The sequence below is a fragment of the Toxoplasma gondii genome, chromosome XII (assembly GCF_000006565.2).
Source record: "Toxoplasma gondii ME49 chromosome XII, whole genome shotgun sequence".
Lineage (NCBI taxonomy): Eukaryota > Apicomplexa > Conoidasida > Eucoccidiorida > Sarcocystidae > Toxoplasma > Toxoplasma gondii.
In genome coordinates, this window is record NC_031480.1 from 5,775,361 (window position 1) to 6,019,153 (window position 243,793).

Genomic DNA, 243,793 nt, shown 5'->3' on the forward strand with positions numbered 1-243,793 from the left:
GAGGAAACGACGAGCCTTAAACGACTCAAAAACGTCTCTGTTGTGTGAATTTTAGGACTATACCCGACAAGAAATGCAGAAAAATGGGCTTAAAATGAGTAAGACCCGGCGAGAATGAAGCTGCAAGAACAGTCGAGACGATGTGAGACTGTCGCAAAAGAGAGCTGAAGTCCGCCTTGCAACGGAACGGTGACAGGCGCGAAAGAAATCTTCGCCGCCCTCTCGTAAGACGAAAATCGTTTCTCTCTTTTCTTCAGAGAACACCAAACTAGAAAACGCAACGATTTCTCAGTGGGGTGTTTGCAGAGTCGACGCAACGCGCTCAGAGGGGCCTCTTTTCTCGGCGCATGTTGAATCGACCTTCGCAACTCCTGTGCCTGGTCTCTTCTCTCTCGCTTCCGTCCGAGTTCACTATCGTTCATCTCCTCTCTGTTCTGCGCATATCCACCGCGTCTGTACCTCATTTTTACTGAAGGCGAGGCGCTAGCAAAGAGCATGCCTTCTCGTCACATCGTTAAACGCGTACGTTCGGTGTACTTGTATATCTGTCTGTGGCGGCATCTGGCTGTTTTTCTCTGCATGCTCTCGAGCGAGTCGGTACACACATGGCGACATGAGACAGCTGGCCGGTGGGCGCGAGCCGCTGCATTCTTCTCGAGCGCGAAAACATACCTTCTGTGCAGGTCTGAATCTGTTCGCTTTTGTGTGTAAAGGCTGACTGTGTGGCGTTTGCTGGGAAGGACGCCTGAGGCCTGCAGAAAAACCAGGAGTTTTTTCTCTTCCAAGGCAGAAGAAGGCGCAGGGGGTCACCCCTGCAGAGAGATGCCTTTTTAGTTTCTTCCGAAAGAGAAACAGACCTGCGCTTAAAAGGCACTCCACTTCCTTCGTTTCAACGGCGTTCGCCTCGCTCCTCACACGTTTGCTGGAAAGAGTGAAGACGCTGTGGAGGGCACGCGCGTTCAAAAAGGCGGGAGGACCTCAGGCGTCTGTACAGCGGAGAGACCTTTTCATTGCGAAAGGACAGACTTGGCCGTCCGAGCCATTGGCAGAAAGAGAAGAGATAGAAGAAAAAGAAGGTTTCTTCATCCCCCTTCTCCCTTGCGCTTGCTTCCACCAAAACACAAGTCGAAGTCTTTGTCTCGTTTCCTGCCTCTTCAGAAGCCTCCTCTTCACCCCTCTTCCTCTGTCTTGCCTCGTCCTTCTCTGGCCTGTCTGGCCTTTTCACCTCTGTCTCCTTCCTCTTTTCCTCTTTTCCTCGGCTTCTTCGCTCTTTGTTTTCAAATGGCGTCTCCGGTGTTGCCGTCTGGGGAAGGTACCCCCCAGGGGGCAGAGCGCGACGACCTTGCCGAGTCGTCGCAAGGTCTCTCGGACGCAAACATTTCTTCTTCTGTCCATTCTGTCTCCTCTGCTCCTCCTTCTTCTGCTCCCATGCAGCCGGTCTGTTCTGACGATGCAGCGTCTGCCAATCTAGCAAGTTCTCCCCTGTCTTCTTCGTCTCTATCTTCTCCTCCTCTTGCTTCTTCTCCTTCTCAAGGTGCCCTTCTTTCCGGTTCGGCTGCCTCTGTGGCCTCACCGGCTCTCTCGGCTTCTCCCCTCCGAAATACCTCGGCGGAAGACTCGCAAAATTCTTTCCAACCGAGTTCGCCGTCTCCCCTTTCAGGTGAAATTACGTTCAAGTGCCTCAGCGAATCTGCAGAGACAGCGCAAAACACTCTCAGTGGAGACGCGGCGGCAGCCTCTCACCCTCCCCCCACAGCGTCGCCTTCTCTTTCTTCTTCTCCTCCGCTCCCTTCCTCTTCTCTTTCTTCTTCTGCAGCTCCGCTCCCTTCGTCTTCTCTTTCTTCTCCTCCGCTCCCTTCTCCTCTCCCTCCTTCTGCTCCTCCCCTCCGCTCTTCTTCTCTTGCTTTGTCGCCTTCTTCTTCTCTCTCTGCAGCTGGCGGTTCTGCGTTTCCAGGCCGTCGACTCACGAAGCGAGGAGAGGCGGTCCAGGCCTGGGTGTCGGTCTGGAGCCAGTTGGGAGAATTCGCGATGTTTTCAAAGGAAATTGAGCGCGCAAAGAAACAAGCGGTTGAGGCGAGAAAGAAACTCGCGAGCGACACAAAAAGTCAGTTCTCTTCTCCCCCGCCGCAGAGAAAGGACACCAGTGATCCCAGCGACGGGCCGAGGGAGAGACGCTCGATGGTTGCCAGCGCTACAGAACTTGAGTTCTCACAACACCGTCTGTCTCTCCTCGAAGACCAGCGGCACAGAGAGACACAGGCGTATACATTCACATATTCATACATACATATATATATACATACATTCAGATATTCATACATACATATATACATATATACATACAGATAGATAGATAGATATACGTGTGCATGTGAAAATATAGACAGATGAGAGAAGACAGACGTATCCGGTATATATATGTATATATATGTATATTCGTATTTGAATATCGAAGTAGATAGTTTTGCAGAGAAGGAGAGGATTATCAGTTATATGTGTATAAAGCTTGGGACAGAAAGGTACACGTATCCGTTATATTTGAGTGTATAAATTCGTCTGACTTGTTCCGCGTTCGTTGTGTTCCATGCTACACTGGACAAAAGCTAAAGAGAACGAGCGGGGAAACCTTGAGCACATATATACGTTGTTCTTCTCCAACGCGCTGCGCATCTGTGTCTTCGTGACTACATATCCCCCCGAACAGTTACGTGTCTCAGTGTGCATGTATATGTATGTATGTAAACATGTATGTGCGTATTGAGATACGTCTGGTTCTGCGAATGTTTGAGTGTGAATGCGAATGGGGGGGGATGCTCGAGTTCTGCGAAAACTTGTCTGTCGAGTTTCAGTGGATTTCTCTGTTTCGCCTCGTGTTTCCGCAGAAATGCGCCACCTCGCAGCGTCTGCAGAAGTATCGGAAGCCGAGAAGCTGCAGTGTACAGACACCCTGCTCCGAGCCTACCAGCAGGAAATCGACTCTCTGACGCGAAGAGCTAAAGGCGCAGAAGCGACATTTCTTTCTCTCGTTCAGCTTCTTCTTCAGCAACCAGGTCAGCGCCTGCGTTTGTTTTGAGGCCCTCGCGACAGTTCTTCCAGAAAAGGTTTGGCCTTTCTTTTCTCACAGCACTTGTCTCCCTTCTTCTTTCAGATCTGTCTTCACGCTTGCGCTTGTCTGCGCACCCTTTCGGTTTGTCTCTTTCTGTGTCTGTTTTTTCTCTCTCTCCACTCTTCCACCGTCTCCCGGCGTCACACCGGGTGGTTCGCTCTCGAGCCTGTTTCTTCTCTCTTGTCCCTCTCTTTCTGTGTTCCCGTTTTGCTCCTTTCTTTTCGTTCTCCTTTTCTTTCTCCTCTCTTTCTCTTCCATGTTATGCGTCCTCTCTCACTACTCCGTGCATCGTCTTCGACTGAGTCTCTTTCTTCTCGTGTTCGTCTGCTCTCTAGGTCTCTTCCTCAACTGTTTCTGCTTCTCCGTCGCGTCTGTCCTTTCTGTCGCCTACATCCTGTCTTTTCTGTTTCTCCCTCTCCCTTTTTTCCTGGAAGGTCACCGCCTTTTCTCTCCGGACTCTTCTGTTTTTAGATTTAATAGGAGTGTTGCAAGGCCTCGAGACGGACGCGGCCGCCGCGCTCTCTTCGGCAGCTGCAGCGCAGGAGGCGGCCCTGGTCGACGAAGAGCACCAGCGCTTGCTGAGTGCTCGTCTGCAGACCGCAGAGGATTCACTGAGAGAAGAACGGACAGCGCGCTTGGCTCTCGAAGAAGAGAACAGCAGACTGCAAGATGCCTTCGGACGCCAGAGCGCCGAGTTGCGGGAGGAGCTCGAGAGCGAAAACGTCCTGCTGAGACAGCAAATCAGCGACCTCGAGAAAGAGTTCAGAACTCTGACGAATCAGGCCGTGACGGTTAGGAGACTCGAGGAAGAACGAGAGCAACAGAAGAGAGCCTTCGACCACCGAGTTCAACTCGCTGTCCAAGAAAAAGAGAAACAACTTCGCGCACAAATCGGAGCCGTAAGAAAAGGAAGGCCGGGAGGGAAGACAGCAAAAACAAAAGAGACGGGGAGAATGAAAGCAGTGGTCAGTGGGAGTGCAGAAGTCAGAGAGGGAAGAGGGGAGAGTGGGGTGAACAGATGAAGAAGAAAGAGACAGGGAGGTTGCTCACCTGACAAGAGTAGAGAGATGAAAGAGAAGAGAGAGAGACGAGTTGTTCACCTCAGCTCCTTCTTTTCTCCACGCAGGCGTTCTCTTCAACTTCTTTTTTTCTCTCACGTTCACTCTCGCTTTTTTTCTATCAATCGTTCAGGGATGTCTTTGGCCTTGCCGTCTCCTAGACTTTGTTTTTCGCTGTCTCCTGTTTCACTTCTGGGAGTGCTTTTCCGGTTACAAACTCCATTCTCTGCCTCTTCACCCAGAGGTCTTTGCTTCTTCCTGTTCCGCATGTTTTTCCTGTTTTTTCACTTCGACGTCAGCGTTGTCTTTTCGCTGTGCGTCTAGAAAGAGGAGGAACAGGCGCAGCTGACGGCTTTCCTGCAGCAGACGACGCAGGATTTGGAGAACAGAAACCTCTTGCTCGAGAGCAGAGTCGCCGACGGGCAGCAGCAGCTCTTGCAAGTAAGCGATCTGCCTGTTCAGCATCTTCTCGCATCCCACTGCAGTGAGTCAAGACCGTGTTCCGCTGCCCTGAAACACCCACCCTTGTGTCCACCCCAAAGTGCCTCTCCTACACACATATTCTTGTCTACGTATGTATGCAATACATATATATATATATATATATGTATATCTGCAGAGATAAACCGTGCATAAGCGGTGTAGCGGCGATGTTTCGGTGGAGAGATAGGGGGGTCGGTGGAGAAGCAGGGATGGCTAGATGCAGGATGCAAGCCTACGTTGAGACAGAGAGGTAGACTGATTGGTCGGTCGCGAGAAGAAAGCAAGGCTTCTGGATGTAGATGGCTAGCTGCGTGTCGGCGTTCCTCTGATCTGCCTGTGTCGTGAGCTGTGCTGGTGCGTCGGTGTGTGTGGAGGCCGACATTCGTCCCCTCGGGTGTGACTCGATTGGCGCAGCGAGTGAGAGGTTTGGCGGTCAGAAGTTTCAGCGTTTGTTTTCAGCTGAAGGCGCAGTCTGAGAAGCGGTGCGCCGCGCTCGCAGGCGAGGTGGCGATGTTGCATGCGCAGCTGGCCGAGGCGCAGAGGCATGAGCGCGCGCCTGCTGCCCTCCCGGGGGCCAGCAGTGCGACGCAGCAGAGCGCAACGCATCTGGTGAGGAAAGGGACGAGCCACTGTCTTGAGCCGCGCGAGCAAGTCGAAGAAGACCAGTCGAGAAGCGGAGGGCGCGACAGAGAAGGAGACACAACGCAGGAGAAAGGTCGCAACGAACGCGGAGAAAGGAGCGAAACGAAAGAGACGAGCAGGGCGTTTCTGGCGAATCAGAAAAGAACGTGGAGGTCGAGGGGACAGATGTGAAGGCGGTATGAAGGGAGCGAACGCCTTCAAGGGTGGGAGCAGAATGAAGAAAGAAGAACGACAGCGGGGAAGAAGGACTCCTCTGAGCAGGGGGCGAAGCCGAGAAAACTCGCGAGAGGAGGAAGCGTCTCCTAAAAGGGGAAGTCGTTAATCTTCGGACTTGCTGGATTGCTCAAACACAGCCATCCGTGTCGAGACCCTGCGTTCTCATCGGGTGTTTTGCGATTTTTCGTCTCTTCAGAAGTTATCTCTTTTCAGAAATCCAGGATGTTTCGTCCACAGAGCCACTTTGCTGAAATCCTGCAGCTGAGTTCCACACCTTCCGATGTTGAAAAGATGTTTCGAAGGCCCTTCAGTTGGCAAGTTTGGCGAGTGTGTCTCCTGTCTCCTACAGCGCGCCTTGGAAGCGGCGCAACAGAGAATTGCAGCACTTCAGCAGGAAGAACGGCGACTTCGGTGTCAGCTGGAGGAAGCGGAGAGGGAGTAAGAACTGTTCTTCCTTTTGTATGTTTCCGTTGTCTGTCTATCGACCTCGTGTTTCTTCTGGGGGTGGACGCGGCACTGCTGTCCCTCCTTCCTGCCGTGCAGACATGGGGGCTCCTATCTCCCCGTCACTGTTTTTGTGAGTCTTCTCCGCCTAGCGTCTCCTTGGTACTTTTCACGGAATGTGTTCGTCTGTTTTCTGAGCCCGCTGTCGCCTTCGCGCTCTTTTGTGAACTTTCTCTGTGCAGAAGAGAGAACCACGAGAAAGCGAGGCAAGCCGAACGAGAGAGAGAAGTGCAGATGCATGCCCGCCAAGTCGCGGAGCTGCAGCAGGCACTTAGAGAGCGACCTACAGAGGTGAGCAGATTTTTTGAGAAACAAGAAGTCGGCATTTTTCGTACCACCGCTTCGTCAACAGAATGCATACACGAAGCCGCAGAGAGGTGCGCTCCGGCTTTCATCCTTCATTGCCTTTTGCCTGTGTTCTCTTCTCAGTTTTCTGTTCTTCTCAGTCTTGAATCCTCCTCAGCTTTCCACCCCGTTCTCGGTGCTTCGTTCTCGGTTTCGTATCGCAGCTTTTCTGTCTCACTTGGCGTGCGTCTCCATCTCAGCTTGTCCCTTGCTGCACGACGTTTTTCTGTTTCTCGATTCTCAACACTTGTTCCTCCTCTTCTACGTCTGTTTGGAGACTCTTCGCGTCTGCCATGACCCTGCTTCTGGACTTCTCCCCCGCTCTTTTTTCCAGAAGGAATTCCTGCTCCTGCGACAGCGGGTGCGCGAGCTGGAGGGTGGCGTCGTCGCAACTCCGGCCTCGTCTCTGCCTCAAGACGCGGAGTCTGTTGAGGCGAGTCTGCGAACACGGATTGGACAGCTCGAGGCTTTGGTGGAGACACGAGAGAAGGAACACCGCCAGCGAGAAGAAGACCTAAAACGGCGCATCGAAGACGAGCAAAAGCAACACAGAGAAGTCGTCTGCGCTCTCGAAAACCGCATTGAGTCGGAGGGGGTGAGAGACGGATTCGGCGACAAGGGTCCTCGAGCCGGAGAGGAGGAGATCTTCACACAGAAAGAAGACCGCGATGGCGGGGAGAGAGAAGCGCGGACCTTGCCGTCGATGCTGCAAGTTCTGTTGCGACAGCGAGAACAGAGTCGTGCGCGCGTCGCTGCGCTTGAAGAGGTAAAAGTCGAGCGAAAACGCAGAGAAAGCAAAGTCGTGAGAAAGGCGACTCAATCGAGAAAAATCGAGTTTGTCGGCGCTCGTCAGGATGGGAAGGTGTTCTGTATCGTGTTTCTTTGGCGCCATAAAACGGGCAGAAGGGAGAAGTCCAGATTGAAGAAGAAGCGGAGAAGCTCGCCAGACACGGCGTGTACACAAATTCAACGTTGACATCTGTCCGCAGAGACCGCAAGAAAACGGGAGAGTGGTGCAGCGTGTTTTGGGGGGAAACTTCCGAAAGAGTCCGGGAGACGCGTTGAGAAAGGAGACGGAGGAGAGAGAAAGAGATGCAGACAAGCAGAGAGGAGGAGACGGAAGGAGGTCCCAGGACAGGAGAGTGAACAGAGACAGTGGTGGGGTGAAGTGATCTATTTCCATGTCAAGGTGGGATGGGTGCCTGCGGAAGAACAGACAGCGAGTCGACGCGTGTGCGATCACGAAGATGTTTTTCTAGGAGCGTTCTTGAATCCTGGAAATGCGTCGAATCAAGGCATTTTCTGCTGAGCTAGAGGTCTGCAGTCAAGCGCTCTTGGTCGCGTTCTGACTGTAGGCCCCATCGTCCTCATGAGTTTCTTCCCTCTTCGTTTCGTCTATCCCGTGGCTGTCTGTCCGTTTCTAACCGGGCGATTGAACCCTCGGATCCGTTCTGGAGATTCTACGTTTTGATTCTCACTTGAGTTTCAGCTAAACAGGGTGGCTCTTCTGGGTGTTCGATGAAACGGTCAGATCCTGTTTCCTTTCCGTGAGTCCTTTCCGAGTCTTTTTTTTGTGTGGTGCAGGAGCTGGAGGCGACCAAGTCACGGCTGTCGCTGCAGCAGCAGGAGGTCTGTCACCTCAAATCGCAGGCTGCACATGGGCGCGTTCCACTTCCCCCGAGCAGAGAGACGCAGGCGCCACTGCTGCACAAGCAGTCCGTCGTCCAGGCTCCCGTCTTTCCTGCTGGCCACCCTGGCTCCGGAGCCTCTGCGGTCTCTTTGGCGGGTGGGGAGGTGCCAGCAAGGGGAAATGTGCGCGAGGGAGGAGACAGGAGCGGGGCTGAGGCCTTTTCGCGGAGGCGAAGGCCCCGGAACGCAGAAGAGAGACGGCAGGACTTCGTCGGCGGCCTGCTGGCGGTCGCCCAGGGCGTGGCGCGAGCGGCGACACAGACGGCCGCGAGCGTCTGGGGAGAGAAGAAGAACTGGGGACCGAGAAGAAAGAAGGCAGGAAAAGCCTGCGTTGCTTCTTCGTCCGGATCAGGAGGCACCGGTTCGGCGCCGAAGCGTTTTTCGGAGAACGACGAGGAAGCAGGCCTCGGAGGCGCCGCGTCGTCAGACGAAATGGAGAGTGACTGGGGGGCGACTTCGCCGTCGTCTTCGGACGAGGAGCAAGTCGATGCGAGTCGAGCGGGCGTCTGGAATGGCCTCGCAGGCGCGGGGCCCCGCCGCAGAGAGGAGGGCCGGAGAAAGAAGGGAGTTGAGATCGCGCCGTCGTCGCTTTCTCTGCTTCCAGATGTGTGTTCCGCGGATGCGCGCTTCACCGCTCTGAGAGAAGGGAGAGAGGAACACGCGTTCTTGTCTCGCTTGCAGACCCTGAGCGGGGCCGAGAGAATCGTCGTCATCTGGGGGAGGCTGCTGCTGTCGTGCCGAGCCACTCGGCTCTTTGCGCTGTTCTACTTCGTGCTTCTCCACTTCCTCGTCTTCCTCGTGCTCTTCTATCACGCCGACCTGCAAAGTCGCGGGCAAGCAGACCAGGCAGGGTCACATCAGCCCCGCTACCATTACTACCTGAACGAGTAGGCAGTTGAAAGTGCGGCATTTTTTCGCGACTGCTTATGTAGAGACACAGGCATTCATAAGTTGACATGTATGTCTGTACACCTATATATGTAAATCAACTGCGTGTAAATATATACATATATATATATATATATATATACTTATAAAGGAAGTCAAGCGCTGGGTGGGATTGAGCGGAAGGCCCTGAAAACGACGCGTTCGCGCTCGGTTTTGGCGTCAAGGGAAAGCATACTAGAAAATCGAGTTTTGCTTGCTGGGGTGGATATCGTTGCCGGCGCTGGAGAGCTTTTCTACAAACGAGCTTCTGCACATCCACGTGGACTGAGTGATCAAGTCAACAACGTGTAGCACGATTCGATTTTTCTGTTTTTCAACGGTTCCGATTTAGCAGTGAGTTCCGTAGAGTGGTGGGGGGTTGAAGCGGGCAGTAAAGTAGAAACGAGATTTGCAGTTGGCTTTAACTTGTGGAATGCGCCCTTGTTTTTCAAAGGTCGCAAGCTGAGTTTGCTTAACTAAATGCCGCGCGAACTCTCTGTGAGAGTCGCCTCCTGCTTCCTAATTTGCCAGAAGGGACTTCTTGTCTCGAAAAGCGATGCAGCCAAAATCCCGACGAAAGTAACCACTGGAGGGGCGGCTGCTGCGGAGAGGCTGTTTATGTTTTCCCTGTGAAAGGGTGATTTGACGTGCGTCGCGGACGAGCGAAGCATAAATGATCGACCTTCGGATCGACCGGAGAATTTGCACTCCTGAGAGATGCGGGTTAACGCCGACAGGTATACAGTTCAACTCAGACGCAGACTGGTGGCGAGACGTGAATCCACAATTTTCCTCGCCTAACGCCCCTCTGCCTTGGTTGCCAATTGCATGCAGTGACACTCAGCCCCAGGAGCAATTCTTATTCCTGGTCTGCTAAAAGCACGTCGTTCGTGTGAATAGTTGTTAACTGGAAAGCAGAGTGGTCACGGGGACCTAACAGGTACCTCGGCGAGGCAGGAAAAGCTCCCCTTTCCAACGCCAAGCTTGACGGTAAAACGCAGCACATGGCAGACAGTTGCTAAGCAGGCGAACTTTCACAGCAGTGTTCCACGCTTGTCATGACTCTACAAAAAATCTGCATCACCGTACACGCACGATTCGAGTCCCTGAGGAGTCGCGCAACACAGCCAGTTTTTCTAGGCTAGAGCAACACGGTTGCGGGGCATCCCAGGTCGACGTCTCGAACTGGCAACGCAGGACTATCATGGTCGCAAGTCATCCTCGAGAGCCCAGAGAGGAATTCACACTACCAGACTGAGAGAGACTGAACTCTCCTAAGGTCTCCTGGTGAAGGCAGGCATAGCTCTAAGGCGGAATGGACACTGCTTAGGCCGCAACCATAGCTCCCATTCCTGCACCTGATACCAGAGATCTAGCTGACAGAATTCCACACGGCCCCGCTAGTCAGTTGACAAAAACGGTACATCACGGGAAAAAACACGTTAGAAACAGTCAGAAATCACTGAGTTCGAAACACCTCTTTTTCTCTCTACTTTCAAAATATATCTGGAGACCTGTTGCACAGGCAACAAGACCTCAACATGCACCTCCCTCGGAACGGGGGTCTCAGATTCAGCCGTTCAAGGACAGTGAACTAAAGCCAGATTTAATCCACAGCCATGATATGACTATTCTAATGACAAATTGTGGGTCCAGCCGGTCTCATACGCCACGTTACTCCACAGCTGGACGTGCAAAACCTGCTGTAAGATTGCTCCCACCTGCCAACCCAATTCTGCAACTTGCTGGCCTTTCTCGTCCTTGACACCCTTTTCCCAGCTGATGGAGACAGGGCCTTTCTCGGCTGCCTCCATATGCGCCACCAACGCTGCGTTGAGTGCCAGTGTTTTGCAGATGTCATGGTTTTGCGAGTTCAGCTTCTCCTGGAACTTGTCTGGAAGGTAAAGGACAGGCCCAATCCCTTTCAAAACCTTTACGGAAGCCGCACAAAACGCTTTTGATGCCTTCTCCAGCTCCACAGAGCCACCAGAAAACGACGAACTCAACACTCCTGCTTTCACAAGCAGACGGATGGCCGCTACCATTGCCCAACCAGTGACAACCATCGGAGCATTTGTTGACACGAACTTGAAAACCTGGCCGAGAGACTCGAAGCCGGAGGACGTCGCTTCGCTGTTCGCCGGCAACGGATACTTTGGCGAAATGAGAATTCTTTCGACCTGCTCTTGGCACCTGTCGAAGTCACCAGTTCCAACAATCTTCGTGCACCCCTCGATCGCGACGCGCTCTTCCAACGGGTGCTGCGGATCGATCTTGTTTTCGCGGCACTGAAGCTCGTTGATTGCCTTCATTCCAATTTCCGGATTGGTTTCTGAGCAGTACGTGGCGATCGGCTTCAGCTTGTTCCTGCGCATGTCTCCACTCACAGTCACGGTGCCGTCCACGTGGTTGATCGAGACTGCACCTGCAGAGCAGGCCTGCTGGTAGCCTTTGAAGAAGCACGGATTGTAGCAGACGCCGTCGATGAGAAACTCCTCGTCACTACACAGTTGCTTCAGAAAGAGGCCCGTGGAGCTGTCCACGCCAAGGTGCATGAACGAGACGGAAATGACGTCTGCACTGGGGTATCTCTTGGGGAGGAAGCGCTCGCGCTGGAGATTCACGGCCTTGACAGAAGACGGCAAAACGTCTGTCGGCGCAAGGGGGAAGACAACCTGGGCGGACGTACCTCCAAACTCTACAACACCCGCCAAATCGTTTCGACACGTCTTGAAGTCACCTTCTCCACGATCGCAAAACGAGCTCTCTTCCTTTAGCCTGTGTGTCAAATGGTTCAGCGTCAGGAATGCATACAGACCTTCTTCCGCTCCAGTAATGGGTCGTGTGAGCTCGGGATTCGTGAAGAACTTGTAACTTATCTTATTGGAGAAGTTGTTGATGGAGTGTCGCAGAGCGACAAAAAATCCATCGCGATACCAGTCGTGGAAATCACGCACGCCACCGGTACTGTAGAAGACGACGGGCACACCCAGAGCCTTGACGTGGACCTTTTCCTCATCTGACAAATGTGTCTCGAACAGACCCACTATATTTTCCTCTAAAGCACCAAAGAACTCATTTGCTGTCTGCAGCATCCGGCGAAAGAATCGAAGAAGAATTCGTGAGTCAACACTGCGTGACTCCCAACCTTCGCCTGCGTACTGATCCAGCCACTTCTCTAAAACCTCGCGTAGACGAGTGTGCCGCATGCCTGTCGCAATTTGGCGGATGGAATGTGGAATGACTGTGCGTTGTTGGAAAGGACACGATAACGTTTGCATGAGAAAGATATTGGGGCGGGTCGAGGAGCTGCCAGCATCGATAACAACTATTGCCTGGGTAGCGTGGCGGCAATTCGTCTCTAACGCCTTCAGTTGATGCAGTGCATGACGACCTTCTTGGATCTGAGCAACAGATGACATGGCCAGGCTTTGAAACGATTTCCTTCCCAGACTGAACTCCGCCGGAAGCTGTTCAGCACTTGCAGGCAGGTTCTGGGTCAGTACGACATTCCTCCGCTCGGCATTCTGATTCACATGGTTTCCCGAGTTACCTGACGTCAAACTGGTAGCCGATAGTGTGGATGTAACCCCTGCCGAACACGTTGGAACAAAAACAGAAAACCCCACCAGCACACCCCAAATGATGGTGACCTGGTGTTGGTTCATCTCGGCACAGAAATCAGGCTCACTGCAATGACACAAAGGCTGATCCCACATTACCGTTGATAGACTGAAGACGAGATGCAGTTCTCACGTTGCCCCGTGAGGGCAGCATACCACGTGTAAGTGGCTGATCAGACCTGTTAAGGGACACTTTCCACGTGAGTAACTCAGTGTAACAGAGGTGAGAAACCTCAAGCCGCGATCCACTCAGTATAACTTTTTCTTTCGGCCGGGAACGGAGCAGCCTGCACGCCGCTAGCCTGTAAACAGGCGAGACAGAGACAGGAGTAGAAACAGTCAGTCTCTGCCAAAGTCAACGCTAGCCGCAGGCTCGGCTAGCCACTGACGACTCGAAGTCTGGCCAGCGTAGTTGAGCACAACTAACTCGAGATAGCGCCGGTGTTGTATTCGAGTGCTTCCGTCATAAAAAATGAATCAAGTGACCAAATGTTGACGACAGGCCACAGGTGCTTCGACAGAGCTCGCTTCGGGGGAAAGGTATGGGATTCGCGGAGTTTTCCCGAATGTGGACATGTTGAAAAGTGATTTGCCGTGACGGCGGGAGCGATGTGTGGTTGAGTGTTTGCGTCGCATTCTGTTGGAAGGCTCTACTACAGCCGGATCCTGGGAGAAATACGTGGATCAGCATTTTCAAACCATATCGAGACATCCTGAGTCACTGACCATGGGATCTATGAGAATTGGGGTGCTCGACAGATCGATCATATAACTTGCAGCGTCAACGCACACATGGGACCTTTTGTTCAGTGGGGAGGCCCGGTAGTAACAGGGTTCAGGCCACAGCTTTGAATATCCTTTGACCACGGTGAGGCCATCTGCACGGTGCTGCAGCAATTCTCTCTACGTCCATCTCAGCAAGCTGAGGAATGGAGAAGGCAGACGTGCGGCGCAAGCAGAGCTAGGAGTTGGGCAGGGGTGCAGTTCAAAGGTTGCCGACCACGTAGAAGGGCATAAACTTTCACATACGGTTTCAAGAGCTACTACAAGTCACGGAAGTTTGTTTAAAGATAGAGAAGGCGGACTCTGGTGGAACAGCCTTCCAAAGCGTAATCGGGCCCTGGCTGTTGCTGCGACAGTCGCCAAAAGCTCTTCAACCGATGATATAGTCCCTCACGCGTGGCATTACGAGGCGTTTGCCTTCTGAAGAAAGATACAAGACGCAGCGACAGCGACACCTTGAGAAACAGGCATTTGCGGGTTCATGCACTCGTCAACGAGCAAGGCTGGTTTCCAGCAATTCACGTTTCGGAACGTATCGTGACGTCGCTGACGGAATGTGCGGCCAGGCGGGGGGGGGATCCACCGGCTCGTTAGCAGCAATCGAAAAGGGAGTTACTCCTTGCAGGCACATAGTTGAAGAGCAATACTGCGGAGTGCCGCCGTTGACGTAACGCTTTCGGCTTACAGATTTACCTGTTCAGTCGATAGTGCTTGCCACTGAAGGGCATGGCTTGGTTTGCTTGTGTCCTTACTTACACCTCATAGGAAAGTGCGCAACAGCTGTCAACGCTTCTAGTAGAGGCAATTTTGGGTGCAGCTTCCGTCTTCCTTTGGTTAGTGTAGCGAACTACAAAACGCTCCTGCGGTCTAAAATACCTTTTTCTTTGTTAGCTCCAGCAAGCCTATTGACCCACTGCGAGCTTCCGTGCGCCGGGGCGACAAGAAAATCTTCTTTTGCACGTGAATTGGAGCTCCACCCGTCTAGTGGTTCACATAGCGTTGTGGGGAGGAAGGAGAGCAACTCCTGATGAAAATGGACGGAACCCTGACCAGCAGCCGAGCGTGAAAGTGAAGATACCTTAGTCGCTGGCGGATAAACTGATGCTGATGGACACAAATCATGACTGTCACTTGCGGGTGCCGATGTAGCGGAAGAAGGGACCGGAAAGGGGACGTGGAAGCAAAAACAAATGTAACCTTTTTCTGCAAATACATGTGGTAGGAGGCAAGGGAAACGAGTCCAGAATGGAAAGGTGCCAGATGAATATCCAAACGGTCACCGATGTCAGCTCATCACCAAAAGTGTACTGGACACTACAGCAGGCCCTGCGTCCGGCTGTTGCCTACTAGTATTGCTTCTCGCCATGATTTACCGATGCGCTCGCCGCGACAGGCCGTCGACATTACGCTGTCTGTTCAGGTATAAACCTCACGACTCTGTAGAAACTAACTTTCACAGAGGAGGCCAGTCAAGTGCGTTGCACAGTGCTCGGGCCGCCCTTGAGATCGCACATCTACGTCCGTTGCGGCTGAGAGGCGTTCCAGCGTGTTGTGAGGAGCCGTAGCAGAATTGACTCGAAAAAAGTATCCAGCGTCCTTGGGACGAAACCATCGCTGTCGTCGGGTGCGACACCTAGCACTCCGAAGCATGACCTACGTCAGCTGACAGATCGGCTGATTTGCGGCTACACCATACAGACCCGGACTGGCGAAATCGACTGCGGACGACTCAGTGGGTCAAATGGCGTCGAAAACTTTTGCCAGAGCTCGCCTTCTGACGTGTGACTTTTTGGGGTGAAGTCTGCTGGTGTCCAAATGTTCACAGCATCACTCCTCCTCCGCAGGTACCCGGTACACTAGAAGAGCTTTGTTACGGACTACCATCGACATGCAAATGACAGAAACGAATGAGAATGCCTGTTTCGTGGCCGAGACGAACCGTATTACCTGCACCAGCTATTTGGCTGTTTTCTTAAACTGTTGAAAGCGGACGAAGACTGACAATTAACAACCACACGCTCGGCTCAAATGACGAGTCTCCTGGTGAATAAACCGAAGACAAACCGTGCATAACCACATTTAACTCTTTATACAATGTAAACTACCTGGGCATTGCGAACCAGCCAAAGAGAAACCGAAAACACAAAACAACGAAAACTGAGTATACCAGCAGGGACATCGACAGATCACGCGAACCTTCTGCGGTGTTGGCAAAGCGACGAGAACATACGGGTAAACGGAAACAAAGCACCCTTTCCACTTCAAAAAGAGACACACAGAAACTTTTGAAACCGGCATATAGCAACTGGCAGAAACCTACGTAACTATGATGGGGGATCGCTAAAGTAGAAGTCTACGGAACCAATAAAAACCGTCTCTTCAGATAAATCAGACGCTGCACAGATGCGCCGGGCGGCGCACGTCTACCTCTTATGCATGTCCGACCTTTGCAGCAGGGCAAAAATGTTTCAGATCACATCTACAATACACTGGGAAGGCGCTGCAACTGCAACGCACATGGACTTCCCTCGAAGTTTTTCTTTGCTTAATGTGCCCAGGAGTTCGATCTCGAATGGAACCCGGATAATAGCCAATCGCATCCCACGTTGTGGATCCAGTCGGACTCGAACACCATATGGCCCCAGGTCTCCGCGTCCAAGACCTGCTGCAAAACTGCACCAAGCGGCCAGCCAAGATCTGCAACGTGCTGGCCGTTCTCGTCTCTCACACTCTTCTCCCCCTTGATCGACGCCGGGTGGCCTTCGGCCTCTTCCATGAGCTGCAGCAGCCGGGCGCTGACTGCCATGAACTGGCAGATGTCGCGGTCGGTGGAGAGGAGCTTCTTCATCTCGAGATTGAGCAAGTTGATCATCATCGGCCAGGAGCAGACGCCGTCGATGAGAAACTCCTCGTCACTACACAGTTGCTTCAGAAAGAGGCCCGTGGAGCTGTCCACGCCAAGGTGCATGAACGAGACGGAAATGACGTCTGCACTGGGGTATCTCTTGGGGAGGAAGCGCTCGCGCTGGAGATTCACGGCCTTGACAGAAGACGGCAAAACGTCTGTCGGCGCAAGGGGGAAGACAACCTGGGCAGACGCCCGTCAGATCTCGACGATCGCGGCGAGCTTGCTACCGGGCTGCTCCGCCTCCTCGTGGTGGGTGTGTCCGCTGTGAGTGAGGCGGCCAGTCAGGTGGTTGACCGCGAAGAAGGCGAAGAAGGCTTCCTCGGCTCCAGTGATGGCGCGCGTCAGTTCGGAACTCGTCAAGAGTTTGTAGTGGAACTCGTTTGTGTTGTTGTTGATCGACTGGCGCAGCGCGAGGCAGAACCGGTCGCGGTACCAGTCTTGGAAGTCATGTACACCGGCAGTACTGTAGAAGGTGAAGGGCATACCCAGCGCCTTAACCTGGACCTTTTCCTCTTCCGACAGATGCGCCTCCATCCAAGAAGCCCATGCGGTACCCCAAAACCTTGGAGACGGTACCTGCCGTCTGCACGATCTGCCGAAAAAACATAAACATGACCCGCGAGTCGATTGCTCGCGACTCCCAGCAGGTGCCTGAATACCGGTCCTGCCAGTTCTCCAACACCTCGCGAAGACCCGTGCGGCGGATCCCGTTCGCGACGTGGCGAATGGACTCAGGGATCACTCTGAGTTGTGAAAGCGGACAGGAAACCATCCGCATTCGAAAAAGAATCGGACGCGTTGACGAGCTGCCTGCATCGACCACAACGACCGCCTGGGTGGCATGGCGACACTCGGTCTCGAGGGATTTGAGGCGGTGTAGTTCTTGACGGCCTTCCTGGATCGTCCGTTTCGCTGCATTCGAAAGAGACTGCACTCGTTCACCTTCTCAAAGTGCGCCAGTCTGTCGGCTCCCCCACGTAAAAAACTCTTCCCCAACTCAGAGGACTCTCTCTGAGTCTCCCGGTCCATGTTCACGTCCCCAATGCACGGGGCGGCCGTGGCCGGCGTTCCTCGCCAGGGGAAAACACACCACCAGGAAGGCGCACATGCACACAAAGCCGTTGAAACCCTCCATGTTCGCAACCGAGAAACGCCATCGAAGGAAAAATGCTACTCTTCAAGACGAGAGGGCGAGACCGAGATGACACATCGTGGCAAACCCGGTACCGGCTAGAGAGATGGCTGGCTTCCAAGGCACGCTCCTCTACCACGTCAAAAATTGCCAGCGGGTACCGAAAGACATATGTATTGTATCTACATACATCATATATATTGTGTGCTGTGCATCTACGTTGTCTTTATAGTACGCGATGCAAGTACCCCGTGACAGCCGTTGCCTGAACACCGGCGCCTATATATACCCCAAAGGACGCGGCGGGTCACCCTCGCTACCGGAAGCAACCTCTTCACAGCAGAAGAGCTTGCAGGGCAGAGCGGAGGAGCAAACCACAACAGGATTCCATGGACAAATACTTTCTTCAGACGAGAGGTAGCGAAGCGCTACGTTGTACGTCACCGGGGGAGAGCAGGCGCCACGGCTTCCTGTTCCGTCTGGGGACCGCCGCCTTTCTCCCAGAGAGAACGACGGCAGCAGGGGACCCCAGTCTGTTGACAGGTTGCGCAAGGGCGAGAGCACCGATTTTAAGAGCGCGCATTCTATATTGCCCTTGTCGCCGTGTGTGTGCGGCGTCAACTCACTGGGGACCTTGTTTTCTCGATGGTGAGAACGTCACGTTCTAGCTGTCGCTTGCCCTTTTTCTCTTGATCAGAAATACAGACCTGGGCAGGAGATTCCGGAAGATACGTAGAGCACATTTGCTGCCGTCCACGACCGGGATTCCGTGCTCGCGTCACTCTTGCAGGAGCAGCGGCGTCTTTTCTCCGTCCGCTTTCTAGCAGGCTGCGATTTTCTTTCGGCACTGAGAGGAAGCGTTCGCGGCACCAACGCAGCGGACGGTCTCTCGTGTCTTTTTCATGACAAAGTGGATCGACTGCTTTGCGGCGCAACCTCAGGGAAGAACAGGGCTGGTTCGTTTTGGTTGCCCTATTTGCTGACTTGCTCTTCGGACCTAGGAACCGCATCACTCTCTAGGCTTGCCGAGAGTCTTTTCGGCGAACCTTGCACATGTACTGCACAGCGGAACGCGTTCCTTTTCCGCCGTGTCCTGTTCGTTTCCCCTTTCTAACACAGTGTCGTCGGTGTCACGGCAGTTGCGACACTTCGGCTTTCCCATGCTGTCTCCAACTCGGTGAAGCACGTCTGTTTTCTCGTTCGTTTCTGGTAGCCTTTAAAGTTGACCAGCATCGGGCGGCCGACCGTGTAGCTGCGGACAGCCGTCCACGCCTTTTGTGCTCGTGTTCTCCGTCGTTTCTTCTGTCCTACAACTCCGCAGAAATGCACGTCCTTCTCGTATCACCTGATCCTTCGTTTTGGTGAACAGAAGCTCTTTTCCGTGCCGCGTGCAATCTGCGTTGCCTTGTTTGTCTTGTGGCGTTGCCGTTCCCGCCCGGAACACCCCGACGTTTTGTCGAGTTTTCCTCCTCAAACTGGGGCTCTCCCACGGAATTTTCTCTGCATACACGTCTATTCGATTCACTGCATCTCAAAAGAAGCACTGTTTTTTTCAGCCAATGCATCGTCGGCGACCACCACGGCAGTTCTGAGAGGGGTTCGTACTCCTGACACAACTGCCCGTTACCTCGAGCAGTTTGTTCGCCTCAGTAGCGACGTTTTTCGTTTTCATTCGGTTGGGTCCTTCTTTGCATTTTTACTGGTCTTCTCGAATTTCGCTCCGCCTCTCTTCGCCATAGTTTCATCTGTTTCATACCGTTCATTCCGCGTCCCCTGGCGGTGTTGCCACACGCGTCCCGGCGGGCCGGACTTTGTCGTATTGAGGACATCCCCTGCTTCGTCGCGGTGCGTTGCCGTGTGCGTGTTCTCTGTTGATCGTTTTCTGTTCCGGCCATCTGCCAGCTTTTTGGTGCCTCGAGTATTCGTTTTTTTCGTTGCATTTTTGGTGCGCGCCCGTTGGGTCGGAGAAATTACTGTAAATCCCGTTCCTGGGGTCTCGTCCTTAACCATCAAGAGTGAAGACACATCATCACTCGTAGTAGGAGACTGCGTACCAGAATCTTCCGCCGAGGCATTTGCGTGTGCTTCAGTCCTGCCCGCCGGTAGCTGAACTCGGTGCAGAATTTTTTGCGCTCTCGAAACAGCAGACAACATGACGGCATCTTCTGCAGATGGGGCGTCTGCCCCGGGAGGCGGCGACCCGGGAGAGGAGGAGGTCCGCTGCGCCGTTGGAACCAAGATCTACGTCCCTGACGCCGCTGATGTTTGGAGAACAGCGGAAGTGGTGAAGATCCAAGAGGATGGCAGTCTCACCGCCAGAGTCGATGCAGACAATGAACTGGTGCAGCTCAAAAAAAACGATATATGGTATCTGTGCAATACCGGTGAGGACGTGGTGCTCATGAGAGACTTTCCCGATACCTAGCTGCGAGTGTGTGAGACCCGAGTATCTATCCTTGTTCCCTCTGCGGTGTGCAGATACCGCACTCTATACACTTTGGAAGTGGAGAAATGCGCCGCTGCTGTACATCAACATCTCTCTAAATGTTTTCGCGATTCTCTCTCTAGACACATGCGACACGGTGCTTGTCCACGACGCGCTTTCTTTCTTTTCGCGCCTCCGCCAGAATACTCGTCTTTCAACTCGATCATATGCAGTGGATCTTGATATAGACGGTTGTGTACGCGCTTCAAGACAAGGGGGAGAGAGAGGGAAAACGAGGTGAAATATGCGGTCACGAAATACGTCACGAAGTTCAGATCTCTTCAGCGAATGCTAGGCGAACATGGGGAGAGCATTTTGTTAACGAAGCACAGGTCGCGAATAGTTGCGCAGATCTTGATAGGCCAACGTCATTAATCGTGTTGATATCGAAGGTTCACTGACTCGCGAGGAAGAGCCATAAGCTAGGGCGCATTGGCACATGGAGAAAAGAAATTGACCATCGTTTTCTCTTTCATGAGCAGATGTAAACGCACATATTATAGGTCTTTTTTGGTGATTCTTCGCGCTCTAGCTTTATAACTGAATGTATCGAGCGGCCTCCAGACTTTCGGGTGTCTCGCCATATTTGACGACGGCAGTTTCCTGCGGAACTGCCGCGGTGTCGGATTCCCTGTAGAGGTTCTACCAGATGGACGCGTTCGCCGTTGCATGCGTCTGTCGTTTCTTGTCTCGTCTCCAGATGTGTGGAACACCACCGGACTGAGTGCGCCGACAGATTTGACGATGCTGACGCATTTGCATGAGGCGGCCGTCCTCGACTCTCTCAACCTCCGCTTCGATATCGACGAGATCTACACTTTCACGGGTCCCATTCTGATTGCGGTCAATCCTTTTAAACAGATCACAGGTCTCTACGACATGAAGGTACGTCGGCTGCACATCAAAGCGAGGCTCCCTGCGTACGTCTGTGGGTGCCTACACACAGCTGTGCGCCTGGGGAGGTGAGTCGACGATGCGTCACCTGCGTCCGCCGCTTTACCGGTGTCTGCCGGTTTGCCGAGTTGCCGTCTCACGCCTTCTCTGCTCTCTCTCTTGCGTGACTTCCCCTCCGAGCTCTAGGGCCGTCCGTCTGAGCACGGCCAGTTCTTTGCGTCTCGCAAACTCCGTTTCGAGATTCCTCGTCAGCACCCGTGCACACCCACGGCACTTGAACTAGCCAAGAGGAAGACCTACGGAGATGCAAGTGTGGTCCGCGTCCTCGTTCCGGGACTGGAATCCATGAAACGATTGTTTTTTGTACGCATTTACTGGGGACTCGGTGTTTCTATATACTCGGCGCGGGGCAGATGGTGTGGATCTTTGTCTTCGAAGCACGAGGACGCTTGCGAGTTTTTTTTGAATCCGCCGGTCGCCTTATGCACTTGCGAACGTTTTTGTTGTGTGTCCTGATGTGGGCGTCCGGCGAACACACAGCAATTGGTTCGGTACATCGCGAGTTCGGAGCTGCCGATGCCCGGAGTGCCTTCTTCCTCGTCCGGCTCTTCTTCCAACGCACCCGTCGCGCTGCCGATATCTCGACAGCCTCACGTCTTCGCCTCGAGCAGCGCCGCGTACCAGGGCATGTGCAACGAGAAGCAGAGTCAGACGATTCTGATTTCTGGGGAGAGCGGAGCAGGCAAGACAGAAAGCACGAAATTCGTGATGAAGTTCCTCGCCTGTGCCGGCAGCGAAGACTTGGAGCGCCGGTCGCAAGTCGAGGCGCAAGTCCTCGAGAGCAATCCTCTCCTGGAAGCATTCGGAAACGCCCGGACGCTGCGAAACGACAACAGCAGTCGCTTCGGGAAGTTCATTGAACTCCAGTTCCAAACAAGCAAAGCCAAGCGGATGTCTGGAAACCGCGGCAGGTGAGACTCCCACCGAGGCTGATGCGAAGAACCGACTGTTTCACAGGCGTTGACGGTAGTCTTTCTGCTTATCAAACTTAGATGTGAAATGGTTCAGGTTCTCTAGGACACTGAGTTCTCACAGAAACTTCGGCTTTTCTCCTATCGTAAATGGGAGTGGAAAGAGCTGTCAAACCCTCTAACTTCGAAATAACAGTATCAAGCGACTTCAAGTTCAAAAGACTGCATGTGCGCCCATCTGCTGACGTAAACATACAGGGTATGTCTCCTGTAGACATCTGGCCGACGTTTGACTTCAGGCGACAAGTTGCTTCATGAGCTTATGCTTGTTGACATCGTGTGTTCTGTTTTTATGTACACAAGCGTCTTCAGACATACGCATATATATTTCGTGACAGAACTGCTGTTCGTGCGTTTCTGTGCATTGCAAGTTGAGTTGGCCGGTCCTCTGCATGCGCATGCGTCTATATGTACGAAAGACACCCTGCCCAAATAAACGTGTGAATGCTTGCTGGGACAAGGCTGCCTTCTGTCTGGCCTTTCGTGCTCAGGCTCTGTGGAGCTCGAATTCAAACGTATTTGCTGGAGAAGGTCCGCGTCTGCGACCAGCAAGAGGGAGAGAGGAACTATCACATCTTCTACCAACTTTGTGCAGCTGCAGAAGCTGCAGCTCAGACGGGAGGCATCTATTACTTCCCTTCCCCGAAATTCCGAAAAGCCGCAGGTGAGTGCCTCCTGTCTTTCGCCGTCGGATCTTTTACGGTGTATAGAGCCCTGGAACGCACACAGAGAAATCTACAAATATCCACGTACGTGCAAATAGATGGTAAAGCAGGTTTGTGTGTTTATCCATTTCGAAGCAGCATTCGCGTGACTTTCAGATCGACCTGTGTGCACTTTTCTCTAGATTGGTAGAAGGCTGTATGTGAAAAGTTTTCTTCTTGCGCAGCTGTGTGGTTTTCCTGGAGATCTTCTTGTCACGGACGTTTTGCATTTGCGTACGTCTCTCTTTAATTTCTGTAAGCCCGATGAGAGGCGAGAGGCCTTTTGGGGGAGGCGGTCCGAAATCCTCTGTCAAGCTCCGACATCCTTCGCCTTGTCCGAGCCGTCAACTTTCCCCTGCTTTTCTGTGTGCGTGGTTTTTCTCGCCGCGTCTTCCACTGCGTACCTTCTCCGCCGTCAGATGCAAAGGCACAAGAGATGGATATGTCTCTCTTCGAGCCGCGCGACAAATTCAAGTATTTGACCAAGAGCAGCTGCCACCAGCTGCAGGGCGTGGACGACTGCGAGGAGTTCGAGAGCACGCTCTTCGCGATGCAGACGGTTGGCATCTCCCCGGAGGAGCAAATGAGCATTCTCTCGGTCGTGGGCGCCGTTCTTTGTCTGGGAAATGTTTCTTTCGAGACTCCGAAGGCCAATAGCGAAGGATCGCAGGTCGCAGCGAGCTGCACTGAGTACGTCTGCAAGGCCTGCCGCCTTCTGGGCGTCCAGAGGGAGGCTCTGCAAGAGGCGATGTGCTACCGAACAATCAAGACCGCACACGAGAGCTACCGGTAAGACCTGAGAAAAGTTGTGGACGAGAAAAAAACCACGAAGAAGTCAGCGTTGAGGGGGGGCCGCAGGAGACCTTTTCAGGGACCCCAGAACGGAGGCCCAGCCACACAGAGGGAATCATCGACAGACGGAGACAGGCGCGAGTGGAAAAGAGCAGAAGAACTGCATGCAGGACATTCGGATCTCGGAGTGAACAGCGAAGGCGAACTCTTCGTGTGACAACTTCGCCAACATCAACACACTCCTACATATGCATATAGTGATGTCCACCCAGATCAACATTAATGGACTGATGTCTATGCTTGTTTGCATGTATATCTGGATGTATACATGTATATGTATATATATATATATGTATATATATGTATGTATGTGTATGTATGTATGTGTGTATGTATGTATGTATGTATATGCGTATGCGTGTGTACGTAGAAGCGTTTATATGTGTGTATTATGTGTGTCTACTTGTTTAAGGTGTGTGAGCATGTCGGCTTTTTGGAGGTTTAGGATGTGACGCCGGAGGAGAAGGGGGGGGACTTGGTTTGAAGCGTGTAGACGCACTTGTGGAAGCGTTTCTTTTTTCAGGAAGCCGTTGAAGACAGACGAAGCATGGGAGATGAAGGACGCGCTGTGTCGGGCGCTGTACGGTTGTCTGTTTCTGCAAGTTGTCGCGAAGACGAACGCGTCTATAGGTTACCTGAAGGAGGTGCAGAGTGCAGACGATTTGCTTCTGTTTTGCGGAGTGCTGGACATTTTCGGCTTCGAATGTTTCCAGTTCAACTCGTTCGAGCAGCTGTGCATCAACTTCACCAACGAGCGTCTGCAGAATTTCTTCAATACGTTCGTCTTCAAGTGCGAGGAAGAGCTCTACCGCGCCGAAGGCATCCAGTGGAACCCTCTGGACTTCCCGGACAACGCAGACTGCGTCGCGCTGCTGCAGGAAAAGCCGCTCGGTCTGTTCTCCATGCTCGACGAAGAGTGCATGGTCCCCGCAGGCAAAGACCGAGGATTCAACAACAAAGTCTGCCAGAAACACGGCGGTGAGGAAAAGAAGAGAAGAAGAGAGAAGAAAAGAAGAAGAGGAAGATAGAGAATGGGAAGCGGAGATGAAAGAGAGAGAAGAAGAGAGAGAAGAAGAGAGAGAAGAAGAAGAGGAGATGGAGAGGCCGGGGGGAGAAGGTCAAGGTTTTTGTCCTTGGCAGGAGAGGGGTGCGAAGTCCTTTTGGCGGAAGATTTGCATGTTTTCTTCAGGTCACAAACGTTTCGGCGTGATCAAAACGAAACCTAATTGCTTCGTGGTGCACCACTTTGCCGGCAGCGTAGAGTACTGCTCCGACGGATTTCTGGAGAAGAACAAGGACCAGCTGTCCGTGGATCTGCAGGAGGCAGTGAAGGCTTCGACGATCCCGTTCGTCTCCAACTTGTTTTCTGCGTTCCTGAACCGCGGCACAGCGGAAGACGGATCGGGGAAGAAGCGAAAGTTCGTGACGGTGTCGAGCGAGTTTCGCGAGCAACTCGGCGCGCTGATGGAGACCGTCGACAAGACGGCACCGCACTTCATTCGCTGCATCAAACCCAATCCGCAGAACCTCCCAGACCTCTTCGACCGCGCGACAGTGAACGAGCAGCTCCGATATGGAGGCGTCCTGCAAGCGGTGCAGGTCAGCCGTGCAGGGTACCCTGTGCGCCTCTCGCACCGCGACTGCTTCTTCGACTATAGGGCGCTCGCAGACGGAGCGCTTGCTGCGCAGCTGTCGCAGGGCACAGAGACGCCCGAGGCCTGGCGCGGCCGCGCTGAGGCTCTGCTCCGCCACCTGGACGAGAAGCTGAAGCTCGACCGCCGGAAAAAAGAGACAGACTCCCCGGACCGAACCTGGGCCGTCGGGAAGACCCTCTGCTTCTTCAAAAACGAAGCGTGAGACGCGAGCAAGCAACGCGGCTCAACCAAAGGCTCCCGCCAGAGAGAACGAGGGAGAACGAGAGGAACGAGTTTTGAAGAAGGAGAAAGAAAACGTTCAGGAAAAAGAAAACGTTCAGGAGAAAGAAAACGTTCAGGAGAGAGAAAACATTCAGGAGAAAGAGTGTGCGCGTTGTCTGGGTCAGGGAAGAAAAGAAGAGAGAGATACAGAGACGTGACGTTCGCGTTTCTCTTTTCTGCTGGCGTCACCAAAAGGGGAGGAACTCTTTTCAGCGTACGTCCTGCGCAGGAAAGCTGATCCAGGCACTTCTGCCTGTGTCTCTGCCTGTCGTTTTTTTTCTGGACTTGGAATGGCCGAGTGACCTCGAATGGCGAGGACTGTCCACCTGTGTCTGTCTCTGCGAAAAAATGTTTTTCCTTTCCTGCGGTGCCCGTGCAGGTACGAGATTCTTTCGGCGAACTTGATGAGCGTGAGGGTGGCTGCGGCGACGGCGATTGAGGCGAGGTACAAGTGCTTTGTGCAGAGGCGATTCTTCCTGATGTATCGGCAGACTGTCGTTTTTCTGCAGTCTCACATTCGCATGTTTCTTTGCAAGTTGGAGGCCCAGAGACTGCGAGAGTCACGCGCTGCGCGGCGCGTGGAGAACTTCATGCGAGGCGCCGTTGCGCGTCTGCGGTACCTGCGGACTCTGGAGAACATCCGGCGAATTCAGGCGGCCTGGCGAGGCAAGCAGACAAGGTCGCAGCTTCGCGATCGAAAGCTCGAGGAAGCCGCCAGTAAAATCCAGGCGTTCTGGAAGATGCACAAGCAACGCATGTTCTACACGAATTTGAAGAAAGCCTCGACTATTGCTCAACTCAAGTGAGGAAGACACGCGGAGCGCAGAACTCGAAGAAAGGAGCCTTTGGGGAGAGGTGGAGAGTAGAAAAGTGAGAAGCGGCGCGATGTGAGAGAGGGAATAGAGGCGAGAAGAGAGAGCGAGAGGGAGAGAAGAGGAGAGAAGAGCAGAGCAAAGAAGAGAGAAGAATGAGGAGGTACAGAGAAGAAGGGAGAGGAAAGAACGAGAGAGTCGCCGAGACAGGTACTAGAACAGAGGTGACTGCCTCACTTGTTTGGACCGTTTTTTTGTGTTCAGGTGGAAGAGAATTCTGGCTCGGCGCATGCTGCGGCGACTGCGAGAGGAGGCTCGCGAGGTCTCAGGCCTTCTGAAGAAGGCGCAAGATCTGCAGCGCGACTTGTGCGAAGAGAAGAACAAGAGAAGCGACGCGGAAAGCCATGTTCTTCAGTTGCAGGCGAAAAACGAAGATCTCCTCAAAGAAATCCAGAAACTCCAGAGGGAACTCGAACGCGCGAAAGAAGATGTCGCTTCTCTACAAGGTGCAGCCTATCACCAATCAACCAGATGCAAAACTCACAGATCTCCTCGCTTCATATAGTTCAATATATATATATATATATATATAAATATATATATATAAATATATGAATCCCTGGAACTGGATGTTCTGTCTTGCTATATTTGTGTAATTATATATATGTGTATATATATTACGTATGTATGTATTTGTATGTATTTATATAGATGCATGTTTGTGTACGTATGTGTGTATAGAACGAGAGGTTCTGTTTTCGTGGATATCTCTAAATATGTGAGTATTTCTTTACAGGCGTTGGTATTCTTACTTCCGAGAAACATATGTATATGCATGCATGTAGGTGTGTTTGGTGTATTTTCCGTGTCTTCTGTTTCGCGCTTTTGCGCATATCTGATGCTGTTTTAGACATTTTTTTGCCTTCTGCATGCGCACACCGAAGGGCGCGTTTTCTGCCTGGTTAGATGCCCTCGATGTCGTCCATGTGGACTAAATTTCTTTCAGCATCTAACGACGACTTTGCTTCACAAGTAAAGCAGCTGAAGGAGAGTTTGACGGTGGGCTCTTCGACGCCAACGACGCCTCAGATGACATTCGGGACCCACAAGAGAAGGGTGTCGAACAACGCAGATGTCCCCCATTCTCAAGGTAAAGCGATGTTCACCATGTCTCCCCTTGTCAACTTTTTTTTTCAAAAATATCTGCGTCTTTCATGTTCTCTCTTCTCTTACCTTTTCGCTGTCTGGTCTCTTTCTTTTTCTGTCCCTCCTTTGCCATTTCTTCTCTTTGTCTCTGTACTTTCTTTGTCCCTCTCTCTTCTTTCTCCTTCTCTCTTTCCCCCATTTCTGTGCCACACACATATAATTCCCCCCCTCCCCCGTTTCGCGCCATTTTTTCTCTCTCCTTTTCCGTCGCTCTATCTCTCTCTCTGTCTCTATCCATGCCTAGCTATTTTTCTCTACCTCTACACCTCTATATCAATCTCTGTCTATCCACCTACATTTTTCTTCCTCGATGAGTCTGCTTATCTACATCTATATATCTATCTATCTCTCGATCTATCCCTGTACGGTGTCGATCTACTTTGGTCGCTAGACGTCGTGTCTGTCTGCATGTCGCTGTCTGTGGTGGACCTCTCTGTCTGCTGGGGCCTTCAGAGAAGGACAAGTTTCCGACAGACGAGGAGTTGAAGGCTTTGCGGACAGAGTTGGAGAGACGCGACGCGGAGGCTCAACAGCAGCAGGCAGAGCACGAGGCTCTCATCGCGGAGCTCCGAGCGGCGTTGAAGGACGCTGAGAGTGCATGTGAATACGAGCGAACGCAACGCAAAGAAGCTGAGGCGCGGTACCGACTGGTCCTCGAAGACTCGAGCGCAAGCAGTACTCACGTCCGCGCGTCGTCTGCCTCAAAGGCTGCGGTCGCGGACTCTGCGCCCACAGCTCTGTTGAGAGAGAAGTGTATGGAGAGCGACATGGCGACAGGGCGACCTGGAGACTCGCTCGCGTCTTCGGTCGCGTCCGCTGCTCCTCTCTCGCCTCCGGTCGCGCTGGAGCCTGAACTTTGGGAGTCGGTGCTGCACGACCAGCGGTGGATCGACTTGCTTCTGCTGGGTCCTGCCGGCGTGGGCAAGACAGGTTTGCTGGAGCAATTTCTTGTGAAGTTGGGAGACGAAGTTCATCTGGAGCAGCTCCGAGTGAGCCGAAAGATGGAGGACCAAGCGCCCTTCAGCAAGCTGCCGCAACACTACGAACTCGTCTACTCTCCCGACAGCCAGGAAGGCCGTGAACGAGAAGAAGCTCGAGTGAACGTACTCGACTTTCCAGGCCTCTCGCGTACCAAGCAGAATCCCGCGCTGAGGGTCAAGCAGGCCTTCGTCGTCGCGGTCGTCTTCGATCCCACCAGACCTGAAACTTGTGCAGAGGCGCTGCAAATCTTGACCAACGTCGTGCTGCCTGCTCGGCCCAAAGTCTCTGCACAAGACCCGTTGGGCGCCTGCATCAGCGGCAGAGTTTACCTCGTTGAAAACGGGTGGCGCGCAGCCGCCAAAGAAGCTGCTGTGCAAGTCGACACTGCAGCTGTCAGAGACAAAGGTACAGAGACGCGTGGAGAACCTGTGCTGAGCCGAGTTTTTTCCTGAGAATCGACCGCCAGAACGGCGACAGCTTAGTGTGCAGCCAGGCGAGCGAGGGGTCAGTCTAGCTTCATGAGGTGCCTGGTCGATATTGAGTACCCTGAGTACGTTTGAGGAACAGGAAAGGTTAACCGCACCACACAGTGGAAGTGCAGCTGCATACCGTCTCTCCAAACAACAAGCTGCCGCGAAGAGCGAGAAGGTCGAGTCGACACTTGGGGGGGAACTGCAAGAATTTAACGAAAAGTCGACAGTCCTCCATCCTGAACTGGAGTGAAATATGCAAATGCTGCATCCACCGCCGCGTTGAGTCGATTCCTCGAAACATGTAATTCACATTTTCACAGAACCACAGATCTCAGAAATCGACAAGTTTTCACAGAACCACAGTTCTCAGAAATCGACAAGTTTTCACAGAACCACAGTTCTCAGAAACCGCGATGATGGAGAGACACTTCAGTTTGTATCGATGTGGACAGCGGCATGTGAATGTCTGGAAAAACGGGTGCGTTCAAGTAGATCAGAGCATTTGAACCGAGGCGGCAAACGTCTTTTCTCTGTTTCATGTCGAGTCTGGGTGGCTCACGGACGCGTCGATGTGTGAACCTGCAAGAAGAAGCGACCTAGCCCAGTGGCGAGGTGCAGGAGGAAGGAAATGTAGAAAGCCAGTTGTTTTCTCTCCGACTGCGCGTTTTGCAGCTGCGGGTCTCCGCTGTCACTACCGCGAATTGGTGCATCTGGAGTCTCTGGTCGACGAAATTGTGCCTCTGATGTCGAGCTGGAGAGATCTGCTTCAGCAGCAGAGACTTGCCATGCTGCAGCACCACGCGCGGCTGCAGCCGGGTGGGCCTTCTCCGCATGCGTCTCCGTTCTCCCTGCCTCGCTCGCAGACAGGTCGCGGAGCTTCGCTCTTCGCCACTGCGTCGCAGTCTGGAGCTCTAGGCGCCTCCGCTGTCGGAGGACAGGAGAACGGAGTTGAGAAGTCGTCGTCGGGCGTCTCTGCTCACAGACAGGGAGGCTTGTCTGCGAACTTCTTCGACAGCATTCGCTCTTTCCTCTCACAGTCGTCGATGCGACCTGCGGGGAACGTTCTGGCTTCTGGAAAGCAGGCCGCGGACCTGAAGCTGCTCAGACCGAGCATGAAGCCTGGGGGCACCGCGATGATGAAGAAACTGAAGACGCGAAGTCTCGACCAACACTCGGTCGTCCCTGTGCAGGAACTGCAGGTAAAGGCGAGCTGCAGAGCCGGGGGAGACGCGAAGGAAGAAGACTTCCTCAGGGTAGAGAAGTGAAACGGAAGGAAAGAGATCAAGAGAGAGACAACGCGAGAGGGGCGTCGAAACACAGATAAATTTACATCTGTTTATCTGCATTTATATATATTCATATATATATGTATATATATGTATATATATTTATATATGCATACATGTGTAAATCTACAGATGGACCGCGAGAGAGAGTTGGAGGGACGCAGGCGGAGAGAAGGGAGGGGAAGCGAAGTGGAGGGAGATGGATACCTGGGAAATGCGGTAGAGAGAGAGAGGAAAACAGAGGCCTTTGACACTGGAGCTGGAGTGCTCAAGGCGCGCATACCATTTCTGCAGATCTCCACAGTGGGTTTGTCCTTCCAATGGAGAGAAGTTTCATCTCCAATTTCGACATCTTTCTTCGTGCAGGACTCGGACTCTGCGATCACCTGCGTGGTGTTTGGCAAGGAGAAAGAAAACCGGGACTACATTCTTCTCGCGGCTGCGAGCAAAGACGGCAGCGTAGTGATCTACCGGTGTTACCGTCTAGAAGCTGAAAGACAAATGTTCGACCAGGAGCAAGTTTCTCTAGTCACTCCTGCGGCTTCGCGGACCACTGACAGCAAGGAGCACATCGGGCCTTCTGTCTCCGTGCACTCGCGACTCGTAAGCGAAGAAATGCAAAGCGGAAAGGGGAACTGACCTGGAAGCGAACGACAATGCAAAGTGAAAGAAAATGCAAATCAACGGAAATATCCTTTTAAGCGCAAGGTAAAAAAGATGTGCAGTGAAGAGAAAAAGAGTCTCTGAAAAAAATTTGAGGATTGCGTCAAGGGGAGAAAAGTTGCCGTACACGACAGGAGGCGGTGGAGGCAAGGTGAACTCCACGACAGGATGAACGCGTACAGCGAGAACGGAAAGAACAGGTGAAACAGAAGAAAGCAGTCGAAGGAGAGGTGAGACGAAAGACAGAGGCAACGGAAGGGAAGAAGATTTGAAAGGAAGCAAGAGAAGAGGACGTTCACTGGAGAGGTGCATTTTTCTCTGAAAGAAAAAAAAAGACGACACCGATCTGCGTAGAGCGAGAGAGACGGGTGTATTTGTATTGATTCAGAAAGATTGTCTCACCCTTTGAAAAAAGGAGTTCGAGCTTTGCATTCGTTTGATGTTTCATATTGCACTTCGTTCAACAGTCAGGAGCTAAGAGGGAAGTGTGTGAGGTTTCGCACTGGAGAGCGACGAGAACGGGGGCCTTCCTGAGTTCGACGTGAGAAGCGAAGCTTCCCTCGAAGGCGATTTACATCGGCTTTCTTTCATCTGCCTTTTCAACCGCGTCGCCGCTGGCTTTTGTCGTCCACATTTCTTTTTCCTGTTTCATTTTCCTTGTCTTTGCGCGATTTCTCGGTCGTTTTTGCCAGGTGGGGCACAGCCGCGCCGTCACCTGTCTCTTCTTCTCGCTCTTGGAAGACCAGCTGATTACAACTTCAATCGACAAGTCTGTGCGATTTTGGTAGGTTCTTTTTCTCTGAATTTACTGGGGGATGTGTACACGCTTTTCTTCTCGTCTGGACGAAGAGAGCATCGAAGCGTCTCTCTCCATCCGGGTGGAAGGGCCGCTTGCAACTTTGTCACCTCCGTTCCTTCCTCCTCGTTTTCTCTCGCTGCGTTCTCTTCTTCTCCGGCCTTTTCTGCATTCGCTACCTCTCCTGGAGAGTCTCTTCTGCACTTTGTTCGCTCTTGTCTGCCTGCGTTCTCCGCTCGTCCGCGCCGTAGCCTTTTCTTTCTTCTCTGACGCGCTTCATCTTCGAGCAATTCCCTCTCTCCACTGTCTTTTGCTTCTTCTTCCCTCGGCTTTCCACTCCTCTCTGTGCAGGCATGTCGATACGGGGGACATGCTGAAAGTCTTCACAGACTCTTCTCCTGCGCTGGCTGCCGCCTTCCTCCCGTTCAACCCCACAGCCTTTGTCGCGTCGAACTCAAACTCCATTCTTCGGCTGGTCTGCGCCACCAGTGGACGCGTGAGGAGACACTTTCCCTGGAGAATGACGAGAAATGCGGAAAACTTACAGAGACAACAAAGAAACCCAACTTGTTTTCTGTCCGTCGGCTTCCGTGTCTCCACGCATGCAGATTTGCACGCCTATGCATGCGCCTACACATCCACGTATCACGAGAAATCTGCAAATAAAAACACACATGCAGGTCGCCAAAGACAACTTGGCCTCGTCCATATATATATATATATACTTATGTACTTGTACATGTGTACATATGCAAATGTTCGAAAATATTCAAATATCGCAAGAAAGTCGTGGATATACATGCCTATATGTATATATATATATATATATATGTAGGTTTGTAGAGAACTATAAGGGTGGGGTGTTTGTGTGTGTATTTCAATGAGTGTCTTTGTCGCTTGTGCCTTCTGCGTTTTTTAGGTGATTCAGAAGCTGAAAGTGGAGAGCGAAGTGAGGGCGCTCAAGTTCGACGACACAGGGCTCTTCTGTTTTGCTGGAACGAAGGCAGGAGCAGTCCACGTTCTGGAGGCCAGCGACACAGTCAACATTCGATTTAAATTCAAGACTTCTTTGGGGAAGGTAGGCAGGCTTCACCACTGAACTTCTCCTGAATTCCTTTGTCGATTTTTTTCATGTCCAACTCAGAAACAGCATCCACTGTTCTTTGCGGGCTCCATATCCACTTGTGTCTGCACACTCTGTCTTCGACTGGCTTTTCTGTCTGACTCTTTCTCTGTCTCTCCTCTACACACAAGTTTCTCTCCCCCCTCTTCGTTCCGTGTGTCTTCTTATATCGCTGTCTCTCGGTCTTTCTTCCTCTGTGTTTTGGTGGATGTCGGCGTCAGTCTCTATACTTGTGTCTCAGAGAGAAGAAACCTGAGATGAGAGGGAAGAGTTCTTTTCTTTGCGTTCTTTTCCTTTTGTTTCTTCTTAATGCGCAATGTGGGCGAAGTAGCAGAATCTGGAGACGGGGACGCTGCTTTGCTTCGGCTTTGGTTCATCTGTGCTTCACCTTCCTTCTCTGTGCACTAAAAAGGCGGTTCTCACGGCGGACTGAAACGCATCTTTGTAGTGTCCATTTTTCCTGCGCTTGGTAGGTCGTTCATTGCTCGCGTTCGATACATCACTTGCCTCCGTTGCATGCGTTCTCTGGCATGCGCATTTTTTGCAGGGCGCTGTGACGTGCATCACCTTTGTGCCGAGCACAGGACCTGGACAGTATCCGCGCCTCCTCATCAACTGCTGCGACTCCAGCGTCGCCGTCGTCGAGTGTATCTACGGCCCGCCTCCGGGCGTCCTCACCAACTTGCTCGTTCGGTGAGAAGACGATCTGTTTCCTCTGACCTGCTCTGGGCCATGGACGTCTCGCCTTGCATTATGTCTGGGATTTTGCCGAGAGAGAAGAGCGAAACGCACGGGGAAAAAGTGAAACACGATGCTGCTGTGACCCGTGGCTAGGTTTCTTTGGAGAACACAGTTCCTTCGTCAGGAATCGAAACGCTGTCTTTGCATTTTCGTTCTCAGTGCTTCACAGCATGCAGAGACGCGGTCCGCCAGTGTGAGTAGATGTAAAGACGTTCACATGCACAGAAAAATGTCTGAGAGGTCTCCTTGTTGAGGGAAGTGACAGTGTGCGCGTCTCTGGGCGACTGATACGCGGGTCTGGCTTTCTTGAGAACTATGACAGACACAAACAGAGAAATGTAGATTATCCTTGGGATGGAAGGATGATCTGTGAAGTCTGACACGAGCTTCTTTGCGTTTCTCCTGGTCTCCCTGTATCTGCATGCACTGAGAGTTTCTGTTTTTCCTGGACGGTGGTGCTGTCTGGAGAAGAAGAAAGGCCGCTCGACGAGGAGGGTAAAGAACTTGCTTTGTTTTGGGTCGCTGCTTTCCTCAGCCACCGTGTGAGAATCGCCCACAGTCTGCTTCCTCTAAGATGCTGGTTCTCAAACTTTGGAGGAGGGTGGCTTATCACCGGTAGTGAGGACAAGGACGTGTACTGTTTCTCTCTTCAACAAGGCGCGAACTTCAAGGCAATCTCGCTCAAACATCACCAGGTAACGCCTGAACTGACAGAGATCATGGGTCCCTCATCGAATTTCAGAGACAGCTGTTTTTTCTTCTTCACACCCTTCATCTTCAGTCTTTGTCATTTCTCTCAGTCGGTTTTTGTATCTCTGTCTCTCATCTGTATCGGATTTTCTCCCCGTAGCTTTCCCTGTCTGTACTCTGTTTTCAGCCTCTGTCCGCTGCGCTATGTGTGTGTGTGTCTCTCTCGTGAAGGTTTCCATACAGTACGTGTCTGTTATCTGTCTCTCTTTTCCTTGTTTCTACCATTCCATCTAGTGCATGTTTGCGCACAGCTGGGTCGATCTCTGTGAGTGCGTCTGCGATTCTCTGCGTTGTTCGTCTCAGTATCAGTGGGGCGTTTCATGTAGAGTTCTCTGTCTTCCTTCTCGATTATAGCTATAGTTTGTGTACGCGTGCGTCTTCACAGATCGAATTGTCTCTCTGTCCATCTGTACCATGTGTAGACTTTGTTTTTCTGGAGACGCGAATCCACTGTAGAATCCGTAGTAGATCAGAAAAGTCTCTCTCGCTGGGACGCTGTGTTTCAGTACCCAAAACCTTCGCTGTCGATACTTATAAGTGAGCGGTATTCAGTGTCCTGGATTGCACAGCAGTTGAGGCGATAATTTTGTAGAAATGGACTCGAGTGCTTCTTTTGTATTCCTCTAAAAAAGAACTCATTGCATGTTTGTATCTGTAGAAAACAGTAAATGGAATTTTTTGTTTTCTGTTTTCACAAAGCCGAGCCAGTTGCAGCTTTTGTCCTTTTTTGCAAAAAGAACCGACTTCATTTTCTGTAATATGTGTAAATAGGACCGCTTGAACTTTTCGCAGCATTCGTTTCCACGAAGAAAGGTGCGTTTTGTGTCTTTTTCAGGCTCCTATTCTCGCCGTGGCGACGAACTTGCAAGACACTTTGTTGGTCTCCGCGGACTCGATGGGGAAGCTGGTTCTTTGGAGGAGCCTGGATTTCTCTGCCGCTGGCGGCGGCGCCGGGGGGGCGCGAGGTCGAGCTGTCTGAGGCTGCCGGCGCTGTAAAAAACTGTTGAAGCTTCCGGGACAATCTCAAAAACTTCTGGGACGCGGTTCTGAATAGACTGTTTTTCGCAGAGAAGCGAGGAAAGCTGGGGGGTCACAGACGGCGTCAACGAGCTGTCGACTCGTCTCAGCTCTTTGTGTGCCTGTCGGAAGTGCATCGCATGCAGTTTTGGTGCGCGCTTCTGTTTGGACTCGAGACAGGGAAAGGGGATATCTGAAAGAAGCAAAAGTGGAAAAAAGGCGCGAGTAGCTCAGTGTCCAGGAAGCGAGACAAAAGGAGGCAGAAGATGCACAAAAGAAGGCGAGGGAAGGACTTTTTGCGATGAGGAAAGAAGACACTCTATCCCGCTGTCTGCGCGAAGTCGTGTCCAGAAAAATGTGGATGTGTGGACAAGAAGTCGCTGCGGATGCGCGGCAAATTTGTTAGTTCTTGCATGGTGTGGCGTCGCAGTTTCTTGTGGGGACGCCTGCATCGTTTCCTCTTTTTTTCATCAAGGCAAGGCAGGCAGAGAGAAGGTCGGGGGAATGGAGAGGGGCATGTCTCGTGCCGCGGTCATCGCAGTTTCACTGAGACTCGAAACTCTGGTCCCGCCTGTTTGCTATATGTCCAGTGAAAACGCCAGTGAAGCTGCGAGCTTGGCTTGGCGCGCAGGCGTCACACACTCACACACTTCCTTGACGTTAAGTAAACGGAGAGCGAAGGGGGAAAACAGAAGGAAATGCGGAGTGCAGATAAAAAAGGTAGTTTCGCGATGGAGAGTGAGAAAAAGATACACGAGGGAGGAAGAATCAAGAAAACAGAGACTCGCGGATGCGACGAAGATAAGAAAGTGAAGAGCGGGAGTGAACCCCGAACGCGCAGTGGCGTGTCTCGAAAACAAAAGAGCCATAGACCGTAGAAGAGACAGCATGCGTGATGCAATGCGCATGCAGTTTGGGACTAGAGAAATTCCGACGTCGATCTCAAGCACAAAAAAGTTTCTCTGCCGACGAAGGTCGCTTTTTCTCAGCAGCGACGCACGAGCTGCCCTATACTCTGTTACCTGCAGCGTTATTTTCTCCTTTCAAAGGCTAATACTCGAAGTCCATCTTCTTTTGTCTAAAGGACTAGAAAGTTAAATTCAGGATCTGTAGATCTGCACTCTCCTTGCCAAAGCATTTTCACCGGGAATACCAGAAAAGCTCAATTTTCACTCTCTTCTTTCTAACGCGTTTTGACCTTAGACCTCTGCACTACTCTTTTTCTGTCACATGCGACAGAATGGCTGTAGCGTGGAAGAGCGCGACACCGGAGACATCCGCGACAAGCGAGAACACCGCAACATTTCAACTGTCCGACAGACGGGGGACAAGAACGTCCAGTTTCCTCAGTTGCTGTACCTGGAGCGCGTGAAGTGCGTCGAGGGAAACCAAAGGCAACCCAGAAAAGAGGAAAAGAACACATTGAGGTGGGGAGAACCGTTTCTCCGTGTACTTGTCTAAAGGAGTCCGAGACAGGGGAGACAGCTGTGAGTGTAGAACTACTCTGCTCGTTTACTGTCCAGAAATAAGCAGTGAAGAAGAAGGAAGAGAGCCACCGAGAGTGGAGAGACAGAACGGAGATGAAAGAGAAAAGAGAACGCGCTTCTGGATCTGAAGGTAGCTCCGAGAAGCAGAGCGGCGACGTTGTTCGTCTCAGGAGAAAGGTATCCCTTCGCATGAAGAAGCCAATCACTGCGAAACGAAGCAGGAAGGACACTAAGCAGATGCGCAGGCTGCACACACAACGAAGGCGCGACGAGCGTCGTCTTCAGACGCCTCGCCATGCCCTTTCTTTGTCTCGTCGTCGTTAGAAGCTCACGACTTCTCTCCACTTTTCTTCTTTCTTCCATCATCACTGCCCGACAACGAAGTGCCTCGAGAAGCCTCTTTCTTCTTTTTCTTCTTCCTGGCGTCCTCGCCCTCACTCCCTGCTGACAGCTCAGAGTTCGCTCCGTCCTTCTTCTTCTCGCTCTTCTCTTTCTTCTCGCTCTTCTCTTTCTTCTCGCTCTTCTCCTTCTTCTCGCTCTTCTCCTTCTTCTCGCTCTTCTCTTTCTTCTCGCTCTTCTCTTTCTTCTCGCTTTTCTCCTTCTTCTCGCTTTTCTCCTTCTTCTCGCTTTTCTCCTTCTTTTCACCCTTGTTCTTCTTGCGTTCCTCTTCTGAGACACTTTTCCCCAGCCGCTCCTGCGCGTCTTCCGTCTGTTGTCCATCGTCGGCTTCGCTACCGGGCGCTGAGGCCGGTGGACAGTCTTTTTTCTTCTTTTTTCCTCCCTCGCTCTCGATTGCTTCAGCCTCGAACCGATGCTCGGCTTTCTTCTTCTCCTTCTCTCTTCCAGTCTCAAGCGGTGCGCCTTCCACGGCATCCGCGCTGTCGCTTTCCCCATTCTTCTTCTTTTTCTTCTTTTTCTTCTCCATCGGGGCCTCAGAGTCGTCAACGTTGGCCGTCAGATCCGTGTAGCGCTCTGCCTTCGAGTCACCCTTCTTCTTTTTCTTCGTCTTCTTCTTCTCTTCGCCCCCATCGAAGGACGACGTCGCGGACTCCGACTTCTTGTCCTCTTTCTGGAGTCCTTCTGCGCCGCTTCCTGCCTCTGTCGCAGCCGCTCCGCTCTCTCCTTGCGGACTCGAGAGTGGCGACACGACCGCAGGACCCTCGGCCGGCGATAGGGGGGATTGCGTCTGGGGAGGACAAAAACAAAGAAATGCGTGCAACCAGATGTTCAAAAACGACGGCAAAGAAAGAAAGGCTCTCTGGCTTCGCTTTTACGCAGTGGACGGGAGAGAAACGAAAAAGACATATCCCTTTGACGGCTCGGATGATGCTTGGAAGCACCACGAACACCCTACGCATACCCTACGCATGCAACGTATCTTTTGCAGGCGAGAGAGACGGACTGTTTTCGATTTCTTCAGAAATCGTCTACGAGAAAACGCGTCTGCCGATCAAATGAAGATGAAAGCGAAGCATGTAGGTTAGGGAAGAGGTAAATGATTCCTCCACAACACATCTCAAAATTGGATACAGGATACGACGCTGTCTCAACATGCATATACGTATATATATATATATATATATACACGCACATATATGTATATATATGCAGATGTAGATGTGCAGCAATGCCTAGTCTTTACATTTGTGGTTCTGCGCATATATGTATATATATAGATATATGCATTCATCAGTCCCTAGGAGTCATGTGTTACATATATATATATATATATATATAGTTAGATAGACATTCATTTCTAGAAGATTATTTACGTACACGTGCGTATATACGTCTATACGAGCAAGTACTCGAACGTATACACATTACATGCCTGCACATTTATATACGTACGTAAATGTGAACATCTGTCCATCGAACGCTCTAAACATGGAAGCCCGGTTAGAAGGACAATCAGGTTTTCTGCGTGAAGACCTGTGTTTCTCAAAAGTATCGGGTGTTTGATATCTAATGCCATTTTCGGAGATAATTAATTTGAAGTTGACTAAGAAGCAGATGCCAGTCTGTTTTAGTTTTTGAATTCTCGTCTCGACGACGACTGCGAGCAAAAGACCAGCTCGAAGCTACGAGATGCGTCTGTGATCCATGTTCTGCGAAAGAAATCCTCACACGAGATCTGAGGCCAGGCCGTGGTCTCCCAGAGATGCGTTTCGGTGGATGGGCGCCAAGGACCAGAAAGGAAATCGACGGTCCCGAGTGCAGAGCTGTGCGAATTCGATTTGCAACGAGTTCTGGGTTCGGCCACCGACCGCTCGCGAGCTTGGAAAAGACGCACTGAGAACCGTGCAGCCACAGGAAAGAAGGCGTTCTGGAGAGGAAAGGGGAAAACGAAAACGGCTTCTACGCTCCGCTCGATACACAGATATGAGTCCTACACACATGTAGACGCCCTAGGGTTCCAGGATAAAATCCCGCGTTTCCAGGAACATGGGCTTCTCTGTCGCAACTCGCAGGCATCGAAGGGACTAGAGCGTCTGCGGCATTTCAGAGAAACCCTCTGGTTTTTCCGAAAGGTATTTTTAGGGCCGGAAACACACAAATGCTTCTGAAGGACTCATCAAATCGCGTAGTGGGTTTGGGGGATGCCTGTGATTCTCTGGAATACACAGGTCAGCCCCGTTAGGTAGCATTTGATACTCTGTACCGGCCGATCTAAAATCATGTTCATTTGGCCCCATAAATTCCATATAAAGCTTCTTTTCGAGACTTTTCAGTCGCTTCAACGACTGCGGCCGCGGAAAAGTTATTTCATCGAGAGACGCTTTCAACGAAATCAAGTAGAAGTTTCTCGTCTTTCGGGCTTGGTGCAAAAAAGCTGTGTCCTACCAAACATAACTTGTTACCAGATAGTTTGCAGTGTACAAGACGCGTACAAGGAACCCACACACTTCTGGCAGCTCCGAGGGTGGAAAATCCACGTCCTCGCGAAACCGAACTCTCTAACGTGTCCAGAAATGCCGCTTTCAAATGATCAGCAAGTCGTCTAGGAGTCGACGTGTCTCTGTACCAGTTTCTGATTTGTAAACGGGTTGTGCAGATACACCTCGAAGGCCCCGAGTTCCGGATAGCGGAACTTCCTGACGATCATTCCCTTAATGTCTCGAATCACATCTGCGGAGAAGAAACAGACCAGAGATAAGCGAGCTGCTCGGTACCCAGGGCAAAGTGCGCATTTCGTGTGGCATCTGGCTTTTCAGAGCTCCCCACAAAAGCTGTGCCCGAGTTTGCGGCGTACTTCACGGGTCTTCAACACCCTTGTAAACCGTCAGTTCCTCTACCTTCAACGAGATTCAGAAACGATACTTCATCGCCAGATGGAACTCGTGATAGAGGTCAAGGAAGTTTTTAGAGACAGGTTGTCCCCTACCTACCGTTCTACACTTTATGGAATCACATGCAATAGACAATTTGTTGGAGCCTCCATAGGGGCAGCCACAGACGGGGACTGTCGGGGGGTACACTGTTGCACGTACGCGTGAAGCTTTTGAGTTTTCCCTTTGTGACCTGACGGCCTCAAGTCCCGACGGTGCACACGCAGAGAGGCCTCTTTTGAGCCTCTTGATGTACGGAAAAAGCAGAACGGAAGTGTTTGGTGACAAAACTCACAGAAATGGTTGCAGAAACGGTCCTCCTGGCAACGGAGGTCGCCGCGCCTCCCCAGATCCGGTGGCGGGTTGACCTACAACAGAGAAGGACGCGAGAAGTGTAACTTTCACGTGTGTGTTTGCCGTGTCCGCGCGACTGAACACCGTAGCAGGAAGTGGAGAGGCGAACTGGCTTTTCGACTAACAAACGTTCAGAACCCCAAACAGCTGTTTGGTGTACGTGTACAAGCGCACGCTTTAATTCAAAGAGAAACAACGCCATGCAATTATAACGAACCTGCACCTACGTGCTTTCCCTTCTGTAAGTGGTGCGCTTGGCTGTGTGGGTTTATACTTGTGCATGTTTTGATGTATTTTTAGCGGGAACGTCGCCAGACTGGATCTCCACACACGCTTGGCAAGATGCATTTCAACAGTGCATGAGTAGGAGTGTAGGGGGTATGCATTTTGGAGGACGTTGCGGCTGCCTGCACGCGTTGCGACTGAAATGTACCAGTATCTGCAGAAACGTCGAAAGAGGTAGCCGTCGAGCCGCGTCATTCTTACCAGGAGAACGAGCTGCTCGTCGACTGCATGCGAAATTGACTCTTGAACTGACGTCAATCCACCGCGAAAAAACCGAAAAAGACGCGTCAACGGAAGCAATCCGAGGGAAATAAAAAGAACAGCTGTCTGTCCGTTTGAAAGGACGGCCAAGTTCAGAGATCCATGTGCGCAGCTAAAAGTGAAGTGAGGCAGCTCCGAATGCGGTGGGCAGACGCAGAACGTGAAGAGCAGAAGCTGTATCGTGTGTCCTTTTCACTCTCCGACCGATACTGGCATTTAGGTGGAAATCCCCGTCGCCCACTGCCTTCGCTGGGACAGACGCGGTAAGAAACGTAGCAGAGCAAAACTGTGTAGAGCACAGATAGTACGAAGGGGTAGGTGAATACTACCGGCGTACTCGTGCGGCGGTTTTAGCAGAAAGACTCTACTGCAGCTTGTACAGTGACATCACCCTCTACCTCGACACCACAGCATACAAAAAACTGTCAAGGAAACGCCAGCATAAAGAGTGGAACGCTATTGAAATTCACCGCTTTTTGCTGTCTTCAGCAGTTCAGTGGAATGTGGAGAGCTCGCGCAGATTCCTGTCTGCACGTGCATTCGGTACACACTTGTCAATGTGAAGCCCAGCTCTTTGACGCTCTCAGTCGTCTTCTTGCATTTACCTCGTTTCGCGTATTCTTCGTACTTGCGACCGTCGTGATGAGTGCAGTGGAGATGGTCTTCACAATCGACGCTAGCAAAACAAGCGCACCAAAGCAGAAGGATGCTTCTCGCGTTGACAGAGCATCGAGTTTCTGTGTTTCTCGGTCTCCTTGCATTGTTGTCTGGAGGCGGAACGATGTGAATCTTTATATGACAGGAGTTACAGCATGTACCTGCTTTGCGCCAGCAGAAGCAGACTAGGAGTGGGCATCAGTGCTGGAATTCTTTCTGTTTCTGGCAACTTTGTGATGCAAATTCTGAGAAAAGGGGCACGTAGCAAAGACTCGATCGAGGAGAACCAGTGGCACCAATCTGTCCCTCGTGGTTTGGTCTTCTATCTCCATGGACTGAGTTTCATATTATATTATCATCGCTTCCATGGTGTGTAGGAAGTTAACACTACGACGAATCAACTGTAAACTTTGAACGTCTTCATCTTTGATGTCTTTATGTTGGTCAGATGTGTTGCTAGCTTCGACGTATCGTTTACTAAACTCCATTCTAGGGTTTGCCATCAATGACGGTGGTGTTATGGTGGCTTAAACTTGAGAAACCAACATCTGCATCCAAGCTGTACAAATATGATACTCACTTTTCCAGTCTCCTTTGAGGCGATGTCCGTGAACAGCTTACCAGTGTTCGATTTCGACGGTCAGCCTAGTGTATCGCGAAGGCGGCGCGGCCGCCATTTTCTCGTACGTTTTCGTGGAATTGAACGCAACAACGAAAAGTGAAGTCGATAAACGACAAAAACCAGAAAGGACGGGGCAATACCAAGCCTGCAGCACCGTCGGCTGCGGTTGGGCAAGAGCACAGCGGGATAGGCGGACCAATCCCGATCAGAAAAAGGAGAAACGGACGCACGAGAACTTGGATTCGCTAACAAAGATCTTCATGATCAAAACTCGTGATTTAGAGTACACTGGTAAAAGAAAAGGTGTGCCCGGAATAGGTGGTCAACCGGTTCGTAACACCTCTTGATATCGTAACGCTCCAGCCAGCTTCCCAAGAACCTTGTTGATCCCCGTATCTAATCTGTGCTGTATGTTAGAACATCGCTTCCGAGGAATCTGCTTCGTCTGTCAGAAGTGTGCTGGCGCAAGCCTCGGCGTTCATGCAGTTGGTGGATTCTAGACGCCTGCTCTCCATGAGGTAATGGAAAGAAAGATGATCGGTTGATTCAAAGAGAGATCAGGTGAAACGGAGGTAAGGATGCTTGTTTTTGGCACTGCCAAAAGGCGGCAAGCATCTCTTATTTGACGGCAGGAAGGGCAGAAACCAATAATTACGGTGAGATCATACGGCAGTGATGGACACGCTGCTCCAGGGAGAATGTTCGTAACACTCTCACTTCCAAAATACTCCAGAGAATGCCGATGCGATAAGCGTCACCAACCAGAATGGAGGAGTCAATTACGTGGACAGGGACAGAAAAACAACAAAGTTGCTTGCAAGATCGAGAGTATGTAGATCCGGAGGGCGGCGTGATGCAGATGACCGGGTTAATGTAGGACAAAACAGGCCAAAGACAGATTGATTTGTACAGTCCCATGCTAAGAAAAGTTCCGTGATGCTTCCTGGTATATTTAGGTCCGCTTTTACGACGAATGAGTGTGTTCCAAAGGCTGGTCTCGTGCATCAAATTCTGAACAAGACACGCAGGGATTGCATACGCGTGCCTGTTTCCGCAGATTTCTGATACACGCTTCAACAGAAGATCAGATCTCTTGGTGAAGTTCTCAACGGAGGATTGGTTTGCTTTCGTGACTCGATCCACTCTTTCACGATTCATGAACTGTGGCGAGTATCTAACGCTGTCTCGAAGCTGAACAGATCTACAGACGGGAGTGACAACCAGCTTTTCCACATTTTCCTTATGATGTCCTGAACCGCTTTCTTCGAAATAAGTCAGTATCTTCGCTGGCAGCTGAGTTTCCGTGTGTTCCGGCTAATGGACGCCCCGTCGGCTACCACGGATACACAGCTGGTTATGTTCCCGGCGGCTTCTCCATTCAGAGAGCGGCCCTCAAGGTTACCAGGGAGTCCGGGCTCGAAAGGGATATATTTTCGAAAGTTCTGAAGAATTCCCAAGGGCTCCGATGCCGTTTGCTTCTTTGCGCGCCCCACACCGCGGTTGACTTCACAAAACGGACGCGTGACTCTTACGGGTATGCCGCATCAAAGACTTCCTTTCTGGTGAGCATCTCCATTTCACACAGGCAGATGCCTTGTGCACGAGCCTGCCACAGTTTTCATGCGTAACGTCGCCCTTTCCCGACGCAGATCTGGTGTCCCTCACTTTGTCACTGGTGGACAAATCATTTTTAAGCAAAGTGGATGCAACACGCCTGTGTGGCCTCAAGTGAAGAAAACTTACTGAAGGAGCCTTTCTTAACAATGGTTTTGTGTGCCGTGTTTTACAACTAGTTTCGAAACTAGACTCGCTGCCGATCTTCTACCGACAATTCATGGCGTTTTGGGGGTTCTTTCGCACGTGAGCTAATTAGTTGGTGAACTCGGTTACGAAGCAATGATACATAACCTGACTAGCGGCGGCGCCTGCGGAACCGGACACTTCGGATTTAGCTTCAGCTGTGGAACGAAACGGAGGTCTGACGTCGCTTCACAAAGTCCTGTACATCTGGTTCTTGGATTCGTTAGCGGCAGACTGCTTCACATTAGTAACCGGTGAGAGGAGCAACTTAACCAGAACAAGATAGAAAAGCGCTCTCAAGCTTTTGAATTCTTGTATTAACTGATCTGCCGAGCAAACGAAAGACATGCTGAAGGAATCATGCTGCGCCCTCCCACAGATGCACCGCAGCGTTTATGAGACTGAAGTAAGTGGCAACGTCTCTGTACCACAGACCTCGGACGGGTGCTGTTCGTCGTTTCTTTGCAGAAATATCGTGTCCCGCCCTCTTCCCCAATACAGAAGTGTTCCTGCTGGCCCCTCTGTCTGCCTATGGGATACAATTGTCACAACCTTCGTTTCGGTCGACCGTGCAGAAGCAGCGGTCTGGCGGTGACCCAGTCAAATACCGCCGACGGCCTACACGAGGCTGCAGGTGGATTTGGAGCTCGCGCACATTGCATACTAACGCGAGGAGGCGCTCAATCTTTCGCCGGCCTGGACTGTGGTTGACACAAGCAGTCGCTTTTTCTCGTTTTTTTCTGGGATTCACCCAGATATCGCGCTTCTGGCCACGCCGTTCTCCGGGACCTACCGTGCCGAGTCAACGGAAACTGCTCAGTGAAAAGATAAACGCCCGTGCCTGCTCTACATCCCCTCTGCAGACACCTTCCTCGTTTTGTACCCCTTATGAAAACTGTTTGTTTATTAAATCAGCTGCAGAGATGCAGTGCAAGGGCCTGGCGCGCAGAGCCGCGCGCGCCGAGCCGTTTTGTCTGGCTGCTCCAAGCAGGGAGAGACCTCGCAAGTCTGGCGCGCGTTCTTGCCTGCGCTAGTACACAGAGGTCTTGTGACGATTTTCTCTTGCACATGGGTCCGCATTTTCAACGCTTCTCGGCGCCTTTTTATCGAGCTCCTCAGATTGAAAGCGACCTTTTGCATCTTCTTTCCAATGCTCCAGAAACTGCATCCTCCTAAGAAAGCGAACCGCAGTGTCTGCCATCCTAGTTTCCAGCGCGTGAGAAGACCTCATTCTGCGCTTCGCTAAAATGGGCTCCGGCCGCCCCCTCCGTGCTGCGATCGGCGACTACTGCGGTGAAGTGCGGGAAATGAAAGTTGTCCTTGAAGCACGTTTAGACTGAACTCGTCCAGAAGGTCCGAAATCTGAACAGCTTTCCGGAGGCCTCGCGGCTTCGCGACGGTTTTTTCCGTGCTCACATTTCCGACTTTCCTGTCCAACAGACCTTTTCGCGCGCGCACGAACTTCCACAGCGTTTGAGCGTCCCTTGTCCGCTTTGCGATTCACTCTTCGCAGACCGTACCGAAAAACCGTCCTTACGTTTCCTCCACTCCGAACTGGGCCTTACCAGCGTGGTTTCCTCGGGCAAGCTGTCACAGGGAGATATCAACTGACATCTGTACCTTTTTCCCGCTCAAGGCCGAGCAGATCCGGACGGGACGGCGCGCACAGCCCTGTTTCGTCCGCCCCTCTCCACGTCTTCCTAAAGCGCGTTTCCCTCGTGACTCTGCAATCTTCGCGGCTTTGGCTGGTAGTTTCACGCAACGCACTCCAACCCTCATCGTATGGGTGCGGCCATTGTGCGTGCCACTCTGGGAATACTCTCGAAGAATTCACCGGCTTCTTCGTCTACCGGAGATCCAGCCAGACTTTGTGTTTCGCCCTCACGCGCTGCGTGTCCTGCCTGTCCGCGCCGCGCGCTCTCAGAGAAATTCGAAAACTTGAGAAATTCCTGCTGCTCCACCCGTCCAACAGAGCATTCTGTTCACCAGGTGTACATACACCCGAAGTCGATGTGTCGCGGCGACCAAGCTGCGCACTTTCGGTCAGTTTTAAATATCGCCCCCCCCCCCTCGCGCTAGTCAGCGCCACGCATTGATATCGCTTTCTCGTTTCAAAAACGCGAGTTGTGGACTGCATTCCGAGTTCTTGTTAGCTTCCTACGGAACACTTAACGTGTGCTTTCAGAGAATCTTCGTGACAAAACGCTCGCCTACTCGAGTTCAACGGCCTGTCTGCTCCCCTATTCGCGCGAGTCTGGCCCCGCACTGAGACTGGGACCAACTTGCTCAGCAGGCCGGCGCTCCTCTTTCCGAAAATTTCAGTTCGCGTGTGAGTTGTTTTTTTCATCGCCGTTTCCCCTCGCCTCTTCGCGTGTCAGGTCCGTGTGGCACTCGATTGCGCGTTCTCTACTGTGGCAGGGTTCTTCGCGGTTCCATCTGTTTTTCCTCTCTTCGTTACTTGCTGTTTTTGCTTTCCCGTTCTTTTGTAGCGTCGAAACTCCTGAACCCGTCACTGCCACGCCTGGGACTCTGCGCTGTCGAACTGGCACAGCGTTTTGTCTTGGCTAGCTGTGCAAGACGTTCCGCGACTTCTCTTTCCCGTTAAAATCTCAAACGTTTAACTTTGCTTGCGTTTGCACGCTCTTCGGACGGATCGGCAACGAAATCCAATTGCTGTGCGGAACTTGTGACGTAGACCAGGCGCGTGACTCTCTGCCGCACCATTCGTCGCACATCGAATTCCCTAACCCTGCGTCGTTTGCTGTCCCTTCCCTCGGTCCATGTGTCTCTCGCCTCTTCCCGCCTCATGTTCTCTCGTCGGTTTGAGCTCCCCGTCTCGGCTGTTTTCTCGCACTAGTTGCATTTTTATTTCCAGTTTCCAGCAAGGCTTTCTACTTGTGACACAAGCCCCCGGCCGCGACACGCTGTCCCGCTGTCCGCTCCCGTTTCTCTCGTCTTCCCCATCCACTCTCCCACTGCTTCCTCCTGTCTTCCACCTTCCCCTTCCTGCTCTCTCCCTTTGTCATCCTCCCTTTCTTTTCCACCTTCGCTTTCGAGCGTTGTGACCGCCTCTTTCCTGCTTCCCTTCTCTCTTCAAGATGTATCACGGACCGTCGCCTATGGCGCCTGGCTTGCTGTACCACCAGCCAGAGGGGTATGCACCTGCGCCTACGGGTCCGCCTCTGCCGCAATACAACGCGCCTCGCGGTTCCGGCTCTGCTCCACCGCAGGCAGGTATGACTTCTCACAGTGCACTGTCTCCGCGGGGCTTTCCACCCTCGCCTACAAATCGTGCGCCCACGCGAGTCCCCGTCTCGGGGGCCGCGGGAACTTCGCGCAGATCAGGAAACGGCTGCTTCCTGTTCGCGGTGGTTCTCCTCCTCTCCTTCCTGTACCTCGGCTACGTCTTCATTCTCCTCGCGCCGCTTCTGTGGCCGATCCCCTCGATGCTCGGAAGCGTCCTCTTCGTCGCCTTCCACTGCTCCTTCGTCCTTCTCCTCGGTGCCTTCCTGAAGGCCGTCTGCACCGACCCCGGACGCGTCCCTGCAAACTGGGGCTTCTACATGGGCGACGAAAACAAGCGCCGCCGATACTGCAAAGTCTGCAACGTTTGGAAGCCTGACCGAACGCACCACTGCTCCGCATGCGGCAGATGGTACGACATGGCCGCGAACAACGGCGCGATGTTGCGGTGGAAGGAGAAGCAGAGAGGACGTAGAGAACGAGAGGAAACGTGCAGAAAAAGGAACACACAGACAGCAGGAAGGACACTTGTGTATCCAATGCTGGACAAAAGAGGATCACTCAACACGAGTGCTTAAAAAACTCCACATCTGGAAAACAGTGCTTCTTTAGCTCTTCAGAAAGAGGAGCCGTTTCGTTTTCTAAACAGTTTCGGTGCCACGGTCTCTGATTATGAACGTCGAAAAGAAGCATGGATACACCAAGTCTATACAGATTTCACATATATATATATATATATATATATATATATCGATCTACTTGTATATACGCAGAGGTGCAAAGAAATATGGAGAGGTAGGCGGAGCTTCACCGGGAAGAAGAAAACGTCACTCTTTTGGGTGAGAAAACTTGATTTTTGCGTGCTGGTTTGTTCCTCAGCGTGCTGAACATGGACCACCATTGCCCCTGGATCAACAACTGCGTCGGATTTTACAATCGAAAATACTTCATTCAGCTCCTGATTTACGCAATTGCGTGTCTCTTCTTCATCTTCATCCACGGGTAAGGCCACCGTAGAAGAAAGTCGAGAAAACAAAACCAGTCGTGATTGTGTCCACACAGGAGAACCTGAATATCTCGTTTTTCGCAAAGACAAGTCTTTAGCTCCGGAAACAGTGGTTGCTGAACGACTCGAGCTGCGGCCGTATTCGGCTGCTTCATCGGACATCTTTTCTGAAAAAAATGGAACTTCCATCTTCAAACGAACTGCAAATCACGTACGCTCCAAAGAAGAGTCTTGCACGCGCGAGTGATTCCCCTGCACTATCGGCGATGCGCGATCGCCTTGAAGAGACGGTCGTGCGCCAGCAGATGCGTTTATTTTTCTGAGAGAACCACACATTTCAGTCATGTCGCTTTCGAGGCGTAACTTCACAGCGGCCTGTATGGGCTCTTCTTGAAAACACCGCAGGGAATACACCGAGCTCAGGGGAAAATCCGAGTTCTCGACTTACTACAAATACATACGCATTTATATATATTTATTTTTGGATATACATATATCTCTGTCTATTTACGTATGTGTGTAGAAATCTATGCATATAACGGGATACATATGCGTGTGCATCTACATATCGTGCGCGTATATTGAGATGTAAATGATGACCTGGAGAGGAAGAAGAGCGACGACAGAGAGTCAGAAACGCAACGGTTTGGTCAAAGACACGTCGAGAGTCGTGAGCTCTCGAGACTGCGAGAAGGGTGGGGTGCACCGGCGCAGAAAATCGAAGAACTCCTTCTAGACTTGCAGAGAAAAGATAGAACACTCTGCATGCGGAATCGTGTGTATGTCACAAATGTATCTCTGTTTTCAGATTCTACTTCATTTTCGTGGAAAGCATTCGAAGCACTCAGACTCATCCTACAGCACTGGAACACTCGGTCCTCAGCTACGAGCCCGACGCGTCGGCCGTGGCTGTTCTGAAATACGTCTACGTCTGTCTCATGCTCTTTTTCTCCATGGTGCTCATCTTTGCCCTCATCCCGTTTTCTAGATTCCACCTCAACCTCGTCCTCAAGGTTCGTACACGAAGTCTTTGCAGTTGCAAATCTCTCTGTCTATTCCTGTCTGTGTGTATCGACTTCACTCGATGCATCTGTGCATGACCCTTTCCATACACGTGCGTAAATCCACCAGTCGACATAGCTTCACGTATGCATGTGTATACCTTTCCATATATATATATATATATACATAAATATATATATGTATGTGTACATATATATAGATACATACATATTTGAAAATGCCGACGCAGCTCGCTGTATGCCTCGCTTCTCCACCTAAGTGTATAAACTTCAAACTGTGCAATTCTTTTCTTTTTGCTGTGTTTTGAGGACGAGTGAACGACTTCGTTTCACGGAAGCTGGATAAAATGCATGCGCTGGTTTCTTCAGAATTCAACGACCATCGAAAACATGGACGTCGCAAATCGCGACCGAAATCGCTATGACCTGGGCGTCAGCAGGAATATCGAGCAGGTGCGTTTGGATAAGAGGCGCGTTGGGTTTTTGACTTTTTTTCACAGTGGAACAGCTTGGAACCCCTCCAGGTTTCCTCTTGTGAAGAGTGGACTGTATGCGCATGTCGAGGTGTCTTTCAATGTTTCTGTTTCTAATCTTCATTTCTGCCTCTCCAGCATTACATTTTTCTCAGCGCGTCTCCGTATGTGTATGTCTTGTTTTCTGCTTGCATCTCTGACTTCTCATACACCTATGGAGACGTAGACGAAGACTCTGAACAGTTCAGCTCAGCAGTGATCAATATCAATGTTGTTTAGGCCTTTTGTGACGTACTTCTTTCCATCTTGCTCGCCATAATCATATGTAGCTGTTGCATGTACCTATATATATATATATACATATATATGTATATTTCAGTACATCACATGTTTCAATTAATCCTCAACCTCCAACTCTATATATGCATACACATACATTCATGACATGTTTTTAGTGCGAATAGCACAGTTGTTTTGCGATTGGGCCGTTTTGTGGAAATCGTCAATTTCTTTTTTCAGGTGTTCGGTTCCAACCCGTGCTGTTGGTTTGTGCCGGTCCAATTCGCGGCGAATCGGCCTGTCGGGGACGGCGTCCGCTGGAACATGCACTACATGGTTGCTGACGAACATGTGAGAAAAATGACGACCTTCGACTTTTTTCACTCTAAACTCTCACTTTGAATGTGGAGAGCAAACCTCCGCAGCTTTTGCACTTTCTCCTCCGTTCTTCGGCGTCTCCTGCGCCTCTTGCCGGCTCTCCTGTGTGCTCGCTACACACATGCAGAGGCCTACGTACACGCCGACGAGTCCAAAATGTTGGACATCTTTATACTTGCATGTGGACGTCTATGTGTCGCGTCGTGTGACGTGACCTCACATTTGCCCTGTAAATGTACCAAAAGATAGAGACGCACAACAAACGTGTTGATGGGAGGCTGTCGGAGGTATGCATGGTCTTGTCTGTATACCGCTGGCGTCTGATTGTTCTTCGTCTTACTTTCGCTTTTCTGTGGTCCCCAACTGCAGTGGCGTTCCGCGTCTGGCGACTGGGAAATACTTCCGTCCAAACCGATGAGTTTCGCCTTCAGCGGGGGGCCAAGTCCATCGACGTTGGGATAGATTGATCGGCAGAAGTCTTCAGTCCAGACATGTGGCGAGTCTGCTTTTGTGAACACTGTTTTCTGCAGGTGTAGAGAGAAACTCCCCATCGGCGAGAGTGTGGACGGGTTTCGGCGCTTCTTTGCTTCGGCCGTCTGTCACGCTTGCCTGTATCATCTCTGTTTAGGAGACCGGAGAAAAGCGAGGACGGAAACCGTCCGATAGGAGACTCGTCTCTGAGGAAGAACACGGAAACTGTTTGCTTGGAGCGTCGCTGTGGAAGTGCAAAACGCGGGAGGAGACCAGGCGAGAAGACACACTCCGCTGTGGCGCCTTTCTGGGTGTCTTCTCTCAGTTGAGAGGAGGCGTCGATGAGGATCGTAGAAGAAATTGAGAAAAGTAGAAGGAAGTTGCCTCCGTTTTCTTTCTTTCTGCCAGAGAGAGAGGCAAGCGATGACCTAGGCCTAGACATAAGAGCGGGAGACGGTGCGCTGTTGAAATTGTTTTCGCCTCCTCTACACGCGTTGGTCGGACGCACCACGAGGATGTGTGTGCATGCAGTCTGTCGGTCATCCTTGGACACAGACAGAAGACAGAACGCGGTGGTTCGAACCTCGTTCTTAGGCTTTTCTCTCTTTTTCGCGATGCAGACAAGGATGCTTCTGTTGGGGAGTCGCATGCGGTCAAAGTGAAGAATTGGCTGTGTGTCATGTCGCAGAGGAACGGGGACAGAAACACAGCCTCGAGGAAAGACAGAGAAACGGTGGGACGCGCCAGATTCTTTTTTATCCTCGGGCGTCTGTGGAGGGATCGCCTCCCTGTCGGGCTAAACTGGAGACTCGGAGGAAAGAGAGACCCTCTGCTTGGTCCCAGGTGTCAAGACACTTCGTTCCGCCATCTTCTGCAACGGCGGATGTGGATAGACCTGCGTGCCTCCTCTTGCATACGTTTCTGAAATACACGGGTGGCGGAACCGCAGGAAAAACTGCATCTGCGTCGTGCAGACTCGAGCATTCGTCTTTCTTGTGCCTTGTCCGAGCCTTCGTTTAGATTTAAACTCCGAAAAACTCTCAGATTCTCACCTGTCCTCCTTCGAGCTGAGTGTGGCTGTAGCGAACGAGCTGCTAGGTACGCAGGCTCGCGGCCGTGTCGCTGTGTGCTCGCGAAGAGAGAAATGCATTTGCACGTATTGTGACCAGCCACGTGTGTGGAGCTAAACAGTTCCACAAACAGGCGTATACCCACATGCATTCGGGTGCACATCTTTTCCCGTTGGAATGTCGCTCATACGGAAAAAAACTCTGCAGGTTTACGTTGTCCTGGCGTCTGCTGATCTCAAAGGTCGCGTGTAAAAGTCTACGCATGCAGTGGAGAAGGAAAGGAGGGTGTGGGAGGCATGCAGACCGAGACGGGGGCCGAGGCAGGAAACGACGACGGCTGATGTGGCACCTCGAGAGCGGGGAAGAAGAAGCAGGAGAGCGGGACAAAGGTAGGGACTGTGCGGTACAGCAAGACTTTTGATTTTTCATCGACTGAGGGAAACTTTTTCATAAAGGATAAGCGAACACAGGCCGCTGCTGCCTGATGTGCTTTATGTTCCAACTGGTTGAGAAGCTTCAACGCGATTTTTGCCATGTAAAATTCATTTTATGACAACAAATATGAAAACGAGACTGAACTCAGGCCGTCACGTGCGACCCCAGATCCTTTTGTCTTTCTCCGACCCGTTCCATCTCAAGCACCGTGTGCGCATCAACCGATGCCCACCACTTCGGAACAGGAATAGAAACTGGATAGGAAACTCCCCTTAATATAACGGCTACGGCTCTTCAGCACACCTGCCGACGCTCGAGTTGCCCTAGACTCCACTTTCATGCATTCGAGAATGCTAGAGGGGATAAACCGGAGGCACGATTTTTACGACCGGTTTCCTCACGCTGAATATTTACTGGTTCATCATATCTTCACTGGAGCGTCGAAGATCTATGTAATGCAAGGAAAGGAGTCTGGTTTGTCGCGAGTTCATCTGACAGAGTCAGTGCCTGTCCGTTGGATCATGTGGGAAAACCATGCCGGGCATACTTGCATGTGTTTTCCACGTGATCCGTTCGCCTAGCCAGCACTATCCGGTTGTTTGGGAGCAGCTGTCGTATTTACGGGTAATATGTGTGCTACGCATAAATGGGTACGAAGTCGAACCAGCACAGGCATTCAGCTGAAGGTCGCCATAGGCACGTGACAGACAGACGCAGAGAAAGTCGCTAAAAGATATGTGCAGGTGTGATAGAAATCAGCACATCACTCGAAAGACATGCAAGGTTTGCCGCACGCGACGTCTCCATTTACGGAGGATGTAATACGTTCTTTTCCGAAAAACTATTGCAGGCGAAGCCACGTCCCCAACGTGCACGGGCGTCGCTAGCTACAGGTCATTTTCCATCGGCTTCTTTCACCTTTCACAAAGATCTTATGCCTTTTCGGGAACATTTCACCATCGCGGAAACAATCTCACGTTACACCCCTGACTTCCCATTCAGATTTGCCGCTCTCACGGAAGTTCGCTTGTTTGCAGCAAGTCCTGGCGCCGCCGACAAAACGTGTTCAAAAATGCTGTGTGCATTGGGATGTGCCATCGAGTTCATGGATACTAGCTTTGAATTTGAGGGGAACTGGTTCGTGCAATCCCTTGCTGCCGAGTCATTTTCCAGAAGCCGCAGTAGAGTCTGTTCAGCGTTGCCAAGTAGCCCAGAGCAACGTGCTGCTTCCTGTAGGATGCCAGCTGATGCGGCCTCAGTGCCTGGAAAAATGTCTCTGTTCACTTTTCCCGTTCGTCTGAAGCATGCCTCCAGCTTCTGGTGGGTGGTGTTCCTTTACCTCGCAGGAATTACTCTGGAGATGCCAGTTTCCGGTCAGTCTGCCTCAATGTTTTCCCCTGAGTTCTTATGCCTCGGAGCGGCATGCGACCTGATCAAGTGTAGTAGCAATGCAGAGTGTCCTCCATTTCACACATGTACCGGCTACTCCACGTCGGTGTTTGGGAAAGGAACGGGACTGTTTGGGGGAAATGGACTTGGCCTCGGTCAGCTTCTGGGGCAACCTATCAGGGGATCGGGAGGTTTTCTCTCGGCAAGCCCTGCAGTTGCCGCCGGCGTGGTTGACGGTGTCTGGAGTGCGCTGGCACCAGAGTTAAAGCCGCCTATCAAAACCTTGTTCAATCCCAACTTCTGCGGTAAGTCAAAGGGTTGAAATCTAGGCGAGCACTTGCAGGCAGACGTGATGGTAAGTGTCAGCTTTCTAGGCGACGGGCTTGCAAAGTTTCACCATGAAACCTCAGACCTCCTCTTGAAATGATTCATAGGAAACGCCAGGGGCAGCGTCCTTGCCACGAAAACACCTCTGTTCAGAATATTAACGCTAGCAAGTGCACAAGGTGCTTCAGAAAGAAATCAAAACGTTAGAATTCTGTGTGTAATTGTGTGGAGTTCAAAGGCCCTTGAAACCAACAAACCAAATTTATAAGCTGAATGAAGATTTAGAGCGCACCGGTAGAAGACAAGGTGTGCCTGGAAGAGACTTTTCGACTCGTCCTAGCACGATCTCTGTACGAGTGCCACTAATCTTTGGGTGTCGTTTCTGTCATGTGTCCGATGCAGAGCCGTCTGAGCTGCGACAACCCTCCAATATTGTGACGCCCGGAGGGTACTTCGTTACAACAGACATGCAAGCGTGGGCACCTCCCGGACCCGAAAGGATCGTCGACCTCCCGGAAGCCAGCACGGTCGGCACTCTATACAACACGCCGTCGATAAATCAAGCTTTCGCTTTTCGGTCCGCGACTCGCCAACCCGACCGAGAGAGTCCAGCCACTAGAAAGGACGCAGCGTCGAGTGCAAAGCGGCCGTCTCTGCCGCAGGCTTCTATCAACGGGGGCCTGATACAGTTTTCACAAGACATGAACCAGAACGGTCAGACTGTGATGGTTGCTCGGTCAGTGTACGAGGGACCAGAGAACAGCGTCGATGGAGGTTTGCCAACTGGGGCTGAAGGCAGCTCTTGGAAGGCACAAAACTCGAACAACACGCGCTCGGCAGAGGCGGAGTCCTTGCCTCGAGCAAGTCAACCAAAAAGCACGCGTGCTGCTGACGCTCCAACTGCCTCAGCTTTCCGCCCCCGGAAATACAAAGAAGTGCATTCCACCGTCCTCACCTCAGATCCGGCGTCGGCCGCCGTGAGCATGGTGAGAGAAGAACCCCTTCCGGGTGTGCCCCCGGCACAGACGCAGTCGGCGACAGAGCCGCTGAAACCTTCCCTAAAGGTGGAATCGCAGTTGAGCCTTCTCTTTGGAAGTGATGGAGAGACCCAGTCGGTGCCACTGGATGAGAAAAAAAAACCTACGCTAACCACTGCTCCGCCACCTGGCAAAGCTTTGGAGGAAACCGTCCAATCGTACATCATGCAGCAGATCCAGGCACTCGATGACACGCAAGTTGACCTCCTCTTTCAAAAGCTGCTGGGAGATACTTCTCTGTTTGATGAAACATCCAAACCAGGCAACAGCCAAGTGGTAAGGAGCCTACAGATGTCTGAAAAGACGAACTTCCCAGAGGGCTTGGACGCTCTGTTCGACCTGGGGCTCCTGGCCGCCGGCGCCGCCGCCATTGAATTTTTCCCTTTCAACAAGCAACCATTGGTTAGCTCAGTTGGAGTGCAGAATCCGATTCAGTTCGGCATGAATGTCATGAACGCCAAGTGGGAGGCGCAGATCCACTGCCTGACGCCAGTGGCAACGGCTTACTCTCCTTTGGGAACCGTCATTGTGGATCTGGCCAATCGCAGCGACTCGCCGTCGATAATCCGGAATGACTTGTTTGAAGCTTTCATCAAGGGGAACAGAGACAACAGCCGCAAACCTTTAGTGTCAGTTGTCGAGGTCTCCAATTTGCGGGATGTTCGTCGAGACTTTGTGCTCATTGTTTGTAGCCGACCTGGTCGATTTACCACAAAGTTCCAGGTCGACATCTCTTTCGCTGGTCAAGAAGGAACAGCGTCCAACGTGTGCCCCATCGAAGTCTGTAAGCCTCTCCACGCAGAAAGAAGAGACTGCCTGCCTATTCTGCACAACCGGGAGACGCATCCAAGGAGGACACAAAATTTTTGAGTGCTTCGCATCTCTACACTTGACAGAATACAACCCGAACGCCTCACCAGGGTCGACACGTTGTCAGCCCCGTTGTTCTCCGGAGGGGGGGGGAACGTCGACCGGGCATCCCTCCAAATCGCATAGCCGACACAGCCAGTCTATATCCCCTCGATATTAATACAGGTTCTTCTTCGCTCCATTTATCTATTCGTTCTGTTGTTTTCTTGGCGAGTACTCGGCTGTGATGAAGCCTACCTCGAAGTTGTCTGGGGTCACTGCAGGAACTCACTACTGATGCCGTTTCTGTCAAGGTTGCTTCGCGCTGTGTTTGTGTGTATCTGTTTTTGCAGTGTGCCAGGAGGGCCTCGAGATCCCGCCTTCTGAGCTGGCTCTGTTCTTCGAAACAGACGAAGAAGAGGGAGAGCAAGAAGAGTTGCCGCCCGCACCACCCACAGACAAACCCGAAAAGAAAAAGAAAAAAAAGAAATGAGCACGTCGTGACACTAACCCAAAACGTTGGTGTCATGTGTGGCGGTGGGGTACATCTTTTGGTAACAGCCGCCCAAGAAAATACAGCTCACAAATTCCCCGTAAAAAAACAAGGAATTTTGTTGCTCCCATGGCCACGAGACTCTTCCTCCAGAGAGCACAGCCTGACGATAGTTGAACGGATCTGCTGCGGCATCGACATGCAAATCCACGGCCAGCACAGCTGATAGAACGATTTCACGTTTTTGTGAGGCGCTGCGGGCATTCTTTTTTTCGTCTTTTCTTATCGCAAACTATCCACGCCATGATGGAGTGCTGGACTTGCTTCTTCTGACAATGGTTGATGCGAATCCCGTAGTCATGGATTCTGCTACGGTTTCCCTTTGTATTCTGAGGGAACGCGCCTCTTTTGTGCACATCAGCAAGTGCCGTGCCAATCAATGTCTCTTTCTGGGTTCCTTCGTTACCGAACTGACTAATCGATCGTCAGAGAAATCTCCGCTAGCAATTAGAGGCAAGACACTCGAGACAGTCACTGATCTGCCGACATCAATGTGCTTGTTCTGCGTGTGTCGTAGGTAGGGTAAAGCTAAAGAACCGTTACCGGAGCTTTCAAAACTAGGGTGAAGCTCTGATACGGCTCCTGCATCCATGCATTTCGCAGAACTCCATTTTGTGAAGACGGTACAAAAGAAAGCTGATAATACACATGACTCTGATATTGTTACAGGTTTACACAGTTCCCTTTCGAAAGCCATTCAGGTTGCACGCACCATAAGAGTCTCGTCGTACAATTCAAATCACGAGAAAAGCACTCTTCGCCACCTGCCATATTTCATCCGCTACGAACTGTAAGTGCAGTCCGCCGCGTAAATCTTCGTCTTTTTTCACGAATGCGTATTATCGCGGGAATGCATATCTCTCTGCACGTCTTTCTGGGAACTGTACAGAAGGCAAGAACGATTGCATACCTATCTGGTCCCTCATCTTGCGAGCTCTGCCTGTTATTTGCAATAGCGTATAACTGTGAACATCGGGACTCTCGCAGGTTGCAGCTGGCTGCGCTTGTGCGTGCTTTTAGGTAAAATCCCATCTGCATCTTTGTGATTACGCTGGTTTTCATCCAACCCTCTGCAACACATACTCAGCCGTGCCGGAGGAAAAACTGCTTCGTGGTGTGCGAGACGCAGAAAAGCGACGGCATTACGGGCGAAACGCCTTCTTTTTGACCTCAGCTAAAAAATGGTGTTTCCCCCCACTTGTGCGCCGCTTCTGTTTTTGTCTACTTTCTGAAACACGCCCAAGGAAATCTTCTTTCTCCCTTGTTCTCCCGAGTTTGCCAGTCACATGCAACTGGACTACGGCTCCGTTGCGAGTTCTGAGCAGCTGCAACCGGAGACGTGTGCCTCTGTTGCTTTCCATCGCGTCTCCTCAACTCGCTACTTTTCCGCAATTTTTGCTGCAGTTCGCTTCAGTTCCCTTTTCTCTTTTCTCCAGCGTACACCATAGCATCAATACAAAGGTAAGGACAAATACACCGCTTTCGACAAATGATTTCAGGCAGTTTCTCGACTGCCAAGACCGCCTTTCTCAGCTAGTGCTGTCTGAACACGCCGGATGCAACGCGCCAGCGAATGGCAAGTCAGTGACTCCTTTCTTCTTTTCTCCAAACTGTGAAGTGCAAACCATTTTCTTTGTGTCAGACATTTCTCGGAACGCCTCTCGATTGTGTGTCGCCCCCCGAAAAAGCGTTTCTGCCGGCGACATTCTTTCAAGAGCTCGAACTGTCTGCCGGGTGACCGCGAGTCTAGCTGGGCACTACGGGGCCAGACGATACACAACGCGTCCGCATTATGTAGGGTATTTTCTTCAGCACAAGGCAAAGAAGAAACGAGATTCTGTTGCAACATCCGTACTTTTTCTCTTTTATCTTCCGTGGTTCTTGTCGGTTTCTCCACACCTGCGGCGACAAAGTGAACTGGTTACGTACAGAGTCGCACACCACCGGCGATTCTGCGAATGTTGACAGCCTCTTTGTGGCAGGATTCACCTGTAAAAAATGTGTTTCCTTTGCGTTCTGAACACATAGACAGAACCCGCGACGTTTCTTAGTGAAGTTCAAGTGACTTGCCAGGTGGGGAAATTCCTTCTTTCCCAGAACTTTACTCGCCGACAAATTCAAGTTCACCGTTTTGTCGCACGCTCCGGCCAGAATCACCCGTTTTCCTCTCATTCGCTGGATTAGGAAAACACGGCCTTTTACTTTGTTTGTGTCTGCACAGTCTCCAGAGCTAAATACATACATTCGTATGGTTTTCCATGTGCTATACATATCTGTGCACATAATATATATATATATATATAGATATATATATATATGCTTGTATAGCTGATGTTCAGTGCGACATTTCCGTTCTAGTTTTTGTGTTGCTGTGGAATACACGGTCCTGTCGGTTGGCGGTCTCGGCCGCGAGCAACTTGGGAGTTTTCTCAGTTTTTCGCTGGACATTTGCCTTGGATTTTCAGAGATGTATTTACCGTCGAAGATAGGACAGAAAGGAGACGAAGTAGACAAGATGAAGAGTAAGCCCTCGCAAACCTTGTAGAACGCTTTCTCGGGGCGGCGCAGACATGGAGGGATCCCTTGTTGTGTCCGTCTTCGCTTTTCACCGACACCGCAGCTCGCTGTACTTTCTGTCTCTCTGCACCTCTTCGCTTCTGTCTCCTCTGATATGCTTTCTTCTCTTGTTCTCTTCCTCTTCTTGCTTCTCTAGCTTATCTCGTCTGTCTCGTTCGTTCCCCCCTCCTATATTTGTCGTGGGGTGTCCTGTCTCCTGCTCGGCTGTGCGTCCTCGTCCGCTCCCTGTTCCTTTTCTTCACTCTCTTTTTCTTCACTCTCTTCTCCTTCTTCTCCTCTTTGCCAGACCTTTATGGTTTCCTGGAAGCGTTGTGCATTTCGCGCGTCGGTTCACACATGGGTGCATCGGGACTGTACGGTCTCCTTGGCTCATTTGTTCTTTCGGTTTGTGTGCTTTCTGCTTTCCTGTGTTTCGCTCCTGCGCTTCTCACCTTTTCCCCACCGACATCTTCTCTCTCTTGACTTTCCGCTGCTTTCACGGCTTTCTTCTCTTCTTCCTTTTCTCCGTTTCTTCCAACTTCGTTCATCTGCTTCTTCCCTGCCGACCCTCTCCCTCATTCCTCCTTTTCATTCTCGCCTCAACTCACCAACCGCTCTCGCCTTTTCCTCCCCACCTCACCGTTCTCTGTTTGAAACGCTCTGCTTCTGTCTGTCTGCTCCCGATTTCTCCTTCTGTTTCTCCCCTGTGTATATCTACACATATATCTAAATATACATATGCCTATATATGTCTGTATCTGTCTGACTCACGATCTCTCCATCTCACCTCTCTGTTTCTCCTCCTTTCTCTGTCTTTCGCTTTCTGCCTCACCTCTCTCTCTGCCTGCCTTCTCTCTTGTTTCCTTCTCCCCGCGCTTAGATCCTCGCCTGCGTTTCCTTCTCCTCTCTCTCTTCACCCTTTCTTTGTGTCTCTTTCCAGGCGCGAATGAAGAGGCGAGTCCGTCGGGGAGCAGCTCGGGGAGAAGCACGAAGAGCCCCGGCGTCTTCCCGACGTTCTCTGTCGCGGCGATTCCGCCTCGAGCTGCTGTGTCCTCTCTGGCGACGCGCGGCATCTTCGATCTCTCAGAGAGACCGAAAGAAATCTCGTGTCGAAACGACGACGCCTTCGTCGCTCACGGGGCCTACCTCCTCTTCAACGCGATCAAGCGAAAACTGACGGAAAGCTCGTATGCCAAGGTTGTCATTGGACTCTCCGGTAGGCTTCCCAGGAATAATCTTACATGTCCCTGCAGAGAATGAACAGCCGTGTCGTTGGGCGGTCTTGCCTCCCGTGGCTGCCGTTCTTTCTGACGACAATGCACCTACGCTGGAGAACGAAAAAAGGCTCACTTGTTGCGAACTGACGACCATGCCGTGCGACCAATACTCTGTCGTTTGAGAGGCGACGACCCGCTAGAGTTTCTTCTGCGTTGCTTCTGGGCCGCAACAGGCTTAAGTCTTCACGCAGCTCGGAAAGCGTAGCATGCCTCTCTCGATGCAGACGTTTCCTCGACGCTCCACAGCTTTGAGCAGCAGCGTCTGTCGATGCTGAGAGACACTCTTCGGAATCCATTGCGTGTGATCTCCGGATTTCTCCACATCTAAAACTCACATATATCTACATGCACACAACCCTACATGTAACATATATATATATATATATTTATTTATTTATTTATGGAGAGAGAGATAAACATTTACGGAGCGGCCTGCATGTCTGCAAGTCTGCATCTACGTGTACGTGTTGACGTCTGTCCAGACTCGTTTCTACAAAGTATGTTTCTTACGAAGAGAAGAGACTTTCATTCCCGCCAGATTACACGTGCATGGAGACTCAACTTGCTTGTGTTTGTTTTTGGATCTCTGTTTCCTCTTCACACCCCAACCGAGTCTATGCGCGTATCTACGCCCATTTTCTGCATGGAAGCACGAGCGTGTGTTTCCGACTTTTCCCTTTGATTGCTTTCGTTTCAAGTGTGTACCTGCCTCAAGGCCAAGGCCGAGCAGGACTGGTTGAACTATGGAAGAGTCGAGTTGCCTCCATACCATTTAGACTCAGCGTGAAAGCGTTCATCGAGCTCCTGAGCAGGTGCCAGGCCAGGAAGAGTCCGATCCGTGTATTCCGTAAACAGACGAGTGCTCTCTTCTCACCTCTTCTGCATGCACTCGAAAACATGTTTCTCAGGCGGCTCGACGCCTCTGCCGATTTACTCGGCTCTGCGGCACTTGGCCCTCGCCTCGGCGGACCATGAACCTGGACGCGCAGCGACGCATCTGGCAACGGCGGTTCCGGAGTTTTCGGAAGAACTGCAGAGAGATGCGAAGGGAAGCGACTCTGCGCTCGACTGGACGCGCGTCTTCTTCTTCCTTGTCGACGAGCGCTACGTGCACCCGACGCATGCAGACTCGAATCAACGCAGCATTCGGAAGCATCTTCTCGGCCAGCCGAACGGCGTTGCGTGCGACCAGCCTGGCGCAGAGTGTGGAGGCGACGTTCTCCCGGTGCCGGAGAAAAATTTGATTTTCCCAGACACCTCACTCCCCCTCGAAGACTGCATCGTCAAATATCGATCGGTAAACAGCCGGGGCGGGAGAAAGCGAGACATGGACCGTCGAGACTCGTGTGGAGAAGAGGGACCCTGGGAGCAGACGCTTTGATGGCGAGCAGGGACGCGCTTGCTTTTCTTCGAGAAGTTAGGCGGAGAAAAGAGGAGCTGCGTCTCCCGCATGCCAGGCGACAGACGCGCAAGCTTGGCAGTCTCCCCCGTCTGGAGACAGGGTCTCAGCTCAACTAATGCACAGCTTTTTCATTCTTCAGAACGTCTTTTGTGAAGCTGAAAAAAGTGACAGGAAGTCTCGGGTCGCTGGTCGCCTTTCGCCGGGGTGCAAGGCCTGCGAGCTCAAGGTGACAGGCCAATGTTTACCCGCGGTGAAGAAGACTGAACTTGTGCTGGAGACGAACACACATGTCGATGACCGGAACGCGTCGAACGCTTTCGTCTTTCAGCTGCCCAGACGGAGACGGACCCACCAGGTCGACTGGTGCCTCAGACGGTCACACATCGAAGTTTTTCTTGAACGTGTGGGTTTGCTTGGCTGACACAGAATCGCTAGTAACTTCCTCTCGCGAGTCTCGGTTCCCTTTTCAGGCACTGCTCGAGCTGCTCGCTGCGACGCAGCAGATCGACTTGGTGACGTTGGGCCTCGGACCGGACGGTCACATCGCCTCCATTTTTCCTCCTCTCTCTGAGGAGGATCTGAAGGAGCAGATGAACCCCAATCCCATTGTCCTTCACACGACAACTTCCCGGTGCGAGCGAGAATGGAAACCAATTATGCAAAGAAACTGAAAACTTGATTACAAGTCGAAAAAATTAAAAACAAAAGAACCAAAATTATTAAAAACTACGAAAATTCAGGAAACAGTCAAGCACTATTCCAAGTCTTCGAAGGCGTGCACTTGAGCATCTGCTCTGACTCCTATTGCATTTATTCAAGCGTCCATACATCAGTCCCCGTAGGCAGCTTTGCATCTCGTGTTCCTTGGTGCATGCATATTCATTCGTACACATCTGTGACACCGATCTGAGAATCTGGCGCCGTCTCTGTCACCCGGTACCTCTTTCTTCACCTGTATCTCTACGTTAGACATTTCTACAGGTTTATGTATAAATCACTCCACGATTCTATACCTGTCAACACCTAGTTGTCGCTGTCTCTGTGTCTATACATATATATATATATATATGTATGTATTGGTTAGCTGCCTGTATATATGTATATATAGGTGTACTTGTATGCATGTATCCACCTTGGATCGCGTGATAAACTGTGGTAAGCACTTGGCGCTGTACACAGTGTGAGTTTCCTCTCGAGTGTGTGCCTTTATTTCTTTTTTCCTCCTTTCGGTATCTTGTTTTCTCGTTCTGCGACCGGTTCTCGCTTCTGAATCAGTTTAGGTCCTCAGAACTTTGGGCTGCGCCTCCGTCGCCTCACAGCGGCAGAGGGCGCAGAGGCGCGTTTCCCAGCGTGTGTCTGTCGCTTTCACTTGAAGTTTCACGACTGTGTCTTTTTCAGATTCGCTGGGTTCGACAGAATCACCGTTTCCCTGCAGCTGCTCTGCGGGGCCCACCAAAAGGTTTTCTTTTTGAAAGGAGACGAAAAGATCCGGCTCTGGCGCGACATGCAAGACGACGCTCGATCTAAAGTGCGAGACAGCAAGATGGTGTCGACTCGGTCATTTCTGCAGAACAGCCGAAACTCGCACTGCCATACATTTTCGAATTGATCGTTCTTTGATGGAGTCACTTCGCACTCCTTCAGCCTTCTGTGGGGTGCCTGGAGGCTGCGACTTGCATCTACAGGCGTCTCCACGCTCATCTTCATCTTAGTACTTCCTTGTGGAGACGAGGTTTCTGCCTGACCTCTCGTTTCGAAAGTGACTTGCGTTTCTTCCGGTTTCCTCGCCTTGTTCTCCGCGTCTCGTGTGTCGAGTTTTTTTGTCTTCTCTGTGTGTCCTCCGTCGCCGCGATTCGCTTCTGTTCCAAGTATTCTTGTCGTCCCCTTTCTTCGCCCTCATCTCGCGTTTCTCTTCTCTCTGAGTCTTGCCTGTGTCTTCTTCACTTCTGCCTTCGTCTTCCGCGTTCTGTGTTTCGTGTGCGTCTTGCGTCCTGTCTCGATTTGTGTCGCTCTCCCGTTCGTTTTCTCTCTCATCGTCCTCGCTCTGCGCGTCTCTGTTCGCAGTCGCGTCTCTCTCTCTGCGGCCTAGGCCAGGGCCGTGTCTCCATCGCTCTTCTTTTGTATTATTTTTTCGCTTGCCTCTCGTTCCTTCCGGTTTTCAGTCGGTCGCCGAATTTCCAGCTCTCGCGGTGCTCCAGTCGGGGAACGTGAAGGTGGTGGCGGTGCCCCCTCTGGACGTGCATGAGGAGCATCTGCAGCAGCAACTTCGCGCAGACCGAACGTTCCTCTCCGTCGTGGTTCTCGGCGCCAGTGGAGACTTAGCTCACAAGAAAACTTAGTGAGGTCTTCGAAGAAAAGAGGTCATGGCGTTTTTTCCACTCTGTGGCTCGACAGAAGAAGTCCAGAGAAGCTTTTGAGAGATCCGCAGAAGCCTCGAGGAAAGGCCTCCACACGGTCAAGAGGAAAGCCGGAGAAACCTGCGGGGGAATATGTCTTCTCCAGCGACAGACAAACGAACTTGTCGAAGTCGTGAGGGAACTGCACCTTCGCTTTAGTCCTGGGCTGCTGTCTCCGAGAGTTTCCAGGCTCTCAAATCCACCACGCCTGTCGACAGTGTGTAACGCAGTGCGCTCTGGAAAAGCAGTCGGAAAGAAACGGGGGCGACGAACGTTCGAACGGCGTGAGACTCCCCATAATCGCGAAACCCAGTCTGCGTGACTTGGACATGGCGAAGGACAGAAGACGAGGAACGCTGTGGCTTGATTCGCTGCGAATGGCGTTGTGGGGTCGCTTGAAGAAGACACGGAAAACACACAGCTGCTTTTTCCGCATGTTTTTCTTGTACGTTGCCTCAGTCCTGCTCTCTTCAGTCTCTTTTGCGAGGGGCTCCTGCCCCCGCACTTCCACATTGTGGTAAGGAACAGAAGCGACTTGGCTCTTCTCTTTCTCCATCGTGTGCGTTGCCCCTCTGCGTCTCTCGATGGGGGGTCCTCTCGCGTTCTTCCTTCGTTCTGCTGGAGCAGAGCTCAGCGAAAGCAAGGTATTGCGGAGACGCGCAGCTGTAGACAGATGCACGCATGCGCCGTCTCTCCTCAAACGCGCGTGAGGGATGATGCTGCATGTCGAGCAAGTCCACGTTTTCTTGCGCATTTCGCCTGGCGCCTGTCTCTCTCCACCCTAGGCTCAGTCTCTGCACCTGAGAGGTCCCTTCTCCCTTGTTGGCGGAGCAGGAAAAACTCGAGCGAAAGCTCGCAAATCAGAAACAGGAACGAACACGAAGAAAGACTGTGTGCTGTTATGGAGACTTGTCCTAAACCTCAACGGCGGAGACTCTTGTATTCCAGCAAGTGAAACAGCGGCCAGAAGGTTTTCCTACTCTCACCCTTCTGTTGAACGAAAACCGTAAACATAAAAAGAAAGCTTCGCTTCTTCGATAAAGTTACACTTTTCAAAAGACTCTTTTTCTTGAAAAGAGGGCACACGATTCACGTGGAAACAGTGCGTTGCTTGCATCCCCCTCTCAAGAGTTCCTCCCTCAACTTTGCCTTCTTCGTTGCTGCGCTTCTCTCCACGCTTGGCGTGTACGTCGCATTGCCTCATCCTCGTTTCGTTGCTGTGGAAAGGAAGTCCGGGGACGCATGTTCTTGACGGCGCGCATCATCCTCTAGGCTTCGGGGTGTCGGTCTGCAAGAAGAGAGGCGTACACACGAAGAGCGCTCTCTTTCGGCAGGTGACGGTGAAGCGAGACAGTCGAGCGTCAACATATGCAGAGACTTCTGGGTTCGTCGGCACTCGGTGGAAAGGAGGCCGTCCTCTCTTTTCTCTGTCTTTAGCCTTCCTTCTTCTGAATGGTTCGTTTCTTTGTTTCGGCGACGCAGGGGTATGCGCGGTCAAAGATGACATTCGACCAATTCTGGGAGAAGATCTCGCAGAAACTCAAGTGAGTGAAGAGCAAGACAAACGAACACGAGAGGATAGCGACAAACGCAGATCAGAGAGGGTCGACGAAAGGAGGACGCGCGCGAGAGAGAACGGTCGACAGCAGCAGAGAGATGAAAAGAAGGCGAGCAAGGCTGTAAGGGGAAAAGCCGACACACGCGAATGTCTGCAGAGCTGAGAGGGAGAATCAACAGACGAACGAACTTTGTCAACCTCTCGGAGATCGTGTCTCCACGTCTGCAGGACTCCAAAGGCTCAAAAAAAACAAATGCGGCATCCTGATGTACCTCCGTCCCTGGATTGAAGACGAAAGAATTCACAAGTTGCCGTGTCTCGCTTCTTTCTCTTTTTTTCCAGGTCGCTGAGCTCCTTCTTCTGTCGACGCGCGTCTGCTATTGACCTGCTTGCGAGCTTCAAGAGTCACTGCAGCTACTTGTAAGAGAACTTCACGACGTCGGCGCGAGTGAAAATCTAAAAGTGGAACGCTTCCTCTAGTGTAGTGTTAGCGAACCACAAAAAACAATTTCAACTGAAGTAGATAGAAGATACATCGTTTCGAGGGCTACTCCCCGTTTCGATACGTTCAAGGTTCGCTTTCGTGACTCGGAGCGTTCCGTTCCTCTGTCCGGATCTATTCATTCTCCTTGCATGCGAGTTCGTCTTGCTGTCGCACCTTCCGCGGCGGCGGCGTCTCCCGTAGAGGGGCAGAAGTCGGTTGTATGTCTCTCTCTCGAGTTCCTTTCTCTTCCACTTTACAGATAAGTCTCCTTGCTCGACTTGCGTGGAGTTTGAAGATCTGGTCTCTTTTCTTCTCATCTGTCTTCGTCGTTTCTCTCTTCTTCTCATGCGCATCCTCTTCTCCGCATCGTCTACTGCGCCTCTGCTGCTTGTGCTCTGTATCTTCTTCTGCTTTGCCCGGCATATATCGCATGTGCCTCGTTCTTGGTCTTCCTGCCTTTGTTTTGAACCGCTGTTTTCTTGATTCGTGAACGGAGTCGCGTGCGAGCCTGTCTTCTGTTTCGAGATCTGACGTTCAAGGTTGAAGCGTCTCTCCCGTCCAACGCAGCCGCATCGCAGCTTAAGCTTGCCTGTCCTTCTGCGCTGTCTGAGTTCCACGTTCCGTTCGTCTCTGTTTTAGGCAAGGATTGTACGACCGCCCTGCGGACTTCGCGAACTTGGGGAATCATCTGAAGGAGGTCGAGGGCGATGCAGAGCAGGTGGGCCGCGTCCTCTACCTCGCGCTCCCTCCCGACGTCTTCCTTCCCAGTGTGAAGAGCTATCGACAGTCTTGCTGGAACACTAAAGGTGAGGAGGAGGAAGAAGAGAAGGCTGGAAACGCCAAAAGCAGGAGCCGCACTGAGAAGAACGCGAAGGAAAGACGCAAAGAACGGGGGAGATGAGGAGGAAGGCAAGGTCAAAACAGATAGACACAAGCGCCTGAGGGACGAAGAACAGAAAGTGAGACACAAATTAGGGGAGAAAGTGATCGAAAAGTTCAGCAGGCAAAAACGGAGAAAAACTGGACATGTCGGAAGTCGGCGCCGCCTTCGCAGAACGCAGCGGTGGAGGCAAGCCCAGCATCGACGACCAGTCCATCTGTTTTCTTGTCCTCGTCGCGGATCGTTCTCTCTTAGTGTGCGAGTTTCCTGATTTCGCTTCGAGCGTTTTCAGCAGCAGTTTTTGACCGAAGATCGTCGCGCTCGTCCCCGCCTTCTTGCGTGTTCACTCCTCAAACGCCTTGAGCAGGGCATCCCGTGAAGACGAACTTTCTCGTCACCGTTTCTCGCGTCTGGTTCTCGCGCGCTCTGTGACCGCAGGCTGGAACCGCGTGGTGGTGGAGAAGCCGTTCGGCCGCGACCTGAAGAGTTCAGACAAGCTTTCCGCCAGTCTCATGGCGCTTCTCAGAGAGCGAGAGGTGAGAGACGCGCTGCAGGAAGAACAAGCTTCTTGCTGCTCTCGACGTCTTCACGAGAAGAGCCAGCCAGAGGGAGGGAGCGAGTGCAGACGACAGAGACAGAGACAGGGGGGTGGGTGCTCACACCGCGAGGCCGCAGCCAAGAAACAGACAGAGAACAGGAGGGGCGCAGACGGATGCGAGAGCACAGTTGAGACATGCTGTTGGTCTTCGCAATTTACTGTGGCCGTCGGCTGCACGATCAAGACAGGACGAGGGTGGAAGCAACTGGACGCGCCGTATCGGGAGAGTGATGACGCGAGGTGTGAGGTTGTTTGCATGCATTCACATGCATGAGCTTGGTGGCATGCAAGACGCGCGGCGGAAAACAAACGCGTCAGCGGGCTCAGAGAGACTCTCTTTGTGTGGGGATGTCGCACAACTGCAGTTTCTCGTCGACTCTATACTTTCTTTTCAGATCTTCCGAATCGACCACTACTTGGGCAAGGAGATGAGTTTGAGTCTCACAGCCCTGCGCTTCGCGAATGTCGCGTTCATGCCTGTAAGCAAGTGCCATCGCCTTGTTGACGTTCTCTCTCGCGAGTTCCTTCGAGTTCTTTCGCTCCTCCTTGCTCGTCGTTTCCCCCTGAGGTCCTTCGTAAAGGCTCTCTCGATAAGGCTCCTGACACGCGGGTGTTGACATCTGTGGAGATCCGTTTTTTTTTTTTTCTTCAAAAACAGTCTCTGCACTGTGCAGACCCCGCGAGTGGTTTTCTCAGCAGAGTCGATAAACAGACGCGTGAGTGACTCTTGGCTGTGTGTGCGTTTTTGCGGGAGTTCGCGGTGCGTCGCTCTCGCGAGGGTGTTGCGAAGGCGCTTTTCAAGTCACATCGCCTGCAGAATGGCCGTTCCTTTTTTCGATACGACGTTCTCCATGTCGTGAAGCGATACACCGAAGGACGTTAACACACTGGTGGACCCGCGTTCGGTCGCTTCCCCCCTGCGTTCAGCTTTTCCATCGCGACTACGTCCACAGCGTCCGGATCACCTTCAAAGAGCAGAGCGGCACTTGGCGCCGTGGCGGCTACTTCGACAATTACGGTAGGACTTTGCTTCTTCGAACAACGAACGCTCTACCGGGAAGAAGGCGAACAGTCTCTCGAACGCTTTACCGCCAGGTTGACATTCGACGCATGGTGGCCAGTGCTGTGTTTGAGGCGGCGCAGTTCGCGTCCGGAACTGAAGCGGTTGTCGTGTGCTCCTCGGATTTTCCTTCTTTCACCCGAGAGAGAGCGAGAGCGCCGATTGCGCGACTGACCCGTGGAGGGGAGTGGAGACGTTTTCGAGCGAACCGGAACTGATACCACCGTCTCTTCGTGGATCGAGGCGACGACGTAGCGGCGCGGCGTGAGGGTGTGCAGCAACCCTTAGGTCCCGGCCGACTTGAAGGCGCGAGGCTCTTTGGGAGTTGTCTCGAGAACCGTCAACTGAGAGAAGGCGGCAACAGGTTGGAGGCGTTTGTCTGCCTGTTTTTTAGGGATCATTCGCGACGTCATGCAAAACCACATGATTCAACTCCTCACGCTTGTCGCCATGGAGCGGCCTGCCTCACTCAAAGACGACGACATTCGAGACGAGAAAGTGAAAGTCTTGAAGCAAATGCCGCCAGTCAGTGAGTCCTTGGAAACGTTCCGTCTGAAACGGGTCACAGCCAACAGTCAAAAGTCGATTTCTTTCCAAGCAATTCTGTGCTTGTCTGTATGTGTCTCTCTCTGCAGTCCGGGACATAATGCCATGCACGACTTCCACTTGTTCACGTGTTCCAGGGTGTAGTCTGTATCTATCTACTCATATCTAGACATATACATATATATATATATATATATATATATATGATTGTTGGGATCGGAACGTCAGATTCGAGGCACAGTGTGAGTACCTTGTTTCTGATGAAGATAGTTGCGTTTTCCGTTCTCGTTTCGGTACCGCAGAAATCAGCGAAACCGTCTTGGGTCAGTTCACCAAGTCTGTAGATGGACAACTGCCAGGCTACACAGACGTAAGCCGGTGGAGAAGATAAGAAGACAGGCGAAAAGACGGGAGGCAGAAGAGAACGAGAAGCAACTCACAAGTTGACAAACACATCACAACTGGCTCGTTTCTTTGGATGGGTTCCCAGCGTGAACCAGTTCGAACCACTTTTGAAATGGCGTTCTTCTGAGATTCGAGACAAGTTGAAAGCCGTTGATTCTTTCGCTTCTTGTTTAGCTGCGTCAGCCGGTCACGACGACGACTTGACATCTGTCCTTTTGAAACGAGACTGTCTGTCGCGAGTTCCCCTCTTTTCAGTCTCCTGCATTTGTGGATGTCCTGCTCTTTCCGCTTTCCTTCCTCCACTGTTTTGATTCAAGTCTACTTCTCTTTTCACGCTCTTTTGACGCAGGACGACACCGTGCCGAAGGACTCGAAGACGCCGACCTTCTGCACATGCGTCCTGTGGATCAACAACGAGCGATGGAGCGGCGTTCCGTTCATCTTCAAGGTAGGACAGCGTGGAAGACAGAGAAAAACGCACTCTCCCAAGCCTCCCTCTTCCCCCGCGTCTTCGGGTAATATTTGGACAGCAAAGACCGTCTGCGTCTGCATGTTTGCAGGCTGGAAAGGCGCTAGAGAGCAAAACGACGGAGGTGCGGGTGCAGCTGCGCGAGGCTCCGGCGGGCGCCTCGTTTTTCCACGAACCAAATCTGACTCCCAACGAGCTCGTGATTCTTGTGAGAAGTGAAGAAACAAACAAGGCATCATTTGAAATTCCGCCTTTGGGAAATTCCCTCCCCGTATAAGAGTGAAAAAAAACGTACAGCGGTCTCCCCGTTATACAGGCATATGTGCATGTAGAAACCTCAAGACATGTACATATATATATATATATATATACATAGATGGAAACATGCATACAAGCATACATCCATGCATACACGTGCTTAACGGTCCAGAGACAAACAGTTACGACGCAAACATAAATAAATAAACATATTTACCGATACACATATATGCGTATATATATCTATATATCTATATCTATATTTATATATATATATATATGTAGGTGTTGAGTGAGCTTGATGTTTTGTGTAGGGTGGTAGAAACGTTTGTTTTAAGACAAGGAGAGCGTGTGACATGGAAATTTTCGTTTTCAAGGGACGCCTGGATTCAGGCGTCATTGTTCTTCCACGCGATTCACGAGACACGGATGGAGTGCGTTATGCCTTTCGTCTCGACGAACGATACTTGTTTTGTTCAGGTTCAACCCCACGAGGCTGTGTACTTGAAGATTCACACGAAGAAACCTGGACTTCTTAGCCAGGGCCTGCAGCCCACTGAGCTCGACCTGAGTGGTGAGCCTTCGCTGCGACTCGACTTCCTGTGTTAGTTCTTTTGTTGAACCACACTCTCCCCGCCTGTATATGTAGACGGCGAAAATCATCCATCGCATAACCACGGCCATCTTGATCTGCCTGTACACATAAATATACACGTATACATATATATACACGTATACACATAGTTATATATATATATATATATACATATGTATATACATATATATTTGGATGGGCGTATGTAGTGATTATATATATAGATGTCTAGGTAGAGGTGACCCTGCAGAGACTGCGGAAGGCAGCGAGAGAGAGAGAGAACGGGAGCGCGTTTTAGAGATTTCCAGTGTGCATGTGCATTCGTGCGTCTCTGTGCCCATTTAGAAGGTGAGACAGAGACTCTTAGAAAAACGGATTCTTTCTTTGGCCGTTTCAGTGATGGATCGTTTCGACGTGGAGCGCCTGCCCGACGCCTACGAACGACTTCTCCTGGACGTCATTCGCGGAGACAAGCAGAACTTTGTGAGAACAGGTGAGGTTTCGAGGAAACCACACTGCTCAAAAACACCGTCCACTGGTTTCTCCGACCATACACAAATGTCTCTTTCCGTTTCGACGCGTACTTCGCCATTTGTTTGTTTGTGAATGGAACCACGCACGCAGGTGCATGCGATGTGTCTCCGATACAGTGGTACATCGAGCGATTCACTGGCAGCCATATCGCAACGTAGCTGTGCGGTATCAGGGAGCCTGTGTGTCAGTCGTTCAAAGTCTCCAGTGCGTCTGCTCTTTCCCCTCTGATATGCGTCCATCTACATAGGTCGACTCGCCGTTTAAATGAACAATTAGGACCAGGTGGCTCAAACGACCTATGCCTCTGTAGCGTCCTTCTCATACATCCCTTTCGGTCAACGATGCGTGCAGACGTCTTTGCGGTTCCACTCCGTCTGCCATTTCTGTCCTGTCGTCTTTGCAGACGAGCTTCGGGAGGCTTGGCGGATCTTTACTCCCCTGCTTCACGAAATCGAGGAGAAGAACATCGACCCTTTGCCCTACCCAGCGGGATCGTCGGGACCAAGTGCTTCCTACGATTTAATTCAAAAATATTACAGTTACAAACAAAGCAACTACAAGTGGACCCCGCCAAAGCGCGAGACTTCTTCCGACACTGTCCAGTGAGAAGAGGATCCATCGCCGCAGAGGTCGACTCGTTTTCGTCGATCTGTCAACCGAATGAAGTTCTCTTCTTCTTTGATGGATCGACAGAAGGAAGGTTTCTGCTCTTTCATTTATCCGCGTCACACAGCAGCTCTCTTGGCCTGCGTAGACTTGGCCGTGGTCTCTGGCGATTTTTTGGTGAGGGAAGCCCAGGTGTCAAAGATGTCTCCGCGTCTGCGCAGCGGTGGGTGTCGCTAGACGAAGTAACATGCGTTTTGCTTCGAATCTGGACTTGCATGAGCCTGTGCTGAGGCGTCCATTGAGGAGTTCCGGGATCGAGCTGCTCTCCGTTTCGTGAGACACTTTCACGAGTGTGAAAGCGTCTGCTGTGGTCTCCAGCGTCGCCGAGATCTGGAGAGAGTCGAAATGTCCGAGGACGAAGGAGCGCGGCTTCTGTGTCTGTGTTAGCGGTGTCTTTAAAGTCTCTGGGGAAGCGAGGAGTACGCTTCTTGTACCTGACGACCGCGACACACACACACACCCATAGCTGCGCGTTTGACGGCTGTATACGTTTACGCGAGTGATCCTTGATTTTCCGGTGCAAGCGGGGACGAAGCTGCGGCAGTTCCGAACCTTGCAGAAGTTACGTCGGCAGACAGAAAACACTCACGAGGGGCGATAAGCATGAGCAAAGGTTTGAGAGAGGTACGAAGACCACAACAGTGGCCGGACCGAAAAGATTTCTTGTCAGGTGCACCCATGAAAGGGTTTATACCGTACGTAGTTTGTGTTATGGTTTGTGTGAGTGAGGTGACTCCACAGAAAGCTGGAGTTCGCCGGTTTTTGGTGAAGGAAACGAGGAGAGAAACGCAAGGGAGTGGGGACTGGCATGCGCGACGCGTTACGCGTCTCGAGTTATATTGCGTTGGAAAGCGGACAAATCACTCTGAATCCGTGGTGAGGTGTGAGAGGGTACAACACGGTCGCTGCGAGACGAGAGCCGCACTGTGGGGAAGGCGGAAAAGACGCGCAGCCAAACGCATTTCTTGCTGTACAGCAGCACCAGGCTGCTTTGAAAAGACTGAAAGGGCAGCCGGATTAAAGCGACAATTTGTCGTCTGTCTCCTTCGGCGCCCCGCCGTCTCGTTTTTCGACGATAGTTTTTCGTTTTGTCCAGCCTGCACCCCTCCTGTTTCCGTGGTCTTCCCGTTGTTTCCCGCCAGAAATTCAGCATGTCTTGTCATGTCTCTTCTCCGAAAGCAGACGCTTGTTTCCGATGAAGACGTTCCTGTGTTTAAACGGAAAAACGTGCATGTTTGTGTCGCATTCGCGTGGACTGCGCCGGGCCGAAAGGCAGAGGGTGCAGATCGCTGCAGCGATGGATTCTGGAAACCATCTGAAAGGGCCAGTGTATTCGTGACTCGTGTCTGTTCATTTCTCCCGTTTTGTGTATTTCCGTTTCGGCTGTACCCGCCTGTTAGGGGATAGCTGGCCACGTCACCGCGAAAAAGGGACTCTCACATGCATCGTGTTCCGCTGGCCGCCAGCGAGAAAAACGGTCGATGATGGAACTGCCACACCCAGATGACTTAAAATGCCAGTCACCGGGTTCATGACACCACCTCCTACCGTTTACGAGCGATACCCCGATGGCATTAAAAAAGCATGTGGACCTTTACGGGGGAGGCGTAGGAATGCACAAACCTGGAGCAAGTGATGGTTCGGCGGTACACTTGTCATCGACAGTCGCTGTCAAGGTAGGAGCTTTAGCAGAAAAACGACCGTAGAGTGTTGCGCGTTTGTGGATCGTTGCTACACAGCATGCATTTAGCCCTGCAACACATGTCGGAAACGCGCCAACCGATCGACACGGACTGACAACTTTTTCTGACGGCCTGCAAAGGCAGAGATCCAGAATGGCTGTGATTGTATCTAGAGAACAAGCTAATCCCGAACTAACCTGCGAATGCGCAAGCACGAATACTGCTCTAGGGAAGGAAATAGACCTCTCGAGACGTCAGACATCTGGTCGTTGTCCAGCGGATTCAGTGCTACGGCTCTGCTTCACGTCATTTGAAAAAGAGTTCCACTTAAAATGGACCGAACGAACCTCCCAACCATGATGTGAAGCCCCGCAGAGATTGGTCGAGTTAGGCCAGGCACAATCTGTCAAAAGAGCGATCCAGGCTGTGACAGTCTGGGGCATCGCTGCAGGATTCATGCCTCCTAAACGGAACAGTGGTTTCGTTAAGTCCAGAGGTCACAACTTTTGTTAAGAGACACTATGCCTGGCGTGACATCGGGCGTACACTCGAAGATGTCTTGCTCCCTTTTTCCGTTTTCTACCGCTGTTTTCCACTGCATGGCGCCTACCCCCGAGCACTGCAACACTCGATCTTTCATTTCTTTGCATTGCTCCTGTAGCTCGAGCACGAGAACGGCACTCCGCCGCAGTTTGCAAAGGTAGCCCAGCCACGAGTTTCAACTGGTTGCTTTCCGTTCTCGTGCTTCTCTAGAAAGCAGCAGAAGCCTGAAGCGAATTAGGCAAGATAAATGGAATGCACAAAACTCTTCAGTGTTCCATGAGCAGTACGAGATACTCTCCATATAGCCAAGGTCACGGCCTCGTCCCTGACATTCCCCGTCCTGCGGCGGGTAGACGTGTTTCCCGTCATCGAGCTCCCGACGGCAACGACACAAAGACAGCCATCCTGGTGGTAGCTCGCATTTGACGTTCTGCGAAACACTAAATGCTCTGCAGTTGCCACTGTTTCATTCTCTCAGTGGCAGCGCCCCTAAATGCGGAAAAAGCAGCGTTTTGCCTGCTTGCCGAACTTGCGAGTTTACCGCTGCCTCGGTGTCTCGGCTAACCGTCGGCTGATCAAAGGTGTGTAGCGAAGCTCAATAGAACGCTCAGGTTCGACAGCGTCCAGGGCGACATGAAGCCTTTTCTGAATGGCGTTCGACAGATTCCAGTTCGTCACATGTTAGGGAGCTGTGCGGCGTGAAACTTCGTCGCTTCCTCCTAGCTTTATGCATTCTGCGTGTCTCACAACGCCGCGGATTCCGCTGGTCCTTCTCTCGAGAAAACTCACCAGAAAAGACAACCCTCGCTCCCGCCTGTACAAACCTCCCCGGGACAGGAGAATCGCGGGAATTTTCTTTCCTGAATGCCCGCTTTGTCCTTTACTGTTATGCGTTTAAGGCAGCTCTTTTGATGGTCGTTTCCCTACCCTTTTCGCCGTTTGTCACTTGCGAGTCGGCATGGGTGGCCGCCTGCCAGCCTAAGCGACAGAGGCACCTTTTTAGCACTCTGTCAGGCGGCTCGTGCGTGGCGTCGCGTGTCTTGCCGCCTGCAGCCCCGGGGACAGCGCCGGTCTGTTCACGGAGCTTTCCAGTTTTTCAGAGTTCGCTCGTTTCTCCGTTCCTTCGTTCCCCTCCGTGTCTATGCCATCTCCGCAGCCTCCAATCCCATGGGTGGTCTAGCCCGTGGTCTCACTGTTGTCCATTATCTGGACCAGTGGTCGGCGCCGCCTTCCCGTCCTCGTTTTCCGCAGTCCCTCTGTTTCTATCGGTTTGTGCATTTTTGCTCTGTCACTTAAACGCCTAAAACGACGGCAAATCTGCCCATCAAACGAGGCTAGTCGTCGACAGAGGGGACCTACTTGGCGAGGTGCCTGGACACAATACCTGCACAGCTGCCTGATGTTTCAGGTGTATGTACACCCGAGCTGCTGGGACTCCCTAGGTTGATATTTTAGACTGTCTGTTTGTTTTTTGTTTTCTCAACCCTTCAATTTAGGTTCCTGTATCAGACAAGGCTTTAGTGACTAGGATCCAGCTCCAGTGTTCGCCACTTCAAGGAACGCTCTTTGGTGTGGGACAGCTTGACAGATTCGACGGCTCTCCAAAGACCGACAAGGTGAAGCGTGGTTTCCGTACCTGGCGAGTTGTATGTACACCTCGTTCACGCAGGTTCAGAAACAGACCTGGATCGGAGTCTCTCTCCTGTGGACTTGAAAGGCATTTTGAGACGTGTTTCTCTCGCCGTCTTGAGGTATTCTCAATTCTGCCGCAATATGGTTAGACCGCAGCGCTTCTTTAATGAATACTCCTTGCGACACGACGAACACACGATTGTCTGCCCACGGAAAACCACAAGCATTTCTCCTCTACTGTTTGCCTTTGCCACGGGGCGAGAAGCATCCCTTGTCTCCCCTTCTGGAGATGTACTAGGGCCGGCTGCTAGGTATCTGCCCGCTCTTTGCGGACATCTGTGTCGAAGGGTCTCTCGTTTCCACTCCACATTCAGTGCGCTCAAGAGCGTTTTAGTGTTTGTCACCCCTTGAGAAGCCTCTTTTTTCTTGACAATACCTTCCTTTTCTCACTGTACCCACGTTTCCGCAACTCTTCCGGCCCTTCTGGCGCCGCTTCCTCGACAGGAAAATGCCCCCGTTTCGCGTTTCTCTGGCGGCGCCTGCAGAGGCGGCGGTTCCGTGTAAAAGCGAGAGGCATCAGCGGCACTGTAACACTCTTTCACCAGATGACGAATCCCGTCACTCCGTGTCGCGTTCTTCAATCTGTTCATTTCGGAATGCCTCCTTATGCATCAGAGCGCACAGGCGACTCAACGGCACCCCTCTACGGCTCCCGTCGTACCCCCTGACGTCGTCGGTCACTGCTTCGCTTCACCCCCGTCTCTCATCGATCCACTGTGTGACTTCCCTATATCGGGCGAAGCGTCGCTCTGCCAGTAGCCCATGCGTATTTCCTTGTTCCTCATCTGTCATCCCTTCTGCAGAAACACCAACGTTTCCTCCTTTGCGTTCGTGTTCTTCCTGTTCATCGCCACCGTCTGTCTCACCGGTGTCTCCCCACTATTCTCCGCCTGGAAGGTCGACGCAGCCTTGGGTCGCGGAAGAAAAGCCTGCGGCTCTGGGGTACAGACAGCAGTGCGGCTGTCCCGGAGGGGCGCGCGAGGGACAGCAGAATGACGAGAGGAAGGGAGACGTTGGCTGCGTTCGAGAAAGAATAGATACTGAAAGATGTACAGGTTGCCCCCCCACTGAAGTTTCCCTCTCTCGCCTCTGCCTGCCTCACTCGGATTCGCAGGACCGAGCGGCCCGGCCGTCACTGCCGTTTGAGTCTGCCAGGAGGGGAAAAGAGAGTCAGAAAGAAGAGGAAAACGCTTTGCTTAGCTGCAGTCTAAAAGTTGCTCATCCGTCGCGCATGCCGCGGAAACTGCGACGGCTACCGTACTTTCGTTTTGGCCACCGAGACAGCAGAGGCTGCAAGGAAGCCAGCCCAGAGCATGCAGAGAAGCAGAAACAGGTGCTTCGTTGCTCAAAACAGGCTTCGCGACTTGCGGGAAGACAAGAGGACGGAGGACGGGGCCAGTTGGAGAATGCAGAGACCCCGAGAACTGCGAGAGGAAGCGAGGACTTTAAGGCAGACACCTGTTTTGAACGTCAGGCTTTTTGTCTGCATCTGCTCCCCAGCAGCGCCCTGTCTCTGCTTCTTCGATTTCTCCATCTGGACGACGTCTGCCGCCTCGCCCTGAGCTCGAAGCAGCTGTACTTACACCCGGACCTCAACACGCCTTTCGCAGTGGCGCACCTGGAGTTGATTCTTCACGGCCGAAACTTTGACCGTTGCTTCGCTCGAGGCTGCAGCTGTCTGGCAACAAACAGGTTCGTGGAGAGTCGCTTCTCTCCCGGCGGCGCCTCGCTTCTCCATCAGTCCACGACTTCGCTTCCGGCACGCCAACCGTTTTCCACCTTGCCGCTTCGACCTTGTCAACTTCGCCGCCTTTCTCCTCTGCCTCTCAGCGACAGGTTTCTGGCTGCTTCACCTCTGCAGAATTCCTCTGCGTTCCCCCCGTCGCTCACCCCAACAACGCCGACTGCACTGTGCAGCCAGTTGCGCGTGACGGGCGCGCCGTTAGCTGCTGCGCGCCGGAAGCAAGAAAGCCGACTCGCTGAGCAGACTGCCAACGGCATGCTGAGCACGACGGAAAACCGTGAACACGAGAAGAGAGAAGGAAACTATCGAACGGAGAGGAGGAACTGGCGCAGAGGCGTTCCCTACTGGGAGGTGGTCCCTCGCGCGGGGGGCTCGGGACTGGACTCCCCGGCATGTCTGCTCAGAGAACGGCAAGTTTCCGGTGCTTGCGACGGTGGCTTTCACACTCGCTCTTTCGATTCGTCTCATCCGGTCCTTCGTCTGAAAAAAGACGCGCCGTGTTCGTCAAAAGACCCTGCGCCCGAACACGCTTGCCTGCATGCAGGGGGCAGACTCCCCTCGGAGGTCCCCTCGGAAGAAAGGCTCCCGCCGCCGCGTTGTCCCCCGGGTGTATGTACAGCTGAGCCGCGCGGCCAGAGACCGATGGCCGCGCCGGCAGGCAGGGAGAACAGATGGGATGTTCGTGTGAAGCAGAGTCTGGCGAGAGGGGAGGAACGAGCAGAAACGGTGTGGCGACAAACATTGGGATTTCTCGGAATCCGGCAAGAGCGGAGAACTCGAGGCTGCTCTCTCCAGGGAAGACGATCTCTCGGCAATGCACGTCTCACTCTCGTTCAAGAGGCGTTGGCTGCGGCGGCCGGGCGCTTAGGCTCAGAGCGCAGCGAGAAGGAGAAGCCGAAAGGATGTCCAGAAGCCTCTCACAGTTCCTCTTCTGCCTCCGATCGGCCGTCGCCTCGGGCATCTTCTTCTCCTTCCGCTCGTCTTCCGTTGAGTTCGGCTCTCTGCACCTTTTCCGGCTCGCAGGATTCTCTTGGAAGGTCTTCGTGTTCGCCGTCTGCGTCTCCGATCCCCGCTCCAACTCGAGAAATAGGAGCTGAAGCACAGACCCCCGGGGGTGAGGGCGGCGAGCAGCAAGCCAATTTGCCATGCGGTGAGCAACGGCAGCCCACTCTTGAATGCGACAAAGAGAAACATCGCGATTTTCCTCGAGAAACGGTTGTCTGCGCGTCCGGCGACGACCTGCGCGACCACAGTGCGGCAGATGTACATACATTGCAGACGGGAGGGGAGACGAAGGAAGTGCGAGGGCGACGCAAGATGTTTGAAGAAGAAGTGAATCACCAAGATAGAATAGGCTGGACGGCCGGCACAGGAAACGAATATTTTGGCAAGGCTTCTCAACAGAGAGCGCGAAGAACGGAGGAGAAGCAGGCTGCAGCAGCGACAGTCTCCGGACTGAAAGAGAAAGCAGGGATAGAGGAAAAGAGTCGACACAGACCAGCAGACTGCGACGAAACAGGAAGATGCACGCGTCATTCTGAGAGGCGAAACCACGGCGTCGCTCGCCCTCGCCTTCCGTCGTCCTATCCTCTCTCGTCTTCTCTCTTATCTCCACTCTCTCTTGATGCTTCTTTGTTTCGGTGGTCCTCTGCTTCAAGGTGTTTCTCCCCAGGACGCCGTCAGGCGCCAGACGGTCGCACCGCCGAATCGTCTTTTTCTGAACGTTCTCAGCATCTGTTTCCTCTCCCGCCAGCGCTCCGAGAATCTGGAAGTTCTTCCGGAAGCTCCTCGTTTCCCTCTTCTTCTCCACGCGTCACGTCGGCTGGCTCTGCGGCTATCTCGAGAGAAACTTCTCACTCGTTTCATCGAGTCCTCTCAAAACTCTGTCATTTGGAAGCTCTCATTATCGAGTCCGCCACTCCGGTTACGCCTCTCCCACCGCTTCCTTATTCGCTCCTTCCGGTTTCCTCTGCTCCTCTTCCTTTTTTATCTCCTTCTTCATCACTCTCTTCTTGTCCTTCTTTTGTTTCTTCGTCTGCTTCTTGTTCATCGTCCTCTCCTTCCTCGCCGTCTTCTTCCGCTTCTTCTTTTTCTTCTTCCTCTCCTCTCTCATCGTTATCAGTGGAGGCGACGCGTGGAGACGCGGGAGAAGCTGCGCGTGAGGAAGCGTGGGGAGGAGAGAGAAGCAATACGGCAGAGGGGAGAGCCCAGGAGCAAAGCGCAGAGACACCACAGCTGCCAAGAAGGAGGGCAGAACGCTTCATCCTGTCGTGGAGGCAGCTGAACAGCCTACTGCGGAGAAACGCGTCCTCTCTGCAGACGCTGTACCTGGCTGTCGACGGCCTGGACGTGGATTTGAGGACGGAGAAAAGACCGCACAGAGGCTGCTTCGAAGGAGGGCGAAGAAGCCGCAACGAGGGGGGAGAAAAACGAAGTGGCGACAGCATCGGCAAACACAACATCGAGACAGCGAAAGAACGGCGACCCGGGGAAGGCGATCTGTCTTTGTTCAGGCTCGAGGCGAAACAGAAACGAACTTCCTATCTCTCGAGAGTGGACGAATGCACATCTGATTCTCCCTCAGATTCGCGTGTGTCTCCCGCCTCTTCGGCGCCCCCTCGTCTCGTCTTTCCGCGCCTCCGCCACTTGACTCTGGGCCGGAAACCTGAGGTGTACAGGCACCTCGTGGAACGCTGCAGATTCCCCTCGGCGCGCAGCTGCTGTTTCCTTCTGGAAATTGACGACCAGGCTGAAGGCGTCGCCTCTGCGCTCGCTGCAGCTGCGGCCTTCTCGTTCGAGTCCAGTCGCGACGACAGCCAAAGAGCCTCTGTTCCTCCCTGCAGGATTCGCATGTGGACGGGTGTTTCATCGCAAAACAGAGACGAAGAAGACGAAGGAGAGGACATGGACGAGGCGGAGAAGGAGCAGGAACGTGGTGCGAAGGGGGAGGTCGACGAGAATGCGGGAGAGGAAGAGCGAGACGAAGAGGAGGAAGACGGAGACGCGAGAAGGGAGGAAGTTGCATCGCTGAGGAGAGAAGCAGGAATGGCTGAGAGGGGCGAGGACGGAGGCAGGGACAGAGTGAGGAGCGACGTTGCAGAAGAAAAGGAAAGCGGAACCGCCGAAGAAGAGAGAAGAGAGAAGAGCGGACAGTGTGGCGTTCGAGGAGAAGGAAGGCAAGTGCTCGAAAGCAGAGACGAAGCGAGAGCGTGGAGGACAGGCCAGGCAAGGTGCGGGGGAAGTTCCTGTTTTCGTCTCCTGAGAGGACAGGAGAGACCACAGGCCAGCACACACAGAGGCGCCCGTGAGACCGGCCGCATGTCCTCGAGAGAAGACCCAGAAGCGGCACCGAGGAGAAGAGGAGGCGAAGCAGGATTCGGAGAAGAACGAGCAGAAGACGAAGCAGACGCACAGGGAGAAGAAGGAAACGACGACGAAGGATTTGCAGACAGAAGACGAGAAGCTGGAGACGAAGGTGAAGAGGGAGAACGAGCAGCAGAAGGAGAAAGAGAAGGAGAACAGAGAGGAGAAGAGGGAGAAGGAGCAGAAAGAGAAAGAGAAGGAGAACAGAGAGGAGAAGAGGGAGAAGGAGCAGGAGAAAGAGAAGAAACAGAAGAGGAGGGAAGAGGGTCGACAAGGGAGGGAGCGACGGCTCGAGCAGCTGCAGACTGGCTGCCGCTGCTTCAGTTGGCGCGAGAGCTTTGCGATGTCCAGGAACTCGAACTCGTCTTCGTCGATCGTCTTTGGTGTGCAGGTGCGGAACAGAAGTCGATGAAGGGCGGGGAATGAGGAAGAGCTGGCTAGGCAAACGAGCCGACATGGAACAGAGGAGTCAGGCGAAAAACAACGCAGATAATGTCGAACGAAAAACCATGAGACGTCTTTTGAGGCGACAAGAACTGGGAGAGCAGGAAGGGATAGCGGGGAGAGGCCAGACATGCGATGTCGATCGATCAAAATGTCGCAAGGGGCGAGGGGAATAGCTCGAAACGTATCTGAAGCTTCACTGAAGGTCGTTTCGAAGGAACCAGTCTCTCTGTCTGCTTGACGAAGGCGACCTCGCAGTTCAGACGCGAGCGAGGAAGTCTCTTTTGTTGTATGCAGCGGATGGGCACAGACGCGCCGAAACTCTGTTTCTTCAGCAACTGTCGCCTCGAGTGTGGAGAAGAATCGAGAAGCTCCAGTTAATCAAATTGACGCCTCAGCTCTTGGAGCTTCTGGACGCCAGGGCTGAGGCTGCTCTCACCTCGGTCAAGGTCGGTCTTTCACGGTGGTGTTTTCGCGAGCTCCATGTTTCAGGCGACTTCTCAAAAAACTGCAGATGTAGATCCGCTTGTTGTGTAGTCCCCCCTCTTGACGCATCTTCGGCATAATTGCAGAGAATCGCGCGGAGAGACGCTTTCCTCGATGTTCGCTGGGTGCATGCACAACATGAGACGCGCGGCAACGCGAGTGAAAAAGACAATGGGGCCACAACGCGTTGTTCTCACATTCGAAAAACATGCACCGTCGCGCCCTGTAAATGGTGTATTTTTCTCCATCTATACATACATATAGATTGATAAATTACTTGTAAACATGTGTATTCATGAATGTATTTGCATATCGAAAGACAGGAGAGAAGATCGAGCCACTTACTAGAGATGTCTGTACTGCTATATAAGCCTATGTTTCACTATATACAGACAAGTGTACGTGCTGTCATTATTTGGTTATGCACACTTATATATATATATATATATATATATATATTTATTTATTTATATAAGTGTGCATAACCAAATGGATGCATGTATACAAATGTCTAAACTGAATATATCCTTGTGTGTATTTTGTGGCGTAGAGGGTGATTATCAAAAAGAGCAGCAGGTCTGTTTCTTTGTTTTTTTTCAGTTTGAAATTGCACACCTGGATGTGAGCGACCGTGGAAGCAGCCGCAGCACGGCAGCGTCGTCGTCAGCGCTGCTCTCTTCGTTTTCTTGCCTTTCACTGCAAGCGTTTGCCGCCTTTCTCGCGCGCCGCCCTCGGGTGTACGTACACTTCAGTCGCTTCACGGTCTTCGTGCGCACCAGACAGGCAGCCCAGCTGCAGCTGCTCGCGAGAGTTCTCAGCCGCATCGAGGTGTCTCAGAATCTGAGGTGAGAGGAAGTCGCAGCGGAAACTGAGGGAACAGTGACAAGAGGAAGTGAAGAGGAAGGAATGCCCAGTCGAGTGAGGCGAAAAAGTAACGAAAGAAAACAATGAAGAAAGGCATGCAGAGGAGTGGCGTAAGACGCGAAGTGACTCAGAAAAGGAGGAGGCTGTGTCGCCGGGATAGAGAGGCCAGCAGTCTTCCTTCTGAGCTATCGCGCCTCTTCAACGAACTTTCTCTGAGACCTGGAGTGCTGTCAGTTGCCTCAAACTCTCCGTTTGTTCGCTTTTTCGCGTTCGTTGTTTTGAATTTCTGCAGGAGGTCCTTTTACCCTGGACGAGACATACGTGTATGCATTTCGTTTTCTTTTTGCAGATTCACTTTCCAACTGCCGGCCCTCACTCGTCGCCTTCCCTCTGCTTTTCCATCATCTCATCGATCTCACACAGAGTGGCTCGCTTCTTCCACTGCTTCTCCTTCTTTCTCTTCTTCTTTCGCTTCTTTTTCATCTCTTGTCTCTGTTGCTCGGCGCGAGGGAGAAGGAGAGACATCCTCGCCGCGTTTCTCTGGGTGTGCATGCATGGGTCCCGTGACGATGAGGAAAGTGAAGCGTCTTTCTCTCATGGGCTTCCACCCTGCTGAACACCGCCTCCTCGACCAGCTGTTCTTGCCAGATGCCACTGATGTAGAGATCTACGGGCTGCATCTTGACGATCCAGAAGCAGCGCCTGCATGCGTAGCGATTATGCATCACGCGTCCTCGATCTCTTCTTCTCCTTCTCCTCCTTCTCCTTCTCTCTCTCTTCCTCCCCCGTCTCCTTCTTCCCTTCCTTCTTCTCCTTCTCCGTCTCTTCCTCCCCCGTCTCCTTCTCTTCCTTCTTCTCCTTCTCCGTCTCTTCCTCCCCCGTCTCCTTCTTCTCTTCCTTCTCCTTCTTCTGTTCCTTCTCCTTCTCTTCCTTCTCGTTCTCCTTTTTTGAACGATCCACTGGAGAGCGCTGCTTCCCCGTTGCTTGCGTTGTCTCGGGCACTGCCTGCGTTAAAGACGCTCTGCGTAAAGAACCACGACTTGGATGCGCTAGCAGTCTTCCTCGCAAGTCCCCGGTTCTCGCAGCTGTCTGCGCTCCAGCTGCAGGGCCATATTCTGAAGTTCACAACGCAGGCGGAGCGCGTCGCCGCGCTGTTGCAGAGACACCCAAAAGCGGCTGTCCGAATTTCTTCGCTGCTGCTCTCGCTTCGAATCGACTCTCCCTTCCTCGTGCAGAGCAGCCAGAATCTGCTGCTGCTCCTCGGCTTGCTTCCTGGACTGACGGAGGTCCGTGTGCAGCTGAACAGACACACTCCGAGGGTCCTCGTATGGCGCAGCAGAGAAACTGGAACTTCGGAACGCGAGCTTCACTGGGATTCACACCCTGTTGCGGGATCGAGGAGGCAGAAGGAGATCTGTGGGAGAAAAACGCTTCCACGCTCGCCGTCCTCGTCTGCGGCGTCGACCTTCTGTTCTTGCTCCCATTCGATCTCTGCCGCCTCGTCGTCCTCTCCTCCTCTCTGTCGCGTCTCTTCTTCTCCTAGTGCCTTGCCTTCTCCGTCTGCCTTCTCCTCTGCTTCGGTCTCGTATCACCCTGCTTTTTCTTCCCCGTCACCTTCCGCTTTCTGTCGCCGCCGGCCGTCTTGTGCATCGCCGGCGACTTCATCGCGCTGTCCGCCCTGTGGGTCACTCCTGGCGAGTCCTCCGCTGAAGAAGCGAGTAGACGAACAACAGAGAGAAGAGATAAGAGAAGAAGAGAGGCCAAGGTGGAGCGACGGAGAGGGAGAAGCAGGTGAAAAGAGAGGCGAGAGCGGAGAACAGAGAAAAGAAGGGACGCGCGCAGGACCTTGCTGCTGTGCAGGCGCACGGGGCGGCCCAGAGCGACGCGGAGAGCGTTGCGCGTCGAGGAGGGAGAAGTGGAGTGAATCTCAAGAAGCGGGAACAGACACAAGGCAGAACCGCAGAAAGGAGACAGAGAGAAGCGGCGCACTGGAAAATGAGGTGAGGCAAGAAGAGGAAGAGGAACGAGACGAAGCAGTGGAAGGAGAAGAGAAACGCGAAGCAGACAAAACGCCACGACAGGAAGAGGAGGAAGGAGAAAACGAAGAAGAGAATGAACAGGGAGATATTCGACGCTTCTTTCGTGAGCTTGCGTCTGTCCACGGAGGAAGGAGGCCTTTCGTCGTGTCATCCAAATCAGGAAAAACAGAGAATCTGAATTCCGTCACGTTTCAAGAATTTCAGCCAGTCTGTCAAGCAAGAAAACAAGAAACGAAGAGAAATGAAAAACACGAACGAACAAACAGAGAAGAGCACAGAGTGAGTGAAAGAACGTTCAACGGTTTTGTGTCTTCCTCGAATGCTTCTCTCTCTTCTTCTTCGTCTTCTTCTTTGTCTTCTTCTTCGTCTCCCTCTTCATGTCCCTCTTCTTCTGCTGCTCCTTCTCCTTCGCAGACACTCGCAGCTGCGTCGGTGTCTTCTTTTCGGTTTCCTTCCTGGGCTCCTTCGTCTGCGTGTGCGACTCCAGGGAATGCATGCAAGTTGCGGAAAAGCTGGCTGGAGGAATTTGCGCTCCTTCACGTTCCGCTCGAAAGCAGAGGCTTTTCTTTCGTCTGCATGCGAGAAGACAGTCCAGCCTCTCGGGTGTCTGCTCTCCAGTCCACCACTATCGTGTACAGAAAGCATAGCGGGTCCGATTGACTCCAGATGCGTTATAGTGTTTCTATCTTTTTAGATTCTTTGCGGTTTCGTTCGTTTAGATTTAGAAACATTTGGAATGATTGCCCATTCGGTTAACGCTTTTTCGAATTTCTTACCACGTTTAGAGCTCAAATGAACGAGAACTGTGCACAGAATTACACCTTGGTCGACGTTCTTGTGCGAGAAAATAGGAAGAAGCCTGTTGCTTCCTCCTTAGCAGAAGGCGGGAAGGAGACAAGCCCCTCTCGCCTCTGCGCGGAAGGCTCCTCCGGTTTTTTTTCGTCTCCTTGCCTCGCTGCATATGCCCCCAGTGCAGCTGTGCTTCGCCTACCGGCTTCGAAGAAGCATGTGCAAGCCACTTGCTCTCTATCTCTCCTCGTAACTGCTTCTCAGATTCCTTTCCCTTCCAGATCGCCTGGTTATTTCCACTTGACGCCCATTGCAAATGTAGCGAGAGTCGTCCGTTTTCAGCTTGCACCGTTGCGAAGCGAACGCCGTTCTTTGCGGCAACCTTGGAACTCGCAGGACCTTTCACTGATTATACGTACGAAGGGCAGTCAACTCACTTTGACACCACGCTCGACCTTTTGTCTGTTCCTCAAAGAACGAAAGTGGAAACGGGGACAGGCTGAGAGGCAGCAGCGGGCAGACGACAGGGAGTTCGTTTTTCTCCCTGAAACTTGTTTGGCGGCTTCTTCTTTCCTCTTTGAGTCGGCCACCCAGGATTTCTCTTCGTTTTTTCGAGAAACCTTCCGCGTTTCTGAAACAGATCGGCGAGCGCGAGATACACTCAGGCAGCACCTCATCCTCGCGCTCGGTCCTAGAACACCGCAGTTCTCGGAAATCATGCCCCTTCGTGTCTTGCCTCTTCCATGTGTCTCTAGAAAATAACTCGAAAGAGACGCAGCAGCGTCTGCACAAAGTCACATTGATGAGAGTCGCATGTCACCGGGCAACCAACGCGAGTCCGCTGACAACTGAAGCTGGAGTTCCCCTGCCTCACAGATCCCCGCGAATGCACTTAACAGCAGCGAAGTCTCCGACGCGACCTTCTAGGATATACTGTGACTTGCGCAGACAGGCTGTATACGGACCTCAGCGAAACGAACGTTCGGCGGAACGCAGCTGGCCACCGTGAGAACGGTAGAAGATCTTTTATACATATGTAGTTTTTTCATGCACACTGAACAGATCAGTTAGTCACACATGTGTACACAACATAGACATGCATATGCGCATATCCAAGTTGGCACAGTTATTTATTCCACAGATAAATTCATGTGTGTCAATGTGCGCGGTAAACATCCACATGCATAGACTTAGATACGCACTTGCGTTCAGTTTATAGACTTATTTTGGTTTGCATCCACACATATGTACACCACCGCATATACGTAGGTATTTATATGTATAGATATACATATACGTATATATATGCATATATATATATATATATATATATATATATGTATAGAGTATACCTATACAAGCATATACATCATCGTGTGCAGATCCGTGTACAGGTTTGTGTGTGCAAGATTATTTTAAGTAAAGACGTGTACATGAAAGAATCACGGCTTGAGAGGTTAAAAGAATCACTGGCTTCCGAAAATTGAAGAGGTCCACCACTGGAGACCGAGGCTTCACCAGTGGCGACAAGTCGCATCTCTCAACTATTTCTGCGTTTCGACCTGCGATGCGCCGACAGAGAAAAGTGATCGTTGTACGGTGTGTACGTACTGAACCCCCCCCCCCCCATGTTAAGTTGAGGAGGAGTCTCTCGTTGGCAGCTTGTTCGCCTGGATGCACGCGCACCCCGTTGTACATGACGGTGATCTCTGTTGACGTTGTTTCACACGCGTCGCCCGCTCTAATCTCACAGAGTTTTGACTTTAAAGGAGAAGTCGCAGCGAAAACGGCTGTGGAGTTTCGTCGAGCGTCATAGGCGTGGAGGTCCCATTCCAGTCCGCCAAAAGCAGAGAAAAGTGATTCCGAAAGGCACAAGAAACGCCACAGTTTCCACGTCAATTAATCTACAAAGAGCATTGTCCTCGCGCTCTGTCGCGCCACAAAAAGGACGGGCTTCGTCGGCTGTAAAAACGCGTACAGAAAAAGCTGAATGGGTCCACGCCCCCCTCCCTCTTACGCAACAGAGACAGTTTCCTCTGCACAGCTCTTTTCTCGACAAACATATTTTCATTTCCACGGGGAATTCCCCAATCTTTCAAAAGTCAGTTCTCCACTCCAGCACCCAATCCCGTGGATACTGAAGGGTGAAACGCATGCGCAGAGCGTCTCTGGCGTACATACACCCCATGCGCCCGTCGAGGTTGCTCTGTCTTTTCCACCGAGCTTCGCGCTGGCGAGCGAAGAAGCCTTGTCTTTCTTGCGCGCATGCAGTCAGACAATTTCTCTGCCGGCGGCCTCTCTCTCAGTTCGCATGCGCACCGGAGAACCTTCGTCGAGTCTCACATCTCTGGAAGATCTGTGTTTCTGCCCCCCTTCCCGTTTCCTGTCTTCGTCTTGGCAAAGTCGCGTTTGTCTGTCCGCCTTCGAAACTTTTCGCCCCCCAGAAAACTCCTCTCTGTGTCGTCCGCGCCAGAAGCGACAGGAGACGCTGCAGTCTGCTGAAGTAGAAGGACGAGAAAGGGCGCACTGCGAACGACTCTCCTCGAGACAGGCGGGGAGGAGAAGCAGAGAAGAGGCCATGCTCAACACACAGAGCAGCCCAAAGAGCGCGTCCCAGCCAAACTGCTCTGTCACCGTCGCTGTACAGACGCCCTGACAACACAAGCAACAGGCGCGCAAAGCCACAAGGTAGCCGAGAGAGAGAAGAAGGAGAGAAAGACGAAAAGCAGAGACGCAGGGGAGCAGTGCGAGAGGAAAGAGAAAAAGCAGAAGACAAACCGAGACAGAGACGAAGGAAAGAGAGAGAGACAGAGATACACAGGCAGAACAGGAGAAGAGAAAGCCGTACAAATGGAGAGACAAGAAGAGGTAAGAGGAGAGAAATTGGAACGAAAATAGGAAGTCCGAAGGAGGGAGAAATAACTCCGAAAACACACGGTGGTGTTCTCTCACCTGAAGAAGCGCCCCCACGGCACCCATGCCATTAATAAAGGCGGCGACGACCGCCAGAGCCTTATCGCTGCTCGGGCCTGGAGCTGAACAAACGGGAATGAAGCAAAGCCATTCTCTGAGCGGACTCTCACTCGTTCGATGTGCACCATTCTCTTTATCTCTCTTGTTGTCCTTCTCTCTCGTTGTCTCTTCCTTGTCTCTGCATAGCTATATCGGCTCATCTCTTTCTTTACCTCTCTCTCGTTGTCTTTCTCTTTATCTCAGTCTCTATATCCGTTCATCATCTCGCCTCGTCTCTATTTGTGTCTCGCTTGTCGCGTTGTCTCGTTGTTTTTCTCTCCTCTCTTTTTCCCCTGCATTTTCATATCCTCTTCCGCGGTCTCTCAACAATTTCTCTCTGCGCTTTTCTGCTCTCTCTCGATACTGTGGTGTTGCTGCGTTTACAACCTCCTCCTCTCTGTTCTCCTCTGTTTTCCTTCCATTTTTCGATTTTCTCTCAATTTCATTTATCCTTACCTATGCTGCCTCTCTCCACGAGGTCCTGGGCGGCAGTGGCGCCCAGTATGGAGTCGGGAGAGGCAATGCAGAAGCCGACGGCGAACATGAAGAAGAGGAGGCGGTACAGCTCCATCCACCTTTCTTCTTCTTTCTTTTCTTGTCTTGCTCTTTGTCTCTCGAGCAACGCGAGTCTCTCGTCCTCTTGTTGCGCTAGCAGCTTCGCCTCCTCTTCCTCCTGTGTGTGTCTTACTGCCTCCTCTGCGCTAGCGAGGAAGAACTCTTCCTTCGCTCTCTTCTTCTCTCTCTCTTCCTCGCTCTGCGTCTCAGATTCTGTCTCCCTCTGCATGCCTCCTCTTGTCTGCGCAAAAAACGCACGCGTTCTCTCGTCCAGCTGTGAAGATGAGACTCTTTCTGCATCCGTCAAAATTGTTTTTCGATCATTCACTGCTTCTCTCGGCGCTCCTCGACCGACACTCGAGGCGTCTCCTGTCTTCTCGGCCTTCACCCTGGGTTCGAGTTCGGAGTGGGGAAGCCTGCCCTCGCTCTCTCTGTGTTCTTCACGTTCGTTTTCTCCACGTTTGTCACTATTCTTGTCTTCTCTCTCTGCTGCGGCGAGAGAAGAAGCAGACGATACAGAAGAAGGCCCAAGAACAGGAACCGGTGGGGCCTCTCCCTCCGGCAAATGCAGTTCGAGCAAGTCTTGTTCTCTCACTTCAGACAGTTCGCTTAGGCGCCGCGAGGACCCTTCGGAGCCGAGAGACGTGTCCGCTTCTGCATGCACCTTTCCCGCACGCACAGAAGACGCAGAAAAAGACCCTGGAGAAAGTGAAGCAGAAGAAAGAGGGAGAGAAGCAAGAGATGGAGATGGAAGTGAAGAAGGGAGAGGCAGAGGAGGAGAGGGAGAAGAAGAGGGAAGAGACGTTGGAAAGGGAGAAGGAAAAGAAGGTGGATTGGTCAAGGCTGTTGCTTCGACTGTCTGTTGGGTGACTGGAGAGACAGAGGGGGTGAGGGGAGAAAAGAAGAGAGGATCGTGCACTTGAGCTCCTGCTGCCGGAGCTGTCTTTTCATCTGGGGATGCCTGTACACCTGGGCGTGCCTGTTCCCCTGGGGGTGTCTGTACACCTGGGAGTGCCTGTACACCTGGAGGTGCCTGTACACCTGGAAGTGCCTGTACACCTGGAGGTGTCTGTACACCTGGGAGTGTCTGTACACCTGGGAGTGCCTGTACACCTGGAGGTGCCTCTACACCTGGAGGTGCTTGTTCCCCTGGAGGTGCCTGTACACCTGGAGGTGCCTGTACACCTGGAGGTGCCTGCACACCTAGAGGTGCTTGTTCCCCTGGGGGTGTCTGTACACCTGGGAGTGCCTGTACACCTGGAGGTGCCTGTACACCTGGAAGTGCCTGTACACCTGGAGGTGTATGTACACCTGGGAGTGCCTGTACACCTGGAGGTGCCTGTAAACCTGGAGGTGCTTGTTCCCCTGGGGGTGTCTGTACACCTGGAGGTGCCTGTACACCTGGAAGTGCCTGTACACCTGGAGGTGTCTGTACACCTGGGAGTGTCTGTACACCTGGGAGTGCCTGTACACCTTGAGGTATCTGTACACCTGGGGATGCCTGTACACCTGGGGGTGCCTGTACACCTGGAAGTGCCTGTACACCTGGAGGTGTCTGTACACCTGGGAGTGTCTGTACACCTGGGAGTGCCTGTACACCTGGAGGTGCCTCTACACCTGGAGGTGCTTGTTCCCCTGGAGGTGCCTGTACACCTGGAGGTGCCTGTACACCTGGAGGTGCCTGCACACCTAGAGGTGCTTGTTCCCCTGGGGGTGTCTGTACACCTGGAAGTGCCTGTACACCTGGAGGTGTCTGTACACCTGGGAGTGTCTGTACACCTGGGAGTGCCTGTACACCTTGAGGTATCTGTACACCTGGGGATGCCTGTACACCTGGGGGTGCCTGTTCCCCTGAGGGTGTCTGTACACCTGGAGGTGCATGTACACCTGGAGTCTCCCGGGAGGACGACTGAGAGAGATTCGTTTCCAAACCAGCAAAGGGATAGGAAGAAGAAAGAGGAGAAGGAAAAGGAGGCGAAAGAAGAGCCGGAGAAGAAAGAGAAGGAGAAGGAAGCGAGAGCCCGAGAGGGGGAACAGGAGACGGCGGAGGCTGGGGAAGCGCTTGGCCTGCAGCAGCCGGGGAATTTCCAAACGACGGAAGAGGCCCTTGGGAAGAAGAGAGAGAAGGGAGTGGTGAATACGAGGGCGGCAGGGCCGAAGGAGCAGAGACAGGAGAAGGAAGAGCAGGAGAAGCTAGGACAGGAGGAAGGGAGGGGGAAGGGAGAGGAGAGGAAGTCATAGCCGGAGAAGGAAGAGAGGAAGGATTTAAAGAAGAAAGGGCAGGTTGAGCGGATGACTCGGGCATGACGGGGAGCGAAGGCCCGACTTGAGGCGGGAAGAAGGAAAGATTAGCATCTGAAGAGGGGGAGCTCTGAGGCACTGCAGCGAGAGGCAGTCCACCCTTTTGTCCGGACCGCCGTGCATACACCGCAAGTGGAAGAGGCGCTTGTCCTCTAGAGAGTTGAGGGAAAGCAGCAGCCGAGAAAGAATCAGACAGTGGCGCCTCCGACAGAGAGATAGCCACAGGGAGAGAGGCAGGAAGAGCTTGTGCCTCAGGTTCTCTCTGTACGTACATAGAAGGGGAAGGGTCCACCGCTGTGCGCGACTTTGCAGCCTCGTCACCTGCCTGAACGACGCTGGGTGACGCAGCCGGAGAAGGAGAAAGAGAAGCATACACTGGAGGAGAAGGAGACAAAGATGGAGAAGGAGACAAAGAGGGAGGAGGAGACAAAGGGGGCGAGAGAGAGGGACGAGGCGGCAGAGATGGAACAGGGAGAGTGGGAGGACCAGAGGCAGGAGGAAGAGAAGGGACAGGGACAGAAGAACGAGACTCAGGTTGGACTGCTGCCTGCGTCTGCGCTGTTCCTTCTTGCCCGTCAAGAGTAGCAGGTGTTTTCGAGTCCAGAGGGGAGAGTTGCGGATACACTAGCGGGGTCACGGCTGGAGTCAGAGGCACATGAGGGGACGAAGGATAGTGAGGAGAGTCTTCAGACTCTGTTTTGCCCGTTTCATGACCGAGAACTGCCTCGCCTTTCGTGTCTGAAGCAACAGGACTTTGGTCGGAAGAAGGATGCAGAGACCCTCTGTCATTCGCATCAGAAGAAACAGGGGTGGCCTCTTTCTCCCGGAGTCTCTCGCCTCCGCGATTCTCTCCTCCGCCGGCACTTTCTTGTTTCTCTCGTTCTCCCTGTTCTTCCCCTCTGCGTTCGTTTCGCGTCTCGGTTTTCCGTGGGGGGGCATCTCCTCGCAGCTCTCCAATGTCGTCTGACCCAGTCCTTTGTTGTTCCTCTCTCTTCGCTTCTCGCTCCTCCTCCTCAGTTTCTTGTTTCTTGCGGTTCGCCTCCTTCTCGAGTGTCTGCTGGAGGCGCAGCGGCAGTTGCAGGCGCGTTTTTTTCTGTTGCTCGTGGAAGCTGGCCAGAGTCGCTTGGTGAGACTCTCGCAGATGCTGCAGCTCGTGCGCCTGCAGGAGCGACTCCTCTTCGAGACGGCGCAGCAACGTCTGTTGCTGCTGGCATGCGAAGGCGAGAAGCAGCAGCGAAAAGCCTGTCAGCAGAGACATCGTCGTCGCGCAAGTCAGGCGGCGACCTGCAGAGAGCGAGAGAGCACAGCGACGCAGAGACAGAAAGTCGAACGCGGAGGTGCAGCAGGGAGATTCGCGAGAGGCTACGGAGAGCGTACTCAGGCGAGGAGAGAAGTGCCAAGGGAGAAGAGAGAGGGAAACGAGAAAGAGGAGAAAAGAGGAACAGAACGCGAGAGAAAAGCGAGGGACGCGAAGACGAAGGAAAACGATGGAGTTTGCAGGCGAAGGGAAGGAACAAATACACGAGGACAAACGCAAGAGAAGAGACAGACACAGAAAAAAAAGTGGGGAAAGAAGGCGCCTCTCAGCTTGGCAGAAAGGAATCGTCGTCGGATGTGCCTACCTTTCATGACTCGGTCTGCGAGAAATCCGCCTGCGACGGCACCTCCGATCCCTCCAATGTCGAAGATCATGCTGGCGTATCCTGCAGTGGCTGCATGCATCCTCGCTTCCTTTGCAAGAAAGAACGGCAGCCAAAAGAGAAGCGAGTACCGAATCAGTTTAATTACAAAGTACGCGCAGCTGCAGCTGAGGACGAAGGGGACGTTCCACACGATGGAGAGAAAGGAGAGTTCTGCGGGGCGCCGCGGCGACGCGTTTTTCTCTGCGTGCATGCAGCGGCGTCTGGCCTTCGACGGCGAGGCAGACCGCGGCGACGCCTGTGCGTCCTTTCCTCCCGCCGCGCCTACGGAGCAAGCCGTTCCTGTCTCCTCCTCGCTGGAGGCCTCCTGGCGCGACGCGTCTCGCAGCTTCTTCACGCGCATGTGAGGCACGGAGACAGAGAGTTCGAGGCCAGACAACGCGGAGGGCGAGGAGACAGACGAGACGCCGTCAAGAAGCGAGGCGGCGTGCGTCTTCTCTGCATGGGTACTCGCCTGCGCGGGCGCGCCTGCAGTCCAGTCCTCGAACTCGACCACAAGACTGTCTCCTGTCCCTCCACTCTGTCGAAAGAGGTCGGAAGGACGAGAGCGCGGGTCAGACTCTTCTGAAAGCTCTTCTTCGTCGCTGGAGCTGCTGTGCGCAGTCAAAGGCTGCGGAACCGCGGGAGGCGTCGTCGGCCCCGCGTCGAGTTGAGACACAAAGGAAGGAGACAGCGACGGCGAGATCAGGCGCGAGACGCCGTCTGCAGTCTCACCAGCAGGCGAAGACGCGTCCAGCGCCGACGGCGCGCCTCTGCATCCAGCGGCTTCAGTCGCCTCAGTGAAACTCGAAGCCTCCGATCCGCTCCGGCACACTCTCTCGCCTTTCAGGGACGGCGGCGGGTGCGCAGGCGCGGCGACCGCTGGAGGAGTTGCATGCGTTGATTGGCTTCTCACGAGCGCCACAGGAGGGGCATCCTCGCTGGCGCCGAATTCGTCCGCGCCGGGCTTGTCCTGGAGCAGAGAGAAGCCTTGTTTCTGGCGCTTCGAGACAGTTCGCCTGGAGACAGAAGAAGAGAGCTCGGTGGAGGTGGGGACAACGCGAGAGGCGGAAGAAGGGAGACAGAAGCAGAGGACGAAGGTGGCGAGGCCGCAGATGAGCGCCGAGAGAAGAAAGACGGCGCGCCAGCCTACGCGAGAAGCCACGAAGGCCGCGAAGGCGGTCGAAGCGATCGCTCCTGCAAAGAACGAAGGGAGGGGCGGACGGGGAGAGACAGCGAGGAAGGGAGAAAGACAATGAACCGCGGACGGGAGAGAAAATCGAAAAAAGAAACAGAAACGGAGAGAAAAAACAGAGAAGAGAGAAGGAAGCGAAAAGGTCACACGGACGAGGGGAGGAAGAGAGAGAAGAGAAGAGAGGAGAAAGCAGAAGAAGGCAGTCGAACCAGAGGATGAAGAGAGGAAGACGACGCTATTGGCGAATAGCAGTTGAACCAGCAAGTTCGTGGAAAACGCTGAAAAAGAGGACAGGTCGTGAGGTATCTGACTGACTGGTCGTTCCGTCAAAAGTCCAAGCGGATTGTTTGGCATCAAATATGACAGACATAAAAACGCGTAACGGACCCGACGAAGAACTGGACATTCTGTTCTCACTCTCCGTGGTAGACGCAGTCAACGAATTGCGCTGTGATTTTTTTCATTTTTTAGGCAATGGTTGTTCTAAGACTTGGAACAGACTGTAACTGAGACAAAGGTAGTTTTTTTTATGGGGACCTACGGATCCCACGCGACATGGACGACTGATTTCGATCTTGAGGGTCTTTTTTTACCGGATCCAAGTTCTGTTCTGCTGTGTTGGCAGAGCGTAGGACACTGAAATCGAGCACTATTCGCTGTTTTTTGAGCAATCCCGTAGGCGAATTAGTGCCAGTCACTAGCATACAGGGGAAGCAGGCCATGGAGACCGAAGCGCGGTTTCTCTACGTCTTTCACAGGCGCACCCAGACTGGAACATCAGGCATGCTGAGTCTTCTCAAAAATTCTTGCAACACGAGGAGAGAGCGTGGATCGAGCAAGCCGCGGCATCCTACAGATTTGCATGCGTCGTCGAAGCACGGGCAGGACATAGAGATTCGCTGTCTGCTACGGCTCAGAAAAGTTCCACCAAGTCTTCGTAAAGCGTACCTGTCTGCTGGCTCGTGGTCCAGAGCCCCATGGCTCGCCCGCGCTCTGTCTGCGAGAGACACTCCGTCAACGCCTTGACCAGAAGCGGGAAGACGGCTGCATGCGCGATGCCGTTGAGTCCCCACCAGCCCACCAAGAAAGCTGGAGAGGAAGAGAGGCCGAAGGCCAACGTAGCGCCAGCTGAAATGAGGTAGCAGGCGCTCAGTCCCAGCGAGAGACGGAGACGCGCGAGCGCGGGAGGCAACACGAACTGCCCGACAGCGTACAGGGCGAGGAACGAGGTGTCGATACACCCGAGGGAGTAGGTTGACAAGCCGAGGTTCCGGTGGACGTCCTCTTTCACGACAGAGAAAGGTTTCCGGGTGGAGTACAGGACGGCGTAGCAAAAGTAGGAGACAAGGAAGAGTCGGAAGTGCTGCGGAGCAAAGGGGAGGAAACGCAGCAAACTGAGTTTTCGCCGGTGGTCCGCCGACGGTGCCTCTCCGTCGCCATGCCCGCCAGGTGTACATCCACCGGCGCGAGGAGCCTCGCGGCGCGATAGCGCGCCCGCCATTTCGCCGTTTTCAGTGCCTTTTGCGTTCTCTCCACTCCGGTCGCTGGTGGATCCGCGTAGCTTCCTCCCGCGGACGCCCCGTCCATTCGGCTCTTTGCTCAACAGGCTGGACAGTGGAGAAAAGCCGCGGGAAGCCGTGGGCGGCATTCCGTGTGTGACGAAGCTCGACGTCTCCACAGCGTGACGCAAGCCGCACACACCCGCCTCATCGCGCGTGTCGTCGACGTCGTCTGAGCAACGTGAACCCCCGGGTAATCTCGAAGGCATGCACTCGAAATTTCTCCGGGCTCCAGCGCTCGCACTTCGCTGTCTGCTTCCAAGGCTTTCCATCGGAGGCAGAGATTCTCCACTCTACGGTTTGCTGCGAAAACGCGCCTATCCGAGCAGACGCGCCTCGCCAGGTCCACGAACTCGAACAGCCGAGCAAAACATGCTGGACAACAGGGAGGCGTGATTTTCTCGAAAGCGTGTACACTCGGGGGAGAATTCCGGCGAAAAAAAACAAGGTACGAAGTCGGAGACGCCGAGAGACTGTTGCGAAAGGGGGGCGCAGAAATCCGCCAAGAAGGCAGAAGGGAAGGCGCAGAAGAGTGTGTGTGCAGCTGACAACTTTTTCTTCAAAAAATCGAGAGGGCAGAAGCAGCGACAGGTGCGAAAACGGCAGAACTTCTCGACTGCCAGACAAACGGGGAGGAGAGGCAAGCGAACGCGGAGCGAGCCTTACAAAGGGAATCATTCATAGGTGTCTCGCGTTCTGCAATCACGCCGCAAAAAAGGTGATGCGACCTACGAATAAATCTTCAAAGAAAAGAAAGACAAAACGCCGTCTTCTCAGTCCCCCCCCTCCAGCATATCTGGCACGGAGAATGTTGGCGAACCGACAAGCCTGCTGGCGGTAGCTGTTTGCTCCCTACAAAGCTTTTGAGACGGAGTTGTAAAACATGGGCAATTTGATTCGAACACTTAGAGGAAGACAGCTTTCTGCTTCTACGTAGTAGAACTGCAGCTGAAGCTTTGCTGGAGTTCTCCCTGTTTCTCGCAGCGGGTGAACGATAAACACTGGCACTCGCCAACTTCTTCCTGGTCCGTCGCCGACCTTGCGCGCATGTGCCAAGAGTGAAGAGCTGCGAAATGTTGGAGAATGAGCATGCAGGATGAACCGCTTTCTTCCTCAAAAAATGCTTGTATTTCGATTTATCCTGTCATTTCGTAGATTGTATTATGCTCGTCTCTCCTATCTTCCGCCTTTGTTCAAATGCGATTCTGTGTATTGCCTTGTGTCTTGCGTGATCATACGGTGTACGACAATCGTGTTACCTATCTCCATACACCTGAGGGATTCTAGCAATCCTGCTTGTTTAGTGCCGTGCTAAAACCTGCCTTTTATCCACGCGCGGCAGTGACGGATGCTAAATGTCCGCCATCTTCAATCGAATACGAAGTTATGGTTTGCCTTTTTTGAGCGGCTGTCACGACAACTAGCCGGGTGCCTGCACGATAATCGCATCGTTGCCCTGCCGTATATAGTCTGTGTATTACTTTTTTTCCTGCACTTTACGGCTGCCTCCTTTGAAGTCTGGGAAAAGGAGGTGGTAGCACCATTGCCAGCGAGAAGCCGTACTCAGCTAAAACGAGAAACATCGGTGGCACAGTTTAGCGCGAGGCAGTAAAGTAGTAGATGCGAGAAAAACGGAACGCAAAAGCGAAATTGGAGCCTGAAAATGTTCCTTTCCAAGAGACAGCCACAACACCGCAATCAACCGGAAAATAGTCTAGCTTTCTGGAGTGGAAACACCTGCTTCAATATCGCGAGTGCAGATTATCCACGAACAAGGGAAAAGCAACAGGGGAGTTTTTAGAAAATATAGATGTGGCAAGACAAGGGAACCTCACAGCTTTGTCGCAGAGGTGTCTTTTTCCATTTTCGACTCCAATGAAGCGTTACAGAGAAGACTGCAATACCTTGTGTGATGCGGCTCTGAGGTGAAACGTGGGAAGAGCTAGTTTCAATGGCAGCAGGTTCCATTTCTGATTTCTACAGGTCGCATTATGACGGGAGTCGAACGCCGGCAACTGGCCCAGGAGGTTGGAGGGAAACGGTGGAAATGAAACAACGCATTTCGCTCAAACACGGAAGAAAAAACAGTAGTGTACAAGATGATTTGTTACCCTCAATATGGAGTCCACGAAACTGCGTAACGCATGTGAAGGCGAAGCAAATGTTGGCTGATTCGTTGCCTTGTCAGCGGGGTGGCTAGAATTCAAGGAAACTAAGTATCTCTAAAGCGCTGCAAAGAAAATCTCGAGTTCGGCACCAGTTAGTGGCAGCAAAAACAGTTGTAGACATGTATGCGCTAGTTTTTCTGGGAGAATCGTGGCTACACACTGAAAACTAGCCAGCATCTTCGTTAATGATGAAACGTCGAGCTGATTATCTGTTATCTGTGCTCTTAAGGTGATACCCGGTTATTCATTTAACTCACTACCTTCTCGACTGGACTCCGATTTATTACACCATCCCGCGATAGCCAAGAATGAGACAAGCAAGATACTTAAGTAAGGTGGAAAGCCTGAATTCATACGTAATAAATGTCGAATATCACCCTAGACATATCCGCGACATGGCGTGACTCCTCAGAGAAGTACTAATGTCGCTCCGAGAATACAAAAAGTGCGTTCGGGCCCTGTCTCCACATTAAAAACGTGTGTAGTGTTGAAGGAACTCAAGAAATGGGGTCTACGAGGCTCGCGACTATTGTGTTCGACGTATTACTCTCCTGTGGTGAAGCAGAGGACCTTTCCTGAACGCTGATTTGTGGCCATGCAACACCATGTGACAGCATGTACCCAAGGAAGGGCTGAAAAATGAATCCACTTCCGCTGTGCTAAAGTTGAACTCGAGAAGCCAAATGAAGCTTCAACAGAATTCGAGACCCTGGCTTTTCGCGGTTTAGGAATCAGAAGCTACAATCCCAATCTGTGTGCACGTTCAGGCACTATCGCTGGCGCAGATGACTGAACCGTCGCGTTTCATGCTGCGTTTTTCAGAACCCACCTCCGTCGTCCAAGTCTTTAACACGTTGGTACACCGTTCTAAGTAGAAAACTTGCGAGCCTTAGGGTAGAAGGTAGTGGCGTATAAGCGATGCAAATATGCGAGGTTCTTCATCATTAGGCAGGGAAAGAGATAACTCAAATTCTCTCTACACAGAGGAAAATTCGCTCCTCATCGCGACTCTTTTTGCCATGCTCCTAAAGAGTGAATTGAGCCTGGCGGCGTGCCTAGCCCAAGTTTCTTTGAACTGCGTAGGCATCTGTGAAAACTCCGTGAGCATGACGCTGTTATGCTCATTACTTGGGCTGAGTAGGAAACCCTCAAGATTCGACGCAGTGTTCAACAGCGTAGAGAAATGATGCGTCCATCACTTGCACTAAAAAGACACGCAGATCACATCTGCAACAAACAGTTTTTCCACCGTTGTCGAGACGCATCCAGCATGCCGTGATGGACTAAAGGCTAGGAACAATTGTTAAATCCCGGCATTTTCCATAACTTTATGGACATCCACGTCACTTGTGAATAACAGTAGCTTCGCGGGACAGCTGAACGTCCAAGCCCCTAGAGCAACAAGAACAGTTCGGGTCGCGGTGGTCTCGGGCATGTAAAGTAACGCAGGAGCTCTGATTCGGATACCGCAAGAATGCATATTTAGCTTGTCTAGAACGCTTTTCTCACAAACGAAAAAAGACAAAGTACCTGCCTGCTCAAAAGAGCGAAACCCTGAGTAAAACCCCCGCTGATTGCGACAGTAGTTGTGTTCCTTCTTCCCACTTGGGAGCGACGCTGCTTCCTCGACCGAAGTTGTGATCTGTTTCACTGTTCTGTTTCCAGGGACGTCTCGCAAATGGATCAAAAAACCCTTCACACCTTCAGAATGAGTCACAGTTTCATTTTCTGCACAGGGGCGCTGTTTCGATGAAGTCCCAGCACATGGTCGTCCTAGTTTTTCAGTCGTATCATACAGTTGCTTCTGTTCAATGCCGAAGACGATCATTCGCGATCTTATTTATACACAAGGAGCGATTCTTCATGATTTTATCGAATTGCAGAATTAGACGAGCTCTTGCGCCCCATCCTTTCGTCTGCACCATTTCTGTGGTTGCCCAATTCTCGCTAGGGAGTAATTGGCGGCGGCATAGGATTGCTTGCTGAGAAGCGAATTCTGTTCGACGTGTCACTTTGTTAAGCGCTTGTAGCATTTCCTGTTTCAAAATGACGGTCTGCTCCCTCGCCGGAGACCCCGTTGAGTCACCGACACAAGCGGTCTTTCCGGCGTACAGGCACAAGTAAGGAGATATGGACGTAGAAGTCGTCACTCCGACAGGCTGTCCTAAACAGCCATTCCATCGTTAATACGCATGTTCAGCAAACACAAAATGACCCTTAAGGGAAGAGCACATCATCGAACCTGGAGAGAAAATGGAAGTTGTCGCTTGTAGCTCCAGAGCAGCAGGGGAGGCGAGGCACCGAAGCAGCGGCAGGACGTGACGTGAGAGGCGCATCGAGTTCACAAAGCATGGGCCACAGCGACAGTTGCCGACTCCTTTCCCTTGCCGTAGGTTTAAAAGCAAGCCCGTAAAGGAAATCCTTAAATCCGTGTTGCATGGGCAACTCGAAGGCGTAGAATATAATGCAGAAGAGTCCCCACTTCTGACAAAACAGATCGCCAACGAAATCAAAGACAGGCTCAAAGGTGAGGTGTGACAACAGCCCCTTTCATGGTCGCGAGAAAGACCTGGCGATATGCTTGCCACGCATACCTATTTGCGGATGGATTGTTGAGATTGTCTCGGCGCGTGACTGTCAAACATGTTCCATCGGAGTATCGACCTGGGTGTACCTGTTCTGCTCACTGCCGGGGTAAGGCGTTGAACAAAACACTGACGGGACAGTTTCGAGCCTTTTCCTGTACAGACCTCGACGTGCCTCGGTACAAAATCCTCGTCAACGTCATTCTGGGGGAACAGCGAGGGCAAGGCGTCAGGTGAGACTCTCACAGCTGCCAGCAAACATGTCCTTTGATAGGCTCATCGCATAAACGAAAGAGGACGTTAGATTCTGTTTGTCTCCCTGTAAAATTTCCTCCATGTCTTAAATAGTGGTATACTTCTTCCTGAAACACGTCGTTTAACCGAAAGTTTTCGGCCTTCTTTCGATCATGATATGTTTTATACCAAGAAAAATCTCGGCGCACACGGGACCACCACAGTAGACATAAAAGTAACTTAGCACATTGCGACGATGTAGAGGTTGTCGGTGAGCTGCAACTTTTAAAACTCTTAAGATTCGATCTCAAGGGATGACAATACAGAGATAAATCTGAACCACTGCCTTTCGAAGATCAGCTTCAAAAGGCTAGAGGGCGTTACATATTACACTCACTTGATAGCGTCTTTCTAGCACCACAACTTTTAAAAGACGAACCCCGCTGGCCAGGAAATCACCATGTCCATTGTCTGACAGACTGATGCATACCCGCAAATCTTCAGTCCTTCTCGTGAAATGTTTGTCGCCATCCCTTTGAGCATTCGCGTCTTTCTTGGTTTTTCTGTAGACTGGGAAGACGGTGCTTTTGGGACAACAATACGGACTCAGTTGCAAATGAATCTTTTGTGAACGTGAGTTTGCCCTAGAGCAGTCAACAGTATTCGTGTCGCACCATCCTGCGACTCAACTCCATTCTCTCTCCCTTTACCATCCAGTAATTACCAGCAAGATAGCCAGTTTGTTTATCTGATTTCTCTGGGGTCAGATACATGCATGACACGACGGGGGGGGCTTCAACCTCACAAGAAAAATATGCCAGGATGCAGTTCTACTCTGAGGAGTCAGTGTCACACGCGCTCCACATGATTACTCTCTTCATAGGAGTTTCCCTCGCCTTTTTTGTCGTTGTACGCAGACAGAAGCACGCAAGAAGCATAGAGTTTCTCACATTGTAGAACGGGGAATGCCAAGGGAGTGTGGGTTGACGTCGGGCCGACGCTGGTGTCCATTACACTACATAGCTTGCCACACACAGAGGACAGTGGCTCTATCCCGAGCTGCGGAATTAGCAAATTTTTGTATCAAATGCAAGCTTCCTGCGGTGTCCTTTCAGGATCACCTGTTCTGCATCGCGACAGCGTATGCAGTGTACCTGTACTGATCCTCAAAAAGCCACAGGAGTCCTGAAGAGCTAGAGATCCGGCTGATTACTTGTCAACGACTAGTCTCTGTTCCGGTTGAACCAAAGTTCGTGTGAACATGAAGTCAACATTTTGTCCGACTTCACAGTCTCGAGATCAGACACTCGCGAAGAAGTCTGTACGGAACAACATCACGGAGCACAGGTCGCCTTCGTTGCATCGAGCGAGACCGACACAAAAAAACCAAATGTCGCGTCTACGGTGCATGTGGCACATTTGAGACATCTCTTTTCTGTTTATCCTCATTCATCTTGCCCACCGTCCAGGAGAGACCTTTAGACCCTTGTGCATTTCTCTGTCTCGTCCTCTAGGCTCTCCGACCATTCTGTACATGCACAGCTGACCTACCTACGAAATTCCATCTTTTTGCACCTTAGATTACGCTCGTGCCTGTTGCGTTCTCCCTCGTCTTCCTTGATAGATGAGAAATGCCCTTTTCTTGTCTAAAACGAAAGATTCATCTGCGAGTTTGCGACTCATGTTTGACCCGCAACAATACCCTCCAACGTGACATACGCAGAATGCTTGCTTCCAAGAAACGCTCGGTAATATTCACAACACAAGCTACCCAAAACCAATTAGGACACCGGTGTAAAATACACGCCCATGCGTGTCGTGAAACTGTTTATATAGAGAGACAGTATACATAGATATATCTATCTTGACATGTCTATCTGTCTCTACTGTCTATCTACCCCGGGGCTGAATGCCTTTTCAAGTCTCACAACTCTGCGAAAAATTCCATCAAACTGACACATCTCTCGCAAATTGCAGCATGCGTGCCCACACATTTCGTACCGTGTCACATTTACTACCGTTCTATACACATCTTATCCTGCTCCCACAGAGATGTGCAAGACCGTAAAACCAAGGGTGGCCGAGAGTTCGTCCCTGGGGTCTTGTTAGTCCAGTTTAACCATAGAATGTCGGATGGAGCAGCTGTCGTTCAGGAGTTCCAGGCAGATATTCAGGCGCTTACTCCGAAATGCATGAGAGAAAAGAGCTATCGAGCTTGAATGCTCTCATTTAGAATGGAAAAAGAACGCAGACGACCTCGATGGGCGAAATGCGCGGTCACAAGACACGACGTAGTTGCGCAATGGACTGCAAGCGACAGCGTCTTGCCGGGCAGCTTTTCTCAGAAAACAAGAGACATCCTATCTTTCCCTGCTTTTTTGTCTTCATTTTGAGTCCGAAGGCATTCTCGCTTGTCTATTTGTTTCCGAACGGCTGTGGCAAAATCCATCTTGCCCTTTTCTTTGCCGAAACTAGGTCGCTGCGAGTGGCAGGACCGCGCAAAAGACAAGACAAGGGGGCTCTCCGCTGCTGGTGACAGAACACGCTTCTGGCATCTTTGACTTTCCCTTTCTTATTTCACCCTCTTTTTCACGGCACAAATGAAATTTTCTGCCCTTTTCGCTCCCAGGTCTCCAGTCTCAGCCCTCTCACTCTACTGTCCGTCCATCCGTACCGCACCCGCCGCCTCTCCCTACACTCACCAGTCGTGACCAGCGCTTCTAGAGTCGTAGAGCACAGGATCCTTGTGCCTCTCGCGTTTTCTTTCCTGCCTCTTTCTTCGTTTGCTTATTCTCCATTGTCGACCTTTTGCTCGTGGCTTCCCGATTCGTCCCTCGGATCTTCCTGCCTCTGGGGAAGGACGTATCCTCAAACTCGCTGTCGCAGTTCTTTGTTTCACCGACGCCCCACTGGTGCCGCCGTTTCTTGTCACCCACTCTCCCTTTTCGTATTTTGTAAACTACGCTGCGTTTTTATCTTGGATTCCTTGTTTCTTGTTCCACGTCTTCCTTGGATATCCCCCCGCCGCCATTCTGTACGCTACCCCGGACACCGTTCCTGCCTGTCCTGCAGACTTTTTGCGCCTGCTGATCGTATTTCCTCGGCGCTGTTAACTGGATCTGGATTCATCAGCCACTGTGTGAGATACTGAGACTCAACGAACGCTTGTCTGTGCATCTCTTTCGTCCCCATGGTACTCGGCGCGCGTCGTTCTGGGCGCTCCATGGCGCCCCGAGTGACTCTTTACCCTTCGGAAGTGAGTGCAGACGAGAAAGAAACTGAGCGCACGATGGAAGTCAGCGCAAACCAGGAAGAGGCAGACGACTTTTCCCCGCACTGCCCGTCTATAGACACTTTTCTGAAGAAAATCGGAAAAGACTTGGGCCTCGACGCAGACGGAGTCGAGGACATTCGCGCTCGGCTCCTGGTCAACCAAATCACCACCGGAGAGGTAAGAGATGCACTGCTATCGCCGCAAAGCAGCGGGGAAGGGAGTTGCCTGTATGTCATTTTCCGGCGTTTTCAGAACGCATTTGCATGCGAACTGTGAACACAAACATGTCTGGAGGCTCGGTGAGACATCTGATTCAACCGACGCGCCAAACCTCGGTCATCATGGTCAGAATGAGGAAAGAGCGAACGGCCCAGCTGGAGTCAAAGAGAGAGGAAAGGATAGACGAGAGAGCGGGAAGCAATGCCAGGAACGCATTTTGTTTGTTTCTCTGAGGTCGGTGCTTTGCTGGCAACAACGAACAAAGAGACCCTATCTCCCCTGCAGCGAAGAGCCTGCTCACAGAGAGACAGCGAGTGTCGAGTCTACGTGGGAAGAGACTTTCCCATTTTCTCAAATCCGTCTTCTCTCTCACTTGAAATCGGATGATCGAAGGCTGCTCCTTTTTCTGCTTTCCTCAGCTGTCTCCTTTTTCAACGCTTTCATCTCCCTATTCCATCCCTTTGCCTTGCAGTGCGTGTGCGCCTTCGAGGTCGACTCCCCAAGTAGATCACGAAGCCCTGTTTCTGTCTGATGAATCCAAATCCTGTTGTTCTTTTCCTGACGGCCGTGTTTAGTGCTCTGCGTCATCGTCGCTCCCGCAGACTCTCCTTTCTTTTCCTTGTGTCTCTCCCTGTTTCTCGTCTTCTCTTTATGTCGTCAGGCCTTGGAAGCAGCTGTGCGCGAGCAGCGTCTCTGCGGCCTTTTTCACCCTCGCGTCACCGAGGCGATTGTCGCACGCGTTACCGGTCGGGGTCTGCCAATGTTTGATCTTGACGGTACGAAGAATCTCAACACTACCTACTCACGATGCATGCCTCAAACAGGTCAAGGAACTCCAGAGACTCTTGATCTACAGAGAACTACTTTCTCTGTGACAGCTGACATGGAACACTCCACAGGCTATTCTGAATAGAACTCCAGACACGAGAGACGGCCAACCAAGGTCTTTGTCGCTGCTGGATAAACCACATCCTCACTGGACGGATTGAGACGAGTAAACATGTTGCATTTCAATATCCTGAAAGCTCTCAGGAATTTCATCTGTCCTCTGTGCTTGCTCTTCCTTCTGGATTTCCGATTCTCCTCGTCGTGAATGAGAACTGAATGCACTGCTCTATGTTGCTGTCCAGACACCTGCTTAAATAGTTCTACAGACTTGCTGCCTACGTTTAAATGGTTCTAGTAGCCATGCATGTGTATACATCACGCTGAGCGTTGCCGTTTGTCCTCAAATGCTAATGCCAGATGCTACTTGTCTGTCCTTCTCACGTGGATTAACGTTCTTTCAAGACATGTTTTCACCTCTTTGACTACCGCAGCCAGGAGACGAATGCCTCATGTTTGTTGCTTCCCCTTCTCCCTCAAATTTCGGATCTCTTCTGGTCTTCTTTGCATGCGGAAACCCTCAAACTCCCGCCGTCTGTGTGGAACAAGTCCATCTCGAAGCATACACTTCGCAGAAAAGTAGTTATCGAAACCTAGAGATCCCTGGACAAATCCATATATATATATATATATATACATATATATATATACATATATATATATATATATGCAAGTGTTGGCGACGTCGCTCTGCGCATGCATCTAGCTGCTTCGTTGCACACTGAATGCTTCTTTGAGGATTGTTAATGTAAAGCAACTCTTTCGTTTGTTTTGCGAAACGCTTATTTCTGACTGCGGTATCTCTGCTTCATCTGCTTTTTCCTGGACTTGGCGAGTTTCGCTGTCTGTCTCGAAGCTGTTTCGGCGCCTCCTATGGGCTCGTCGCGTACAGTTGCCTACACCAGCATAACACCAGGACTCATTGAGTGTCTATTCCTCTGCCTCGAGAGTAGCTTCTCAGGCAAGTGCGTTGGTTCTCGGTTTATGATGAAACTCAATGTCTACTAGCCTCTGTACGTGCCTGTACTTTTTCGTGTCATTCCAGAATTTATGGAGACTCGGCTGAGAGTCAAGAATCCTGCGAAGTTCTTGCACGGCGCTATTTTCGTCCATCGCATCGCTCCTGTGCCAGGGACGAGGAAAGGCCGCATCGGTGGGTCGAAAAACAAGAATGGTGAACGTTTCTGGCTCATGCCCTTTCCACTGAAACTCCTTCGTCTTCTCGTTGTTCCCGTATCTCCCGTTCTCGGATTCTTTTTTCCGATGAGGCGTTCCATTCGTTTCTCTTCTCCGTTCACTCCCCTTCCTTTTTGAGTTTGACTTCAAAGCTATCCTGGAGTCACACGCATTTTCGCCCAACAGACCGACAACTTCCCCACGGTCGCGGGGTCCTCCGTTCGACCCGCTCTCCATCTCGCCGCTAGAAAATTGGAAGATAAACTGTGGTACAGAGAATCGCCGACCTGTAATAGCAGATACGGAGCACCCTGCAAGGCGTCTCAGAGTTGCAGTAGGAAAAAAACAGAGGGCTTTGAAAAGCAGTTTGCTCCTCCAGACTCCTTCTCTTCGTGAGCCGTTAAACATTACGTGATCGACGGTAAAAAGGAAATTCGCTTTCTTCTCCCGCATGCGGCGTGTCTCATTTCCGCAGCCGTCACCTGGGCGTTCGACCTCGATCTCGAGACAACGACGGTGGCCGAACTGCTGCAGCGTTTGGAGCTCCTCGTCGGCGATGTGCCTGTTGACCGCATGCGTCTCGTTTTCAACGGCTTCTCGATGGCCACAACCAGCTCACTTCAGTCCTACGACGTCCGCAGCGGAGACACACTCTATCTTTACACTTTGAGAGATCCCCAGACTCAAGTGACGTTCACCGGCGCGCCGCAGGTCCTCGCGACGCCTCAACCTTTGCATGCGCCTCTGCCCGTCGGCCTCGCGCCGGCTGCCGCCCCAGTGCGCGCGCCCCTGCCCATGGCCCTCTTGTGTGCCCCAAGTGCATGCGGGCCGACTTGCGGCGCCGGTGCTCAGGTGTCTGGCTTCCCCGTCTCGCCGGGAGCCGCGCCGACGCAGGAGCAGCGCCCCGAGGCCCTCCAGGCTGGGGCCGGCGAGCCAGAGATGGGGAGAGCTTTTCTGACGACTCCTTCAACCGGAACGCACGTGGTGCCCACTCAAGTATCTGCGCCTCAAGTTCTCGCGCCGCAGGTCGCTGCTCCCGTCCTGTCTGCAGTCGGCGGAGCCGTCCTGACGCCGGCAGTGTGCCCCTCGATGTACGGGTATGTGACGCCTGGAGCCCAACTAGCGGTCGGAGCCGGCGGCTACGGAGACGCCTGCCTGGTGGCACAGCCGATCGACAGGCGCGTCGAGACATGCAAGTGTGGATCTTACACTGCTTTTCGCTACCCCGCTCCCGGCACCCGGGTCACAACGTGTGCCTCTTGCCCCGTCAATTACCAACAGACGAGCAACTGAAAGCGAACGGTGATTCCAAGGATATTCCAGAGAAGAGAGGACGAGGAGACAAGAAAAGAGCAACAGAGAGGGATATGAGGCGAAAAGTGGAGAGGATAAGGGGAGGGAAGTAGGAGACAGACAAGAGACCTAGGGAGAGGAAACAGAAGCGAACGTGACGGGGGACTGAGGGCAAGAACAGATCGAGGCGTCTGCAACGCTTCCAGATCCTAACATATGTACATTTTGGAAACTCGTCAGACGGCGAGACATCTAAGTAAACCGTGTTTTGTGGAGCCAGTCGAATTCTGTATAATTGTTTGAGCTCCGTGTTTCCGGAGCTGAATCGCACCAGCGTCTTGTAGAGTCGCAGTGGCGGCTCGCGCGCGTGAAAGTTTCGTTAATTCGAAGAAAGGCTCCTTTTAATTCTTTTTTTGTTGCTAATTCACTTAACGCGCATGTGCCGCAGAGCTGGGCAAAATCAACCTTGGCAAACACCTATGATGTAGATGTCTGCGCACATCTCTTCCAGCATTTATATATATATATATATATATATATATATATGTATCTGCATATGAAAAACTATAATATGAATATATTATGTAAAGATATGTATGCCTGTGTGAGAATGAGTAGAGGGGAGGTTTTTTGAGCAGTATTTACTGACTATCGTGCGTCAAGAGTAACGAGGAGGACAAGCAGTCACTCAAATCTGTCACATCTCGCCTAGTTTTCTAGATATGAACTTGATGGCCAACCTCCGTGAAACTTAGGCCCCAGGCGCACGTTTCTCTCTAAATCGGCTCGGTCGTCTGAGAAGCCACAAACGGCTTTTTGCGACGGATGCGCATGCAGAAAACTCTCGTTTTATGGCCGTAAAAGGCATGCACGCAACAGTCAGCGCACAGTCACTGCTGAGCTGGGGTACAAGCGCACCAGGTCTCGACTCCGAAGCGCGTTCCAGCGACGTCTTGCATGGAACGTGCTTTCGAGGAGAGTCCTCGCGCGAGGAAGTTGCATGCGTTCCAAACTCTGAAGACACCGTGTCAGAACAAGTCACGGTAAGAGAGCTCGGAGAAAAAAAAGGAACGCCGGGGGGCTAATGGGGCTCCGAAGTGCAAGTCCGAAGCTTCATTGTCAGACACACTTGTCGCCTTCCCGACAGGTTCGCGCGACTCCTCGAGTTGCTTTCCGACCGCCAGAGCTCCTCTCGCATGTGATCCCTCCAGATGCCCACACAGAGGAGTTCTCAAACGCTCGGACGAACTCGAAGAGAGGGTCTCTCTGTCTCTGCTCTCCGGAAAAAGCCGTCACGCACCTCGCGGAGTCTGCTGTCTGTTCGCAAGACTGCATGGACGGCACCCGAACCGGCAGACTGCATGCATAAGCGACATGCAGCGGATGACAGTGGACAACGACCCCAGAGCGTGTGCCGAGGCTTGACCTGCGTGTACACGCAGCGGAGCGAAAGAAGGGAGGCAAGCTTTGACCTTGAGGGAAGAAAGAGCAAGAAAGCCCGTTCGATCCCCGGAAAAAAGCAGATGAGATTCGCATTCTTCGGCTTCGAGAAACGAAACAGCCAACCGAATCGCCCTCACCAACGAGGGGTCGAAGCGCGTTTCCTCGACACACCATGAAAAATGCGAGATCCAGAGGTCACGGCCGCTTTTTTGTTCGTTTTCCATCCCCACTAAAACGCCGAGGCCGGAGCTCAGTCTCGAACCTGTTTCTGTTCTCGTGCTGCGACCTCGAAGGGGTACTTCGTGGAGTCAGATGCCCCCCACAACGCAACACTGGAATCTTTAACCTGGACACCGCCAAGGCGAACAACGCACAGCGAGGCGTCTGCTCTCTTCGATATCCTTTTTACACACCGGAGTCGATTGCGGCGTTCCCGCGAGACGCTCTTTTATGACTCTGAGCTCTCGCTTTCAATCGGACAACCTGAGCGGCAACCTGGAGACCTTAATCTGCCCTTGTCCTTCTGAATGTCGAAGCGGTTGGAAGCTCGCCCCCCGCGAACAGTCACTAGGAAACTGAGCGATTCAATAAAAATGATGGACATGTAGCCTCTGCTATTGAAATGTGAGGGAAACGGCACCTTTGAGCGCGGGAACCCACTGTAATTACGCAGTGCCCTGCGACCGCGCGAGTGCAACCTAAAACAAGCGGCTTGTGTGGCTTCAGCCTGCTTCTTCACTCGTGCTTTCCGCAGGCGCCTCGCCGAAGAGAAGCTCAGAAATCTCGTTCCAGCTCTGTGCGACGTAGAGCACTCGGCACCGCGGTTCGCGCGAGTCGGCGCCCGCGGGCAGAAAAGATAACGACAAGGCAGAAGGTCTGCAGCAGCACGGTGCGTCCGCAGCGGGAAGACGGAAGAGAAACTGAGAGGGTCGCTCTCCTGCGCCTGCTCCGCCGGCTTCGCTTTCTGCGGGCGAGCAACCAGGCGAAGCAGCACAGTTTATCGCTTCTTGGCGCTCCTTCAGTTGCCGTCTAAAGTGTTCCACCAGCCAAGAGAGAGGACGAAGGACGGTGCCGGTGTGGTGAAGAACCTGAAAGAAAAAGAAGCTCGTGACGCAAGCGCTGTCGACGCCGATCGACGGAGACGCGAAGTCGAAAAGCAAGATCCAAACGAGCGACGACGTCATCAGCCCCCGGAGAAAACGGCAAGACGAGACGCGCACAGGAACGGAGAAGGCAGAGAAGCAGTGAGGCACCAGCGTGCAAAAAAGAGACATTCGAACACAAAAACACACATTCCTGAAAAAATTCCCTGCGGAGGAAAGAAAGAGAACTACCCGCGACCGCACTTGAGAAATTCCACATCCAAACTTCTTCACTGCCTCCTAAAATGGAGAGAAACGAAGGAGACAGGCCTTCCCCCCTCGGAGAGATCTCTGCCCTAGAGACACGCCTCAAGCGGGGCCGAAACCGATTCAAAAGATTCAAAATGCCATCGACTGATTCTCGCACTCACCGCCTCCATGTTCTTTCTCGGATCTCCAAGGAGAATTCCAATGTCTGCTTCCAGAAGAGCGAGAATATCCCCGTGTCTGAAACCGAGGCGCAGAAGCACACAAGGGGGTTTGCAAGGTTTCAGAACACTCGAGGAGCCCTGCCGAGATGAACAGACATCCCCCGACAGCGAGACTGCGAGAAACGACATTTCAGAGCGTCCTAGCAAAGGAACTCAGCGTTTCCCTGTCTGTCGACAAGGCTGGCTTGGAAAAAAAGATTGTCCTGCGCCCTCCCTCTCTCGAGTCCGAGCTTGAGTTCATTTCCGTGCAGAAAATGAAAGGATCTCTCTCTGACACTGGGGATGAAAAAGAGGGAAGCCAAACGCACAGCTTTAGGAAATCTACCGACGAGCAGAAACACGGGGGAAGCTACAGAGAAAAACCGCCTCGGAAAACACCACAAAGAAAACCGGGAAGCAACGAAGAAACGTACGCAAACAGCGAAAGAAGATAACAAGAAAACAGGAAAACGGAAAGGCGACGGCAAACCGACTGACACAGAAACTGTTCTTCCCGCCTTCCCCTGACCACGCAGAGAACGGAGAACGAGGACGCCTGTTGCTAAAAAGTCAAGAGTGTTTGAACGCGAGTTCAACATCTCTCGAGTTCTGGAGAGCAATGTGTTCCATCTGCACTTTTTGCTCTTACGTATCTCCCACAAAAACAAGCCAAAAGTTCTCTCGCATGTTGCCTCGTCCTTGTGCAGTCGTCGCTGTCGCGGCCGCCGTGCTCCCTGCTGTCACCATCCGCCGCCGTCTCAAAAGCTCAAGGCCTGCCTCCCGCGACTCTCGGGTGTACTGACGCTTCGCTTCTAGGGTCACACACCGGGGCTCGACAAGACCTGAAACAGCACCGGGAAGTAGTTTCACCGTTGAAGACTGCGAGAAAGGGAGTGAGAAAACGCGGACGGCGAGGCAAACACGGACGAAAGGTTGGAACGCCAAGAACTGAAAGGAGAGGGGCAGATCGAATGGAGAACAAAGAAGACTCTAGAAAGCAAAGGGCGTCGGGAACGAAGAGAGAGCTACACACTGGGGAAACGCGGAAATCGAAATCAAGTCCGAGGACACAAGTCGCGCAACGAGACTGGAATACAGAAGAACGAAGTATCCAAAATGGAAATGGAAGGGTACCCACACACGAACAGCAACGCGAGGAAGAAAGGAGCAGAAACGACAGCCAGCGGAAGCAGGAAGAAGAAACCTGAAAGGCTCTGCTAACGCCAGAAGAGCAAATCACCGACAAGGTGAGCAAAGCGACAAACACGGCGATGCAGAGCCAAGGAAAAAAGAGAAAACGCGCCGTCTTCGATGCGAACAGGACAAGGACGCAGAGCGGGGCGCCACATCCACACGGCCTGTGCCACCGAAACGCGCGTGTAAAGACACAAGTAACAGACGGAAACAGAGGGCCGAAAGAAAGCGCGTACCCGTGCTGACGCCCCATTGATCGTAGACGAGCTCGTTGGCATGAAACGTCATGCTCCGCACCATGTTTTCAGCCCATTCGTTCGCCATTTGCTCTTCTCTCCTGCGCTGCAGTCCGTGTTCTGAACTGCGGTGCGGCTCCCGTTGGCCCTCGGGAAACAAACAGTTCTCCAGCGTATGCGCTAGTGCCAGCCGAACGGTCATGGCCACCAGATGTGCACTCCAAGAATGAGAAATGAACGTCACGGGGATGTCCAACATCCGAAGGCGAACGATAACCTGAATCACGAGGCAAAAGGCAGACCTCAGCGACCAAGCCACACTGAAACATTCACGGTTTTCATTTCAGACGTCCACGGCCTCAAATAGGCAGTCTCCAGTGACCTGCCGACCTTCCTTTGCCACTCGTTAACTCACTGTCAAGCCTTCCCATAAAACTAATACATACATACATATATATATATATATATACATATATATATATACATATACATATACATATATATATATATATATATAAATGTCTACGTTTGTCATGCATCAGAGAAAGGCACGAGTCCGGACGATGGGCCAGAGGCCGCCGGGTCCATCCCGGGACCGTCGAATGCCCTTGCTGCCTCTCTCCAGATTTCTCCACTCAAAGTCCATCTGAAGTAGCCAAGGTAACAAATAGGGTATTGGAGAAAGGCTTGTAATAACTGGAGCACCCCAGAAACTCATTTCTCCCCATGGTAGCACATATCCGAGGGCGCCTAATCTTACCATACATAATACGTTTTTGATCCCAGATTTGTTTAATAAGTCATAGATTAGCCGGGAAGTTAGCGTCTAACATATATAACCGCGTTTCAACTTAGATGCACAGACAGACATAATTAATCCTTGTACGGTTTGTGCCTACTTGACCGGACTGGTTCTATGCTTATACTAAACCAACATTAATGACTACAGCTTCCAAGCAAACATGAATACCGTATCCAGTGTTAAGTTTAAACGTAATGCAGCTTAATCTTCTATGTCGTTAAGCTAATCAAATAAGTTTCGTCGTTATTGATATTTCATTGACATGTTGATGACATAAATACAAACAACCGGTTTTGGATGGAATTACTTATAACACCGCACAATATGCTAGAAAATACCATTCAGGTACGATATGAAGTGGTGTTACGAACCGATTGACTGGTATTGAGTTATCTGGATGTGATAGTTCCATCAAACCAAAAGCCGCTTGTTCTCTCGCTGTTAATACGAGTGATAACAGTAATCCATATATTACGCCTAGAACATAACCGATGTGGAATAACCTTAAGATGTATGTTGCTTGTGGAATAGCACTACCTATAATAATCAAGATCATACTATATACCCAAATACAGGTGTCTAGCATCAGTTGTTAGCTGATTGGTATTGCATGCCCTGAGTACGTAAGGAAAAGGAAAAGTTAATCGCTATTTAAACACAGCAGTTACCATAGCTGTAGATGAATGCTAATTGTAGAGTTTATCTCCTATGGCACTGCATAACATATAAATGCTCCTTCTGTCATTCGTTGACTGCGTTTACCACGGGGAATTAGAACAGAATCTCAATTTCTTTGCGTGGAGGTTTGTTACGTTCCGTGCAGTAGGTAAAAGGTATGCTAGGGACTCAGACTAGCGGTGGAGCACATTAAAACGATTCTTTGTATTACATTTTATCTTGCCTTTTATAGGTTGTATTACAATAGTTTTACATATCTGCTACTTACATTTAAATGGTTTTAGCAATCCTGCAGGTATTGATACCGCGCTTAAAGTTGCGTCATATCTTAGTGACAGATGCTAAACGTCTATCATATTTAATTGGATTAATCTTCATGCAAGAAATATACACAAACTTACAGGTATGGTTTTCTGAATACGTATACTTTGAAACACGGTCTTGTATGCGGTATCGAAACAACCTACCTCGAGAGCAGATTGCCTCACTAGGTTAATAGCATTTGTGGCCTGGAGAAGGTCCGCATCGAATGTATCTGCACACCAAGAATCCGCACAGAGAAACGTTCTCCTCACCGTAACTGAGCCTTCCTCGCGTCCCTTCCCCTTCCTCTCTCCCGTTTCTCCTTTGCATTTGAACGCACTCGTCGTTGCATTTTGCCGCCGTCTCTGTTCAGTCTCTGTTGTGGTGTAAAGCGCTTCTCCCCTCAATGCCTTCCTCTTCAGTCGGAGTCGTCCCTCGCTGATCGTCCCGCTGTCCTCTGCCTTCTCTCCCAGTAGCCGCTTTTTCCACCGTCCGTCCGCGCATTGTTCTGGCCCGTTTCCCCGACCTTTTGTCTAAAACTCTCCCTCGTTTCTCCGAGAAATCTTTGCTCGGAAAACCTCGCTTCTTCTCCTTCTCACTTCCAGTTGACGTCCCCTCAACACCTCTTTCCCGTGCTCCTTCTGTGCTGAATCGGCACCCCCGCTGTCTTCACTTCCCGCAGGTCCAAAAGATGCTCAGCGTTTCTTCATTTTTCGCCAAGCAACTCACCTTTTCGAATGCCCTTGAGGATAATTCGTGTGAGAGGCGTGTTTGCCATTTTCTCCTCGTACGCATCCAGCTCCTGAATTGCGTTGACCGTAGCTTCGTGTGAGACCTCGGTGGTTGCAGCCGCGACGGTGGGACTGGAAGCCACTGGAGGCAAACGTGGATCGCCCTCTCCCTGACCGGCTGCCGGTTCGTCCTCCCGGAGACACGCACACCAGCCTCGAACATCGTCCTGCTTGAGTTCGCCAGGCGAGACCTCACGCTTCGGTTCGACACTGTTCCCCGCCGCATCGACCAACAACTGCGACAAGATACGTTTACGTCCTGAGTTGTACACACGGACCGCCTCGTCCACTGTTTGGTCGTATATCTGTTGGTCGCTCGCGCGTTGTCTTGCGAGGGAGAAGAGCGTGACGCAGGTGTCAACGTAGTCCACTTGAGGCTGTGCCGGCTTTGCATCTCCTTTCGCTTTCTTCTGTTCGGTTTCGCTCTTCTGCGAAGCTCTCACTTCAGTCACGGTGCCGTCAAAATCCGTGGCGAGCCCGATGACTTGCGACACAATCCCCCTAAAGCCGTCATTTCCCTTCCCTCCACGCTTCGCTGTCTCCTGCTCTCCGGCTTCGCCGCCTCGGAGAGCCGGACCTTCGTCCCCTATCCGTTGCATGTTTTCCAAGTCGAAGAGAGCATGAACGTGCTCTGGAAAACTCAGAACGCGAGGAAACGGGGCCGGTGTGACGCGCACTGGTTCTACAGACGACAGCGGCGCGTGGAAACAAGAAAGCGTTTCAAGGACGAAGTTCCGCGACGGCAACGCTCCAGATTCACTCCCACCCTGGACGAGGGCAGCTGCAGCAGGCGCCAACCTCAGAAACCTCGGCAGGGATGTCGCCGGGACTGCACGCGTTGAGATCGAAGAGGCGGGAGGCGGCCTGAGAATGCCGACACGCTGGGCTACTATCGATCGCCCGAAAGGCGGTTGCCCGTGGGCCTCGTTAAAGTATGCCGAAACTTCCTCGTCTGCCTGCCTGGTGTCTTCCCCGACGGCCGGCGCGTTGCTCGTTTTCGACTCCGAGGACTCCGAGGTCGACGTCGAATGCTCCTCCTGCATGTCCGGCTTCCACTTCCGGTCCGTCGTGCCGCTTACGCCGTACGGACTCAACGCCTTTTCGAACGGAAGGACTCCAGAAACATACAGCGAAAACGCAGAGGGACGCGCAAAATGGGGCTCTCCCGCGTGCGGTTCTCTGTTTTCCTTCTCAGAAATCGCGGCCCGAGAAAGACGAGCTAAGTCCCCCTCGTTCTGTAACGATTCTTCCGAAGTTATCCGGCTTGGATCTGGGACTGACAGCACGTCAGATGCGGAGACTGACCCCAAGGCTGGGAGGGAGGCGCGCGCCGACGGAACGGACAGATGATTCAAAGGAGCCTCGAATTCCGAGAAGAAAGTAAGTGCGGAAAAAATAAACACAACAGCAAGAAACGTAGTGGAAGGCACATTCATTAAATGTGAAAGTGCCGTCACGACGCAACCAACTGGCTCGCAAACCTTCCAGTGGCCATACACCGTAGGATGCCGTTGAGAGCGCCCCGTTGGCGGCGAAAGCAAACTGCCGCATGACTTAGACGCAGCTGAATGTGCGGCAGAGGGGAATGCCTGGAAAGTCGGCTTTCTGCATTCCGTTTCCGGACAAGAACCGACGGCTCTGTAACGGAAATACACCGCGCAGGCATCGCGGGAACTTCTGATAGACATACTGTCCCGCGGGGTTCCTGCTGTAAGGTGGAAGCGCTGCAGAGACTGACACAATGATGCTGAGCGCGGAAGGCGTCCAGTGTTATCGCATAACGCTTCTTTCCCTGACACACAGTCGTCAGAAGCATAGCGCTGTAAAGTTCCCGTCTTGCCGCTGCTGGGGAGAGAGCCGAAAACTTGCCACTGCCACGCGCTTTCTGTTTGCGAGGCCATCTGGTCGGCCTCACAAGCGTCTGGTGGTTCAGTAGCGCAGACAAATAGATGGCCCGAAAGTTCTCTGTTCCCTCTTCCCCGTGGAAATGGAACAAAGACTCATAAACTTCCACCAAAACCGACGCGCAGGACGGGCGGAGCCACGGAAGTCGCATGCAGCCCCTGTGCGCCGACGCGTTTCCGAGAAAAGACGGCGATGAAGATTCTCGAAAACTAACCAGTTCGCTTCCAAAATCAGGAGGGCGTCGGAAGCGGGAGACGACGATTTCGCTGGTCTCTGGTGTCCCCGTCGACGTAACCCTCGGACGCACAACAACGGACGCAAGACAAAAGGCACGGAGACACCTGCGCCAGCAACACTTTCCTGCGCGTCGTTTAAGAAAAGCACACGCGAAACTTCGTAAAAACTCACGCTAGCATTTGCGCAACTCGCGCCGATGCAGAGGAGGTGCCAGGGTGAAGCGAGTCGAGTGGCAGCTGGTCCTCACACAGATTGGAGACGAGACTGGCACAGAAGCACCCTGCCGAGGGTGTGGATATACCGGCGGACGCTGCGCCTCTCGAAAAGGAAATCGCAGCTAGCTACGAATATTCACTTCCGCAGTCAGAAAACGATGGGCCTGGAACAAAATTGCGATACATCAGAGAAGAAAGCGCGCCCGTGAGTGCCTCGACAAGAACTCGGCGACGCTAATTCATCGTCGCCACAAAACGCCGTTGCCGAAACACTCGTGGGTCTCGCCCGTGTGTCGTACCCTGCAGATCCCGTCTCTCATCAGTTCGCCAGCGGACTGTCAGGCGTGAGACTCGGAAGACTTGGAGCCACAGAATTGAAAAAAAGTAGGAGTCGAGGCTATTAACGAGAGCCATGCCGTTCAGGAACACAAAAGACAGAAAAAGACACCCTAAACCATGTCTTCAGTTTCTGACCGCGTCGGATACGTCATCACAGAAAGAAAGAGACTGGCTGCTGCCCTCAAGTCCGTTGCCGATCAACTGTCTATAAATATACCATATACGGTCGAGGTGCCTCCGTTGAGGAAAGAAAACAAGGAAAACGCCTAAACGTGCACAGAGTTGAAGCGAGCGCGCTGGGGGAACTCGGATCATCTCGTTCCTACCTCACCCGGATCTGCCTCTCATATCCTTGCCTCGTATCTTGGCCCTTCGTATCCCAGTGACATTTGGCTCTCCGCTTACAGCCTTGAAACTCCCCGCCTCTCTCTTCCTACACAGCCTAAACTCTAAGAGAGGGCAATTGCACAGACCTCACGTCAACTTGTTTAGCGTCATCAATCGGATGGACGAGAAACTCAGGTTCCTCCGGGTGCCACGTTCATCGCAGTACTGAAGTGTGCGGTTTTCTGAATTCGAGGCTACTGGGGGAAAAGGTACGAGTTGCAGTTGTTATCGAGTTCTTCGAACCGAAAGCCGTGGTTAAGCGAGTTTAGTTGTGAATCTGGTGGTCGGCGCTACGTGGGACTTGCTGGCTGTGAAGCGGAAACAACGTTTTTCGAAATTTGTTTCACTACGGGGAGACACAGGGACGAATGCTAGTCTCAAACTTCATGTACAGACTGTGACTATGCGTGCGTTTCGTCAGTCTCCTTGTTATTTGGGAACGCAAGAATCCCATACCCATCAGGTAACAACTGAGCGCTTGAGTACACCATGTGCTGATCTAACGAAGACCATCAAGGTAATATTACAGCTTGTCATTGGGTGTACAATACGGTCTTCGTGACTAAGCAGAGAAATAGATAAGTTAATGCGTGCATCCGAGGTGATACTCGGCTACGGTGTAGCATGCAACATCCTAAGTTCCCATCTTGCCATTTGCGTCAACGCATACTGAAGGGGCCGGTGAGGTGAAAAGAAAGGACGCATTCAAGGAATGCAAACTTCGCGTTTCACTGCCGTGTCGGGGTCTCGCCGCAACAAACTGAGGCATTCACTGCTTTCGGATGGGAAACGGGGTAGACGTCTCGCTCACTTTAGCTGCAACAGAAAAGGTACTGGCGGGCGTATTTACCCCGGATAAAAATCGGCAGCCGAAAGGCACAGAAGTAGTCGTTTCAGCACCTGCATTTTCCACCGTTTCACAAGCAGGCATTTTACGGAAGGCAGGTCGACTGAACAGACGCAAGCCACGCATGCCTCCGCAAAGAAATGGCAAAAATTACTCGAATTCTCCGGCGTTGCGCTACAGATTCAGAGGCCACGAGGGACTTGTGTGACCCGTCCAAGGAGAAGTTATCGCAGCTCGGTCCGGGAGCCGAAGAATGCGCAGGGTGTCAGAGCGACGTGGAAGGACAAAAAGATGCGACGAAAGAGGGGGGAAATGGAACAGCGACGCAGGGGTATCATCTGCACAAATGGAACGGTGGTAGCAAAAATGAAACAGAAAAGACAGGAAGGGCACATACCAAAGAGCACATACCAAATAGTCCCAGGACTCGTGGGAAGGTTTGAACAAGGATAATACCGGAAATAAGGCAAGAGGCCAAGACACGATTCGCTGATCAAACAGTTAGGTGAAAAGAACGAGCCAGGCGTACAGATATGACCGTCGGATCCACACAGGGCAGGCACCCAGCGGGAGAAGGCACAGCGACAAGAGAAGAGACCCTACGAGGGAAGAAAAAGTAGTAAACAACAGAAACCATCGACCCCAAAACACGACTGTGCGAAGACAAAAGACACAGTCATCAAGAATTCAACGCATGCAGCACTCTTACACAGATGCACACAAGCATGCGTACGCGTACACCTAGAGGATCAACATCGACAAGTACAGGACAAGTCCACTCAAATGGCTACTTACACAAATCACGAACCAAATGCCTGTATAACTCTGCACTCACTTATTCGCTTGGGTCGACTCCAGGAAAAGGTAGTTACACGAAAGATAAAGACACACCTTTACATGCATATATATATATATATATATATACATACATATATATATATATATATCCTCTCGCCGTCGATATCAGTTATAGCCATAGTCGATAGAAAGCGTCAAGTACACAACCGACGTGGAGAGACGTAGATGTCGAGATACCGAAATTCCCAACTTTTCAGCTAGGCATACTTACATATGCATAGATATAAATACATAAAGACGCTCATGTGTGTTACCTGCCACGAGTCTGTCGGTGTCACCGCAGAATTCATCCGAGGGTGGACAGACGAAGGAGCGCCAGGGCCGACTTTGACTCCACTGCCTTCGAACAATGCCAAAAACGGGCGAAAGGAGTATTTTGAGGAGGCGTCGGAGACACAGATGACGATGAAAAAGCACATTCATTTGAAAGTTCTACAATCAAAGGATTAGTGTTAAGTCTACAGGCGTTGACTTATTTCACTCGAAACTGTCAACTGAAAGCTTTTTCCTGTACGTGAGCGACTGACAGCAGACACGGGGTAGTGTGAAACCACAAGTGCATGCATGCGGTTCTGAGAAGCTCCTTTTGCAAGACCAAGAAACGCGAGATCGACACTACGCCTGTGCATCACCCGACGGAAAGGCACCCAATCAGAAATGCTTCTCGATATACGCAGCGAGACGCGTCTAGAGCGCTCGCCCTCCACATCGCATGTCCCCATTCCCGATGAACTCTATCGAAAAGAAAGGACTACGGTGTGACCCAGGCCTCACGTTCCACCATAAATAAAAATGCCTGCGCCTACACCTACCCATATACATACATATCCATTTATCTACATGCATACCTATATAAACATCCATATATATATATATATATATATATATATATATTTATGTAAACCTGCTAAGACATTAGTGGAACTCTATGATGTGATGGGGGTGAAAGGCGTCCACGGGACTTCGTGAGGAAGAGCGTTTCTTGAAAACTGCTCCCCTGCTTTCCATGACGCATTACCACTGGTGGATGATTGCAGCAGGGTGCTCTATTCCGCCGTTGTAGGGAAGTTCTCTGTCGTCACTTTGGTGCAGAGAGTGAAGCGAGAGAATGAGATTTCTCCTAAGAGTCAGCGCGTGTCTCCGCAGGACTGTCTCCGTTCTGCGCTGTCTCTCGGCTTCCTTCCCTGTATCTTGAGCTGTCTCTTCCCAGGCTCGAGCAATGCGCAGACGTCGGAAAACTGAGAGGGCGAGGACATCCCGATAGGCACTTGTTGCAGCTTCCTCAGGCGAGAAGAAGAAATACTGTGTTTTGTGCGGACTCGAGGAGGAGGCGCATGCAGAAGAGGCGGAGTGCCTGAGATGGAAAGAAGAGAAAGAAGGCGGTCGGAGTTCCCGCAGGGGCGACGCGTTCCAGCGAAGGTCCCAAAGACGGATGGACTGCGAAGCACACAGCGCCGCCACCATCAAGTCTGAAAGGCAGCAGCGGCGACACAGGCATTTGAGCAACACAAATTTACGTTTGTTCGCGCTCCTCGCAGGGCCTCAGTAGCGCAGAAACGCAGGCAAAACGCTTCTCAGGCCTACCCCGATTGGTGAAAAGGTCCCAGAGAGACCACGAGACGCCAGAAGACGCATCTGTTCCACGTTCCTCCATTCGCCTACTTCAATCTTTCCTTCTCTTCTCCCCTGTCTCCCCCCCATATGTCCTCCCTTCTCTCCGCCCTTCTGTTCACTCATCTTTTTTCCCTGTGAATATTGGTCGTGAGACGATCGGCCTCTCATCTGCACCGTGGAATCGACTTTTGAACCAGTCAGCTGGGTATACACAAGCCACCGTATCCTCCACAGAAGGCGCCGGGGTCACTGACCCAGAACACCCGCCGACAGACCATGTCTCGTCATTATCAAATTTAAAGGGTGTCTCCACACCTGACCTGTGCAGTCGGCCGCTACCGGTCGGTCTCCCTCGAGGGACCACGAGCTCGCTCCGCCCTCTCGGCCTCCTGCATGCGTCCCTGTCTGCATGCCTGGTTGCGCGGGGGAGAAGAGAGTAAAAGGCAGGTAGGACTGGAGGCGAGAGTCGCAGAAGAAGATGCCTGTCGCGTCGACAACCAGTGCCAGTTCGTCGCGTCCGGTGAATCCCCCGCTGGAAGACGAGAGCGGAAGCACTCGGCATCCGCGAGATTCCTCCAAGGAAAAGGAGACCCCAGGAAGAGACAACGGAGCCAGGCGGGAGACCACTGCAGATGCGTGGAGGTCGACAGCGACCGCCGTCCCGCAAGACATGAGAGCCCACATGCGATGAGTCTTTGCCCCCCGACTCGCGTCTTCTCCCCAGCTCTTCCCTGTGTCGGCTTTCACTTCTGTTTCTCCGTCTTCTTCAGCTTCATCTACCTCTTCTGTTTCGACTACCATGTCGCTGTCTCCTTTCGCAGGAAGCCGCGTTGTCTCCGAGCCCCCAGCTTCTCCGAGGGCCATGTCCACGACCCAGCAGCGCCTGCAAGCGCAAACGGTTCCTCGTTTGCTCTCCGTCGCCTGGAGGCACACTGAGCTCCGGGCGCTGAGGCCTCGAGGCTTCGGAGGTTCCTTCCAGGCTCCCGCCTGACAGGGAGTTTCGCCTCCAATATCTCCCGCTCCTACTCCCCACGACTGCAGCGGACTGGAGAGGTCGTAGACAGACAGACAGGAGCGGGAGGAAGGCGCAGGCCAAAGAGTTGCGCCGGCTTCCTGTTGTGTAGCGACGAGGTAGGGAGTTCCCGACAGAAAAGTCGCAGAAGAAGTCCACCAAGATGTTTCGCGAGAGGCGGCAGAAATTCGGGAGCTCGCTTCTCGCCCTGAAGAAGAAAGCGGAGAACGGAGGGCAGGCAGAAGGTGGAGGAGACGCGAACGCGAAGGCGAAGGCACTTGGAGAGGTCCTTTCAATGGAGAAAGTAGACAGCGGCTGCTGGAGTCGATCGATGCAATGAGAGGAACCGACGGCCACTGTGGGGTCGTACACGAGAAAGCGATTGCTGTTAGCTGTGCCTCAGACGCTCCGAGGGAAAGCGAACAGTTTACGCTGGGCGGCCTGTGCTGTGCGCTCAAGCGAGGGATGTCTTTCCTTCGTTGTTCGGGGAAGGATAAAGCATCAGAAGAAGTGCACTGGCTTGGGGGAGTTGCATGTGCGGCCTCTTCCGCGCTCTGCAGAGAAGACGAACAATGGGAGAGAAAAAATTCGTGGACAAACGGACGCCGAATCAGCCACGAACGACGCGCTCGCATGCGCTGCTGCAGCCGGCCCTTGCAGGAAAACGCCAGAGACGGGTTCGGGGAAGTATCAGAAAGAGCCAGAAACGCCGGAACGAAAGGCAGAGAATGAGGAGGTAAATCGACAGACAGAAGCGAAGAAACGGGCGAATCACCAGGTGAGAAACAGAGACAAGAAAAAGAAGGGGAAGAGGAAGAAGAGGAGCAGGACGAAACGGTGGAAGAAGAGGGCGAAGGAGAGGAGGAGGAGGAAGAAGAAGAAGAGGAAGGAAGAGCTGGTGGGGAAGACGAAGGGATGCTGGAAACGTTAGCGTGGAGAGAGTGGAGTCCTGCAGGTAAACAGTCTTGAAGAAGGAAGAGGAAGTAGCACCATTCGTTGACTATGGGCGAGAGAAGAAGACGGTGAAAAGTGACAGAGACAGAAGAAAGACTCAGGAAGTCCTTGACAGTGAGAAACTGGACAAGACGAAGCAACAACCAGAAGACGTCCTGGCTCTCTCGCGCTATCTTTGTTTCCTTCTCCTCTCGCATCCCTCTGTTTTTGCCTTTGTCGCTGTGGTCACCTCGGAGAGGTTGCTCACTGGTTCTCGCAGACGACGCCAGAGAAGAAGCGTCTGAAGAAGACGAATGCAAGGCCGCAGGACCCCCTGCCGGAGCGAAACGACAGGAACGGGAAGACAAAGGAACTGAGAGTGACAGAGACGAAGGATGAACCGACGAGGCCGACGGAGATGAAGGAGAGAGTGAAGACAGGATAGACGAAGAGGAAGCAGAAGAGGGTGAAGACGACGGAGCGATGGAAGACAGATGCCCGACAACCTCCGAAGGAGAGCGCGAGGGTCGAGCGTCCTGCTTGCAGCATAGGTGGAGGAACTCTTCGAAAGGCTGTCGGCAGTCTGCCTGTGCAGGTCTCGACGAAGTCGAAGAAGTAGCTGGACCTGGGGACTCAGCATTTCCTGTTGAAGGCGGAAGAGAGCAGACGAGAAACGGAGAGGCAGGTGGGCTCCTCTCTTCGTCAGAATCGGACAAAGAAGAGAAACCACGCGACCTGTGCATGCAGGAGCCGGACTGCCCTCGCTGTTCTCTCCACCTTGCCGCATTTCCATTGAAAAGGCAGGAAGCAAAGGGCAACGCTCCAAAAGAAGGAGGGGCAGAGTCTGCAGCGGTCGACGAGCGAGGGAAAGGAGAGAAGAGAGAGGAGGAAGCGGCAGGGTCACACGGCGAGAGACACCAGGCTGCCTCGCTGGGAACAGTTTTGGAGGCGGCTGCATGCTCTGTTTTCTGGAGAGTTCCAGAGTAAAGTGAAGTTGTCCGCCTATTCTCTCCGAGACTCTGTCTCCCTCGAGGAAGACTGTCGGTGAAAATGTGCGATTCAGGAGGCAACTCTACTCTCTTCGTGTCGCCATCTGCCTTTTCAGGGATGTCCTTCTCTTTCCATTTCTTCTTTGAGACGTTCTCTGCTTCATCGTGGCTGATATCTTCTGCACCTTTTCTCCTTTCCCCGGCAGTGCTGTGGTACCCTGCAGCAGTTTCACCGCAGCATAGAGACCCCAAGCCTTGCGGGGACGGCGGAGGCAGGGCGAGCGGCGCGTCTGAGCCTAGAGGACTCTGCCTCCCCTCGGTTTCCCTACTGATGAAAGCAGGCCGAGCTTCGGTGTCCATGCTGGCTTCTAAGAGAGAAGTCGTTTCCCTCGATTTCCTGGAAAAACGAAAAGGAAAACCTACATGATAAGCAGTCCACTGATTCGGAAAAAAAAGACATGCGTGGCAAGTGACTAGTGCTTCTGCAGAAACGACTTCGATTCGGAGCTGGGTAGCTCAAAGCGAGTTGGGAAAAGCCACTAGCCTAGTGAAGGATATCGAGTTTTCTCTAATTTCTTTACTTCTCAATCAAGCGAGCAGCCGTTGCCAGCTCGCACGCTCGGCCGTGCCGACTTTCAGAGCCCCAGGATTTACCCTGGTACAAAGAAGTAACTCCATTTGTGCAGAAGCTGAGCAGGTATGTATTCACTCTGATACTCTCTTTTCTGGAGACCATCTGTAGGGAAGACACGGATGCTTGTCGGGGTAGACAACAAGTGACTTTCTGTCGCCGCATGCCTCTCGACATTCTTTCGTCATCTGCATGCACCGCAGAGACGATCTGACACGCTGAAGAGAAAGTCGACGCGACCGCTGGATACTTCGCTAGAAAGCCGCTGGTGTTTCAATGTGAAGAGCGTGGAAGTTCCGCTTTCCTTGGGAGCGCCAGACGTATTCCTTTTCGGGGGAGGCGAAACATGCCTCGCGAGGCTGAGAAAAAACTACATGCGTCGCTTGCTCGAGACCCTGACTGGTCACCGATGATTCCGCAGAGTTTCTACCGCTAAAACATAGGACGCACCCTCTTCCCTGAAGTTCTGGGAACGAGGCCGTCTCCAGTATAAGCAAACGGAAAGGAGATTTCCGGCAGAGAGAAATCGGAAAAGAAGGAACGGGAAGAAAAAACAGAGTCACAACCTCAGGAAGGTGTGACCCTCAGAACCCGGTGACGGGACTGTCTCCGTTGACTTTTACCCCTCAAAGACTGGGACAGGAGGCCACCTGAAGTACAGCGAACTACATGTTTCGCGTTTTTTACCAGCCTTTTCAAGCTTTCGAATATTCCTTTCGATGGAAAGTAGGTGCGGGAAATCGGATTCTCTTTTGAAGCTTCTTTTGTGTCAACAACCACGTGCATCTTCGTCGCCGTCCGCCGGGTCCCCAGTGAGTCCCCCCGAACGGGCTGTACGCACGCAAGACACGGGTCTCTGTGCAGAGCGTCGAGAGGGAAAGAAGAGGGCACGATCTGCAGGTCGACAAGGAGTACTTTGATGGGGGAAAACACGGATAAAAAGTTGGAAAAAACGATCAGTTCGAACCTCGTGAAAAAAAGCTGAGATTGGACTGCACGGGTGTCACTGTGCGGGAGGGCTGGGACCGTGAACACCCGTGTGTAGTCTTGCTGGATTTTGAGAGTTTGTTCCCTAGGGAATTCTTTCTTCTCAGACAGCGAAAGCAGAACAGCTCCTCCTTTCGGGTCAACTGATATGTTGATCGCGAGAGGCGCGCGCCCCGTCTCTGCGCCGCTTGTGCATTCCCTATTAGCCTTCTAGATCTTTCAGCAGTTGGATTTCAATATCCTAAGACATTAAGGTTACTTCACATCAGTTATGCTCTAGGCGTAACACATGGATTATTGCTGTCACTCTTTCAGGGTTGAACTGTGTAAATATCAGTGTGTTCTGGTCCTACCGCCCACTCCGACTTCGCTGAATCCGCCGCTTCGACTCCGACCGCGAGTCCCGAATCCATCCGCTCCCGAACAACTCTGTCCACTTTTGTCAGCAAAAACGAAGTTAACGTGAAGTTTTTAAACTTCCACCGCAAAGAGGGTCTTCTCACAAGGCCGCCAGAACCTGCGGGTGTCTCTCCAGCAGCCCTGAGAGGCCCCGACGGCTCCCTTGGTCAGTCCGGCGACGTCGCCCGCTGAAGTCTCGTAGCTGCATTACTGGTTGTTCGCGCAGGGATGTCCGCCAAGTGCATGCAAGAGATAGAAGAGGCGATAAGTGAGGCAAGGCGGTTGGAAGCGTTGGCATTTTTCTGGGAACAACAGCAGGCGTCTCCCCGCAAGCAGCGAGTTGGGAGAGAAAGACCAGAGGGGATACGAAACGAAGGCAAAAACTCTCGCCCCGCGTTCACTAGGTCTGTGCACTTTTGGAGCTGTTTCGACTGGAAAAACGCCCACTCAAGGCCAAGCGAATAGAGGAAAGGGGTCAGTTGACCAACAGCACAGGTGCTTTTCCGAAACACACGGCGCATGTCACGTACCTGGAGCAGCTGGGGAGTGAGGCATGCCAAGAGTTGCCTCCACTGGAACACCAGGCGCGCGAGAGTAGAAAGCAAAGAAACCGGCAACGCAGCGGCGAAGAAGGAGATAAAGAGACCCGCGAACGTGAGAACCAAGACCGGCAGAAGAACGAGAAGTTGGAAAAGCCGTGGCTCTAGAGCGTCCAGCGGTCATTAATCGACCTCGCTTGGAGGGTGGCAGGGCCCAACTGACGGTTCTCAGCCGAAACGAAAACAGACGTGGTGACACCAGGTGGCCAACGATAACAAGAAGTCTGCCCTCAAAGGAGTCGACTGGACACTCCAGCGCAAGGCGCTCGGCTAGCGGCGAGTGAAAGGCTCCTGGCGCAGGCATTACGTTGACCGTCATGTAACGCAGAGCCAGATTAAAGGCTCCGACGTTGGAGAAGAAGCGAAAGTTGTAGACTTCGTCGGCGCTGTAGACACACTTTTGCATCTTTTGCAAGAAGGGGAACCGAAGTTGCACGTCCGCTGAGAGCAGCTCACAGCCGGGTTCCAGTGACGACTAATGTGTTCTTAAGAAGGCAAAGAAACGTACAAGAGGCTGAAAGCGATCAGACGCGAGAGACGGCCGTTACCATGACTACGAAGGATGTGACCTAAATTGTTAGTTGACGACCATGGCTGTGATTAGCGGCGGTTCTTTTCTGTGTTTCCTGGCCACAGAAGCACCATTCGTAGTGCATCTACCATGACTGTATAATCCCACTTCAACGCATCACCGACTTTCCTTGGTTCTTCAGAATCGCGTCTTTTGGAGGCTTTCTGGACCGCAGTGTTCATCAGGTTATTTCGTTGTTTCTGCTGATGTGCGAGTGTCCTCATCCCGGATGTCAGATGGAGATGCATGCCGTCCACATGTAAAAAATATACTAGGAAGCATCTAGGATTCAAAGCGAGCGAGCAAAGAACCACAGTTCTGTTTTTTCCTTCCCACAGAGAATAAACGGTCCGCGTCGTGTCTTCGAGTGCACGCATTGAAGGCTCCCAGTTCTCGAAGAACCCCCCAGCCGTCGCCGTCACTATATTCTTTTATGCCACCATTTGCTTCCCCGTAGACATCCCTGTTCCAGTTTTCCTTCCTTTTAGCGCTGCACTGAGAGACCGTTCCTCCGCGACGGCCTCCCGTTGCAGTTCGAGTCTCCCGTCTCTCTTGACCGCCTTTCGGCTACGCACAACGCGGGGTCAGCCAACACCTCAATGTCTCGTTTGGGGGGACGATGAGACGAACCCCGTTGGTTCTCCAGAACGTGAATGCCACTAGTCCTGCTTTTCGACGCTACAGGTTCGCTGCTTAGAAAGAAAAAACGCAGCGGCAAAAAAATCGAGCTTTTCCCTCGACGTGTGATGTTTTCGCGTGTTGGCCGTCTTTCGGTGTCGCGGTCCGCTTTTTCCCGTTTATCCCTGCTGTCTTCAATGTGGAGAGGTGACATGCCTCACGATCTAGCTCCTCTGTGCTTTTTCCTGTGTTCATTGGCTTTGCCGACTGAGGCACAGAAAAGAGAGACGGCACGTCCTGTACGAACTGCGGGTTTTGGCGCTCTATTTAGGGAGCCTCGACTTGAAAAAATGTCCATTTCGAAAAGCGTCCCCGGTCAAAAGACACTTCCCGTCGAAGGCGCCTCCCTTAGAAACACCAGCGTGTGAACCCGGCTGTCTTCTACGTTCTCCTTTCTCGCCTTTCCCCGAAACCGACAACGACGCGAGTCCCCGAACACAGCTTGAGATTTTTTTGAGCCAGGGGAAGAAGCCAAACGGGAAGACTGCCCAAAACCCTTCCCTGCTCTAGACAGAGAGGCCAAGTGACCTGGCGGGAAGCCGGAGAAGCGCGAGGAAAGTGGTGAAGGGGGGAAGGGGGTTAGAAAGGAGGTGTGCGAGGTCCCCGACAACACAGTTTCGTTGAGTCCGACTCGGCTTCCGTTCATGTCACGCGATGGAAACGAGCTTCAACTTCTTCCGCCGCTTTACTCGAGGCGCCGATCCCACGCGACCAATTTCGGCGTTGCCAGCGCGAGGCCGCGACAAGGAGTCCAACGGACCGTTTCCCCCGGCACTGCCGCATTCTCTTCCCTCGGAGGACTCTCCACATCATGGAGCGACAGGAGAGTCGAGTGACGCGACGTCGAGGTCTTGGCGCGAGCGGGACACCAGTCGCAGTCGGGCACTTGGCAGCGAGGGAGACGATGAAACATGCGTTTCTCCCGCTTCTTCGTCGAATGCCGCTCGGCCGAAAACGCCGTCGGTACCCCGCTTTTGCGGAGAAGTCCCCCACGAGCAACGCAGGAAACCGGACGACAGCGGTGGCACCCCGGCGTGCGAAACGCTCCACAAGATCCAGAGAAAAGTCGACTCGAAGGTCGATGCGGCCGGTGTTGAGCCGACCGCATCTTCGTCACCAGGCCAAACGGACGCCGCAACCGTCCGTGGGCGAGACGAGCCGCCAACCGGCCCTCTCGAACCCAGTCGACGAAAGAGAACAGCAGAAGAAATCCAAGGCGGGCATAGTGGCGGTGACGACACCGCATCGTGGAACGAAACGGCAGACGAAAACGCCGAACCGGAAATGGGCCTATTGACACCTTTTGCACCCATCAAGCGCGGGAGAGGAAGACCGCGCAAGGCACCGACAAAAGACTCTGTTGTATGGAATCCTACGGTTCCAAAGAGAGGACGAGGTCGGCCTCGAAAAGTGAAAGTGGATGAGATACCACAGGGGGAGGAACCGACTGGAGCAGAGGCTCCAGGTGTATGGAATCCTACGGTTCCAAAGAGAGGACGGGGTCGGCCTCGAAAAGTGAAAGTGGATGAGATACCACAGGGGGAGGAACCGACTGGAGCAGAGGCTCCAGGTGTATGGAATCCTACGGTTCCAAAGAGAGGACGGGGTCGGCCTCGAAAAGTGAAAGTGGATGAGATACCACAGGGGGAGGAACCGACTGGAGCAGAGGCTCCAGGTGTATGGAATCCTACGGTTCCAAAGAGAGGACGGGGTCGGCCTCGAAAAGTGAAAGTGGATGAAATGTCGCAGGGGGAGGAACCGACAGCAGCAGAGGCTCCAGGTGTATGGAATCCTACGGTTCCAAAGAGAGGACGGGGTCGGCCTCGAAAAGTGAAAGTGGATGAAATGTCACAGGGGGAGGAACCGACTGGAGCAGAGGCTCCAGGTGTATGGAATCCTACGGTTCCAAAGAGAGGACGGGGTCGGCCTCGAAAAGTGAAAGTGGATGAAATGTCACAGGGGGAGGAACCGACTGGAGCAGAGGCTCCAGGTGTATGGAATCCTACGGTTCCAAAGAGAGGACGGGGTCGGCCTCGAAAAGTGAAAGTGGATGAAATGTCACAGGGGGAGGAACCGACTGGAGCAGAGGCTCCAGGTGTATGGAATCCTACGGTTCCAAAGAGAGGACGGGGTCGGCCTCGAAAAGTGAAAGTGGATGAAATGTCACAGGGGGAGGAACCGACTGGAGCAGAGGCTCCAGGTGTATGGAATCCTACGGTTCCAAAGAGAGGACGGGGTCGGCCTCGAAAAGTGAAAGTGGATGAGATACCACAGGGGGAGGAACCGACTGCAGCAGAGGTTCCAGGTGTATGGAATCCTACGGTTCCAAAGAGAGGACGGGGTCGGCCCCGGAAAGTGCCTTTGAGGGAAGAAAATGGAGAAAAGACTGAATCAGAAGCAGAGACGACCTACCACGAGGCAGACACACCCCCAAAGTCGCCTGTTCCTTGGTGAGAGCCTCGTAAGAGGACTTTCGGTGGCCATGCAGGAGCGAAAAGAACCCTCTTAAGTTTTTTGATGGACGCCAGCGACGGAGAAAGGTGTGACACGAGGACAATGAGGGAGAAGCATCGGCGCCGTGGGAACCAAATTGAGATGAGTGAAAGCACGGGGGTCAATGAAAAGGAAGAAGACGCGGGTGATGAATTCCTCGAAAGAACTCTCCACGAGCCTTCCATGGTGGCGCCGTGTGTGGGTGAGCAAGGAAAGGGAACGATGACGATAATTAAGAAACAAAGGCGCCTGAAGGTGATTTTGAAATCAGGTCCACTGGCTATTAGGAAAAAAAACTTGTGTCAATGCAGGCAAGCTGGCGCGACCGCAGGATCAAGCGACCCAGTGGCGTAGATGGTGTTCGACTTGGAAGGGAAGACTAGGTGCGGCCTTTGGGGTGAAAGATTCAGCTATTTGGAAACTTTGTTAGAAACGCGACAAGCGCTGAAATACCAACGGGCTCTTCCTCGCTAGAGCAACGACGAAAGTTCTCTCCGAGAAGCGTTCTCGTTCCGCTGTTGTTTGTGGTGCCCGTGTCGGGGGGCTTACTTGTACGTGAAGTTATCTTCACGCGTGTATGGACGCATGTATCTGCGCTTACATGTATATCAAAATGCACACCTTTGTGTGTGGTAGAGGTAGGAGCAGACTCTGTGGCTTTTCCGCGGATGCGTACTCTTGTGCTCTCTATTCTCTCCTTTCGTTTTTCTTCCTGCTTTGTCCACACCGTTTTTTTCGATTCTCGTTCGGCGCTTGGTTTGGCATTTGTCGGCGAATTTCTCTGGGCAGCTTTCGTTCGACCATGTCACTCTTTTTTCTGACCCCGTTTGTCGGATCGTAGTCGTGTATGAGATAGACGCATGCTAGAAACACGGCTTGAGATTGCCAGATAGCTAACGGATGATCTTGTTGAAGATTTCGTTGCGGAAGGCAACTCACCATGATAATGCTCTCTGATGCTTCTTCAGGCCTCTTCAGATTATCATATTCGTATATGTATAGCATCTATATATGATGACTCCGAAGACACACAGGGAATGAACACATCAATTCGTATGCATGCATCAGGTATTCGCAGTCGGACTGCGTTTCTACATCATATGTTGGACGCCGCTGAAAAGGGGCTTCGCAGCATTTTAGGAACATTCCACATGTACGAGGACCCGGCCTTGTACGTGGAACGCTTGTCCTTTTAGTTATCGTGGATGAGTTTCTACGCTTCCCAGAAACAGGGATGTATGAATTCACACACACGCAGGTGAATAAGGTGGCGTCACCGCGTGCAGCGTCTCGTACCGACGGCAGAAGTTCTTCCGCTTCGACGATACTTAACTGCCGCTGTATGGAGATGCAATATTGTTAACACCTGTTGTGGTGCTTGCTCGAAAGAGAGAATGCAGTGCTCATTCAGTGGCTTAGGGAAGACGCTGTTGTGTGGGAAGAGATGCTTGACCATTGTTCTATTATGAAATTAAAGACAAGCACATTCATTTTTAGGCGCCGACGGCTGCCGTTGTTGCGCTACACCTGGCACGTTTCTTTGGTGTATGCATTTGGCATAAAGCGGGTGGCCGCCGCCGGTCCACATTTATGCGTGCACCCTCCGTCTTCACAGCTCCGCTCCTTTGCTTTCGAACGGAGAATTCCCCACGTAATTGCCTTGAAACTCTCGCGAACTTTCTTTTCTTGGCAACTGTCAAGCGGTTGTCCATTTCAAGTGCTCTGTGCGTATTCCTTTAGACGTCGAGGAAAGAATACAATGCTTACGCGTGGAGAAACTTGTTCAACAATCAACTGTCTTAAATTTCTCGCTTCATTGTCGTCGTCTGCCGCGAAAACGTGATTCGATAGAACAGAAAACGACCTGAACCAGATGGTTCCAGCCATGCCATAGTCAATCTCATAACTGGAGTCACACCCAGGATCGTAAAAACTATGAAGTGTCTGTGTATTCGACTTCACCCATAACATTGTGAACAGCCTAGATCGCCGGATATAACAGTCTGCTCCTGAACGTATCAGTACAAAGTGTGGAGGTGTCCCTATGCTCCAGGACAGAAGAGAGTCTGTGATACGCGTGTAAAACCGGTGGAAGAACTGAACGACCAGACACAGCTACAACCTTCGAAAAGAGAGTGACTGAAACAGCGCCGGTGCAGACGCGCGAAACAAAGGCAAGGAACCAGCCGGGGACACAACTGTTTAATCCGAGGAAAACCCAATACAGCATAGACAAAGACGAAAAGGCGGCAGGCTTTTCCGTCTAACGCCACCGTGGGATTTTCCACGAGAAAAGACAGCTCAACGTGGCAAGCACGACGGCGGCACCAAGAGATGTCAGAAAGCATGACCTGCTCCATAGAAGCAGAGTGGACGAAGACATCTGTGTTGCCCACTGGAAGGACCACCACGGGGGGCTAAGTGAGGAGGCGAGACGCCAAAAAAAGCAGTGAGGAAGAAGCGGCAAGGAAACAGCAGAGGTCGAAACCTCGTAGCGGCGGGTAGTAACCAGCAGGGCTAAACCGCAAGGTAAGGAGGGTTCTTGAATTGTCGCGAAAAGGTCCTTCAGTGTCTCAGCGCGGCGAATCATCACAACTTCACCGTTGAGGCGCCTGAGGTACTCAGCACACCTGCAATTAAAACAAACGAAAAATGTAATCATGGCGCGCAGGGAGACGGAGGGGGGGAAGTGTGTTATAGCGAGCCGCAAAAGCATAAACAAGACGAAGAGCAACAAAAGTAAACTGAGTAGTGACCGGCCCACCAGGGGTATCACTGGCTGGAAAGGAAGAGACGTTCAGATTCCAATGTGGCTATCCGCTGGTTCTTTTGTCTCCGTCTTTTTATACAATAGAATCTTTGTCATCTCGGGACTTAGAGACCGTCTAATATAGAGAGTCTCACCTAAGTCGGCCGTTGTAGTTGAAGCACATGGAGTGCCCATGTGCGCCTACGTCGTGGATGAGAAGAATGTCGCCTATATCTACGCGAGGAAGGGGACGATCGATAGCGAATTTGTCGTTGTTCTCACAAAGGCCACCCACCTGAGCAAATAGAAAATAGGCCACGAAAAATAAAGAGGCCACCCGGGAAAGAAGATGCTCTACGGGTGAATTAGAACGCCCATGGCGACAACGAAGCACCCGCGGGGCGGTGCAGATCGTTTCTGCGTTGGCCGCCGTGGACCGTTTGCATGAAGAACGGAACGCGGAGACGAACAAATGTCGGAAGGTGAAGCGAAATCCGATTCAGATTCAATGCTGCCACATCTTCACCTAAAGTAAACGCCGAAACAAAAGCTGGGCTGTAACTTTCCATTCCATTCTCCGTCCGTATTCTTCCTGGAATTTGGAAGCAGCAAACTAGAGTTCCTCTGGGTGGTGGTCGTTCGGTTCTTTCGCTCACAACATCGTAGATCTCGTCGTCGCTGACGTCGTCTGCCTCTTCACCATCTTCAGGTGACAAAAACAGATTTCTTCTCGAAGGCAGCCTCGGATCATCATGGTCTCTGTCGGGGACGACAGAGATGTGGTGATAGGCGCCGTACATGCCTGGTCGCATTAGGTGAGCCATGCACGCATCAACACCTGAACAGTCAAAAATAGAGAATTGCGGCACAGCATTCTCAACACCATCGCCGAAATGGATACCGGTAAGTATCAATAGACCATTACCAAACAAAAACCACCCCGTGAACTCCCTTGCTGGTTTTCCAATGTGAATCGGTGGGCGCCACCGAAAGAAACGTCTCTGGCCACGCTTCAACTTGACCGTTTTTGGATTTCATTCTACACCGCCTGTCCCTCTTGAACGCACATCGACGGATCCTCTTGCCTTCTTACCGATGAATCGTTTGTATGTCTTTTTATGATGGATGACTCGAGTAACCAAGACGCCCGCGTCAGCTGTAATAAATCTTCCGTTTTCGGTCACCAGTCGAGTGCCAGCCAGACCTTTGAGAGCGAGCGTGCACTTGTACCAGGTCCGAATGCGTGCAGAGACCTCGTGAAGGTTAAGATCCTTCTCTTCAGGATGGTAGGGCACCCCTAATCCCCCTCCTAGGTTTATCATCTCAATCGTGATGCCTAGTCTTTCGTTGATCTCCGCTGCGACGGTAAGGATAAGGCGAGCCGTTTCCACAACTTCATCCACAGAGAGGCAGTTCGACAGAATCATGGTGTGCAAAGCAAAGCGACGAACACCCCAGCTGCGTGCCCGAGAGAGACAGTGAAAGAGCTGTGTCTTCGTCATTCCAAATTTCGACTCCTTCGGATGACCCATAATCACTGGATTGCTTTGAGAAGTTGACTGGCGTGATTCTGCGGAAGGGTTGAAACTGACGGGGAGAAGAGACGAATGGCATCACACGCAGAAGACAACACAACGCAGTGAATAGACAGCAACACAGAACCACAATAGTACGCACGGCAACAGAGGGAAATAGCCTATACGGAATACGGAGAATCTCGAGAGTAGGAAAATATAAAAAAAGGCAGGCGACAGAACACATCGAACAGAGGATAGAAAAGAGGCTCACATGAGAGAAATCCATGGAAAGCAGTGGGTGAAAGGCAGCCTCTGTTTGTACAACTAAAGGCGCGTGCCAACACAAGACACACCGAGTACTTCGATATGGCGCATAGGGGACAGAGGATCGAGGAATGTAAGACACAGCACTGCAGGTTGACTTGGGATGCCGCGTTACACTTCCGCTCTGGCCACATACCCAGGCAGAAAGGCACCGACAGGCACACCCTTCTTTCTAAAGCTTGTCCCGGCATCAGCGAGCACACGCTCAGGTAGAACACGACGCGCGTGGTTTAGTATCCAAAGAACGTAACTCACGGGAAACACACTGTTTGCCTCGTTTTCCATCTGCTGAATTCTTCACTACGCACAGAGTGAACCGGCTCACGAAGAGGGAACGGTCGCTGTGGTGGTCCAGCAACATTAACAAGGCTAGCTTTTTCTCTTTACCGAAAGCACAAAATAGACGGTAAGGCGCCTCCAAATTTCTCATGGAGGAAGTCCAGATGTGATGCATCGTCGAGGTTGATGATTGCACCTAGGTCTCGCGCTTTCAAAAATTCTTCGAGAGGCGTTTCGTTCGAAGTGAAGAAAATACGTTCTCCTCGGAACCCCGCAGCCTCGGCGAGCAAAAGCTCAGCCAAGCTACTGCAGTCCGCACCAAGGCCCTCTTCTCTGAGAATCTCGAGAATTGCCGGTGTCGGCGTTGCCTTGACGGCGAAGTAGTTAGTGAAGCCAGCAGCTGCAGAGTAGGACGAACACACGCCAAGCCGGTTCTCCAAGGATTCGCGGGGAGAGCGAGGCGCATTCTCCAAAGCAGACTGAGAAGAAGTTGAAAAGGGCTCAGACGCCCACGAAAAAGCGGCGAGAAGGCGCCGGCAGTTCTCTCGAATGCGCGTTTCATCATACAAGTAGAAAGGAGTAGGGTGAATTGTTGCCTGTTGCCGGAAGAAGCAAGCCATGGGGGAAAAGCTCGATGAGTTTTGACCCGGAGGAGTGTTTGGGGAGCAGGCAGAAGACGGATTCACTGATGCAAACTCTGCCTCCGGAAAATCAGAGGACAAAGGAGTCGCCGGATCAGAAGTGAGCAACACCTGTGTTTTCGGCAGGGGCAAGAGCGGTGGAAGGCGCAGTTCCGTTAAGGATAACGCATCTCTCTCTACCGACAAAGAATGACGTGACAAACAAACCGCGCGGGGGGGGGCTTCAGAGAGGCCACAAAGACCTGAATGAAGCGGCTGAACTGGTGGTAGGCAAGCTGCCTGCGACCCTTGGCATGGATCAACTGCTGACACTCCTTTATCTGTTGCCGCTGCTGTACGTGCCATTGTTGCGGGTAGAGGAAGTCACAGTGGGACAGGCCAAGAAGTGAAGGGAGAGAAACGTGCGTTGGTGGATTGAAGAAAGGTGAAAGGTGGGAACGACTTAACCAAGCAACAGTGGCAGCTATAACCCGAAGACCAGGAAGGCAAAGATACAAAGACGCAGGCGAATTTTAGCTTGGCAAGCACACCCTTGTAACGACAACAAATGAGCATTTCACGTAGCACGACAGAATGGATATGAATACAAAGAGTATGAATCAAGAATTTGTTCATCGTATCAGGTTTGACCGGGAATCAGGTGTATAGAAAGAGTCGGTGGATGCAGCGTGGATTCAAAAGCCATCACGCCGACAAGGAGATGCAGAGTAGCGAAATAAGCGGAGAGTAGACGGTAAACAACAGGCTATGAGAGACAAACGTACAGCACTAATAGCAAACGACCGCTCGGAAACTGTTTGGCCCGTTTGTCGCCCCACCAAGACTTAGCATCCGAACACGGAAATACAAAGACAAAAACAACGTTGCAGTCCGTAATAATGAGGTGGAACTGTTTGCAAGATAATTTTTGGACCGCAGAGAGCACGGTCACGAAATATGAAACAAGTAGAGAGAGTCACCGTAACCAGACACCCGTCCGACTTCCAGACCTTGCCTACGCAACACGAAACACAGATCAAAATAAAAAAAACCGCTTCCGTTCAAAAATTCGCGTTTTACGTCGTGGATTCGTCGTGCCCGCCACGTAGAGCAATGACTCCTCGCGACGACGATATTGACAAAAGCACGTCCTTTGTATACCAGGAACACTTGAGTAGCTACCTTTTAAAAATAATGTTTCTTGTCGAAGACTGAGGCAGAAACGAGCAGCGTTCACGATGGAGCCCAGATCACGTGAAAGGAACACAAAGCACCGCCGGACATCCTTGCCAGCTGAAGACATGTTTCACAGATGGTTCTGTCTGTAGTTGCAACAGAAGAGACTGTAGAAACTTTGCACGGAATACATTTGCCTGTAGCTTTTGATCTAGCAGATTTGATCTTGGCTAAGTAGTCGCAGTTGAGCTGCAATATGGGCTTGAGACGGGGTTTCATGGAAGCAAGTTCCAATACTGAGTTTTGGCTCGTTGTTTGTCGTACCCCAATGTTAGTTTTTGGCCGTCTAGCGAGATTTGCGCGAGACAACGCCGACTGTCTCCGAGACGGACCACACCGCATGCGGGCTCGTAGTCGTCGTTGTGGTCGCCAGTGCGCGTCTCTCTCGGGTCAATCACGTGCGAACACTGAAATAAAAGGATATTTCAGTCCACAGAGCACGATAGTACATCCATATTTCGTGCCACCTCTACACCAAAAGCTAGAGACTTGCGAACCTGGTGACCGAAGTTAGAAGCGCAGCACTTTTCGGACCAGACAGGCAGACAGACCCGTTTGAAAAAATGCTTGGGATCGCCGAGGGGCCACCCAGGCAGCATGGTAAGAATATGACACACGCCGTTTGAGCACTTTCGACTGCGTCGATGAAGACGATTGAAGAAAACCTAATGTCATGCAGTTTGAAACCATTCGCAACCCCCTCTGAAGCGGTCAAAAATGCACGATGAGGCGTTCGGGAGCGAACGTTTGGAAGCCGCAAGACACTGCTCCGAGATCCGATTTTGACTCGTTTTGTTGCCCATGGTAAGCTCCCCTTCTAGTGGTTGCTGCGGATCTTAATTGCTTTTGCAGCCATTCGAGATGATGTGAGAGAGGCGACCTTGCCGGATGAAGCACGAGGACCGAATGGAGAAGTAGGCCTGTGTGCTCAGCTGAAACGTTCTAGCATCTCACACCCGCGTGCGCACGGGAGCTAGGAAGTGAGACATATTCGGATTTCCGTAGCAAAAATGCAACAGCAGGTCTAGGGGAAAACAAAGGAGAGACATCGTCAGCAACAATCTTGATTTAGCTGTTAATTTCGTGATCCCGCATAAAACGCACGTTGGAACAGTCGTTCTTCCAGCACTTGACTGCGTATGAGCGGTCAAGTGAGCTCCTAGTGCTCACAACTGTGCCCTCTCTCTGTGCTAGAACCAAGTCGTTGGGACATATACTGGTCACGTTTTTCCAGCTCAGAAGGTCTTCAGTGCTCCTGACGTGCAGGAAGAAAACATTCAGTAGAAGTGGCCGTCACGAAGCACACACACCAAATATTCTTGCTTCCTCGATCTTTCCACGTTCTCTTATAGAATTCATCCACACAGCAGCGAAAAATACTGAAAATCTCATCACAGCGATGTCATTGCTTCAGCGGCCTCCAAAATTTGGAGTCCCGAAACAAGCACTGTCATCGTTGGGGTAGTGCTGCCGCCAAAAGATCTGAGGAATGGTTTTTTCTTTCTCTTTTTCAACAGGGTTGGGACGTCAGAAGCTGCTGAAAATCTTTCACATCCAAACAACACGAGGCTGACCCCCCCCCCCCCCCACTAACTTATGCACGCATGAAAAAGAGCTAATACAGCTGGTGGGCCACAAACATTCCGTACGTTGAGAGTGGGATGTTAACTGTGAACGTCAGTACAGCACTCTCAAAAGAACGGTGTCTGAGTGTACAGCTAATACACTTCACAGAAGAGATAAATTTGCGAGCATCGTCCACTGCCCACGGGTATGCCATTGTTAACTATCTAGGAAGAATTTCAAAGCTACCGTGTTTCGTGCAAGTGACTGTAGGTGATCTGTTGTTGATTGGTTAGTCTGAAAGCTGACCCATTCATCGACAACATGAGTCCATAGGCCAGACGACAGCCCTCGCGTCACGCACTCCTACTTGCTGGCTGGAAGCACAGGGAGCAGATATCAGGAGAGTTCCAGGCAGCACAGCTTCAATGTAGGCTTGGCTTTCATTGGTGTTCAATTTCTGTCTAACTCCCAACATCGCCGACGGCGCTTGGTTTTGTAATTCACTTTGAAAGGTACAACAGATGTAGCTATGGGCAATACAGGTATATACTGCACTACACGATACATACTATACTGTTGTACAATAACATTTCGCAGTCTTTCTTGGAGAGTCTGACTTTGCGGCCCAGTGGGGGACGGTCGTTCCCAGAACTGTCACCAGTGCCAGGCAACATTGCAGAGGGACCCGTCAAGGTTGGTCACCCTATTTGAAACTTCCGTATCGCGGCGTTTGGGCAAAGGCATCATCCACATCTATTAAACCTGCCTCGGCCAAAATTAAAGGTGCGTTCAGAGTCATGCAAACATTATATAGAACAGACATATGTTCTGTGCAAATTCACATTTGTTTCACTGCTGGTGCCCGGGCTAGCGACCACCCAAGACCCCACTGGCCCCGGCAGAAAATGGCAAGGCATAATGGAGAATTTCTTTGGTCTGGTGTGGTGGAACCTCTAAACGACGATTAACATCTGTCCACACACACATTCTTTAAAGAGAGTTTAGGGCGTGGCTTTCTAGAGAAGAGACGGAATACAACTCGGTCGTCGATTGTCTGATATATCCAGCGTGATTCCCGGATGTCGAGTGGTGCATGCAGAACCAGACAGCATGCTAGCCGCCTTTCACAGCGCTTAGTCGGAGAAAGCGACGAATGAAACAAGCGTTTTCCTGATCGGTCCATTTCATACGCTTATTCGGTAATATTCACACTTTTGATTCCCTTCTGTGTTTCGGAACACCTTCTCGAGGCCACTCCCCCGCCGCCGCGAATAGAGGCTCCTCGGTTTTCGGAGGGGCTGCACTCATGGGAAGGACCATCCACGTCTTTAATGGCCTATTTCTGTACTCTGGATATTATGTTGAAGAGGGGATGGTACGCTCTGAAGTACCCTTCGCCAGAACTGGCTGTTTGTCAGCGTCCTGTTCTTAGTCACGCAGTGCCCATCCCATACTGGGTTCACTTGTTCATGTGGGCAGAAGTCCAACTTTCTCTACAAGCCATTCAAGCTCTTTCCTTGGCAGTGAACAGAGATGCTCCATGCGTCACGTTCAAATGGAAGAGCACCTGTTAGTTTTAGATTCGTGCCAGACAGGCGCCTTCTTAGTCGCCAAAGCCGATCAGCTGCCTAATTGCCGCCCAAGCCTGGTGGACATCTAGGCAGGAACTTTGTCATCATTTTTGGGATTTTCCCCAGTTTTTGTCCTCGTCAAGCTTCGTTAGCGTGAGGGTAGAGTCATACCCCGCCATTCGTCGGCTTTTTGTGCCACCATGGCGTGTTCTGCCTCTTCCGATAATTCTTTCTTATCGGGCAACCAGGACGCAGTTCCGCAAGAGCCGCCCTGTGGTGGAACACCCGTGGCTGAGGCTTTGGCACATAGTGTAGATTGCACAAGCACGCATCTCATTCCCGCCACTGAGGAAATGCAAACGGAACCTGAAGTGAATCTGCATACCCCCGCCTCAGTTCTACGCCCAGAAAGCTCCGATGGAGAGACCCGGAAAGCGTTCGAGAAAGAGCCTCTTGGAGAGTGTTTATGGTCTGCAAATGGAGAGCCAAACGAATGTTCTAGTAGGAGTGTAGAGGCCCGCGAAACGGCGCATGCAGTTGTTCCTGTAGGTGACTGCCTCGCTGAGCAGGTGCCGAGCGCCAAGGCTGAAATGGACAGAGGAGTGGACGGTGAGGACTCCCCACCGTCTACAACCACGTCTGTGGACTCTCCAACTCCTCATATTATTTTGAAGAAACGCTTCGCTCTCGTAGGCCTTGCGGAGGCAGCTTTCCGCGCACCTCTCGCTTCCTCAGACGAGGAAGACCTTCCAGCCGTGTCGGGGAAACCTGATGGCGCCTCTCGGTGTTTCGACGCCTCACCGGAAACCACGAGAACAAGCAGGCGAAGAGCGCGCCCGTGTGAAGCAGGTAGTTCAGCGCCTCCGTCGGACACCATTCTTTTGAAAGACAGACAGGCGGGATGGTGCGAGGGGAGACGGTTTCTTCATCGCAGCAGCAGCACTCAGCAACCGCAAGAGAGGCCAGCCAAGCCGAGGAAAACAGGCAACGAAAACTGTCTCCGAGGGACAGCCTGGAGTGTCGATGGAAGTGCATTTCTCACGTGGAGTGAGGACGCTGTTGTTCGGCTGTTCGCGACCCCAGAAGAGGATACCTCCGAAAGAGCCGAGGGTAAGACAGAAAAGTGAACGCGAAAACACCAGACGCTAGTGGAAGGGAAAGGAACGCATGACGAAAGTGCAGAAACAGAGAACAGCCGACGGGGAGGTCGACAGTTTGCTGATACCACGTCTGCTTTGCTCCGACGTGTCAAATCGCGCAGCAGCTGCGCTCCACCAGGTCGTTCCTCCGCCTGCTGTCGTGCGTTTCATGTGACCGTTTGTAAAAACGGTATGTCACTTTGTCGTAATAACGTTCTTAATGCCAAAAGCTTTCGTTCTTCCTTGTAGGTTTTTCTCTGCGTTATATTGTGGGACCTGTGAGCGTACGCAGCGTTCACTAACTTTCGACAGACTGCAACCATGAGTATCCTTGTCGTCCTTCGTACAAGCATCTTCATGGGATCTTGTGCAGCGGAGAGGAACTATATCTTACAGATCTGGTTTATCCTCCGTATAGTACCGCGCTCGAGTCATGCAAATCAAAATGCACAAGACTGCGAAAGAGGCTGTCGTAACATGCAACATCCTACATTCCTGCCCTGTTGTTGTCACTTCTCTAACTGAATGTTGAACGCGACTGGTTTTGGATGGAACTACTTTCAATATCACCGCATAGTACGCTGTAAAATACTTTTCAAGGATGATGTAAACAGATTTCTGGTTGGGAACCTTGCTTTTCAACATGGGTTGTCTGTAGGCTTCGTGGACGTTCCGGCCTTGGATCCGTGGACATGTGCCGATGAAGGAGAGTTAATTTTTGACTGCCTTTGGTTCCCAAGTCTTGACTGGACGCAGCCACGGACATATTCCTACGCCGTCACCAGCCGAGACCACCCTGTACGTCCCTGCAACTAAGCCCCGTCTCCACTGCTTTCGTTCCGGTTTTGAGCGGGGTCAAGGGGGCTTGCTTTGTACAAGCGCAGAAACACTTTGGTAGTAGGGTATAAGATAGCAGCTCATCTAGCATGTAAACTGTATGCTGCTCGTGGGGTATCACTCACTTCCTTGTCCTTTTTGTGTTGTGATCAAAGACCACGTAGCTCTTCCGCACTGTCCTTTTTCTTGACGACACCTTTTCAAACCTTTGTTTCCGCTGTCTTTTATGAACTTTGACTGGGAGGCTGTCTTCTTGAATAGACCCTTTGGTAGGTGAAATGAAGGTTTTGAGCTCACATTGAATTCCTCTGTCTTCGTTGAATCACCTTCACTAAAAAGGCAGTGTTGTTTGTAGCTTCGCATTCTCGTTTTTTTCCGTCTCTTTCCGTCGTCTTGGGTCCTCATTGAGGCCGTGTCGCCGTTCTCCTGTCCTCTAAGGGGTGCCAAAGCAAGCGCAGCTCAAACTTGCCGTAGACTGAGCTTTTGTCGACAATTGTTTTCTGCGTGTGTTTATTTTCTTTGGTGACGGGCTAACTCGTTTCTCGTCTGTCTGCCTTATTTCCATGTTTTGAGTGTTGCCGCTGCTTGGTTTTTCTTTGCTCAGATTCACCTATACAGCGGAATCGATTGCTCTTTGCTCGCTTCGTACTCCTGCTACAACCACCTGGACGAAGTGGCTCACGCTTATTCTCTGCTTTTTCATCGCACAAAGCCACGGCTTTTCGCGGGGGGAATAAGTGGTGTGCGCATTTTCGATCTCGAGCGACCAGGGCGGCAGCTGCATGTAGGAAAAGACCGTTTTCTCTGCTAGAGATTGAGCGCCTAAAAAGGGTCAAAAGCGACAGCGATGCAGGAGCTCGGATGAGGGTGTGAATGCGTATTTTACAGCCGCCAAGCGCGGGATCACGGCGGGGTGTCGAGGGAGAGGGTTCAAGGCAAGCGAGCTCTGGAGAGGCAGAGCAAACTGACTAGAAAGATCAATACATAGAGAACTACTGAATTTTCACCGTACAGAAGAGCTTATCAGCTGCAGCGTTACTGGGGCTTTGTGATATAGTAGAGCGCATGCACACCTGCTACTGCATCCTCAAGCGGGAGCCCGTTTATACATGCGTATATGGATTGAGCGAGACAGTGAGGAGACACTGCGGTTCTCCCAGGCTTCGTGAAGAGCTGAAAGAAATGTACTCTTTCTGCGTCCGTGCAAGACACAAGTCGAACTGTGTAGAGGTTTTATTTCTTGCCTCTGAGCCCTCGAACCGCGAAGCATGCAACTTCCGCGGTTTTTTCGAGGTCTGCGTGTGTCTCTGCTTCTCCAGGACATCCTGTTTGCGACAAGGCGAGCGAAGCATGGCCAGAAGGGAATCATCTCCTGTATGGATTTCAAGGCATCCGGACCAGGCGCAAACAAGCTCTTTGCCTGTGGTTCGTACAGCCAGTCTGTGTGCGTGTACACCGAAGACTGCGGCGGGCGAAGAGGCGCTCTCCCATACACTGCACCTACTCACTGTCTCCTTGACACGGCGACCTCTTGGGGAGGTGTCACCCAGGTGCGTTGTCGATCCTTCTAATCGATGGCAGGTCTCCGTCTTCGCTTCTGCACTTCTGCGCCTTCAAGAGATGCCGTGTCACGTAAGGCACCTCTTCAATTGCGCTCAAAACACTGCTTTCGTGTGAAACCTGAACGGTGTTGTCTGCGTCTCAGCCGCTGCGTGTCAACATCATGCCCACTTCCCTACTGCTGCATTCGGTTTCAGAGGCTGCGCGTGCAGTCTTCGAATAAGGATAAATTTCGAACTTCCAGAAAGTGGTTTGGACCCCGTGTCTTTGCAGGTCAAATTCGTGGGGGAAAACCTGCTTGTCAGTGGCCACCGCCAAGATGGTGTGATGCGCTGCTGGGATCTCCGCAAACCGGACACGCCGCTAGCTCGACTGGGACGCGCCACGACACAGAGCAGCCAAAAATTCGCGTTCGACTCGCGTCCTTTAACTGACGAAGATGAAGGAGAAATCACCGCTTTGGTCACGGGTAAGAGAGGACAGAAAGGGTGAGACCCACGGATGTGAACCGAACTGAAGAGGATACAGCAAGCGTCTCCTGCGGGACGACGCGAGAGAGCAGGAGCGTGTAGAGATGTGGCTTCACTGCAGCGTGCCACCGGGCGACAGAGGCAAGAAGACAACTCTGATGATCGCTGGAACGTTCGTTCGCTTCCACATTTGCTTTCTGCTCTTCAATCGCACAAACGAATTCCTTGATTTTGTGCGAACTATCCTTTGTGACATGCGTTGTTCTTCACGAGGAGAGCCAGTTTTTGTTCTCTGGGTTTACATGGACGAGGTTACAAATCAGATTACCTTCGCTCGCATGGCTTGTAACAAGTTAACATAAAAACGCGTCAGTGTCTGCCATTCAATCCTGCAGGTGACGAGCTCGGTCAGATTTCTTTTTTCAGTCTCTCATCGTGGAAGTGCATTTACGCGCATGCCAACGCACACCACGGCGATCACATAAACCCCGCGGCAGTCGTCGCCGCAGCGTTCCACCCGAGACGTTCTCTTTTGCTCACGGCTGCTGGAAGCAGGTGAGCATCTCGCCAAAACACGCAGAAATTTGTTTCTGAGACATTTTTGGACAATGCGATATCCTCCATCCCCTCCGCAGGTGGGACGTCCTGGAGCTTCTAGTCGTGGAGGTCACTTTGTCTGGATGTAAATAGTGTTTTTCTCCGCAAGCAGTTCTACTTCACCTAAAATTTCGAAAACAATATTGAAGGCGTGACACCTTGCGTGCGGCTCGAAAGTTACCAGAACTCGAGCTTCGCCGGTGTTCTGTAGTTTCTTAGTGTTTTCTCTAATTTTCGTTCCAGGATATACTCTCTGCATATCGATCTCGTGTCTCGCGCGGTAAAACCGTTTGTTTGCTCCCGATTCCGTGGAAAGGACGCTAGCGCACTCCCGCCCCTCACGCATATTCTCGATAGGCCGTTGCGGTATTTTCGCTCCATCCTTATAGCGTTTACTTCCGTTTCTGTTTCGTATCAAACGGGCTACCGTGTTGCATGTCTGTGTGTCCGTGCAGACGGTTCCACGACTTCGCTGCATCGACCTGCAGCAGTCCCGCTGTATCTCCAGACCCTTCAGATGTCTCTGACATTGAAGAAAAATATTTTCGTGGAGACCGAACAAACGCGGCGTGTTTGAGTGATATGCAGCAAAGCGACGGCAGGCACCAGCCGCTCAGGGATCACAGTTCGTCGGAAGTGGAGCGTGAAATCAACTCAAAGAAAAAGAGACGAACAGACTGCATCGAAGAGGACAAACACGCAACGGAATCAATTGAAGAAGGATGCTCCGCAAAGATATGGCAGTGGGGATACTAGGACAGAAGTGGTTGGAGACGGGGGAAATCCACCGTTTCTACCTGAAAGTCATGTGATGTGATTCTTCGCTTCATTGGTGGTACTTTTGAAGACTGTATGGAGACTCTAGGTGCACCATTCGTTTGCCTCCAATGTTTTGTCAAGAGCTGTGCTACACTGTAACGCTGTACACGAACAACCGAGGATGCCGCATTGTCTTCAACCTCTCTGGGGGAGGTGGTGCTGTGTTCACAAGCGACAACATTTGCAGTGAATCTCAGCTGGCTACCCCGAGTCGATAGCTAAGCGGAACGGTCTCAACGGCATTAAGGGAGGCAACGGGTTTACCGAAACTCACACGCACCTAAACGTTGCAAAGAGGCAAGTGGTACAAGATTCACATCACACAGAGGAATCGTGGGATGCAATAGTCGTTTCATTTCAGCAATACAAGACATCACTGTCAGGCCGGTGATTTCTAGAATAATGGTCCATGTGGGTACCGCCCGCTCGCATAGTGGTATCCATTGAGTATGTGAGAAACGGTAAGCTGTCCTTTGATTGGAAATAACACATTATCAGTAGATGCAATCTCTGTACAAACGATCCGCTACGTGGAGCTGTACCTAAGAGGTGAACCGCAAACACTAGCTTCCCTTTAATCTGGAAATACTGGCACCGGAAGCCACAAACTGAATAACTAACAATGCAGGGACCTCTCCAATTAAAGGTGTTTGCATGCAACGCATCTGCCAACGCAAAAAACCCTGAAGCCTCCGTCCGGGGGACACAATCGCGGCTGCAGGACCTCCAGAGGGAAAACTCGTGTGGCAAATGAAATGACAGGCACCAGTTTAGGCGTTCCAATAGAAGCGAGCGTCGCTGAAGTCAGCGAGAATACTGCTGAACCGAAAACTGCACAGTTGGAGACAGCTCCCAGAAGGCAACGCAGTATATTTTGGTCTTGACTGCGTCACTGGCGGCCGATAACCCCCGAAGTCAACAAACAGAAAACAATTTCAATTACGCCACCGTCGTAACTCCAAAACCTACGCTTGGGTCCCTGTCGCCGTAACTCCACTGGCGGCTGCATTTCGGCCGGTCCTCTCTCTCTGTCGGATTAGACCCGGCATGTTTTTTCGTGCTCCACAGTTCCTCTCGCCCTTTTCCTCTCGCACATACAAAATCGGTGCCAGCTGGGGCGCCAAAGACGCCAGTTCCAGAGCCGCTTGCCTTGCTAAATCGGAGCGGCGTCGCTTCGCGGCTTTTTCTGGCGTCTCACGTTCCTCGCCACCCCTGGCCTCTGTAACTTCGGTGACAGCCGCGGATAATGCCGGCAAATCGCGAGGCTGGAACAGAGTGTCGATTCCCAAAAGGTCCTCCGGAGTCCACGCCGACGAAGCAGGCGTCGGTGGCAGCAGCTGAGCAGCTTGGTAAATTGCAACTGGAAACTCAGCAATTGGCAGTCGAGAGCCGCGTTTCTTCGGAGCGGGCGAGGGAGGCCGGGCTGCCTCGCCGTCTTGGAACACGTTATCGATTCTCTTGACAGCCTGGTGCGCGAAGCCGCTCAGCGCGAGGAGATCTGCAACGATGTCGGCAGGGTCCTGGGGATTTCTGGGCGCTTCGTCAGAGGTTTTCCCCCCGTTCTCGGGGCTTTCTGTGGCTTTTCCGCTCGAGGGGGTTTGCACACGCTCGTCTGCAGAAGCAAGTCTTTCTGGAGTTCCAGCCGCGGACCCCTCCGAGTTCTGGTCCATTTCCTTCTCAGTCCCGTTCTCTGAAAGCAGCGCGAGCGTCTTTGCTCTGGCTTGTTCCATCACGTTTGCGGGCGCCACGCTCTCGACTTCGCGCAGCAAGTCCTCAAGGCGCCTGTCTAGCAACCTCGCAGTGTGGCGCTTCGCCGTCCAGAACGCTTGCGCTGTCAACAGGCGAAACGCGTCCGCACTCGCCGCCCGTCTTCGCTGGATTTCGGTCCAGAATGAACTCCACACTGAAACGCAGGAGTTGCGGAAATTCAGTTGTGGCAGCGCCGAGTGTGGGGACGAACAAACGGAACTTGGCGGCTCTGTGCCTTCATCCAAGGGGCATTCTGACTGGCAAAGAGCCTCTTCGATGACGCGGTGGAGTTTTTCGCGGACGGCCGGGGAACACCGCAGACGCCTGACGAGAATGGTTTCTGGGAAACTCTCTGCAATTTTGTCTGCGTACTTGATCTTCTCCAGTCCCCTCTTCTCTGCCGACACACTCACGACGTACCGCTGGCCGTTTTCCACATACACCACGCCGATGTCGTCGACAAACATACCTCCGCCCGTCCCAGCGTGCTGCGCTCTGTTCGTCGCCCCGCCCGCCAGAAGAAAGAGGAAAAATCTCGAAAAGGCACGCGCGACCGCGCGCGAAAAACACAAGCTGCGAGGATCGCGGGAGAAGAAAACCAGGTCGCCATCTGCGAAACTCGTTTCTAGGAAATAGTCTGTTGTGTTGCCCCAAAGCTTGCCGTAGAATGGCGTGTCACCTTGGAAACGCGACCGCAGCGCCGGCAGCCCTTCGGTGTACATACGCCATCGACGCTGCTCCCAGTAGTACCCGAAGCCGACGATCGGGAAGGCCAGAGGGAGAAGGCGCCAGAACCAGCGAAAAGAAAGACGGGACGAAGCAGGAAGAGCGGACGCATAAACAGACGCAGAAGGCGAAGATGTAGGAAAATCTGGTCCGCTCGGTGAAGAGTTTGTAGTCGAGTACGAACGAGACGAGAGGGAAGCGGAGACAGACGAGGTACATCCCGCATGAAGCAAAGCGCGAACCACATGGAGAGAACGCCTTGGATGGAAACCGGATTCGCGCTCCTTACAAACGAAGTGACAAAGGCGAGAGTTGAAAATGCCAGAACACGTTAAGTCGGTACGTGGAGTCTGGGTTGGGGCTTTCCATCTCCACAAACCCCGTAGTGTCACTGCTCCAGCCACAAGCTGCCCCGGCGTGGCGGCAGGGGCAGCCACTGTTAAACCAGATACACGCATTGTTTTTTTTCTCTGCCCAGGGGCTGTCGACCAGTGAGGAGAAACCAGTAAAACTTGGGGGCATTCAAGGGAATGTATGGAGCCACCCTTTCCCGTACCTGATATGTCGCTGTATACGGCAGAGTCAAGGTGTCGACAAGCGTGGTTTCATGGCCTATCTGTCGGTCTCAGTCTAACATGCAATGTCGAGGACCCGGCACGAACGGGTGCCCGAAATTGTAGCATCACGGAGACACGCGTAGAAATGCAAAAACACGAAATGGGAACGGACACCCAACCTCTCCAGAACACCGCAGTGACGCCCAAAGCAGAGCCAGAAACGGGGACTGCCGCGAAAAAGAAGCACATAAATTTGGGGTCGGCTTTATTCGGCCAGTGACCTTCGCTCGCATGCACTCACAAGCCCAGATGCTCCTACATGGTTCCCACGCGTGGAAACACACATAGCCTCTCCCTTAATAAAATGAAAAATGAAGAGTTTCAAAAACGGATTGGGCGGGCGCCTGAAGCAAACGAAATCGAAGACAACAAGGGGCTACGTTTCCTGGCTAGAAAGCTACGCGCTGTTGCATGCGAGCTCCATCGATCCGCCGCCTCGGAACGCCTACACTTACCCAGGATTTTATACATGCCATCTTTTCCACTGATGTCTGTTTGCTAATGTATGGTGAAGCAAAAAACATGTGAACACCAGCTGGGACGGTTTGAAGATCCCTCAATCCTTCGATGAAAAAAGTGCGACACGAGATCCTCATCATGCGATCAGCTGCAGCTCGGCAAGTATTCGCAGACGACCCAGAAACCAGTGGTGTCAGGCCACATCGTCTTCTGTTCCACTAGAAATTTGTCTTGTGTTTCTCAAGTCATGACATAGCCGGTGCGATGTGCGATTATCAGTCGTCACTGCAGGCATGCGTTGACAATGTAGTCGTTGTGGTTGGGGCCAAACCACGGCGATTCCCATAAAAACATGCTAGATAGGACGTCGAGCCCAGTGCAAGCAATGGTGTATAGGGCTATTCCTGCTCCACTGCTTTACGACCAGATGTAATATTAACGGAGAACTAATGAAACAGTACGCATGAATACATACAGATAAATGACGCAGTATGGGCATCTCTTCCTAGCTTTCAAGGAGAGAGCAACTTTAGTACGCGTGAACCAGCTGCACCCATGATGGTGCTGGGTGGAGAAAGGAGTATCCGGAGCACCCCCACGACAATGAATATCCATTTGAAGGTCCTCTGAGACTGGAAATCACGTTTTTGTATCGTTTTCGTAAAGCGTGAAGCCTGTATCTTATGGAATGGGTTTTCGAGAAAGACGTCTCTGGCTCTCTAATGCGTGAGACGTCGAGAACGATGGGGCGACATGGAACCCCCCCCCAAAACAGTTCCCTTCAGAATCGCAAGAGCACTGCCACAACGCCTGGCCATGTCGCTTCAGTTGGAATCAGCGTTGTGATTGTTTTCTTTCTGGAAACAGCGAGTAGTGTGCTAGACGCACGGATGCAACATGTAGACCCGGCGCTCGGAGAGAGAAAATTTATTTTGAGTTGATTCGCCGTTTCGCAGAATATTAACCATTGGTGCACATCTGCGAGACCAGGAAGACCAGTCTTTATCTCGGACTCCGCTAATTCTTTTTTATTCTCATGGCATCACCTTGTGAAGAGTTCTGTGATAATGTTTCTCACCCTCTGCCCCTTCGTATTATTTGGACACGATGGCAGGCGGGCAGATGATCATTTGTTGGTGAAATCACGCATCTACTTCTAGAACAAACGGCTATGGTCAGCTAAACCAAGTGGTAGAGAACTAAGCAAAGTGGAAGGCGTTGTTTGCTCGCAGGAATAAGCACTGCTGGACAGGATGCGTGTTCTTGATAGCATGCGGAAGTATGGAATCTGCAACTACGGTGAGACACAACTGACTGACGGAGAGACGAGAGCCAGACGAACGCTCGCCATGCAAACTACATCAGTTTCTATTACTTTCCCTAAACTCGTCCCTCTATGTTTTTTTCTCCTGTCGTCTACTTTTGTTCGACGTCGGATATCCGTTCTTGAGGGGCATGAACAATTTCCTGGAGGAAGACATGCTATTGAGCGCAAACTGTTCCATCGTTTGCGCGAAATCCTTTTGTTCACAGGAAATGCCTCGGTCTTATCAAGATGCGAAATTGCAAGAACTCGAGTACCGTTCACGGACGGTTAAGGGATAACACAGCCCCTGACATTCTAGCTTTGCGTGTCACGCACCTTGATGCACGTTTGATCGTCATCCTACCACGCTAAGCATGCATGATGATTCAGATTTCGAATGGGAAACGCTTCAGCCTCGCCCTGTATGATTTTCTCTCCTTGCTTGTGGTGTATTGGTTGTACTAGATCACTCTGTGTGTCACTTGCAGCGCACCTCTGCCAAGCCTGACCCAGCGTTACACTGAAAGGCTGCATGTACTGCGCGACGATCTGTTCAACCTTGTAGCCTTGTGCACGCGGAACTGGGGCAATCTCTTCAATACAATAACTACCATTGCAAAACAGGATCTCACTGTGTGAGTCGAAGGATGGCTTTAGTTGTGACTTTTCCTGTGAAGTACCGTACACACGTGAGCATGCTGCAGTTGCATGCAATTCACTCCTCCTCCAGCCAATACCAACATTAAAAGTGAAATATCAAATCCTACAGCGAAGATAGGGTGTATTATTTTTCGGTAAGCTTTGCCTTGGCATCCCGGCTCTCAGGCCCGTCGCTGCCTCCTCTGAGTAGTGATCTGCTTATTATTTCGGTCTTGAACACCAGCACGCAGGTTTTGAGTCTGCTCCGCATTTTGTACTATGTCACAACAGTCGCAAGTATGGATACCTTTTCAAAAGACATGAATCCTGTCCCAACCGAGAGTGATGCAGGCCAGGAACCTTCCGGGTCCCATGAAGAACCGCCACACACAGAGTGCAGCCACAGTGTGGGCTCCCATCGAGAGTCGACTGCTAGTTGTGAGTATGAGTCGTGGACTCGAGCGCCGACAAAAACAATAGAGAGCAAGGCAAAATTAAAAATAGCTGACAGCGTCGTCTACCGGCCGCCTGCTTTCAGTACGAATCCCGTATCCAACTCGGGCAAGTGGTCGAGAGCTTTAGGGGGCGACTGCGCAGAATTTAGCCCTGTTGTTTTCGAGCCTGAATGTTTAAACTTTAGTGCCTGCTTTCCAAATGAAACCCAAACCAAAACTCTGCGGCTTCTAAATCGAACAAAATCTTCAGTCCATTTCGTCATACTAGCTCCTACGGATCCTGCTTTTCACATCAGCTTCGAGAAAAAAGGCTTTCTAGCTCCGGGAATGACGCAAGAGATTCAAGTTTACTTTTGCCCACTTGAGTGGCGACTCTATAATTCGTCACTAAAGGTCCTGTGTTCGTCTGTTAATCCGGCGCACCATCGGAAAAAGGCACCCAATTCTGGTTCCGCAGACGTCGATTACTGCTGCAGTGGTGTCGGGTTGTACGCTTTCCCGCAACTCGCGAATATAAAGCTTCCCCGATTTCTTGACTTCGGACATGCGCCTCTGGGAGGCAGTGTCCACAGAACCTTTGAACTTCTCAATGAGCATCCCGTGTCGTTCCAGTTCGCGATAAGGACTCTAATTCAAAATCCAGACTTCAATGTGGCCCCCACATGCGGGGATGTACCCGCTCACGGGTCACTAACTATTGAGTTAACGTACACACCCACCTCGGTAGCGACCACATTTTTTGCTTTTGAACTCAGATTGGCCGACTTTGGTTCCAAGCCGATCCGCGTGGACGCCATGGGCACCTGTCACGGTGCACCTGTGGCTTCCCCACTTTCGTCGAAAAACTCAAAAAGCTCCCACGATGGATCCGTCGATGTGAGCACCGGCGGTTTTCGACGAAACCGGGATATCGTCTTAGCGCAGCATCCGTCAGGCCAGAAACGCAGCAATTGTTGTGAGAAGCCGAATCACGTAGTTTACAATGGTGTTATGGTCCCGAATGCCGAAGGTCACGCCGTGTGGAACGGGGTATTTACCCAGCAAATAGGCAAAAAGCTGGGAAAGTTCTCACGCGTACAGAGGGGCAGAGCTGACGCTGCATCACCAACACATGAAATTCAGTCTACCAAGGTCGCGCAATCGCCTGACAGTCGTAGTTTTTTTTCTGGATCAGACTTGAGTCACACAGCTGGCGACACTGAAAGTGACAGCAGAAAAGCGCGGTTTGAGAAACGATGGAAAGACGCTGCACAGTTTCACAGGCGGAAACATAAGACGGTCATGATAAACACTGGGGAGTATCCTCCGAATGAGTCAAGAAACCAACGATTAATCGCTCGTCGGCAATTTGATATTGAGAAGGTTTGGAGGCAGTGCTCCTTGCAAGATCAAATCCGAGATGTGTGTGAATTCTCGACCGAGCCAGTAGTAGTATCCGCGCGTTGGTTACCCAAGCAAGCTCACGCGCCCTCAACGGTCATGGACGAATCCATGAATAACTCGTTTGCGTTGAGAAGGTGGTGCAAATATCGGTTTGTGCTGGCGGTAACCTCCACAATCAAGAAAAACAGATTACTTCGCCGTCTGGCAACCCTTAAACAAGCTGTGTCGCTCCAGCGTTCCTCGTCAACTTCTACGTCGTCGACAACTGATTTAGCGCGAAATGGTTCGGTAACGAAGTTTTCTCGTGACAATAGGCAGCGTGGAGAGCAAGCTGACGTATCTAAGGGGTTGGTCCCCCCTGTTCTCTTCCGTCGGTCCACAACAGTGCAACGGCTGTTTCAGATTCCAGCAACGACCCACGCTGTCCCTCCCTGGTTTTTTGTGAAAGAACGAACAAATGTTTCGGACCTTATACAATGCGTAAAAGAATACAGCGATCTAAAACCGATTCCGCAAGTAGACTACCAGATCATGGGCCTGCGCGAACATCCCATCCCGCCCTCAGCTTGGCGCCTTGAACAAAGCGATCAAAAACTGGTCGCAGCTTTGCTTGGATCACAGGATCATCCTTCCCCAGGAGGAGCAACAGCGAGAGCGGGTGACGGAAAGTCGAACGTGCCAATCTTACACTTTGATCCCCCTGTCATAAACGACGTGTTTTTTATCGCCCCTGCCACCGCTGAATTCCGGCCTCTTGTTCCCTTACCCCGAAGCGTCGAAACTGACCTCGGGCATTGCTTCCAAAAAGTGAGAGACCGCTGGTTGACGACTGCGAAGGAAGGTCGCAGTCATTAGTTCTCCCGAATCACTGTTCCGGTTCTGTAGTTTCGCGATATTCCCTTGATCGACGTTCCTGTTCTGGAGGTTGAGTCACGTTCGAAGGCCACTTCTAAAGCACATGAATTGATAGTCACTGGGGGGGATCACTCTTTAATGTGGCAGATGGTCTCCTTGCCACAAACGACGGCGTGAGTTGTAACTGGGTACGCGCGATCGGTACATGCGGTGTTTGCAGGGACTGCCCCCGGACTGTCGGTCGAAAAGTCCGTGTCTTTCTCTCCCTTTCATGCGAAGCTTTTCGTTAAGCAATGCATTTCGACCGTCGTCTGTTCACAAAAATCGAGATACACTTCTCGATGAAGTCATAGGCAGGCACAACTGTTTCGGTCTCCGACCATCCAATCCATCCTTTGTGTACTTGGGCACGTCTCCGGAGAGAGTTTCAGAAGAGGGTTTCCCAGCTGATCAGGTATGGCAAACACTACATACGCGTTTGCGCGCTTACTGCATCTTTGTAAGGTCGTTCGGAAGTAGCAAGTTGTTGCAGGTGTGTAGCGCAAGCGCATGCAAGGCTGTGTGGAGATAGAGACGAATCGAAAAAAAGAAAGGAAAGCGGGTCTGTGTGCGAACCTTTCATAGCGAAGGTCTCCTGCGATTGAAATTCAAATAGGCATATAGTCTCTGAGATAGAAGTAGACAGAGAACCACCTTTGGTCCTAGAGAAACACGACCATTTCCCTAGTTTCCCTGTTTTGAGCTTGTGAACTCCGCAGATGAGTGACACTGACTCCGACGACCGGGACGATTCATTCGATATTCCTGTACCAGAGATCGATACGTACATGAGTGACTACCACGCTGCCTCCGGATCTCCTGCCAACCCACCAGGAGACCTAAGCAGATCCCAGGATAAAAGAATTGAGATGTTCAGGCACGCGACTGAAAGCTTGGCAGGAGCGTGGGCGGGACAAAGAATTGCAAGGTTGCAACGGCTCATAGAAATAAACACAAAGCTTCCCCCCGAGCATAGAGTCCACCTTGCATGATGGTCGTTGTTCGAAGCAGTATGTGGCTACGGAATCATCTTCAGCATGCGCAGGCGTAGGGCAGGCCGATGTGCCCATCAGCGAGGTACAAGCTTCCGTGCAGAAAAAATCCTGCAGCTCCTTGGCTGACAGCTATGTGCGCGAGCTGCCACTCATCACTCGCCCAGCAATTTGACTCATCATAAAATAGTTTTGTTTCCTGATAAGAGGCTGCTTATTACCATGTGGAGTCATCGGCCAAGTAGGTGGTTCATACGAGAAAATCCTGATATTTCTACCTTAATTATCATCTTGGCTACGCTCTGCTAACACAGTAGAAATTGGATCCACCCACCCAAAACCGCAGTCCCCCAAAGCAAAAAGTGACTCCTGCTGTTGGTGTGCATGATAATTCGACTTGATGCCATGGCTCCTTCTGTTCCGTTCCCGACAATGGATACTCGCTGTTCGAAGAAATATGCATGTGAGACAGCGCCAGTAGATTCAGAGCAGTTTGGGAGTCAAAGGGTGAACCATGCATGACATCGCAGAGTACGAAAATGGCATGTACCAAGAATTGAACGAAAACTTCCCCAGTGTGAACCGCTGCTTCGGCGTTTCACGGTTTGTAGTGCGTTACGATACAATCGCACACAGAAATTACAAGGTCTGCATTGCTGCTAGAGGGAAATTACAGGGATTCTCCACTTCAAACCTGAATTAAAATAGCCATGGATACTGCTGGTTTTATATTTTGTACGCCTTCAGAGGCACGTTGGTCTATAGTCGACGCAGTTGCGCAAGGGAAGCCTTCCTCTGTGAACTGCAGCCGTGAACAGGATGTCGACGCCGGGAACAGATAGAAGGGAACTTAAGAAACAATCACCCAGACGGAAGTCAGTACGACAGGGGACAAGATGATGCAGAGTTTCCGTGAAAAATGAATAGATAAGCGGTGACAATATTCTGGCTGTCCTAGACCAAAAACCACGAGGAAAACTTCTCAGCTGGCGAGAACTTTCCTCCCACGTAAGCAACAGACCGAGGCTTCCCACCGAAAAACAGAAGCTCTCTGAAGCAGTCTTCCTTAACCTGATCCCTTTCGATGTGAAAATAAGAGTTCCGAAGGATCGAGCATGATCCGGCAACGAATTGCCTCAAAGAGAGAAATCCTGAGCTGCTGGCCGAGTTACGATTGCCACAGGGGGGTTCTGCTTCATTGTATTGAGCGTTTACGTAAAACATGGGATTGACCGGAGCTGGAACAGTAAGCAGCCCCAGAGGCCGAGTGGTTAATGGGAACCATTCTGACTCCGGTATGCGGACCGTATCCGCCGAACCATCCGCCACAGGAACATCCAAAACGACCACCGATGTGCTGTTTTCAAAGTCTTTCGAGTTGTCCTCCGGAGCACGTTCCTCCACCGTCCACCATCGTACGTTGATCTGGAGCGAGGCGAATTGGCCAGTCAAAGCTCCCGACTGGGAACTGAGAAAGATACGGCCGCCTCTGCCGCTGTTATAGACTTCCTCCAGCTGCAAAGACACGCAAAACAGAAAAGCCTGCCGATCTCATGCAAAAACCGTCAACTCTGGACGCAAAGATTAAAAGACTAAGTCCAGAGTAACAGACAACAAACCCCTCGAAATTCCGTGTTTACCTCAAGTCGTGCTTTTGAGTTGACCAGCCACTGTCGTAGCGCTGCTGGGGAGTATGCACGGTTGCCGTCGATGGCGTCCACCAACTTTACTTTTTGAAGCACGCCCTGCACCTTCGCCAGTTCCGCTCTGGGGAGAGCCACATCAAGCGATTTGTTCCAAAAAGCAGAGTCTTGAAAAAGGTACGAGCCAATAAGTGTGTCTCCCACAATCGCATGATCGATGTGGCTTGCTGACAGTGTCCTAGACACAATCTCCATGATGCACATGTTTGCTTCGTTTGTCTTGTAATTGACCTTCCGAGTTGTCAACGGAAGGGACGCGACCCATGCCTCTTGGAGCAATTCAGCTCTCTCGGGCGCTCCCCAGCTTGACAAGTCGTCGTCTCTGTACACCGACGGTAACGATGATGCGTCACACCGAAGTTCGTCCTCTTGACTTGGTGTGTAATAAACAGGAAGTCGTGCATTTTGGATATATACCAGCGCTGGAAATGTTATCTGGTTCCAAAAAATCAGAGACAGGCCAACAAAAGCGGTGATGCTGATGAGGGCTAGATGCTGCCAACGCTGCTTCATATGCACGCGCCTGAGCCGCAGCATGCGAAGAGCATGGTACCCTCGAGCTTGCTTATCTGATCCACCCAAAACCATCCGATACGTTCTTTTAGCTGGAGCATCCGGGTGCCTGTTATGGTCAGAGCATGCCATAAGCGGTACCTCCCCAACCGTCAGGGGCCGTGAAAAGCCCGGAGGGACAGACTCATTCTTCTGCTTCGGCTGCATGGGGCATACAGTGAGAAAATGGAAGGAGAGTCACCGCACTATTGTTTTGAACACCATCCCACGAAAAATTGCAAGTCGGGATGCCACTTCGCCCGTGCAAGTACGGACTGGACAGAGGAAGCGGAAAGGAGTAAACAAATGCTCGGTTGTGTGAGGTGACAATGGTTGTGGAAGGGGATACACGGAGAAGGAGAGCACGCATATGCTGAGGTACAGACGACGTCTATTATCTTGCAGACCCGAAATTGCAAGTCGGCAGGAGGCGTTCGTATCGCGTTGAATTACAAATATGAAACGGGAAAACAGACAAAAGCCAGCCAAAACCTCTCAAATGGAAGGAGAACTCCCGTTTGAAAGCCAGCGATTGGAGTTCTGCTACGAGAGCTAACTACCACACAGGCATCCTTGCGCAGCAATCTTCCTCGTCGTTGGTGATGCTAATTGTTCTCCTGAGCATGTGATACTGGAAAATTGAAGGTTGGCATGTTTGACCATGGACAGCAAGATACTTCCTTCCTTCCACCTGAAACAGCTTGGCAGGAAGTCAGCATCGATTCGCTAGTGGCGTGGCAGCGAGCCGCATGCGTCTGTTGGAGGGGACACGCCGCGCGCGCAGACCAACAGCATCGCAGTTGCTCGCCATGTGTGAGACCGTATCGCCATGTGTGAGACCGGATGACTAACAGTAGCACAGGCTAGTTTCTTTTTGCGTGCAGTTAAGTACAGGCACTGCGAAAAACAACTTTGTGTCTGTCGCCGCTTGAAGGAATGTTATAGCTTCATGTCATGTCTGATGCTGTGGAAGCGACTTTCTGGGTTGCCGCAATAACGACACCATTTATGTAATATGGTGACTTTTCAATGACAGTGTTCGGCGGAATTGAATTTAACCAAACAACAGATGCTTGGAGACATTGGACCGGTGTGCCAGCTACGTAGTGCGAGAGATGGGGATATAAAGTTGCGCATGGCGTGTGCTGTCCATTATGTTTTATGGGAGGTTTTCCATTCCTAACAGAAGGTTTTGTAATATACGATGCTAGATCCTCCCCTCAAATTCGTGGGGAGTGTCTGCGAACACGGCGTTTCGGTCGACGTCGCTGCTAAAAGGGTGTTGCCTGACAGCGTCTCTCCAAGTTTCCTCGGTGGAGCAGAACAGGGAAGAACAGTTATCAGAAATACTAATGCCACTTGCACCTGGAGTGACCTTGAAAGTTATGTTCCCCGCCAAGTGAGACGGCGTACACCTCACCATTGACGCTGGTCGATTACTTTGGTTTCGCGGCCGACTGCATCAGCAGCAAATGCTAGTAGTTATCTGTTACACAGCATAACCTGGAAAGCAGTGCCCATCTCTATGATAGCGCGCAACAAGGTACCAAGGAGACAGTTGGCTGAAATGAAATGCCTGTCTACGGATTCAATTTTTTCTCAGGATGAGCTGGCCTAGATGTCACTACGAGCGAATTGAGTCAGCTTAGCAGCTGCAGTGTCCGAAAGGTAGAATAGTTTCGATCTCGTTTCGATCTCGACCCGAGTTCAGCAGTATGTAGTCCAGGTCGTCCGGAGAAAACTGGAACTCGTACAAAAATGTAGCTCTGCCACACGATGTGACTCTGCAGAAACATTCCGTCAATCACAGTATATGCGTGCATTTGTTTCTAGAATAACATAAGCTTCTTCAGATTTCATTGTCAGGATCTGGCCCGTCTGTCTGTAAGTGACTGCCTCGACGTTGTCAGATAAGCAGATTTACTTATGGATTTCTATCTTAACGACAAAACACCAGAAGTTCCTACCGCATTTAACAGCTACAAAGAAATTGGTTTGATGACAGAATGAATAACGCCCTCCTGTTGTCCGATTGTTTCATACCGTCCAGTCGAGTCAAGAAAGAAAGTCCTTCTTACTTCGGATACAGGCCCCTCCACACCAACATTCTTCGGAACAGCAGCCAGCGATCTCCTGGCTGCACGCTTGGATACGTTGATAACTGGCCACTCAGCATCACCTACAGTCAATTCATGTAACGTGACCTTCGCGTCTAGAATTATCTCATTACATGTCTTCGCCCAACTGACACGGAGAGATGAAGGGCAACGGCAACGGCAAAGAGCATCACTTTACTCACATTGCCTTTCTCTCGGTAGAAAAGTTTGCGAAATCCACGGCAGGACTACAGTTACCTGCGTAATTCTGCAAGGAAGCCTGTTGGGGTGGCTCAACAGAAAAACACAAAAAGAGTCCTACGTCTGGAGCTATGCAGAGATGTCCTCCGATGTTCGCCCAGTTGGTCGGACATGCTGAGCTGAAGTCCCTTGAAGGCGCTGGAAACAGAAACGCCGTGTGCGGCTATGAATTCACCCTAAATGTAGGGAAAAGTGTACCGGATCTGCACGGCCAAGCCGCTTGGCATTTCCAAGCAAAGTCTTCTTTCTGCAAAACCGAGCTGTCTTTGAAGTTCGAAGCGCGGCAGCTGGAGTCACATCCATCAAAAGATGTACAGCATGCGGAATTGCTTTGTTTGAGTTTGCTTCTTACGGTCCACCGTATTCCACAGGAGGTAAACATAGTCCTTCAGCGCCGATCAGGAAGTGTTGGCTATCACACACTATTCAGGACTCTTACCGTCTTCTGTTTCAGTCCAATCAACAGGGCAAGTTGTCGTGTAGTCTCGCCTGAAGCCCTGCGTAAAGTGGTAGTGTCACCAAGCATCTGCCATCCGTCCTGACCTGCACTGCCCGATGTACCTAGAGGACAAATTTTGATTGACAACGTCATCACCCAACACGTAGGTGACAATTTTCTAACCAATATTTCTTGAGCCGCTCCTCAGCAATATGCAGCAACTCTGAGCATCGGTGTTTCATACTATTATGCTGTGTTGGAACGGTAAAAGTGAGTGTTTCACCTTGATCGAGATCACGACTTCTATTATCTTGCATCATCTGCGCTACAGCCTTTTTTTCCGCCTAAGAGAGCATTCGTTTTGGAGGGCAAGATACGATATTTCCCGTAGATAACATACGTTGGTTATTGCATCGTTGATAAACTGTTCGAGCTGGGGCGGGAAGCCAGTGCCTGCCTCCTGAAAACGCCAGTGAGTTAGGTTCCCAGCAACCGTGAATATGGTACGAAAAACTCACCTGAAGCTCCGACGATTGGGGGGCTTTTACGCCCAGGAGTTGCGTGAGGAGACTCATTAGTAACTGCAAGCGTCAGTGAATGAAAAACTGTCTCGTTGATAGGATAGTCAGACGACGTTCACCGAGAGTAGTCTGTTGGTAAAAACACGTTAGGTCAGGCTGAATAGAATCAGCAGCCCTCGCATCACCCTTACCCCACTACGGGACTGGCACCTGCCCCTGATTGAGTAAATCGCAGAGGCGCTGCATGTTCTACTGTGGAGGCGTGATCGACAGAGGAAGGACCTCTACCAATCCGCTGCGGCACAAAAGTGCAGACTGCCCTGCCCCAGAGGGCGCAGAACATGACGCCGACGAGAATTGTTGGATTCATTGGTATCAGCTAAGCAAGGAAGACCTGTGTAAGACGAAGGTCTTCAGAGAGGGTCACACTTGTGCGGTTTCAGTACTTCTGAAGATGAGGAACTGTGGTGTAACTACACAGCTGTATGTGCACAATTCATGCACACCTGTCAGCCGCTACGTCTCCGACGTCAATAAGATACTTTGGCACATGACACGACAGACCGGAAGTACTATTTTTGGTAACTTGACTTCGTGAGTGAATACTGGCTCGGTCACTGCCCCAGCAGTACCCGCCATTCGATTGGTATGTGCTCCCAGTGGACTGAAACATCGTGCTGATGTTTCCGAACTAGTGTCGTGTAAGACATATATAAAATAAAGCACGAGATATGCTTCCATTTACGGCTATATCCATCAGGCGTTATCATGGAGCTGTGTCAGGGACTTAGATTTGGTGCACACGAACAGGATCTCGTCCTGGCGGTAGTTGGACGACATCGGGATAATCGGTTTGTACGCGTCCTAAAGAGCCTGCTTTCCGGCTGGTGGCTGCACCTGTTCAGGTGTCCACGTGCAGTGGCAGCGAGTTGGAGAAACGCGAGTACAACATGACATTCGCGCACGGACTGACGATGTTCAGCTGATGGCATTACTGGCCACGATTGGTTCTGTCATATCTGGGGCATGTTTTAGCCTGACGCACGACATACACAGCGATGGATGTGAGCGGTCGCAGACAGGATGCCAAACCGGGCACCCACAGTGACGTTATTCATACGCAAGAAACCCCAGTCAGTTTATATGAGCGTCACCGGTGCTCGCAAATTATTTTCTGCAGAGAGGATGATTTGGCTGAAGGTGGCACCACTCCTGTGCTCCTGCATCCATGGGGGTTTTGAGATCGTCGTCAGCGGTTTCGCTAAAACTATCTGCGAAGAAAAAACATCAACAGAAGGCATCCGCACCGGAGACTGGAGTGTACTGTTTATCAGGAAAGTGGAATTCATTAAGAACATAGATGGCGCAACTGCAGAGAGACGAGTTGACACAACTTCTGTAAGGCCACGTGGTTCGTCCTTACCTAGGCGCTGTGTGCCGCTTTGCTGTGGACCGGCATCGTAAATACTTTTGATAGAAGGCTGACCTGCATCACGCGACAGCGGGCACCGGAAGTAACATCGAGATCACTGAGGTGTAATGTGGATGCACATGAGTCGTACTGGTGATGTTCTAACTCGGATATTACTTACGTGACAGAGCATACACTTCGTCATCCGAACAAGGTTTTAGCTGCGATATGCTTCTGATTTTTTTCCAAACAGCATCTTCTGTTTTCTCCACCTTGGACAATCTGAGGTACTCCGCGAGGTTTTCTATATCTGTATCCATTCACAACATAAGCGCCATCGTGTTAGCAGTCCCGCTGGGTCCCAATGAGTTCCATGTCCGTAGTCTGTTGAGTGACCACAAAATGTGTCCTACCTCGCTGATTCAGAGAAGGGCATTTGTCCGACTGGGGGAAGCTCTCTTGTGACTGTTGTGTCGTAAAAACCTGTTGTACAATTGGGTCGTCTGCAAGACCAGTGAACATTATGTGCAACACAACACGCCTACACGGTGTAGATACCTGTGTGCAAACGTCCTTGATGACTCTTCACTTGTATCCTCAGCAAATGTGACAAGGAAAAGGTGAATCTCACCAACGATCGAGGCGAGGGAGGAAGCGCTGCACTCCTTGAATTCGGAATCTTCTTGGAGGAACAGAATGGCAGCCTGACGATTGCCGATGTTTTTTTCTTTTAAGCGGTTGGCAATCACCAACAGGTCTGAATAGACACCAAGGCCCATATGGACAAATACCTCTTCTTTCCTGCAAGGAAGTGACTGCTTTAATATCACACGTAGGACGAGGATGAATACTTACCACCTAAACTTGTGTCGGGACAAGAGGAGGGGGTGCGTGATAGTAACTCGGGGACCCCTTGCATGTTTACCACTGGCTGATTCTCCGATGTTGAGACTGTGTATGGGGGGGTAGAAAAACTCTGAACAAGTGGACCGCCAGGGAAGGTGCCAGGGACAGGTAGTGTAGTCATTGCCGAACCTGCACCTGGCATCACAGGCACGATTGGCGAGGTCCCCCCGAAGGTTGCTGCAAGACCATTCGATGCGGAATAATTGGCCGAGTAAACAGCCTGGCTAGCCATCCCGCCAAGGACAGTTGTCGGAAACATGACACCTGGGAAATACACGCAGGAATCGAGACAGCAACATATTTCTGAACCTTCGGTGCCAGCAGTGGCATGTACAGCGGAAGCAAAATGGGTACGAAGTAGACAGACACCACCACCGTCTAGTAGTTTCCACCAACACTTTTTTCCTCATTTCCCTCAAGTCAAGGCCACCGAAGGCTATGTCGTTCCACATGCTACGCGCCCATGCCGCACCTGTGTTCGTCGGCAGCAGTGTCACTCCTGGAGGCCTGGTATAGAACCCTGGAACTTTGCCAACATAGCCAGGCTGTGGAAGAGGCACTCCGTAGCTGCCTTGGAATCCATATCGTCCGTAACCGAAGCCATATGGCCCTGCAACCAGACAAGGAACGAGGCGCAAAGTATTCCTTCAGGCACACAACGGAACACGGCACATGAGATATGGTGTCTACACTGTTGCTGCACACCAGCTCTCAACGTCCACCTCAAAGTCTCACCGTCGAGCCGCCGAAGCCTTGGAACCGCGGTTCTCAAGCTGTTTTCAGCTGGATTACCTGATGACATCAGAGGATACACCTGGCTAGCAAAATGAGAGATGGGTCCGCTGGTACAATGGGTCGAGTCTCACCTTTCGCAGCGTCGCAGTACCGCAGAAACTGAATGGCTAGCATCCCAAACCATAATCGATGCCACAGAACAAACATTGTGCTTAAGAAAGAAAACAACTCTTTGGTCATCTTCCACTCAGCTCACAATTCAAGAGAACAGACCACTACCGTGACAGCGTTCACATCAACTGGGACTAGATTTTCTGTCCCGCCGCAACGCCTAGATAGAAGTGTTTGAATGAGGCTGTGTTAGTGGTAGACGCGACTCGGTCTACCAATGGGTTGCGCTGTTCCTGCACTCGTATCGACGACCTTTAGCATGGTGCTAGCCGTGTTCCCAGTTGCAGACATGTTTGCTGTAGACCCATGACCGTCATTTATCCTTACCACCTACAACACCTTTCCTCTGTTTTGCATATAGTCTCCGGAGGCATTAAACTCCTTAAACTACCGTCTTTCCTCAAGCTTGAGCTGGACTAAAGCCCAATGTGACCGACAGCTAGGGGTCCCCTGTGCAGACGTGGCCTCTTCACTCTCTCATACGCATTGAAGAGAGGTCGAGAGCTTTCAAGTTTTATACAAAAGGGAAGCGATATCATTCGAGAAGGCATGTTTTCGATACAGGTGTTCTGAAGAGTGGCACTGAAAATGGCGATTACCTTGGCTAGCAGGCCTGTGGCGCCCAGGCATGCGGCAAACTGCGAAAAACGTGCTTTCCTCAGGTTTCGGCACAGGATTATAAAACAATCCCCGCACTCGCGCTGGCAAAATAAGCAAGTTCTCCAGTGACTGCTTCAGTATCGTGCCACACACGTAGAGCTGGGGCAATGGATGCATTGTGCAACATATCGTTCGTCGGCACTGCCCCTCACATGATATCCTCTCTGTGTCATCCCGCGAGGTTCTTTCGCGGGATTCATCTATATTCCTCGCGTTGCCAGCATATACACGATTGTCGGATTACGGGTTTGCAAGAGTGACTGCAATATCGATGTGATTGACTATCAAACTCGGAGCTCGATGTGCCTCGAGCAGAGTATGCATTCCCCTCCTGTTGTTAGTGTCGTCTCACTAATTGCAAGACGGACGCCTCTATATAGCCGACCGTTATTAATGGTGGCGACATTGGTTGTTAGGCAGCTACTTGTTCGAGGTATCAGGGAAACCCAGTGGCATGCATCCCTGGCCATGAGCAAGTATTGGTCAGTAGCTTGAATAAAATAACCGCACAAAGTTTCTATCGAGCGTGACGACTGGTTTTACGCTTCTCCCATCTACAGCACGAAGAAACAACACTGTGTGAACGAAGATACACTTTGTTCGGGCAGTTCCAGTTGACGCGGTATCTCACCACGCCATGAAGACAGTAGACTAGAAACCTTAATCAGTCGCCTGCGCTTCCTCAACATCCATGTTGGGGCGCCCAAGCCATGAACCTCGTTTGCTACACACAGGAGACTCCACCAGATGCTGCACACTTCTTCGCCTGTGAACTCTGATGTGCAAGTGGAGAACAAATCAATTAGTTGGGGCGGCTGATGTCTCCGCGTCGACTTCCTCTATCATGCTACCTTCCTGTGACAGTTTCATGTTACATTCCGTTCTGACCTGACGGGTCACCAAACGGGTTGGAACCCTGAACTGGATAGAACGCTCCGCTCTTTATCTCGGTTGAAAATGTGGGTAGTGGATATCACCGGGGGAATGTCACATAAAGTTTCAATGAGTCCCATCGTATTGGTGGCTGGTCCAGCTTCAACACGTGATGCAGTTGGGGTTGAAATACCATCCACACAGTCTTTTAGGCTACTGCGGCCAAAACGAAAATGGTTCGACTGACCGCATCTACACAGGGTGTTCGGCTAACCAGCTGTGGTTCGTACAGAAGTTTCTGGTTAAAACTACCGCACTTCTGTCGATCCAAATGGGTGCATCCTAGGAAACCAAACGCGAGTGAAATTGCTTGACAAAAAACATCGCCTCTCTCTTTATCCAGAAAGGTTCCTCTCCTATTTAGAGCCTTCCAACCACAGAATCACTACGCTCCAGTTCATGTTTCAGTCTCTCACGGTTTATTTCACTTTAGCAAGAATGACGGGCTGCTGATGGCAGACCAATTACACCTTGATATGAATCCAACATTCAAACGAGTACTTTTCTCCCTCCACCCGAAATTAAAATGTCCGCATTATCCCTTGGGGAAGCTGGAGAACAGAATCCTTTGGATTATCGCCTGATTCACAAGTCGCTTGCAGAAAAGAAGACAACAGCTGTGAAGTGGACCCCACCAACTGTTAGACTCATCGCAATCTCAGAGTTTTCCTCCAGCCCCTGAGCTCCCATACATAGTCACCTTGGGGGGATTCACAAATAGATCCGCAAGCAGAACCACAGAGGCCAGAACGAGGAGAAGCAACACCAAATCAGCTGCTGCCACGATGAACTCTCCCCTCGTGAAAGGGGTTTGCAGAAGCTGCGCCATCAACGTCCGGTGGCCTCTCTGAGGACGCCTCCGGTGGCGCGGAGGATCTTCTCGTGGAGCCGAAGTTCTGGGAGGCCGAGTGGACTCCGCATTTCCGGCGGAGGAGACAAAAGCAGCATCCACCTGTGCGAAAAACCGTCACTTCAATGAAAGTGTTATGAAATGTTTCATACGCCAAAACTATGTCCCATCTGTCAGTCTGTTCTATAGTGCGAATGCCACAAGTACTCTTAACGCCTAAACATTCATGGTATGAGGACGCAGCTGTCTTTGGAGCGTCGGCGTAACAAGCGACACTGGTATTGGTAGAGCTGGAAAGTCAGAAAGACGTCGTTTTCGATCCACTCCACAACTATGTATAAAACCTAGCACATCATGGCGCTCACGACAGCAAACGGCCGTGTTCTGCACTATGAATCCCCTACGCCAGGAAACCCCATTGAGTGTTGAGCAAGCCCGGCACCCTTCCGCACTGCGAAGAAAACAGACCACATCATAGATGAAGACAGACGATAGGCCGTCTTCATCTATGATGTGCTCTGTTTTCTTCGCAAGCACGAGAGTGGATTCTCTTGCAGTCACAATTCCATGAAGCCTCGCAAGTTGACTTAGGAGACGACGGCTGTCTTTTGCTCTCAGGGTACAGCGGAACGAGTCGGAGCCTTCCAATCTCATTCGGCTTTTCACCTTGTCGGTCTAACAACTGTCTCCAGGTATGAATTTGACTCACACTTCTCTCTTGTTGCCGCTGTTGGACAGCCGCAACCGCCGTTCCGCCCCGACGGGATGACTCAACTCGGCTGCCACTCTCGTCTGCCGCCTGAAGAGGTGCGGCTTGAGATTCCTGGTCTGTCCGCAGCTGCGCCTGCTGCCTTAGTGGTTCTGGAAGGTCCTAAAAAACGAAAAACCTGGGAAGAATCTCAACCCGGTCAATCGAATCTTCTACCCAGATACGGTAACTCCAGGTGAACGGCGAACTGATTTCTGTCAGGGGGATAGCGTCCATGTGACTACACGCTCTTCAACTTATTTAAGTATTTGGTTTGTTGTACTCTTGGTGCGCGGTCTTCGGTGCATGCTTGGCTGTCCATTGCAAAGAGCTATGGCTTGGAAAATCCGCCAGATGTGTTCTGTTTCAGGCTCACCGGAAGCGCGCTGGTTGGAGCAGCACACGCCGCCTCGACGAGTTCTTTATTCGACTTGCCACATGTCGGACAAAGCCAGTTGACAGACTCGAGTGCTAATTGCCGGCGTACCTGCTCTCGCACAAAAAAATGAAGAGTTAACAGAACAGGAACAAAAGACAGTTGCGCTTTCTGCGCACAAGGGTAAGGGGGCACATATGATCAAATGACGGATTCCCGGAACGTTTCAGCGCGAAAAACAAGGCACTGATGCCAGTGTAACAAGCAGGTCGCATACGCCAAGAACATTGTAGATCATAGCTGTAACAGTGATTCACCACCATCAGGCAACCATTCAGAAACTTGACGCTGCCGCTTCTTTGGCGATCTGCGGATGCCCTCGTTAAGCACAGAAGAACGGCTCAGAATGGATGCGCTCTAAACGCGATACATCACCTTGAGAACACAACTGGAATCTGATTCAACAGCTAACTTGAAATAATGATGTGCAGCAATGAAAATGTCTCCGCTTTTGTTGCCTGGCGTCGAATCGTCGTGGTCGATTTGAAAGCGTCTAACCTTTTCTGGTCTGTCGAGAGAATGAAGCGCCCCGCCTGCCGGCGTCGGGAAGAAGGCGCAGAGGGCATCTAGGAGGGTTCGGATGCCCCACGCTGGTTGCCAGAGCTCTGGGTGATAGCTACTGGCGCTCAGACAGACCTGAAAGCATGGGACATCCCTGAAACACCGTATTAGCACAGAAACCGAGTCTGCACGAATCAACCGAGGCGATAGTTTTGCCACTGCGACGACATGCTCCATGTTCAATCAACAGATGTGCTCTTCCACAAAAGGCCACCTTAAACTCGACTAACCTGAACGCGTGCCTCTACCCACGTCAGACCGTGTAGTTCCGCTCGGCCCGTTCTCCAGACGTGTGGGCTCAGTGGTAACTCGGAAAATTAGCCATTGTCATGAGTCTGTGTAATATACAACAATGACTAAGACGCTTGCGCGATGCTTAGTTAAAACCCTAGCCACAAGCCTTTGGGAGACATTCAGGCGTCTGCCAGACCCGTACCAGCTCAGCTCACCTTTTTCCCCACTTCAAAGCGGCCATTCTGGGTCAGCATGACCAAATTCGGTGGGGCAAAAGGATAGTTCTTCGGCAGCACGATGCGACCATGATACAAGCCTCCTTCAAAATGGGAATCCTGCGGACCTCGAAGAGTGAAGTGCCACTCATAGGGCTCCTCAATCTGTGGAAGAGAAACGGAAGAAGCCAGCATATAAAAAGTGCGCTGCAACATCACAAGCTGAAAAACACCGGTGTCCGAAAGTCTAAACGACTGTCTGGTCTTAACGATTTAGTATTATCTCTGCAGCAGGCGAAAGTTGACTGCTGGAAGCTCAAGCCTCTGATGATCGAGATTGCGTTGGTGTACACAATTAGGCAGATACCCAGGCACATGCATTAACCATCAGGAGAGCAACAACATGAGGGGGCGGCACGAACACACAGCCCATCATCTGCAGGAACTCTCGGAACTGATTTTCGAAGGTTGTCTCTTCTGCTTACAATTGTAGGTCCACCCAATAGGAGATCCTGTTATGGGGAGTCTATGATGTATACCTCGTGGCCAGTACCCGAGATCCCAAGCTTGGACCGGAGATTTTGAGCGTCTGTGGTTCAAGAAGCGCGGTTGATGTTTAGACTCGGGACAAGTTTTGCTGGAACTTTCTGCCTATTGATCAAACAAGGTGGCTCTTACCTGCAAAGGATTTGCGCACCAATGGGGAGACGGCGTCCGCTGGATCTCGCGAAACTCGCGCAGAATTCGTGCAATGCACTGTGCAGTCGCCGTGTAACCTAGGTTGGCGTTCGTCCCGGTCCGACCGGGATTGCTCACTCCCTGCATTGAGGCTAACGGTACAACTAGGCATGCAGTCTCTGATTTGTTCCAGCAATAGCAACGCGTTTGACACTGGTAACCCGTCAAAGCGTTGCATTACGAGACTCCATACCGCGCGGCAAGGCGAACGGTTCCACGGGACGTGCTGGACAGACTGCAGCAGGATTCACAGCAGTATCGGAAAAGAATTCGAGGACGACCACGACAGAAACAACTGTCTCAAATATACTCTTCGTCGGCTAAAAGCAACCAAGTGGAGAAAAAGTGTTCGTTCCGAAGACGACTTGTAGACACCAACGGGACGGCTGGTCAGAAGAATGTGCATGCCTCAGGGATAACACAGAATGACCGCGCAATCCACAGGCGGTCATTCCTCAGTATTGTGGTACCTAAATGATTCCTAGCCAAGGAAGCGAAGATCTTCTGAGATGACTTAAACAGCAACACGGCTTGTCAAGGTGGCAAAGGCTCTCCCCGGGCCACAGCTTCTGCAATCGCAGCGGTGGCTATCCACCGAAAAACTATGCATGCATGCGCAAGATTGGAAAAAATCTTTTTTCTTGAAGCTTAATGACGCTGACGGACTCATCCCAGGTATCGTTCAGGTCCACGCCTCCAGAAGGGGCTCATTCCATGTGGAAACGTTGCACACAATGAAAATTTGAAGTCAGGTACTCCCTCATTCGGACGACTACAGGACTGTGTCTAATGGTGTCGCTTGCCACTTCGTTCCTCCCATTGACCGAAGTTGCCTCTGTCTCAAGTCTTTGGTATGTGTTTTACCACCCACTGCCTTCGCGTTTGTTGATCGCTCCATAGACTCGTTTTCCGACGTGTTTGCTTTGGCGACCGCCGTGCAGCTTTATGCTGCTGGCTGCCGCGGCATACGTTGACTTGCCGACCTGTCCCCAAGAGGGCTTCCCGCGCAGGGGTAAACAGACGCGTTGGCGACGCCCATGACTCTAGTTTTGAATGTCTACTGACTTGCGTCAGGGAACGGCAACACTGAAAACCCAAGCAAACATGCAGTAGTAATACGACTGCCCGGTCGACGGCCCGGGCCACCCGTGAGTATTGCAGATTGTCTCAGGCACACATTCAGATGGCATAGGCCAAAGGCTATATGAACTGATATTTCAATGAAGGCATAGCAAAAGCCTGCAAAGTGCGCTCTTTTTTCGTACTTCGATCCACTAAATATCACGGTAAGCAGCTCTTGTGGCCAAGAACCGTACACTGTAGAGATCTACCTGCCAGGCGTTCATGTGTCCCAGGGTACTTCTGACCAACGGTGCATGCACAGGAACATTGCTAATCTGCCTTTTGCACATGATGTGCCAGCTCGTAACTCGCGTTCATGACTAATGTCTGAACAATGGGCATCGTGTGCAGGCTGAGCGATACATGCTCGTACCCCCGAAAACTCCGCACTGGGACATGCGCCACACCCCGCTTCCTCGGGCGCTGTGAAACACGGGTGGAGCATACCTTCTGCAGTAGCATGAATACCACCTTATTAGAGATTCGAAGACACTCTAGTTTAAGCCGTACGTCGGCGATGCATTAACTGCCGAACCGCACCGTGCATTCAGCGGCATACATTCGATAGTGGGCTGCTCAAGCTGGGTCCATCCGCGGGTCCACCGTTCAAAAAAAATCTTACGGTTCGTCAGCTGACTGGAACCTAGGCTTCAAGCTCCTCGAAAAATGAAAGACACCTCGACTCCGTTCCCAGCAGCAGTTACGTTTGTTGGTTCCTTCCATTGGAAACAATAAGCATGCCTGGGTCAATACTGGAGGCCCGGTGACACTTGGCAGTGAGTGTTCGGTTGTTACTTCAGTGTCTTGTTCTGCGGCAGTGTAGAATAAATGTTTACATTTCTCCTTCAATGTATTCGTTTCCGTTCTCACATCCCCATATACAGATAAAACGCACTTTTCATTTCTCTCTGAATCGGTAAGAAATACATTATCGCACTCTGGTGCACTGCTCTGTTTCGGATGGTCACGGAGAGCAACGGATGCAGAGAAACGTGCTCTTGAGAGTTCCTGCATCGTAGCACAGCTGCCGACCCTCTCGTCCCTCCGCTTCTGGATACTCAGTTTTCCCCGTTTCCTCGAAGGAACCAATTGTGCAGATCAGAGTCAAAAGATTCCTCGTCAGTATCTGCTGCCATACGCGTTAAGTCTAGAGCAAGAACGACCACCTCCAAGTCAGGTTCGTCAGTGTGATGGTTTCATGATATGAGACTCATACCTGAATCAGTTTCCCTTCGGTAAAGAGAACCATTCTGTGATAGCGGGGCTTCATTAGAGGCCATCTGGTACTTTTCTGACGGCTTCATGTCAGCAGTGGTTCCAGATATTTCCAAGTCTTTCACGGTCGCACACTTCTCCAGGGTTCCACCTACTGTCGCGTACACGTTCGTAGGTTTTGCCAAGACTGCCAAGTATCACAAAACTTTTCCGCTGTACGAACTCTTCAGCGTCTAATTACCACCGTAAGGACCTCCAACCGTAGCCACTCTGACGTTCTTTTTCCCAGTCGAACGGCATCGTAGACATTTCGTGACTCAAAGTGGCCGATGCCCTTTTTTTGTGCGCATGCCCTGCTACAAGCGAGTCGATGGTGGCAGAACGTGGTGTTCCACGCTAGCAGAGAATTCGAATCTACTCTTATTGCAATGCCTGAGTTATCCTTGAACCAACGGAACGCTGTACCGGCCGTAGACTTTTGGACATGAGATCATCTTTTCGGACGCTGCCAGCGCGTGGATATTTCCTGCTACAGGGGAGGACATTTTCGCTCCATTGGCATTATCTACTCAGGTGAAGGAACTCCTGCGTCTGATGCTGACTGGCGCTTTGACTGGGAAGCTCGACATACCTCGCGCGGTCCACAGCTACAGACGCCTACTCTTTCCGTGGCTTTGTCCATAGAGCATTGAGGAAAACGTGTGTTCGCTAGTTCGAGAGTCCATATACGTCCGTTCGAAGCCCTATATGCGTCTCAGAAAAGACGTAGGTTCTTCCTGATTTACCTCGGAGTGTGCCCGTTGCTGTCACTCTCCGGTACCCCCCCTCGAAGGCGGCTGCTGCCTTGCAGCGGCAGCCGTTACGTTGAACTCGATGCAGCGGGAAAGGCTGAAAAAAAACGTTCAGGAATAAACATTTGCCCGCCCAGGAGATTGGTTTACCCATATGGAGTGAAATACCAATAAATATGGTGTATTCCGACTACATTTTTTGGGCTCCCTGACACCTTGTGCCCGATCTTTACTTCGGTTGCCGATTGGACTGGGCATGCGGTGAGGCATCCATAGTCGATCACTCCATGAAGCCGGTAGACAAACGAAAGCTCCCCTCAAAAGAAACTGTGAAGAAGTAGATAATAAAGCGGCAACATTAATTGCAAGTGGTGCCCTCTCCTTTGTATCGGAGGTCTTTCTCCGGGTCACTCGTCGAGAACACGGGCTGCCGCCCGCCAAATCAGGCTCCAGCCCGCCCATCGAAAGTAAGCGCACTTGCGCGTGTCATTCCTTTGTTCACTAACGAAAATTTCCCAATTTCGGCAAACGGGACTTCGCAGACGACCCGAGGAGCACCATCCGCCTGTGTGAAGAACGGTATTTTGTAAGGATCTCGAAGCTCTGAACCTGCTACCGTTTCCCGCCGGGGCGTTGCCCGCGAACTGGCACGCTGTGCACAAGCTGTGTCTTCGGTTTTTGTGGCAGTCACACTGCTGTGGGCAGTGCATCTGCGCAGATCCGCGCGAGCAAAATAAAGTACCGCTTTCTCGGGACTGCAGAATACCCGACCCGCTTGTCCGTTTGCGGGTTTCGTCTGAGTCGTATCTGTGCGTTCCTTCCAGCCGGTGTGAAAACTCCGTTTTCCAGTAAGTGGGAGGACTGAACGGATGGCTGTAGCAGTTCCGTGGTGGTCGAATTCTCTACGTGTGTGTGAACAGACATCGCCCGGGTCCCGTGTCCCGTTTTCTCATCTGCAGTGTCTAGAGAATCTTGACTGATACTTGCTGCTTTCGTCGTTTTCGACCCCTCAATTTGCGGATTTTGCGTTCCCTCCTCCCACACTTTGGGTGGGGAGCGTTCTGTCTGCATTCTGGAAGCGCCGGTACGCGACTTTCACTCAGGATCTGGCGCGTTTTCCACTGAAGTGTCTTACTACTTGTTCGTACCGGCGACTGCGCCGTCTTGTGCGGGCACAACGCGCTGCAATTGACATGCGTTTGTGCTCAGGTCCGGAGAGGGCGTACCGTCGTGTCTTCACAGTTCCCCACGACTGCTCCCTGACAGCCGTCTCTCCGGATCTCTGCTGCTTTTGCCTCTCCAAGCCCCCCGGTTTCGACTTTCTCCACGCATCCACTCGCGCACTGAGCTCCCAATCGCATCCTCGGATCTTGACTCTGCGCTGCGCACGCAGGCCGTCACTGACCGTCCTCTGTGCACACACCCGGCGCCACGATGGCGGCCCGAGCATCGGCTGACAAGCTCTCGACAGCCGGACAGGATCCGGCAACCCCGGTCGCGCAGGTCGCTCCAGACACTTCCTCGAGCGCAGACGGCGGGCCTTCGAATGGTGCGAGTGAACCTGGCAAAGTCGGCTCGCAGCCGGTCGCTGCGGGCGCCGAAGAGAAGGTGGCTGGACACGATGGCGAGTCTCCGAGGCGCGACTCGCACCACTTGCGGAGGTTCTCGAGCAAACGCGAGTCGACCGTCGGGGGCAGCGGGACGGGGCACTCGCAGTTGGGCAAGTCGATTTCTTCTGTCTCACAGATGCACCGAGACGAGCACGCCCGCCTGCTTCCTGCCAGCAGCAGCATGAGCTTAGCGCCAGGCATGGGCTACGAAAACGTCGAGACCGAGGTCATCGATCGCCTCAGCAAAAGCCACGTCAGCCTCAAGGAGCTCGTCGAGACTGCTAGACAGAGCGACCCCGAAGCTTTCCGGATGGCCGTCACTCTAACGGAACAGTCGCACCCGACCAGCGGGAAGAACCGATTCGCTTCACTCCCCATTGAGGTGAGCCTTCTTCGAGCGCTCGTTCAGGTCATTCCACACTCCTTTAGACGTGCAACAGCATGCGCTGAGGTCCTCGAGACACAGCCAGTGGGGAATCAACCTGCTCCGTGGACAGGTCATTCTATCGGGGTCGATAGCGTGATCATCTGGCTTATTGTAGGTCATGCCCACAGTGGACGTCCCGATGTGTTCCACTTGACGATCAAATGCAAGAGACTCCCGCGTCGGTGCGGTTGTCTTTCTTTCCTCCGATGCCGTAGTCGGTTCTCTATGACTTTCCAGAAACATAGATGGTACTGGGTGTCTGACGTAACCTTAAAGCGGTCCCAGGGAGGTGACACTGAAGGCGAGAAAGGACGTCTGATTCAACGAGGAGCGATGGTTACGCGACAAGTTAGAATCTGGGAGAAATGAAACCGAGGATCATTGTAGAGGCATAGATGAACACCATCCATGTGCGGCGTGTACCTCCTGGAGTCCCCTGGAGAAAACGTAGCCATGCCACCCCTTCAGGGTCTCTGGTGCGGCAGACAGTCACAGCTTGGGTTCTTTGTACAGACGGGAAACTTGACAGATTTCCACAGAGTTACATGCGCGACAAAACGACACCCAGATTTCAGACCATTTGGCGAAGCATGCCTATCCTAATGCTGATCAACTGAAGTGCTGGGTTCAAGTGTGGACTGGAATCGACGCTAACTTGTTACAGCAGAGTCTAGACACATTTCCACTTCGGAGGCGGTTTCTGGAGGGCCGAGAAAAAAAACTTGCGTCACACCAGTCGTCTTTGTCGAGCGATTGTCCCTGCGTTCTGCGAGGCGAAAGATAAAAGCTCTTCGAGTGTCCATCTTGTGAAGGAGTGCGCCTCGAATAGAGTTTACTGCTCGCTCTATTGATGACTTTGACTCCAGTTACGGCATTCAAAACTCGATGCAGCTTCATGCTTCAAGATCGGAACTGACCAGGGCAGAATGCATCCTAGAGCTGAAGCGGCAAGTGCGAGACAGCAGGACACTGCGAAGCGCGGAAAACTTCCGTTTGTCCAAACCACATAATTCGCGCGCCTGGAACTGCAGTGGTGTACGAACACCCTCGGCACACATTCCTTGGACGTGGGTGGGAACTCTTTATCCTCTCTGAGCCATTTTAGTTCCATCCCTCGTTTCCTTCGTGAAACAGCCTGTCGAGTTGCGCCGTCGCTACACACACTTCATCGCCGTGCATGCCGATGTGTTGAAAAACTCTTCTCAATCTGAGAGGCGTCTGATTTCCGCTTCTCTGCGAAGCACGTCTCTTTTCTCTGCATTCTGCGACCCCAGCCGGCAGCAGAGAGTGCCCACCTTTGTGTTCTGGGACCTGCGGACTACTCTTTCTTCCCAGGAGCTCGCCAAGGAATTCGGCTTGAAAGACATGTCCACCGGCCTGACAGAAGAGCAGGTGCTGGAGAACCGACGGCGGTACGGTCCTAACGTCCTCGAAAAAGACAAGAGCGAACCAGTTTGGAAGATTTTCATTCAGCAGTTCCTGAGTCCGGTCGTTCTGCTCCTCCTCGTCGCGGCCATTGCGTCCCTCGCTCTCCAAGAGTGGGTGGAAGGCGCAGCGATCTTCATCATCGTCACGTTGAACGCGTCGCTCGCAACCTACATGGAAAAGTCGGGTGAGGAAGCTTGGTCACAGCGGCGACTGTCCAGTCTACAAATTCCTCTTTCCGTGTGTTCGATTTTTCATCTGCACTCGCTGATAGGACAGCTGGTTTCAAGATTCTAGGGGTCTGTGTCCCTCGAGCCACAGCAAAGGATAAACGAACGTGCATGGTCGACTGTGCCTCGAGTCTTTTCGCCTTTCATTCTGCACCCCATTTGGTCAAGAGACGTTTCTTCTTCATTGGCAGCGTGCATGGCTGCCGGGAATCGCCGCAGGGAGATATTTCGTGAAGTAGAGCGTTCGAAAGCGACCATTGCTTGTGGCAAAACGTAGCGCCTTCCTTTTGAGGGTCCCCTCCGAACGATGCAGCAAGCCTTTAGAAGAAATGTTCGTTTTTCTGCGTTACACAAGACCAAGAGCGCTCGAACACCTCCCGGTGGCTGCGTTTCGTGGATAGCCTCAGTGGCACGCCTGCGGCTAGCCGACGTGATTTGCGTTGCATCATTATACACGGAAGGTGTGGTCCTCAAGGGACCTGTCTACTCCCTATACACACAAGAAGCTTCCTTTGCGCTGCCTTCGGAGACGCTCTTCGTCGTTTCTCGCGAGATGGCACGTATCGGAGCTTGCGTTGTCCGTCGGCTCTGCAAACGCATGCACTGTGGATCGTCTCAGACTCACAGCGAGGGGAAGACTGTGCTTGCGGGTTTCATTTCTTCCGCGGCCCAGCTCCCTTTCCTTCTTCTTCGGTCTCTGGAGAGGGAACTCGTCTTGCTGTAGCAGCCCGTTCACACTTTTTCTCTCTTCACTCTTTCTTCGAGTCTTTCTTTCCATTCTGTGTTCTTCGCGTCTCTGCACTCCCTTTTCTGCATATGTTTCCGCTTCCGCTCTCTTGTCCGCGTTCGTCTCACTGCACGCTTTTGCTTCTCACCGGCCTGCCTCTCGCCACTCGCCGCGCGGACTTCAGCCGTCCCCTGCCGCGTCTTCTGTGTCCGCGCCCTGTCGTCGCAGCGAGCAACGCGCTGGCGAAGCTGGCAAGCATGGCGGCGCCAGGCTGTGTTGTCGTTCGCGAGGGGAAAGCTCAGACCGTCGGCGCAGTCGATGTGGTCCCGGGAGACATCGTGCTTCTGTCGACTGGGAACAGCGTCGCCGCCGACATGCGCTGCATCGAATCGGTCGAACTGAAGACGAACGAGGCGCTGCTGACCGGCGAAAGCGAGGACATCTCCAAGACGCTCCGCGCGAAGGACTACGACACCCCGTTCGCGACGAACTTGTGTTTCGCGTCGACGATCGTGACGAACGGCAGCGGCCGGGGCCTGGTCTTCGCGACTGGCATGGAGACCCAAGTCGGCCGCATTGCGCAGCAACTCAAGAAGGCCGGTGAAGGCTCCAGGCTCACTCCCCTTCAACGTGGCCTGAATCGACTGGGAGGCATGATTGGACTGATCGCCATCTGCGTCCTCATCATCGTCGTCGTCGTCGCCATTCTTACGGGATACAGAGACCCCGCACACCCCGACGCCGACCCCGTCTTCACTGTACGCTCAAACGTTTCATGCGCTTCACACAGACTCACAAAGAGACCTTTCCAGTCATATATATATATATATAGAGAGAGAGGGAGAGAGAGGGAGAGAGAGATAGGGAGGTACCTGTTCTTGCTGCTGCTTTGTAATTCTATTGGTACGTGCTTTTCTGTGCTCATATATATATATAAATATATATATAAATGTAGAGTTACCTTCTGCTGTGCTTCTGTGTAAATATAGATTTGCATACAGCTTCCCGGTGTTGAGTTTCCTCAAATAGATATTCGTAATTACCTGGTGTTCCTCTTATACACACATCTGTACCGGTTATTCTGCCTATATATATATATATATATATATATGTCAACCTGCGTTTGCTGGAATTCCAAAGGCCACTTCTGATGGATGAATGGAGAGAGATTACAAATTCACTTGAAGGAACGTCGATTTAGGAAAGGTCTTACGCCCCGATCGAGTCTGGTTCGCTGAATCGTCTTTACTTGTCTGGGGACTGAAGTTGGAAGGCGACCTGCGTTTAGGTTTCTGGAAAAAAAACTTGTTCCGGGTGTATGTGTAGCTGCACCCGCTGCGTCTTGAGGTCTTTCTTGTCTGTGTCTCCTACTTGAAGTCCTATTGAGAATATCCTAGGGATTCTGGCGATTCATATTTGTCTGCGGGTTGCCTTTAAAAAAGCGTCTGGCGATTTTAGGACGCCGCAAGTAAAATACGAATCTGCTTGAGAACGTTTGATGTTCGTTTCGAATTTTTCATTTCCACTTTTCTCCCCCGTTGCCTGCACACTGTTTGCTCAAAAGAAGCGGCAGACCCTGCGGTGGCTACAAGCAAGCTTCTGCGCACGTTCTCCGCGCTTTGTGCCGCCTCACTTTTGTCCTATGAGTACAGCGACGAGTCTATACGGACAATTGTTGTCAAATGCCAATGACTATATGCCTTCCCCCCGTGTCGCCTTTTTTCTTCTACTTTTTCAGATCGTCCTCGTGGCTGTCGGCTTTGCAGTCTCCTCGATTCCAGAAGGACTGCCGATGGTCGTCACGATTTGCTTGTCTCTCGGCGCCAGAGACATGGTGAAGCGAAAAGCGAATGTGCGCAAGCTTCCCGCTGTCGAGACGCTGGGCTGCTGCTCTGTCATTTGCAGTGACAAAACTGGAACTCTCACGGAAGGGAAGATGACCGCCGTTCGTCTGGTGACTGTGTGCCGGAACGGAAAGGTTGTCGATGCCGACGGCCTGACGAAAAGCTTCGGTTTCTACCCCACCAAGGGCTTCGATCCCAACGGAGGCATCTTCGACTACAACGCTCTCGACGAAAAAACGAAAGTAAGATTTCGAGGGGGCAACCGAGGTGGACAAGGCCAAGCGATCAGATGTGTGGATGAAACAGGTGTGCACAAAACTTTGTACTTCTTTTTATCTACGGATGTACCTGCTTTATCCCACACACTTGCATCCAGTTACTGTCTCCACTTTTATCTCAGTGAATCAATTTACATACATACATATATATATATATATATATATGCGTATGTATATGTATGTATGTACAAGTCTACGTATTTGGATATATATATGCGTCTGCCATTATTAACAAGCTGTTGGACTTTTGCATGTTGATGTTCACCGCACATGCGGGAAGGCATGATGCCTGCATGCGAGTTGAGAAATGAGGAAAAATCTCTTTATTCTTTCTTCCTTCAAGCTGTTTCTTTCTTTGGCAAGTATAGACAGAAAGGAATTTGCAAGTTAACACACGGGTGCCACCGATGGCCTTCTGAGCCCTTGGTTTCCGACATTTTGACCCATCCTCTTCCTCTCTCGTATCCTCCCTATCGGTTGTTCTTTTTTCATCGTCTTATCTGTTTTTAATTGTTCCTTTCTCTTTTTTCCAGAGCAACCTGATGCTGCAGTACCGGGACGGAGCCTTCCAGGACTTCGACGCCGTTTGCTACAATTACGGAAATCCAGCGAACAAAGACCCCACCACGAAACTGGTGCGCTCTGTCATGCTCTCGGGGTACTTGAATTCGCATGCAACGACTCTCTCGCGCGACCCAGACACCAATCGGTGGCTAGCCAAAGGCAACATGAGCGAAGGTGAGGACATGTCCGAGTTTTCGTTTACCGCGTCAGTTGAAAGAACTCGTTTGCAGCAGCCATCGAATCAACATAGGCGTTGTCTCAGTGCCGCGGATCCTGAAGAGGATCTCAGTCACGAGATTCAGTCATGCACGTTCTCTCGGATTCGTGTGCTTCACTATCGGACTGGACTGAAGGTCAAAACGCCAGTCCGCGAAACAGAGGTGCCCTAGTTTCGGTTTCACCGTTGACTGCTTTCAACTGGAGAGAGAAAAGGCTCTTCCGCGAGCCCGGCAGGGCCCCTTGAGTCAGAGAAGAAGAGAAACAGTGGCGCTCAAGAGTTCGGAAAGCAGTTTTCGCGACTGGAAGTCCGCGGTGTGTCGGCAAACGCAGCCGAAACACTGGCGGGCGTTCCTCTGACTTCTTGCCCCTGTGTCTGTGTCGTTGCTTGTCGGCGATTCGATTAGATTCGCTTTTCCCGTCGTTTTAGCCAGAGGCGCACATACGTTTTGTGTTCGCTTCGCCCGGCCTGGTGGTAGATTTGGAGTGACTCAATCGCAGCAACTCGTTCGTCGCCTCTCTTCTGGCGGCAGATGCTTCTCTTCTAAGTCGAACCTACATGAGCTCTGCTTCGTCTTCCTTTCTTGTTGAGTATCTTCCATTTTCCGTGGCTGCAACTACACTTTCTGTGAGTGTAGGCGCCATTGTGGTGGGGGCGGCGAAGGCGCGTTTCGGAGAGACGGTGGCCGGACAAGAGATGTGCGGCATGCACGACGCGAAGGCGGACTTTCCTCGCGTCCAGGAGTTGGAAGTTCCCTTCAACTCGTCGAGAAAAATGATGATGACTGTTCATCAGTTGCCCGCCGTGAACTACTTCGGAGACATCTGCCTCAACAACACAACAGGAACGAAGTACACGCACTGCGCCATCGTCAAGGGAGCACCCGACCGAGTGAGTTCGAGCTTCCCCAGTCTCGCATTTTCTCATGTCGAGCCCAGAATGGGTCGTCTTCTTTCCTTGAATGTTTCCCAGTCTCAAAGGAGCAACGCACCGTACGAATCCATGGGCATTTGTGCATTTGGCGCTGTGTTCGTTTCGAGGGGAAAGACGTCCTCTTTTTGAGGCGACTCCTTGCGCATGCAGGTTGCAAGCATTCAGGCTTCTGCTTCAACGCTTGTTCATGAGGAGGGTCTTCCGCCTAGTGGTGTCTGGCAAACTTACGTCGGGAAGCGTTTCTCGTTTTTTACCGAGACAGTAGCTCTATTTGGATTCAGTCGAACTGGCTGCAATTCTTGTTCATCTACTATATGGCTTTCAATATAAAATCATCTTCTACGTGTACTTTAGTCTGCATTCATTTTCGATCTCATTTCTTTGGCTGCGTTGTTGACGTCTCCACGACTCCAACATGCAGAAAGATCTACACGTCGCCGAGGCGGTTTTTCAGGCCCTGGCTGGATGCCGCGTCTGTTCATGTACTGCACACAGCGTCGTTGAAAAGCGCAAGAAAACGCAGGGTCCGTGAACAAAGACTTTCCAGGTCTGCCCTGGGAATCAAGAGGGGGTGACTTTGTTCGTTCTTGACCGCCCCCCCCCCCCCGCGTTTGTGCTTGTGCGGAGACTGCAGAGGCTTTTCCAGTCCCGCAGAGAGCACTTTGCCTCGAGACCTTTTTCCTTTCTCGTGTGGGGTCGTCTCTCTCGTCGCCGAACGTTTGGAGAAGCTGAAGAAACGAGCGTTTTTGTTGTCTTTCTCCAGGTTCTGCAACACGTTCGCTACACCGTCAGAGAGGGGATCTCCGGACCTTCTGTCGAGTGGGAGAAGCAAATGACGCCCGAGGAAATCATGAAAGTCGAGGCTGTCAACCTCGAACTGTCTGAACAGGCTCTTCGTGTCCTCGCCCTCACGTTCCGTCCTCTCACGGATGCAGATGTCGCAGCTCTTCGGAGACAAGCAGGCGCCGACGAGAGACTCAAGTTTGCTCTGGGAGAGACGCGCGAGGTAAACGGGAGGAGCCAGCGAAGCCACGGAGGATTCTGTCGTTTTCTCTCTTGCCGAGAGAGAGAAAAGAGACACAGCCAAGAACTTTTTTCTGACGCGAAGGTCTTGTGCACAGCACGCGACTGGCTCTCCGCCTTCGCTTTGGTCTCGCACCAAGTTGCGAAAGCGTTTGCTTCCACACCCGAGGGCACCCGACGCTGCGAGACCTTGTGTCCCGAAAGAGCACCCGCACCAAGGGGGCGCGTGTTGGGGCTTGGTGTCTTCCTTCCTTGATTTGGTTCGCTTTGCTGTACTTGTCATTCCTTTCCCCATACCCTTCGTCGCTTCACCCTCACTGTCCAGACGAGCGCGTTCCTTTCCTGTTCAGGAACTTGTTCTGCTCGGCGTCATCGGCTCCGTGGATCCGCCGCGTGTAGGAGTGCGAGAGGCGATCGACCGCTGTGGAGAAGCAGGAATTCGTGTGATCATGATCACAGGTGACCAGCGACCGACAGCTGTCGCCATTGCGAAAGACATCGGTCTTCTTACCTCGCAGGACGATCCAGAACAACAAAGCATCCAGTGCTCGGGTCTCCATGTTGACGATGACCCAATGAACGAGCACCTCCCCGAAGAAGAACTCGATGAAATCATCGCCAGGTAAATGTTTCACATTTATATATATATATATATATAGTAAATATGTATATATAAGTATGCCCATGTGTACATACGCGTGCATATATATATATATATATTTATGGCGAGGAGTAGAAGTAGATGTGTGCGTATATGTGTGCATAGATATTTGTACACGGGTTTTTGTGGAGAGTTGTCCCGTTTCTTTGTCGCTGACTGCTGAAGACAGACACACAGATATATATATATATATATATATATATTGGGATGATCTGGAGTCTGTGTAGGTGTTATGGACTCGACGGGTGGGGGAGCGTGCGTCTTCCTTCGTTTGAGGAGTTACTTTTCTTTCTTCTTTTCCGCTGGCTTCCTCCTCTTTTTCCCCGCAGAGTGAAGGTTTTCTCGCGCGCGCAGCCGGAGGACAAAATTGCGATCGTCGAGGCGCTGAAACGCCAGGGGCACACCGTGGCGATGACTGGCGACGGCGTGAACGACGCGCCTGCGCTGAAGGCCGCAGACATCGGCGTCGCCATGGGCATTGCTGGCACCGACGTCGCGAAAGGCGCCAGCGAAATGGTTCTGCTCGACGACAACTTCGTGACGATCGTCGCGGCGGTCGAGGAGGGCCGGAAGATTTACTCGAACATCCAGAAATTCGTTTGCTTCCTCCTCGGCACGAACATCGGCGAGATCATCTACCTGACAATCGCAATCGCAGCCTCGATGCCGCTTCCCTTGGAGGCCCTCCAGGTGCTCTTCCTCAATCTCATGAGCGACGGCTGCCCAGCCGTCGCTCTCGCCAAAGAACCATCGGACGACGAAAATATGAAGGTGAGACAATATATATACATATGTGAACAGGGGTCTTGTGACTTGCTTCTTGTCTGTGCGTGAGAGTGTATGCCCGTTGTCACATGCCTCTCTCTGTCTAGTGTATCGATGTATTTGCGTGGACATCGTCACGCGAACATCGTACACGTCTCTCTCTCTCTCTCTCTCTCTATATATATATATATATATAAGCAAGGACAAATTTAGGCGCTTTGTTTTCTGTACACGATACATGGTGTTGGCTTTCTTGCGTTGCACTGCGGTTTTACGCGTGCTTGTGTGTTGTGCATTTGTCCTTTTTAGATTCCCCCGCGGCCCCGCAAGCAGCCGATCATGACGCGAGACTGGTGGCTGTACGGCAATCTTCCGCATACGATCTTCGAGGCTGGCTGCGTTCTCATGTCGCTTGCCTTGGGTCTTTACCTCTGCACTGGCGTTGTCCAACTTAATCCTCTCCATGAACAGTGTTCCTACTTCACCGCCACGCAGCTGTCACACAACGTGAGTGGGAAGGAAACGCAGTGCTAGGACGATTTACGCGCTAGTCCAGGTGCCAGAAATACCCTTCCCCCATATATATATATATATATATACCAGTGTACGTATGTATGCGTGTGTATGTATATATATCCACGGCGACTAGGGCCAAGCGTCCTTTGTCTGTAGCTTTCTAGTGGCACTCAAGAGCGCTCTGTTGCATGTAGTTACCGTTTTTCGACGTTTCCGTTTGCACTGGAGTAGCGCAAATCGAGTGAACAGAGACATTCTGAATCGCTGGAGTGAGGCCGTGTTGTGACTGAGAGGTGGGTTTCCAATTTTCCACCGGAAACGGGAGTTGCTTTCGAGTGATTTGCCTGTCTCCCGACAACTCTCACTCTTGCAGTTTTCCTTCGGACTGTCGTACCTCTTTGCTTCAGTGGAGAACGCGGTTGATGTGCACGGCCGTTTCGACAAGAGAGTGACAAATATTTGGGGACTTCTCGTTTCCGCATCTGCGTTCCGAGGGGAGACCTAGACCTCTCAGACCTCGTGGTATATTGCCTACATGCACTCTCTAGATACGCATGTAGACAAGCATTTGCATACTCATATATATATATATATATATATATATACATCTATGTCTAAATGCATACGTGTATATTACTTTAATTTCTTTGTAATCTATAACGGTAGATGGAGGTGTGTGGGGATAGGTGATTGTAGAGCACAATGGGTCGATCCGTGAAGAGAAGGCGTTATTGGAATATCGAGAAAGGTCTTTTTCTCCTCCCGAGTTAACGGGTACGTGTGTCGACCCTTGGACTGTGTCTGATATGGAGGCCTCGTTCTTCGGTGATGTGAGCCCGTGCATGCGTCGATGTGCTATTTTTTTACAGAAAGACATCGACTACCGGTACTTCTGTCGATCCTTTGAGTACCGAGTCACGCAAGACTACACTGGCTGGGTGACCCACATCGATTTTTGGAATCCCAAAAGTGAGGAGTCTTCTTCGCAGACGGTGCTTTTTTTGCAGACCTTCTCCTTTCCAATAAGGAGTTCTCTTTCCTTTACGAAGACGATTTCCTTTCTTTTCAGTTCTTTCAAGTCTGTGCGAGTCGTGCCGGTCCTCCGCTTTTTTTGCAATGCTCTGTCGACGAAGTGAAGTGGGGAAACCGACTCTGAAAGGCGAAAATGCTGTGGATTTCTGCTGCAAACGGTACCTGTTGAAGAACCGGGATCGATTGGCACCTTGCAGACTGTTTCACGACAAGGTGTGCAGCAACGCTGGTGACCCTCGTTCAAGTTCGAGAATTTGCCGAGACAATAGGAGAGAAACTTCATTCAGCGGAACATCAAAGTCGGGCTACTTGTGCGCATATACATCTTTGTCCGTCTCGAATAAGCAGATCTTTGCGTTTTTTCCTCTTGGGACGCGCCAAGCCAGGCGCTTGCAGAAGAACCCTTTGTCCTTTCGGACTCCGACTTTGCGCCAGCATCCGTTTCTGAAGTATGTTTGCCTAATGTCCTCCCTCTCGGAGCAAGTCTCTAAGACTCTTGATTTTGAACCTTTTTCAAATGCGTCTCTTTCTGCAGCCGGCAAAATGGAGCAGGTGCTGGGAGCGTTGGCTGGAAAACACCCCAACGTGACTGTGGAGACGCCAGGTCTTGCAAAGTACATTGTGGAGGCGATGTCAGACGGATGCCCAGAAGGTGTCGATACCGACTCGGAAACTGGGTTCTGCATGCCCAAGGCAGGCACAAAAGTTTCATCTGCGACCGATACGCCGAAAGGATCAGCCCCCAAAGACTATTTTGACGTCTCTGCTCGCGGCGCCAAGATGGGCAGAACTTGCTCCTTCATCACTGCCGTCTGGTGTGAAATGCTCCGAGCATACACGGTGAGAGTTGAGGAACTTTTTGAAATAACATGACCTTTTCTACATACAAAGCCGGTTGGTGTTTCGTGTTGTCGCCTTCTTACTCTGCGTAGGTCGAGTTTCCTTCATTTCTTCCACCGTACGAACCCAGTTACTGTGCTTCCTCGCTGGCGTTTTCCTTCCTCTCGCTGGCCTTTTCCTTCCTCCTCCGCGTTCCCGTGCCTCTTCTTTGAGTCTGCTTTTATCTTTGTTTTCGCTTCTTCAGGTCCGGACTTGGCAGTGGTTCTTCCTCGTCTTCAACCGAAATCCTTGGATGCACTTAGCATGCAGCATTTCCGCGACCCTGACGTCTCTCCTGACGATCGTTCCGGGCATTCAAAGCGCCTTCTCCACTTGCGCGTTGCCCTGGTACCTCTACCTATTTGCCATCGGCTGCGGGTTCGTCAACCTCATCCTCGACGAGTTGATCCCCAAGCCCCTGTACAGACTCAAGAAGGCCCGCGAGGCGGTGAGCGACTCTATCCGAATATAGGCCGGATGAGGCCAGGCTGGAGTCGGGAAGACGTGCAGGCAGAGGGCGAGGGAGGGGAGAGGGACGGGTGAGGCTGTGCAAGTAATACAAAAATTCGTGCATGCGTTTTACACGATCTGTTCGATGGAGGACGGGTCAGGAAAAAGATTTACGTTGATGACTGGTATCTCCCACATGGACGGCGAGAGAAAACAACTTCTCTGGTGCCAGTATAGTCTGGACGGTCGTACTTGGAGTCATAGTCTCAAACAAGTATTTTTAATGATTCTCATCGCGACCGAAATCGTTCTCTCGCATTCTCCTGGTTTTGAGCGCAGTCAGTGTGTCTTCATGTCTCTTCCGGGCACACGCCGTCTTTTTTGACAGGGGTTCGTCTTTATGGTGCATGCGAGGAAATTCTCGAATTGTTAGACACGGTTTTAAGTTTGCTCGAGACCGTTTTTAGAGTGAGGAACCCGAGTTCCCTGTCCCTGCATTGCGCGACTTTCAAAGATGAATCTTGTCTGTCTTTTGTATTTCCTCAGAGAGCAGCTCTGACTTCCAAAGCGCCGGCGATTATGGCCTAGATGAAAAGAACACAGCTCCCTAAAAAGGAATCTTCTAGTCTCTGCCAGGGCCTTCAGTCGGTTCTGCACGCATTCGGGGTTTCTTTCGACTCTTACCCAGCGAAAAGGAGTTGAGTTGTCTGCATGTGCCCGCGCATGCGCCTGCTGTTCGGCTGGAGACGGCTGCGAGAGAGACACTGAGAAGCCAGAAGAGCAGGACTGGCTTCTTCACAGAAGTTTTTACATTTGCTGTTCCAGAAGGGAACAGAGGGGGTTGGAGTGTGGCCAATCTACCTTGGCGGCGCGGAGGTCGTTTCTCACGAACTAAACCTCTTATTGCCAGGTCTTCGTAGTGAAGTGGTTTGGCTGCGGATGCTGGGCGGAGGTGAGGGGTTGCGAGCATGCAAAGGAGATGTCGAGGCTGGTGTTGAAGGGAAAAAAGATTGTGCGGAATGGCTGCGAGGCGTTTCTGCAGTGCCTGGGACAGACGATGTCGTAGAAGCGAAGGCGCGATGGAATTCACGGCAAGAAGGGTACCGAAAAAAGTTTTCCAGGTTTCTTGTAACTAGTAAAGTTTATTGTTCTTCGAGAGAATGGAGAAAATGCCTTCACGGTGTTGTCAGTTGCGCCATATCCCGTCTTCCCGCGACCCCGCACACGCGCCCCCGGTGTATGTACACCGGACACAGAAGTTGACCTACGGCGTCGTTTTCGGGGTTTTCAACCGTGATTCCATTGCATTTTAACCGAATTCAAATCCGAACTGCAGTGCCACTCTTTTTTTCCTCCGACCTCAAGTGTGGCATATTTTGCGTTCTCCTTTTTCAAGTTTCTAGGAGAAGTCGTCTCAGAGAGCTCTAGGCATCGCGTCGGCGCCCGGGTAGGCGCGAGCAGGCGCTAGACCTTCCAGAGTTACCTGTTTCGGTTGTCATACGCCTCTGGCGAAAAACGGAAGATCTGAATGCGGGTTGAAAAGTGTATTTTTCTTCGGTTTCGTAAAGATCTCGAGTCTCGTTGTTGAACAAGAGCCGAAACAGTTCTGGCGAATCACTAGTTTAGGCGAGTGCCGCTCTTCCTCGCAGGCGCCACTGTTTTGACTCGCTTCTCTGTTTTCCCATGGACGCACTTGGCGGTTGCTTGGGTGTCGAAACAGTCCTAAGGGGTCCAGTAACGCTACGTTCGGTGTGTGTCTCTTTCCACTTTTCTCGCCGTAGAACGCCGCCTTTTGCCTCGGAGGGTGGCCGGCAAAAGGACCGCTGTTTGGAGTTTTCTTGCTTCACGCAGATCCGCAAGGGGCTGAGTTGATGAGAGGCCTCCAGTACGCCTGCGTGGAAACAAAGTCATTGCAAGCCTTGTTGAGAAGAAACTCTCGCGTTTCGCGTAGGTGGGAAAGAGAGAGAGGTCGCGAGAAAGGGGCGAAGGGAAAGAGAGTGCATGCAAACACCAAAGGAAAGTGAAAAGACTGAAAAGGCGCAGAGTTCCGCGTGCGGAGGTGGAAAAGAGAAGGAAAATGTGTCGCTTCCATGTGTGAACGGGAACCGAGTCCACGACTGTCGTTCCCTTAGCAGTTTTCCGGGATAATCGCAAGACAAAGATATTTTCAGAATTCCGCAGAAGGGCGGAAAAGGGGAAGATCGAGGAAGTTTGAAGACAAGTGGGTCGACTGCGCTGGAGACTGCATCGGTCCGGAGTTCTGTTGTTTTTCGTTGTTACACCTGTTCTCCGTTTTGTACAAGGACGGAATTATCGTGTGTATTTTTCGTGTTGATTTGTGTGTGCTTTTGTGTCTCGCGTGGTCTACTTCGACGCGCAGACGTCGCGTGCTTATACGGCTCTCGAGGGTGCCAGAAGCACCCGCTGATTCACTCCTTTTCAGGGTCTCGTTTCTGTTCTCACCCCAACACGAGAGGCCGGTTTGAATTGTGCGCCTAGTGGGTGTCTATGTGAGGACTGCATACCAAACGCTACTCTTCGTATTTACTTTCCTGGCAAAAACAATGAAAAAATGTCTGCTGTTGATCCCTTGTTTCAGCAAACTCCGGTCGTGGGAATCACGAAGTCTCTACCCACGCTAGCTTCCGAGCCTGGCGAGTACTGAGTGGCCCAGGGTTGAACAGTATGTGCAGAGAAGAATAAATGGATGGAAGACAAATTTAGGATCCGGTAAAGATCTAAATCAGAAGTCCAACTCGTCGTAGACAGTCCTGAGAAAAGTTCCTTCGCGAGTGCTCACGGGATTACTGAAAAGAGGGGAAAAATGTTATCACTCAGCCGCCAGTATGAGCAGGACCCTCGTCCTGGCAGTTATCATTTCTGAAATAGGAGCAATTCCCTTTTTCTGGCGACTATATTCAGCGAGTTGGACTTCTCAATGCTACAGCTGCGCAGGTCTCAGATGCCACCTCTTCCGCCAACTGCGCGTTTGCACTTTCCGTGCGGAACTTGGAGTGTATTGTCACTTTTTTTCGAGCCAAAGACTTTTGGAAAAGTTCCGCGGAAACGTCCACGGATGTACAAGTCAGTTGCTGTCCCTGGCCTTGCCCCGAGTAGCCACGCAGGTACCTCGCCAGACAAAGATCTTCGAACCTGTAGATATAGCAGCCGTAATTGCCACGGACAAGTATGGCTACGTATCTCCTCTAGGGGTGGCAGCCGCCATCTGCTGCGTGCAAGCGAGGGAACCTACGATAGAGCCCCTACAGTCAGGCCTCACCATTAAAACAATTCAGTACCCGTGAGAACAGCCAGCCTAGTCTGTGTTTCTGAGTCAAAAAACGCCGGATCTTTGCCTCCCTTTGTACGTTCTCTCTGTGCGTAGCCCACGGCGTGGGAAATAGTGGAAATAAAACTGATTTCTGGACACGAAAACCCGGAAATGAAACCTGGAAATCCGCCCACGTTGCGCACTAGCAGACGGTAGCCACAAAATGTGGAACAATAAGTCTGTCTCACCGAAGAGCCCGAGCTGTGTACAAGGCTACGCTAATCAAAAATATGATTGTTTTGCTTCTGATGGCGACAGGAGCCTCTCTGGAGCTTCCCCACAAACAACCGGACAGAGGGAAAACCAACTTTTTCGAAAATACTTCTAGAGGCTGTCCAGTTTGCGATTATTTCTCTAGGCACATCTATCCAGCGGAAAAATTACTTCTCTCTGCGTGCACATCATTACTTACATCATCATGTATACACACGTATATATATATATATATAGATAGATAGATATATAGATATATTTATGCATGAGTCGATGTGTAGAGGGAGAACCAGTAAGGCTCAAAGATCACAGTTTATTGATCTCTATCGGAGGCAGATCTGTCGTTTTCCCCGCGGTAAAGTGCGTCGAGAACATAACCAATGTGGATTAAGCGTAATGTGTTAAGATGTCGAAGTCTGCGCTGTGGGGTGGCTCCGTGCAGCGCTTATGAAGAGCAGGGGAAGTCTGTTGTTCACGGAGATCATTTTTCAAACGAAGGAACAAGGCAAAGATGCAGAAAAACATTTCCCGGTTCTCGAGTTCATTGACTATTTTTGTGTTGCTTTGCACATTGAGGGAGGAACAGTAGACACAGCGCAACTCCCACGATGAAAACGATTGCGAGGTTTTCTGTGGAAGGCAGCAAGCTGTGACCTCACTCCTCCGGCTACCGAAATATACATAACCATACATGTGTTTCTCACATTATAAGTAGATATTGTCTCTGGACAGACGACGATCTTCTTCGTTGCTCTAGCAGTGACCATCCGCATAGTTCCATTTTTCCCCCTAGTACCGTGAAATGTCCACCTTGACGTCCAGGCGACAGACCAGGGAACAACGTGCTTCTTTAATCTGACGCGGAAGGCACTGACCTAGGAGGCTGCATGCTCCGCCACAGTGGGGGATTTCGTGCGCCAGATGAGACGAAAGAGCGTTTCAGTTTGTATCAAAAGTAAAACTTGTTGATCCATTCGAAACTTTCATTGAGCTGTGAAATTTTCAAAGGGAAACTACCATAGTGCGTATGACGTAACTGCGCAGCTTGTGTACATACGTAAGTTTTTCATTTACACGCTACCCGAACGGCATTGTCAGGCGTTTTATGCGGAGTTGAAAGCAATCCCATCCACAACCGGGACTTCGACGGCTGGTTTAAATCCGAACGGTCGGTCTTTGTTTACCGGATTCAAGTTCTAGTGTGCTTTTCATGATCTTCGTCTTGAGTACATTAGGTCCACCGGAATCCAGCGGACTTTAAAAAAAACAGACGTGACAAGCGCGAAGGAAAAGGACAAGAGAGAGACGAGTCCTTTCGTTGAGTGGAAGCCACTGCCACTGGGTCTTTTGACCAGCAGCAGGGAACACGTGCTTTGACGAAAAGCCCTGTCCCGATGTAGCCCCCGAACCACCACACGAAAGAGGATGCTCTGCAGAAGAGAGTCGAGCCAGTGTTTATCGAACTCCAGAGGAAAAATCATACAAGCCCCGCTTTTTTAGATCCACGTTCTGGAAATTCCCGAGACTGGAAGTCTTTGCGAAAACCCCCGCAGGACGAAGACACCACTGACACACAAAGCATCCCCAGACAAGGAAACTGTTTTTTCTTCTGCACCGCTTCATCTCCATGTTCAGCTTTTCTTCCACGCAAAACTCACTTTGTTCTGCGGTTGCCGAAATCCAAACTCAACGAATCGGGTTCCCACTGCTTTTCCTCAACTCCTCGCCCCCTAGTCACTCGACGTCGTCCGTTTCTGTCGCACTGCGTGTGCTCGACAGAAAAAAAAACATCGCAGTTTACCGTTTCCCCGCCCGCTCGATGTATCACTGAAGAATCTTGACCTGCTCTCCTGTCTCCATCCTTTTTCTCAGTCCCGTTTTACAGCTCCTTACTCTAATGGTCACTGCCTGCCTCCAACGCGTCGTGCCAGCGGGACAAATGCGTTTCTAGGGTGCAACCGCCGTTACAAACCTCCTTTCTCCAATCCCACGTTTGGGACCTTTCCTCCACCCTGCACCAAAGCCGTCTGCGACTCTCGATCTCCCTTTCCTCACCGAATTCGTACCGTGACGTTCGCCTGCGCCACTGGCGCCCCCCGTTCTTTCTTCGCAGCTTGCACTGTTTCCCTGAGGAGTAAGAACGAGGTAAGTGCTTGTGCGACATTTGCGTGAATCCGCTGCCCGTTGACCCCTGCCGAACGCCCTACGTTTCTTAACGTCGCAGCTCCCCATTCATGTCGCCGCTGAATCGCGCGTCCTCGAAAAAACAAAGTCGCATTTCCGCATCGTTGCTTTCTAATTGCCTCTTCGCTCTTGCTCGAGCGCCCTTCCTGGGTCCCCGCTAGAAGACCCGCCCGGCACCTCCAGAGACCCAGAACCCTCAGGCCCGCCAGGAAAACTCCGGACAGGCACTGGATGTCCCTGGGAAGACACGCAAACTCCTTCTCCAGACACCCCCCTCGTCTCTCCCTCCTCCGCCCACCCGACAGGGCCAGCTGGCCGCGTGAGAGTCCCGTCCGCGCCTTGCAGATTTCCCTCCCACGACTGGAAGCGCCCAGGCTGCGCTGCCGAAGAGGCCGCGCAAGGCAAAAGACAGTTCGCAGACGAAGCGGATGGCGGTAGGACCGCCTGCGCTGATGGGGGTCCGCTCGCGGGACCGATGAGAGCAGTGAGGGATCTCTCCGCTGGCAAATTGCCGACGTTCACACCGGAAGGCCACTCTGGCCAAAACACACCCTGAGGTACTGCACCTCCGCAAAATGCAGAGACGGGAGGTTTGTGCTCTCCTTGGTTTTCGGAGATGCTCACACTCAGTCTTGTCTGCCCTGAGAGGAGCCCCGCGCCTTGCTCGTCAGCGGAAGAAAACGAAGCAGGCGCAAAGAAAGCGCCTCCGAACAATCCTCCCGCCACGCACGGAGCAGACGCCGTGTGAATTTCAGGTGTGTACCCTTCGCCTCCGGAAAAAAGAAATCCAGAAGAATGGTGCGTTGAAGAAGGAACTGGAAGAGAAGCAACAAGCTGGGATGAAGAAGAATGCTGAACTGCATCCTCGGAAAGAGGAGACTGGAGAGACAAACAAGGTTGGGTACGCCCGTCGGACTCCATTCCTGGATTCTCGAATCGCGCCTCACCCGAGGTTTCCCTGTGACAGCCTGTCTGAGCCTTCGCTGCGATCTCCTGGAAGGTCTCTTGGCTCTGCCTCTGAAAAGCGCCTTCCGGAAAGGCTTCTCCAGCCATCCCCCCGCCATCACCGGCTTTTTCGTGCCCCAGGCGCTCACCTGTCGAAAGACAGGAGACAGACCCGGCAGGCGAGAAAGAAGGAGCCCCTGGGGCAAGAGGCTGGAGAAAAGAGACAGTCCCGGCAGGCGAGAGAGAAGGAGCTCCTGGGGCAATAGGCTGGAGAAAGGAGACAGTCCCGGCAGGCGAGAGAGAAGGATCGCCTGACGTAGGAGGCTGGAGAATGGGGACAGTCCCGGCAGGCAAGAGAGAAGGAGCTCCGGCGGTACGCTGGTCCTCCAGGGGTTTTGGAAGCCTGTGAGACGCAGGAGACGCTCGGGTCAAGAGGCCGCACGAGGGCGAAGTCAGGTGTGGATGCGTTGACGAAGCCGAGGTATTCGAGGTACTGAGAGGTCCCCACTCACTTTCAGGATAGAGGGGAGCCTGTGAAGAAAGAGTCCCTGCAACCGCCTCCTGCCCCAGTTCTTCCAGTTCTGTACGAAGACAAAACTCGGCCGGTGCGGTACAAGCTGGAAGATCAAGAGCAGCACTGGCCCCCGATCTTCCGTCATCGTGCGACTCGGATGGGGAGGGTAGTGGGGGCGAAGGAAAGGGGAAAGACGAACCCGGCGGGACTGAGTGAGCCTCAGACGCTTCACCGAGTTGAAAAGACCCCAGAAGACGCGGTCCGACACTAGCCCCGGGAGGAACCGGAAACGTGTGTCGCGAAAGAGTTCTTTCCTCGTCTTCTTGGAGGGAAAGACTCGTCCCCATCGCTCCTTCCGCCTCTGCTGAACAAACTCTGTTCTGGGAGTATCCAGCGGCATTCGAGGTAACCGCTTGGGCCTCTGAACAAGGATGAGACGAACTCCCACCTGCACCTCCTCCGGTCTCTCCTCTTTCAAGTGCTGGACCTGTCAGTCTCTCACTTTCTTCTCCTGGCCAGAGTTCCGATACAGAGCGCCGCCTCTGTCGCCTGCCTTCGTCACCCTTTCCACTCGACCGAGACAAAAAGAGAGGCGGCGGAACCACTGGCGCTCTCGCGCGTCGGACTCCTGCAGCTGGTCGACCGGACGCGATTCCTGGCCCTCTGCCGTCTGTGTGGCCTGCGCGTTCTCCTTCCTTTCCCCTCCGAGCAGAGACAAAAGTCCCCTTCTCCCCGTCAGAAGGAGACTCTTCTGAAGCCGGGCGCCCAGCTGCTTCATAGCCAGAGAACACCGCCCCCGCAGACGGCAGAGACACCCGAGAACGAACCAGGTTTCCTCCATGTCGGGATTCTCTACTCCCTCTGTCGCCTTCTGAGTCTCTTCTCTCGCCTTCTGAGTCTCTTCTCTCGCCTTCTGAGCTCTCTAGCCCATCGGTTCGGGCAGCCTCGCGAGAGGCAGCGGCGGGGGCTGAAGAGAAAGGAGAAGACACCAAGTTGTGGCTCTGAGTCTTAGGGCAAAAATACGACGGACGAGAGGAGGCGTCAGGTTTACGTCCAGAAAAGGGGGAGGGCGCGGTCCGTGAGTCGCTGCTTGGGACAGCACTCGTGTCAGGGCGCGTTGAGTTGCAGGAATATTCGTTCGGACCGTCCCCACCTTCGGAGCTCTCCTCGCGGTGAACAGTCCTCTCCTCCCCACACTCTTCTTCTTCACTTGAGTCGGAGACTGAAATGGGGTTGTCTGCAGCGGCACCAGCCACGGATACCTCTGGTGTGCCTACCGAAGCTGGTAGAGGCGGAAAGGCGCCACTGCCAGGAGCTGCGGTATCCCGACAGGCGGCAGACTGCCCCAAGAGAAGCGGAAACGCAGGCGAGGCCTGACCGCGTCCAGCTGACTGAGTCGCTGGAGTCAGAGGAAGCGAGGTAGCAGCCCCATGTCCGGAGACGACGGGAGAGGACAGAGAAGAGAGGCCTGGAACGGGGTCGGGAAACTCTTGTTTCTGTTTGACTGCAGGAAAAAGGAGATCCAAGCGAAGCATCGAAGGCGCCCGAAGGCGAGTTGAGAAAAGACAAGGACTGTAAATCCATACAAAAACGGACATACCTAAAAAGTCATGAGACAGCGAGGACGACGTCCGCGAAACCATGTTCACACACAAGACACTGCAGCCGGCAAGTAAAATTCCATTCGCGTTCTTGAACCATCGACTCCTCGTTAACGAAGGGTACACAGGAATACGAAGGAGACGGCTGTCGCACGCAGCATCCTCAGTTCCCTTCCTGCTACTTCTCCGGCGACATGTTGAATTCCCTGACGCCGTTCGTCGCTCTCTGCTGTCCGGCTCCCCTTCGGCATCAGTGAGAATCTCCAGATGTCGTTTACACTAAAGCCATCCACCGACCCACAGTTCGACAAGCCACGAATTAGACATGACCCTTCCTCCCAGAGACACTACGACGACGGCGATGAAGATGCCTGTCATACTCAACTGAATGATTTTCTCGCAGGTGGCCTTGGCGGTCGAATCTTCTTGCGTCTCGCGACTAACTGACTATTGGCACATCCCCCCGAGTTCATGCCTTTTCCGCTTCTCATGCTTCGGGGAACTCCCTGAGATTCGAGCTTGGAAAACCGGAATGTTGATTCCAGAATTTAGGACGCGAAGAGCGGAGTCAGTGAGGAGATGCTTCACTGCGTCTCTGCCATCTATGTGTTGTTGATGCCGGAAATCGTTGTCTGCGCCACCATCTGTTGGTTCGGAATTCGTTGGTCCAAGAAGAAAAACTTACAACAAAGCGTTTGCGGTCGTTCTACATCGTTCTGACCCCTGGCGTCCTTCGGTGCGCCGGACCTCCTTGTCGCACTTGCCTCTGCGTCTTCCTCCCGCCCTGGCTCCACTGGGCTTTCTGAACTTTCACGTTCTGCACTTTTCTCTTTTTCAGGATTTCCGTTTTGCGCGGCATCCGCGTCGGGGGCCCGGGAGGCCTTGGAGCCCCCAGGGGAGTCTCCGTCTTCATCGGAAGAAAGGACAACGAGCTCCGCGTGTGCGTGGCGCTGGAGAGACACTGCGAGAGCTGCAGCCTGTCGCTCTGGGTTCTGAGCCGCCACCGCCTGACTGGAGCCCTGAGGCGACGCACCAGAGACGGAGACAGCCGCGGCGGCGCTTCGAGCCTTTGGAGACGACAGAGACAGTTCCGAAGCAGAGACACCAGGGTCGGGCTGAAAAGGTGCTGGAGAGGAGACCGGAGATGTCACCACTCGCCGCGAGCGCTTTGGAGGATGAGGAAGGTCTGATGGAAAGGAAAACAACGAGAGTCATTTTGGTGCGAAACAAAGGAACATTGCGTTCTGGAAATTCAAACAAATCTCAACGATCATACAGACAACTTCAGTAAGACAAAAGCGCTCTGCTCAGAGGTACCATATTATACACATATATATTTGTGTATAAGATGTATATGTGGATAAAAGAGTTCACACAATGCTCGGTGTAGGTTGCATGAGTAAATCTGTCATGCAGGAGGTTCCTTATCGTTACAGGAAAGTACACCCCTATATAAACACGCCCGCGTATACATATTTACTCATCTGTATAAGCTAATGTAAATGCATATATGAAGTATATATATGTATATATGCAAAGTGGGCGTTGAGTCAATGTGAATGTAAAGATTGATAAGGCTCCACAAGGCTCACTGTCATCGTCATCAACTCTTGAGCGTTCTTGGATTTTCGGAGTCAACGAACTATTTTCTGTTGCCTCGCATTCGCTCTGCTCTTCAGTATGGGTTTGCTGGCTGCCCTCCGAAAAAGGAGAAGACCCGCGGGCCTCGCCACTCGCCGGTGGGACGCCCGATGTCTCCGCTAGTTGGGCTCCAGGCGAAGGCCCGCCGTCGGGCGCGACCGCAGTCGGAGACGATGAAGACGGCGTGTTGGCAGACGTCGCACTCGCGTCTCCCTGATTTCCAGGAGCCTCTTCTTCGTCTTCGTCTGAATCGCTCACTGAAACAAGACAAAAAAGCCGACAAAAGTGACGGCGAACAAGCTGAAAAAGCAACCTTAAATCTGGAAAACTGTGCTCCGCTAACAAACAGAGACAGGTGAGTCAGACGCTAGAAAAACCAACACACAAGGCAAGGACGCCGACGTGCTGTCCCTCGCTTCTCCCACAGTAGCAGACCGACCAGAAATCTCTCGAAACAGTTCCCTGCAACACAACTTCTCTATCTATCTATGCATACAAGTATGCATATATATGTGCATGCTTGTGTTTCTTTTGAAGCTACAAGCATGTGAAGTTGAAGATCATACATAGAGTTCTGTATAAAGGTGTTTAATGACCTCCACCGCATGAACATGAATCGACGCGCATATATATATATATATATATATATGAGAAGGCGCTAAAACCACTCAGCGATGAAGCTCTCAGTAGGGAGAGTCTTACACATTTCGACGACTTCAAAGGCCTTTTTCGCCGGTCCATCTTGCGATGCCTTGACCTGCACGCAGCGATAAAACGTCACTGAGTAGTTTGGGTTTGACATTCTGTGAAGCCGATCTGAAACCGTGATGTGCTTTTGTTATGTGACGCGCATTATTTTTACAGCGCGTTTACATGTCAAAACCGCGAATGAGAGAAGAAAAGCAGCCTCTCTGAAGTGCTCATTGAGTTCCGAAGTTTTAGAGGAGATGAAAAATCATCCGTCTCGCCAGCGAACGGGTGTTCCTTGATAGAGGCGATCAGCGGCGACTGTTGTTGAAATGGTCCATTAAACGTAACTGAGAAAAAAGAAAAAAAAGAAAAACACCTACGTCGCCTTCTGGAGAGCTGGCACCGGCCTGCCCACCCGAGGCCAGTTGCCGCTGCTTCTCCGCTCGCTTAGATTCTTCCTTCAACTCATCTTCCGTCACCACTCTGTAGGAGGCGTCCTGAGGGGAGAATCAGACCGACGTAAGTCGACAGGTGAACCACAGTGCCGGTGAACGTTTGTCCTCAGAGCGAGTGCAGAGAAATCGCGTGGAAAGGAAGGCGTTTCGCGACAGAAACGAACGGGAGTCCCGACGCAACGCGTGCTGACAGAAGTCCCGAGGACCCTCACTGAAGGGCTCTGTAGAGGAGCACTGTTTCGAGTTTTCTCGCGAACCGTTCGTGAATGAAAAAGAGATGGTGCAAAACGCGCAGAACAATAGGGCTGCACAGTCCTCACGGGCTGCAGTTCGACGACGGAGGCTTCTTCCTCGGTGCCAGACAGAATCTTCTGGACGAAGCCGTCGATGACGAGCTCGTCTGGACGAACGTAGAGATGGCACTCCGGGCATTTCCACCGCGTGTTGAACGCCTTTGTGTTTCTTGTCACCAAAAGATATCCAGATAAGTCGTAGCACTGCAGATGCATGCACGCCCGACCTCGGCAGGGGACTTCTATCCTGACAAGCACCGCAAACCGATCGAACAACGTGGAGACGACGGACAAGATGGGCAAAAAGAATGCGAGCCTTCTACAAAATCGGGAAGTGATCGCAGTAGAGTGTGGGGCATTCAGAGAGCAAAGAAAAGATGAATTCCATCCTGCCTTTGGCCATCGAGGAGTGGCGATACTACCCCAGAGAGTCCCTGGCTCAAGGCGTCGACACAAACGATGTCTTTAGGCGTTTCCCGCCCTCGTCAGCGAACGTTTTCGCCGTTTCCTTGAAGGTGTTTTCACGAAACCAATCCCCAGCCCAGACGCAGGAGGCCCTGGGAGAAAATGGCATTAGTTCCTGCGTTGGCAATTAGAAAAAATTCGTTCTGGACTCAGCATCCATCTGATCTGCACAGAGCGATCCTCTATTAAGTAATACCATCCAAACGCTGTCGAGAACCTGCGTTCACGTAGAAAAGAAAGATGTACTGAATTCTTTGGATCTCTCTACATCGGCGGCTAAGAGGTCGCTTTCTGGATACCTGGTCTGCGAATCGAGCTACCACAAAAAAGAACGTGGATCCGGTAACCAACGACCGTCAAAATCGAAACCAGCAGTCCAAAGCGTAGCAGATGAGTGGGCCCCCGACAACAACCTTATAAATGGCTGTGGCTCGACGATAAGTGATCCACCTCGATGGCTTGGAGTTGTTTTTTCGAAGATGTTTCTAAAAGGTTCGAGCTTTCAGCAGATGCCTCACCGCGTGAACGTCACTGGGCAAAGCAGTTTGATGCGACGCGTGACTTCGAGACACATAACGTCGTCGTCGTCTGAGTCGTCAGACTTTGCTGCGTTTCCTGTTCTGTTGTTGATGATCGCCAGCACCCGTTTCTCTGCCTCTGCTTCTTTCACCTGACCGCTCTGCCACACTTGGTTCTGAGAAAACACAAGCAACGCTTCTCTAGACAAAGTGGAGAAGTCTCAAACGCATGCCGCGACAGCCTTCACACCCCAAGCAAGCAGCAAGCACATAGACACACTAACAGACATATATGCAACCAAAGAGCCTAAATACCTTCGTACACATACAAAGACATACATTTACACACACAAGTAAATATATATATATATATATATGTATACACTTGTGTGGAGAGTGTGTTAGAGTGCTTGTACGTATTCGGTTTTTGTGCATATATGTGATCAGTTTGTTTGTACAGAACCACGTACTGACAGAGCACTACACCGACTTCTTGGAAGCTCGAATGCGAAAGAGTAGCTCTGAATAAACTCTGTACCATATGGACTGCACTGTCCCTGTTTGATCGGCTTCTGTGTAACTGGCTTCCTGGGCGAACGCGTTTGGCGTCGTCGATTGAAGACTCGGTCTGAACTTGTTTCTGAGTGCTCACTGCCAGCGTTTCTGGAGACTTTGAGTCACACAGAAAGACACCGAGGTGAAACATTTGCGGTTCGTCGTAGTTCGTCCAACTGAATTCAACTCGGTTTCGACTGTTCTTCAGATAGTGAGTAATCTGCGTGCAAAACATGTCGGGGAGAACAGCAGAACCTCGGAAACTCGAATGCGTTTCGCGGAAAATCCGCTTAGGCAACTTGTAAATGGCCCTGGAGACTCGCCAGGCCCTTATCAACGCATGACTCAACTCCCCGATTTGTCCAGCCTTAGTGCCAAGAGAAGAGACTAGGCAATGCATGCACGTGAAAAACAGACATAGGCGCAGGACCAGAAAGAAAACCGTCTTCACAGACCACACGGCATAATAACTACCTTCCTCGCGTCCAGATCCGAGCCGGTGTCTCGGCAACGCCAGAAAAGGAGAGTACGCCGTGCATGTAAAAAGAACATAACGATATAAACAGGAAGACGCACCGGCCCAGAAAGAATAGCGTTTACCTGGCACTACAGACATCACGAACTTCCTTCAGGCAGAAATCTGTTTGTCTTTGTCCTGGCGACCACAAAGGCACCGACGTCGTGGGTACGGAAAAGGCGGCTTTCTGTCTTCATGCGAAAGTGGCAATTCTACATGATCGCGGTTGCTAAATGTCTGCCGTAGCTGTGGAGTTCTTCTCTCGACCTGTAGCCCTTGCTGCGGCTCTTTAGGCTTCAGAGTTTACGAGATGTTGTACCCCACCAACGGAAAAAGAATTCTTGGTGATTTACAGCGGAGCCTCCGCAAGGCCTCCTCAGAAACGTGAGAGAGAGAAAGTGCAGAGAAGGTAAGAAGGCCGACAGCACATCTCGCCGGACCGCCCACGACAAGTAGGAGATTCAACAACAAGGAACGCGCCAGAGAGAGTGGACAATCCCGGTCGAGAGTCACGTGTGCATTCTCAGACTTACAGGAATCGGCATATCTCTTCGCTTGTGCTCCCAGGAAGGCGCAGCGACAGTCTCCTCCACCTACACAGGAAGCGGAGACTTTCGAAGAAGAATGAAAACGAGGACGTGGATCTCTTGCCCCTACATCGGCAACGGCGGCCACAAGAAGAACCATGTCCTCCGTAACGAATCGACGTGCAAATGCGGAACAGGAAAGGAAATGACTTCGACTCTCTTTCAAGTTCCAAATTTGAGATCTGCACCTGAGTTGCTTCTAGACATCTCAGTCACCCAGTAAAACGAATTGAGAAGCCAATCCCTACTCTACCAGTGACTTCCGAAGTTTACCCAGAGACACACACCGGAGCGGAGAAGCCCTGGCACTGCGTGTGGGGATTTGCCTGATCGACCGCCTCCATTCTGAATTGCTCAAATGCGCCCATGCGCGCCACCTAGAATATCCCGTTTATGGATCTAAGGCCTTTGAAAACGTATCGATTCTGAACCACATCTGGGGAGTTTCACTATTTCTCACGGCAACTGAACCAAACGCGCGTACTCTGCCAGGGATGACGATCTTCCGCGAGTTTGTATGCTATGAAAAGTTGTTGAGATTATATTTCATTCCTTTGCAGTATGCCTTCGACTCTATGTGAAGGCTGTGATTCGTTATTCAGGCTACACAAATGCTTTGGAAGACTCTTCAGTTGCGTTTTGAAATGACGGGGGCTCTTCACCTCTCCACCTTTTCCACTTGGCGAGAAACATAGAGTGACTCACTCTGCCGTTGATGATGATGTTCATCGTCTTGGGCCACGACTGATAGAGAGGCTGCAGATCCACTTGCATGCAACGGACAATCACCTCTTTCCCGTCTGCTCGCCACTTTCGCAGATTCTGTGTGTTGAGTTCGACCGAGTAGTGACTCAGCTCCAAGCGGCAGTCCCACAATACTTCCGCCTGCAGGGAAGGCGAAGAAGAAACAGACACAATCGAGCTTTTCAGAGAGCCGCTCACGATGGAGACAGGACACAGACACACAAAGCGACGCGCTCCTCTCTCCCACACATCGGGGCATGCGGTCGACGCACACTCTCCGTCTGAGTGGAGGAAAACAAAAGCGGACCCACGCGTAAAAGAGGCCAACGTGCAAATGTTCACATGATCACAAATGATACATGCTGTAGAAATGTGCATATACATACATACAAACATATATATATATATATATATATATATAAGGTTCAAGACCATTCCTCTCTGTCTATCTAGAGAAACAAACATAGATGTCTACATTTGTTGTCGCATAGGTAAATTTCGTATGTGGATGCACTCTTTTTGAGGAACCGGTTTTCCCCCTGGTTGCACAGTCCGGTCTGCTTCGATTTGTCACGCATGCAAGCCTAAAACCGAAACCTTAATTCGCCTCACAACGGGGAAGAAAGGATCAAGACGTTTCATTCGACACAGGGAGCAAACGAAGTTCTGCGTTGAGTAATCTGCTGGGTAGCACCCTGCATGCTGAAGGAGACCCGCAACACACACCAAACCGCAAACGCGTTTCACGAGCTTTTTTATCTAAGGGACTCGACTAAAAAACGGACAACGACGACTCTAGTGCCGAGAAAAAAGAATCACACCACTCTCCACGGAAATACGTCCACATACATTCATGTAAGTGTACTCGTGCATTCCATGATCCACGAGAAAAATACATCTGCGGCATTCCTTCACAGTTTCCGTTCTGGAACACCCTAGAACCCCTTCAAATAAATTATGCGAAGGACAGCACACACAGATCATACAGCTACATAAATCGGAATATATCTGCACACATACCCACATGCATATATACGTCCATATATACGTCCATATATACGTCCATATATACGTACATATATACGTGAAATGAGATGCCATCTGTAGCATTTGATTTCCATTTTTCCACCTCCCACATTCCATATATTGCAGAGACGATGCACACGCATACATACACACCTGCATGAAGAATACATAGAAATAAATATATATATATATATATATATATATTCGTGCCATGCGACATGATCCCTTCTTTGCGGCGATTGCTTTGGTGCGCTTTTTTGTCGCCACGTACACTCAGTGTGTGGCACGTGGTGCAGGTGAGAGTTGCGTTTAGGCCTTTGCGGCAACTCGTTCCTGCATTCCCTCGACAGAGACAGTGGGCGAAGGGTCCGTTTCCGACATCTGTGACGAAGTCCGCGTGCTTTTGTGCGGAGCCTTTTCCCGATCCTGGAAAGGGCACTCTGTCCCCGGTGCGCGCATGCAATCCCTCGGAAGCTGTCGCGGGGCTTGCATTTGCGAACGGCCTCTGCGAGCGCATGAGCGACGCGACGGGGTCGCTGCTGAGAAGCGGCTGGTGGCGCGGTTGCCCGGGCGGAGTGTAGGCAGCAGAGGTGTGGCTGTGAGTCGCAGGAGGGAAATTCATCGAGGAAGCATTGTAGTTCTGCGACGAGGAGTACGGAGGAATGTACCCATGGGTCGACGCTGAAGACAAACCGAGAACGAGAGAAAGAGAGACTAGGGAGGGAGCTAGGGAGAGAAGAGAGGACAGAGAAACAGAGGGGCCAACGGAGCAAGAAGGCAGGAGACTCGGGAATGCGTGACTGGCGTGGAGAAACGGCTTGGCGAGTCGTTGTGGATCCTGTGATGGAGTAAGAGGGACGTGGAAGAGGGGATGAGGGAGAAAATGACGGTGAAACCAGGCTCATCGTTCCCCATACACAAGTAATCACTTTGAGAACTCCCGAGCGTGAATAGCACCCACTCAAACAGCCTCATAAATACAGATCATATATATATATATATATATATATATATATATATATTTACGTTTGTGTGAAGAGAGGCACAGATGTGGAACGGTGTGTTTGCCTCAGTGGAAATTCATGCAGCTAGTATTGAAAAGAGGTTCTCGAAGTACAGTGTGTCGGTTTTCGGGTGAGGGAAACACTGCTGAGGAGTTTCGATCTCTCTCCTCCATGGCAACTGGCATTCGGCAATGCAGGTCCTCCAGTTCGTCCATTTGGAAGCCTCACGCGTGGAGTCAGGAGCCTCAAAGTTTTTAACGTTGCCCAGCGCGTCTTACCATTTGCGTGGCCATGGTGAGCAGCTTGCGCCCTGACTGCGTGCTGGGTTTGCGAGAACCTTGCATGCGAGCTTCGTCCGGAAAAGCGGCTGACCAGATGAGGGGGAATCCCGCCGTTCGACCGTTGGTAGTCGTAGAGCGCTTGAACAAGGACTTGCTTTCTTCTGCCCGAGTGCGGTAGCCCCAGCTCTCGACACATTCCCACCAGCTCGGCGCAGGTATGCGCATGCAGTCTGGAAAGGAGCCACAGTGGAGTGAGCAACAGAAACACAGACTCAGGCGTAGAAAGCTTCGGTCGACGTTTCCTGCCAAAGACGGGGGCGAAAGGTGCAGGGGAAGTTAAACGCCACAGCCAAGAAGGCGAACTCAGGTCGGCAAGGTTCCGATGTGTGGAACGACAAAGCAGTCGGCAGACGAGGGTGCAACGAAGAGGCTGGCAGTGAGTCAGTGGCTGCGGATTTCATTCGACATTCGAACTGCTGACGAATTCACAGGCACGTCTTCAAAGGCACGAGATGAGAACCGGGACGGTCGCACGCGGAGTTCTCTGAAGCTGTGCAGACGCTGCGAGGGGTTGTGTGTGCCTTCGTTCCGGGTGGAGGTCCCTCGCGTTCAGGCGATTTTCTTTGTCTCGATCACCGAGGCATGTGTGTTCTGAGCCTTACTGTTCGATGGACAGCATCGCGGCAGTGTGACGGAAGAGCGAAAAACCACAGTCCTGCGTTGTCCCTGGCGCTGTCTGCAGCGGTAGCGAGAAACGAATCCTCTGCCACCACAGAGTCCCCGGTCTTAACCGTTACATTGCAGACCTTCGCCGTGCGTGATCGCTTCTCTGTCCAGCAGGAAATGCGGGAACGACGAATCTTCATCCACGGAGAGCCCCGCCAGGATCCACGTAGTTTCGAGGAACAGCGTGCAGCAAAAAGCAAGCGAAATGGAACAGAGGATGTGGAGCAGGCCGATGTCTATGCCCCGCCGCAAGACCCCCAAGAGGAGAGCGTGCCTTCACTGGTGACGAGGAAAATACCCAAAGACGAGAAGTCCATTTTCCTTTTCAAGGTCGCTCGGTAGGAAAGCAGCAAGCTGGCGGCAGGAACCAGACACTGAGTTGCCACAGAGCATGGGAGCGAAGAAGACGAAAGGATTCGAGAATCGTCCGCTGGAAATCAAAAGCGCGAGATACAGAGACCGCAGGACGAGGAACTTCAGTGAGGAAACAACAATCGAGATGAAGAACGACCAGCGGACGTCGGACAAGAGAAACGAGAGAGGGTGACTGTAACAGGAAGGAGGAGAACCCGTCGGCTTAGTCTTCCAGAAATGCGTCGGAAGGAAAAGACGGAAAAAGCCGACGAGGAGCGCAGGCCAAAGGCCGGCTGCGGGAGGTGTATCACCAGAGAGCTGCTCCGAACTGTTGATGGGGCAAAAGCGAAGAAGCTGAGGGGAGACAAATAAAAGCGATGGGCCTTCTGACGAAAACAAGACGTTGTAAATGAGACGGAAAGTTGGCTCCGTCCCTCTCCTCCAACTGTTGGGTCCTCTACCGCGAGACACACACGACTGGTGAAGTGGAAGAGGAGACAGACGCTGAAGAGACGGAACACAAGCAAAGATCTGCGCCAGTCTTCTCTCTCGAAATTCCACGAATGCACCGCTTTCGCTTCGCAACTAGCCGTCCGCCGATGCAGGAAAAGGCAGCCAGGACGATTTGTGCTGGCAGACGAACCACCACGATTCTCGGTGTGCCTGGCGAGGACGCAGACAAAGGAGATTCAAGTGACGCGAAGAGGGCGGCGGGAATGCGGCAGATGAAGTCGAGAGACGCGGAGGACCTCGAGGCAGAGACAAAGAGCTTCACTGCGTATTTTTCTGCAAAGCTCCTGCTGGATTCTATCTCGATTCTCCGCGGTTCGCGGCAGAACCAAAACATCACGCCTGCCTGACAGAACTCCTCGATGCTTGACGCGGAAAAATACCTTGTCCGGCCTAGCACAACCCTAACCCCGAATCCACAACTCTCACTGTTCCATGGTGTTAAAAGTCTGACAGAACGTTTTCCCAGGACAGGGACGAAGAAAGTGAAATGTCAGCTGGGGGGACGAGCGTTCAGCGCTTCTGCATGCGCAACCGAGAGAAGCAAGTCCGTCTCGTCCCGGTAGAAAAACAGAAGGGTCTGTGAAACCTAGATGCAGATTTGTTTCAAATTTTTGTTTCAGAACCGGCGCTCCGAAGCGAATGTCGCATTTTCTAACGCGGGCGTACAAAGGTGCATCCCTCCCAGACCTCGCGATTCCGAACGCATGTCTTCTCGCGAGGCTTGGCGCACCATCTGCGGCGCCGATTTCGCTGGTTGTGCGTTTGAATCGAAGCATGCAGAAAGTCGTTCCTCTCGGTCTTCTTACACCAACCACTTCCACATTTCCACCTTTCCAACAGCCCTCGATGGCGCTCTCACGCTGCGGGGCTTCCCTCAGAGGAGCCCCCGTGGAGCAACCCATGGAAAGTTTCCCCTTCTCACGCCAATTTCTCAGAGTCCGGCGCGCGCGTCTTTCGCCTGGTTGTTCTTCGCGACGAAGTCAAAACTCCTCTCCTCCTGTGGGCCAACCGGTTTGGGACTCGCCCTTGCTGCCCAGCCATCTGCTTCCACCGACCGACACCCTTCGTTCCCCCAGGCGTCATCGCTCCACCGTCGTTTATTTCCCCTCGTCTAGCTGTCGGACCTTTTCTTCGTCGCCTTCTCCATCGGTCCCTGAACTCCCCTCTGCTCACACTTTTTCCTGGCCTCTAAGTCTTCGCCTGTCCGCCTCAGTCCTGGACTCTAACCCCCGCTCATTTCCTTCGTCTCCGTTTCCCGCGACTATCTCTTTTCCTCTAGATGCCCCTGTTTCGTCTGGGTCTCGAGCCTTTCCGCTCTGCGGATCTTCTTCAGAACTGCAGAGTGGAAGCCTCCTGTCAGACACCGTAAAGCCGAGCTTCGTCTGGAGGTCGCCCGTCGACCCAGTTCCTGTTTTGTGCTTGAGGCAAACAAGGACGGCGGGGCAGGGTGACCGGGAAAAATGCGTCATTTCGAAGCCTCCGCAGCGTCAAATCGGAGAAGGTATACGGGCAGGCGGCCCCCTGTCAAGAATAAAGCAAATGAGACACCCGCTGTCACCCGTCGTGCCGCCCACCGCTTTCAGTGTACACACTCCGTATCTGGGTCCACTGAGAGCGCCACAGGTGGAGCAGCCTGATGAAGCAAGCAGCAGATTTGTTTCTGCCGCAGAGAGCAGAGAGTTTGAATGGTGGCAGAACTCAGGTGAAAAAGGAGAGCTGCGGGAACCGTCCATGCGTGTGCGTGAGACAGCGGACGCGAGTATCCAGTGCTCCGATAGAAAACGAAAGATCTTGAATGGGACGGAGTACATTCGCAGGAAGAGTTCACACAGGGGAAGGATTAAGAGAGGCAGTCAAGCACCCGCCTTCAAGCGTTGATGAACCGTGAAACGAGAGAAACATAGACCAGTTGACCGACAAGGCCTGTTGCCGGTAAAGTGCTGGGGAAAACTCGTGATAGATGCAAACGCTGCGTGCTGACCACTTGCCAGGCGGTACCTGCTTTCTCGGATCCGAAGTGTCGAAGGGTCGGTGTGGTCTGGTCAAAACCCGGGGGCCACGAATAGATTTTACCTGCGTGCTACTTATGCGGGTACGGGTGATGCATGTCTGGTTTGGAAACGCTGCATTTGCATGTTTTTCAATTCATTTTAATGGTTCCCAGCAGTAGAGACGCTCTGGCTGTCGATCTGCTTCTGCGAAGATTTGTCCATCATGCCATACAGCTAAACTCCAGAACACCGATACAAGTCTCAAGCTCTGCTTCTTTGTTTGCCTTCTACAACTGAAGAGAAGCAACAGTATGAGCGCTAAAAGAACTGCAGATTGTGTCAGGCTGGATGCGCCTGAGCAGCTGTTCGCAGAGAGACAGAGAACGAACACAAAAGTTGTAACCAACGCATCATTGACGGGACTTGTTTTCCGGCCTCATGAGCGGTCTAGGAAAGTTCCATATCGTTCTCGAGAGCAATCACGAGCGTTTAATAGGATTGTTTTGAAGACAAGGAATTCTTTTCTCTTGTAGTAGCCTACAACAGCAGTGTTCATCATTAGCAGCGCACGAGTTGATGGTACAAGAATACAACCTGGTTTTCTGTCAGGAGTTTTGCCAATCATCGTCATGATCAGCGTGCAAGCGTATGTTGTCCTCAGCCGTGTCCACTAGACCCGTCATGAAATGGGTCGCAAACTGTGTTGCATGAATCTTGGTTTGCGGGATTATCTATAGCTACGTACACTAGCCGGAAACATTTTTTTCACTGCCACGCTCCTTTAAAACGCAAAGAATTTCTCCGCACCAGAATAACGCGCAATCGCACATCATGCGTGACAACTGCGGTTTCCCTGCTTTATCTATTCTGAATGTCACTACCAGAAAGACAATCGTTCTCAAGGAACCGTTTCGTAGACGAAAAAGGCTTTTAGAAAACTTGAGGATTTGCTTTCGTACGAGCACACTATTTTCAGGGCATCCGAGTCGTTCTGCTTTGTACGGCGGCACTTCACTGCCGTGTGTTTCTGGGAGCGTCTAATGCCGGGGAGGCGTCATGTTTTCGTGTATGGTAGCACTTTCTTAGTCATCCTTCCTTACCACTAGAGCGGCGTTGAGATGCTCGCTAGTTTGCTTGACCGCGTGGAGACGTGTCTTCGAAGCAGCGTTCTTTTGTGATATCATTCGACAAACATCAACTTTCCCCTTCCAGTTGTTCTCCCCCTATCTAGGCGCACTGCGGCGCTGCAGGAACTCTACATGTCCCTGCCAGCACTTGCGAACACCAAACTGGGATGTCTGTCCTCATCTTATTCATGCATTGTACCAGAAGCCTTCGCGGTCTCTCTGCTTCCTGTCGCACGTTCTTTTCGATAGCTCCACTCTCTGGTGAGGAGCAGGGTAGTACGATTCTATATGTATGTAGCGAGAGAGTTCCGTGTTGGAGCAGCGACGTGCTGCCATCAAGAAGGCGAAAGTGCCGCGGCAGAACACTGTGTTCCGGGAGGCTGGCGAAACGCCTGGATGCTGCTCTTCAAAAGACGGTCAACTCCCTCCAAAAGTACCCTTGTCCTGGCTCGGTGTTTACAGCGAGCCAGATGACTGAGCGATAAAACCTTTCTCAACTTTCCCTGCTGTCTAAACTGTTCTCCTACAGAAGGGCCCAGCTGTGGGCAGCGCTGTACCCATAGAACCCACGAACAGAGTGAATGCAGAAAGCGACTGCATGCAGCGGAACCGACAGATATTTCCTGGCATCACTTCACTCGAGGCGCCCAGAATACGCATGCAAAGCTCCCACACGTGGAAATACTCGCCTCTGGCCACGCGGCACGCTCAATGTACATTTAAAGACTACTGTTACACATCTGCGCGTACAGTTCACACTAGGTGGCATCACGGACAGGCACGCTTACATCGGGCGTCAAAGGAGCCCGGTAAGGAAGGTTTAGGCCAGCCTGTGAAATTGCCGAACCGTACGGTAGGAAGGGAAGAAACACGAAGTTTAAAATGCCTTTTCTTTTCTTCGCTGCGGTATCTGTAAAAGGGAACGCTCCTGGCAGCAGGAGGATTCGCTCTCAAATGTCTCTATAGCTCAGAGTGGTGCGAAGGGTCTGCAAAGGGATGTATAGAAGGTGCGGGCGACGCAAGAGAAGCGAAGAAATGGGCGCAGCCCAGCAGGACCATCAACAACAGGAGAACGGGCTGTATGGACACACATCAAAGTACAAAAAATCATTCTAGCTCAGAGACAACCGCAGAAGAGACGAAAGGTGCTTCGGACTAGATCGTTACAGTTGCCGTGCTGCACCTTACAGCGAAACAGTGGAATGACAAATTCGTCACACATTCCTACTCGTTCCCACAGAAGAGCACGTGGGTGGAAGCCATGCATACCCTCTCTACGTATCTGTAGACATGTTTGCCTGTTTACGCGCAAGGGTCCTCCCCCACAGAACACCAAGCCCACTAGTAGTCTAAACACACAATAAACGTTTATCGCCTTCTGTCTGCGGAGGGCACGAACCTGGGAGAAAGCTAGGCACACATGCTCTCTTCCATTCACGGCTAGGCTTGGAAACAACAGCAACGAAGTTCGTCCCGAATAATGGCTTGTAGGGTCCACTGGGAGCCGTGAATTGACTCGACTAGACAGGTGTCTAGTCTTTCCTAATTATCCTCCAGTCAAGGGGAGACACAACCACAGAGGAAAGACAGACCGAAGAGACAAACCCAGCAAAAACGAAACAGCGCCGGGAAGCCGAAAAACACGGAGATCGGAACACCTGCCAGAGTGAACATATAAAAAAGAGAGACTATGTTCTGCGCTTACCAGGACAATGAAGACAATGATTGAAGTGGATTCCATGAATCCTACATCCTCGCCCATGCTACCTGCGGCACGGAAGAAGAGGCAAGAACCGGCAAGACAGACAGACTGTCAATTAGGCGTAAGACCGTGGATACGCTTGAGATACATCACCTCTCTTGTCTTGAAAAGAACTGTCCTACAGCGAAAAACAAAGAAGTCTACCTTCAACTGCTAACTACTTCAGTCTGCATGTATGGTGGCTTATCTTTGATTCTTGCTAATGGGGGCACAGATTCCTAGGTATCCAATCCAGTAGTTTGCCTTCGCTATCAAACTGTACCCCAGTTCAACCCTCACTCCAGCTTCTACAGAGTCTCCCGCCTTCTTCAAAGGAAACGCGAGCGAGAAGAGCGAGGATGACGGAAAGATGCAAAATCCATGACCGTGGAGCGTTGTACGCAGAAGTGGAAGGCATGCCCGCGTTCGACTGAGTCATCTGCACCCACAAGCCTCGACACGCGTCAGAAGGCGTATGTGAACTAAGCATTGACAGAAACGCCATTGCCCACAAGACATACACATTCACACTAATGCCAAAGCATACACATTTACATGTATATTCGTATACATATGCAGAAGATTTACCAAGAGAGCGTTTGAATGTTTTGGCGGCAGCACTTTCAGGGTGAGCCTTGATGAATTCTGTGTATGCAGCGATGACTTCTTTTTCCTTTCCAACCTCGCAGAGAGGCAGTCCGCAAGTCGCATGCAGAGAGACGCTGTCTGGCGACGATTCACAGCAGAGCTTGAAATGTTCCAACGCGCGCTGCAGCCAGCAAAAGAGGGGAAAACGTAGTGGCGGTTGGGCCAGAGAGACGAGAAAAAGCGACAACGGACCACGAAAGGTAGGCTGCGAACCTAAACGACTACAGGCACCGAAACGAAAGAAACGGACGCACTCTAGTCAGAGGCACGCCCTCGGGGCAAGAGTTTCACAGGCGCAGCTAGGCAGAGCGTTAGGGAAGACTGTGGCTACGCAGAAGGTTCCAGTGAACCTCTCAGGCAAACGTTCACACGGAGTGCACAAGTGTCATAACTGGTTTTTCGACGAACGTGCTTGTCGAGTCAAGTCCTTTACTCACACGAGCTAGCCGCTGTGTTTTCATCGCGGAAACAGCGACTCGTATTGAATGCGTGAGACGCAAGTCGAGGCGAAGATGTGACGTTTCTTCGCCGGCAAGACGGGAACAGAGAACGCAGAGAAAGACAGGAAACCCAAGGGACGCACATGGACATACCGCCGGTTGATTTGTTTTGCAAAGAAGTTCGCAGAGATGCATGTGAGCTAATTCGTCTTCGGGATTGATATTGAGAACTCGTTCGAGGAACTGGAATGCCTTCTCGTTGTCGCCCTTGTTTAGCGCCACTTGGCCTAGAAGAGGAGTTTCGATTGCGAGCACAAGAGAGGGTCGCTTGTTTGTACCAATGTGTGTGTGCGAGTGGGATCAGGACCCCCGTGCAGCACCCGAATAATACGAGAGCAACAGTGACAGCTGTTTCTTTTGTGTCCTGTTGAACATGAGGTACTTTTCCACTTCGGACAGTTGCCTTTGAAGCATGCACAGAGCCACCTCCGTCAACAGATTTTGCGTGCATGCGTTATTTCCTTCATCGTCTTGAATGTGTAGACATCCGTTTTACACCCGTCGTGCTCTCTCCTGTGTCTCTGCTCCTTCGCCGTTCCCTGCTTGTGTCTCCAACTCTTCTTCCCTTTTGAAAGCTCGTCGCTCTCCCGATGTGACATGCAGGGTCTCCCGTGTCTACCCCAGCAGGTGCCCGCTGCTTCTCGCTCTCCATTGGTTTTCCAGAGAGCCGCCAACTCACCTAAATTGTTCAAGATGTGTGTGTCGTCGGGATTCTCTTCCAGCAGAGCCTGAAGGATTTCCTCCGATCGATCCCACTCTTCGCGATACACGTACACCTGAGAGTCGAGAGGCCACCCAGCAGACGAAGGCACGCAATCGCATTCGGACGCCCCCGAAGACATGCCGGAAAAGGAAACAACGGCAATACCCACCTTTCGCTACAAACAGCTTAGGAGAACAGGGGCGAAGACGCACAGAACACCCTACAGGTAGAATACGGAGACCGGTCGTCTGGATACATAGTGCGAGTTGAAGGATTGCTCGAGGGAACAACCGACACCCCTTCGTACAGATGATCTCCTATGTAGAATTCGTCCATGACACCAAGTCGACATCATATGCATATGCATATGTGGATGCATGGTAAACTCAATACGCAAAACCGTTTCGGCATCTAGACACCTGGGACGACGCAGACGAGACGAATGGAGAGGTTATGCACGCAGTGCACTCGTAGCACAGGACGAAGCACGAAGAGGCGGAAGCGTTTGGGAAGTGGCGCCTGGAAGCAATTTTTCATCAGAGCCACAGAGAGTGAAAGCTCACACGGAGAAGAAACAAGGTGACACAAAGAAGAGAGGAAAGTGCAGAAACTCAGTGACTCTTCGCGAAGAGCACGGACAAGACGGAGACACTATTCCAGACATCCGCGCGGTACCTTTTGGTAACGACAACTCCAGCTACACAACCCTTGAGGCACCTCATCCTGCTGCCTCTTCGCCTCAAGCGGCGCGCGAAGCGTCCCACCTGAGAGAGATGAAGTTTAGCGAGTATATTGTTCTCGTCGATTTCGAGGCATTTCTGAAGCATGGTGACACAGCGTTCCGTGCCTTCTCTCAAACCGCGAAGTCGTTCCTCTTCACTCGGCACTGTAGGCAAAAACAAACATTTCGAAGGAACACACGCTGTACAATGCATCGGAATGCACAGGTCGTGGAGTGACCAGTGACATGTCTCTCTTGCATGCGAAACCGTCTCCACGGTACACGATAGGTCGCATCCTCGTGGTGTGCAGGCGTTCTCTGTGAAGGCCAGCACCAAGAAAAAACTCCGGGACTACACCGACCAAAACCTCAACAACGTCGGCGGATCTCCGCGTGGGTATTGAAGGCGCAAACAGCCTAAAGTATTTTTGCTCTCGCATACAAAGCGGTTCTTCGCTGCTTTCTTCGATCGCACGCAGACGGCCTTCCTCCGCCTCTGCGAACTCGTCCATGAGCAGCATCGCCAGAACGCTCAGGGAAGTCGCGTCTCTGGAGAGAAAGGACAGAAGTGAAAAGACAAATGGTTCCTGCTTCACCGTTCCGAGCTGACGAGAAAGTTGAGAGAAAAATGGCGCGGCCATGCAACCGACCGCTTCAAATCTACAGATGAGCATATTTAATCATCGTACGGCGTACCGGTTTTGTATGGAGGATACAGTGATTTCTTTGCACCATTATGTCAGCATCAGTGTTCCACGAGTGCAAGGCATTTTGTAGCATTGCGTATGAACAACCCCAAGAAACCTGAAGACTGTCGGATGTCACGCTGTTCCACGCGTATTGCGTGTACGTCTCTTGGTCTCTTCACTCTCACCCCGGGAGAAAAGAAGTGAGGGCGACGACGCACAAGATAAACAGATACACTATTCAGACTTGGAGCTCCTGTTTCACATGCAATGCATAGTCAGTATCTACGATGAAGGGACGGACCATTCCTGGGCAGACCGAAGGAAAACCACGCGTCACCATTGCACGAGGAACTCTCTGAAGATCCAGAGAGACCTCGGATGGTGGCGCTCGTAGCATGGGGCTGTATTCACCGAAGGTTGTACCTCCGCTGAACAGTTCGCGTATTGGGAAGACGAGGACAGCGACTGTAGTGGATAGGAACGTTTTTGGACATATGGCATGATTTTCGCGATTACTATAGGTAGGGACAGAATCACGAACAGAGACACCTGGAAAGTGAAACACGAAGGAGCGCGCAAGATGAAACGTGCCTGTCGTTCAGCTTGATTGCCTGCTCAAATGCCGCCGTGGCTTCTTTCATTGCTTCCATCTGAAAAACCACCCACACACAAAGTCTTGTGTGTTCCGCCTACTATTTGTGCTGTTTCTTGCACCCCCACTTCGGGGACCTACGGTGCGCTTGACAGAAACAATTTGAGGAAATCTTTGCACTTTAACACAGTGAATCGACAGCATCATCGCTGTTTCAGACTGGACAAAATGACATATGAGTCAAAAAAAAAAGACCACATGGGGTCTACTCCTAGGCAGACAAAGAGATATGAGGAGAGGACAGTTTCCTGCTTTTTGTGTACGATGACACGGAGGCGTCTAGCAACAGGCATGGAGATGTATCCTCTCTAGAAGAGAAACAAAGAAACTTATAAACTCGATGCCACTCGCCAAAGCACGATGACGTGGTTGCATGCGCCCGTATCCTTTAGATGGTTTAAGAATGAACGTGGTCACCCAGTGGCAGGGCCTCTGTGCCGGCATCTTTCCTCAGAGAGAGAGGCACTTTGGACAAATCAGACTCTCGCAAAAAAACCAGAAAAAAGCCTCACCTCGTAGTACGCGAGACCAAGATTGGTGAAAAGCTGGGCGTCGTCTGGACAGATATCGATGCACCTGCCAAAAGCCACCCCACAAGAGTTCAGACCCTAGTCTTCACCAAGAGCCTTTTTGCCCCGCAAGACGCTTAGACCAACCACTGAATTCAGGCCTAAACACGCATTCCGTGAGACCCAACACACAGGAGGTCGCATGCATGAAAAAACCTCGTGCTCCTTGAGTTTGGGGCATGTTTCCGTTTTTTAGACAGCAGACTCCCCAGGTAGCGAAATAATCGCCCATTCGCTGACTCCAGTAGCTAGGATACTGGATTCGACTCCACTTCTGTGAGATAGAGACAACCACGTTCTTTACAATCACGCACAAGGACACCACCACAGAAGACACTTGAAATTATGCAAAAACGAGAAAACAGGGCCCTACGCAGAGGGGAAGGGCCACCGTGCCTGGTCATACAAACTACGCTTGAAACAGAGCCCTCGTTCTCACGTTCGCCAGGATCGGGAGGATGAAGTAAAGAGGAGAAATCAGACAGTGCACATAGACAGTTCTGTCGATGGACAGATTTCCCGTGTTGTGGCTAACCTCCAGTAGTGCCGAACGGCTTCGGGAAAGTTTTCCGCCTCGAACCATAGATGTCCGAGAAGTTTCTCCAACTGTAAGTACACCGGAGGCCCCCAGTCTTCGAGAATGTCCTTGGCTCTTCGGTTGACTTGGGAGCGACGATCTAGAATCACATTGAACAACTCTTGGATCGGTGCCGCCTTTCCAACTCGCCAGTCGAGTTGTTCTTCCTTTGGATTTCCTTCGGCGTTGAAACAGTCACCTTCATCTGGCTGTCGACTCTGCGTACTCGGCGCGTCTTTAGAGATGGTTGCTCCTGCCTCGGCGCTGTCGGTCTCCTTTCCGTTTTCCGTGCATTCATCTTCTTTGGACAGTTTCGCCTGGTTGTCCTCGTTGACCTCTCCGCCTTCTCGCGCTGTCCCACCTTCGCCGATTGAAGCAACGTCTTCTCGACGACTCTTGCTTGTTCCGTCGGCCTGAGCTGTTTGCGTTTGCTGTTTATGTCCGGCTAACGGGTTGTCTGCGAGCGCCTGTTCACCCCCACCACTTTGGTGATCGAGAGATAGTTTGCTGTCTCGAGCAGCGTCCTCAGAGCGCCTTTCTGCCTTTGACCTCTTAGGAGCATGTTTTTGCAGAAACGCACTCACAAGGGAGATGGCGTCCTCTATTTGGCCTGCACGGAACTTGAGAACGCCTAACCGATACACCGCCTCCTCATTTTTGGGGTTGGCGGCTAACTCGTCCTCGCATTTCTTTGCTTCACGGAATATCTCATCCTGCGCCAGAAGGCTCTGGTCCTGAAATCCTTCTCCACGTTCGCCCTCCTTGACTGCCGCCGGCGACGACGGAACCAGCAGACTTGAGCCGACTGCATGCGAGGAGGGAGAGGCGCCCCGCGGAGAGGCACGAGCTCTTCCTTTTCTCTGAGACCCTTGGCAAACACTGTCTTCAAAGGATTCAGGTGAAACGGAAACGGCGCAGTTTTCTTCGTCTTCGTCGACTCCAGAAGCATGATCGGAAACGGGCAGACGTGTGAGGCAGGGCAGCGGACTTTCGGCCACCTGGAGGCGAGGAGAAGCTTTGCATGACGACCCAGGTGAACTTGCGATCCCGTCAACGGGTTTCAGCAGAGAGGAATCTGGAGACTGCTGCAGATCCGAAGAGAGAGTTTCAGGAATGTACGGAGGTGGTTCACTCACAGAAGTTGCGATCTGCGGAGAAAACAGCGCGGACGAGCTAGCAGACCTCAGAGGGGCGACAAGACACGTATCTTGAAACAAAGCCCGATTCAAGGAGGGCGAGAAAGATACGATCTTTGGGAGGCTGTCTGCCGTGGGATTCAAATGACGAGACATAGGTCCTCGCCGTCGTCCACCAGAAGTCCATGCGGCAGATCGGAAAGTCCTTTGCCACGATGTGTTCACAGAAAGACGGTGAAGAGAGAGGTTGAGACGAGAGGCGAACGGTCCAGAGGGCGAAGCCGGTTCTGAAAGAGAAACGACGACAGAAACCAACAAACCACGTAGAATTTGAGAAGCAACTGTGCACTCCGGTAGCGCAAAAGATACAGTCTCGACCAAACGCGAAACGGGCGCCTAGCGTACAGACACGACGACACCCAGAAGGGGAGGCCACGACGGTCTGCAAACAGATCCCGACACCCTGCCGCACCAGAAGAGGTCGACTGCAAGCCAACTAACTGGCGTCTTCTTTTACAAATGTGTGCCTTTCTCTACTAAGTGTCTCTGCGCCATGATCTGGATGCGAAAAAGTCTCTCGTGTTTAGACGATGGGCACCAAACTCAGTACATTTCCTTTTACATTTTTTGTAAAGGCAACACGAATGCACGGCAGCCACCACAATGTGTACTCACCCGAAAATACGCCCAGAATACCTGGTATCAGTGCAGAACACAGTAATGGGACGTTCGCCGTGACTCGCACAGTTGATGGTGCAGTGGCTGCCGGCAGTGGGTTATTCGTGACAGTTCAAGAGCGGGGTGAAAGCAATAGGATAAAAACAGCGGAAAATTTACGGCACTCATCAGCCTCCCTTACCGGCGCCTGAGCAAGCCGCACGCCTCCTGAGAATGTGGGTACCCACGGGGTCACCGGACGAAATGCCGAGCTTTGGCGGTCGACGGATGGTGACGCCATCTGGCATGAGCAAAGAGCCTACGACTGGCTCCGCAAGCATTGGAGAGGAATCCGATTTCTTCCCTTCTGCGGACCGACTATAAACTGAAGACAGTGAACCGAAGATGCCTCGCGTTGTGCAGCCTCTGCCCAGCTGCGGAGTGGGTGCGGAACGTGTAGAGGAAGGCGTTCCTCTGGGCGCTGAGGAAATGGTTGATGTGGCACCACGCCGGCGATGTATGCCACTGCTCAGCAAAGAAACCGAGATATCTGCGTGGTCATCCAGTGACGAGTCGTACGGAGACGTGTCGGGCGGCTGAAGTTTGATGCTGAGCTGCTGTTTGGGTTCCTCAGAGTTACTAACAGGTGAGCACGCCGCGGTGGAAGAATTTTTACAAACCTCACGAGCTGCACGCGGCCCCGGAGTGGGCGCCGTGTGCTGCTCTACTTTGCTAGCCATGTGAAAATAAAAGTGAGCGACACCAGGAAAAGAAAACGTACCACTCTACTTCGACACATTCGGTTCGTGCGATAAGTTACTCGGTCGGGGAGCCTACGCGTAACAACAGAGAAATGCAATGTCCCCGACTAAAGGAAATTCACAATGACGTTATGTGGAAAGAACGACAACGGGAAAAGGTTTTCGAACTCATGGAACGTAAGATGGCGGCGATCCCCCTCTGCCTATAAACCGCTGCTTTGATTCAGGCGGGTAGCAGACCACTGACGAGTGCCAACCACGACCGATGTTGTTTAGGCTTAATTAGTGCTTGTGGTGCACTCCCTAATGACGACGAGCTCAAACATGACAGACAGCATGTGCATACGCACCACAGCAGCAATACACCTGACATGGAGAGTCAACGAATATGATGACGCCTTTTGCTCCACCAGCGGATTCTAGTACCTCGGCCAGTTATTCGGGAAAGTTATGCAGCATTATAAAGGATAGTGTGTGCGTTGGAAAGTGCTCGTCAAGCATTGTAGATATCAATGTGCACACACAGTCAAACTGAGCCTCGCCCTTTGTTGGCGAGTACGCATGCCCGCCGCTGCAGTTGCATGCCCTTTCCCAACGATGCATGTCTGGCTTTCCCGTGTTTCCTCGTGTTCGAGCTTGAAAATCAGCGAGTATCGCGACCGGGACGGCCCCTTCTGTGTTCGCCCGTAGCCAAATACGTTATGCCGGAAGTCAAAAGTACAACAAAGTGGACCCTTAGTAATTTCACTCAGTTGGCTTTATGGTTTATAAGCACCCTAAGGTCGTGGGCGAGGTGCTCGCCGCAACACTGCTCAGCATCCACAGTTTCTGCGCACTTCCTTTTTGGATCGATAACATCCAGATAACCATGACAACAACGCCGTGTTTCGTAAAAAAGCTGAAGTCCAGTCTCATTTGTACCAAAAAGTTGACTCATCTTACACCGCAGCACCTGATTTTGCCAATGACAACAGTCATTTTCGGCAGCTGTTTTCAGACGTGAGTGCTTTGTAGACACGATCGTTGCTGTGACGCATCCCTCTCAGCTCAGACTTTCCATTTCTACACGAATCCCTCATCACTGGGAAGCAAAGGAACACCTGGTCCCAGTGAGCGTGGGGATGAGTCGTCCTCTGAGTCAGCCTACGTGTCTCTGTACGTTTCACCAAGCAGTCAAACACGGCAGCGTCTGGTGCGTCACAGGTAGGTCACCTGTATGTACACCGGATGCAACGGTCCCCCGACAAAACACTGGATAGGTATGGTTTGAGAGTGTTGCTGCACAGTTCCCGGGGTAGAAAACGGAAGTACAGTGGAGCACTGCAGGACTGCAATGATACGGTTCTTTCAGGTCGCTTTCGCGGCCTCCTCTATGCTGGCGTCTCTTGCCAGTGCACGTTTTGACTTCGAAAATGTGCATTCTCATCAGACACAAGGCCTGGTCGGTGTTCTTACTTCTTTTTTATAAGTGGGGAGCGATTCTCATTCGACCTTTTCTGACTAGATTAGTGGAACAGGCTCTCCCGTTGTCAGTGTCGTCCGTCGGCCGGGTAGGAGAGAAGATGCCATTCTGTCGAGCAACTGCTCGTCTACATCCTTCATCACAGGAGGCAGACGAGTATGGAAAATTGAGGCAGAGGCTGAACAAAGACTGCTTGAGAAGGTATATTAAAATCGGGGATGAAATCACCACAAAATGCATATGTTTTTCGTCAGGAACTCGGCAAGATGACGGCACTTGCCAGGGAGATGCAAACGGTATTAAATACTGCACAGTGGTCACCGCCAGAGTGGCAAGGACTTAACATAGGCAAGGCATGTAGCAGGCCAGCCACGGGCTTAATGTGCATCCTCTCTGTTTCAGCTGTACTAATGAGAAACCAGCGAGATTTCGAAGTAAGGTTACACTCGAAGAATCGCCCCCACATGCAATTCCGCTTCCACCGAACATCCCAGAAAGCGCTCAAAGACATTGCGGAAGCCGCGTCTGAGGAAAAGAGGAGAATAATTAGAGACTTGGCAGCAAGCAACATCGCCGGTAAGCCGGTCCTTCGAGTGCCTGAGCACAGGAGCACGCACAAGGATTCGCACAGACTGCCCAGAATGCCGTGCTATTCCACCCCGTGAATCGGGCGGCGCTTCTGAAGAGGAAGCATCAACCGTGGAGACTCCCACAGATGAGGTTCCTCCTGAAGAAGACGTGCCGTCTGTCCCAGACGATGAGGGAACAGAAGATGTGCCAGAACGGACGCCTGGTCCTGCCGAAGAGGTTCCTCCTGAAGAAGCTGAGCCCCCAGAGAATGAAGGGACAAAAGAAGCACCAGAGCAGAGACCTTCCACTGGCACGCAGGCTCCCCTTCCATCGTCTGAAGAGGTTCCTCCAGCCTCTGCTGATGAGGCTCCTGAAGAACCTACGGCGCAGGAGGAGATACCACAACCTACAGTCCCTGAGCCTTCGCCAATTAAGGGACCAGTAACGCCGGAGCTCACTCCACAGGAAAAGGTGTGCTCTGAAGGGCTATGATAGTTCTATGGGGCAAACGCAAGTGTTCGACCTTTTTCCATGCAGGAAAGCCTCATGCAAAAGGCGGAGGCGGCAGAAAAGTTCCGACAGAACCCTTGGTGAGTCGACACTCATGGGAACCTATTTTGCTTGGATGTAAAAGCACACTGCCAGGCTATGGTTCTACCTGCTCGTGGTCCTGCCCTCTGCCATTACGGTGATTCTTCTTGCCCTTGCTATGTTCATTTAACAGACACTGTGCGCTACGTATCCGCATGGGAAACAATCATATGGTGACGATTAGTGGTGGCGTATGATTAATCATGGACAAAATGCTTCGATCCCAGCAACTATTAGCGAAGAAGATGCCGCGCCAACGAATCTGCATTGCAAACGCTACTTAGCGTTGTCTGTTCACCAAGTCGGAAAAGCCGGCAATTATACAGCTAGCAACGGAACTTGTATTAGGGAAACCCCATGCCGGAAGATGGCCGGCATGCTGTGTGCAGCGCTCATGCTGCTTTCACGGCCCTCAGTGTCTTCTGCCCTGACGGGTCCTACGACTTTTGCTCCAGATGAGGGCAATTTCGGGCCATAATGCTTGAGCTTCCCAAGTATTCTGCAAGGGATGCTTGACGTGAAAACTTGTTTACTAGCTAGAGACTATGTTTACGACTCACATCACACTGACACTCTCACCTCCGAACAAGAAACGATGGCACATTCAAGTTCTGATCTTCAGTCGCTCCACTTCTTGTCTGTGATGCAGTGAACACAGCTGCAGAGTTGTCCACCTAGGACAAAGAGGGACTTTTCCTCGCACGCGAGCTTGTGGCAGGATAATAAACCGCCAATGCAACAAGCGAACATCGTGCCAGGCGAGTCAATCAGGCTGCTTTCAGCCGCTAACACTCAGTTATTGGAGCATTTCGGAAGTCTCTAAAAGTGACGAGGCACCCGAGTTAGTCGGGAGTCTTTGCGACGACAAGCAGTTTCCAAAAATTCTCGGATGGTTGCCTCGTCCGCTCTGAGCGGTTCGGGTCCCCGTTGGACAACCTCAAGAGACCCCAAGGGTGCCCCGCCTGTCGAGATGCCTGAATGTAAAGGACTTTCTGAATAACCTGTAGCGGCAGAACTGTCTGGGAACAAAAGTGGACGGTCTTTTGTTTCCTGAGGAAGGCTTAGACCAAGGGACTCTAGCGTTGTCGATGGGACAGTGTTCGAACAAGTTAGTGCGCCCAGCACTTCATGAGGTACACTGCTGTCCGAAGTATGACTATGCTGTGGAAGGGAATGCTCTGGCGGTAGCATACCGCAGAAATCAGCCTGGTGGTGCCCTGCAGGTGGAGGCAACTGGAATGTATGCCCGTCGTGGATGCAGCTGTCTCGCATTCGTGAGATAGGCCGATGCCAGAGTTCTGGTGTCGTACAGGAGATCGTCCGTACACAGCCTGAGCGAATGGCGCTCGCAAGTTCTTGATTAATACTGGAGCGGTCTGTTGCCCGAGTGTCGCCTTCAGAGCCTGTGGGTGTCGTGGTGCTACGTGGCGCAGTAATGATCCTCAGCAATACTTCTCTGACAAGTAAAAGGGTGGTGGCATCGACGGTTGGATTTCCTTCTGTTGTTGTTGACTCCCTCTCACGATTTCTGGTGTCGGAAGTCCTCCTCAAATAGGTCAGTCGCCCATCTGAAAATTTGTCCTGTACTCTCTCGTCTACATCCCGTGCACGTTGTTGCTCCTTTTGGTTCTCGAGTTTTAAACTGAGCCTCTCCAGTTGATCGAGAAGTGCCCTTTCATTATGGGGGTGATAACGTTGTTGGTCTTGCACTGGATATTCATGTTCGGGGAACTTCATGCGGGCCGTGGTCATCGCCTGTAATTGCTTTTTGTAAGCGGAGACGAAAGGCTGTGCTGCTCCTGGATAGAACGGAGGCGCAAGGGCGTTTAGAGTGGATGCTGGTTTTTCGTCTGTACGGCGTCTAGTAACGGACGAAATGCCTCCACAACAACTATCTGTTACCACCTGGCAAGCTTTGTCGGTGTTCACTGGTGGCGTTTTACTGTGCAGCATGAACTCCACCGTGGCTTCGGCTAAGCTGGGGGGACTTTGGCCCTCCCAGTGAGCGATGGATTTGGACGAAGTGATGTGTTGTCCACGGCTATGGTGATACGAATCAGGTACTGCTCCGTGTTGTAAACTGCTGTTCCATTCTCCTCCCTGTCTCGCAGAAGTGAAGGGGGACAATGACGTTGCTGACTGTCGCGCCGAACCACGACCTTCCCCATCAGACTCGAAGACGCCTCTGCCACGTCGAACTTCCGGTGGTGCTTCTGACAGATGTCGCGCCGGTGACTGTGTCGAAACCGGCCCCTTCGAGCTGTGTGAAATCGACCGTTGTTGGGAGCTCCCTGATTCTGCTTGCGTGGCAGCAGTGGTTGACCGCTGTTGCAGCTCTTCAAGATGGTTTTCGTAACGTGTTTCGCCAGTTTCACCGGCGCCGTCTGCACAGTAGACACCAACACGGAAAAACGGTTCTTAAACCAACAGCAATCTTCTCATTCGGATGTGCGAGACGCAAGCACTTCTAACGGCGTGACACCTGCACAGCACCTACCTTGTGTGATGAGTGACGGCTGTAGTACGTCTTTGTTGGGCGCAGAATAGTCTGTTGGAACGTTCTCTCGGCGTCCTCGCTCACTTGACACTGAATGTGTCAACCAACTTGAGACACCGGCTTCAGCTTGAGATTGGAGGGGAACTGGAGTAGAGTTCTCTAGAGTTACGATGTTTCTTAATTCGTGTGTCAGTGAACGCGCGCCTGTATTCCCTGGGTTCGCGTACGCCGCTCCGCGGAACTGTCGGTCACTCGCAGCGGCGCTCGTCGAAGGGAGCAGAGGAAACGCAGGTATGCTCAGTTCCTCTCCTTGTCCACCGGATGTCAAAGTACCACACCACGTGCCAGCACTGGCGTCAGCCACGTCAGTCGTTGTGCTGTCCGCCACCCTCCATCTACTGTTCTGCTCCTTGCTGATGAAACACTCGCTAATTCGTCTGGCTGAGGCGGGTGTTAATTTTTCATCATATGTTCGGCCCTCCTTGGTACTCAAACCTTCGGGTCTATCAGACAACTCCGGTCCAAACATGTCCCTGGCAATGATACGAATTTTGGATGGACTTTCCGTTGGCCCTGCTGGATGAGCGCCGAGCCCATGAGGGCCAACCGTGTGCGGCCACTCTTCTCGAAACGTCCTCTCTGGTGATGTTGTTTGAGAACGTAGATCCTCTGTGTGTGGAGCGTTCTCCGCTTCCAGAGTCGTGAGGAGTGAAGCTGATCTAACATGCACCGAAGAAAGTTGCAGTGGACCTCGTGGAGGAGTAGCGAACGGATGTCCGTCCAATGCAGCATAGCGGCAACTCAGGAGGGATGGCGAGGAATTGATCAACGGAGACGCCTTGCGGGGAGAAAGGTCGGGCCTCTTGCGGAGGTCGTCTTCTCCGTGGGCGAACCTAAACAGAGCATGTATCGTTAGTATGCCCATAGTGTTTCGCGTTCTCTTCTCGTGGAATGAATGGTATGCCGCGCAGTGTCGTTTTTCAACATTCACTCTTACCTACACTTGCTCCCGTTGAGACAGAGTTTTGGGTCCCTAGTCCAAAAAATACATAGCGAAGTCTTAAGGGTCTGCTTGTCAGTTGAAGGTTGGAGCTCGGCAGCACAGTGAGCGTATCCACATTTTGGATCTGTGCACGTCTGCCCGTTGACCACCTTTGTACACCACTTTGTTCTTTGAAGGTTTGGCGCCATTCGTAGTTCTTCCTGCATACATAACACTCTGCATCGTGCTGACCATGCTGTAAAAGCTTTGGGAAACTGTCTCCGATTAGGAAGTAGTTAGTACATTAGCCAGTGAGGCGTGGCACTCACCAGAGCATGTGCATAGCCACAGTCGAGACCCGCCGAGCATCTACCACCACCCCGCCTGTTTTGCATGAAGGGACAAAGCTTTGTCTTGTAAAATTTGGTCGTCCGCAGATCTGTGGCGTGGACTGGCCTTCCCGCTCGTCTCGTTGCTGCGAGCTGAAGCAGCTTTCGAGAAGGGGGAAGGAAATTTGTGCCGTCTCCAGTGATCGACATTTGTGTCAGCAGCTCTTGCATTTGGGTATTTTGACACAGAGGGACTTATTCAAGCGTCCAGAAGTTTTTGCTTCTGGTTGCCACCAAGATCAAACGGACTTGTTTGTAAACAGAGAGCTTAATGTAGCTGCATCTGTATAACGGAGGAGCGGAGGCGTCCAAGGGAGAAAACTACAAAACAGGGTCGAGGAAGGGCAGCCGAGTTCTGTTATCGTCACGCTCACTATGCTGAAGATTAGGTGGATGCAAAAGCACCCAGAATCGCGTGCTCTGCACGGAAAAGTCACTGTGAAATGCCAGATTTACGCTGCTCACGGCTTGGAACTAAGTCATTTTCGACTTGGTTCCGGCATGAGGGTCTCGCTTGGTGGTTCGCAAGTGGATCAAGAGTGCCACGCATGCCGAGAAGAATTATGATGCAGTTACCACTTCACCACACCGACTCAGATCATTTTCTCATTGCACAACTGTTGTGGGATGGAGAATGCCGGCAGATACTCCGCTGTACTTGACCGAGTCGAAAATTTGCTTGTTCAGTTGCAGGTCGCTTTTTCGACAGCACATCAAGCCGGGTTTTCAGAGTCTGGAAACAGTGGACCCGATTTGTGACGTGTCGACGTTTGTAGACAGACGCGCAAGCCGCGTTTCTGACGTTAAAGTCTAATTAATCACTGACATGGGTCCGGAGCGCGGGGAGGTTGGTAAAAATCCCATGAAATCACACACTGCGAACGAGCATTCGACGATTTGGCAAGTAACGGTCTCGGAGAAAAATACAAGGCTCATTGTCATGTCCCGTTTTGAGGACGAATTCGCGGCATAACAGAAAAAGCTCCTCATTGCTACTTGCGCCAGGTCCAACGAGCTTGTGGTCAAAGCTCAAGCTAGGCGTTGTGGAGTTGGGAGCATGCTAGAACCAGCAACTGACACTCATCCCAAACAGGACTGACGCCGCCAGTAGATGATTGGAAACAACGTAAGTCGGGTGACTATTGGCTGACCGTTCCCGCCCCTAGAACATCATCTTTTTTAAAAACAAGTCTATTGAAAGCGGTGTGCGTTTCATTCGTGCTCTTATGTGGGCTCCCATACCCACCGACTGTCAGGGTAGCGCGGTCTCGAGATGCTGAACAAATTCTATCTCCCTTTTTCGCTCGTCCCAGTTGTCAGACGATGCTGTATGTAGTCTAGACGCTTTCAAAGCTTGAAAGGCTGCTGCTTGCCTCGAAGACCCTTGTGGCACTTTCCTTCGTGATGCTAATTTTGAACGTGTTACTGATTGGTTTGTATTGGACGATTGTGCAAGCAACCATTTGAAAGTGGCTTTCAGATACCAAGGTGGAGAACCATAGTGTACGGAAAAGAGACCTCGTCTTGAATTCTGCCGAGCAACGAAGCAACCAGGTTACTGGTGTCCATTCACACCTGAAAAATTTAAAGAGTTGACCGCCGCCCCCCCCCCCGCCCCCTGCGAGGGTGGATCATTGTGTCGCGCCTCTCTGGCCGTAGCATTAGAAAACGTCCTCCCTTGTATACCTCAGCGTGGGTGATTCATTTTCTAACGATATGGCACCACAAGGGGACGCAGTTCATGTGCACCGCACGGGACTTCTCTGTAGACTCGTGCACTGTGAATTGCTCTAGGTCCACTAGTAAAATAATGAATCAAACGGCTGGAGCCCAAAGTTGTTCGAAATTGGAATACGGTACGGTTGCGCGTGCGGCTGATGGCACTACTACGGGCCCAGTGTTACTGTCCGGCTCATCTCTCTCAAGGAGGGGATCACGCCAATTCGTCTACCACTGACACGAAGTATGTTGTCTTGACCAAGGAATGCTACCACGAGTCGTCGATATGACAGCGTGTGAGAATTGCTGACATTAAGCAAGACAGCAGGAATATGATATACCCCTTTCTCCACACCCTGGTCATTATTGGAGACAGGTATCTACACCGGCAGAAGATTCCTCGACTCATCCTTTTCCGGTGTCAGTTTCCATAAATATCGTGTCTGAACGGGATAGATTTTTTCATCTCCGCTAGACAACAGTAGAGCGTTCTTCGTACTTATTTCTTCCAAACGCTCGACACGTTGTGCCCATGAGTGCTCGTACCGCGTTCCCAAATGGTCGAACATATGGCGCTTGCAGGTGTCTCGCGGCATTGCACATGAGAACGACCGCGATCTAACATGTTCTATACAACCGCAAGCGAGGGAAAGAAACCCCGATATAGTTGGCGGCGTCTCCTCATGAAGAGTAGTCTCTGTGGCTACGGTTGCGCTCCCACAATAGAAGTTTCCAGACAGTTGGGCTACATTAGTGCCCCGCATAAACGAAGACAGGGTTGCCTTCGTCGCTACTTGTGATTTCACCTGCCTCTTTTTGACAGAACCGCTAAATATTTACTGGTTCTTTCCGTAGTTCTTCGTGCGTTTGATTCTAGCACATAAAGGCTGCTTTAGCTCGCGCCATCTTGTACTCTAATATGCACAATGTGAGATGAGGGATTAGCCCTGGCTTCATTACTGAAGAATGATTGTTATCGGTAAACAAGGGTGAGTTCGTGGAAGTGCTGAATGTTGGGGGAGGTCGTCTATGCAATGTATGAATTTGCTCATTTTGCTGATGAGAGAGGAGTCGGGGAAAGAGGTAATGCACTTTCATCGGAAACTGCCGCGGAGAATAGAAATGATTTCGCACAGATGCGCGCAAGGAAATTTGCTGACTTGCGCACGATCTGCACTGTAAGAGGCGCAGTTGCCTTTTTTCCGAGGAAATGTCTCGTAATCTTCAGCATTGGGAAAGCCTTGCTGGCTGGCTTGCGCTATTGACGGAAGGGTCCCACACCCTCCTGTGGTCAGCCAGCCACCTTCACAGCCGTATCGACGTGCTGAATTGTCTACCGCTGCGGATTTTGGGGTTTCGATACGGTGGGTACTTGTTCCAAATGCTTTCCTCCTCCTGATCCTTTTCAGGGCGAAATTTCTGCCCCATTTCTTCAAGAAGCGCCATGTGGTGTTTTTTGAGAGAGTTGTGCAGGTTTTGAATTCGTGTGAAATCAGGGGGCAGGAGTAGCACCTGGCCTGAATCCCAACCCGCCGATACATTCCGTCCTCCTGCATGAGAGCCCCCCCTTAACCCAAACCGCCCTCCCCTCTAGTATACTATTGGATAAACTGTGTTACTCTTGAGGCATTCTGTTCCTTCGATGCTCTTTGGTTAGTCTCTTTGGAATTGCCGTGAATCGGTAGTTGCGGTCCAACATCCCTGGGGGACAAGACGCTAGCATACCCGCAAGATCAGCAACAACGGCGACCACCGCTGCGTAAACTACGGTGGAGAGAGGGCCTTGTCTAGACTACGAGAAAACGGGAGCCTGATTCGACGACAAAAAACCTGTGTCTTAATGAGGTATTAACTACTTCGAGTGGGTCGGAAAGTTGTTCATAGAGGAAAATAATGCCTCAAACGAGAACACTCACTCATAACAGAGCCTTTTCCTCGCGTGGATGCGTGCCCTTGTCCTCCACGTCATCGCATTAAACATTCTCACATACGTTTTTCCCGGTGTGGTAGAACTTAGGCCTATGCCCGATCTCATGTTCCGGCAGACGTGACGAATCGTGCTTCCTCAGTTTTCCCCGAGTGTCGGTTGCTGGCTCCGACTAGTTTTTCCTCGTCGCGGAGAGGGTCAGTGTTTTTGATGGTCCTTCTACTGCGTTTAACAGATCGAATCACATTTGCATTATCCACTAGGCAAGAGCATAAATTCGGCTGTGTGATAACAACCGCATCTTCACGCTGACCGAAAATAACCTGCAGGCCGGCGTCGTCTGGAGCGACTGAACTGCGTTGTTTTTGATGTTGCTGCATTTGAATTGCGCAGACGATGACTGTGGATGCCTAGGATGTCGTTGGATCGACCCTGAAGGGTAGGACAAGAAAGGTGCATCACATCACAGTCTACAGATGAGTGTCTCCATACGACAGGCGACCGCATAACCTTCCCTTTTTTTTCTGTTTTTGAGGCGAGACCTGGTAAAACGATGAGGGATCTCTTTTTCGTCTAACAGTCGGACTTCGGGGAGCGGTACGCTGGTATTGTCAGGTCGTTGGGACGCTTGCCTTTAACGAACAATATTTTGGGGTTAATTTCACTCTTGGGCGTCTGAGCATTCAAATGCGCTTTCAGTTATGGACACTCCGCCGGAAGGAATCCATCATCTTCGAAAGGATGAAGCTGCGGCTTCACCTTCTTCAAGTCGCCACATCTCGTTGTCTTCAGCAAGCGACTTTGACCAGTCTGACACACTGTTGACAGACGCCGAATTGGCAAGTGAACTATCGGTCGTCACTCGCGCTTTGAGGAAGCCCTCTAATGGGAGTTACTGCTGCAAAGATTTCAGCGGTTACCTGGTCTTCATCCCAAAAGACACCATAGGCTCCTTTGTCGACACATCCAGCACTTTCGGCAGCAAAAGCCCCTCCACGCCAGGTGGCGGGCCCTCCAGTTGCTTTAGCTCAAGGCGCCCATCTGCCGATGTTTCACTGGGTGGTGACAAGTCAAGACGTTGGAGCGAGCGAACGCGAGAAGGCGCACACCTTTTCAGCAGTGGTGATCGAGGCAATGTTGAAAAGGCAGGTGTTGTGTTCCAGCCGGGGGAAGCGCTATTTTCTATGGAGAGCTACATTCCATGCCTCTTTTACAGATGGCCGTCTTCGACCAAACTTCTGATACATGTACACAGCTTCGATGAAGACTTAGGAGCGGTCGCTTCCATGCTAAAAGCTTTGCACAGGCGTCTTCGCCTGAATGTTCTGGCAATGGAGTTCCCAGGTGGGTAGTGAACCTTGTAGGATTTTCAGGCCGAATACGCAGTTGGCACACTGCACCCTTGAACTATATCTGAGGTGCCGGGGGGTGACGCACTTGGGAAGCAAGAGGCCTGTTCTAAAGGGGACAGACAATTGGACTACACTGATTTGTGACGAGTACACAAAATTTCTCATCACTGCAAGACTGATTAGCAAGTATGAGAACCTTGCAGCATTTTTGTGCAGCGATTTCAATCAGCAAAGGCCAATGTATAAATGCGTGCTTGCTACCCTGCGTGTTCGATAAGTGAATCCCGCCTCTAGTGGAAAGATAATGTGGATGTTCATGTGATTTTCTTTTCTGAAGGTTACGGCATCATGTCTTCGCAAGACAGTTTTGTGCCGTCTCCCTCCGAGCACATGAAAGAGCAAGCTGACCGAGGCAATTCATTCTCTCTTCTATCGGCTTTCCTTTCAACCTCCGACATGGACCCCAGTGGTGCCGCACCAGATGAGGCCGGACACCGAAAGGTGTGCAGGGAATCATTGGCTTCACAGGTTTTTGGCGCACCGGGGGGTGGAGACAAGCGTCTTGCCACAGAAGAAGCACAGTTGGTGCGGGGATACGAGAGCCACGAAGACAAACCGCCACCCTCTCCTGCAGGTACCCTCGAGGAGAGCGAAAAGGGAAAGCTTCTTGCCAACCTTCGTTTTTTGCTGTCCTTTGTCCTCGACACTCTCCGCGTGCCTCCTCAGAACGTGTTTTTCTCTGCTAACAAATTGGCCGCTGGGCCGGTCATCGAGGTAAGCATACAGCAGCCGTGCTGCAAGAAATATGGTGTGTCTTCCTCGTTTAATAGAGTAGTTTTGGCTTTTGTTTGGCTGGAGGGGAGACCGTTTCCCTTACTACACACCAGTGACTATAGCTGACAAGCCATACCTTCAGACCGTCTACCACTGCTTGCGGTGTCGGCAGTACAGTTCGCTATACACGTCGTAGAACCCCGGTTTTGACGGGCATTGCACAGAAACCTCACTGTGATGCAGCTGGCAAGTTCTCATACGGAAACAACGAAGGTTCACCTGTGCAGCATCATGTGTTTTGTTCCTCTGTTCTCAGCTCTGCAGTTTTGCTGACCTTCTTTTCAATGGAACAAATTCCTTCGGAGGATTAATTCTCATTGAACCGCTGCTGGTCCCAGACCTCGGCGGACGCAGTGGAGGTAATTCGATCGATCGTTCGCTCCAGTCTACTCGACTTTCTTTGCCAGTTAAATTATCTTTGGGTTCGGACAAAGGTGATAAGGAAAGAGGACCACCACCGTTTGTGGCTGAGAGCTTCACACTCAGTGCTCAAACAGAGACCAGCAGCGGGATGCCCTCTCCAGCGGCATCTAGTGTTGCAAGTGGCCCCGCTCCCTTGCCAGCAACACGTGGGAAAGGATATGTCAAGGAAACAGGTGCCACAACGGCAGCTGACACCAGTTCATCACAACGGGAACAGCCAGAAGGGGTAGACGGCCGCCGTCAAAGGGGCAAGTCGCCAACACGGGGTAGCGACGGTTTCAGCCAGGTGCGTCGGACCCAATTCCCAGAGCAGGAAGAAGACTCTAGGTCCCTCCGACGAGCAAGCTGCAGTGACAGCAGCATGAGCACACTGAGCCACAAAGCGGGACGGCTAGCCAGAGCAGAAGGTGGGAGGACTTGTGCTGGTGCCCCTTCGGTTTGTAGCAGCGATGTAGAGGCTGCACAGACACACAAGAACGCTGGAGAGAATTGTGGAGACGAGGTTGTGGCACTCATTATCGGTTCTGGCGACAGATTGGGGGCACCTAGAACCGAACAGACTGCTTCAGGGATCCGAAAGTCAGGTCATAAATTACAGTCAGGTCGACCCGTCGAGCACGTACACTCTCCGTTCGATCCTGACGTTCGTCTCAAGTCAGGGACTGCCTCTACTGCATCCTTTTCACAGTGCGACTCTTGTTCAGAATCCACTCCAGTTCTTGATGGAGGCTGTAAAAGTGACAGCAGGTCCGTTTCTTTTGAAAAACAGAAAGTTGAGAAAAGGTCGTCGGCAAACATTGACACCTACTGTCCGCTCAGTACTGAACCACGGATGCAGTCAGATGTACAGAATGAATCTTCACTGCCGAGAACATGGGAGAGCCAATATGACGCGCTGATTAACAAGGACCAGAACGCTTCCGAAAATCAACGGTGCAACATATCTTTGCGATTTGGCGAATCTCGAAACGATCGACGTACCACTGAGGAGCACGAAGTTTCTCGCCACTCTGTCAGGGGGGACAGTGCGGTGTCGAAGGGTCCAACGATGCTGACAAATGAGCAGTTAGGGAGTGGGGACCAGGCACCACCAAAAGGAAAGGATGGTGCAGTGCCTGCTCACGAAATGCCGGCCACTGGCAGCAATGATCACAAAGCCGGTCATCCTGCAGCGGTTTACCGAGGGCGTCAGCCGGCAACGGGAAGTAGCACCTCTTCGCAGAGGTCCTTCGTCGGTGAGGATATTGTCACAGACGCAGAATCTGATGTCACTGCCAGTCATCGACCGAATAGTGATTCTCATGTCTCTTCAGAGGATACCCTGACTGATTCAGAGACGGACATTAGTCAGGATGAGAAGGAACAAGATGATGAAACGTTTATTTCGCTCGTTCGAAGTATTGGTAACTCGTGGGTAGCTCCTAGTGATAGTTTGGGGGACAGAGGACAGGATGTGCCTTTTTTCAGCCAAGTGAAGCAATTCCTTTCAAGCAGCTTCGCAGGTGATGTGACGGAACCCGAGGAAGGAGGACGCGTGGCAGCTATCGCACAGGCAGCCCGGGAAGGAAGCAAACGCCTGCGTCTTGAGAGAGACAAGAAACGTGCTCAGGGGCTACCAGCTGCGTTTGGCATGAAGAAAGTGAGTGATCAATGAGACCTGTGCACTGACAGAATATGCGTGTGGCCGTCATGGCTGCGTTGAAACATTTTCAGGTTGCGCCATGTACGCGTTTAGTCAGCGCAGGCTCATAGAAATTATGGACTTTCATCAGTCGCGATTTTAGAAAGTCCTACCGCAGCAAGTGTTGTTTACCTAAACCCCTATTCGCACTTCCGAGGTGCGGGAGGTTTTGGAAAGGACAATTTTTCACAAGACGGTATTCACCGGCCTCGAGTTTTTAACATGTTACTCTGGATTACACTGTGGAATGTGCACGCTGTTGACTAGTGCTGCTTCCGTCTTTCGAGTTGCCTAAGCATTTGTAGACTTGATGCAAATATAACTCCTGTCCACGTCCATTCGTTTCCTGAATTCAGCAATGGGATATGAATTTTCCTGTTGCGTGACCACCTGGTGCTTCTGAACCTTCTGTTTTCCTGTGTCAGGCTGCTGCACATATTCGTGAAGTCTCGTGTCCTCTGTTGTTCATGAGGCGCGAGTTGTCGCTGCATATAAAGCCCTCCAGGACTCGTAGACGGGAGGCCGATATGTCCGATGCATCATTTGTTCTAGCAAGTGAAGGAGAAGTCTCTACACCGGATACTGCTTTTACCGACGTTACGAGTCAGTCACGGTCCGAAACCGAAGAGGATGAGTACGTTTTCTCTAAAGATATATCGAGTGTTGACAGTGATAGTTCTCTTGACAGTACAGCAGAGGAGGTATCAGGCCAGCCGCTGAACAGTGGAACCCAGGTTATGCCGACGCATGTTTTCGGGGGGGAACATCTCTCTCATAAAATGCAACAGACTGATGGCTTGCGGGGGCAAACGATGATGGAAAACCTTCTGTCCGCTCGCCAGACCCAGAAGCACCAGGAGAATAGAGAACGGCTCAGACAGAGACGTGAGGAGCGCAAGCAAGAGAGAGAAGCACGGAGGAAAACACGAGAGCGTGCAGCGGCCTACGTGGAATCCCTGAGTGCTCGAGATAGGAAGGCACTAAAGCAGGAGGAGGCGAGTGGCGAACGGGTTATTAAATTGCTATCAGACTGGGCACGATCAGCAGACAAAGAAACGGCAGTGTTCAGTTTCTACGACACGAGTTTTTACAAGGCGTTGAGCAGGTTCATTAACGAACCGCCGAGACAAAATTCCCGGCGTGGTCAGGTGTCCATGAACACCAGGCGGAGTAGCCTCACTCATGAATCTGCGGCAGAGTTGTTCGCCAAACGAGCGCAGCAGCATTTGACGGAAAGGCGGCGGGGTTCGGGGGGTCATCGGGGAAGTTCCGGACAGCGTCCTGACATGCTGGAAGGAATCTGTATCCCACTTCGTATGTTCGAAGTGCCACCCGCATACCGGCAGAGAGACGATGTGCGCAAGAACTCCCACGATAGCACGGACTCTGCGCAGGGAGATTCCTGGATATACAAGTACGGCCCAGCTTTTTAGCCGTTTGACGTTTTATGTTGATAACAGGGAAATGTCGGCAGTTGCTACGACAGCAGCAATAATTCCTGCTGACGCTCGTAGCGACATGGGCAGCACCTAGTTGCTAGCGGCATGTGCGGTTTCATAAGGGCGACACAACGCTGTGCTGCTGAAACTGTTGATGCTGCATCTCTGTAAATTCTTACGACAGCAAACTAGAGAGCTAGGCGGTACCGAGCTCCGGCTGGCACTACGTTCGATATGCAAGATACGAAGAGATTGCCGTGAGAAGGGAAGCCGGCAAGACGATGTTCTACCGGCTCGTTCTTTCGTTGTGTGTGCGTTATGTGCCTGCAGGGCAATATCTACTTATACTTCCTACTTTGATTTGCTCGGATCAAACTCGGGGAGAGAGTGATCGAGTTAACTTTAGCGGAAATGTCAAAGGAACGTCGTCCGATGGATGTGGTGGTTGCGTATGAGGACAGCGTTTGGCAAACGGATAGCCTTAATATCAGAACTGGTCTTGCAAAGGACCTTCTTAAGGCAGAAGATGTATTCTGCCCTGTTGCGGTACACTGCCGCGTACAAGAAACATTCTTTCGTCATAGTGGGTCCTGACATCGGGCATATATACGGTCACTTCTGCAGGGCTGTAGAAATCTGTCAGCATTGTACTGGAGACATGATGTATGATGTGGCCGAGTCGCGTGGGTATGTATCTGGTAAAGCTGCGACAGTGTACTGTGCAGTCGGTTGCGTGGACAGGAAGAACACTCCCGTTTAAAACCTTTGAGAAATGTTGACTCCATGGGTCTTTGCTTCCGTGGTACGTTCATGCAAGATCCCAGTTGTTGTCTGAAGTGAGGCGCCATAAGTGTGTTAGAACAAAGCAGATCGCAACGTACATCGGTAATCGTACCGTAGCCGTCGTATGCTGCTGGCACGGGCTGCAACTGTTAGAGACTGGGCGTGGCAGCAGGGATTTGCAAAGGAAACGCAGTAGTCAAAAAAGTCAGTTATTTCAGCCAAAAAGGTACATTTAAGTCTGCGTACTTTTCATTTGTGAAGTGAACAACATGATTATCTTTCGGCCACATCACGCAGTGTGGCGCTGCCATTGCTTGTGGGGTTTGCCTTTGTTTTGTGCAAGGCTTGCGAGCTAGCAAAAGTAGTCAACGCACAAACCACACGCAACTCGAGACCACTGTTACACGCGTCTCGGTCAACTCATACGTATAATTGTATGCATACACTGACGCAGAGGTGTCTACCGCGATAGCTGCACGAATTTGCAGGTACTGCTGTAGAGCAGCGGAGTAGCCATGACCATGTTGCGGGCACTGCACCTTACAGGGGGAAGCATTTCTGTCGCTGCTAGCGACTTCATGTATTCAGACGATAGTAATGCAGCGTTAAAACTGTTCCACTACATGAACAGGTGCTGCTGGGTGGATCTGGACTGCTTGGTACGCGGGTTTACCACACGTGCGTGAAGTTCGTCACCTATCCGCAGTGAAGCCTACTGTCCAGCGGTTTCTTATTCAGACTGCCACGAAGTTAGCATTCTGCCAAAAACCTTCCACTGGCGCCGGCGCAGTACCATAAAACGTGACAGCAGACAGGTACATGCTTTTAAGCTTTGACCGTGGTCAACGTATGCACTGTCTGCGGCCGTCCTAAACACGTACGATGCAAACGTGTAGGGCAACCAAGTGCAGATCGACTGTCGCGTATTCCCTTCGGCAATGGTTACATCAGCTCGCCACTGTTAGTTTCTTCGGGTAAGTTGATGCGCAGACTCTGTACACGGGGAAAAACCAAACTGCTGTCCACGTCTCAATGACTGCTCTATAAACATGCAGTCCGCGTCAGGTGGCACTTCCCGCTAATTATCAGAAACCGGTTTCATTGATATTTCTTTGGAGGCGATAACATACATAGCATACGTCTCTCCTCTCTACCGAAGAGCAACTTCCATACTGTTAGCTCTCTTTCTGCTACGAAAATATTACAAGAGTTGCCTCGCCGGTGTCGTCAAAAAAGTCGTCAGAGAATTTTACTCGCATCTTGCTCACGACACTAGTTGCCTTTTTCTTTCAGAAGACGCCGTCGTATGATGTAAACCAATCATAGTCGTATTCCGCAGCCAGTGGATACCCTTTGATTGCGCCACGCCATCTCTACGGGGTCGGTAGGCTGGTCTCTTGAGCGGCCACACATTTGACAGCGGTTCACAAGACAGGGCACCTCCGGTGCATGCATTGACTCCTTGAATATCAAATTCATCATACCATTGATGATTTGTGAGTTGCTGACTTCAGCATAGGCAATGCTGCTAAAGCTGCCATGCATGTCCTCGTGAGAGTGGCCGAACATCTCAGTAGTTCTTGTTCTTGGACCTGCTGTCAAGCGCCGCTCGTTTCAGTGACGTGCTGGAAACATCAACATGGCTGCAACAAGACACCGAACAAGCACGTACGGTAAGTGAGCATCATGGGGCATTGATAATTGCACTGAAAGACTGACGGCTGTCAACGAAGGGGGCTTGCATATCGGGGCAAACTTTGGAAGTCTCTGCACTCTGCTAAGAGAGCTAACAGATTTGACACTCGGTTGCAACTATCTGAAGATCCGGATGAAGATCGGCCAAGAATTTATTATCGATAAAAACACCAGTGCACTAGCGAAAACTGAAAGAACGAAGCGTGCCGCAACGATACCTTGTTATCGTACTGGTATTCGATAACATCCGAAAGTCCACAGCTATACGTCACTGTGCCGCGGAATAAAACTTGACAGAATAATAACAGCATAATTCGTACTCTATCTGAAGGTAATATTCCTACAAAATCGAAGCCCTTACACACACAACATACAAATACTGAGGGATGAACTGTGTCAATTCGGAGCGTAGCATCACTGAACGCGATTCTCGCATCGTTTATTGAATCTCATGAACTCTCCGGCTCTTTTCTACAAACAACAATGTTCCTCCGGGGGACTGTGTATAGTCGTATCATTTATATAAATATATATGTAGTGATGCGTCATTACCGACGTCGTCGATCTCAGCTTCGATGGTACCGAATAAACGACAGCCGGCAAGGTCTAAATGTGCAGATCTTTTTACCGCCCATCCACAACGGAGTAAGGGTCCACGAGGAGCTATTATTTTATTTCGACCGGTGGCTCGGACGACGGATATACCACCATATACTGCCCCAGTACTCTTCACGAATGGTTTAGACACTCAAAAAGCTTCATGAAAGACCGGACAGCGATTTTCATGTTCCTCTTCTCTTCTTACCTATGGCAAGAATACCGGCAACAGCCGCTGCAACACCAAGGACACACGATATCAGCTCTTCGAACATAATGACGACGGTTGCTCCTGCTGGTACACCTGAAATTTCCGTCCGATAAACCCGTTCCACGTCTCTTTCTAAGACGCGGTCGATTAAGAAGAAAAACCACGAGAAAAACCAGTATCGGAAGGGCTTCCGAAAACAAGGGACATTAACGCTAAGAAAAAACAACGCGTATTATAGGGGGTGACCACAGAAGTGGAACTTGTGGTAACAAACTCATACGCAGTAATTGACAGAAATGCCACCATTCACACAGTTTCTCGACCTGTTCAGAAATGCGATAAATAACTTCATACAATTTAAGTGAACGTAAAGGAAGTCTTCGGTCTCGTTTATTCATCATACGTTTAATGTCCTGACTAGCGAAGAATATTTTCCCCTCCTCAATGTAGCCACAACACTAGTGGATCGGACCGGCTGGTCCCTCATCCGCGTGCTGACGGAAGACAACAGACAGAGAAACGTCGCTGGCAAGTCTGGCAGAGTGCGGGGAGCAAGTCACCCTGACCCTCAGCTTTTGGCATACCATTTACACGTTTTCTGCATGTCTCGGATATCCCCTTCCCCCTAGTACACCGATTGGTCTACCGATGGGCGTACGGCACTGTCCGCGACTTTAAAAGAAAAGTAAAAAGATCTGTTCTGGAAACTCGGGCGTCGGTACTTTGCCTCAACTGCTGTGTCGGCCGATGCTAAAACGGTTTACGCTGACTCCCAACCATTCTTAGCATGCGTTGGCTTTTGTCCTCTGATCGAGAGAGTTTTGCGAGCATACTCAGCTGCGGTAGTTCCATAGATTGCCCAAGTTTGCACGGAATAAGGAAGAACTGCCAGTGGCGACAAGAACGTGAGACATTGATTGGGCCGTTCGTGTAGAGGGAGCAAGATGCGTGAAGACCTCTTCCCGTCCTTGAATTTCTGATTCTGAGCCCTGCGACGTCATGAAATGTCCTTCGCTTCATATATGAAACCCACTGGATAGTTTGTCGCTAGCTGAAGGTAGAACGAAATGAACACGCTGTCCCGTCAAGGTTTTTGTCACTTGAGACATCGGTTAGGCACCCTGTCCACGGCAAGCGACTGCGGAAATTTTCATAGAACATGCGTGTTCTTCAGTGTATATATATATATTACATTACTCAGGCGTCTCTGCGTCCGTGCAAGTGCGTCCGCCATTGCTAGGTGTTAGAGTTTCGCTGTGTCTCAGTATCCCCGAAGCACAGGAAACGGCTTTAAAAAAACAGCTAAAGTACCATGATGCAAGGACGTTACTTGACGTTTTAGTTTGGAGCTACGCGACGGATATATCGCCGCACCCAGCCCTAGTCGTAGTCTCCTCCTAACAAGCCATAGCATGCTTGTAGCTTATGGAGGTGTTCGGTTCCGTTGTAACTGAAATTTCCTGTCTTCGCACGGGTGAGCAAGTGCCTTGCATACAGCGTCGAGTTATGTAGCGCGGGAGATTCACTTTGAGTCGTATGGGTTTTGAACGTAGAAGTGAATGTCTACAAGATTATGTATTCATTTGAAAGAACACCTAGACAATCGTGTTATATACGTACATTCGGGTGTTTGTTAGGTGCTAGTATATGCGGTGACAGTGGAAAGCACCTTCTGATATACCAGCTAAGAACATTTGATCGCTATCACTGAACTAGTTTCAACCTTCGTTCAGACGAATTAACGTTGCACCGCTTGGGGGGCCTGAGATGCATTTCATGGATGCTCTCACGTGAAGAAAGGACACCACCAAATATTAATCCAGTCAGTAATGTGATGCTCGACAAAGTTCACCCGGGAGGAAGGCTCCCCAAAAACATTTGACACGCAGGATCGTAGCATGAATGCACTTTAAGGAGAGCGTATACGATTTTTTCAGCAGGAAGTCAAAGTCTCCTTTCATTACCACTTCTTTTCAACGCGGAGACGGCCTGGAGGGTTCCGGTGGAAATGGGTTTCTAGCCACAAATGATGGCAGTGGAGACGCACGTGGCAAAAATTTGTCAATTTCATGTAGACTCTCGACATTTCTCGTAGTTTCGGAAAGAACTGTCAACATGATTCTCTGTGAGAGACTACGTGCGAATACCGCTCGCTGTTTACGCGCGGATCCGCTGCAGGTCGCTGTAGTCCAGGGTGGTTCACTTATGCGTTTCCTGATGACAGAATTGCTTGGCAAATTGGCCACAACTGGTTGCACCTTCTACCAAAGCGGGGGTAACGAAAATTTTTTTCTCTCGACGAGTTTGACTGGAGAGAAACAGAGGCTGTCGTCGTTGCACAGGCTCCATCTCGTTTGTCCGTCCTTGTAGCTTCGCCAGATAAATCGCTATGAGGTCGTCTACCTGCGTGAACAGTCCTAGTCCTCTACAATTCGTCACAAACACAAGTGGGTAGAAAATGATTTATGGTTGTGAGAGTCATGGGGTCGCCGAGATCCCCTAATGGCACGTGCATGTGCATGGTGCCGGGGGCGACGTTCTCCATGACATTTGAATTCACGGCTTCTGTCCGTTGCCGGTAAGGGCCAGAGCCGGCTCACACTTAAATCCTTGTACATGCCTCCGAGGAGGCACGAAATGCCTTCACATTACGAGCCGTCATCAGTACCATTTTTGAACGACTGAGACAAAACGCGTATGTGTAATTTTCCCTGTCATTGCGTGGCACTTCCGCGAGTGGAATAGTGCTACTAGCGTAACAGGAGCAATCGTCGAATTTTCAGCAGATTGATGCGCTGCGGGAAACTCGTGGCGTTTCATCTTTCTGCTTGCCCAGGCACAAGAACTCTGGAGTCGCTTCGATTAGCACTCGCGTCGGCATCATGGTCAGCTCCGGCGACGGAGCGTCCGCGAGCTGCTGTCCTAAGCGTTGCCGCTGACGGAGTTGTAGGCAGGCGAGGAGCTCTCGAAGCCGTTGCAGTTTCATCCAAGCTGTTAGATTTTCATCAGTGTCGTCTGAATCCACAAGTTCACATGATTTCTGGTTTTGGTTGTATAACTCGTGACGTGCCTGTACAGCTCCGATTTCATTCTTTGTCATTCGCGGCAAGACCCCACCATCGGTCACATTTATACTGCGGCCAATCCCGCCTTGTTCGGATTCTTCATCCATCTGGCACGAAACAGGTACGCGGGCGCCATTGCAGTTCTCGAAGACATTAGCATCTTGTGAATGTTCCGGTTGCTGGTCCTTGCTTATTGAGGAAAGAGGCTGCTTCATCACTTCCCTCTCGTCCTGGTAATGAAACGCATCGAGCGAAAAAGGCAAGGCTTCTGATCTCACACATATCTCGTTATCCACATGAACGTGTCTACCTTTTTCGTCATCTGGACCTTCCGACGGTATTGGGGATGAGGACATTGTATCGAAAACACTCGTTGACTGCATGACCGACTGGCGGCAGAAGACGTGTTTCTCCTTCTCATCGCCCTTGAGAGCGCTTACGGAGTCTGTCAATTTAGATCCCTGGCCGCCTTGTCCACCGATAGAAGCATTTGCAACAAAAATGTGTGTTTCATCAGCGAAACTTGTTTCTAAAGGCGTCGGAAGAGACGAGATTCCCTGTTTGTCGCCTGTGACACCCCCCGCGAGGGTTTCCAATCCTTCATCGCATCGTTGGTGACTCCTTTCCTGAAACAACTCAGCAACCGCGTCGATGCCTCGGCATTCCTCTGGTTCAGAACTTATGAATGCGACTGTAGAGTGATTTCGGGACCCCCTAAACCCTCTCCCTTCCAGGTCACCTGTGTGCTCAGCTCGAGGATGACTTGTGCCGAACCGGCACGGACTACAGGAGTCATCATTGGACCTGGGTTGCGGATGTTTGTCCATTGAGAATGCAGGGTTCTTATTCCCACTTTCCACTTTCCTGGTGCCGTCATCTTTCGCTGACTGTAAACTGCGGAAGTTTGGAGCTGACGTTGACCGCTTCCTCTTCAGGTGATGATGGGACGACCGATGTGCTGCACCCTCGTAAAAGTGACAGTTTTTAGCTGAAGGAGTGGAACTGTCTTGCTGGCGAATAGCGCGCGCAACAGACACTACTGCGGATTCAGGAGCTCCAGATAGTGAAGACGGCAGCCTCGATGAAGCAGAACCGCTTGTGACCGTGCTACTACATGTCGCCTCTCCAGGTATTTCAGTGTGTTTTGCTGCTTTGACACCATACTGTGAATGCGAGGTCTCCACGTGGAAGCGGGCCGTCGGAGTTGCATCTGGGATTCGGGCAGCTGGTGACTGAACAATATGAAGCTGCCGCTTTACTGGAGGCACCTCAGCAAAACCCGGTTTTCCCCAGCCGAGACAGCAATCTGGAACATCCATCCAGACATCTCTGGTTGAGCAGGTGACTAGTGGCCTTCCATGAAGTCGGAAGGAGGATGAAATTTCCTTCTGGGTCTGGTTCCAGCTACTTCTGTGAGCACTGGTGGTGGGAGACTGGGGAGGATACGAACCAGAGAAATGAGGGCGAACAGAGTGGCGTTCCATGGAAGCAGTAGAGCATTTTGTTATCAGAGATGTGTGAGCCGAAGGGACAAAACCTGCGGGCGGGTAACCGGCAAGACTCGCGCATGCTCGACAGTGTGAAGAGGAGACTGTAGAACTACATGTCGGACACATAGTTTGTGGGATTGTTACGGACGCGGTCTCCAGCAGCGTATTCTTCCGTCGCAGACTTTGGTGGATGCAAAGTAGTCTCGTCAACATGTGCAGGAGGTAAAGAACGAGACTAATGTTCAGGGAAAGTGTTGCGACAAGGCAGCACCGAGAGACGGTAGGCACATCCATGGCGATGGGGAAGTGACGGCGCGCTTCAGCAAGAGCTGCAGCTGCGGAATCTGGGAAAAATAAGCTCTTTGTCCAAGCTGCTGCCGCGCAGAGAAACAGAAACGAGACTCGAATCAGGCGCAGCGCCACCTGCGCGATGTTTGACCTGAAGACAACCACAGGACAGGAGGCAACTGGAGTATCACATATGACGGCACACCTCGCAGTCGAGCTGTCATGTTTTCGCCGTCCACGTGAATGCGCCAGATTATAGGGCAGTGTCTCCTTTCGTGCGTGTTTCTACCGAATGGTGCGAACAAGGACGCAATGCCACTGCCCCTGTACAGAGTCGGCCAACCGGATGCGGGTGAATAACCAAGAGCCTTACACAGATGCACACGGGCTCTAAGAAGAGCGTCGTTCATGTCCATGTCCAGGCATGGCTGCATCGAAACGAAATCTGTTCAGTGAGTAAACGTACTTTCGGTTACAGTGACCCACACACGTGGCAAGTCTGAAACTATGACGGCTGCTCTTGTCCACAACTTGGTTGCACCATCGGCACCGCTTATAGAGTGCGCCCAGCCTAACGTGCGGCAGCGACCCCTTTTCGCAGGCGCTTGTGTGGACACCGAACTCGATACATTTTGTAGGCTCTTTTTCGAAGTCGTGGTGCCGTTGCCTCCCGCTCTTCGGACGGCACGATGAGCTGAGGGTTTGCTTATCGAGAAGAATTCGAGGATGGGATTCAAGCTTTATCTTTTCAACGCCCTGGTCAACGCATCCAGCATTCGCCTGCTCAGCAGGTGAGGGACTAGGCTGCTGAACCTTATTTGTTGAAGGGAGTTCTTCTGGCGGGTAGAGGTGTTTTTCTTTCCACTCCTCGTCATGGGTAGCCCGAGCAATATCAGCAGTGAATGGGAAGAAGCCCTCGAAGGGCGCCAGCCTAGAGGGTTCTCTTGCGTCGTTCAGTTCACGCAATTGCGTGTCTGTGAACAAAGGTATGCTCTTCTGTTCGCCTCTTCCCTCTTCCGAAACTAACTGAGATGCTTCACTGTCACGTCTTCTTTTTTCCCCATTTTGACTTGGAACCAATGGAGATGGAGTCGTTGAGCGGCTTCTTGAGTGTAGCCGTTCACTCGAGTGGACAAATCGGCTACTCACTGACTCTGACTTTCTGCAAGACTTCCAGCGACGTTTTGCTGGCGCACGTAAGACACGCAGCGGGGGCAATGCAACCCCAAAGGTCTCACAGTGCTTTTCAGGTAGCTTTTGTGCGTGCGGATCATCACCGGCAATAGACTCTCGGATTGCACGTATCCTGTCAGCTGCCAGAGCGATCGCAACGCACGAAGCATATGCTTCTGCAACCAGTAGCAGGCATATTATGGCAACCGTGACGACCTGAAACAGCACGAGCAAAAGACATTTGGTGCAAAGAGTGACCGGAGCCGCATGCTACAACAGACCGCAAAACTGTCTGCTTGCCGTTGGTCAGTGACCAGAACCGGTTGCACAAAGCAGTTTATGCTAACGCCACCGCTCCATCCCTTTGTGTGCCTTGCTGCCAGGCTGGGCTACCGTACACATCCCGAAAGTGGTACTATCGTCAATGCGACGCCAAGACCTCCTAGAGTCACTTACCCCCGCTACTTGGCTGAACAGTAGCAAAACTCCGAGACCGAAAAGGGACAGATTCACACCAGTAGCCAGCACGAACAGTATGGCCATCACTGTGGATCGGCACGAATTAGACCTTCTCCACGTTGTATCCAGACTTTGGCGGGCGCACTTCCTGAGCACATCAGCAGCTTCATTGTCAGCGCTCGGGAAACGCTGCTGAAGGGCTGTCAACGGGTCACTGGAACCGATCGCGTCATTAGTTGCGGGTTTCGTTGTTCCGGGCTCTCTGCTGGGTGGACAAACTTCAAGATACTCAGAGTGCCCTTCCCGAGTTGTTGGCGAGATAGAGTGGACAGAATTGCCAGAGGTTTTTTCCACATGTACCATCATGCACACGTTCAGATCTGGAGGTACAGTCTCCGAATTTTGATGGTCGGCTGACTGTGCTGGAATTTCTTCTAGCATCCCTTGTCGGCACATCACACTGTCCAGTCCGTGTAGGCCGATCCCGCAGCTCTTAGGAACACTATTGTCTTCCCATGGACGG

General features: G+C 51.7%; 32 protein-coding genes across 32 annotated transcripts in view; 14 read left to right on the top strand and 18 right to left on the bottom strand.

The window, feature by feature from the left end:
• TGME49_278900 (protein kinase, putative) overlaps positions 1-253 on the bottom strand; it is a 4,608-nt gene extending 4,355 nt beyond the window's left edge. The window contains exon 1 of the mRNA XM_002370552.2: positions 1-253. This exon is cut by the window's left edge and continues 569 nt beyond it. The gene's annotated coding sequence lies outside the window, so the exon portion shown is untranslated.
• Positions 254-922: 669 nt separating this feature from the next.
• TGME49_278890 (hypothetical protein) lies at positions 923-9,620 on the top strand. The gene is made up of 9 exons (XM_002370551.2): positions 923-2,104; positions 2,883-3,050; positions 3,578-4,005; positions 4,489-4,605; positions 5,107-5,256; positions 5,855-5,943; positions 6,192-6,300; positions 6,689-7,120; positions 7,939-9,620. Exons 1-9 carry the CDS (start codon positions 1,282-1,284, stop codon positions 8,932-8,934), a joined length of 3,312 nt encoding a protein of 1,103 aa, XP_002370592.1. The 5' UTR covers positions 923-1,281; the 3' UTR covers positions 8,935-9,620.
• Positions 9,621-9,701: 81 nt separating this feature from the next.
• On the bottom strand, positions 9,702-12,798 carry TGME49_278882 (GDA1/CD39 (nucleoside phosphatase) family protein). The gene has a single exon (XM_018781825.1). It carries the CDS (start codon positions 12,687-12,689, stop codon positions 10,599-10,601), a length of 2,091 nt encoding a protein of 696 aa, XP_018635110.1. The 5' UTR covers positions 12,690-12,798; the 3' UTR covers positions 9,702-10,598.
• Positions 12,799-15,321: 2,523 nt separating this feature from the next.
• Positions 15,322-17,842, bottom strand: TGME49_278878 (GDA1/CD39 (nucleoside phosphatase) family protein). The gene is made up of 4 exons (XM_002370550.2): positions 17,320-17,842; positions 16,944-17,196; positions 16,512-16,876; positions 15,322-16,439 (listed from the first exon to the last, which is right to left on the bottom strand). Exons 1-4 carry the CDS (start codon positions 17,417-17,419, stop codon positions 15,922-15,924), a joined length of 1,236 nt encoding a protein of 411 aa, XP_002370591.2. The 5' UTR covers positions 17,420-17,842; the 3' UTR covers positions 15,322-15,921.
• Positions 17,843-18,123: 281 nt separating this feature from the next.
• On the top strand, positions 18,124-35,746 carry TGME49_278870 (myosin F). Its single transcript, XM_002370549.2, has 19 exons — positions 18,124-19,800; positions 20,602-20,786; positions 21,336-21,766; positions 22,318-22,490; positions 22,950-23,319; positions 23,906-24,360; positions 24,572-25,235; positions 25,678-26,100; positions 26,375-26,616; positions 27,117-27,260; positions 27,770-28,702; positions 29,443-29,969; positions 30,423-30,659; positions 31,412-31,503; positions 31,867-32,011; positions 32,435-32,593; positions 33,186-33,331; positions 33,915-34,074; positions 34,965-35,746. The coding sequence occupies exons 1-19, from the start codon at positions 19,569-19,571 to the stop codon at positions 35,106-35,108; spliced, it is 5,862 nt and encodes a 1,953-aa protein (XP_002370590.1). The 5' UTR covers positions 18,124-19,568; the 3' UTR covers positions 35,109-35,746.
• A 1,215-nt stretch (positions 35,747-36,961) lies between these two features.
• Positions 36,962-42,196, bottom strand: TGME49_278860 (hypothetical protein; the record flags this gene model as incomplete). Its single annotated transcript, XM_002370548.1, has 6 exons — positions 36,962-37,819; positions 39,659-39,762; positions 40,258-40,330; positions 40,803-40,849; positions 41,468-41,538; positions 42,141-42,196. The coding sequence occupies 6 exons, from the start codon at positions 42,194-42,196 to the stop codon at positions 36,962-36,964; spliced, it is 1,209 nt and encodes a 402-aa protein (XP_002370589.1).
• Positions 42,197-45,099: 2,903 nt separating this feature from the next.
• Positions 45,100-52,481, top strand: TGME49_278850 (DHHC zinc finger domain-containing protein). Its single transcript, XM_002370547.2, has 6 exons — positions 45,100-47,596; positions 48,064-48,186; positions 48,999-49,203; positions 49,582-49,665; positions 50,205-50,315; positions 50,873-52,481. Exons 1-6 carry the CDS (start codon positions 47,040-47,042, stop codon positions 50,876-50,878), a joined length of 1,086 nt encoding a protein of 361 aa, XP_002370588.1. The 5' UTR covers positions 45,100-47,039; the 3' UTR covers positions 50,879-52,481.
• Positions 52,482-53,104: 623 nt separating this feature from the next.
• Positions 53,105-56,904, top strand: TGME49_278840 (hypothetical protein). The gene is made up of 3 exons (XM_002370546.2): positions 53,105-54,012; positions 54,437-55,855; positions 56,274-56,904. Exons 1-3 carry the CDS (start codon positions 53,253-53,255, stop codon positions 56,411-56,413), a joined length of 2,319 nt encoding a protein of 772 aa, XP_002370587.2. The 5' UTR covers positions 53,105-53,252; the 3' UTR covers positions 56,414-56,904.
• Positions 56,905-57,679: 775 nt separating this feature from the next.
• On the top strand, positions 57,680-73,726 carry TGME49_278830 (glucose-6-phosphate 1-dehydrogenase). The gene is made up of 21 exons (XM_018781824.1): positions 57,680-57,934; positions 58,939-58,995; positions 59,970-60,245; positions 61,215-61,603; positions 62,179-62,339; positions 63,107-63,236; positions 63,871-64,046; positions 64,564-64,621; positions 65,587-65,648; positions 66,005-66,082; positions 66,786-66,952; positions 67,465-67,562; positions 68,020-68,103; positions 68,552-68,642; positions 69,079-69,213; positions 69,533-69,600; positions 69,985-70,083; positions 70,196-70,312; positions 70,843-70,936; positions 71,355-71,450; positions 71,895-73,726. The coding sequence occupies exons 2-21, from the start codon at positions 58,941-58,943 to the stop codon at positions 72,095-72,097; spliced, it is 2,637 nt and encodes an 878-aa protein (XP_018635111.1). The 5' UTR covers positions 57,680-57,934; positions 58,939-58,940; the 3' UTR covers positions 72,098-73,726.
• A 3,579-nt stretch (positions 73,727-77,305) lies between these two features.
• Positions 77,306-85,674, top strand: TGME49_278815 (hypothetical protein; the record flags this gene model as incomplete). Its single annotated transcript, XM_018781823.1, has 5 exons — positions 77,306-81,572; positions 81,923-82,074; positions 82,712-82,956; positions 83,325-84,975; positions 85,429-85,674. 5 exons carry the CDS (start codon positions 77,306-77,308, stop codon positions 85,672-85,674), a joined length of 6,561 nt encoding a protein of 2,186 aa, XP_018635112.1.
• Positions 85,675-87,180: 1,506 nt separating this feature from the next.
• On the bottom strand, positions 87,181-97,088 carry TGME49_278800 (zinc finger protein 36 family 3 protein). The gene is made up of 5 exons (XM_018781822.1): positions 95,494-97,088; positions 93,294-94,547; positions 89,272-92,955; positions 88,756-88,838; positions 87,181-88,455 (listed from the first exon to the last, which is right to left on the bottom strand). Exons 1-5 carry the CDS (start codon positions 96,374-96,376, stop codon positions 88,075-88,077), a joined length of 6,285 nt encoding a protein of 2,094 aa, XP_018635113.1. The 5' UTR covers positions 96,377-97,088; the 3' UTR covers positions 87,181-88,074.
• A 2,907-nt stretch (positions 97,089-99,995) lies between these two features.
• On the top strand, positions 99,996-102,254 carry TGME49_278790 (Tctex2-related light chain; the record flags this gene model as incomplete). Its single annotated transcript, XM_018781821.1, has 5 exons — positions 99,996-100,392; positions 100,666-100,799; positions 101,021-101,090; positions 101,661-101,724; positions 102,207-102,254. Exons 1-5 carry the CDS (start codon positions 100,319-100,321, stop codon positions 102,252-102,254), a joined length of 390 nt encoding a protein of 129 aa, XP_018635114.1. The 5' UTR covers positions 99,996-100,318.
• A 1,316-nt stretch (positions 102,255-103,570) lies between these two features.
• On the top strand, positions 103,571-108,409 carry TGME49_278780 (hypothetical protein). Its single transcript, XM_002370540.2, has 4 exons — positions 103,571-104,542; positions 105,246-105,360; positions 106,515-106,622; positions 107,121-108,409. Exons 1-4 carry the CDS (start codon positions 104,282-104,284, stop codon positions 107,936-107,938), a joined length of 1,302 nt encoding a protein of 433 aa, XP_002370581.2. The 5' UTR covers positions 103,571-104,281; the 3' UTR covers positions 107,939-108,409.
• Positions 108,410-108,781: 372 nt separating this feature from the next.
• On the bottom strand, positions 108,782-117,393 carry TGME49_278770 (hypothetical protein). Its single transcript, XM_002370539.2, has 6 exons — positions 114,876-117,393; positions 114,311-114,378; positions 112,364-112,640; positions 111,583-111,775; positions 110,895-110,970; positions 108,782-110,469 (listed from the first exon to the last, which is right to left on the bottom strand). Exons 1-6 carry the CDS (start codon positions 116,836-116,838, stop codon positions 110,104-110,106), a joined length of 2,943 nt encoding a protein of 980 aa, XP_002370580.2. The 5' UTR covers positions 116,839-117,393; the 3' UTR covers positions 108,782-110,103.
• Positions 117,394-118,728: 1,335 nt separating this feature from the next.
• On the bottom strand, positions 118,729-124,956 carry TGME49_278760 (hypothetical protein). The gene is made up of 5 exons (XM_018781820.1): positions 122,722-124,956; positions 121,660-122,559; positions 120,744-121,194; positions 119,980-120,065; positions 118,729-119,205 (listed from the first exon to the last, which is right to left on the bottom strand). The coding sequence occupies exons 1-5, from the start codon at positions 124,631-124,633 to the stop codon at positions 119,042-119,044; spliced, it is 3,513 nt and encodes a 1,170-aa protein (XP_018635115.1). The 5' UTR covers positions 124,634-124,956; the 3' UTR covers positions 118,729-119,041.
• A 515-nt stretch (positions 124,957-125,471) lies between these two features.
• TGME49_278757 (hypothetical protein) lies at positions 125,472-126,304 on the bottom strand (the record flags this gene model as incomplete). The annotated part of the gene is made up of 2 exons (XM_018781819.1): positions 125,472-125,735; positions 126,245-126,304. 2 exons carry the CDS (start codon positions 126,302-126,304, stop codon positions 125,472-125,474), a joined length of 324 nt encoding a protein of 107 aa, XP_018635116.1.
• Positions 126,305-126,497: 193 nt separating this feature from the next.
• On the bottom strand, positions 126,498-127,295 carry TGME49_278753 (hypothetical protein; the record flags this gene model as incomplete). Its single annotated transcript, XM_018781818.1, has 2 exons — positions 126,498-126,592; positions 126,821-127,295. 2 exons carry the CDS (start codon positions 127,293-127,295, stop codon positions 126,498-126,500), a joined length of 570 nt encoding a protein of 189 aa, XP_018635117.1.
• A 1,273-nt stretch (positions 127,296-128,568) lies between these two features.
• On the top strand, positions 128,569-131,029 carry TGME49_278750 (AT hook motif domain-containing protein). Its single transcript, XM_018781817.1, has one exon. It carries the CDS (start codon positions 128,793-128,795, stop codon positions 130,590-130,592), a length of 1,800 nt encoding a protein of 599 aa, XP_018635118.1. The 5' UTR covers positions 128,569-128,792; the 3' UTR covers positions 130,593-131,029.
• Positions 130,337-137,589, bottom strand: TGME49_278740 (diaminopimelate decarboxylase). The gene is made up of 5 exons (XM_002370536.2): positions 135,609-137,589; positions 134,474-134,967; positions 134,037-134,218; positions 133,536-133,675; positions 130,337-133,261 (listed from the first exon to the last, which is right to left on the bottom strand). Exons 1-5 carry the CDS (start codon positions 136,484-136,486, stop codon positions 132,895-132,897), a joined length of 2,061 nt encoding a protein of 686 aa, XP_002370577.2. The 5' UTR covers positions 136,487-137,589; the 3' UTR covers positions 130,337-132,894.
• Positions 137,590-140,144: 2,555 nt separating this feature from the next.
• TGME49_278730 (guanine nucleotide-binding protein, putative) lies at positions 140,145-146,043 on the top strand. The gene is made up of 7 exons (XM_002370535.2): positions 140,145-141,603; positions 142,291-142,430; positions 143,074-143,253; positions 143,789-144,019; positions 144,303-144,498; positions 144,895-145,054; positions 145,552-146,043. The coding sequence occupies exons 1-7, from the start codon at positions 140,694-140,696 to the stop codon at positions 145,850-145,852; spliced, it is 2,118 nt and encodes a 705-aa protein (XP_002370576.1). The 5' UTR covers positions 140,145-140,693; the 3' UTR covers positions 145,853-146,043.
• On the bottom strand, positions 145,994-149,324 carry TGME49_278720 (hypothetical protein). Its single transcript, XM_002370534.2, has one exon. It carries the CDS (start codon positions 148,846-148,848, stop codon positions 146,881-146,883), a length of 1,968 nt encoding a protein of 655 aa, XP_002370575.1. The 5' UTR covers positions 148,849-149,324; the 3' UTR covers positions 145,994-146,880.
• A 2,243-nt stretch (positions 149,325-151,567) lies between these two features.
• TGME49_278710 (hypothetical protein) lies at positions 151,568-154,168 on the top strand. Its single transcript, XM_002370533.2, has one exon. The coding sequence runs from the start codon at positions 151,711-151,713 to the stop codon at positions 154,102-154,104; it is 2,394 nt and encodes a 797-aa protein (XP_002370574.2). The 5' UTR covers positions 151,568-151,710; the 3' UTR covers positions 154,105-154,168.
• A 667-nt stretch (positions 154,169-154,835) lies between these two features.
• TGME49_278700 (hypothetical protein) lies at positions 154,836-158,065 on the bottom strand. The gene is made up of 2 exons (XM_002370532.2): positions 156,776-158,065; positions 154,836-156,650 (listed from the first exon to the last, which is right to left on the bottom strand). Exons 1-2 carry the CDS (start codon positions 157,556-157,558, stop codon positions 156,090-156,092), a joined length of 1,344 nt encoding a protein of 447 aa, XP_002370573.1. The 5' UTR covers positions 157,559-158,065; the 3' UTR covers positions 154,836-156,089.
• Positions 158,066-158,870: 805 nt separating this feature from the next.
• TGME49_278690 (cpw-wpc domain-containing protein) lies at positions 158,871-161,112 on the bottom strand. Its single transcript, XM_018781816.1, has 15 exons — positions 160,899-161,112; positions 160,827-160,836; positions 160,705-160,767; positions 160,587-160,646; positions 160,470-160,530; positions 160,370-160,409; positions 160,291-160,308; positions 160,187-160,236; positions 160,100-160,133; positions 159,946-160,034; positions 159,809-159,885; positions 159,690-159,754; positions 159,621-159,634; positions 159,469-159,569; positions 158,871-159,411 (listed from the first exon to the last, which is right to left on the bottom strand). The coding sequence occupies exons 1-15, from the start codon at positions 161,075-161,077 to the stop codon at positions 159,370-159,372; spliced, it is 903 nt and encodes a 300-aa protein (XP_018635119.1). The 5' UTR covers positions 161,078-161,112; the 3' UTR covers positions 158,871-159,369.
• Positions 161,113-161,561: 449 nt separating this feature from the next.
• TGME49_278680 (hypothetical protein) lies at positions 161,562-165,133 on the bottom strand. The gene is made up of 8 exons (XM_018781815.1): positions 163,891-165,133; positions 163,760-163,816; positions 163,497-163,634; positions 163,160-163,288; positions 162,750-162,875; positions 162,300-162,428; positions 162,131-162,193; positions 161,562-161,978 (listed from the first exon to the last, which is right to left on the bottom strand). The coding sequence occupies exons 1-8, from the start codon at positions 163,997-163,999 to the stop codon at positions 161,875-161,877; spliced, it is 855 nt and encodes a 284-aa protein (XP_018635120.1). The 5' UTR covers positions 164,000-165,133; the 3' UTR covers positions 161,562-161,874.
• Positions 165,134-165,886: 753 nt separating this feature from the next.
• Positions 165,887-169,816, bottom strand: TGME49_278670 (ubiquitin-conjugating enzyme subfamily protein). Its single transcript, XM_018781814.1, has 6 exons — positions 169,246-169,816; positions 168,568-168,732; positions 168,056-168,193; positions 167,498-167,608; positions 167,083-167,244; positions 165,887-166,475 (listed from the first exon to the last, which is right to left on the bottom strand). The coding sequence occupies exons 1-6, from the start codon at positions 169,390-169,392 to the stop codon at positions 166,182-166,184; spliced, it is 1,017 nt and encodes a 338-aa protein (XP_018635121.1). The 5' UTR covers positions 169,393-169,816; the 3' UTR covers positions 165,887-166,181.
• A 3,367-nt stretch (positions 169,817-173,183) lies between these two features.
• TGME49_278660 (P-type ATPase4, putative) lies at positions 173,184-188,709 on the top strand. The gene is made up of 15 exons (XM_018781813.1): positions 173,184-173,281; positions 173,643-174,425; positions 175,806-176,082; positions 177,081-177,610; positions 178,591-178,938; positions 179,508-179,712; positions 180,393-180,646; positions 181,452-181,694; positions 182,062-182,333; positions 182,702-183,143; positions 183,447-183,644; positions 184,523-184,622; positions 185,221-185,525; positions 185,770-186,012; positions 186,561-188,709. Exons 2-15 carry the CDS (start codon positions 173,868-173,870, stop codon positions 186,600-186,602), a joined length of 4,017 nt encoding a protein of 1,338 aa, XP_018635122.1. The 5' UTR covers positions 173,184-173,281; positions 173,643-173,867; the 3' UTR covers positions 186,603-188,709.
• A 2,017-nt stretch (positions 188,710-190,726) lies between these two features.
• On the bottom strand, positions 190,727-207,421 carry TGME49_278640 (MIZ/SP-RING zinc finger domain-containing protein). The gene is made up of 14 exons (XM_018781812.1): positions 204,241-207,421; positions 203,576-203,808; positions 202,565-202,974; positions 201,880-201,969; positions 201,229-201,408; positions 200,470-200,529; positions 199,517-199,639; positions 198,865-199,040; positions 197,909-198,128; positions 197,514-197,630; positions 197,146-197,200; positions 196,395-196,700; positions 195,488-195,988; positions 190,727-194,705 (listed from the first exon to the last, which is right to left on the bottom strand). The coding sequence occupies exons 1-14, from the start codon at positions 204,255-204,257 to the stop codon at positions 191,854-191,856; spliced, it is 5,340 nt and encodes a 1,779-aa protein (XP_018635123.1). The 5' UTR covers positions 204,258-207,421; the 3' UTR covers positions 190,727-191,853.
• A 1,239-nt stretch (positions 207,422-208,660) lies between these two features.
• On the bottom strand, positions 208,661-218,118 carry TGME49_278630 (tetratricopeptide repeat-containing protein). The gene is made up of 11 exons (XM_018781811.1): positions 217,085-218,118; positions 215,048-216,512; positions 214,456-214,519; positions 213,883-213,941; positions 213,045-213,151; positions 212,646-212,767; positions 211,858-211,954; positions 211,272-211,405; positions 210,619-210,799; positions 209,995-210,056; positions 208,661-209,366 (listed from the first exon to the last, which is right to left on the bottom strand). The coding sequence occupies exons 1-11, from the start codon at positions 217,620-217,622 to the stop codon at positions 209,250-209,252; spliced, it is 2,946 nt and encodes a 981-aa protein (XP_018635124.1). The 5' UTR covers positions 217,623-218,118; the 3' UTR covers positions 208,661-209,249.
• A 628-nt stretch (positions 218,119-218,746) lies between these two features.
• TGME49_278620 (hypothetical protein) lies at positions 218,747-220,518 on the top strand. The gene is made up of 7 exons (XM_002370524.2): positions 218,747-219,084; positions 219,148-219,193; positions 219,251-219,306; positions 219,360-219,453; positions 219,508-219,539; positions 219,600-219,681; positions 219,737-220,518. The coding sequence occupies exons 1-7, from the start codon at positions 218,977-218,979 to the stop codon at positions 220,165-220,167; spliced, it is 849 nt and encodes a 282-aa protein (XP_002370565.1). The 5' UTR covers positions 218,747-218,976; the 3' UTR covers positions 220,168-220,518.
• Positions 220,519-227,594: 7,076 nt separating this feature from the next.
• TGME49_278600 (hypothetical protein) lies at positions 227,595-237,493 on the top strand. The gene is made up of 6 exons (XM_018781810.1): positions 227,595-227,698; positions 228,174-229,124; positions 229,470-229,906; positions 230,223-232,028; positions 232,496-233,484; positions 233,840-237,493. Exons 2-6 carry the CDS (start codon positions 228,482-228,484, stop codon positions 233,898-233,900), a joined length of 3,936 nt encoding a protein of 1,311 aa, XP_018635125.1. The 5' UTR covers positions 227,595-227,698; positions 228,174-228,481; the 3' UTR covers positions 233,901-237,493.
• Positions 237,494-239,388: 1,895 nt separating this feature from the next.
• Positions 239,389-243,354, bottom strand: TGME49_278580 (hypothetical protein; the record flags this gene model as incomplete). The annotated part of the gene is made up of 4 exons (XM_018781809.1): positions 239,389-241,166; positions 241,311-241,789; positions 242,105-243,027; positions 243,268-243,354. The coding sequence occupies 4 exons, from the start codon at positions 243,352-243,354 to the stop codon at positions 239,575-239,577; spliced, it is 3,081 nt and encodes a 1,026-aa protein (XP_018635126.1). The 3' UTR covers positions 239,389-239,574.
• Between the last annotated feature and the right edge of the window lie 439 nt (positions 243,355-243,793).

Coding starts and splice junctions, on each gene's coding strand:
- TGME49_278800 (XM_018781822.1), bottom strand. CDS start 96,376: ATGGAAAGCCTTGGAAGCAGACAGCGAAGTGCGAGCGCTGGAGCCCGG. Junction 94,548..95,493: donor GACCACGAGCCAGCAGACAG/GTACGCTTTACG, acceptor CGTTCTTTGCAG/GAGCGATCGCTTCGACCGCC. Junction 92,956..93,293: donor CGCAGACCGAGTCATGAAAG/GTAGGCACATCC, acceptor CGCTCTCTGCAG/GTCGCCGCCTGACTTGCGCG.
- TGME49_278710 (XM_002370533.2), top strand. CDS start 151,711: ATGGATACCTTTTCAAAAGACATGAATCCTGTCCCAACCGAGAGTGAT.
- TGME49_278830 (XM_018781824.1), top strand. CDS start 58,941: ATGTATTTACCGTCGAAGATAGGACAGAAAGGAGACGAAGTAGACAAG. Junction 61,604..62,178: donor GCATCGTCAAATATCGATCG/GTAAACAGCCGG, acceptor TTCCCTTTTCAG/GCACTGCTCGAGCTGCTCGC. Junction 66,953..67,464: donor GTCTTGCTGGAACACTAAAG/GTGAGGAGGAGG, acceptor CTGTGACCGCAG/GCTGGAACCGCGTGGTGGTG.
- TGME49_278690 (XM_018781816.1), bottom strand. CDS start 161,077: ATGAATCCAACAATTCTCGTCGGCGTCATGTTCTGCGCCCTCTGGGGC. Junction 160,134..160,186: donor TTGGACTGAAACAGAAGACG/GTAAGAGTCCTG, acceptor TCGGCGCTGAAG/GACTATGTTTACCTCCTGTG. Junction 159,755..159,808: donor ATCTCTGCATAGCTCCAGAC/GTAGGACTCTTT, acceptor GCTTCCTTGCAG/AATTACGCAGGTAACTGTAG.
- TGME49_278680 (XM_018781815.1), bottom strand. CDS start 163,999: ATGACCAAAGAGTTGTTTTCTTTCTTAAGCACAATGTTTGTTCTGTGG. Junction 163,817..163,890: donor GTACTGCGACGCTGCGAAAG/GTGAGACTCGAC, acceptor TGATGTCATCAG/GTAATCCAGCTGAAAACAGC. Junction 163,289..163,496: donor ACTGCTGCCGACGAACACAG/GTGCGGCATGGG, acceptor TGTATTTCCCAG/GTGTCATGTTTCCGACAACT.
- TGME49_278750 (XM_018781817.1), top strand. CDS start 128,793: ATGGAAACGAGCTTCAACTTCTTCCGCCGCTTTACTCGAGGCGCCGAT.
- TGME49_278890 (XM_002370551.2), top strand. CDS start 1,282: ATGGCGTCTCCGGTGTTGCCGTCTGGGGAAGGTACCCCCCAGGGGGCA. Junction 4,606..5,106: donor GGCAGCAGCAGCTCTTGCAA/GTAAGCGATCTG, acceptor GTTTGTTTTCAG/CTGAAGGCGCAGTCTGAGAA. Junction 5,944..6,191: donor CTGGAGGAAGCGGAGAGGGA/GTAAGAACTGTT, acceptor TTCTCTGTGCAG/AAGAGAGAACCACGAGAAAG.
- TGME49_278878 (XM_002370550.2), bottom strand. CDS start 17,419: ATGGAGGGTTTCAACGGCTTTGTGTGCATGTGCGCCTTCCTGGTGGTG. Junction 17,197..17,319: donor CCGCCCCGTGCATTGGGGAC/GTGAACATGGAC, acceptor TTTCGAATGCAG/CGAAACGGACGATCCAGGAA. Junction 16,440..16,511: donor CGAGGAGGCGGAGCAGCCCG/GTAGCAAGCTCG, acceptor TTGCGCCGACAG/ACGTTTTGCCGTCTTCTGTC.
- TGME49_278670 (XM_018781814.1), bottom strand. CDS start 169,392: ATGCAGGGAGTGAGCAATCCCGGTCGGACCGGGACGAACGCCAACCTA. Junction 167,609..168,055: donor CTCTCGACAGACCAGAAAAG/GTTAGACGCTTT, acceptor GTGCGAGAGCAG/GTACGCCGGCAATTAGCACT. Junction 167,245..167,497: donor CTCCAACCAGCGCGCTTCCG/GTGAGCCTGAAA, acceptor TTCGTTTTTTAG/GACCTTCCAGAACCACTAAG.
- TGME49_278770 (XM_002370539.2), bottom strand. CDS start 116,838: ATGGCCTCGCAAACAGAAAGCGCGTGGCAGTGGCAAGTTTTCGGCTCT. Junction 114,379..114,875: donor CCTCAAGGGCATTCGAAAAG/GTGAGTTGCTTG, acceptor CTTGGTGTGCAG/ATACATTCGATGCGGACCTT. Junction 110,470..110,894: donor CGAGAAAGAACATGGAGGCG/GTGAGTGCGAGA, acceptor TTTTTCTTTCAG/GTTCTTCACCACACCGGCAC.
- TGME49_278660 (XM_018781813.1), top strand. CDS start 173,868: ATGGCGGCCCGAGCATCGGCTGACAAGCTCTCGACAGCCGGACAGGAT. Junction 174,426..175,805: donor TCGCTTCACTCCCCATTGAG/GTGAGCCTTCTT, acceptor CTTTCTTCCCAG/GAGCTCGCCAAGGAATTCGG. Junction 181,695..182,061: donor CTCTGGGAGAGACGCGCGAG/GTAAACGGGAGG, acceptor TTTCCTGTTCAG/GAACTTGTTCTGCTCGGCGT.
- TGME49_278740 (XM_002370536.2), bottom strand. CDS start 136,486: ATGGCACGTACAGCAGCGGCAACAGATAAAGGAGTGTCAGCAGTTGAT. Junction 134,968..135,608: donor CCGTCTATTTTGTGCTTTCG/GTAAAGAGAAAA, acceptor TCTCCCCGTCAG/TTTCAACCCTTCCGCAGAAT. Junction 134,219..134,473: donor GACATACAAACGATTCATCG/GTAAGAAGGCAA, acceptor TTGACTGTTCAG/GTGTTGATGCGTGCATGGCT.
- TGME49_278840 (XM_002370546.2), top strand. CDS start 53,253: ATGCCTTTTCGGGAACATTTCACCATCGCGGAAACAATCTCACGTTAC. Junction 54,013..54,436: donor GTTCAATCCCAACTTCTGCG/GTAAGTCAAAGG, acceptor TGTCCGATGCAG/AGCCGTCTGAGCTGCGACAA. Junction 55,856..56,273: donor CGTGTGCCCCATCGAAGTCT/GTAAGCCTCTCC, acceptor CTGTTTTTGCAG/TGTGCCAGGAGGGCCTCGAG.
- TGME49_278730 (XM_002370535.2), top strand. CDS start 140,694: ATGGCGTGTTCTGCCTCTTCCGATAATTCTTTCTTATCGGGCAACCAG. Junction 144,020..144,302: donor CTTGGGGAGGTGTCACCCAG/GTGCGTTGTCGA, acceptor GTGTCTTTGCAG/GTCAAATTCGTGGGGGAAAA. Junction 144,499..144,894: donor AATCACCGCTTTGGTCACGG/GTAAGAGAGGAC, acceptor TCAATCCTGCAG/GTGACGAGCTCGGTCAGATT.
- TGME49_278760 (XM_018781820.1), bottom strand. CDS start 124,633: ATGGACACCGAAGCTCGGCCTGCTTTCATCAGTAGGGAAACCGAGGGG. Junction 121,195..121,659: donor GGTAGCGGCCGACTGCACAG/GTCAGGTGTGGA, acceptor GCTGCCTTTCAG/ACTTGATGGTGGCGGCGCTG. Junction 119,206..119,979: donor CACCGACAGACTCGTGGCAG/GTAACACACATG, acceptor CCATTTGTGCAG/ATGATACCCCTGCGTCGCTG.
- TGME49_278630 (XM_018781811.1), bottom strand. CDS start 217,622: ATGGCTAGCAAAGTAGAGCAGCACACGGCGCCCACTCCGGGGCCGCGT. Junction 212,768..213,044: donor AAGCAGCGAAGAACCGCTTT/GTATGCGAGAGC, acceptor TTTTGCCTACAG/TGCCGAGTGAAGAGGAACGA. Junction 209,367..209,994: donor TCATTGTCTTCATTGTCCTG/GTAAGCGCAGAA, acceptor GTGTCCATACAG/CCCGTTCTCCTGTTGTTGAT.
- TGME49_278600 (XM_018781810.1), top strand. CDS start 228,482: ATGGACACTCCGCCGGAAGGAATCCATCATCTTCGAAAGGATGAAGCT. Junction 229,907..230,222: donor CCGCTGGGCCGGTCATCGAG/GTAAGCATACAG, acceptor CTCTGTTCTCAG/CTCTGCAGTTTTGCTGACCT. Junction 232,029..232,495: donor CTGCGTTTGGCATGAAGAAA/GTGAGTGATCAA, acceptor TTCCTGTGTCAG/GCTGCTGCACATATTCGTGA.
- TGME49_278700 (XM_002370532.2), bottom strand. CDS start 157,558: ATGCAGCCGAAGCAGAAGAATGAGTCTGTCCCTCCGGGCTTTTCACGG. Junction 156,651..156,775: donor ACTCAAAAGCACGACTTGAG/GTAAACACGGAA, acceptor GTGTCTTTGCAG/CTGGAGGAAGTCTATAACAG.
- TGME49_278882 (XM_018781825.1), bottom strand. CDS start 12,689: ATGTGGGATCAGCCTTTGTGTCATTGCAGTGAGCCTGATTTCTGTGCC.
- TGME49_278620 (XM_002370524.2), top strand. CDS start 218,977: ATGATACGGTTCTTTCAGGTCGCTTTCGCGGCCTCCTCTATGCTGGCG. Junction 219,307..219,359: donor AACAAAGACTGCTTGAGAAG/GTATATTAAAAT, acceptor GTTTTTCGTCAG/GAACTCGGCAAGATGACGGC. Junction 219,454..219,507: donor GTGGCAAGGACTTAACATAG/GCAAGGCATGTA, acceptor TCTCTGTTTCAG/CTGTACTAATGAGAAACCAG.
- TGME49_278780 (XM_002370540.2), top strand. CDS start 104,282: ATGGTACTCGGCGCGCGTCGTTCTGGGCGCTCCATGGCGCCCCGAGTG. Junction 104,543..105,245: donor ACCAAATCACCACCGGAGAG/GTAAGAGATGCA, acceptor TTATGTCGTCAG/GCCTTGGAAGCAGCTGTGCG. Junction 106,623..107,120: donor GACGAGGAAAGGCCGCATCG/GTGGGTCGAAAA, acceptor TCATTTCCGCAG/CCGTCACCTGGGCGTTCGAC.
- TGME49_278720 (XM_002370534.2), bottom strand. CDS start 148,848: ATGCGTGTATCTGGTTTAACAGTGGCTGCCCCTGCCGCCACGCCGGGG.
- TGME49_278850 (XM_002370547.2), top strand. CDS start 47,040: ATGTATCACGGACCGTCGCCTATGGCGCCTGGCTTGCTGTACCACCAG. Junction 49,204..49,581: donor ACCTCAACCTCGTCCTCAAG/GTTCGTACACGA, acceptor TGGTTTCTTCAG/AATTCAACGACCATCGAAAA. Junction 49,666..50,204: donor TCAGCAGGAATATCGAGCAG/GTGCGTTTGGAT, acceptor TTCTTTTTTCAG/GTGTTCGGTTCCAACCCGTG.
- TGME49_278640 (XM_018781812.1), bottom strand. Junction 195,989..196,394: donor AAGAGTTGATGACGATGACA/GTGAGCCTTGTG, acceptor CCTTTCCATCAG/ACCTTCCTCATCCTCCAAAG. Junction 194,706..195,487: donor ACGACCGCAAACGCTTTGTT/GTAAGTTTTTCT, acceptor TTTTTCCTGCAG/TCAAACAGAAACAAGAGTTT.
- TGME49_278870 (XM_002370549.2), top strand. CDS start 19,569: ATGACGGCATCTTCTGCAGATGGGGCGTCTGCCCCGGGAGGCGGCGAC. Junction 29,970..30,422: donor TCCCTGTGCAGGAACTGCAG/GTAAAGGCGAGC, acceptor TTCTTCGTGCAG/GACTCGGACTCTGCGATCAC. Junction 31,504..31,866: donor GACAAGTCTGTGCGATTTTG/GTAGGTTCTTTT, acceptor CTCTCTGTGCAG/GCATGTCGATACGGGGGACA.